Below are 288358 nucleotides of genomic sequence, written 5' to 3'. Positions count from 1 at the left end.
TGCGCCACTTATTTTTTAAAAAATACGTAAAGATTACTGCATCAATCAGGATACGCATCAAACACCAGCATAAATCTCGATCAGTGCAGCCTGGCACTAGTAAAAAATCGAAAATGTGGCATATATTTAATGCAAAAGTTAGACAAAGATCAACTTTTAAAAGTTTACGCAAGACCTGTACCTATATATTGATTGTTAAATGAAGCACGGCATGCACTTATGTTTTTTTTACTGTTCAGTTACGCATTATTTTACGGGATGTTCTGCTACGGTTATGTACGTATGTACGTCTGTATTCAGCAGATATGCACCGATGTTAATTGCGCATTGTGAGTGCAAGACGCCATGTTTTTGGAACCTATAGTGCAAATTATATTGCATTATAAAGGACGAGATGACGTGGGCGAAGAAGGTAGTGATTGCAGTTGCGGAATACTAAACAGCCGGTCGCTCTAAGTGGGCCGCGTTCCAACATGCCCTCGCGACAAACAGGCGGAGGTTGCGAAGTTAATCAACGTAATATGCCCGCCGGACTAGTGCCTGTATCTAACAATGACAGTACGTCAGGGACGCCACAAATTAATCCACGGAGCCGCTAGCTCCAATACGTTCCACCGTGTTAGGGCCCACTGGCAAGCTCTTCGAGAAAAAAATGTCAACAACGACAATTCAAACCGAGTGAATTCCTGCTGAATAAACACTTTGAATTGTCGGAGTGCGTCGAAGGCTAAACCGATCGATGGCGATGCTTAGGAATATTTAGAAGACTGGTTAAAATGGGTCAGTGTTTCTAATGACTTGGATGACCGCCGTAAGTCGAAGGGTTGTTTATTTCTCCGTTGAACACTCGGCACGAGTCTAGTACGAGAATGAAGGAGATTCATTGATGAGTTGGCAATTGTTCCAGCAGCATCTTCGTGACGCCTATGATATTACCGTTCAAAAAGAACCAGCCGGACAGGCACGTTCGCAGAGGAATCAAAGACCGAGCGAGACTGTGGCCATATCTGTGGAAGACACGTTGCGATTGCTCCGGCGGGTTAACACAGTAATACCACAAGAAAAGAAAGGTGCTTCTAGTGATGCGAGGCGCTATAGCACAACTTTTCCCAGGCATCGTGCGCAACATAGCTACAACCACGACTGATTTCAACCGTGAGGTGACATTCATGATGAGGATGTTTCGGTAGTGGTTCTCAGACTATGAAAGCTAGACCGCCATGGTCGCTGTATGCTCACTTGTGCCAGGAAACAGCATAGAATCCCTCAACAAAGCTACACGACAGTTTGTGTAGGAGGAAATACGATATGTTCAGGAAGCGGGATCGCCAAGTACAACTGGCCTTACAGACGTCATTTGGGGATTAAATAGGACATATAATTGATCCCTTGGCACCATTGTTGACAGCAACTTGCTCGCTCCTGTACACGGATGCCTTGTCGATACCGATAATTCCATACACGGATATTGATGATTTTGTAACATTGCTGCGTCGAAGTAACGTATTCGTGTTTGTGAAGTGACCACAAGCGTAACCAAATACAGTCATATTTTGCTGATCTCTACGCCATTCACGGCCCGTTTCTCGCCCTCGCCTGTGGAATGCCCTAGACATTTCTCAAGTTCAAATCAACGGCCAGCTCTGCAACCAGACATCTATGCTCACCCGGGGAAGTCGACATCAGTGCGTTCTCCTGATAATCGTCCCCTGTGCTGCCACTGTGAAAAATCTGAACGCCTGGGCCACGAATGCTAAACCGACTGATTAAACTGCGTCAATTCCATCTCGACAAGTGCTTTCCACGCTATGGTCAGCGATTCCATGAAAGCGAGGAGTACCTCGCAAATTCCATTTCTCCTACACCTTCGTGGCGTCAGTCGCGGTCATCATTGTCCTAAGTGCCTAAGCCGCACCTGACCCGCCTTTGATTCCACGGCAGCCAGCGGCACAAGCCCGAACTGGAGAAACTGAGAACGGTGACCTCCAGGGGTGAGGCCTCTGTACCGTAGGTTGCCGGCCAGCTAATGGGCAAATATTATCCACCTTTGCCACATATAAAGAGGTGGCGCTGACGCCTTTTTCCGTCAGCGCTCACGGAACTACCACCGCTATCACTGTTTCCGTAGACGGTTAGCTGGTCCCAGCAATTGTCAACATTTGAGTTGATTATTCAGTGTTCAGCGCCTTACTGGTCACTCCGCCCCGCATAGTACTGACAGCATGGAACGGCCCGAAGCTGAGCACAGCCAGTCGCCCTGTGGGAGGCAGAGCGAAGAAGTAGCTGCCATGGCCAAGGTTTCCTTAGGCCGGCCTGCCATGGCGTCGCCCGATCACGAGAATGGCATCTACTGCGGCAACTAAGGTCGAGGGCGCTAGCGTGTCCTATTCACACGCTACATGCTCGTGAACCGTTCTCTTCTTCGCTGTCTTCGAAGGCGATACTCGCGCCGCTACTGGGACCCTCTGCTACTGCGAAGCATGGTTGAAAGATGTGCAAGAGGCACGCGTTGTCTTGTGCGTTGCGTCCTCACGCATATTGGCCGGTTTTTGCGTGTTTCAAGAGTTCAATCCATAAAGGATAACAACGCTGGAGAAGACGGTTTCGTTAAACGGCGTACAACGGTGACACTGGCATTAGTAGTGTTAGTTGTCACAGTGGCATTCGGTGGTAGTGTGTTTCTGCTAACCAGGAGAGGTATACCAGGCTGCACCGGCAACGTAGGTTGTGGTCGAGGTGCAGCCACAGTAATGCCGTAGTGCGAAATCATGAGCTGCCGCAGGTTCTTGTCGATGCACTGGCCTGGAAGAGTCGCAGCTCCAAAATAGGACTGTATGGCAGTTCGCGACATGCGTCGAGATAGCGCCAGTGGTCGTAGTGCCAGTGATGACCTGCTCTGCATTACCCCTAACCTGCCCTTTAGTACAGCCAAATATCAACTCGGTGAAGTAGCTGCTTGTTCAAGACACAGTGAACACGTACAACTTGCGTTGTCGTGCACTTCTTATTGCACCAGCAGCTTCGCCGTATCATTAGGGACACGTTTAATGCATCTTCAAGTCCATCATACCTACTAAAGGATCAATAATACCTAAAACCACGTAACGGTAAAGCTTTACTTGTGACTGATTCTTCTCTTTAGTTTATTCGATGACGCTAACTTATTCTTGGCCTGAACGTTTCGAAGGCATCTTCTATTATTCAGGCACCGAGATGATATTAGGGCTTGTTTACGTATGTGTCAGAATGCAAATTGCATATGATCAAATACGGTTTTTGGCTAGCCTCTTCATATATTGACGATACCAGTTCTCACGCGTCATCGACCCCGTGTAGTGGATGAATGGCACGTGGAGTGCAGAATATTGGGCGTACATTTCATAACTATTGTGCAATTAATTTCATCGCCGTGCAAGTTGAAAGCGGGAACACCATGATCGCGTTGAAGGCCTTTTCCTTCAGTAGACAGGGTAAGGGCTCGTAGGAACCTAAGTGCCGTGAACAGGTCGCAAAAGACGCTGAGACATCCAAGCGAAATAAGGTCTAATACCAACGTGTCATTGCGTGATCTTCTGTTCGATTATTTTTTGCTATGATAAAGTTATCTCATAAAGGTACATTACCTATACCAAATTATCTCTTAACTATGCGACTGTTGTAGACCAGAGACGCAAGGGGCCAGCTAGCGCAACACAGGGGTAATTGGGGATCAGTGGGAAAAGGCTTTGCTCTGCTGTGGGCTTAAATTTGCTTATGATAATCAAGGCTGATGAAGTGAAAAATATTACCCGGAATAAAGTCCCTTTCAAAAGATGAAGCGCCAACAGTGACGGCATACTAGGAAGGAACAAAGACTGGACAAGGCACTACTTGCCACTGTTTATTAAAGTCAAAGGTAGCACCTTGTCCTGTCTTTGTTCTTTCCTAGAGTCATTTTGAAACCTAAGCACTAACTAGCTCCACAACGTGTTTTACTGCAATACCTTTCTTCTGCAGTGGGCCGCTTTCTATGTGTGCCTTCCAGTGCACCGGATCTTCGGTGGAGGTCTGCCACATCGCCCTTGCGACGTGCCGAGCGAGAACCCTAGGATACTGCATTAGGAAGGGATTTGTGCCGACGGAATTCACCGCTCTGTTCGGTTGCGTTAAACCGTCGGTTGGCCATGTGAAAAGAATGAGCCGAATTCTACGTTCGGAGATGTGGCGGCAGGTCCGCCTGCTCCACCACTGACTTAACCTGGTATGCTTTTCACTCGATGCAGTGAACATTGCAAGCACTAACCTGCAGTCCCTTCGGATGCTTGGAGCTCAGAACACGGAATTTTCATGGCATAAGACCCTACCCATTCTTCCCAAAGGAGGCGAAACAAACAAAGCCAGCAGCACGGCGCTGCAAGTTTTCGGGGGAGCCTTCATCTCGGAAGACATCACTGACGTCCTCAAGAAAGGCCCCAAGTTCAGCTCCAAGCCGAGGATCCTGGCACATGAGCTTCGTTCCTTGAATAGAAGGATTTCCAGCAAAGCCGCACCAGAGGACAAGGAAAGGTGTCTACTGGAAGGAGTTGACCGCCTGGTCAGAACGATGTCTAACAAAGGAATGCGTCCAAGAACCCCCACAAAACATATCGTAAATTTTTTTAAGGACAATGACTTTGAACTTCTGCAGGCAGACGAAGAAGGAGAGTCTGTAGCCATGCTGTCGGGCATGTTTAATGAAAAATCTTTAAAAGCCATCCAGAGGAATTTTTAAGTTAACGAAACTGAAGCCAAGTAAGGAAAGGTGTCGTGCCATATCTTTGTGTGAAGACCTTGGACGAGAAAAGCTCGCTAATGGTGTTCAGAAATTTAGGGAAAACTGTTTCAATGTATTCGTTACTGTAAAAATGCACATAGATGATATACCGTTCAGATGTATTGTGAGTGAAAGAGGTTCATGGGGGGGGGGTGCAAAATACCGTTAGCCGTTACCTTCTAAAGCAGCTTAACATATTGGTTATAGATGACCCATTCATGGTAAAGAATATTCTTGACATCATAGCTTCTTTACGTGAGGCGAAATCGCCAGGATGCTTGCCTTCAATAGGTGTTGTTGATATTTTTTACTCTATTCCACAAAAAGAATTGTTAGCTGCAGTACTGAGCTGCATTGAGAAGAACGGGCAGGTATGCTTTCAGAATACCGCGGGAATTTCTGTGCATAACTTCATAGCACTCCTGAAGTTTTATTTGTGTTCCACAGCTGTTTGTTTTCAAGGCTAGTTTTAAGTGAAAAAGAAAGGAATTTGTATTGGCTCATGAGTGGCTCCCGTACTTTGCAACATTTTCCTTGCGGTCATCGACAGAGCGCTATCCAAGGTGTTTGACGGAGGCAAAGTGCTCAAGTTGTTTACTTTTGTTGATTTTTAAAATTTTAACAACAAAACGATCTCCCATGATTTACTCGCATATTGTGCCGGGCATTTCATCTGATTTTAAACAGCAAGGCAAAGGCTTAGATTTTACTTTAGAACTAGCCAAGGATAACAGCTTGCAGTTGTTAGATCTTGATATAGCCCTTACTGTCAAAGGTTCCTGCTGGATGTACCGACACCGTGCCTGGAAGGAATTGTTGCAGTATGACTCTATACACTCCAAGACTGTTAAACGTGCGATTGCCACTATGTGCCTGGAATCCGCCCTAAAAAAATCATGTTGTCATAAGGCACAAGCAAGCTTAGACGAAGATATTTTGAAGCTGAGGAACTCTGGCTTTCCTTGTTTGCTTTTAAGCGCAGTTGAAGAGGCGTTATTGAATAATGTGAAAAAATAAAGAAAAAGAAGCAGTGAAGAAGGTGAAACATTCGAAGAGAAAGCTTAACCAGTGGTGATACCGCATTCTCACAAAGTGGCGCATAATCTTAAACACGTCGCCATAAAATAGAAAATTCCTGTTTTTTTTCCGCGCACCGAAAACTGGCTAAGTTCCACCGCCTGATTGGTTCTGATGACTCTAAGAAAGTAGGGTGTTTTATTAAATGTACAAACCCTTTTGTGAAATGTGAAGAAGGGTTTGGATACCGCATACCCCTGAAGTGTGGGAAAGAGTATATCGGCCAAGCTGGCCGATGTATTATTGAACGCCTGCGGGAGCATAAGCTTTCATTGAAAAATAGTTAGGGTTCATACGGAAGTTTGAACCATCACCCACGGTGGTTTGACGGAGTGATGTGGAAGGGCATAGCCTGATGTTATGTGGGGTAGATGGCAGCGCAGTGCACTTGTGAAACTGCTGTCCGGCCGCTCATGTAGAACCGACGTCAATGGATGGCAACGGTGTCGTGTCAGTAAGCATAAATACACACGAAGTGGTTCGTGGGACAGGTATATCGATGATGGGCATACGCGGGCTTCCTCAATTGTGCCTTTGTTGGAGGCATGCCGTGACAACCCGAGGCATATTTTGAGTGCCTGCGCTTGAACGCTCTCTAATATCCGTAAGCAGGAAATGCTCAAGTTTGAGAGTATCGGAAGGCTGTATCGAATGCAGCCTGCGAAAAGAGACTGGTAAAGTCTTAGTAATGAGCCTGCCGTGGGGCCCCATTTCATGCCGACTGCGAAGCGAAGAACATGTCAAAACAGATTAAGTTTTTGCTTTAACATATTAACTTGCCTCGACCATGACAAACCGCGGTCGATGATAATGCCGAAGAATCTGTGGTGGGATACATAAGGTATTATGACACCGTTAATGGAGGTCGGGTAGCGGCAGATGCATTTGCGCGTGAATGCAACCACAGCACATTTTTCGGCAGCTCAGAGCAAACCCTGACGCTGTATGTATCGCGAAGTAGATGGCACAGCCCGTTGTAATTTCGCACGTAGTTGTGGGCGTGTTGTACCAGAAGCCCAGATGCAGATGTCATCTGCATATGCACTGAAGTGGATGTGAGGTGGAAGTTCGCTAACCAGGCCAATCAGTGCCACATTAAATAATGTTGGGCTGAGAACTCCTCCCTGAGGAACTCCACGGCATACCTGATGACGGTATGCCGTATGATGACGATGATGACGGTACGTAGAGTAGCATGCCAGATGATCCATTATCCGACCGACCTCTCTACATTTTCCAGTGATTAAAATACTTCTTCCTTCTTGGTTAGGGTTCAGATTTGCCGCTTCATTGCAAGGCCTGCGGGAATGAGAATAAACATGTGAATCTAGGCTTCATGATACAACAATCATGTTTAAAAGTAAAGATTCTGTGGCGCGTGAATCGTTGGAGGCAAATAGATTAAGAAAAGAGGGGACGGGTGTGTAAGCACCCCATCTCAAAATATTTACACAAATGAATGAATGTTTTGAGATAAGCTTTAGCTTTTGATTAATCGGTATTCCCTTCATTTATATCTTCAGTGTTCTCGTGCGGGCGCTTTCACATAATCAGTGTACCTCATTTTTCGTCCCCCTCTCCCCGTGGCTATATAATCAGCCACTTTTAACTTCAATAAACAGTTGCAAGTAGCGCCTTGCCCTGTCTTTGTTCCTTCCTAGTGTGCCGTCACTGTTGGCGCTTCATCTTTTCAAAGCTATGCACCAACTAGCCCCCCAGCGTGTTTTACTGTACTACTAAAATTCTTTTTTTTATCACTAAGTTTCGGTGCCATTAAATGACAACGCAGCCACTCGCCACTCTAAGTTTGTAGCCGGGAGCCGCTATTTGTATGTTAAAAATGAGCTATGACAACAGGCTTTTCGCAGACCTGTTGAACGCCACCTACCATAGAGTGGTATGGCACTTACCGTAGGTCAGTACGGTCCAGATTATATACGTCCTTATTAGTTATTATTCTTGTTATATCCAATTACACAAACAGGAAACTTGACAGAACACGGAGGAGCCGTAGAGATCAGTAACGTCTCAGTATGGATGAAACAACGTAGGATAAGCAATTTATTGAAATATTTCCAATATTATCCTGAAATAGTGATCACGAGTATACCTTATCTATGCGGCAGGTAGGGTACGCCAACTTTTCGGCTGACGGAGGGTTTTCGTGATCCATGGCATGAATTTGTCGACTCTAACTGAAAATACATGTGTCCCCCTCTGATCGCAAGATATTCCGAGGCTGTTCACGCCAACTTGCACGGACTTCCCATTCTTTCGTACCATTGTAACCGGTGCGCCGGAGTCACCCTGCAGAGAAGAAAGCAACAAAAATTTATCCCGGGCTTCCTCATTTAGCACAAACGGGCGGAACAGGCAGACCAGCAACCGTGTAGAAGCGCAGAAACATTGTAGCATTAGAACCATCAGCAAGTCCACATTGTGTACATACGTCTTAGTGTTCGATGGAGTGTGTGAGTGTGTGGCGGAATATTAATGTGTTGCCAAAATAACCAGTTAATATTGGAAGAGGGAAATTGCAACCGTGATTGAATAACACGTTTGCGCAGGATCGCAAAATGTGAAAACAGGATTTTGGGACATAAACACGATTGTGCTGTACGCGATTGTCCTCTTAGTATCCGAAATTACAACCACTGAGAAGTAATCTACGCGGTAATGAATGGGAAAGACCACACAAATGCCATCAAGGAATTTTACGAAGAAGTCTGGGCATTTATAAAAACAAGTCAGTAAAAGAAACTTATTAGTTTCCAGTTGAAATGAATAAACAAGAACATCTGTAACTTAGAAATGTTAAGTCTTCTAGGGTCAATGATTTTAATGAATGTACAGAAGGATTGGAACGCGATAGCGGGTCGTCCTCCCCAGCGCCTTCTAGTGGGTCCTATTTTTCAGCGCTTTTGCTCGTGAATACCGCTCGCCCTCGGAGTCCATGCTTTGTCTAGGCTGTCACCGCTGCACTGCTCTTAGTCACATTAAAAAAACACAGATTAACATTTGGTGGAGGAGCGGGGTGCTACAAGCAACCCCTGACAGCCATCGGTGGGGTAATTGCGTTGGCGAAGAGTGCTGTGCCTTCAAACCTCCCACCCTGGAACTTCGACCCCGTACCCTGCCATTTACTATGCCTCAGGGCGCCTTCCAGCAAACACCTCCTCCTGCACCGACCGAGTGTCTTGGTGTACCTCGTCACCGCGACCCTGCCATCTTCACTGGCGCGTACGATACCGATGCAGGCGACGGGCTCGGCACATACGAGAGAGTCAGCGCGCATAACTAGTGGGACGAGCCCACCAAACTGAACAATGTGGTTTTCTGCCTCACGGGTTTCGACAGCTTATGGTATAACTATCACAAATCACATTTCCCGACCTGGTCCGCATTCAAAACCACCCTTGTCCGTGTATTTGATCGCCCCGCTGTTCGTAAGCTGCACGCCGAGCAGCGTTTGCGGCCACGCTCTCCGCAGACGGCTGAATCCTTTGCCAGTTACATTTAAGACATCCTGCTGCTATGCGAGAAAGAGAACTCGACCGTGCCGGAGCCTTATCGGATCAGTCATGCATTGAAAGGTATTAAAGAGAGCGCCTTCAACATGTTGCTCAACAAGAATCCTCGCTCTGTGGCCGCAATCATCACACTGTGCCAAAGATGAAATGAACGCGTTCGTCCGTGAGGAGGTTGCGCGCCAACTATCACTGCTGACATTTGGTAAGCCGCAGCATATGCAGGAGCCCTCCTCATGTTCTGCGCCTCCGCTCCGCGGTACCATTGAGCAGGAGATCAACGTAGCTTTGCCTCAGCTGCATCAAAATATTCCCGGGGCTGCACCTTTCATTTTCGCAGACGTCATCACCCGGCCCCTGCCCCCGATCGACTGCTTCTCACGCTTCCCGGTGACTGCGGCGTATGCAACCGTAACCTTTACTGGGAAACACTCGCGGCGAACGCTATGCGAGAACGCAATTTCTGATAGAAACAGGGCCTCTTGCGTAGGCAAAGATGTGGCGGAGGAGAGCGCCATCTGGAACTGTTGCATGGAAACGGGCGTGCTGCTCCGTGAACTCGAACATAATCGCGCGCCAGCGCGCCCAAATGGCGGACGCCGTGGCCCGTCTATGGAAGGTAGAAACGCTGGAAAAGGGGTTTGTTTGAGTTTTCGCGAAGCAGAATTATGATTTCTCGTTTACTCAAATTACAATCCGACTATTATGACTGTATTTTGTGTGTAATTCGTACTTTAAGATTTTTCTATGTATTTGAGGTTGAGAAATTGAGTTAGTTCAGGAGCTTCCTGACACCACATGGAGGGCCTTGATGTGGGTGGTGCGAAAATCTTTTTGCTCAAACGGCGCGGGACGCGCGACGTCGGCGCCAGATCTTCTGCGCCACGGGGCCCTTAACGCTCTTGCGTTAATACCTTCTTAAACCGCTCTGTCATAACAATAAAACATACAGCTGTGTCAGTTACACTTCAATAAGACTGACAATTAATAAAGCAGCGCAACCTTGATGCAAAATTTCAATCAATACGGAAAAGTGGTCAAAACAAGTGCAGTGTATACGTTAATGTAAATAGTTGTTTTGGACGCTTTCGCCTGTCTTCGTAGTGAACGATCTCTAGTGGTTGATATAGTGGCCGGACTTTCGCCGTTGAAAAACAGGCGCCAATGTGCAGCAAGCGTGCCCTCGTGAAACCAAGTTTTAGGGTGCCTTGGTTGCCGGACGGTGGCTGTGCGACTGCAGTGGAGGTACATGAGAAGACCGGCTCTTCAGCGCCCACCAGGAGCACCCAGGGTACACCCAAATGACCGAATGCGGTACCACAGCACTAGTAGAATAGGCATGCGCCTAGTACCAGGCAAACCGTGAGTAAGCAACAGCGCAGGTCAAGTGAGTTTTGCAGCGAAGCTGTCCATGGCTGGGATCTGGCGGATCGTGTGCGTTCATAGACCAAAAATATTTCATACGGGGGCAGATCCCGAAAATAGTACGATACGGGGCCGACCCGCGGCGGAGCTGAAGCAGGCTTAATGCACTCCCCATACCTGCGCCGATGCCGAAGATACTGCAAAGCTGGGCCGATCCGCGGCGGAGGTGAATCAGGCATTAAGCATTTCCCATAACTGTGCCGATGCCGAAGGTAGTGCAATGCCGGCCCGACCCGCGGTGGAGGTGAAGCAGGCTTTAAGCACTCCTCATACGTGGGCCGATAACCAATATAGCGCAATACTGGGCCGCCCCGCGGTAGGGATGCCTTTCGCAATTAAGGGACCCCCCCATACACAGCTTCGCTGGTCATTCACCTTCACAGAGTGGGAGGGCACCCAGTTTTTTCGTCAAGAACGACTTCGGTCATGAATGCAATGTGTGTAACCAGTTGAGCATGCAAAAAGATTTCGAACTAACAACGGCAGTCGTGGTGCGATTATTGCAGGGACTGTTTACAGCACAAGATGTAGTCATAATCGAGCCCTGCTATAGTGGCTGCTGTGTGCCACTGTGCTCAAACCGCTTCAGGAATAGTTGGGTATTGTTCCATTTCTGAGAGGTCCGAAAGGAATACTTATGTGAGTTGCAAAGATCAAGTGCGACAAATGCCAGCCTACTAATACCACATCCATATTAAATGTGAGCATTGTGGCACTTCCTGGGAATATAACGTATTCCACAGGAGTTCTTTTAACGAGGGAGTGCGATTGAAACCAATTTTCACTTATATTTCACATGGCAGAGAATGTTTTCCGAGAGCAAACAGCGCGGTAAACAAAAGATCACGCCAACAAGGGGTCATAACGGATTTCGAAACGAAATCAAACTACAAAATTACATGACAAATGAGGCGGCTTATTTATTAGTGCTCTAAGACTGCAAACCAGGAAAATATTACCTGCTTAACTACTAGACCCAATAACGCCTTTCCGCAATATTTTTGTAAACATAAAACCCCCTGCAAGCTTCGTACAAGCTGTTCACAGACGCGCGCCGGCAACGCAGGTCTCGAAGCGGGCACGGGAATGGCGCACGCCGTAGCTTACGACGCGGTTGTCGCCACCCTGTACGGCGAGGTGGACGAGGAGGACCTCGAGGCACCCTAGAGCACTACCGTCATATTTGGTACTACTACGGAACAGCGCCATTGATTCGTTCCGCCACCTGTGTTATGCAGAGAAGCCGGATAGTAGAAGACGCGAGCCCCGAGCGAAAAATTGGCCCATGATTACGCTTCTTGGTAATGCGATATTGCAGCGCAGCTGCTGCCTTACTTCACCAACATGCAACCGCATACAGAACATGCAGACATGCAGTGCCGAACGGAAGCGGTTCTGCGTTTCGGGTTGGGAAGCACACACCGAGATTTGCCGCTACCGGCACGGCGCTTCGGTGACGCGCCATCTTATAATGCGTCACCGCCGCGGAGAGGGGAGGGGGATTAGCAATTATTATTTATTTCTTTGGAGGTGGAATGAGGAAACGGGTGGAGAACAGGGGTATTAGGTAGAGGTCAAAAACTCATTCACTCACAGACAGGCCTCAATGTGGTTGCATAAGGTTGGGGTGGAAAGTAAAAGTAAGGGGACGAAACGCTTTATCTTTCGAGTCACCGCAACGGCACTGCGCCAGGTAAGGGGAGGGTTAGGACAGGAGTGGAGGCGAAAGAAGGACAGGCAGGTGCAAGCACAGCCAGTGGCGACAAAGGCAACTAAGGAACGCGCCCCGCGAACGGGAAAGCAAGAGACATGGCTCAGAGCCTACAGCCAGGCGACGCGCAGACGGAGGAGCGGAAAGCCGTGGATCACGCTCGAGGCGGCAAGGAGCGCCCACCGCCGGCACCGCGGAAGTGCCGCGACAGCGGGAAAAGGAACGGTGAGGGTGCAGTGGATGGTAGCGACGAGAGTCACCGTAACGGCGCTGCGCGGAGGAAGCGGCGAGGGGATAGGCGGGAACACGTGATCCAGCTTTGGAGGACAAGGGGAGAGCAAGACTCGCACCCCGCGCAAGTGATGGCAGCCGGAGCGCGCGCAGCTAGCGCAGAGCGCGGATGATGACCCTGTTTACGGTGAGGCCTACGGCGAGGCACGACGGCGACGCGGAACGCAGGAATGGGCGTCAAAGAGTTGCGCCCTAAAACATCAGGTACGCGAAAGAGTTTAGCATAGCCACACCTGTGAGCACCCGACCGGCCTTCTTTGTGATTGTATTGATTCTTCAGTGATTTATATATAACACGTAATTGAAACATACATGAATGTCAAAAGAAAACGTGGTCGCGATAAAGTAAATAAATAAATCCCACATACTTACTGGACAAAGTGTGCTTGAATTGGTTTTCGCACACAGTGCTAATTTCGAGTCCAAACCACCCAAGTCGCCTATTGCATGACTCAAGATTCGGTCGCACTTGTCTTGCGAGATGCCTTCAAAAGTAATGTAGAGCAATGTTTTCGAGAATTCGGGAGGTATTCCTGCCGAAAGATAGGAGTTTCAACTTCGTTAAGTAACATCCCTCGCAACTCGTGAAGCCATGCCGCTTGCTGGAGAACCACTTGTACCTCGAAAAAAAACATGTTTTCGCTAGTTACAAGCGTGCTTCTGTAAACTTTCAACCCTTAGGTTCACAAGAATGCTAAAACTTCCATGCAAACAAAACCAGCGCACGTATGATTTATGAAGCGATAAAGGTATGACAGCTAAATTAAGCTTTACTACCTGTCACGACGTTAACCCCTTTACAGGGTGATCACTTGTAAGGTTTATAAAAATTTTAAAAATAGCTTCTTTCAGATAACCTAGCTGTAGTCCTTAAGGTGAAGAATTTAGTGAGGCGGACTTTGATTTCACGAGAAATTGAAACACATATTAACTTAATTATAGAAAATCCACTAATTCTGAATTTTGTCAGGGTACAATTTGCAATTAACCCATGGTAGGTGCTGAGTTTGCAAGGCGTTTCAGCTTAAAATGAACTTCCAGAATAACGCCAGTTCTGAGAATAAAGAAGTTTATCGGTGAATCTGTGTTAATTAGTTGAATATGTATTTCAATTTCTCGTGGTAGTAATGTCCACCTCTTGGAATAATCCAGCTCAAGAACAACAAGTATTCCATCTGCCACAGGCGGTTTTTAAAGATTCCATATAACTTAAACATGTTCACCCTGTATATGTCGACAAACGCTTTCTTCGGAAGTGCGAACAAGCTTCCCCTCCCTGCTTGGCTAAAGAAATTCTGAACAGTGCAAGAGACAAAAAGTTTGTCCTTTTGATGGTACAATAAATTTTCGCGGCAGTTCTCTTACGTCAGCTGATACATTCCTTTCTGCTCAAGCTTTAACCAAACAAGTGTGCCGCACCGGATTCACAATGTTGTGGCATACACCACAGGTTATATACAACGCGTAGTATGCAGTGGTACTGGTCAAAATCGCGAACTCTGTCGGATGCAACAAAACTCGCACACGTGATTCAGGTTTGTGCCGAGGACCGCGCGGGAACGTCAAAAACTCGTCTCGTTCATAGAGCACTCCTGGCTTTCTAAAGTCTGCTGGCCGAGACCTGCGTTTTAAGTTTGCAGCAACGTAGTGAAATTGTATATACGCAATTCTTCCTATCGTCATCGCCAGGCATGGTTATCATTCCTTCGTGCCCCTCTTTCCTACTGCAGAGCAGCAGGGCACGACACGCGATAGCTCCAGACACTCTTTCTACCTTTATCTAAATACACCTTAGTGTATTTCTCTTTGTCTCGCTTTCTCTTAGTCGTGCTATTCGATAACAAAGCACTTAGTAACACAAAGTTTCAATGTGCTTTCTTCATCAGGCGGGATGGTACAACCTAAGCAATATACTATACTACAATATACTACAAAACACAGCGTTAAGGCCTCGATGGCACGTAACTTCCGAATTGCTTGTTAGCTACTTTTGTCCTTTAATACTGACAGTTTCTTGTGCGTCCAGGGCAACGTCAATGCACATATCCTTGCTTAAAATACAGATTTTCCACGAAACATGCATATAATAGAACCTAGCTCAAAGTCAGCAGGCGATTAATGCATGTCAGTATTTTAAGATTTACAGTTGATGAAAAACATTGAGCTTGATGCTATTTAGAAGCCACTATAAACGTTGTATTTCGAAGATTCCTTAAGCAGAACATTGCCAAGCCTCTTCAAGCAATCACGTGTATCTTTTAAAAAATTATAGTGATGCAAGAACGATGACTTACGATTATTGATTCTTCCCCAACCACCAGACATGAGTTGTTTACCGTCTGTTCGAAAACGTCTTCTTGCTAGACATATGGGCCTCACAAACCTATCAAACCTAATCTTGTCTCTCACCTGTGGAGGGAAAAAAGGACCAGCTGCAAAAACGACTACGTCAATTCTAGGCACTATATGTGGCATCACGCATGAAAGCTTCCGTATTTGAGTGCAAAGAATGATCCACTATATGCACACGTTTGGTTGAAACATTACTTTACTGAGACAGTATACCCCCTACTTTAAGGAAGCGCAGGTTGTGTTTGCTACAAGGAAACCATAAAATTTTTAAGGGTGCGCGGATTTTCTGAGCAGCTGTACCTTGTCCTTTAATGCTGGCGATGCAGAAGCCAACTCAAGGTCGGCTTCTCACAGGTCGGTCGGTCGGTTGGTTTACTTTGCTTACAAAAACTTGTTGAAACGAAGTCATCATCCGAAATTTAATTTCCCAAAGCGCTGCCCACTGAGGCAGTGAAGCTCAACAGATTGCTGAAGTGACAATCTCCGAAATAACAGGGTATGAACAGCGTTATGGTGACCCCGTTAAGTTGCTGTAGCATGATAAACAAGTAAACTATTTAAAGAGTGAACGTCTGCTCTTAAGGCACCACCCTAGATCGCGCATAAAGCATATTAGGTCGCCATCAGATTTTAAATCATGCGCGGCCTTCCTGGGTGCAAAAGATCCTTGTTTAATGGCTGTAATAAGGAGAAATTCTAGAGAGCCCTTGTTGCACAGTGGTGTCGGCAGCAGTTGAACACAGCGCTCTTTAAGAGACACTGGATTTCACATTTTGATGTTCGTTTCTCGTATACTTCTCTCCTTTAAAGGGGTCCCGAAACACCCGTCTGCCTTAGTGAAGAAGCACAACCCGCGAATAGCATACGCAGCTGTGAACATCTCAGCCCCACAGTCTTAGGAGAATTGTGGAGTTCGCAAGGGAAGTGTGAAGAAACCTTTTTTTTAAGCCCGCTCTTTTCAACACGAACCTTCTCCTCAATGTATTTGGGCTGTAATATTTCTGCATATAGCAGACTCGCATATGCGGCTGCTATTACTGTGCTACGCTCGAATTTCCCAGCTACGCTGCCAGATAACGTAGAGTGTACAATGGGACGCACCAATAAGAAAACTGTCTGCATGCAAGTGTCATTCACGACATCTTTTGATGGTGTTTCTAAATTCCTTCACTGATAATCACATTGACGCCAGTATTCTTCGTGAGAGAAGTTCTGCAGTAATTTAGTTATCTTATTTTTTTTTCTTGTTCTCTGCGCACGTCGGACACCGTATCCTCAAAAAGAAAAAAGAAAAGCATGAGCCATTCCACTGTGCGAAGGTTTATGATCAGTGAAGCCATTGAAAAACCACTACAACAACTGCTGTGGGCGACATTCAATGCTTTATGTCTTTAGAGTAGTGGGTGTAGTGCTATGTTTGAGTAAGGGTAGGATTGGGAGCAATGGCCGTTTTGACAGCAAGCCGTCGCCCATAGCGGTGTTGCAACAACATTTAAATCTGTTGCTAGGCTGGTTATTTTATATACGAAAGGCTAGAGATGTCATACTCCATCTATCTTTACCGGGAACGTTTGCGGGCAGCACTACGTGCTTCGCATTCCTATCACGAGCGCCTTATCATTAATTATGGCGTCCGAGTGCTTTTTTTCAGGTTGTTCGGTATTCAAACGTGTGCTGTTCTGTATGTCGTATGCGTGATTTTCTATGTTTCTGCACCCTCCTTTCTGAAGAGTTGGCAGGCGTTGTGCCTCTTCCGGTGGCAGTTGCCAGCCTGCTCCTCGATTTCCCTTTCTTGTCAAGTGTATCATCATCATCAGCCTATTTTATGTCCACCGCAGGACGAAGGCCTCTCCCTGCGATCTCCAAATACCCCTGTCCTGCGCGAACCGATACCAACTAGCGCTCCGGGAATTTCCTCATCTCACCGCCCCACCCAGTATTCTGCCGTCCTCGGCTGCTCTTCCCTTTTCTTTGCGCCCATTCTGTAACTCTAATGGTCTACCGGTTATTTAACCTACGCATTACATGACCTGCCTAGCTCCATTTTTTTCTCCAATTTTAATTCTAATTTTCAAGTGTATATACGTCTTTAAAACAAAACAAAGGATGTATGCACTGTTCGGTGCACTTTGCTGAGGGCTTGTAGCTTCTGCCTTACGGAGGTATGAGCGATTGGTAATGACAGTTTTAGACATGCTGTTTTTCATGGTGTATGCGTGATTGCAAAGAATCTACGCACTGTTCGCTTCCTATTGCTGAGTGCTTCTAGCCTCTGCCTTAAAGGGCTACGAACGATTACAGTGTTTGCATGCTTACAGGGGTGTTAGCCATTGATGATGATAGCGTTTTTTTCAAGGAGAACATAAATACACGGAACCCTAGCAGTGTACAGCTTTGCTGTAAAACTAGAACGTTGTTACGACCCGGACTGAGTCGCCACATTCGCGTTTCGCGCGATTAGAAACTTTACCTTCAGGAGCGCTATATCGTTTTTCGTAGCGTTATACTTGTCATAATCCGGATGCATCATAAAGCGCACAACATGAGTTACAGGTCCACTGCTCGGCTTCGTTGTGTTGTAGTAGATTTCAAGCTGTTGTGGTGGGGGCCTAGGCAGAAATGTGGGAAGAGAAGGTTAATAGAAAGCAACAATGACAAGTTTAGTGCATAGAAGACGTTAGCAGAAATACCGGAAAGTGGGATAACACACTAGAACAACGAGTTGCAGACCGTTAGCATAGGCGGCAAGCACTGTGTACAAATCAGCAAAACCCTTTCGTCCTTAAGCTGGGAAAACCTGTATTCGCGGGCGCTCCAGTACCGAAGTTATGTCAAAGTTGTATGTAAAATCCCTATTATAGAAAAAAAAGGTTATCTTGAGTCGAGACAAACAAAAATATTTACCATTCATATCTAAGTTCAACATCCTTCACATAAATATTTATTTCACTCAAACGTACTCGACCTCAACAATAAAAATTTTAGATCTAACTTTAAATGTACAAGGGTTTTGCACGTCACACCCGCTTTGAAAAAATTTAGAGCATCAGTAGCTAACCTTTAACACTCGTCATATAACACATTCCCTAACATTGATTCCTTATAGTTAAGCTCGACGATTGAGGCGAATATGCACGAAGGATGAATACATTCCGTCGCCCTCCATGGAAATCCTGTCTCTCGGTACGTCGGGTTTTCTCGCACGCTTTCGCGAATACAGGAGTAAGGCACTCGCACCCACGGCCTTTGGTGGGAGAAAACAAGTACAAAGAAGTAAGAACGCATTCGAATAAGAATGCCAAGCAATTTAACGAATGTCTCATGAGCGCGCAGCCTTTCGCCATTTTCTTGCTTGCGCTGTCAGTTTTCTTTATTGTGTGTAGGTTTCCATGTCATGGGCATAAACACACGTACATTGTTTATCCTTTCTCAGCTAACTGCTCTTTGACCCGCTAAAAAATGGTAAAGTTATCGCTCAGCAGAAGGAGCGTCCGCGTGTATCAGAGCACTCTCTATTGTGGTCGCCTATTCTATCTGTTCTTCATGCTGTTGCCGAACCTTGGAATCAGGTCGCATGCGTGACGCGAATAGTGTGGTACGTTCTAGAAATCGCGCGAGCACCTGTGATTATGCTGGAATTGCCAAGAAGTCACGCATGAAAATCTTACTCTTCCTACCTGTGCATCAGATACACACGATAGGCAAACGTGATCGGTGGTTCGTTGAGCTCTGAGCGCTGTAAGTTTTTCTGGGCAGAAGTTCGCACATTAAACTATCAGTTTCTGGAATTTCAGTCGACTGCAGCTTTACACCGTCACTACAACGTGACAATATTGCGAAATAACTTTTTTGTGGGAACAACAGAAAGCGGAACGTCGGAAGATGATTATGGCAACCCGTTACGATGACAATCCCTTACGGACTGCCATTGCAGCGCACTTCAAAAGGTGCCGCATCTGAGGGAGCAGTGCTTTTTGCCTTTACCGATGAGACAAGCCCATGCGAAAGCATCTTGTACCCTACACTTTCCAAAAAGTGATACCCGGTTGTACAGAGTCTAGTTGCGCAGGAGGATAATAGCTTCTTGTTCACTCTACCTGGCACCAGCCTTTTGACAGCGAGTGTCCGCGCGCAACGCGTGAGATGTGTTGATGTTAGCCTGTGCGCACGTGACACCATGCTTGTTAATTTAGTTAGTGAGGGAATGTTTACGAGTTTATACAGCCGATAAAACCAGTATCATTACTTGATATAGCTGTCTACTAAATTGCTATCCTAATCGACGCTTCGCCATTTTGGGCGAATGTATGCTTTTTTCAAATGAAAAGAGATTACGAACGTGATTAAGTTTACCTGCGTTCCACCCTGTAAAAGTGGATGTACTGAGAAGCTGGTGCAGACGTTAGACAAGCGCCAAGGTAAATATACCAGCTACCGAAGCTTGCATGGAAGCTCATACGTTCAAAACATGGCGGTTCATCGGCGTTTCATGCGACTTATCGCCATCTGTGACACGAGAGAACACTTTCAGCGGAAGAGAAAAAAATAATGTGACGCCATATCTCTAAAAACAGTGGTGACGTCATTTTGTTCTCGAAGGCACGACGTTTATTTTCGGGGCCTGCTATTAGAGCTGTATATTCAAATGTCCCCCACTCGAATTGGTGGCCGTTTTGAGGTTCCATCGCGCAAGGAGATGCAAGAATAGGCCAGCCCTACGGGTGTCGAAATCGCACCCCTGGACAGAACGTACTTTCATTGGAGGCCGACGAAAGTTTTAGGTGTCGAGTGATGGCCCTATCACAAGACGCCAAGGCCGTCAGCCAGCACAGTCGCACGAAAACACCTGAACAATTATCTGGCTCTCGTAATTCACTACTTTTGACGGAACAGGTTAAGAAGCGACGGAGCTACCCGCGTCTTCAAATTCACGCAAACGTCGGCAACCAAACAGCACAACGTCAGAGTGGGGCGTATTGCAACAGGTGAACTTTACGAGCGCGCCTTTCTGTACACTTCAGCAGCTGCAAGTGATAGCGGCATCAGCGCCCCCTCCTAGTATGGGCGCTCACAAAAAGGTATTTATTGATAATAATAAAATTAAATACAGTCGTCCTTTGTTTACCCGTCAAGCATGTATACAATTGATTAGGAATTTCATTTTCATCGAATGAATCTAACTGCGTCTGCCTTAAATTAAAAACACTTTCTTTCTTTCCCAATGTTTGTTCCCTTGATACGTTGTCGCGCTTCAATCGCTGCTCTCATAACCACCCTTACTGACATCGGCGACAATTTGTTCTGAACTAATTTTCGTCCCAAGCTACGCGACGTATTTAGATCGACCTTGCAAATACCTGCACCACAAGCGACGAACGTCACGTGAGTGCGCACGTGTGCTGAGGTGCAGCATACATCCTCATTCTTCTAGGCCTTGCGTCTAGCGGAAGTCCCTTATTGAACAAAATAAGTTTCAGAAGTAAATTGCTTCAGAAGGTGCGTTAAGTACTATTTACACACGCAAGGTGCCGACATGACAGGTTCTGATTGTAGTACAAATGTACGAGTAAACACAATTCTGTTATCTTGGAATTCAAACACAAACTCCCTTTTCTAGCTGCTGTGGCAGTACTGTCGTTCAAAAATGTTTGCCGTAACGTGGACTACGGGCGCGGAACACGCTTTGCGACAGATGCAATGGGCAGAGCGCCCACGCATCAAGATACATCACGAATACACGTTAGACGCGCGCGCACCCGCATGGCCGAAAGTGCAGCGTACGTCCTCATTCTTGTAGGCCCTCCGCCTTGTGTAAGTGCTTTGTTGAACTAATTGAATGTCTCAAAGTAAACCCTATTACAAAATTCGTAAACCAGAACTTACACACAACCTACAGACATCCTAGCGTTATACTGTAATTCAAATATGCGAGAAAGCACAGTTCTTTTACGCGGAAACTCAAGCACGAACACCTTTTCAAGCTTCCGGGTTTCAGGTGAGCACGCCACGGAAAATCTCGACCAACTAAAGGCTAATAGTTTCGCTGCAAGAATCCTGACGAAATGAGAACTGCGAACCCTAGACCACAAAAGTGTAGACCTTTTGTGGATGTAATTGTCTCGATCAGGAAAAAGAGAAACGAAGGTATAGCTTATAAATCTTAGATTCACTTAAGTGATGTGTGTGTTTATGGATAATGAAAGAGATACTTACTTAGTATCAACGCAGTGAGCCGCCGTTAATATAACATTGTGCGATATGATGCTTCCGGCACACAAATATCCCTCACCGCCACCCATTATATTCACAATCTGAACCTGCAAAAAATTTAATCAATTTTCTGATCTGAGCACATATGCGTTCGGCGGGTCCAGCAGGCCCCACGCTTGGAAATATTTATATTGTTTATTTCACATGTGTAAATAAACGTGTAAACGGTAGCAGCGATAGGGGTCAACGTCTCCTTGAACAAAAATATTGGGTTGTACGTCCTTCCCATGCGTCGTGCGATGTTTTTCTAGGGGAAACCCTAATTCCTATTCGTGAAAATACTAGATTTCTTGAACAACCAATAAGCGTATGCAAATCGCACTACCAAGTTGGAAACATTTTCACTTAAAAACACCTCGATCGATCTACATCAACAAATGGTACTCCAACATACGAGTCTCCCTTTTGATTTACGTAGGACTGGCCACGGCGGCAGGCCCTCAGCGACATAGGGACGACTCTGTAACGGCGATAGAATGAGGTTTAGAGCATGATGACACCAAATTGACAAGGACCGATTCATGAGAGCATGCTATGGCATCGAAATTGTGAAGATGAAATGACGACGGCTGCATGATTACGATGGCGCAACAACGATGACTGCTTGGTGGTGACGAAATGACAAGGAGTTCCTGGTGTTTTCGGCTATGCTGGCGTGAAGGCGATGGAATTACAACGAGGAAATAGAGACGACGGCATAATGATAAGCGCATGATGATGATAGATAATAATAAAGAATGATAACGACGGTATAATGACCAAGGAACCGCGGTGGCAGAAGAGCAGTGCAAAGTGACGACGTCAGCATAACGACGAAGCCACGAGGATGACCTAATAACGAAAGCGAAATCGCGACGTCGGAGCGACCAGCGGCAGTAGAATGATTGCAACACAGCAACAAAATCTTTCTAGCAAAAAAATGTAGGCAGGAGAACAACGTTGTCATGACGATGAAAGCCTAATAACGCCGGTATTATTATTGTGTTTGTATTTTCCACTCTTGTAATGGCCCTTCATGGGCTGACAGTGTTAATAAATAAATAAATAAATAAATAAATTAAAATAAATAATAAATAGAATGGCCACGATGTGTTGATGACTACTACGCATGAATGACGACGGTGCAAATGAAGGTGACAAAGTTACGAAGAAGAAATGGTGATGATAGCGTGAAGATAAACAGACGTTTGTTTTATGCTAGGCGTGAGCTCTTGCGTACATCGCCTGCCACCCTCCGCGATTGCCCCGTTACGCATTATCCTTACTCGATTACTTTATGCCAACGACCGCCTAAATATCCAAAACAGCATTAAGCAGCCAAAAGGCAGCACCCGCAAAGTGAGGGGATGAGGCAAAGAAAGCTGGACGTTATATTTTTTTACTTGCCATAGTATAGATTTTTTCATAATGTAGACAGTGTAACGTAGGTTGTTCACAGTGTAAATTTTCATTGGTGACGCATATCATGGGATTAACTGTTTCGCTATCTGCGAACTTGTCATTTCCCCGACCTTGTCATGTCACTACAACGCCATGCACTTTGCACAACCAAAATACAGATTTTATTGAGATTGAAATGATAGCCTCACGACATGGCACAAAAAGAAAGTGAACGCATGACATGGAAAAAACAGTCCCAAAGAAACATCTGTTGTATTTTACGATATTCTTACCTAATCTATTTGCCGATTCCTACCTTATTTAATCGCCTGTCAATGGTGCTATCATACTTGTCGCCGTATAGGCAGTAATATATTTCTGTACTGTGCCCAAAAGATTACGATGTGTGATTAAGATAAAAGTCATACAGATGTGCTTTTTTATCTCTCTTAGACTAAATTGGATGGTATGTTTGGGATCAGAGCAATAAGGATAAAACAAGCTCTACGATGAGAAATACTGGCCCACGAATTTACTACCTGCTATCCATACCAAGCCTTTTTTTTCTGGTAAAATGCAAAAACTAAAATGTAATAATTTGTCAGTAAAGTAGGCACGGACCCCTCTCGGTTTTCTATAGGCTAAAGTATGCATTACAAAGCCAAGGTATTCTCAGCCCAGTAGTCTCGTTAAAAACGTTCTAGCGTTCTTCAGCGCGAAATTTTAAAGATCAATAGAAGCCAAAATATTATTTTTGCGCCAGTTCACTTTATTTTGCACTGCTGGTTGGTTCTACGCGCCTACAGCGCATGCCCGCCAGAGGAGGACTAAATGGACAGCTGGGGTAGTCTTCGACGCCCCATTTCGCTATCAATGGCGCTGTAACATTTGTCCATATTTCGAATAAACAAAACAATAAAGCAGCATATTGAATTGACTCTATCTGAAAAATTACAACATTGAACACTTCATCAAGAACACCATCATTTTCACTGTGGTAATATGAAGGAAATGTACTCATTGCGCAGCTTCTGGCGCATCGTGTCGCTTCACCAGTCTTGTGCATACATTACCGCTGAGACTGCAACATTTATATTTCTCAGAGTATAGTAAACACTACCCACTAATCGCGTACATAATTGTCTTAACAAACCTCCAGAAAAGAGCGGTCTCTTTAGTTACGGCGAACAAACAGAGCTTGTCAGAATTTTATACTTACGATCCAGGGAATCTGCGGCTTGCGTATGCTTTTGCCATTGTAAACCCTTCCCATTGGTTCTGACACTCCACAACCTGAACACAATGCGAACACCGGTCAACATATGATGATAGGCCGCCATATTATATCCATGTTTTCATTTAAAACATGCGGGAGCTCCACCGAGGAACATTTCTAAATTTCGTTGAAGCTTAGGCTTAGATTTTCACGGAAAACATACTCGTATGTCAATGCTGTTAAATGTGATGAGTCTTTCTTCGCAAAACGATGGTAACCCTGTGCGACCACGTCGCTTATGAACCAATCAGCATGTTCAGTGCGGTGTATGGAAGGGCGAATTAAGAGAAAGGCAGACTTTGATTCATAATAATCCGAAAAACATGGTTTTTCTTTATGGCTGAGCATGGCTTCGTTTTTTAGTATTCTATGTGTACAGAAATCTACTTCAGTATACATGCTTTTTTTTTACTCGTTTGAGTGAGCATACGTTAAATTTGGTTGTTAGTTTGTTAATCTAAACATATTTTTGATAAACAGTCACGCCTTCACCATTTCATTAGTTTAAGAAAACTTTCGTATCTCCTGGACAATCTTGTGCTGCATAAAACCTGTAGTTGGATGCCCCTAAACCAGTCTTTTTGTTTACGCAATGTTCTTTAGGCTTCTTTCGTGAGATGCTAGATACTACAGTGGGAACAAGGTATACACTTTTACATGTAATGTCTAGTCCCAAGTAATGGTAGGTGTAGAAGACCTACGGCGTGTAGCATAGCAAAATTGGTGTTAAAAACATAGCGAATATCGCGGTACAAACAATTTGAAACATAATTATGAGCTTCAAATGGCTATTATATTGGTGTGCCAAGGATTTAAGTTACAGTTCAGCATGTTGAATACCAGCACACGTTTTAGAAACATTGCACTAATACCTATGAGCGCCATATCAAATTCAGCGAAATGGAAAACATTGGTGTGCATTTTTATTTCTACTCACCCCTCCTGTTAAGGCGGACATCCAGTTTCTGTGGAATGTCGAAAATATACGGTTAGAAGTTTGTGAAAGAGAAAGTGACACGATAAAGTGCTACCAATTATTTCCTCTTTATCGAAATTAGGCGCCCGAAAGCTTGCAACACTTCAAGTGGTAGCACATCTTTATGAAGAGTGAGTACAAACCAAGTTGTCTATGACGAAATACAGATTATGGTCGGGAACATTAACATGGTAAATATCTTTCTGATCAGAACATGCAGCTGAATGTTTAGCATTGCATCAATGCGATCTGCATGGCACAGTGGCTGCCCCGGAACGGCGGTGGTTCCGGGTTCGAGTCCCGGACCAGGACGAATTTTTCTTCAACTTCGAGGCTTTTCTTTCGAGGAACCTGTATGGGTTTCTGTCGTAGCTATTGCTACGATTGAGTGGATGTCAGATTTTCACTTTATTAGGAACGTAGAATAGTACGCATACTTGCAATTACCTGTACTTAACTTATTTTGGCTTAGAAAAAATAGGGGCAAAGATTTTCTGATTCACCCTCGTATTATTTAAGAGAAAATCAGTACCCTGCATCACATATAGGAACCCACGTCTTCCTAAATAAATTTAACAATAATGTATTATATCAAAGTATTGTGGTTTCAGTGATACTAACACAACCTAAACAGTTTGCTAGTCATTTTCAATGAGGTAGTTAAGATGCAGCAATTTGCCATTTCTTATGTGACCACTTCCGGCTACAGCGAAGGGATCCCACATATATTTTGTGATGTGACACATGCCAGCGTCTGGCTTCAGTGTCATTTGGCGATTCATTTATATAGTAACAACTCGTATAGTATGGAAGAGTTTTTGCAACCCATCAAAATGGCTCCACCGAATAAAATATATAAGGGCGCCGAATCAAGGGGAGGTACATTAGCACTGTTAGCTTGGCAGTAGTCTTTAAATGCATGTTTAAGTAGCATTGATCACAATTACAATCGTCAGCCTTACAACTTATATCAACCATTTAAAGTCGACTCTTATCAACTACTAATCACCAAGCAAAGACTATTTTATAATCTTCATCATACTCCCGCCGCTCACGTTAGGGCTGATGAACCTCACCTCTCGCTAGAGGTATATAAACAATAAATTAATTACGGTGCCTAGGGTTTTGCTCCACTCTTGAAGAATGTGCAGCCAAATCAGTATCTCAAGTTACAAAGCGTATTAGGCATTGAAACCACTATTTCAAAAGAACTTCTTCTGCTAAAGACATTCATGACAATAAAATCTGAAGAAATATATCTCACAGCATGCGAAAAGAAATAGCTCCCTATTATCTCTCGCAATCAAGCCTGGTATCTCAGTTACCTATCGGTCAACATTGGATTGCTTGGAAAGGCTTGCAAACTTACGCTTTCTCCATAAGATGTTTGTATGAAGGAAACACAGAGTACAAACATCAGCGAATATTTCAACTTGCAGTGAGAATTCCTCCTGCACCCCATGACTGTCACTGAAGGATGCGTCTACTGCCGCGACTAATACCTACTCCAAGACCACGCCTCCAAAAGCTTTCAGCCTTTCTTTCATTGGAAGTACATGCGTACACATCTTAACAAGGAGCTGAAAAGAAAGCCCACGTTATGAATCGAGGACTGTTGTTTGAAAGGCACCAACGATAAAGAATTGCTGTCGAACACAACGCGTCACGTTTATCGATATGAACCGTACGCAATGGCAAACAAGTAACCTTACGATGTGTTCTAGTAGCACATCGAAATATTTGGCAGGCATTGTTACTGTGGGACAAAATGCTGACCGGAGTAAACACAACGGCGCGCTCTTAGATACGAACTAGACATTTTATTTTCGAGTTACCTCGAAGCGTTTCAGTTTCCTGTTCTCTCCAGCAGTGCGAGTCCCTAGCAGTCAAAGCACCTGCCAGGTTATGTTATTTATACCAGAACGCAATCACCCACGTGTTCCTCGAACAAAGCTTTCTCTGTGGCCGTTCTCTAGCATATAACTCATACAAAAACGCTCACCTGATCTGCCATTCGTGTTTGGCAATATAAATTATCCGTGAAGGCCCATTGGTTATATCGCGACATTTGACATCGCTCTCTGTGTGTCATAAACTATAACACATCTTCTTTTTAATTATCTGGGCCGCGCTATGATATCCGTTCTTGCTACAATTATCCCAAAGCGAGCTGGTTCATAAATTATACAGCACACTTCACGAAAGTTTAGTGCTGAAGGCACTTAGAAGTCGGAGAAATGAAATTAAAGTGTGGATACGGCTTTTTACTTGGAATGCGCGGCGCTATGAGACCAGTGGAACTATTTTCGCCAGACCTAACAACCATGGCGGTGACAGAATTTAGCAGAATAAGTGTAATGTGGGCGCTGGTATTGTTGAGAAATTCCTTATAAAGTTGGCAACTGACGAGGTATACTAGACCTTTTTACTGCAAAATATATACTCGCGTGCAGAAAATGGTGGCTTAGAGCTTTTTTATCTTAAGACGTCAGAATTCAATTGAAAAATATAACATTCGATGCACGGCGTAATTTTCTGGAGCCGCACGCCAGGCGGTCTATGCTGTATGCGTTCCGTAGAACCGTGGAATTCAAGAAATCATTCTTTGCTGGTATTGGCTACGTTCTGGGAAGTAGGGTAATTTTTGGCGGAATAACGTTTCTTTTTTTATAACTCTTCACTCGACATAATTTACGATGTGTATTATTGTATAAGTTCTCGTATCAGTAGCGTAGCATGTAGCATGTGCGTCATATTATCACATTAGATTAAAAGAAAAAAATTATGAAGAAGACAGCGTCAGATACCTGTCAAGCTCACTGCATCCCCCCTCCCTTCTTTTTGTCTTGCCAGAAACAGGAAGCAGATTCGAAACAACTACCTATGTAACCTGAGAGCACGTTTGTTCATTTGGACAATGACACTTTGGCTTACTACTCAACACGCTGCTAGGACGGTGGTAATTCAGATATCGAACAAGAGCTACAAAGAAAGCATTTGATTTTGTCAACTCTGTGAGCGCAAAGTCTTCGGCAGAACGTCTCTTCAAGGATCAGTGAAGGCTCAGTACTCGTAAGCAGTGCCAAATTGATTGAAATGCACAATTTGTACGTTAATAGCACGAGCCTTTACGAAAGGGAATGCCTTTTGAAGTTTATTCTCTTCGCACAACGAGATAATTGGAACTCGCCATACCGGGTGGGGGTCTGTTGGGGAGGGGGGGGGAGAGGCTAGGCAAGTTGCTCATGGGTGTCGACTGCTATTTGAGGCGCACGTGTGCGATGTCTTCGCTACTGCCCTGTTACACCAGGGGCACTCCAAGCAGAACGACATGCCGACACCCTCTAATTCATTCTCTAGTGTGAACACTGGATCATCGAACATCAGAATTGGTTACAGCAGAGAATGCCTATGCAGTTTCTGCTGTTGGCTTACATGGTACGATTGTTTGATGTTTTAGTAAAGTGTGACTTTTCGTCTGCTTTTTGCCACGCTTCTGCTGGCACAATCCTACTAGTTCTTGTTCGTGTTCGTAATTTGTTGATATGCTGACATGCGTTCACATTCATATTCAATTTTCCGATATTCGCAATCTGATCTATGAGCGAGAAACTAAGGATAGATTCTGAACAGAAAAAATACCCCAGAACTGCTAACAGAACCCCGTTTGGTTGGAACGTGACCATTGAAATGAGATCGGGTGAAATAGGGCCAAATTGAAGAATAAACAACCTCATAATTATGGCTATTCAACCCACAACGGCAACACGGTCTTGCTATTCTAGAAGCAACTATAGAAAAAATACAACATGTCGTGTTTAACGATGATGCCCACCGTGTTTCAGCCGGCTTGTGTCCGAACAAATTGATGGACCGGTTTAATCTTAATATCAACTCATCTTAATCGATTAGATTAATTCCTGATTAGATTATTTCTTAATTAATCGTCATCCTAATGTGTGGATTTTAAAACCACAGATTAAGGTTTGTGATCTCGTTTTTATTTTATTTTATTTATTTTTTTGAGCTGTGGAATCAATGTCAATTTATGCCAGCAAACACGTCCACCGGCACAACAACAACAAAAAAGAGTGAAAGCGATTCTAGTTTTTATTGAAGTCGACTAAAGATAATGTATTCGTGAAAGAGTTGGGCGTAACATTATTGAAAAGTTGATGCGCATAGCAAGCTACCACATAACCCTTCACGGAAGCTTAAATTTTTAGGCACTATATTCGGCATTGACCTACATCCTTTAGACTACACATTTCCATGGGAATGGTCCACATTTTTCATACACCGCTAGCTTTAGGAGCCGGAAAAAGTTTGAAACAGTGCAATACAACGTGAACGTTTTGCCACTGCACAAGCCACTTTCACAGACTGCGTTCTGTACGTGTTATGGAAGCAAAAATTTCAAACCTAACGTTAAGAGACAGCATACAGCGGTGTGGATTAGAGACCGAACGGTTGGGAGCTGATACGGTTGTTAACATTAAGAATACCAAATTCAATGAAATTACGATAGTACCTGATGGGAATGTTGACGGCAGCCTAGGTGTTTCAATTTAGCGACGCATTCTGGCAAACAATTTATTTCTGAACGACAAGGTCGTCCCGGCGGTGGGGCTGAGTCTCTGCTCTTTTAGCAGCAGCGGCCGGCGAAGCATTTGCGCCAGTTGCGCCACTCAACTGTTCATAGAGAACGCGTGAACACGGGAGCACGTAGCTCATACGGAGCGCATTCTCTGGCGGCGGCGGCCACATGCCGGGGGCACAGCCGGAATAGCGCTTGCACAGTGGTTCCGAGGCCCACACCACCGTTTTGTTTCCACAGGGCTCGCCACATGTGTGGTCGCCGCTGTTGAGCTCTACTCGGACGGCACTCCATTGTCCTCCTTACCATATCAGGGTACTGCCTTCCTCCGCTTTCCTCCTCATGCTCCCGCTGCGCCCTCCTCCTCCGCTTTCCTCCTCACGAGGGACGCCGAGGCATGCCGAGGTGCGCTGACGCTCCAGACCTGCGCTCTAAAAGTGGAGCTTGGACAGGCCATGCATTCAATAGAGCTCGTAACCGATGGTCAACTAGAGATACAGAATAAGCTCCAACGGGTGGGAAGCGCAGTCAAGTACGGCGCATTGAAGGACGGTAACGAATTCAAATGGGCTTACTGCAGGTCGCGGGAAACACATCGGTACTCCAGTGGACAAAAAAAATTCGCTTATGGTGATTTCGGTTCGGGTTGGTTTTGAGATAGCAACGTAGATCCGGGTGTTGAGATGCCGACAATGCCAACAGTGGCCGCGCATTTCGGCGCGGGGTGTTTTCACTGGTCGATTTCTGCATTTCTTCGAAGCACCATGCTTGCTGCTGGTACTACGTCTTCACGTTTTCGCTATGGCCTGTAAATTGGTGATAGCTCTTACGAAAATGAGATATTGGAAAGGAGCTGAGGCATCGTGATAAGAATGAGCAAAGTTGTTTTTTTTTTCTACAAAGTGCAGTTTGAAAAGAATTGTGCAGATACGGAAAAAGTTTCTTGTATGCGTCAAAAGACAGGCATTTTGTTGATGCCTGTCCGAGGTTTTATGGAGGAGGTGTAACTTACACGCCTTCACAGCAGCATAGTTACCCATATTTTTTTTAATTTAAAGTATATTGGACGGCTGGTGAGCGAAATTTCCCCTATGATCTGTGGTGTCGCAAGGAGTGCGGATTCGCATCTGTAGCAAATAAAGAAGCGATCAATGGCCGTTTCACTTAGTTTTCTGCTTCTTTGTTAAAGAAAAGCGGGTGTGGACATTGATGGTTGTGAAAGATAACCAAGCCATTTTGCGCTAAACACTACTACTATCTGTCGTACACAATTGCACATGCAGCAGAGCACTGCGCTGACTAAGCTCGAACCAAAACATCTAAATCATGCACGCTGTGCCCTAAGAATGGTTTGCACGAATCAAAGAACGTTGAACTTCGCTCGGAAGCACCAAACTTACACTGAACCGTACAAGCCTCAAGATCAGATGTCCCGTGCCTTTTAAATCCATTGCCACCACGCGCAAAGGAGGTAACTGCATTCATTGGCAAAAAATAGTGTCTTTGTTAAACACGTCGTTCTGGTATAATTGTTGATCGTCCTACACATGAAAAAGTGGCCGTTCTATTTTTTTTCCCCACTTCCTTCAGTAAAAATTATGGCACTATGACCGTGCTGAGAGAAAACGAAGCTATTCCCTGTATTAAAGCACACGCGTACGCACTGCCTGAAGAGAGAGAACGAAAAGACGGAGGAAAAGGCTGGGAGCGCTGAGAGCGCGATGTCTGGAGCGAAAGCCGTGAGGGCACGATACGCGCCAGCGTAGTTTGCCTTGCGCCCGCTGAGACAAATCTCGCATCCGCTGTAGGCAATATAAGTGCAGCGTATTCGGGAAGCAACCCACGATATCTGCTCCGCGCTAAAGGTGAGCAACCGAGTGTTACCAGCAAGAGATTATCATTGCTTCAACAGTTTACTTAGAGGAGGGGCAGGGGGGCAGGATTGTGTCTTCTACGTATGCCGACCAGCTACAGTTTTCTGGGTGGACTTAGAGTGTGATTTTGTTTTAGCACTTCTAATTTAAAAAAGAAACCTTTGCGCTCGACAAGTTAAAAGCAAGATACTCTATCTGTGACCTACTGGGGCCCGGTGAATAACAAGCCATTGGAGTTTCATGCCTCAATGCCGTCGCTGGCCGTGAACAAGATGTGATCCCGCTGCCCCGACGGGTTTTTGATGTATCGAATAAAATTGTTATTTTACTTGCAATGAATTAAATTACAATTTTTTAAATAATTGGTGATATGTTGATTTTTACTTCAGTTATTATAAAACCATGAATTTATTTATTCATAACTGAAAGGTTTCTACAATAAAATGTAAATATATGTACCCTTGGCATAAGGGTTTCCTACAAAATTGAAACTCAAGTCTTCTAGAAATTAATTGACAAGATTTAAATATATTTAGCTGCCAAGTATGAAGGAAAACTAAAATATGTAGAATTTCAAAAATAATTAGACATTATCCCATAGTAACAAATTTGTTCATCAGATTTGTAGGATCTAATCTTGGGATAAGCTATAAAATAACCATTTACAAATTAGAAGTTTTACTTAGGTGAAAAATTATCGTTTGTACTCCTATAAATGAATATTAATTATAGAAATTTTCTTGCAAATTGAAAACAGAAATGCGTAATGGGTTGCCCTCAACAGCTGCGATTTCTAACAGTGTCTGAAAAGAGTTCTACCGGTAATACGAATTTGCCCAAGTCCAGCTCCAATCACCCCAGCCAAAGCCAGAAGCGATTGCCCACACCTCCGTCACCCAGCGTCATATTCCTATGCGCGGCCACGTTAGAGACAAGTGACCCCGTCATTCCGACGCCAACAACAACCACCGTGCCCGTCTATGGGCGCGTAAAAAACTCCAAGGAAGACATAGACTCCAGACCACCGTCGCTTTTATTATCATTGCGGAGTAGCGGGCTACATCTACCACCGATGCCCATACTTCGAAATAGGACTAGGAGGGTGCTCTTTAACGCGCCGCGTCAGGTGCAAGGCGATCGACCATGTGAAAATACGAACCACCTTGCAACGAATCAGTGGGGACCTTGGCGGCCATGGAGGCCCATACGTCCTGCAATGGCTGCTTGGATGGATAGATGGATGGATGAGCGTCCGCTTTGGAATGGGGCGGTGGGTTGTGGAACCAAGCTCTTGCTATTATATTGCCTAAGGTCCTACCTAGGTTAAAGAAGAAAAAAGAAAAAGAAACCACGTTGAATTCCCGTAAGAAAATTTTCTCACCCACTATTGTGAACTTTGTCTTTGTACGTCTCTGTCTTTTGTCGTTTCCCTACTTTTCTTCCACCAATCTTCCAATCACGTCTTACTGATATCTATTGTGGACATGTTTACTTTTTCACTGCTCTCGCTTAACCCAAGGGCTTCAAGGATGCCACTGGTGCCTAAATCGACCGCTGGGAAGATGTCTCAACATTCTCATAAAACATGCTCCATCATTTGTCTGCGTTAAGCTATAGCTTAACCGCAGCAAGCACATGCTTCTTGTTCCTTCTTATATATCGCTTTATAGGTGCGGGTTCTAAGGCATCCCGATCTCGCTTCGAAAAGTAATGAGCTTCCCTTTGAGTTATCATAAATGGTTTCTTTCATGATTTCGCATTTTTCCTCTTAAGTAGTTACTCATTGCAGTTTTCTTTTCCATTGCCGCCACCCATGAGGTTATTTAAGGCTCACTGACTCTCCGCTTGATGTTATTTGTTGCCGTGTGGAGGTTTGTGGAGGCAGGAAAACGTCATCTACATTTGACGTAGCCAGCTTCTCGGTGGGAAATAGTCAACGCTAGCTATTCGAGGCTAGTTGCGCCAAGTAAAGTGAAGGGAGCAAGGCTGGAGACGGTGTCGTTGAATGGCGTGCAACGGCGGCACTAGCGTTAGTATTGTTACTTGTAGCAGTGACAGCCGTTGGTAGTGTCTGCTTCTGCAACCCAGGAGAGATGTACCAGGTAGCACCGGCAACGTAAGTTGTGATCGAGGGGCAGCCACAGAAATGCCGTAGTGCGAAATCACGACCTGTCGCAGGCTCCCGTTGATGCACTGGCCTCGAAGAGTCGCAGCTACGAAATAGGACTGTATGGCAGTTCGCTACGTGCGTCGAGATAGCGCAAGGGATGTTAGCGCAAGTGATGAGCTGCCCTGCATTGCCCCTAACCTGCGACTTTGTACAGCCAAATATCTATTCGGTATGTGAGCTGCCTCTTTCAAGACACAGTGAGAACATACAGATTGCGTTGTCGTGCGCTTCTTATCGCAATGGCAGGTTCGCCGCAGCATTAAGGACACAAATAGTGTATCTTCAAGTCCATCGTATAAACTAAAGGATCAATAATACCTAAATCCACCTAACGTTAGAGCTTTACTTCTGATTGGTTCCTCTCTTTAGTTTATTCCATGACGCCACTTTAATCTTGGATCAGAACGTTCCGAAGGCGTCTGCTATTATTCGGGCGCGCAGGTGGTATTCGGGCTTGTTTCCTATGTGTCAGAATGCAAAGTTCATAGGATCAAATATGGTTTTTATGCTAGCTTTCTCATAGGTTGAGGATGCCAGTTCCCACTTGTCATGGACCCCGTGTGGTGGAGGAGTGACACGTGGAGCGCAGAATATTAGGGGTACGCTTCATAACTATTGTGGTACTAATTTCATCACCGTGCAACTTGGAAGTGGGAACACGCTCATCGTATTGCAGGCTTTTTCCTTCAATAGACAGTGTAAGAGTTCGTAGGATCCAAGGTGCGCTAAACAGGTCACGAAACACGCTGACGCATCGACGTGTCATTGTGTGGTCTTCTGTTCGATTATTTTTTTTACTATAGTGAGGTAATCTGATACAGGTATGTTACCTATCCCAAATTATCTCTTAACTATGTGACTGTTGTAGGCCATGGAAGCAAGGTGCCAGCTGGCGCAAGAGAGTGGTAATTGGAGTTCGGCGGAAAAGATCTTCGCTTTGCAGTGGACATAAATTTGCTTATGATGATTACGGCTAATGAAATAACAAAAACTATTGCCCGGAATAAAATTCCTTTTTTTGATCACTAAATTTTGGTGCCGCAAAATGACAACGCAGCATCTCGGCACGCTAAGTTTGTGGCCGGGAGCTGCTACGGAGTAGGTAAAAAAATGAGCTAACACCACAGGTTTTTCGTAGACCTGTTGAACGCCGCTTACCGTAGAGACATGGTCAGAGTGGTGCAGATTATATATGTTCTTATTAGTTATTCATGGTTTGTCAACTTACATAAACAGGAACCTTGACCGAATACAGAGGAGCCGTAGAGGTCCGTAACATCTCACTACGGTTGAAACAACGTAGGATTAGCAATTTATTGAATTATATGCAATATTATCCTGAAAAAGCAATCACGAGTAATCTTATCTATGCAGCAGGTAGGGTATGCCAACTTTTCGGGTGACGTAGGGTTTTGGTGATCCATGGCATAAATTTAAAGACTCGAACTGAAAATGCATAAATCCCCGTCTTATTGCAAGATACTCCGAGGCTGTGCACGCCAACTTGCACGGACTTCCCATTCTGTCGTACCATTGTAACCGGTGCGCCGGAATCGCCCTGCAGGGAAGAAGGCAAAAAAAAAAAAATTTATCCCGGCCTTCCACGTTTAGCATAAACCGGCGGAATGGCCTTCAAGCGATCGCCACAGGTAAACCAGCAATTGAAACATTGTAGCATTAGCACCATCAGCAAGTGCGCATTGCCTGCATACTTCCTACTGTTCGTAGGACTTATTCCGTTGCCAAGATGACCCACGAACATTGCAAGAAGGAAAATGCCACCGTGACTTACCAACACGTTTGCGCAGGGTCGCCAAATGCGAAAACAGGATTTTGGACAAAAATATGATTGTGCTACACGTGATTGCGGTATTAGTATCCGAAGTTACAACTACTCAAAAGTAAGCTACACGGTAATGAATGTAAAACACTAGATAAAACTAACGTCATCAAGGAATTTTATGAAGTACCGACATTTATAAAAATAAGTCAGTAAAAGGAACCTATTTATTTGCTGTTTTAATAAATAACAAAGAGTATCTGTAACTTAGAAATGCTAAGTTTAATAGTATCAATGATTATAATAATTGTAGAGAAGGATCGGAACGCTATAGTGGTTCGTCTTGTCCAGCGCTTTCTAGTGTATCGACTTTTTCAGCGCTTTTGCTCGTGAATGCCGCTCGCGCTCCTATTGTATACTCTGCCTAGGCTGTCGCCTCTGCGCCGCTCCTAGTTCGATGAAATAAACACCTTAACATTTGCTGGAATTGCGGCGTACTACTAGGAACCACTGGCGGCCATCGGCGGGGTAATTTCATGGGTGGAGAGTGCTGTGCACATATGGTGGAGAGTGCTGTGCCCTCAAACCTCCCACCCTTCAACTTCGACCCCACACCCTGCCATCTATGATGCCTCAGCACGCCTCCCTGCGAACACCTCCTCGTGCACCGACCGCGTGTCCTAGTGTACCTCGTCACCCCGACCCTGCCATCTTCGCTGGCTCGGATGACACCGACGCGGACGACTTTATCAGCACATACGAGAGGGTCACCGCGCATAACAAGTGGGACGAACCCACAAAACTGAACAATGTAGCGTTCTGCCTCCCAGGTGTCGGCAGCCCATGGTATAACAACCACGAAGCACATTTCCCGACCGGGTCCGCCTTCAAGACCGACCTTGTCAATGTATTTGGTTGCGCCGCTGTTCGTAAGCTGCATTCCGAGTAGCGTTTGCGGGTGCGCTTTGAGCAGCCGGGTGAATAATTCATCAGTTACATTGAAAACATCCTGGTCCTATGCAAGAAAGAGAATTCGACCATGCCGCCGTCTCATCGGATCAGTCATATATAGAAAGGTATTGAAGGGGGCGCCTTCAGCATCCTCGCTCCGTGGCCGAAATAATCCAATTGTGCCAAAGCTGTCAAAAGTTAAGACAGCACAGGTCGTTGACCCGCTGCTCTTCGTCGTGCGATGAACCCCTCGCTGGTTTGGCTACAATTTCGGACCAGTCTGCGTTGCTCGAGGAAATGAAGGCGTTCGTTCGTGAGGAGGTAGTGCGCCAATTATAATTGCTGACATTTGCGAAGCCGCAGCATATGCAGGAGCCCTCCTTGCGTTCGGTGCCTCCGTTCCGCCTCACCATTGTGCCGGCGATCAACGTGGCTTTGCCTGAGCTCCATCAAAATCTTCCTGCGGCATTACCTCTCAACTCTGCAGAAGTCGTCACCCGGCCGCTGCCCTCCGATCGACTGCTTCTAATGCTTTCTGGCAACTGCAGCGTATGTAACCGTAATGTTTCCGTGAAACGCTCGCAGCGAACACTATGCACGAAGGCGCGCTATCTTTTATAAACGCGGCCCCTTGCGCGGGCCGCGATAGCGGCGGAGACGAGCGCCATCTCGAAGTGTTAAAAAGAAATGGGTGCGCCACTCCGTGGCCTCCAACGTAATCGCGCACCGGCGCACGGAAATTGCGAACGCCGTGGCCGGTCTATCAAAGGTATAAACGCTGGAAAAGAGGTTTGTTTGAGTTTTCGCGTAACAGAATTATGATTTCTGGTATACTCAAATTACAGTCCGACGCTATCGTGTCTGTAGGTTGTGTAATTCCTATTTTACGGTTTTTCTATGCATTTTAGCTTGAGAAATGCGTTTAGTTCAATAAATTACTGGTGCCACATGAAGGGCCTTGGTATCGGTGGTGGGAAAATCTTTTTGCTGGAACGACGTCCGACGCTGCACGCGGAACGCCGACGCCCGATTTTCAGCGACATGGGAGCGTTAAGGCCTTCGCGTTAATAATTTCTTATACCGCTCTGCCATAACAATAAAACATAGAGCTGTGTCAGTTGTACTTAAATAAGACCGACAACTAACAAAGCAACGCAACCACGGTGGAACATTTCTATCGATAGAGAAATGTCGACAAAACAAGTGCGGGGTATGATTTAAAGTGAATAGCTGTACTGGACACTTACGCCTGTCTTCGTGGCGAGCGGTGTCTGACGGTAGGCATAGTGGCCGGACTTTCGCCGCTGATAAACTGGCGCCCACATAAAGCACGAATACCCTCGCAAAACCAAGTTTCATGGTGCATTGGTTGCCGAACAGGGATTTACGATTGCAGGAGAGGTACACGACAAGACCAGCCCTTCAGCGTACAACAGGAGCATCCAGGGTACACCCTACTGGCCGAATGCGGGAACAAAGCAGGAGTAGAATACGCATGCGCCGTTGTAGCACACGTGCATTGATTAAGCAACAGTACAGTTCAAATGGATTCTACAGCAAAACTGTCTGTGGCTAATATCTGGCGGATCGCGTGCCTGCGTAGACCAACCATTTTTCATACGAGGCCCGATCCCGAAAGCAGTGCGGTACAAGGCCGACCCACGGCGGAGGTAAAGCAGGCCTAAAGAGCTCCCCATACCTGGGCCGATACCTAAGATAGTGCAATACTGGGCCAATCCCCGGTGGGGGTGCAGTTCGTTATTAAGCCCCCCCCGCCAATACACAGCTTTGCTTGTCATCCTTCTTCACAGAGTGGAAGGACACCAAACGCTACCCCCAGCCTTAGTCTGTGCAGAGGACTGGCACAGCTGCGTTGAATTTTCGGTGGTAGCCTAAATTTTATGATAGGGTCGAATCTCTGGAGTCGTCTATGGCGATTATCCGGATTTTCCCAGTGCTTTTCTTACACACTGCTTTTCTTATTACACTGGAGAGGAGGCAGTTGGCGTCTGCTTTGAAAAAAGAATTCCAAGCAGTGACTCTCGTTCTTCGAGTACTTTCTTCGCTTCGGCATCGGCCAGTTCGTTGCCATGTATACCACAGTGACTGGGCATCCACTAAAATATGAAGTGGTGGCCGTTTTCTTGCACTAAAGTGTAGAGCTCGGCAGTTTGGGGAGTCAACACTCTGTAAGCGCTTTCTTTCAACACCACTCTAAGTAGTTGCAGAGCTAATTTTTCGTCACTGAACACTGTCCATTCTTGAGGAGGCTGTCGCGAGATTTATTGAACGGCCTCTCTGATTGCCACTACTTCCGTAGATGTTGTAGTCGTCTTCTTACACAGACGAAACCGTTGACAGACTTGATACGCAGGCACGACTAAAGCCTCAGGAGACGTATACGACGAGACCGATCAGTCTGTATACAGATTCACCGAGGAGTCATATTCTTTCGACATATATTCAAGTGTTAAATTTCTGAGGCGTACGGTAGGTATTCGCGATTTTTTCGAAAATTCCGGGAATAGGTTGACGTACCCGTATTTTGGACATTAGCCATGTGAGCATACGTTGAAGGTCAGAAGGGGCAAATTATGATGATATGGCAGATTCTTCGCATTTAATGGCTCTTGAAAAAGTGAAATCCGGCCGCATGTCGGAAGTGTCGATTAGGGGTGACGTCCATGACGGCGTAGTAGTCGCAGGAACACTTGAAGAGGTTCGTATCGTAGATAAACAGGTAACGGGTCGACGCGAGCCTCCTCAATTGTTCCGTAGGCTGAAGTACAATGTGGAGCACGGAGACATGTTTTCAGAACCTGCGCCTAGGCACTTTCGAGCCTACGCAACCATGACTGGCTCGTACATTAAAAAGCTGGCAGGCTATACCGAATGTAGCCGACGAGAGCCTGGTACAGCGGGAGTAGCGAATGTTCAGATGGACCCCATTTCATACCGGCCAGAAAGCCAAAAAATTCAGCAAGCCCAGTTGATTTTTTTCTTTAACATTGCCACATGCTTCGACCATGAAACACCGCGTTCAATGACAACACCGAGGTATCTGTGGTGGGTAACATATGGGATGATATTGTCATTGATCATAATTAGATAGCACCACATAAGCTTCCGTGTGAACGCTATAGAAGCGCACTTATCTGGGGCCAGTCGCAGTCTTTGAAACTGCAAGTAATGAGACGTTAAAGAAACAGCTCGCTGCAATCTTACACGAATTTGCGGTCGCGCGACTGCGGACGCCCACATGCATATATCGCCTGCGTAGGTACTGATGCGTACTGTATCAGGAATTATTTTCGCAAGCCCCATAAGGGCAACATTGAAAAGAGTCGGGCTGAGCCCTCCTCCTTGAGGCGCTCCAAGGACCACAACGTGTCTTCTCGCATCGCCATACTTCGTAGACATGAAAACTGTGCGTACATCTAGGTAATTTTTAGTCCACATGTAGAGACGGCCGCCGATGCCCAAATTACTGAGGGCATCAAGAATGGTTTCGTGCAGTACATTGTCATAGGCTCCTTTTATGTCTAACAAAACTGCTCCAACAATTCTGCGTCGCCTTTTTTCGTGTCCGATCATGGACAAGAGATCAATGACCCCATCTATTGCAGACCGTCCACGTCTAAATCCGGTCTTCATTTCAGGATAAAGCTCATTCTTTTCCATGAACCATTCTAATGTAATGAGCACCATTCGTTCCATCACCATACCGACACAGCAAGCTAAAGCTACTGGCCGGTAAGATGACATATCGTAAGGCGATTTTCCTGGCTTTTTGGGAAGGCCACCAAACGGCTGGCTTTCCACTGCTTCGGGACGGTACTGGATGACCACGTGGCGTTATAGTACGATAGCAGAACTTTCCGAGCTTGCACACGAAGGTGGCACAGAACAGTATTTAAAATACCGTTAGGTCCAGGTGCAGAAGATCGTCTCGAAGCAGCAAGTGCAGTTTCCAATTCCGGCATCGGGAAAGGAAGGTCAAGACCAGCATTATTAGTAGCTGGCACGGGTCGATCCAATGTCGGACATGTTGAAATATCGATACGGGTGACTCTCTTACGGAAGTCGTTGGCAGCCTGCACTTCCGTCGGAGATTGGTGAAGTGCTAGAGCCCGTAAAGGAAATTTTTGCTGAGGAGGTGCACGAAGGCTTTGTACTATCTTCCGGATCCTAGAAATGGGCTTTCGATGATTCAGAGACGAACAGAAGGTCCTCCACCGTTGTTTTCCCATTTTGTGAAGGTGGCGCCGTATTTTTCGCTGAGCTAGTCGGCATAAGACAAGGTCTAATGACGATTGAGTTCGTCTAAGCCTCCTTTCGGCTCTACGACGTATCGCGAGGAGCCGTTCTTATTGAATATCAATCGCTGTTCTCTATGTAGGTGCACTGAGAAACTTAGTTTTCTTCAGTACTGACGATACAATAATGTCTTCTGTATCAGATGGTGAAGTGATGACTCCGCAGTACTCTTCGACACATGTAAAGAATGTGGACCAATCAGTGCAGCGTACAGCTGATGCAGTTGATTGCACAAACCACTTCATCTGCACATATGTTGGTATATGATCGCTCGCATGCATTTCTATGTCCAAGCACCAGCTGACTGAGGGAAGGAGGCCCTGAGATGCAATAGGGAGGTCTAGGCAGATTCCGTAGATAGTGCCGCGGATGCAAGTTGGGGACCCCTCGTTGATGACCGTCAGACTTTCAGTGTCTATGAAGTCCATCAAGTTCCTACCCCGACAGTTCATTGCGGCACTTTCCCAGTAAGGATGATGTGCATTGAAGTCTCCAATGACAACATGAGGGCCTGGGGTACCTTGTAACACAGTGTATAGATAGGAGAGGTCAAGTCTTTGTATAAGAGGTGTGGAGTGGATAATCGGAAACACATGCAGTTTATGTTTCAGTGTCACACACATATATTCATTGCTGTCATGTGGAGTGATCGTGTGCCGAACAAACGTCATGTCACTGCGTATACACATTAAAACTTTGCCCTTGTGTCCATCTTCACGTGACCAGAACTTGACGTATCCGGAAAGGCCAAATTCTGACGTGAGATTTGGCTCGCATATGACGATCACGCGGACGCGATATTTGAAAACCGCTGCCTAAAGTCAGACATACGGCCACATAGAGCTCGTGCATTCCATTGCGCTATAACAGAGTGATGCATCTTCTGCAATGTCCGGTGTGTTATCGTGAGAGCCATAATTACCACCTTTATTTTAGAGCCGCTAATGGCGGCTCTATAGCATCTAACGCCTTCACGACAAATAGTGCAGTTGGCGTTGCCAATCCGGAGAGCTATATACGCATAGTGTTTAGTAGCTGTATAAGCTTGTCTATCACCTTTTCATTTTCAAACATTTCATTACCCGCCCGACTCTTGGTGAGCGCCGAAGGAGTATCCCCACCTGAAGCCCTTTGTGGTAGTGAAGGCCACTCAACAGCCGAAGAGGTTGGGTCCACGTTGGATGACGCTTCATTCCTTGACAGGCGCGGAGGTACTCTGGGAGGCGCATCTTTTGTGTGCCGGCCTTGCTCTCTCTGCGGCCCGTTTTGCATCCAAGTACTCAAAGGAAGTGCCTCTTTCCCGCGCGACTTGCTTTACGGCGACGCGTTTGCCGCAACCGGCGCCTTTTGCTTGCGGACGGAATTGGCAGCCTCCTTGTACGTGGAGTTCTCTCTCACCATTTTTCTCAGAATTTGTGTCCCCTCTGCCATCTTAGGGCAGACCTTGGATGTGGCCTCATTGGCTCCGGAACAATTTGCATATTTCATGGCGTGAGTCTCACAGGAGTCTACCTGATCACCACCACCACATCTTCGAGCCGGCGTAGGATTCTTACACACAGTGCTCACGTGGCCCAGTTCGAAACACTTGGGACACTGTAATGGTCGTGGCACATATGGACGCACTGAGTGCCTCACATAACCTACGATGATCAATGCTGGCAAAAAGTCTGACTCGAAGGCAACTTGATGCACCGGGAGTGGCCGAATCGGTGGATGTCGAGGATTCGCACTGTCGACGATAGAAGAGATCGCAGGTCTTCATCCTGGATGTCAATGTCCTCATCTGGTACAACACCAGTGCAGTTATCGTTGCCGTACGCTAGGAATGAGCGAACTGGGATGTTTCCAACCACTTTAATGGCTTCGAAAGCCTCCAATACTGCCTGAGAGCTCACGTACACTGTCAGAATGTTCTTCCGAGCATTAATGTGGGTATCTCTCACATGTTCGGAGGCTATTCGATCTAAGTATTTGGTCAGCGATTGTCTGCTCAACGAATTCAAATTCGTTCCTACCGTAGTTGGAGTATAGCCCACGGAGAAGACCCGTTCGTCACATCTGCTTTTATGAGTAGAATCGCTGCCTGCTAACGTCCGGCGAAGCTTGCGCTTCAAGTGGCGCGATTGGACCAGCGTGTAATCCCTGTCCGATTCCATCTCTGCCACTGTTGGGCGGTCAGATGAATCGTGAAGCCTGTAGTCGGTGATGTCACGGTTTCCCACGGACAGGGCTACCGCTGCGGGACTCGCCTTGTCAGGAGGGCACAGAGGTCCTCCGTCCCCCATCCCGGCGGACGACGTCTTCCAGGAAGCTCCTGATATCCAGAAGTCGCACAACTTTGAACAACAGAACAAGGACTGTAAACCATAAAAATATTATCTCCTTAACTATCAGCGCCTATTAATGCCTTTCCTCAGTATTTTTGTCTACATAAAGCCTCCGTGCTGCGTATAGACTGTTCACAGACACGCGCGCCGGCAACGCACGTCTCGGAGCGGGTGTGGGAATGGCGGACGCCGTGCCATACGACGTGGTTCTCTCCCCCCCCCTGTACAGTGACGTGGGCGAGGAGGATCTCGAGGTACCCGAGAACACTCTCGTATATATTGTACTACTACGCGACAGCGACATCGACTCTTGCCGCCTCCTGTGTTAATGCAGAGAAGCCGGTTTGTAGAAGACGCGAGCCGTAAGCGAAAAACATCAGGGGAGGCGAGAGAGCTTAGCGTGTCCTCACCCGTTAGCAACCATCCTGCCTTTCTTGTGATTGTATAGATTTTAAGCGCGGTATATATTCAAGTAGTTAAAGTTTATATTCAAGTAGAGCGCAAGTAGTTGAACACGTAAATGCATGCCAAAAGAAACCTTGGTCCCGATGTAGCAATTAAAAGAATCCCGGATACTTACTCTACAAAGTGTGCTTGAATTGGTTTCCGCACATAGTGCAAACCTTGAATCCAAACCGCCCACCCCGCCTATTGCATGGCGTAAAATTGAGTCGCACTTGTCTTGCGATATGGCTTGAAGAGTAACGTAGAGCAGTCTTTCTGCGAATTCGGCAGATTGTCCTGCCGAAAGATAATACTTTCAAGTTCTTTATGTAACATTCCTCGTAACGCGCCAAGGCATGCCACTTGTTCCTCGAAACAAAAACATTTTTTTTCGCTCGTTACAGGCATGCTTGTGCAAACTTTCAACCGTTAAGTTCACAAGCCTGCTAAAAATTCCATGCAAACGAAACAAGCGCTCAACGCTACACGTATGCTTTCAGTAGCGATAAAGGTATGACAGGAAGTTTAAGCTGTACTATCTGTCACAATGTTAACCTCTTTACAGGGTGATAAGTTTTGAGTTCTATGAATTCTTTAAAAGTAGCCTGTGGCAGATACCATAATTCGAGTCCTTGAGCTGGGTTATTGGAAAAGGCGGACGTTTAGTTGCACGAGAAATGGAAACAAATATTCTATTAATTCTCCAACATCCTCTAATTCAGAATTATTTTACGGCAAACATTGCTATTTACGTATGGTAGCCGGTAAGCTTGCAAGGCGTTTCCCGTTGAACTTCCAGAATAACGCCAGCTTTCAGAGTTATCAAGTGTATTAGTGAATCTGTGTTAATTAGTTGAATCTGTGTTTCGATTTCTCGTGGTATTAACGTTCGCGTCTTCGTATAATCCAGCTCGAATACAAGAATTATGCCATCTGCCACAGGCGGTTTTGAAAAATTCCATAGAACTTAAAAATGTACACATTGCATATAGACAAATGCTTTTTTCGGAAGTGAGAACAAGCTTCCCCTCCTGGTTGCCTAAAAAATTCTCAACTGTGCAAGAAATAAAAAGTTCTTGTTCTTAATGGTACATTACATTTTCAGGACCGTCTTATTACGTCAGCTGATGAATTGCTTTCTGTTCAAGCTAAAAACAAAGAAGTGTGCCGCACCGGATTCACAATGTTGTCGCGTACAGCAGACGTTATATACACCTTGTAGTTTGCAGTGATAGTAGCCCAAATCGCGAACTCTGTTGGATCCCACAAACATTGCACACGCGTTTCGGGTTTATCCCGAGTACGGACGGAAACGACAAAAACTCGTCTGTACCATTTCATACGCCGATGTGAGACCGCTATACTATGATGGTGTTTTAGGTCCTTGGCATAACTCCTTGGCTACGAGAGTACTTATGGCTTACTAAAATCCGCTGGCCGAACCAGCATTTTTAATATTGTAGTAACGCAGGGAAAATATATATGCGCAAATCCTTCTATTATCATCGCTAGGCTTGATTATGATTCCTCCGCGCCCCCTTTTTCCTACTGCAGAGTAGCAGGCCACAATTCCCTATGGCTTAAGACACTCCCTGCACCTTTCTCTAAACAAACTTCATTATATCTCTCTTTTTTTTCTTTGTGGTGCTCTCCGATGACAAAGCACTTAGTAACACAAAGTTTCAATGTACTTCATTCATTAGGCGGGATGGTACGATTTAAGCATGCTTATAATATGCTACTAAACGCAGCGTTTCTGGCCTCGATGGCACCTATTTTCCGAACTCCTTGTAAGATACTTTCGTTCAGTATTAGGGACAGTTTCTTGTGGATCCTGAGTGAAATAAATGCACATATTCTTGCTTAAAATACAGATTCCTTCTATGGAACTTGCCTAGTACAGAAGCTCGCTGAATGTCAGTAGGCGACTAATGCAGACCAGTATATTAAAATTTACAATTGATGAAAAGCACTGCGCTTGATGCTATTTAGTAACCAATATACAGGTTGTATATCGAAGATTTTTTTAGCAGAAAATAACCATGCCTCGACAAATAATCGAGTATACATGAATACTTTGTTAAGCGCAAAAAGACAGACACAAGAAAGACGACAGGACAAGGCGCTACTCTCAACTGACATGACTTTATTGCGTCACTCCTTTATAGACCGCTCAAACCAGAGGAACATGCGTGGTGAGCACCATGCGGTGGAGCTACCAACATCCGATCCCAAGAGCGCACTCATGCGACAGAATTAAAAAAAACCAAATTCAACGCTGTACAAGGTTAAGGAAGGCACACTAATGCGCTGTGACCCCAATGACTGAATGAAAAATGCTTCCGATAACTCTCGGGCGGTGGTGTCACGCCTCTTCTTCAAAATCGTGGTATCACGAAACATGGGTTTGCACTTGCATGTTTTCAATGCTGAGCCAAATGCGAACCTGTGCCTGTTGGTATGGATCGCTCATGTTCTCTAAGGCGCTCGTTCACACAGCGGCCTGACTGCCCTACATACACTTTGCCACATGACAAGGGAATCTTATAAACCACAGCGATGCTGCAATCTTAGGTTCGCATTTGGCTCAGCATTGTAAAACATGCAAGTGCAAACCCATGTTTCGTGATACCACGATTTTGAAGAAGAGCCGTGACACCACCGCCCGAGAGTTATCGGAAGCATTTTTCATTCAGTCATTGGGGTCACAGTGCATTAGTGTGCCTTCCTTAACCTTGTACAGCGCTGAATTTGGTTTTTTGGATTCTGTCGCATGAGTGCGCTGTTGCGATCGGATGTTGGTGGCTCCACCGCATGGTGCTCACCACGCATGTTCCTCTGGTTTGAGCGGTCTATAAGGGAGTGACGCAATAAAATCATGTCATTTGAGAGTAGCGCCTTGTCCTGTCGTCTTTCTTGTGTCTGTCTTTTTGCGCTAAACAAAGTATTCATGGATTCGCACCAACTAGCCCGCCAACGCATTGTGCTGAATCGAGTGTACCTTCGAACAAAATTAGGCAAATGCAAAAACGATGACTTACGATCACTGGTTACTCCCCAACCACCAGACAGGAGTTGTTTGCCCTCTATCCCAAAACGTCTTCCTGGTAGACATATGGGCCTCACAAACCTATCAAACGTAATCTTGTCTCTTACCTGTGGAAGGAAAAAAGGACCAGGTGCAAGAACGACTACGTCAATTCTAGGCACTATATGTGGCATCACGCACGCAAGCTTCCGTATTTGAATGCAAAGAATAATTCACTATATGCACACTTTTGGCTGAAACATCCTTATTTTATTGAGACAGTATACCCCCTACTTTAAGGAAGCGCAGATTGTGTTTGCTACAAGGAATCCATGAAATTTTTAAGGGTGTGCGGATTTTCTGAGCACCTGTACGTTCCCTTTAATGCTGGCGATACAGAAGCCAACTCAAGGTCCGCTTCTCACAGGTCGGTTGGTCGGTTGGTTTACTTTGCTTACAAAAACTTGTTGAAACGAGGTCATCATCCGAAATTTAATTTCTCAAAGCGCTGGCCAGTGAGGCGGTGAAGTTCAACAGATTGCCGAAGGGCAATCTCCGAAATAAGAGGTTATGGACAGCGTTATGGCGACCTCACTAATGTTGCAGTACCATGGTAAACAAGTAAACTATATGAAAAACGAACATCTGCTCTTTAGACACCACTCTAGATGACGCATCAAGTTTATCAGGTCGCCGTCAGATTTGAAATGAGGCGGGGCCTTCCTGGGTGCAAAAGATTCTTGTTTAATGGCTGTGGTAAGGAGAAAGAAGTCGAGGGAGCCCCTGGTGCAGAGTAGTTTCGGTGGCACTTGAACTCAGTGCTCTTTAAGAGACACTGGATTTGACATTTTGATGTTGATGTTGGTTTCGCTCATAGTTATCCCCTTTAAGGGGTCCCGAAACACCCGTTTGCCTTAGTGAAAAAACACAACCCGCGAATTGCATACGCAGCTGTGAACATCACAACCACGTTGTCTTACGCGAACTGTGGAGTTAGCGAGGGAAGTGCGAAGAAACCTTTTTCTGAAGCCTTCGCTTTTCAACAGTAATCTTCTCCTCAATCTTTCTGGGCTGTCATATTTCTACATATAGAAGATTCGCATATGCGGCTGCTATTACTGTGCTACGCTCCAATTTTCCAGCGACGCTGCCAGATAACGCAGCGTGTACTATGGGACGCGCGAATAAGGACACTGTCTGCATGCAAGTTTCATTCATGCATCGTTTTATGGCGTTGCTACTTTGCTTCACTGATAATCACATTGACACCACCAGTATTCTTCGTGAGTGAAGTTCTGCGGTAATTTAGTTATTTTTTTTTATTCTCTGCGTATTCTCGTCAACGCATTGTACAAAAAAAATGCATGAGCCATTCCTGTGTGCGAAGGTTTACGATCAGTGAAGCCATTTAAAAAACTACCACTGCAACTGCTGAGGATGGTACGCAATGCTTTGTGGCTTTCGAGTAGTGGCAGTAGTGCTATGAAAGAGGGAGGGTAGGACTGTGAGCAGTCGCAGTTTTGAGAGCAAGCCGCCACTCATAACGGTGCTGCAACAACGTTGAAATCAGTTGCTAGGCTGGTTATTTTATATACGAAAGGCTAGATATGTCACACTCCATCTATCCTTACCGGGTAACATTTGCGGGCAGCACTATGTGCTTCGCAGTGCTAGCACGGACGCCATATCATTGATTATGTAGTCCGAATGCTTTTTTCAGGTTGTTCTTTATTCAAACGTATACTATTCTGTATGTTGTATGCGTGATTTTCTATGTATCTGTCCCCTCCTTTCTTAAGGGTTGGCAGGCGTTGTGCCCCTTCCGGTGGCGGTTGCCAGTTCGGTGCTGGCGTTCCCTGTCCTCTCAACTGTAGCGTCATCATCAGCCTATTTTAAGTGCACTGCAGGATGAAGGCCTCTCACTGCGATCTCCAATTACCCCTGTCCTAAGCGATGCGATTCCAACTAGAGCCCGGGAATTTCCGAATTTCATTGCCCCACCTAGTCTTTTGCCGTCCTCGACTTCGCTTGCCTTCTCTTGGCGCCCATTCTGTAAGCCTAATTATCCACCGGTTATCTAACCTACGCATTATATCACCTGCCCAGCTTCATTTTTTTCTTGAATTCTAATTCTAATTTTCAAGTCTATGTACGTCTTTAAGGCAAAACAAAGGGTATATGCACTGCTCGCTGCACTTTGCTGAGTGCTTGTAGCCTCTGCCTTACGGGGCTTGCATGCTTACGGGGGTATGAGCCATTGATGATGATAGTTCTTTTTTTCTAGGAGAGCAAAAATACACGGAACCCAAGAAACATACAGCTTCGCTGTAAAACTGGAAACTTGGCATGGCACGGACTGGGTCACTACATTTGCGTTAAGTGCGATAAAGAACTTTACCTTCAGGAGCGCTATATCATATTTTGCACCGTTATATCGGTGAAAATTCGGATGTTTCATAAAGCGCACAACATGAGCAACAGGTCCATTGTCCCGCTTCGTTGAGTTGTAGTAGACTACAACGTCTCTTGGTGGTGGCCTAGGCAGAAATGTGGGAAGAAAAGGTAAATATAAAGCAACACTGGAATGTTTGGTGCATAGAATACTTCAGCAGAATTGCTGGAAAGTGTATTGACACACTAGAATAACGAGTTAGAGACCATCACCATAGGAGGCAAGCACTGTAGGAAAATCAGCAAGACCGTTTCTTCCTTAAACGTCAAGCACTTATATTCGTGGGCGCTCTAGAATCGAATATATGTAGCAGTTGTGCGTAAAAGCCCTATTTTAGGAAAGGAAGTTTTTGAAGGCTACAAACTTGATCTGGAGTACAGGCAAGCAAGCATATTTACTATTCATTTCAAAGTTCAATATCCTTCACAGCAATATTTCTTTCACTCACACATACCCGACCTCAACAATAAACATTTAAATGTAACTTTCAGTGTACAAGGGTTTTGCTTGTCAGACCCGTTTAGAGAAAATTGACAGCAGCATTAGCTCACCTTTACCAGTATCCATGTAACACATTCCCTAACATCGACTGCTTATTGTTAAGCTCCTCGATTCAGGCGAATATGCACGAAGGATGAATACTTTACGTCGCCCTGCATGGGGCAATCCTGTCGCTGGGTACCTCGGATTTTCCCGCGCGCTTTCGAGAATACAGGATTAGGGCACTCGAACCCACGACCTTTGGCGGGACAAGACAAGTACAATGAAGTAAGGACGCACTCGAATAACAAGTAATTTAATGAATGTCTCATGAGCGCGCAGCCTTTCGCCTTCATCGTCTATAACATACGCTAAAGTGACTGTCAACATTTTCTTGCTTGTGCTCTCAATATTCTTTATTGTCTGTAGGTTTTCCGTGTCATGGACATTAACACAGGTACATTGTTTATCCTTTCTCAGCTAACTGCTCTTTGACCCGCTAAAAAATTGTAAAGTTATCACTCAGCAGAAGACGCGTCCGCGTGTGTCAGAGCACTCTCTATTGTTGTCGCCTATTCTATTTGTTCTTCATGCTGTTGCCGAACCTTCGAATCAGATTGCATGCGTGACGCGAATAGTGTGGTACGTTCTAGAGAGTACGCGAGTGTCTGTGACTACGCTGGAATCGCCAACAAGTCACGCATGAATATCTTACTCGTCCTACCCGTGCATAAGATACAGACGATAGGCAAACGTGATCGGTGGTTCGTTCAGCTCTGAGCGCTGCTAGCTTTTCTGGGCAGAAGTTCGCGCAATAAACTATCAGTTTTTGGACTTTCAGTTGAGTGTGGCTTTTCACCGTCACTACAACGTGACAAAATTGCGAAATAACTTTTTGTGGGAACAAAAGAACGCGAAACGTACGAAGATGATTATGGCAACCTATTACGATAGCATTTCCCCACGGGCTGTCATTGCAGCACACTTTCAAAGGTACCGCATCTGAGGAAGCAGTGCTTTTTGCCACTAACAATAAGACAAGCTCATGAGAAAGCGTCGTGTATCCTACACTTTTAAAAAAGTGATACCCGGTTGTACAGAGTCTAGGTACAGTGTGTAGTTGCACAGGGGGCTGATAGCTTCGTGATCACTGTGTTATAGCCGCTTAGTTCGCGTTGAAACGAGAGACAGCACGAAGGTGAGCTCGCTGATTGCTGCGGTCGCTCTACCTGACGCCAGCGTTTTCATAGCGAGTGTCAGCGCGCAACGCGTGAGATAGGTTGATGTTTGCCTGTGCGCACGTGACACCATACATGTTAATTTAGTTAGTGAGCGAATGTTTACGAGTTTATATGGCCGATAAAACCAGTATCATTACTTGATATAGCTGTCTACTAAATTGCTATCCTAATCGACGCTTCGCCATTTGGGCGAATGTATGCTTTTTTCAAATGAAAAGAGATTACCAACGTGATTAAAGTTTACCTGCGTTCCACCCTGTAAAAGTGAATGTACTGAGAAGCTGGTGCAGACGTGAGACAAGTACCAAGGTAAATATTGTAGCAAGTATGTGACGCCCCCTTGGGCATAATCTTGGTTCGCCCGCCAAGCTCGGTAGCCTGCTAAAGCTCGGCAGGCAACATTGGTGACCGCGCCACAATAAACACCGACGAGCACGACTGCTCGCCGGTCAGTCATCACGCTGCGGAGCGTCCGTCTAACGTAGGGTGCCACAAGACCTTCCTTGTTCACGACCCGGGGTGGATCGTGACACTGGCGACGAGGATGGGATCCTCGTGACACTGACGAAGATGGCGACGAGTACCCACGGAGCGTTGCAGGCCGCTGCGAGCGCCGAAACACCGCCCCCCGTTGCTGTCGCCATGCCGCTGTACGGTAGGCTCGAGCCGTTTGAGGGAGATGGGTCCGCCTGGCAAATTTACGAGGAGCAAGTCCACGTGTTCTTCAGGGCAAACGACACACCGGAGGCCTAACAGCGCGACATTTTCCTGGCCAGCTGCGGGACCCGTGTCTTCAGCCTCTTGCTCGACCTTCTGAAGCCAGCCACGCCGCACGTTAAGACGCTGGGTGAGCTGCTTGCCATACTGCGCTCGCATTTTAACCCAGCACCGTCCACGCTAATGGAGCGTTTCCGCTACAAAAACTGGAGCCGCCGGGAAGGAGAGACCCTTGGGTAATTCGTTGCTGCGCTACGAGGGTTAGCGAGTGCCTGCGCCTTCGGGGACCAACTGGACTCGCTGCTCCGGGACCGTTTCGTCTGCGGAATCAACAACCCCGCCATGCAGACGCGACTCCTGGAGCTTCCCGACCCGTCGCTGGACGACGCCGTGAAGGCAGCTCTGGCAATGGAAGCTGTCGCCAAGGACGCCGGCGAGATTCCCCGTGCGACTGGCTCACCGTCGGCGGAAGCGGCGGTCAACAAGTTCGCGACAAAGGGCAGTACCTGCGGTCGCTGTGGTGGTGCCCACTCCCCTTCACAGTGCCAGTTCTCTCAAGTACAATGCTTTACGTGCGGGAAAACTGGGCACCTGGCACGTGTATGCCGAAAGGGGAGGACCAACAGCAAGCAGCAGCCTGAGCAGGATACAACACAAGCCCGCGGACAGGGTAGCCGTCGCAAGGGTACGCGGCGGAGGCATGCTGCAGCAAGCGCAACTTCTTCCTCGGCCAGGCTCCACGTCGTGGCCGAGGACCCGCCGATTTTCGACATGTGGCACACAGGCTTTGTACCGTCGTCTGTGCCGCCATACATGCTGACCGTCGAAATCTGCGGGAGCCCCATTTCCATGGAGCTCGACACAGGGGCCAGCGTGTCTGTAATGGCCGGGAAGCCCTTCAAGCGTGCTTTGCCCGGCGTGTCCGTCGAGGCTTCGGGCGTGATGCTGCGCAGCTCCTCCGGGCAACTCTCCCAAGTCCAGGGTCAGGCACAGGTCAGCGTTCGTTTTGGCAACAGGGAGGCAACCCTTCCCCTTTACTTAACGAAGGGGTCGTCGCCGACGCTGCTGGGCCGAAACTGGATTCACGCACTGGGCGTTCGTTTGCCAGAGTACCCGGAAGACAGCCTGCATGTGGTGCAGCGCTGCCAAATCTGCCAGGAGCATCAGCGAGCCTCACGTAATGTGGAAAGCACCCCCTGGCCGTTCCCACAGAGACCCTGGTCCCGCCTACATGTCGATTTCGGGGGCCCTGGCGCTGGTGGCGGAGCAGCCCCCCTGCGCTTGGAGGACTTGCAGAACCAGTTAGAGGAACAGCGGGAGCTGGCATCGGCATGGCTGCTGGAGCTGGCATCGGCATGGCTGCTGGAGCTGGAGCAGCTTTAACATGATCACAAGGAGGCCCTGAAGACGGTGGAGCGGCTGCGACTAGAGCTGCGGTCGCTGCCCGAGAGCCTGGTGGTGAGCACGGCCGAGTGCAAGTACCTACAGAGCCAGTTCTCCGTGCTATACAACGAGAGCATACAACTCAAGACTCAGCTGGACGAGTGTCGCTCCTTGCTGTCGACAGCCAAAAGCTCACACCTTCGCCACATTGAGCAGATGGAAAGCGAGGAGCTGTTTGTCCAGAAGAAGCTTCGCTCGGAGGTCATCCGCCTCGAGGACAACATCGCGCAGATTCGTCGAGAGTACGAGAATCTACGCATTGAGTTAGAGGCGTCATCGATGTCCAGCGAATAGGCTTAGCCAATCAACCGGCAGATGCGGCACATTATAACGAGCCTGCAGAGCCGCAACAGGCAGCTCGAGAGCGAGGTCTCCCGCAGCAAGCGCCAGCTGCGCGAGGTCCAATCAGAGGCGCAGAAGCTGGCTGCTGACCAAGGGTGCCGTCCCGGGCCTTTGCCAGAGTCGGGAGCTCCAGTTTTCGCCAGGAATTTCCGTTCTGGCCCACCCTGGTCTGCGGGACAGGTGGTGTCTCCTGCCAGCGCCTCATCGCTGCTCGTGCGCATGCCAGACGGGGCCATGTGGCACAGACACGCCGACCATGTCAGGCCTCGCCTCGGGACCTGGCCAGCACCCTCGACTGCCAGAGTTCCAGCCCGCAGGAGGACTAGCGGCAGCACCAGTCGTTTCCAGTAGAGCACCACCTACCTCGGAGGCGGCAACCGTAGCCAGTGGTGCGGCACCCGTTGGACCGGTGTCGAGCCCAGCACCACTCGCAAGGCCGACCACTAGGAACCCTCCGGATGGAGCAAGGCTGGCTCAGGCAGCACCCGGCGTTGCCACACCCGACCCGTCAACACCGGTGAACAGGCGGAGTACTCGATGGCGGAGGCCACCAGACCGTTACTTGCCTGGGTAACAGGCACCGTCGACCCAGTTAGGGTTAGCCTCATAGTGTGAATGGACGTTTGTTTTTCGTTTAACAAACAAACTGGGGGTAAGGGGGTGTAGCAAGTATGTGACGCCCCCTTGGGCATAATCTTGGTTCGCCCGCCAAGCTCGGTAGCCTGCTAAAGCTCGGCAGGCAACATTGGTGACTGCGCCACAATAAACACCAACGAACACGACTGCTCCGCGGTCAGTCATCGTTCAGCACCACCACGCTGCGGAGCGTCCGTCTAACGGAGGGTGCCACAAGACCTCCCTTGTTCCCGACCCGGGGAGGATCATGACATTATACCAGCTACCGAAGGTTGCATGGAAGCTCATACGTTCAAAACATGGCGGTTGATCGGCGTTTCATGCGACTTATCGCCATCTGTGATACGAGATAACACTTCCAGCGGAAGCGCAAAAAATAATGTGACGCCATATCTCTAAAAACAGTGGTGACGTCATTTTGTTCTCGAAGGCACGACGTTTATTTTCGGGGCCTGCCATTAGAGCTGTATATTCAAATGTACCCCACTCGACTTGGTGGCCGTTTTGAGGTTCCAGCGCGGAAGGAGATGCAAGAATAGGCCAGCCGTACGGGTGTCGAAATCGCACCCCTGAACAGAGCGTACTTTCTTTGGAGGCCGACGAAAGTTTTAGGTGTCGAGTGATGGCCCTATCATCAGACGCCAAGGCCGTCAGCCAGCACAGTCGCACGAAAACACTTGAACAATTATCTGGCTATCGTAACTCACTACTTTTGACTGAACAGGTTAAGAAGCAATGAAGCTACCCGCGTCTTAAAATTCACGCAAGCGTCGGTAACCAAACAGCACAACGTCAGAGTGGGGCGTATTGTAGCAGGTGAACTTTACGAGCGCGCCTTTCTGCACACTTCAGCAGCTGCAAGTGATAGCGGCATCAGCGCCCTCTCCTAGTATGGGTGCTCACAAAAAGGTATTTATTGATAGTAAAATTAAATACAGTCGTCTTTTGTTTACCCGTCAAGTATGTTTAAAATTGATTAGGAATTTCATTTTCATCGAATGAATCTAACTGTGTCTGCCTTTAATTAAAAACCACTTTCTTTCGTTCCCTATGTTTGTTCCCTCCATACATTGTCGCGCTTCAATCGCTGTTCCCATAACCACCCTTACTGACGTCGGCGACAATTTGTTCTGAACCACTTTTCGTCCCAAGCTACGCGACGTATTTAGATCGACCTTGCAAATACCAGCACCACAAGCGACGAACGTCACGTGAGCGCGCACGTGTGCTGAGGTGCAGCATACATCCTCATTCTTCTAGGCCTTGCGTCTAGCGGAAGTCCCTCATTGAACTAAATTAAATTGGGAAAGTAAATTGCTTCAGAAGGTACGTAAAGTACTATTTTCACACGCAAGGTGCCGACATGATAGGATTTGATTGTAGTACAAATGTACGAGTAAACACAATTCTGTTATCTTGAAATTCAAGCACAAACCCCCTTTTCTAGCTGCTGTGGCAGTGCTGTCGTTCAAAAATGTTTGCCGTAACGTCGACTACGGGCGCGGAACACGCTGTGCGACAGATGCAATGGGCAGAGCGCCCACACATCAAGATACATCACGAACACACGTTAGACGCGCGCGCACCCGCATGGCCGAAAGTGCAGCGTACATCCTCATTGTTGTAGGCCCTCCTCCTTGTGTAAGTGCTTTGTTGAAATAATTGAATGTCTCAAAGTAAACGCTATTACAAAATTCGTAAACCAGAACTTACACGCAACCTGCAGACATCCTAGCATGAGACTGTAATTCAAATATGCGAGAAAGCACAGTTCTTTTACGCGGAAACTCAAGCACGAACACCTTTTGCAGCTGCCGGGTTTCAAGTGAGCACGCCACGGAAAATCCCGACCAACTAAAGGCTAATAGCTTCGCTGCAAGAATCCTGACAAAATGAGAACTGCGAACCCTAGACCACAAAAGTGTAGACCTTTTGTGGATGTAATTGTCTCGATCAGGAAAAAGAGAAACGAAGGTATAGCTTATAAATCTTAGATTCACTTAAGTGATGTGTGTGTTTATGGATGATGAAAGAGATACTTACTTATTATCAACGCAGTGAGCCGCCGTTAATATAACATTGTGCGATATGATGCTTCCGGCACACAAATATCCCTCACCGCCACCCATTATATTCACAATCTGAACCTGCAAAAAATTTAATCAATTTTGTGATCTGAGCACATATGCGTTCGGCGGGTCCAGCAGGCCCCACGCTTGGAAATATTTATATCGTTTTTTTTCACATGTGTAAATAAACGTGTAAACGGTAGCAGCGATAGGGGTCAACGTCTCCTTGAACAAAAATATTGGGTTGTACGTCCTTCCCATGCGTCGTGCAATGTTTTTCTAGGGGAAACCCTAATTCCTATTCGTGAAAATACTACATTTCTTGAACAACCAATAAGCGTATGCAAATCGCACTACCAAGTTGGAAACATCTTCACTTAAAAACACCTCGATCGATCTACATCAACAAATGGTACTCCAACATACGAGTCTCCCGTTTGATTTACGTAGGACTGGCCACGGCGGCACGCCCTCAGTGACATAGGGACGACTCTGTAACGGCTATAGAATGGGGTTTAGAGCATGATGACACCAAATTGACAAGGACCGATTCATGAGAGCATGCTATGGCATCGAAATTGTGAAGATGAAATGACGACGGCTGCATGATTACGATGGCGCAACAACGATGACTGCTTGGTGATGATGGAATGACAAGGAGTTCCTGGTGTTTTCGGCTATGCTGGCGTGAAGGCGATGGAATTACAACGAGGAAATAGAGACGACGGCATAATGATAAGCGCATGATGATGATAGATAATAATAAAGAATGATAACGACGGTATAATGACCAAGGAACCGCGGTGGCAGAAGAGCAGTGCAAAGCGACGACGTCAGCATAACGACGAAGCCATGAGGATGACCTAATAACGAAAACGAAATCGCGACGTCGGAGCGACCAGCGGCAGTACAATGATTGCAAAACAGCAACAAAATCTTTCTAGCAAAAAAATGTAGGCAGGAAAACAACATTGTCATGACGATGAAAGCCTAATAACGCCAGTATTATTATTGTGTTTGTATTTTCCACTCCTGTAATGGCACTTCATGGGCTGACAGTATTATTAAATAAATAAATAAATAAATAAATAAAAATAAATAATAAATAGGATGGCCACGATGTGTTGATGACTACTACGCATGAATGACGACGGTGCAAATGAAGGTGACAAAGTTACGATGAAGAAATGGTGATGATAACGTGAACATAAACAGACGCTTGTTTTATGCTAGGCGTCAGCTCTTGCGTACATCGCCTGCCACCCTCCGCGATCGCCTCGTTACGCATCATCCTTACTCGATTACTTTATGCCAACGACCGCCTAAATATCCAAAACAGCATTAAGCAGCCAAAAGGCAGCACCCGAAAAGTGAGGGGATGAGGCAAAGAAAGCTGGACTTTATATTTTTTTACTGGCAATAGTCTAGATTTTTTCATAATGTAGATAGTGTAGCGTAGGTTGTTCACAGTGTAAATTTTCATTGGTGACGCATATCATGGGATTAACTGTTTCGCTATCTGCAAACTTGTCAATTCCCCGACCTTGTCATGTCACTACAACGCCATGCACTTTGCACAACCAAAATACAGATTTTATTGAGATTGATATGATATCCTCACGACACGGCACAAAAAGAAAGTGAACGCATGACATGGAAAAAACAGTGCCAAAGAAACATCTGTTGTATTTTACGATATTCTTACCTAATCTATTTGCCGATTCCTACCTTATCTAATCGCCTGTCAATGGTGCTATCATACTTGTCGCCGTATAGACAATAATATATCTGTACTGTGCCCAAAAGATTACGATGTGTGATTAAGATAAAAGTCATACAGATGTGCTTTTTTATCTCTCTTAGACTAAATTGGATGGTATGTTTGGGATCAGAGTAATAAGTATCAAACAAGCTCTATGATGAGAAATACTGGCACACGAGTTTACTACCTGCTATCCATACCAAGCCTTTTTTTTTCTGGCAAAATGCAAAAACTAAAATGTAATAATTTCTCAGTAAAGTAGGCACGGACCTCTCTCGGTTTTCTATAGGCTAAAGTATGCATTACAAAGCCAAGGTATTCTCAGCCCAGTAGTCTCGTTAAAAACGTTCTAGCGTTCTTCAGCACGAAATTTTAAAGATCAATTGAAGCCAAAATATTATTTTTGTGCCAGTTCACTTTATTTTGCACTGCTGGTTGGTTCTACGCGCCTACAGCGCATGCCCGCCAGAGGAGGACTAAATGGACAGCTGGGGTAGTCTTCGACGCCCCATTTCGCTATCAATGGCGCTGTAACATTTGTCCATATTTCGAATAAACAAAACAATAAAGCAGCATATTGAATTGACTCTATCTGAAAAATTACAACATTGAACACTTCATCAAGAACACCATCATTTTCACTGTGGTAATATGAAGGAAATGTACACTTTGCGCAGCTTCTGGCGCATCGTGTCGCTTCACCAGTCTTGTGCATACATTACCGCTGAGACTGCAACATTTATATTTCTCAGAGTATAGTAAACACTACCCACTAATCGCGTACATAATTGTCTTAACAAACCTCCAGAAAAGAGCGGTCTCTTTAGTTACAGCGAACAAACAGAGCTTGTCAGAATATTATACTTACGATCCAGGGAATCTGCGGCTTGCGTATGCTTTTGCCATTGTAAACTCTTCCCATTGGTTCTGACACTCCACAACCTGAACATAATGCCAACACCGGTCAACATATGATGCTAGGCCGCCATATTATATCTACGTTTTCCTTTAAAACTAGCGGGAACTCCGCGAGGAACATTTCTAAGTTTCGTCAAAGCTTAGGCTTATATTTTCAAAGAAAACATACCCGTATGTCAATGCTGTTAAATGTGATGAGTCTTTCTTCGCCAAAGGATAGTAACCTTGTGCGAACACGTCGCTTATGAACCAATCAGCGTGTTCAGTGTGGTGTATGGAAGGGCGAATTAAGAGAAAGGCAGACTTTGATTCATAATAATTCGACAAACATGGTTTCTCTTTATGGCTGAGCATGGCTTCGTTTTTAGTATTCTATGTGTACAGAAATCTACTTCAGTATACACGTTTTTTTTTTACACGTTTGAGTGAGCATACGTTAAATTTGGTTGTTAGTTTGTTAATCTAAACATATTTTTGGTAAACAGTCACGCCTTCACCATTTCATTAGTTTAAGAAAACTTTCGTATCTCCTGGACAATCTTGTGCTGCATAAAACCTGTAGTTGGATGCCCCTAAACCAGTCTTTTTGTTTACGCAATGTTCTTTAGGCTTCTTTCGTGAGATGCTAGATACTACAGTGGGAACAAGGTATACACTTTTGCATGTAATGTCTAGTGCCAGGTAATGGTAGGTGTAGAAGACCTACGGCGTGTAGCATAGCAAAATTGGTGTTAAAAAACATAGCGAATATCGCGGTACAAAAAATTTGGAACATAATTATGAGCTTCAAATGGCTATATTATTGGTGTGCCAAGGATTTCAGTTACACCACAGCATGTTGAATACCAGCACACGTTTTAGAAACATTGCACTAATACCTATGAGCGCCATATCAAATTCAGCGAAATGGAAAAAATTGCTGTGCATTTTTATTTCTACTCACCCCTCCTGTTAAGGCGGACATCCAGTTTCTGTGGAATGTCAAAAATATACGGTTAGAAGTTTGTGAAAGAGAAAGTGAGACGATAAAGTGCTACCAATTATTTCCTCTTCATCGAAATTAGGCGCCCGAAAGCTTGCAACACTTCAAGTGGTAGCACATCTTTATGAAGAGTGAGTACAAACCAAGTTGTCTATGACGAAATACGGATTATGGTCGGGAACATTAACATGGTAAATATCTTTCTGATAAGAACATGGAGCTGAATGTTTAGCATTGCATCAATGCGATCTGCATGGCACAGCGGCTGCCCCGGAACGGCGGTGGTTCCGGGTTCGAGTCCCGGACCAAGACGAATTTTTCTTCAACTTCGAGGCTTTTCTTTCGAGGAACCTGTATGGGTTTCTGTTGTAGCTATTGCTACGATTGAGTGCATGTCTGATTTTCACTTTATTAGGAACGTAGAATAGTACGCATACTTGCAATTACCTGTACTTAACTTATTTTGGCTTAGAAAAAATAGGGGCAAAGATTTTCTGATTCACCCTCGTATTATTTAAGAGAAAATCAGTACCCTGCATCACATATAGGAACCCATGTCTTCCTAAATAAATTTAACAATAATGTATTATATCAAAGTATTGTGATTTCAGTGATATTAACACAACCTAAACAGTTTGCTAGTCATTTTCAATGAGGTAGTTAAAATGCAGCTTATTTGCCATTTCTTATGTGACTACTTCCGGCTACCGCGAAGGGATCCCACATATATTTTGTGATGTGACACAAGCCAGCGTCTGGCTTCAGCATCATTTGGCGATTCATTTATATAGTAACAACTCGTATAGTATGGAAGAGTTTTTGCAACCCATCAAAATGGCTCCACCGAATAAAATATATAAAAGCGCCGAATCAAGGGGAGCTGCATTAGCACTGCTAGCATGGCAGTAGTCTTTAAATGCATGTTTAAGTAGCATTGATCAGAATTACAATCGTCAGCCTTACAATTGATATCAACCATTTAAAGTCGACTCTGATCAACTACTAATCACCAAGCAAAGACTATTTTATAATCTTCATCATACTCCCGCCGCTCACGTTAGGGCTGATGAACCTCACCTCTTGCTAGAGGTATATAAACAATAAATAAATTACGGTGCCTAGGGAGTTGCTCCACTCTTGAAGAATGTGCAGCCAAATCAGTATCTCAAGTTATAAAGCGTATTAGGTATTGAAGCCATTATTTCAAAAGAACTTGTTCTGCTAAAGACATTCATGACAATAAAATCTGAAGAAATATACCTCACAGCATGCGAAAAGAAATAGCTGCCTATTAGCTCTCGCAATCAAGCCTGGTATCTCAGTTACCTATCGGTCAACATTGGATTGCTTGGAAAGGCTTGCAAACTTACGCTTTCTCCATAAGATGTTTGTATCAAGGAAACACAGAGTACAAACATCAGCGAATATTTCAACTTGCAGTGAGAATTCCTCCTGCACCCCATGACTGCCACTAAAGGATGCGTCTACTGCCGCGACTAATACCTACTCCAAGACCACGCCTCCAAAAGCTTTTCAGCCTTTCTTTCGTTGGAAGTGCATGCGTACACATCTTAACAAGGAGCTGAAAAGAAAGCCCACGTTAGGAATCGAGGACTGTTGTTTGAAAGGCACCAACGATAAAAAATTGCTGTCGAAGACAACGCGTCACGTTTACCGATATGAACCGTACGCAATGGGAAACGAATAACCTTACGATGTGTTCTAGTAGCACATCGAAATATTTGGCAGGCATTGTTATCGTGGGACAAAGGGCTGACCGGAGTAAACACAACGGCGCGCTCTAAGATACGAACTAGACATTTTATTTTCGAGTTACCTCGAAGCGTTTCAGTTTCCTGTTCTCTCCAGCAGCGCGAGTCCCTAGCAGTCAAAGCACCTGCCAGGTTATGTTATTTATACTAGAACGCAATCACCCACGTGTCCCTCGAACAAAGCTTTCTCTGTGGCCGTTCTCTAGCATATAACTCATACACAAACGCTCACCTGATCTGCCATTCGTGTTTGGCAATATAAATTATCCGTGAAGGCCCATTGGTTATATCGCTACATTTGACATCGCTCTGTGTGTGTCATAAACCATAACACATCTTTTTAATTATCTGGGCCGCGCTATGATATCTCTTCTTGCTACAATTATCCCAAAGCAAGGTGTTTCATAAATTATGCAGCATACTTCACTAAAGTTCAGTGCTGAAGGCACCTAGAAGTCGGAGAAATGAAATTAAAGTGTGAATACGCCTTTTTACTTGGAACGCGCGGCGCTATGAGACTAGTGGAACTATTTTCACCAGACCTAACAACCATGGCGGTGAAAGAATTTAGCAGAATAAGTGCAATGTGGGCGCTGTTATTTTTGAGAAATTCCGCACAAAGTTGGCAACTCACGAGGTATACTATGCCTTTTAAATGCAAAATATATACTCGCGCGCAGAAAATGATTGTTTAGAGCTTTTTTATCTTAAGACGGTCAGAATTCAATTGAAAGATATAAAATTCGATGCACAGCGTCATTGTCTGGAGGCGCACGCCAGGCAGTCTATGCTGTGTACGTTCCGTAGAACCGTGGAATTCAATAAATCTATCTTTGCTGGTATTGGCTACGTTCTGGGAAGTAGCGTAATTTTTGGCGGAATAACGTTTCCTTTTTTATAACTCTTCACTCGAGATAATTTACGATGTCTATTATTTTATAAGTTATCGTATCAGTAACATATAGCATGCGCCTGAGATTATCAAATTTGATTAAAAGAAAAACATTATGAAGAAGACAGCGTCAGATACGTGTCAAGCTCACTGCATCCCTCCTCCCTTTTTTTTTTTGCCTTGCCAGAAACAGGAAGCAGATTCGAAACAACTACCTGTGCCACCTTAGAGCACGTTTGTTCATTTGGACAATGACACTTTTGCTTACTAATCAACACGCTGCTAGGACAGTGGGAATTCAGATATCGAACAAGAGCTACAAAGAAAGCATTTGATTTTGTCAAGACTATGAGCGCAAAGTCTTCGGCAGAACATCTCTTCAAGGATCATTGAAGGCTCAGTTCTCGCAAGCTGTGCCAAATTGATTGAAATGCCCAATTTGTACGTTAATAACAGGAGCCTTTACTGAAGAGAATGCCTTTTGAAGTTTATTCTCTTCGCACAACGAGATAATTGAAACTCGCCATACCGGGTGGGGGTCTGTTGGTTGGGGGGGGGAGGGGGAGAGGCTAGGCAAGTTGCTGATGGGTGTCGACTGCTATTTGATGCAGACGTGTGGGATGTCTTCGCTACTGCCCTGTTACACCAGGAGCGTTCCACGCAGAATGACATGCCGACAGCGTGTAATTTATTCTCTAGAGTGAACACTGGATCATCGAACATCAGAATTGGTTACAGCAGAGAATGCCTAAGCAGTTTCTGTTGTTGACTTACATGGTACGATTGTTTGATGTTTTAGTAAAATGTGACTTTTCGTCCGCTTTTTGCCGCGCTTCTTGTTGGCACAATCCTACTAGTTTTCGTTCGTGTTCGTAATTTATTGATATGCTGACATGCGTTCACATTCATATTAAATTTTCCTATATTCGCAATCTGATCTAGGAGCGAGAAACTAAGGATAGATTCTGAACAGAAAAAATACCCAATACCTGCCAACAAAACCCCATTTGGTTGGAACGTGACCATTGAAATGAGATTGGGTGAAATAGAGCAAAATTCAAGAATAAACAACCTCATAATTATGGCTATTCAACCCACAAGGGGAACACGGTCTTGCTATTCTAGAAACAAATATACATCAAATAAAACGTGTCGTGTTCCTCAATGATGCCCACCGTGTTTCATCCGGCTTGAGTCCGAACAAATTGATGGACCAGTTTAATCTTAATCTTAATCTTAACTATTCTTAATCGATTAGATTAATTCCTGATTGGAATAATTCGTAATTAATCGTCATCTTAATGTGTGGATTTTAAAAACACAGATTAAGGTTTGAGATCTCGTTTTTATTTTTATTTTATTTATTTTTTGTGCTGTGGAATCAACGTCAATTTATGCTAGCAAACACGTCCACCGGCACAACAACAAAAAAGAGTGAAAGCGATTCTAGTTTTTGTTGAAGTCGACTAAAGATAATGTATTCCTGAAAGGGTTGGGAGTAACAGGAATGAAGACGTGATGCGCATAGCAAGCTACCGCATAACCCTTCACGGAAGCTTAAATTTTTAGGCACTATATTCGGCATTGACCTACATCTTTAGACTACACATTTCCATGGGAATGGTGCACATTTTTTATACTCCACTAGCTTTAGGAGCCGGAAAAAGTTTGCAACTGTGCAACCATGGCGGGTCCCTGTATTCAACCCGCCGTGTTTGCTCAGTGGCTATGGTGTTGGGCTGCTGAGCACGAGGTTGCGGGATCGAATCCCGACCACGGCGGCAGCATTTCTATGGGGGCGAGGTGCCAAAACACCCGTGTGCTTAGAGTTAGGTGCACGTTAAAGAACCCCAGGTGGTCGAAATTTCCTGAGTCCTCCACTACAGCGTGCCTCATAATCAGAAAGTGGTTTTGCTACGTAAAACCCCTTAATTTCATTTTCCCTGTATTAAGCCACGCGCATGCGCACTGCCTCAAGGGAGAGAACGAAAAGGCCGAGCAAAAGGCTGGGAGCGCTGAGAGTGCGATGTGTGGAGCGAAAGCCGTGAGGGCACGATACGCGCCAGCGTAGTTTGCCTTGCGCCCACTAAGACAAACCTGGCAACCGCTATAGGCAATATCAGGACAGCGGATTCGGGAAGCACTCCGGTGTATCTGCTCTGCGCTAAAAGAAAGTGGGCAACCGAGCGGTGCCAGCAGGATATTATCGTTGTTTCAGCAGTTTACATAGTGGAGGGGAGGGAGGCAGGATTCTGTCTTGTATGTACACCTGAATGCCGACCAGCTTGTTTTTGGGGTGGGCTTAGAGTTTGATTCTGTTTTAGCACTTAGAATTAAAAAAAATGAAATCCTTCGCGCTGGACAAGTTAAAAGCAAGATATTTTATCTGTAATCTACAGGGGCCCGGTGAACTACAAGCCATTGGACTTTCAATAATTGAATGAATGAGCTTATTTTTCCTGTTTACAACAGGATGAAGCAGAAGCTAACGGCCATGTGGCCTGACAAAGGCTTCTGCTCGGACGAAAATTCGGTACGCAGGCCGTACGCAGCAACATGTATCATACAGACATACAGAAATCTACAGAAGTGTCGCGAGACAGAGTATTATTTTCGTGAAACAGAAAACGTCTGCAAGAAACATGAGAAACCAACAGGATACTCAAAGTACGATACATTTTGTTTCAGACGAACTACAATCTGAAAACAAAAGAAACAAAAGTTTCGTGCCTCAAGGCTGTCGCTGGCCGTGAGCGAGATGTTATCCCGCGGCCACGACGTGTTTTTGATGTACCTCAAGAAATGTTAGTTATTTTACTTGCAATGAATATTTGTATTAAATTACCATTTTTTATTTGACGATATGTTGATTTTTACTTAAATTGTTTTCAAACTAGAAATTTATTTATTCACAACTGAAAAGTTTGAACAATAAAGAAAGTAAATTTATGTGACATAAGGGTCGCCTACAAAAATGGAAGTCCATTCTCCTAGAAATGAGTTGACAAGAGTTAAATGCATTTAGCTGCCAATTGTCTTTGAAAACTTAAATTATGTAGACTTTCAAAAATAATTATACATTATCCCATAGTCACAAATTTATTTATCGGATCGGTAGGACCTAATCTTGGAATAAGCTATGAAATAACCATTAATAAATTAGAAGCTTTATTAAGGTGACAAAAATTATCGGTTATACTCTTGTAAATGAATTTTATTTAAAGACATTTTCTTGCCAATTGAAAGCAGAAATGCGTAATGTGTTGCCCTCAACAGCTACGATTTCTAAAGGTGTCCGAAAATAGATACAGCTGCAATTCGAATTTACCAAAGTCCAGCCCCAAACTCCCCAACCAAAGCCAGAAGCGATTGCCTACACCCCCTTCTTCAACCGTCATGTTCCTACGCGCACCCGCGTTAGTGACCCGCGACTGGGCCATTCCGTCGCCAGCCACCGCCATCTTGCCCACGTGTCGGCGCGTGCAAAGCTCCAAGGAAGGCAAACATATGCGCACTCCAGACCACCGTCCGATTTGTTATCATTGCAGAGAAGCGGGCTACATCTACCACCAATGCCCATACCGCGAAGTAGGACTAAGAGGGTGCTCTTTTAACGCGCCGTGTCAGGTGCAAGGCGAACAACCACGTGAGAAAACGAACCACTTTGCAACGAATCACTGGAGACATCGGCGGCCATAGAGGTCCATACGTCTCCAATGGCGACTTGGGTGGACGGACGGCTGGATGGATGTTATGAGCGTCCCCTTCGGAACGGGGCGGTTCGTTGCGCCACCAAGCTCTTGCTATTATACTGCCTAAGGTCCTACCTAGCATAAAAAGAAAAACGAAAAAAAACCGATGAATTCTCGTAACCAAATTTTCTGACCCACTATTGCGAACTTTGTTTCTGTACGTCTCCGTTTTTTTGTCGTTTCCCTACTTTTCTTCCACCAATCTTCCAATCGCCTCCTACTAATCTCATTGCGGACACGTTTACTTTTCCACTGCTCTCGCTGAACGGAAGGGGTCCAAGGATGCCAGTGGTGCGTAAATCAACCGCTGGGAAGATGTCTTAACATTCTAATAAAACATGCTCCATCGTTTCTCTAGCTTAACCGCAGCAAGCACATGCATCTGCCTCCTTATATCTCGCTTTATGGGTCCGTGTTCTAAGGCATCCTGATCTTGTTTCGAAAAGTAATGAGGTTCCCTTTCCGTTATCATAAATTGTTTCTTACCTGATTTCGTATTTTTCCTCTTAGGTAGTTACTCATGGCAGGTTTCTTTTCCATTGCCGCGACCCCTAACATTATTTAAGCCTCACTGTCTTTCCGCTTGACATTCTTTGTTGCTGTGTGGAGGCTTGTGGAGGCTTGTGGAGGCAGGGAAACGCCAATTACATTTCTCGGAGTCGATTTCTCGGTGGAAAATAGTCAACACTAGCCATTGGAGGCTTGTTGCGCTAAGTAGTCTACCAGGCCAACTCATATCACATCGCATACAAAAAGCAAACAACAGTACAAATGAAGTGTAAGTGAGAACATTCACCACAACATCGCGTCACAATCGGTTAAAAATACACTCATCTATATTTATATACCTCATTCTATAACGGCAGGTATCATTGCATGAATGGAAAACAATGGTTTTATATAGACTTTTCACTAAGTACCACGTGCATGTGTTCTTAGTACCAACAGAGATCTGTTATTTCGTTGTTAAGAAAAAAATCAACAATGCATTCAAACAGTTAACAAAGAAGCACTTTTTAACGTTCACTAACAAAGCACGCGCACCACTTGCGGTTTTGCTCGGGTACTGTAGGCACAGGTAAAGCTTATGTTTAGTTAAAAGGCCGTTAAATAAACTTGCTGATCTAATAATATAAAGTTAGTACTATAGATATTTGCATTATTTCTTACGGCTACGCATAAGAACGTTTTGACATCATAGCAGTGTTAAATGCGGTAATGCAATCTCGGCATATTTCTGAATGCATCGCCACGAACAAATTTCAGAAATCCTGCACAGTTTTGTACTCATAATTATTTGTGGATAGAAATAAACTGGGTGGGACGTCACATGTTCGTATTATAATGACATTGTATGTACTTTTTTGAACGTTTCCGTTGGTGACGTATTTGGTAAATAATTTTAATCAACTAGTGTTTTGCTCCGCGCGATGTATTCGCACTTCAATCACACAGAACCGCATTTCAGCCTCACCTTCGCCACCGTGAGGATTGACCTTGGCCTTCTGGTTCGTTGTCGCCCGGCCGCTGCCTGCCTCCTCAGCTTGAGTTAATATCATCAGTAACAGCAGCAGCCTGTCTATGTATACTGCAGGACAAAGGCCCCTCGCAACGATCCCCATTCAACCCCGTCTTGCGCTACCTAGTTCCTACTTGCGCCTGCAAAATTTCTAATTTCATCAGCTCAGCTTATTTGCTGCTGCCTTCGACTATGTTGCCCTCTCCTTGGCATCAATTCTGCAACACATTTAGTCCGCCATTCATCTGCTTCGAAACCAAGGGTTTGACGAAAACTCGTCTTGCGAGGAAAGAACATGGCCGAATAAACGCACACTCGCCAAATGAAAAAATTCAAAACCAAAGATTGACGTTTCGGCGCCCAATACGGGTGCCTCGTTCAGAATGAACGAATGCATGATGGTCTTTTTATACATGCGTCGGAAGACGTAATCGCTTGCGTTCAACTCGGCAAAAACAAATTTATCATCCCGATCGCTCCTTGAATCATTCTGCATACATTGTATTACTAACACGACAAACCGGACACCGGGACCCTTCCCTGAAATGCACGCAAGCGCATTACGTCATCCTACGCATATATAATAAAGACCATCATGCATTCGTTTATTGTGAACAAGGCACCCGTATTAGGCGCCGAAACGTCAATCTGTGGTTTTAAATTTTTTCAGTTGACGAGTGTACGTTTATGCAGCCACTCATCTGCTTTGTGCATTACATGGCATGCTCAGCTCCATTATTAGGCTCAGCTTTTAGTCGCCAATTCCTGGGTTTACCCTCGGCGTCCCTCGGCGTAACCGTGCAAGCAATAACGTGGAAAGTTGGGCTAGTTGGTGAGTGATCATAGTACCTTGCTGGTGAAGCAGCGCACAAACACGGACACAGTGGAGACAAGTAGGAATAGACGACACTCGCTGCACTCGCAACTATTTTATTTCAGAACACATACTTCAAGTTTATATACCTGCGCACCCTCAGGCGTCAACGCAAATCATGGCAAGATTAGAGGCTTTTTTATATATACATATATATATCGTTTGCCCGCTCATACTCGGGCGTCAAAGGCATTGCACTTATCTATCATGGTGTGCAATCCTATCGTAATTTGTTGCAACCCTACCAAAGATTATTATTACACATTTTCTTTTCTCTTCTTTTTGGTGTACTTCCAAAAACGCAACCTCACCATGGCTTAGATGGACAGATGGCTGACTGATACAACCCTCTCCCCTCTTGTGAATATGAAAGGCTTCGATTATTTCCCTGGTTAGTTGATCCTTATGGTGTGATAAAACTGTGGCATCATTGTAAAGCGGCCAGCACCCATGTTGTGAGCAGTGCCCCTTAATATGGGAATGAATGTTTCCCCCCAGTGACCTTTTGTGCTCTAAAAGTCTCGTGTTTACACAACGACCTGTTTGGCCGATGTATACTTTCCCACACGATATGGGCAAACAGTAGACTACAGAAGACCTGCACTCGACAAGTTTTTCTTTGTGCTTGACTGTGCACTTACGTCCATTTTCTCTTACTTTTGTTGACACTCTACGATCCAGTCCGGCACATATTTTTCCGAGTTTGTTAGCCGCTGAAAAAGCAGCGAGTGTCGTCTATTCCTACTTGTCTCCACTGTGTCCGTGTTTGTGCGCTGCTTCACCAGCAAGGTACTATGATCGTGCAAGCAAGCAGGGGCCACGGCTCGAGCGTTTGTCGTCTTCTTCAAGAGCTGGCTCCGATGCCGCTAATCATCCAGCGTTCACATACTGCCCCTCCCTCTGCGAAGGCGCTGCCAGTCAGTCAGTGCGGTTGTTCGTGTCTCAAATTATTTGTCTCAACATAGCGCGAAATAAAAACACGCATACAGGTGTCCCTAAATTTTGCATCAGGGAGTATCGTAACCTTTGAAATTTTTTTTTTCTTCTAATGTCAATTACGGTATCGGCTCTCCCCGTTGGCACTCTGATCCACACCGCTCTTTGGTCTCCCAGCGTAACGCTTAACATTTCTCGTTCCACCGCTCTTTGCACGGTCCCTAATTTGTTCTCGAATTTCTTTGTTGACCTCCAAGTTTCAGCCCCATGTATTAGAACGAGCAAAATGCAATGATTTTACACTTTGTATTTTAGCGACTGTGGTAAGCTCCCGGTCACTATTTGGTAATGCCCCCCGTATCCACTCTAACTCAGTTTTATCCCTCTGTAAATTTTGCACTTTTCTTGTGGAGAGACAACGTAGCTGTGGAACCTTTGTAGATACTTCCGAAGATATTCACGTATGCCTCCTGTACCCTTTGATTACACAATAGCTCCGTGATTGCTGGTATCTGTACTCAATGAAAGGCATCCTTAAAATATGTGAAAAACATTAGAAAGGTTGATCGTACTCCGCCAATTTCATTGTTACTTGATTGATGATATGGACATTATACATTGCTGGAAATTCCTTCCTGGAGCCGGCCTGTTCCTTTGCTTGGCTTACGGGTGTGCGTCCCCCCTATTATATTGGACTTTATTTCGGTGAAAATTTATGCAATGCTGAAAACAAGGTAATGGGCCTCTTTTCTTCCATTCTTTAAATGTCACCCTTTTTATGGTTCAGTAAAAGAATTAGTATAAGGATTAGCATAGCGCAGGCCATACACTGGCCTACCCTGCGCTTGATGCGTGAGCTCTCACCCAGAAAACTAAACGTTGCAACCGATGGATGTGCCATTTCTGTTCGTCAAATTGGCAAAGATCTTCCGCTTCCGTCGATAACACAATAACCATATGGACGAAGTAGCAGTCAAAACTCTCCATCTACACCAAGCCTCGAAGCAAGCAACAACCCTCCTTAAGATGTCGACAATGTGACGTAATAGGAGCAGTATGAAGCGACGCTGCCATGACATGACATTGCGATCAAACTGCAATGAAAGACCAACAGCCACAGGCCTCGATGTGGACTCAACAGCCGTAAAGTTACGAAGTTGAAGAATGTTTAGACTGCATGAAACAACCTGTAAATTCGGGCAGCTGGATGTGTATTTACGCCTACCTTCATCTGCATCAGAAGATTAACTTTTTATGAAGGCTGTTACCCGGTGACCTTCTTATATTTGCACTACGACCCATATCTTTTTACAGCGAATCTACTTATGCGGACCATGTACCGTTGTTGTCGGACTTCACTGAAAATGGGCCACTTGATCTAGCCGGAGAGGATAAAAAGAGATCAACAGAGGGAAAGGGTTCGGAGGGACGTACAAAAACTTATATGGTTGTCACACGCTGCAATTTGGGTAATTTAGCCAGATTTGCATTCAATTTTCAATGATTGCTTCCACCCTGCCACGAAAGAAACAAATGTTATGGGGGCCATGGTGGTTATGGTGGTGGCCAACAAACAGCGGCCAGCGATTCAGACGTACTATTATGAGCGTGCGGCTGCCGGAACTTACGCCAAGAAGAAGTGCCGGCAGCCACGTCAGCCGTCAAACCAATTAATCCAATGGTCAAAACAATTGCAGGGCCCGCATCTTCAGCGGCGGGCCTTGCGCCCAGTATACGTAGCTTTGAATAAGTGGTTTCGCAAATTCCATCTCAGCTATAACTATGGGACGACCACGAGTAATGCGCACCCTTGAGGAAGAAGCTGCCTGCCGCGAGCGTCAGCGAGAGTTGCCTCGTTAACTGGCTTGTCGTCGTACGGCCGACCCCGAGCTACGCGTCAGTGATGCCTAATGCCAGATGGCTGAGATGCCGCGAAAAAAAAAGCAGTCCTTTGTCATGCTCACCACGCGATGCACGCGAAAGCGAAAATGAGGAACACGAATGGGGAAACAGAAGATTCACAATATTTGCTGCTTGCGAAGTGCCAAAACAACTTTCTGATTATGAGGCACGCCGTAACTGGTTGACTTCAGAAATTTTGACCACCTGGGGTTCTTTAACGTGCACCTAAATCCAAGTACACGGGCGTTTTCGCATTTCGCCCAGCGACATGCGGCCGCCGTGGCCGGAATTCGATCCCGCGACCTCGTGCTCAGCAGTCCAACACCATAACCACTGTGCAACCACTGTGGATACTTGCGAAGTTTGACTTGCATGGTGTAAGACTCGGTGTAACTAACACAGCGCTGTTCGACCGTGTTCACGGACTGAAAGGGGTGATGATCTTCTTTTACTTTCTTTTCGTACCGGGGGAGAAAACTAGGTACTACGACTAGACAAGTCACCGCTGTGCAATTATCTATCACACGCATAAGGATGACCTTAAAAAGCCCATAAATGAAAGAACACGCAAATTCACCACACATGCTGCAAATAACGAGACTAGAAACTTCAGTAAACCAAATTAGGCGCTTTACAACTCATAACGATGTCTGCACTTTTTTTTATTACAGCGTATGCACATAAACGTACACCGTTAAAAAAACGTAAAATTACAGGAACGTTCTACAAGTCCACAGCCGCGCGAACGCCATAGCTGCCCCGTCCTGTTACGGGCTCCAAAGGCTCCGAACCCGTTTCACAATAAAATCTTATTTGGGGTACGATAAGTAGCCACGTTTAGTGTGACTGTTCTGATGAGTACCGTTATTGTTTGTGATTGCCTGGAAGCCCATCACACATCTGTTTCGCTAGTTTAGCATTCAAACTTGAATCGAACTAACTTTTTGCTCGGAACTTGCGCGGCGAGGCCACCGTGCGGAAGAACACGACCAGCCACACGCAAGCCTGGTTCGTGTGGCGGTTTCGGATGTGCGAGCAGCGGCGTCTCCGTCCCGAGTTTCGCCATTTCCCGCGTTTTTCACTGATGCAATGTCCAGCTGTGCAGCGTTGTGGATTCTCCGGCTCCTGTCAAAGGATTTCGTGGTAAGTTCGAATGAACTCGAATTCTTTGTTGTGTCAGAAAGCCGTTCATCTACGAATCATTGATCCACTGCTTACTGGTGCGCCTGCCTGTCTATATGGCACACTTCCTAGCTATCGGTTACTATTGGAGAACTCATGTGAGTGCTTATGTGATGTTCAGGCATCGCCATATTTTTCTGCGCACAAATAAACGGCGTAGCTTGCTCTATCTCCTCTGGGAATCTAAAATTAGTCGCCAAATTACCAGCCAGTGTTTGCTTGTCACTTCGTCTGCCGGCTCACAGAGCCCATGCATGTGGTTGACGTGGCTGTGCGGTCGGGATTTGCACAGCCTGTCGTTGTACGAGTTTATATAGGCATTGACGGCGCGTTCATGTCACCTGCGTATACCTTACAACTGCTAATAATAACGTGCGAAAACGCAGTCAGACGTGTCACCCACACCTTACACTGGCACACCGACGATATATTTCGCGCCGCTGCTCGGGACGCGTCCGACTAACGCTCGAAAGAAATTCTCAAGTCAGCTGCGCTTATCACAGCAAGATTATTTTTCTCTATGGCATCGCACATTGTTTCCAATGCTGGCGGCAAACGCGGCGATGGTAAGGCTGCGCTATTCCGAAAAGAAAAAAGAACAGCTTGTAGCCGCGCGCAATAGCGGGAAGGAATCAGATATCTTGTTTATCTGTTCTTCTTGTTTATCTTGATATATTTTTCGCGCGTACTCCTGTGGGCGTAGCTGCGCACCACGCGAGAGCTAAGGCAGGAGTGACTAAGCGGTACCGCACGCGTGCACATTATGGGAAGCACGGTTGATTTTCTTGACGTCATGCGTGAGTTGTCACAAAGAAAGAAGTGGCAGGCTCGCACACGGCGCACATTTTAAAGAGCTGGCTGGCGTTGGAACGAGATAAATATACATGCAATAGTCGCCTAATATGCATGGATAATAGCCCGCCGCCGGGGCGTCTACATCAGCAAGGCATTTGGTGTGTTGCGACACCGCGTACCGGAGCACACGAGGGTCGGAACCTCACGCGACGCGCGGCTTAGCCGTGTCCGCGGAAAAGGGGATTCTGGGGCCTGAGCCAATGCTGGGTGTTTGGACCTTTACAATCCCTCGACGGCGGCAACACACCCCTTTGGCCACGGTTTCTTGTAGACGGCACCCCTGGACTGACCCACCCGGGCGAAATCGGTAGTTGCCTTTTCCTGTCTCTCTCTCCCTCGAACCTTCGTCTTTCTCGCACTTTCCATCTTTCATGCCTGCTACTCATTTCAATATTTCTTCCGATCTTCAGACAGCAAGGGTTAACCTTGTGTGAGTAGCCAAACTAGGTTATCTCGTATTTGGTTACAGTGACTGTGTACAGGTGCCGTTGGCAGGCCTTGTTTAAACACAAATCCTGTCACGGCACCTTGCTGGGCTCCGTGGTGGGCGGCTGGTAATGCTGCTGAAACTCCATGTTACAAGTATCTAGCTCTTTCCCCCCACTCCCTGAATGCCCTCAAAAACAAGGGCGCCCTGAAGATGTTTTTAAATTTTTTGGCAACCGATTACAAAGCTTTCCCCCATTCCACGTCATCCATTCTGACAAAGCTGAAAAGACTATCAGAATTATTTCACCTTTCCTAGTGTCAAAATGTCTTACCGAAACACTTGGTGCAGGCTACAAGGCGTCAACCATGGCTAGTGGAGATCTTTTGGAACTCCGCGATGCGAAACAACATGAAAGGCTTTCTAACCTTGTTACATTCGGAGAAATTCCAGTCACAATATCCCCGCACCGAACTATGAACACCAGCCATGGTGTTGTGTCTGATGATGGCCTAATGGAGCTGACAGAAGCTGAACTGGTGAACGGCTGGACCGAACAGAATGTTATCAATGTTAAACGAAATATGCTAAGGCGTGATGGTAAGGAGATCAAAACTAAGCTTCTAATACTTTGTTTTGGCTCAAGCATTCTGCCTAAGACAATCGAGGCAGGCTATGTAAAGCTACGTGTAAGACCTTATGTGCCGAACCCTCTCCGATGCTTTAAATGTTAGCGTTTAAGACACTGTTTCCAGAACTGTCGAGGCCGAGAGATATGTGCTAAATGTAGTGCCGGAAATCATGCCTCTGAAACTTGCAAAAGCGCTCCACACTCAGTCAACTGTGATGGCGGGCATGCCGCATGTTGATGGACGTGCCGGTAATGGAAAAAGAAAAAGAAATTGTGACGATAAAACTCAGAGAATAATTCATTCAAAGAAGCGTGTAGGCGGGTTTCCTACCTGCCCAAGAGCAGCTTTGTCGACGTGGCACGTCAGGGGACAGCGCGACAACGGCCTCCGGCGGCTGCCAAGCCCACACCACGTGAGGCGGCAGTGACGCTACCCGCTCCCCCGGGCGGCTGCAGCTAGCGCTGCTCGGCCTCCCCAGCAGAAGAGGCCATCTGCCTCTCTGATGGTGGCCTAAAAGGTTTCGTCTACGGAGACGAGGCCTTCACATCAAACGCAGCCTCGCAAGAGCGCTTGTCCAGCACCTCGGAAGAGGCAATGGACACAACCAGCCAGATGGCGCCACTAGCGCCTAAGGAGCGGCGAGATTCCCACAATGGCTCCAAAAAACGACAACACCGCATCACGGTGTCCGGAAAGGCATCTGTGAGCCAACGCCTCTTTCTTAAACACACAGCAGAAGAACCACGTTCTACGAGTATACACAAATAATATGCTTGAATGTCAGAGGCCTCATGCACAATCTTGATGACATTAAAGAACTCCTATACAAGTATAGTCCAAAGGTGCTGTGTGTTCAAAAAACACACCTCAAACATGCGCAAAAAACTTCCTTCGCCAATATACCATTTTTGTAAAGACCGCAATGACACCCTCGTGTCATCCGGTGGTGTTGCTATCAATGTCGACAGAGGTGCTGCTTGCCAGGAAATAACTTCCTACGCCCCTAGAGGCAGCTGCTGTGTGTTCAAAAAACACACCTCAAACATGCGCAAAAAACTTCCATCGCCAATATACCATTTTTGTAAAGACCGCAATGACACCCTCGTGTCATCCGGTGGTGTTGCTATCAATGTCGACAGAGGTGCTGCTTGCCGGGAAATAACTTCCTACGCCCCTAGAGGCAGCTGCTGTCCGAGGGGTGTTGTTCGACAAGCTGGTCACTATCAGCTCTGTATACATTCCTCCAAATTATCAACTTACTAAAATTGAATTTCAAAACTACATAAATGAACCACCCGCGCCATGCATAGTTGTTGGAGATTTAAACGCACATAACACTTTGTGGCGAGACTCTCGTTGCAGTGCGAGACATCGCCCAATTGAAAACATTCTTTTGCTCAGGAGCATTTATACTTAACAAACGAAGAGCCGACGTACCACAGCGTGGCATATTATACATACTCCTCGATAGATTTAAGCACAGTGTCCAGTACACTAATACCATACTTTCAGTGGTCCGTTCTCAATAACCCCTTTCAAAGCGACCACTTCCCAGTTATGTTAAACTTAACAAAACAGGATGGATGCTTGCCACACGCTCCCGGGTGAAAGTCTGAATCAGCCAACAGGTAACTTTTTCGAGAGCTAACATATATAATCCGGGATGTTATTGCCTCTTTTCATATAGACAGTGCCATGGCGTATATAACAGGCTTTGTAATTCAGTCTTCCACAAAATGCATCCGTCAGACTAGCGGACTGTCGAATAAGCGTCGTATCCTTGGTGGAATGAAGAATGTAAAAATGCACGGAAAAGCCAAAAGAAGGCTTGGGGACGACTTCGGGACTTTCCAACCGCCGAAAACTTAATTTGTTTTAAACAAAGAAAGGCTCAGTGTAGAAGATCACGTTGACGTGCAAAAAGGGAGAGTTAGGCGAAGTAAATCTCTCGTATAACTTCCTACACGGACGAGACGAAAACATGGAATAGGGCGAATCAATTAGTGGGCTGGCAGACGCATGCTGTACCCTTAGTAAGTATCGAAGGATATAGCTTGGAAGATCAGGTGGAATGTCTAGGCGAACACTTTGCATCTGTTTCGAGTACATAGCACTAAACAGAATCTTCCATGAGCTGCTAGACATTCCTCTTCACTACAATTGCCCCCCACAGGAAAAGGAGCCTTCCTGGCGACTCATGGTGAACATAGAATCGTAGGGTCGTAATACGGCTTCAGGCGTTGTACGTGGGCGGTTTCACAACCATGACAGCGTTGGTCCATAGGTGGTGCGACAGGCTCGACAATATAGTTCACAGGCGATGGCTACGCTACAACACGGTAGGGTCCTTGATATTTGGAGACAAGCTTGGATGATAGTCCAGCAGGAACGTCGGGAGCCCAAAGCCACACAAGGGTGTCTGGGCGCAATGGCACGACCGATAGGGATGGCGCAAAGGTTGGAGGTGGTGGCCACGCGAGAGCCCCGGCATAGCTGAGAGGTGCAGTCACCTCGAGAAAAGCAACTGCAGGCGGCACCGGCGGAGTCTCCCGGGCAGAAGGGAGAGCTGCGCACACTTCCTCTTGGATGACCCGGCGAAGGTTGGCCGGCAAAGGCGAGGGTGGTGGCGTGGCTGAGGACAGCAGCGACACCGTACGAGCGACCGCAGCACGGACGAACTCTTTTATCGCATTCCATCACAGCACACACATTGGTGGAACGGGGACAAAATCAGGAGGTCTCAGGAGAATTTCCTGTGGTGTTGGAGGAACGTCCAGTAGGAGCAAGTCAAGACGCACAGTACTTAAGGAACAATCGATGAGTGCTGAATGGGCGGAGAGGAAGTCTAGGCCTAGGATGAGGTCATGGGGGCATTGGTCAAGAACAGTGAAAAGGACGACAGTATGGCGGCCGGAAATGCTCACGCATGCAGTACACATTCCGACCACGGTCACCGCGCTACCGTCAGCGACACTACGTTGGCGTGTCAACCCGCCAACGTCGCGTTGACACGCCGGCAGAGGTCAACGATACCTTCTATGTAGCTGGTGAACGTGTCACCAGTTTGCTGCGATGGGCTTCGTAGGCGTTGGTCAGCGCGAACTTTGCGCACGCTAGGGCGGCCGAAAACTTCTGCGAAGCCGGTTTTAAAGCTAGTCCATGGGTGGAGATTGGCTTCGTGGTTTTTGAACCACAGCTTGGCGACGCCCGATAAATAGAAGGTGGCGTTGCGGAGCTTTAGGGGATCGTCCCCTTTGTTGGTGTTGCTGGTGCGTTCATACGATTCCAGCCAATCTGCAACGTCTTTCAACGGCAGCGCTGAACATATCTAGATCCCGCTGACGCTGGGCACCGACTGTCAATATTGTCAAGCTAAAGTGAAATATTAGTGCTTGAGAATCTCTAAGGGGTATATATTACTGCTAAGAGAGCCTTAATAATCAAGAAATTGAAGTGAATACAGGAGATGATTAGAGACTCCCCTGGGAAATTCGAGTACTGGTCCGGTAACGAAAGTACTTCTCAGTTAAATTCTGTCACTAATACTCAAGCAATCGTTGCACAAACCATCCTTGTATTATAGGATGAATTAAAATGCTACTTGTCCCGTTCTGCTTAAGGTTTAGACAAAAGAACTCATTAAAATTACCCTTGACAAGACGCGGGCGATCGAACGGTTTCCTTTTCTCTCGACTCCTCGCCGCCCACGCTATCGCGTTTCAGTAGTTATCGCGTAGTGCTGCGGTAGTTTTGCTGGCTCAGGGATCTCGCACAAACTGCTAGTAACAGATAATCCAATTTCTATGTGATGTTGCGGGATACCGAACGGTCTACACCACTTGGCCAAAAAGCAGCGGCAGCGGAGAATCCGCCGCTCTTACTTTATCTGTCTTGGCTCAGTACCGCCGTCTGTCGGGCGCCGTTTCACTCTCCGACGGAAGCAAATCGCCTCGATAGTTTATGCAACGTTACCACTCCCCCGGTTGGTTGACGGAAGATTTGAATTACGAAAAAAGTGTTCGAACCCTTCAAATGTTTTTCCTTGACTCGAAACAAGCATTGTGAGATGTCTAGAAAGGTATTTGAGGAATCCATGGCGACATAGTATTTGCATTTAGTGTCCCTTTAACACAGAAAGTGTAAAAGTGGGGTTGAAGATTTATATGCAGAAGACAAACATAATATATAATAGCCTGGGAAGGGAACAAGAGTTGAAGATCCCTAGTCAGCCTCTAGAGTCTGCGGAGGAGTACGTTTACCAATGTACGTTACCATCACAGGGGACTCTGATCACGAGAACGAAATTTACAGACGAATAAAAATGCATCGTTGTGCGTACGGCAGACATTGTCAGATGCTGACTGGGAGCTTACCACTATCATTCAAAAGAAAGCTGTGTAGTCTCTGCATTTTACCGGTGCTAACCTATGCGGCAGAAAGTGCGATGTGGAAGAAGAAGCTCCAGACCAAGTTAAGGACCGTGCAAAAAATGATGGGACCAGAATGGTTAGGCGTAACATTGACATACAGACATACAGGAAGAAAGCGGCGTCGACTAGAGAGCAAACGGGAATAGCCGATATTCGAATTGAAATTAGGAGAAAAAAGTTGAGCTGGGCTGGCGATGCAATGGGTAGGATGGATTACTGGCGGACCATTACAGTTACGGAATGGGCGCCTAGAGAAGGGAAGCGCAGACGAGGACGGCCAAAATCTAGGAGGGGTGATCAAATTAGGAAATTTGCATGGGCCGTTTGGAATGCGTTGGCGCAGGACAGGGGTAATTGGAGAACGCAGGGAGAGAGCTTCGTACTGATAGTTGACATAAATATAGGCTGTTGCTGCTGCTTCTGATGATCATGATAATGACGTTCTAAAATTTAATGTTTCTGGATATATTTGCTACCACACGTGTTCCGCGGCTTAGTTTTCCTATGTACGTCATTTCCGAAAGTAAACGGGCTACGTTTACTGCAACTAGGAAGCTGACTAGAGGCTGTTTACGAAAATTCGCGAGGCATTCCATAAGTAAGAATGAACGGAAGCTTCCTTCTCACCATCCAGTGGTAACAATTATCAACAGCGCATATACTAAAGCCGTGTATGGTGCTGGCGCAGAGTAGTCCGCATAGTTTTCACAAAGACTGTGCATTATTCTTGACGCCTTACAGGTTATCCTCTCCTCACTATTTTCCATCTTGGGAGCGATGAGGTTAAATAATATGAGGATTTATAAACAAATGTTCAGGAGGCTGGAGAACTATCGTGCGGAACCAACTTTTGTGGCTGAGATTATACCACGCGCCTATCCATATTTGAAACAACATTCCAACCGTTATTAGGACCACACAAGCGGATCAAGAAATTATAGATTGCGGAGGAAAGAGGCGTTGATTAAGATATGAATTGTCCTTTCCAGTTTTTCTACGCTTTATGTATTCTCTATGATTGTTTATCCTGTACATTTATGATGAAATTTTTAATCAGTTTACGTATACACATAGCCGTAACAATAGAAATATTCTTGAAATGAATGGAGGCTGTTATTTGAAGATTACGCAATTGAAATGCGGCAAATTGGGCTCTACTTAAGCTCGAGAATCATCATTCCTTTTCTGCGCACGAATTTACAGTACAAGCATTTGAAGCACAAAGCATCAGACGTCTTTACCTCACTCACACCTGCATCTTTTGTAAGTACTATACATAACACAATTATATCTAACACAAGCTTTCCGAAATCAGAAGTCAAGGCAGTCGAAGGCGTCAAAAAAATACGCACGTGGCAGGAAAACAATGTGCTGCAGTGATCACAACATTGCGTGTAATGATGCTTCCTCCGCACATACCCTCACCATTGACCTGTGGAAAACGTGTGACTATCTGTACCTGAAAGAAAGTCAACATCAATCAAGGAAGTAGGAATAGGCAAGAATCAGATGAATACTTTAAGAGACAAAGCCGGCAATATCATTGCTAATATGGATGAGATAGCTCAAGTGGCTGAGGAGATCTATAGATATTTATGCAGTACCAGTGGTACCCACGACGATAATGAAAGAGAGAATAGGCTAGAGAAATTTGAAATCCCACAAGTAACGCCGAAAGAAGTAAAGAAAGCCTTGGGAGCTAGGCAAAGGGGGAAGGCAGCTGGGGAGGATCACTTAACAGCAGATTTGTTGAAGAATGGTGGGCAGATTATTCTAGAAAAACTGGCCACCCTGTATACGCAATGCCTCATGACCTCGAGCGTACCGAAATCTTTTAAGAACGGTAACATAATCCTAATCCATAAGAAAGGGGACACCAAATACTTGCAAAATTATGGACCGATCAGCTTACTGTCAGTTGCCTACAAACTATTTACTAAGGTAATCGCAAATAGAATCAAGAACACTTTAGACTTTTGTCAACCATAGGACGAGGCAGCATTCCGTAAAAGCTACTCAACAATATTCCATAGTCACACTATCAATCAGGTGATAGAGAAATGTGCGGAATATAACCAAACCTTATATATAGCTTTCATTGACTACGAGAAAGCTTTTGATTCCGTCGAAACCTCAGCAGTCATGGAAGCATTACGGAATCGGGGTGTAGACGAGCCATATGTAAACATACTGAAAGACATCTGCAGCGGCTCCACAGCCACCGTAGCCCTCCATAAAGAAAGCAACAAAATCTCAATAAAGAAAGGCGTCAGGCAGGCACATATGATCTCCCCAATGCTATTCACAGCGTGTTTACAGGAGGTATTATATATATATATATATATATATATATATATATATATATATATATATATATATATATATATATACTGCTCGAGGATTGGGAAGAATTGGGGATAAAAGTTAATGGAGGATGCCTTAGTAACTTGGGATCCACGGATGATATTGCCTGGCTTAGTAACTCAGGGGACCAATTGCAATGCATGCTCACTGACCTGGAGAGACAAAGCAGAAGGGTGTGTCTAAAAATTCATCTGAAGAAAACTAATCTTTAACAGTCTCGGAAGAGAACCGTAGTTTAGGATAGGTAATGATGTACTGGAAGTGGCAAGGGAATACATCTACTTAATATAGGTAGTGACCGCGGATGCGGATCATAAGGCAGAAATAATCAGAAGAATAAGAACGGGCTGGGGTGCGTTTGGCAGACATTCCCATATCATGAACCGCAGGTTGCCATTATCCCTCAAAAGAAAAGTGTATAACAGCTGTGTCTTACCAGTACTCACGTACGGGGCAGAAACCTGTAGGCTTACGAAAAGGGTTCTACTTAAATTGAGGACGACGCAACGAGTTATCTAATGAAGATTGATGGGTGTAACGTTAAAGGATAAGAAAAGGTCAGATTAGGTGAGGGAACAAGCGCGAGTTAATGACATCTTAGTTGCAATAGAGAAAAAGAAATGGGCCTGGGCAGGACATGTAATGAGGAGAGAAGATAACCGATGGTCATTAAGGGTTACGGACCGGATTCCAAGAGAAGGGAAGCGTAGCAGGGGACAGCAGAAAGTTAGGTGGGCGATTGAGATTAAGAAGTTTGCAGAGGCAACATAGCCACATTTAGTACATGACCGGTGTAGTTGGAGAAGTATGTGAGAAGCCTTTGCCCTGCAGTGTGGGTAACCACCAGATGATTATTAAAAATTTATTGACGTGTTTTTAATCTGTCCTAGTTTCCTCGATAAGTCCGTTTGTAGCTCTGGTATAACTACCTGCTTTGTTTATCTCTAGAGCTATAGAAATTCCCTTTTGTTTCTTTATAAATTACGGGTGTTTAAATAGCAAAATATGCGAACTGAATCAAAGTATTTCGGGAAGACCACCTCCAGATAGTAAAATCAATAACATTTCTTAAACATTTCTGTGCAGACAGAAACACAAAGTGTGTGGAGTCCTTCTGGTAAAAATTTAGCAGCCATTCCACTGTGTGAAAGCGGATGACCAGCGCAGCTGACCAATGGGCGTGGAGCTTCCGGAAATGCGCCGGCACATGCGGATACGCGTAACCATTCGTCGTTGAAAAACATGGAACCACACCCTTTAGCTTAGCCTCTGTACACGCCTTGTAAAGAACAGAGGCACGTTACCCTTTATCACCGCTTCCTTACAAGTGCCGCCTACCAGAAACTCCCCAACGTTCTCACCCGCAACGCACCGCATCAGCACATCTACCGCCTTTTATGGTTACTTTTCGGTCCGCATTCCGTTGATATCCGACAGGTCGTTATCGAATCATATCCAATCAGGTACTCGGCAACCTGAACTGAAGTTGCGACCGACAAAGCCTCTTCCGAACCTTCTCTAGGCGTCGTCGTATCGCGGCACCGTCGTGACATCGTTTTCTCTTCGCGGAATCCTCGGCGTCGCGGTATGCGTTGGCGGCTCTTGCTCGTCAATTACGTACAACATCGCGGGCACGCTCATCTTCTCGGGCCGCGCGACTGGAACGACGTGGGCGGTCTCTGTCGTGCCGCTGCTCTCGCTCTCGATCCTCGTGGATACGCTGCTCTTCACGCGTACGAATCACGCGTGGCCTTCCCGTACCGATGGTGGAGCCGAAATGGCTCCAAAAATTTCCATTGGTCACGCAATATGACGTAGTGACGCACTACGTCATACATTCACACAGAGGCAGCTGCGACAGAGTGCTGTTTTGGTAAAAGGTGGCCCTCAAACCGAGCTCCGCCGCGAGCTGCGATATGCATTTGTTTTTGTTGTTGGCTCTTTCACCCTTACTCTTTAAGGGGAATTTTTAGGGGAGAGCTTTGCCACGCAAACGCCATAAAATTCCGTGTCCTAGCCACAGACAGCTTCGCTGCAACAAGAAAAATAACAGCGTTGCCTGTATCGGGACGAAGCAGCAGTGGGGCACATGAAACCTCTTTTGGGCTGCAGACAATGTTTGGGTAGTGCAGTACCGGGATCACATTCACGCAATACACAAATCACATCTATTCGTGGATTCCTAGCTTACGTGCCTGACCCACAACGCAGCTCGCAAGGGCCCTGTGATCAAATTTTCCAATCCTGCTCGCTCCCTACTCTTGCTTGACCCGCCGTAGTGAAAGGTGATGGATGCATATGGTCATCCCTGTGTCTTGCGGGTCAAGTGCCCCTCTTCAGGCTATTACTGCGCCGCAGCTGTCCAACGCGAGCGCGCCATAGCCGAGCAGACAACAAATTTTTGCCGCTAATTTCAGAGTTTGTAAGCCTTCTAACTCCTGATAAGCCCTTGTCTCTGTTTGATAAATCATGCGTGCCTACTATGGCTGAGAGAGAGCTCTCTCACACACAACCGGTCCTGCACGGATCAACAAGCGTAGTGCCGATCTATGGTGCTGAATGCCGAGCGAGAGCTTAAACTTAGCTACGACTACTTTAAGCCTGGCACAACAATGGCGCCATATGCCTTCGTTACAGATGCATGCATGTGTAGTGGATACTTTCCGCTGCCTATCCATGTCAAATTAGGACGCCTGGTAGTAAACTTGCGAATATGTAAGTGATGTTATTATTACTACAGATTTTCGTTACATACGACACTTAACGCTACATGTGATATTAAACAAGAAGCCTCCCTCCCCACCTTGACAACAGAAATGAAAGCCATATCAAGTAAAAAAAATGAAGTTGATATAGTTAGATACATGCATGTAATACCGTTAGCAATTTGACGAACGGATATGTGAGGATGTTTTAAACGAGAAATTACACAAATACAGGGAAGTAACGGTATGCCTCCAGGCGCATGTACACTGGTATTCCTGTTGAACGCGAGAAGTCTCCCATGTGCTACCGCATCGAAACCTGTTCGAAAAGAATAGCGACATCGTGTGACCAAAGGGTGGCGAAATAATAAATCAAGAAAAAATATGTCAGTTTGTGCTGCCTAAGAGTGACACTACCTGTTGCCCCACCCTCTCGCCTTACACGCTCTCCCCTTTAGAGGAACCCCACCTATACATACCGTGGCGAAGAAAGCATACGTCGCCTTGAAGACAAGTCCACTTGTCGAAAGGTTGGCTCCTGCTTTCACCTTGTTCTCGTTTTGCTCACTACCTTATTGTCGATGATTGGCAATTATTGAAGAGAAGTGATGTCGCATGCGCATTCAATTAGGGAATAATATTCCTGGAGCTAATGCCGTTTTGTAAAAGTAATGCCGTTCGGAAAAGTGGTCACATCCATCGTTTTTGTGTGCCTCTAGAATTCAATAAGTGCTTTCGTATATTTTAACAACAGCATAAATTGAACTCCCTAATCGAATAGAAATCAAATAGTCGATAGTATTTTTTTTCAAAATTTTGAATATTCTCAAGCATCAATTTAAGATATATTCCTTTAATGCGGTGTCGCACGTAATAAAGTAGATGATTTCTGCACGTGAGAATAAATATTTATGGTTAACAAGTGTCAAATTGATTCCAATTCTTACTTACCAAACTATTTAAGAAACGACAGCTGGGTAAATGTGCAGACGTCTTCACTTGGTGGTCTATTGAGGGCACAACATGCGACAGGTTTTACATCTGAGGCCGCCCAAATTATGCGCCTTTATTTCGAAAATATATGACAGTTAGAATGCCCGCTACTAAATGAATTCATGATTACGACCTTCAATGATTTTCCAGCTTTCAGGATCGCTGAGGGCGTCTTTTATCCAAGACAAAAACTTGTAAACACGAACGTTCATTGAATATATACTCTCGTAGTTGCAGCCAGTTGGTCCAGCGCTTAGTATGGCAACTTGCACAGATTTTCCACTTTTGCGTCTCATGGTCATCGGGGCACCAGAATCGCCCTGTAAAGGAGAATGCGAATAAAAGGGGGAGGGGGGGAGGCTTGAACAATCGAGCTTTGCCACGTGCCGTATTTCTGGCCTTCTGCCACATTTTGCAAGTAATACTATCCCGTAGAACACTGCGCGGCAGTATATTCCGATCACAGATACAATTTTAGGATCATATTGTCAACATATTCTACACTTGATATATAGAATTTTCGACGGACGCAGAGAGAGCGAAATTGGAACCTAATGAGAACAAGGCAGTTTTGGCCGACATGCATAAACTCCTCCGCATACTGCTCTGCAAAGGCGAGCCGGTAAATAATTAAAAGCCCACTAAGAGACAGAGAGAGAGCGAAATCAAAAAGGATATGAGAAAGATGGACTTGTTATTTATATGCGAAAACGCGATTGCTATATGTCAGATTAAAGATGAACGCTATGTGTTTAATTACCTTTGCGTATATAATTAAGCATATATACCATTTCCTAAAGCTTCAGAACAACCTCAATATCCCAAAGATTCGAATTCACCTTTTGCACCTTTTGTCGTTCAGGTTGCACATTTTGCATTGGTTAACCAAGTGATAACCCCCTCAATGCCCGTGTACTGCCTTGTACAGAGAAACGTTCATACTCAGAATTTTCAAGGCTCAAAACGAGAGGGAATTGTTTAATGTATATTGCATTAAAAAGAACAGGGTTTCGTTGGCGCCGCGTCACTTAATTTATTAAGAAAAAAGATATACATTTGCGCAATAAGCTTCAAAGACCACGGATTTGAAGAGCGTAGAATGTGTTATAGCGTGGTTAGAAACGTGTTTTCAAGCTCGCGCAGATAGGGACTTTCTGTCGAGAAGTGAGACATCATTATCGGCTTTTGTGCTGAGAAAGGGCGCTCTGGCAGTGTTGTTTCTAATGTTCCGCGCTGCAACTGCTGCTCGTGTAATTGTTCCGCAGAAAAGTTCAATTGAAGTTCGGCGACTCTCCTCTGTGCATTCTTTCTGTGTCATGTCCTCTAAACGTGTGGCACTTTCCATCAAGAAAGTGAGACGTACGGTGGCGTGGCACTATGGCTGCCCGCTGCTGGGTTGCGTAAGCAGAACGTCGTCTCCAATCCGTGGTTTCGCGCTCGCTGCAGCCTCCCAGTTTCGGTGTTGCGCGCTCTCAGAACATCAAATTCGTCGTGCTAAAGTTCAGCGTAGCGAGAGGCGTAGTGACATGCCATATTTATTAAGTGACATTTATTGAACATCTTTACGTAGCGATCGTACTGAGACATTCCTTCCTTCGGTGACATACGACATACACACAGAATTGTCCTACTTTGCTATAGCACTCGCTTGGCAAAGTTGCTGATGAGGAGCGCGGTGTCACATTGACGCATTGGTGAAGACGTACTGACCAAGAAGGAATGACGTGGATCGAATGACAAAGGCGGTATGGCACGCGCAGAATGACCGCAAGGAGAGGACGAATATCAAAGGCTGACAATGGCACAATGACGAGAGTGTGACGACGTCGGCATGAGGATAATAGGATGACGTCGAGTGTATGAGGACGGGACGTGAGAAGAATGCTATGACGGCCACCGGATTGCGCAGCTGGAATGATGAGAATAAATGACCACGACAACATCATGACTACGAACTCATACTTAGCGACACGACACATTTTCACGTTGTATTCACGCTGAACAACACAGTAGCAAGAACTGTGTAATGACAGTGATTCTTGGGCGAAATTGTGCCCCTGAAAGCAATTGACATTGCAAGCACATCGAAAGGAGCGAGCACAGTCGGCGATCATTGAACATCTCATCTGCGGATTGCTACTATTAGTCTTTCAGTTTCAAGGCGCTACTATGAATGTACCAGTTTTTACATGTGTAATCATGCAAATGATACGACCATACTTTATGCATTAAGCACTTCATTCGACAGATTGACCCGGTTATGCACTACCAGTGATTTCAATGCTGTAGTATCCCATTTTAAAACATTGTTCATACTTTCATAGAGCACTATGTGCCATTAAAAACAAAAAAGAAAAATCTTGACGTTTCAAGAATGACAAGGCAAATACTTCATTTGAAGCGTCGAGTAGCAAGAGCGCGTCAGAAGCGTCACACGAATGCCGAAACAAATGCCCAGTTTCGCTCTATGACAAAAGAACTTCGTCAAAAAATTGACGCAGCTGAAAACTTCTATTATCAGTTCACTGTAATTTCTTTAATATAATCCAAGAAAGTTTTGGAGTTTATATTTGCCCATGCAAAATACCACCCAGATATTTCTATTCGATGATTCCGAAATAAGTGATTCTGGAGCTATAGCTACAGCATTCAATAAATATTTTCAGCCAGTATTTACACCGGACAATGGCGAAATGCCTCCCTTCTCCCCGACAACTAACGTGTCCCGTGCAATTAACAATGTTACAATATGTAAGCAAGGATTCCTGAACCATATTTTAAACCTTGACACCAAGAAAGGCTGCAGGCCAAACAATGTGAACAATGTGTCCCTTCACAGTTATGCGCTTTGGACCTGTCAATACCTCACATTAATGTTTGAGAAATCACTGCCTACTTGTACAGTTCCTTGTTCATGGAAACAGGCTAGAGTCACTTCATTGTTCAAATCTGGGCGGAAACAATCCTTCCTAAATTATAGGTCCATTTCTTTCACTTCTCAGGCATGCAAACTCCTTCAACACATAATTTATAAACACATCAATTTTCTCGAGTCTAATAACATTTTGTGCAGCGCTCAGCGTGAAATTTCTAGTGGTTTTAGAACAGTGACTGAATTAACTGAATTCACACATGACATCAGTGTTGCTCTTTATTTAGGTCAAGTAGATGCGGTCTTCATTGATTTCTCCAAAGCATTTGATACTGTACCACAGCCTTATTTCATGAACGAAGCCTGTTCTCGTTCAGTGCATCCGTATATTTCTTTATATTTATTCGCGGTATGTTTCTTTTAATTCATTAACTCCCCCGACGCATCATTATCTTCCTCAGTACCCCAAGTTTCTGTTTGAGGGCCATTACTTATTCTGCTTTGTATTAACGACATCCTAAACGCTGTTTAGGTAAAAATTCGGCTATACGCTGACGACTGCGTTCTCCACCTAACGATCATAAAACTCTGAATCAATCTTTTCTAAGTTTCTGTGGATGGTGCGAACTCTGGCAAATGAACATTAATTTAAAGAAAGCAGTCGTCATGTCCTTTCACAAGCATGATAATTGCTCATATTTCATTTGCTCCTATATATGTACTTTACTGCAGCGCGCACATGAATATAAGTGTTTAGGCCTCCTCTTCACTCCAAGGTTATCCTGGCGCCTCTCACGCGGTGAGCCAGCTGTCTGCGAGAGCCCCAGTGCTCCAGATGGCGTTGAAGTATTCCAGGACACGATCTTGCTCTGAATCTTGCAGGTTCCGAAGCATCTGGATCGTGATTCCATCCGCTCCTGGAGCGCTCCGTCGCTTGCTTTGTCCTAGGGTGACCCTCAGCTCATGCACCCGGATGGGCTCGCAGCAAAGAACATTAATCTGCTCGAGCACACATTCCGTATGGTGACTTATAGGTTCCAGAACCACAGTGACATTAGGAGGCACACTGTTGTGAGCGACTCCTGAATAAACTTCATCACCTGGCGTTTTAGAGCGCCGCCATTAACCCCAGACCACACGTGCACGTGCGGACGCGTGCAAGCTTGCGTCTAGGCGTCTTGCGCCTGCCACGTCTGGCGAGGAACGCCATCCATAAAGACGCGCGATAGCGCACGTTCTCAGGGCTGACTCATAGACGCCTTCAAAGGCACCACTTGGTAATTTGTTACTGACAGTGTTTCAAAATGCTTCTCTATCTATACACGTAATTGTCGCATTTTTACAACTGATATGTAAGCGCAATTAGGAAACATTAAACGCTTCCTTGGATATAAATCTGCTTCGCTGAGAGTTGAATGTACCCCGCCGTAGTTGAGTAGCCAGGCGCGCCGACGCGGGGCAGCCCAAGCGCGCCATAATAAAGGAGTTGTTCACTGATATCGGCCAAGCGGAGAGCACGAGCCGCAGCCCTGCAGCAGACGGCCGCCTGCAAGCTCCAGGAGGAGTTGGAAGGACTGTTGGCTTTATTAAGAGCAGCGGTGAGACTCTGTATAAGCGCATGGTTTCTTGGTGATGTACATGCATGGTGGAAGCGTCAGGTTTATGAGGATTGTTTTAACGCTACAAAAGCGTTGGTGGAATTTCGAGGTTGTCCTTGTCATGCTGCAATATCGGGGTAAGAAACAGTCTCCTAATCAACCACTTCTCCTACTTAGTGATGATACACCGATCCCCTGTTGTTCCTGAGGGGTTCTCAGCCTTCAACGCAGGTTTGCCTTCAAACTATTGTTGTCGAAGATTCTTAAGAATGGCGCATATCAATTGTTCTTCTGTTGCCAAGCAGCATAATGCGTCTGTATTGGGAATTCTGTGAATCCACTGCTTAATGTTTTATTGTTTTGGATTTCGCTAATGAACTCACCATGGCGCGACATGAAGGTGCACACGTTCAAAGAGTTTTCCTTGATGCGGAACTATATTTGGATTTGACAGGGTGAATGTGTACTGATGTTCCGTCATTGAAGTCATTTCGCTGATTTTGGGTTTTTGTAAGTCTTCTGAAGCAATTCGATAATTGTAAGGCCCAACGACCAACCAATGCCGGAACTTATTGAATCTTTCTGCATTTTAAACTGTGACTGCACTAAAGAAACCCGAAAATGATACGCAAGATTTCAGTACTGCGAGCAACTCATACACCTGGCTTTGGCAGTAAGCAATTAGATACACCAAACATAATTTTTTTGTTATTCTTTTTTGCATCAATAGATACCCCTGCGTGCGTAATACATTGACATAGCCATAAATGCACAATATTTACTCATGCGCATGTACGCCATCAAGACTGTCGCCGCTGTTACTTACTTCGCAGAGATTTCCATTGTACCCTTCGGCACACAGGGCATATTTGGAATCAAATCCACTTATATTCTCACTTCGGATATGTTTTATGATATAGTCACACTTCTCTTGAGGCAATGCGTAAATCTGCACATACATCAGATTTTCGGAGACGACGGGAGGTATCTCTAGAAAAATAAAGAAAAGCAAAGTAACTCTTTAAACATGTTATCGTGTGCTCCCTAGGACAGGCAAACTCACAATTTAGAGAAAGGCAAGGAAGGGAGACCATGAGTCCGAAAAAATTGTACATCCTCGTTGAGTGTCAGTGTGCGTGGCTTTTTTTATAATCACAGCTTTCAGCAGAAGTTTAAAGGTTCAGTAACCAATGGTAATAACAAAATATAATCACACAACATTTTGTTGAGAAAAGTTTAGTAAAAAAAAGTTATGTAAGCAGAAAAAAGGGCCTCAGAAATTGCTGTCCTACGTTTCAATAGGGGGACCTGTCTTTGTGAAATCCGCTTTCTAATGCTCGGGAGAGCACTGTTAGCGGTTTGGTTGCGTGACATCGTGTGCGGTCGTTTTGGGCCGCGGCCGACAGTGAAGGAAGAGACTGAAAAGAAGATGAACGCTGTCATTTCGCGTTTCCAGGCATCTGCGCGGGGAGAACGGTGTTGAAGAACCAGGGGAAGAGAGTGGGAGAGGTCGGAGCCGGCAGGAAACTCAAGGAAGAGAGTGCGGTGTAGGATGCGGATAAAATTGGAAAGCCTAAGAGAACTCAAGACAAGCCATAGAGGCAGAAAACCGCGTGCATATGTGTGATTAAAAAGGGGTCATGTAAGCCGGTCCGCGAAAAAGGCGCCAACCTCCCCTACTATTCGCTAAAAAAAGTCGGTCCGCGCACGAGCAAGACAGCGACAAAAGTTGAAAGAATGACCTAAGAGACCCAGAAGCCGATGCGCAGGCAAATGTTTGAACATATTAGCATGGCCACGTGAAGTATTGGAGGCAGAACCGGGGGTGTTGGGGAGGGAACGGGTTTGTGTTTCAAGGAAGGTCAACCTCAGTAGTACGACGTAGGCGGCGTCGTGGCTGTTTACAGAAGTGGCTCAACCGTGTTTGACAGAGGCGCCGAAACGATATGCTCAATGTTTGGAAGTTTGTGACGTGGCGATGGCGGTATTACATAAAAGAGAAGACAAAAGAAATAAAACGGTAGAACAAGCATGACGGGGCAGGTGAACATTGAAGAAAGCCTTGTATGGTTGATGCGTGTTCAGAGGCTTCGCACAAACTGCTAATTGATTCGTAGGGGAGAGACAAAGAAGAGCTTTAAATGGGGGAATAAATAATTATGGGTTTTACGTGCCAAAACCACTTTATGAGGCACGCCGTAGTGGAGGACTCCAGAAATTTAGACCACCTGGGGGTCTTTAACGTGCACCTAAATCTAAGTACACGGGCGTTTTCGCATCTCGCCCCCATCGAAATGTGGCCGCCGTGGCCGGGATTCAATCCCGCGAACTTGTGCTCAGCAGCCTAACACCATAGCCACTGAGCAACCACGGCGGGTTGGGGCAATAGGTGAGCTTACGAATCAAGGTTAGCGGATGGCATCGACTGCTTTTGTATCTATGTTATTCATGTCCACATTTAAGGAGTTAAGGCACACCTTCTAGCGATTCTAAATGGTCCCTGCCGTTCGCTGCAGGCATACAAATATGTTTATGGGGTATGATTCCGTATATTCCCTCTCGAGCGGTGAATGAAAATTTCTTTGTAGCATACAAAGGCTTCCTCCATAGCATAAATATTTTCCGCGTTCATTGATATTGCTGGTAACAGCTTCGGATCAACTTCGCTTTGTATCTGCCCTTGGCCGTTCAGTTTTTTGTGAATTTGTTGTCCTGCTCAGCAATGTATCGTTTATAAGAAGTGGTACACTATAGACAGTAGATTGCCTTCCTTGATGCGCAGGAAAATTTGAAGTTGCCTTGTGAAAGTAGTGTTAAGCTGTACTTTTATCTATAATAGCAGATTGTACATGTTTGCATGCAGAGCACCTGGGGTGACCACAGGGACCGGATGTTGCCTTCACCTTTCTACTTAGTTTGGCATGTGCCACGAAGCATTCAACATTTGCAGGCTAGGGAACATACCAAAACCTACCAGCTGCGCCTTCTCTCTCAAAACATTCGCAGGCTGTACGAAGAACAATATATATCCCTAAAAGACTTGCACTGAATGCTATCACAGCTCTACGCACACTCCGCCCCCGCCATCTTGCAAATTGGGAAACAATAATAAACAATGCGTCACTCTCACTTTGTATATCATTAAAGGGTCACTAAAGTGAAAAATGATTTCTTCTGCATCAGTAAATTACCGTTCTACAACACCAAAATAATACCACTCTTACAACGATAAGACGTTTGGTAAGCCAGAAGGAGGGAGGGAAAGAGATAAGTAGAAGGCAGGGGGGTTAACCATAATAACGTCCGGTTGGCTACCCTATACCGGGGTAATAAGAAAGAGGGAAAACAAAGAAAAAGCGCAAGAACGAAATACGGGTGGCGACGCCTACCTAAGTTCTCGCACCTGGAGCTGTGACGTCTTGGATTTCGATGGCATCTTCTAGTGCCTACTAATTATATATAGCGGTACAGATTGACTACATTGTGTTCTAACGGAAGCAAATAATAAACATTGCAAGTTTCGTGAACCTTTATTCAGCAAACGCGGCCCAAATGCTGAAACAATATTTGGAATCCCTGATGTGACGCTGACGTACTGCGCTGGGGTTTCGGCACGAAATTCCAATACTGATATTTTAACCTTCATTTTCTCATCTATTAATCAAACTATTTTCTTGAAATGACTGCCTGCAGGGTTCTCAAACAATCTTCATTAGTCTAAGCTGATTTATTGTTTCGCTTTAGTGTCCCTTTAAGAAACACTGCATAGAATGAATAGCAGTCCATAAAATTGGTTCGGAGAACCGAGCAAAAAAACGGACTTTAAAAAGAAAAAAAAACTACATTACTTGCAAACAGCCACACCAGGCCAAGTAGAGGGAACACGAATCTAGAAACATTAGACGCGGCTGAAGTCTCCACAACATTAAGCCAGTCAAATGCCGTAGACATTTCTAAAATATCAAACGAGGAGGAAATAGGCGTGCTTGTCAAGCTTCTAAATTTCCATTCCACGGAAAAAAACGATAAATCTGGTCTCAAGAACCTTACATAATTCCCCCAACGGATGCGCATTAGGCATGTTTTTCGAAGACAATGAACTAGACACCGAGATGACACGACATAGAGCACAGTTCACCTAGCTTCCTGAGCCAAATCAAGATATAGACTCGAACTGTATTTTAACACTGTCATTTAGGAAATTGTAAGCCGATGTATGGTGCCTAAGCCACCTTAGAAATAGTTCCCTCCAAGAATTATATATACTGCAATATTAGTTCCTTCTACGACATTGTCATTAAGGGAACAGATAAGGGCGGAAGTAGTGTTATTTGGCCAGCAGCTAAATGCTAGCACGAGGAGATTACAGAGACCTAAACAATCGTGAACACCGGTACACTACCGTAAGCTTGACAACGAGCCGAAATTGCCATATGGACAACTCATTACCGCTAGGCTGAAATGGTTTTTTCCTGAGGAATTGACAACAGCGCAGGAATTCAGATTTCTTGAATCAGGCAGCAAAACTTCAGGACGCTTCTATGAACTTCCTTTCCGAAAATTCATAAAATTCCCCTCACTGAACTATAAGTAACGTTCCAGGGTGCCCAATTGTATTAAGCACTCAGACAGAGAGCCTCTGCACATTTCTTGACCGCTTTTCTGGAGATTTACCCCAAACACTTCGTCATTTGTACAAGATAACCCCCTACTGATAATTGTGGACGACGTTTATAATAAAAGCACGCTACTGCAAAACACTTTTCGCCACGCTAGCCATCACGGCCATATACATCAACTTGCCAATCCCTAAAGCTTTATCTTCGACTGAAGAAGCTCTCCATAAACAATGCTCAACACTCTGTTGAGGTCTATTTATGCCTTTTTGAATTAGTTCCCATATATAACTACTTCAAACTTGAGAGCAATTACCGCTTGCAAATACAAGATACAAGTATAACTACACCTTGTGCACCAACCAGCGCGAATATATTTATGGAATTTTCTATCTCGTTGCACAGACATTCGCCACAGATAGCTTCGATAAATAGTCAATATAGTTGTTTTTGGCGAGATCATCTGGACAGTCAAGGGAAATCTGTAACATTCGTTAATTACTTTTGCTCAGCAAAAAAATTACATCGGATCCTTCAACTGAGAGCACCTTCTTTCTGGACACAGCAATATATATTGACAATTGGATACTAAATACGGCGCTTCACAGGAAATATTTTGGCAAGTAATGCCTAAAGTTTAGAAACCATTGTCGCAGACATCATGAAATAGGTATGTTGTTCAGAATTTCTGGGGAGCCACACTACCACCTTGCATTTGCGCTGAAAGCCAAGATTGCAAGATAGATTCGACCACCCTAAAGAAAGGCTATCAAGCAGGAACCACTCCAGCGCTGCCATTCAAAAAGCCTAGGCCGATGCAACTAAAGTTGACCGAGCCGAGTTAAGATCACACAAGCAACAAGGCGTCTTAATACTGGCACGTGTACTTATCTTTATCGGGCGACCACGTTTCGTCACCTAACAAATGTTATCGCACAGCACGGGACGCGCCTGTATGTATCCGAAGTTTCTGGAAAGTTATCGATGCTTCTATCCGCTGTCTGTTGTCGCCGAACCTTATGGTATCTGATGTCATCGCCGGACGCGAATGGTGTAGAACTTTGTGGAAGGCACGCGGGTCCCAACGATTAGTCTGGAACATTCGACGTCTGCTGTATAAAAGCCGGCGCGCTTGACCCGCTGATCAGAGTTTCGACGATCGCCGACTGTGTTCGCCGCTCTCGTTGTGCTATAAGAGTAGCCTGTTTTTGTGGGCACAGGTTCGGCCAATAAAAGTTAGTTTTTTCTTTCCCAGTATTGCTACTGTGTTCTTCAACGTCACCACCATGTGACAATACTAAATTCTCAAATGCACTCCCCAACCTGAACATCCGCAATAAGTACCAAATGCCAGCCAGCAAGCAGAAACTTATCTTTTCCGACCTGTCTAGAGTAGCCCACAGGCACAACACTAAATACGATGAGATTCTTGGTGTGCATACTAAATTATGGAGAAATACAAAGCAGAAATCCTGTGACTAGGGTCATCCGGTGTACTCTGCATGCAAATTTGTAAAATCTACAATTCATATATATAGTTGTACAGCGTGATATTACCATCGCAATATAACTTTGAGATTCACCTGCACGTCAAGCATACTTTCTACTTTCTAAACCGTCTAATTTATAGATGCTGCCAATTGTGGCACACAATACATAGGCGAACTGGAGAGCAAATTCATACATGACTGAATGGCCAGACGCTAATAGAAAGCACAATTTACCTAAAGCAGTAGCCAGTCCCTTCACTGAACAAAGCCATATATTGAAAGAAGCAAGGCTCCATATACCACAACTTCCCGTCCATGGCGTGCGAGGTACTATAGACAATCATACCTGGTACACAAGAAAATGTGCCTGCACCGAACGGCAATCAATTTGGAACGAGGCCACTTAGAATCGTCGTGAAACCTGTAGTGGTGACTGCTGCGTCGCGATATAACGGAATGCTCTTTGTTTCTGGTAACTCTGATCATCTCACTACATGAAAGTCTTTTCCCGAGCGTGAATGAAGCCCGCAAATACACGCAATATTGACGCACGTCTGGCTACTCGAGGTACTGTGCGTGTATTCCGGTGCTGCTATTGCGTTCGGAAGGCCACTTTTATACAGCACTTAGTGAGCAACAGAAAACTCTATCAGGAGTTTTTCATGATCTTCTACAATTTTCCCATTGACACTTTTCATATAATTAGAATATTTGTGAATGTTGATAAATTAGGAATAAATATGGGATTAGGCAGAATACAAAAAGTTACAGTGGCATTTCAATTCATGATCGCGGGTGACGCACAAGCCTACAGGTACTAAAGCGCACACGACGCTAGCGGCCCTCGGTGCTCCTTCACGCATCAGAGATCGTATTCAAGACATGGCTCACTCTGCCGCGCCATACGCACCAGCAGCCGAAGTAGAACGCCCCGTTCTAAACATTGGCTTACTATTTAAACTGCCTATCTTGCTGACAGCACACACAGGCGCCGATGAACACTTTACACTCGATGACCACGGGCACTCGCTGTCAAGACGCTGGGGTGAGGAATCGCGGCAACAGCAGCAACTGAAATGACCTTCGTACTGTCTACCCCTTCTACGCTAACTCAGCGGTGAGAACACAGCACAAGCAAAGCTAGAAGCCGTCGTCGGCCAACTTTGCTCTCCCAAAGGAAAACGCTTTCATGATATATTGTCCGCGCACGGGTGCACTTTATCTTCCGTGCGATAGAGCGCCCAAGCTCTATCCCCTCCTTCAGTGTCCTGACGCCATGCTCGCGACGGAATATGACGTGCTTGTTTCCCTTGTGCACGCGAGATTAGACCGCCATCGTTGGCTCACCGTTGCACACTTTCACTGGACTACAGAGCGTACGGCGCGCGATGACGTTACCACCAGACAAACCTACCACGTATGCATGGCAATGTAAACCAGTTGCAACTGCTAGAAGAGTTCTACCAAGCGCAAATTCCCGTACACGTACCCTTCACGACGCTGCTGCACGTTTCCTCTTTTCAACTAACGATTCCTCTTCATCTACGGACAGCTGCTGGGCACGTTTAGGCGAAACGCGGCCAGTTGCTACCATTAGACGTCGCTGGCTGGCTCCTGAGCGCCCCAGCAGCCGCCGTTCCCGAGTTCTACACAAGGGTGGCGCCTACTGTGCATACATTAGTTACAGATTGGCCGTAAGCGTCGAGCGCAATACCTTGTGAACTGAATTACAGAAGTGAATTACAATGGCTTCTATTTAATCGAAACGTAGCACAGGGAATTCAGTGAAAATACTAAACCGACATAATTATTTCATGTTGGCTAAATTTTGCTCTTCTAAAATGGTAACGGTGGAATTAGGTAGTTTGCTAGGATACAACACAATTCTTTACCTGGCATAGAAAATTGCTCCGCAGATGTGCCAGTCATAGAAAATAAAAAAAGCTTTCTAAATATAACATTTAGAAACAAGAGTTAGATACGAATATCTTTTTAAAAAGCGACAAACAATCTTGTCAAAAAGTGGTACCTTAGTTGGATGGTCATGATACGATAATTGAATAGTTGTACTTAGTCCGGCATCAATAAATTGCGGCTGTTGTGGGCTGTTAAATTGAATTTTGTGTTTCTGCAACGGAAAACCAGCATGCTTGAAGAGAAAGTACATAAGAGCGCGTCCGTCATCACATACGCTTCGCACCGGAAATACCTCTATTGGGCATAGAACAGCTAGGTGCATAGATGAAAAAAAGCGCAAAGAAATATGAAGCATGACTTACTAGAATTAATCCTTCCCCAGCCGCCAGATAATAATGGCCTTTGTCCCACAGTAATATCTCTATTGGGAAGGCATATTGGTCGAACAAATCTATCAAACCTAAAATTATTTCGAACCTATAAAACAAGGGTAGTAATAAAATTCTGTTAAAAAACACAGATAACTGATCTCGTGCAGGTGTAACTTCAGCAAAATATAACTACATCTAGTCAGAAGGTTACGGAAATATTCATATCGGTCGCATGCAAGCGATCATGCATCTGCGATGACTACGAAATTAGTGCCACGAATGCGATACATTCTTAGTGCTATATACCGTCGGGTCACCTGTAATGAAACTAGCCTACTATAAAAACGTAGGCATCATAATTATTGGCACGTAAATGAACGACAAAGTAAAACGGAAATATTTCCTGAAGAGACAACAGCAAAACACCCAGCACCGTATAGGATATACGTAAGAAATGCATCTCGCTTTTCGGAATGTCCGCGCCTATTTTACCACAGCGATTATATTCTTGTAAAGGTGTCCACTGACACGATTCATGAAGGAATGTTTCCTGAAAATTGAATCTCATATTAAAAGTTATTGAACAACTTCGTTACATTAAATAAATTATTTATTATGGGGTTTTACATTCCAAAACCTCTTTCTGATTATGAGGCATGCCGTAGTAGAGGACTACGGAAATTTTGACCACCTGGGGTTCTTCACCGTGTACCTAAATCTAAGTACACGGGCGTTTTCGCATTTCGCTCCCTTCGAAATGCGGCCGCAGTGGCCGGGATTCGATCCCGCGACCTCGTGCTCAGCAGCCCAACACCATAGCCACTGAGCAACCACGGCGGGTGATGCCCTAGAAAACATGCGTGCAAAATTTCTTTCTGCGAAATGTGGTGGCACATCTAAGTATACTAAGCTTGATTTCTTTCCTATTCCAATAAGTTATCCTTATTTCAATTACATGTCTGGCTAATTAATACTATAGAACTCCTCTGCATAAAGTTCAAGTAAACAGAAATTAAGAAATTATGAAAAACTGCAAGTTTTTATCTCCATCAGGAAAACAATCAAAAACCGTTACCTTCAACAGTGCGATGTCATATTTCATGGCATGGCGTTCATTGTATTTGGGATGCGTAGAGATGCGGGCCACATAATTTACTGGCCCAGCATTTGATTTTGTCGAATTGTAATAAATAGAAATTTTTTCTGGTAAGGACCTAAGGGAGAAGGCCAGGCAAAAGAACTTTCTAAAGTTGCAACATTGAATTTACTTAACAGCTTCTTCATTACCATATACAAGGCTAAAATGAGACTTGTTAATGCACATCAATACCATGGATACCAATATCAAATAGAAGCTAAAAAGCAAATATATAAAGAACAATTTCGCTTATGAAACTGCTGTGTTGTGTTTGGAAATGTATAAAACCAGAAAAGCAAGATTGATGAGCAAAGTAAGTTTTGCTTGCTGGGATTTTGTTGATGCTGCCTTGGAATTTTGTTAAATGCTGAAACAAATTTGTTTAGTTCCGGCTTCCTCCTATAAATTTAATTACCACTGCACCAGTGTTCACCTTAAGTCACAGTCCTTCATCAACATTTCAAACGTGTTTGAAAGCGCGGAGTTAGTTGTGTAGTAGTTCTGTTAGCCTGCTTCTAAGTTATTTCTCTCAAAGAATTTTATTTGTACTAACTCTTTTGCCCCTGTTTATACGTTCATTTATGCTGATTAGTAACGTGCGCAATAGCATACACGAACGTTAACGTTATTATTTACAGCATCTTCCTTGTTCGCAGCTTTTTTGTTCAAAGCAAACACACAGCGTTAAAACTTAGCACACTGTACTATGTTAAGTTTCAATTAGTAGGAATTTGTCATTGTTTGCAACATTCGTCAAGCCGGCCCATATTAGCCGACCTCAGATAATCGACTATTGTCAAATACAGTGGTGTTACCACGACCAGACAGCAAGCATACCTTCTGCGTAAGTGGGCCGTCCTTTCTAACTGCCATTATCTTTCTTTCTTTGGTTATACGTCAAGAAATTGCACATCACAAATGTGATGGCCTTGTTAGCGATAAAAATATTTACAGAAAGCTGCGTCTCCTCATTTGCTACTTAAATTTAAAATAGTTAGAGGCTTAGAGTGAAACAAAAGTTAATTTATTTGCTTTGTTTCCAATTGCATCGTGTTACCGTGATACACAGAAGCTTCAATCACATTTATATACATATAGCGTAAATTTACCCTCCTTCATGTTTTCCGGAATGCATTATGTTGGAATCATCTGCATGCATTGTTATCCCACGTGACAGATGACGACACATATAGCAGGCCAAATGCCCTATGCACTTATTCTTCTAAACACTTCTCAGCACTAGCTTCTTTTTGTTATTTAATGTAGCATATTGGTGCTACGGATTGCTGTATAAAATTTAAAGCCCCAAATCCTCACTCTTGCAAAAGCGGCAGCAGAAGATGCAGTAAGAGTCGACTTACTCAAAGATATACGAAATCCCATGATTGAAAAGCTTGCGGCCCTTTATAAGCTATGCTTCTTGACTTCAAGTGTACCAGCGAATTGGAATGCCAACATTATACTAATCCACATGAGAGGAGACGTTAAAGAATTTAAAATATAGGCCCGTCAGCTTTCTTTCAGTATTCTGTCAAATATTTATCAACCCAGTTTCCAGTAGAATAAGGGCTACACTTGACTACAGCTAACCAAGAAAACAGGCTGGCTTCAGGAAGGGATATTCTACGATCAATCATATTCATCTGATCAATCGAGAAATCTGCAGAGTACAATCAATCCTTCTGCATGGATTTCATACACTATGAAAAGGCTGTTGATTCATTAGAGTTGGAGTAGAGTAGAGGTGATTCAGTAGAGGTACCAGCAGTCGTAGAGGCAGTATGTAATCAAGTTGCACAGGAGGCATACCTGAATATCTTGTTACATGTCTACAAAAGTTCCACAACTACCTTGGGGCTCCATAAGTAGGAAATTACTTATAAAGGAATTGCTCAGCAAGAAGACGCAATCTCTCTAATGCTATTCACTATTCACTGCTTGCATGGAGGAAGTATTCAAGCTATTAAAGTGGGAAGGCGTAGAAGTGAGCATCATCGGCGAATATCTCAGCAACTTTTGGTTTGCAGATGACATTGTTCGGTTCAGCAGCACTCGGGTCGAATTAAAACAAATGGCTGTGGGCCTTAAACGGACACTGAAGGAATTCTAATAGCAATACAGCACAAGAGAGCAGCAGGCAGCGTGTCTCAACCAGAGAAGCTCCGGCAATCTCGAGCTCCCGCCTCCCGGGTGAATGGCGATGTGGCTGCGGCGCCGGGCATTCCTCTTCACTACAATTGACCCCCACAGGAAAAGGAGCCATCTTGGCGACACATGGTGAACATAGAATCATGGGGTCGTAATACGGCTTGAGGCGCTGTACATGGACGGTTTCGCGATCACGACAGCGTTGGTCCGCAGGTGGTACGACAGGCTTGACAATATAGTTCACAGGCGATGTCTGCGCTACAACACGGTAGGGTCCTTGATATTTGGAGACAAGCTTGGATGATAGTCCAGCAGGAACGTCGGGAACCCAAAGCCACACAAAGGTGTCTGGACGCAGTGGCACGACCGATGGGAATGGCGCAAAGGTCGGAGGTGGTGGCCGCGCGAGAGCCCCGGCAAATCTGAGAGGTGCAGTCACCTCGGGGAAAGCAACTGCAGGCGGCACAGGCGGAGTCTTGCGGGCAGAACGGAGAGCTGCGTATACTTGCCCTTGGATGACACGGTGAAGGTTGGCCGGCAAAGGCGAGGGTGGTGGCGTGGCTGAGGAGAGCAGCGAAAGCTGACGAGCGACCGCAGCACGGACGAACTCTTTTATCACATTCCACCACCAGTACACACATTGGTGGAATGTGAACAAAATCAGGAGGTCTCAGGCGAATTTCCTGTGGTGTTGGAGGAACGTCCTGTAGGGGCAGGTCAAGACGCACAGTACTTGAGGAACAATCGATGAATGTTGAATGGGCGGAGAGGAAGTCCAGGCCTAGGATGAGATCATGGGGGCATTGGTCAAGAACGGGGACAAGGACGACAGTATGGCGGCCGGAAATGCTCACGCGTGCAGTACACATTCCGAACACGGTCACAGTGCTACCGTCAGCGACACGACGTTGGCGTGTCAATCCGCCAACGTCAGGTTGACACGCCGGCAGAGGTCGGCGTTGTCTTCTATGTGGCTGGTGAACTTGTCACCAGTTTGCTGCCATCGGCTACGTAGGCATTGGTCAGCGCGAAGTTTGCGCATGCCAGGGCGGCCGAAATCTTCTGCGATGCCGGTTTTGAAGCAAGCCCACGGGTGGACATTTGCTTCGTGGTTTTTGAACCACAGCTTGGCGACGCCCGATAAATAGAAGGTGGCGTTGCGGAGCTTAAGGGGTCCGTCCCATTTGTTGGTGTTGCTGGCATGTTCATATGATTCCAGTCAATCTTCAACGTCTTTCAACGGCGGCGCTGAAAATATCAGGATCCCGCTGACGCTGGGCACCGGCAGTCAATATTGTCAAGCTAAAGTGAAACATTAGTGCTTGAGAATCTCTAAGGTATATTTATTACCGCTAAGAGAACTTTAATAATAAAGGAATTGAAGTGAATACAGGAGATGATTAGAGAATCCCCTGGGAAATTCAAGTACTGGTCCGGTGACGAAAGTACTTCTCAGTTAAATTCTGTCCCCATACTCAACCAATCGTTGCACAAGCCATCCTTGTATTATAACACGAAATAAAATGCGGCTTGTCCCGTTCTACTTAACGTTTAGACAAAAGAACTCATTGAAATCCCCCTTGACAACGACGCAGGCGGTCGAATGGTTTCGTTTTCTCTCGACTCTTCGCCACCCACGCTTTCGCGTTTCAGTAGTTATCGCGTAGTGCTGCGCTGGTTTTGCTGGCTCACGAATCTCGCAGAAACTGCTAGTAACAGAGAATCCAATTTCTATGTGATGTTGCGGGATACCGAACGGTCTACACCACTTGGCCAAAAAGCAGCGGCAGCGGAGAATCCGCCGCTCTTACTTTATCTGTCTTGGCTCGGTACCGCCGTCTGTCGGGCGCCGTTTTACTCTCCGACGGCAGCAAATTGCCTTGATAGATTATGCAACGTTATCGCTCCCCCGGTTGGTTGGCGGAAGATTTGAATTACGAAAAAAGTATTCGAACCCTTCAGATGCAATTTTCTCGTAAACTAAGTTTTTCCTTGACGCGAAACAAGCGTTGCGAGATGTCTGGAAAGGTATTTGAGTAATCCATGGCGACTTAGTATTTGCATTTAGTGTCTATTTAACGCAGAAAGTGTAAAAGTGGGGTTTAAGATTTATATGCAGAAGACAAACATAATATATGATAGCCTGGGAAGGGAACAAGAGTTCAAGATCCCTAGTCAGCCTCTAGAGTCTGTGGAGGAGTACGTTTACCTATGTAAGTTACCATCACAGGGCATTCTGATCATGAGAACGAAATTTATAGACGAATAAAAATGCATCGTTGTGCGTACGGCAGACATTGTCAGATGCTGACTGGACGCTTACCACTATCATTTTAAAAAAAAGCTGTGCAGTCACTGCATTTTACCGGTGCTAACGTATGGGGCAGAAACTTCGAGGTTGAAGAAGAAGCTCGAGACCAAGTTAAGGACCATGCAAAAAATGATGGGACCAGAATGGTTAGGCGTAACATTGACATACAGGAAGAGAGTGGCGTCGACTAGAGAGCGAACGGGAATAGCCTGTATTCGAATTGAAATTAGGAGAAAAAAGTTGAGCTGGGCTGGCCGTGCAATGGTAGGATGGATAACCGGTGGACCGTTACAGTTACAGAATGGGCGCCTAGAGAAGGTAAGCGCACCCGAGGACGGCCGACATCTAGGTGGGGTGGTGAAGTTAGGATATTTGCATGAGCTATTTGGAATGCGTTGGTGCAAGACAGGGGTAATTGGAGAATGCAGGTAGAGAGCTTCGTACTGACAGTTGACATAAATATAGGCTGTTGCTGCAGCTTCTGATGATAATGATAATGACGTACTAAAATTTTCTGTTTCTGGATATATTTGCCACCACACGCGTTCCGCAGTTTATTTTTCCTATGTACATCATTTCCCAAAAGTAAACGGGCTACGTTTACTGCAACTAGGAAGCGGACTAGAGGCTGTTTACGAGAATTTGCGAGGCATGCCATAAGTGAGAATGAACAGAAGCTTTCCTCTCACCATGCGTGTATGGTGATGGCGTGTATGGCGATGGCGCAGAGTAGCCCGTATACTCTTGACAAAGGCTGTGCATTATTCTTTATGCCTTACATGTTATCCTCTCCTCTCTATCTCCCATCTTTGAAGCTCTGAGGTTAAATAATTTAAGGATATATAAACAAGTGTTCAGGAGGCTGGAGGACTATCGTGCAGAACCAATTTTTGTGGCAGAGATTATACCACTCGCCTATCCATACTTGAAACAACATTCCCACCGTTATTGAGACCACACAAGCGGATCAAGAAATTTAATATTGCGGATGAACGAGGTATTGATTAAGATGTGTATTGTTCATTGCATTTATTTCTAGGGTGTATTTATTCTCGATTATTATTTATCCAGTACATTTATGATGCATTTTTTAACAGTTTACATATACACAAAGCACTAAAATATAATTATTCTTGAAGTGCCTGGACGCTGTTTCTTGAACATTACGCCATTCAAATTCACCAAATTAGGCTCTACTTAAGCTCGAGAATCATCATTCAGCTTCTGCGCACGAATTTGCAGTACAAGCATTTGACGCACAAAGCATCAGTCGTCTTTACTTCACACACACCTGCATCTTTTGTAACCCAATTATATCTAACTAAAGCTTTCCTAAATCAGAAGTCAAGACAGATGAAGACGTCAAAACAATACGCACATCTCAGGAAAACAATGTGCTGCAGTCATCACGACATTGCGTGTAATGATGCTTCCACCGCACATCTTGACTAAATCCGTGCCTGGTATAGGAGTTTCTATCTGTACCTGGGAAAAATACATCAATTATTAGATAGATTTCATTGTGGGGGAATTGCGAAAAAAGTGGATCTGCCAAATCACAGCACAACGTTTAAAAATTTCATGGGCCGGAGAATTGCACATTTTTAGCCACCAGGTGCTTCAAATGGCACGATGACTGCTCGATTTGTCATATTACACAGCAATCGTGTAAAATGAAGATTGTACAGGTCTACGCCCCTACATCCAGTCATGATGACCAGGAAGTCGAAAGCTTCTATGAAGACGTGGAATCGGCGATGGGCATAGTGAAAACTAAATACACTATACTAATGGGCGACTTCAATGCCAAGGTAGGCAAGAAGCAGGCTGGAGACAAGGCAGTGGGTGAATATGCCATAGGCACTAGGAATAGCAGGGCAGAGTTATTAGTAGAGTTTGCGGAACAGAATAATATGAGGATAATGAATACCTTCTTCCGCAAGCGGGATAGCCGAAAGTGGACGTGGAGGGGCCCGAACGGCGAGACTAGAAATGAAATAGACTTCAAACTCTGCGCTAACTCTGGCATCATACAAGATGTGGACGTGCTCGGCAAGGTGCGCTGCAGTGACCACAGAATGGTAAGAACTCGAATTAGCCTAGACCTGAGGAGGGAACGGAAGAAACTAGTACATAAGAAGCCGATCAATGAGTTAGCGGTAAGAGGGAAAATAGAGGAATTCCAGATCAAGCTACAGAACAGGTATTCAGCTTTAACTCAGGAAGAGGACCTTAGTGTTGAAGCAATAAACGACAATCTTGTGGGCGTCATTAAGGAGTGTGCAATGGAAGTCGGTGGTAACTCCGTTAGGCAGGATACCAGCAAACTATCCCAGGAGACGAAAGATCTGATCAAGAAACGCCAATGTAGGGTTAGATAACCCTACAGCTAGAATAGAACTTGCAGAACTTTCGAAGTTAATCAACAAGCGTAAGACAGCTGACATAAGGAAGTATAATATGGATAGAATTGAACATGCTCTCAGGAACGGAGGAAGCCTAAAAACAGTGAAGAAGAAACTAGGAATTGGCAAGAATCAGATGTATGCGTTAAGAGACAAAGCCGGCAATATCATTACTAATATGGATGAGATAGTTCAAGTGGCTGAGGAGTTCTATAGAGATTTATACAGTACCAGTTGCATCCACGACGATAATGGAAGAGAAAATAGTCTAGAGGAATTCGAAATCCCGAAGGTAACGCCGGAAGAAGTAAAGAAAGCCTTAGGAAATATGCAAAGGGGGAAAGCAGCTAGGGAGGATCAGGTAACAGCAGATTTGTTGAAGGATGGTGGACAGATTGTTCTAGAGAAACTGGCCACCATGTATACGCAATGCCTCATGACCTCGAGCGTACCGGAATCTTGGAAGAACGCTAACATAATCCTAATGCATAAGAAAGGGGACGCCAAAGACTTAAAAAATTATAGACCGATCAGCTTACTGTCCGTTGCCTATAAAGTATTTACTAAAGTAATTGCAAATAGAATCAGGAACGCCTTAGACTTCTGTCAACCAAAGGACCAGGCAGGATTTCGTAAAGGCTACTCAACAATAGACCATATTCACACTATCAGTAAAGTGATAGAGAAATGTGCAGAATATAACCAACCCTTATATATAGCTTTCATTGATTATGAGAAAGCGTTTGATTCAGTCGAAACCTCAGCAGTCATGGAGGCATTACGGAATCAGGGTGTAGATGAGCCATATGTAAAAATACTGGAACATATCTATAGCGGCTCCACAGCCACCATAGTCCTCCATAAAGCAAGCAACAAAATCCCAATAAAGAAAGGCGTCAGGCAGGGAGATACGATATCTCCAATGCTATTCACAGCGTGTTTACAGGAGGTATTCAGAGACCTGGATTGGGAAGAATTGGGGATAAAAGTTAATGGAGAATACCTTAGTAACTTGCGATTCGCTGATGATATTGCCTTGCTTAGTAACTCAGGGGACCAATTGCAATGCATGCTCACTGACCTGGAGAGGCAAAGCAGAAGAGTGGGTGTAAAAATTAATCTGCAGAAAACTAAAGTAATGCTTAACAGTCTCGGGAGAGAACAGCAATTTACAATAGGCAGCGAGGGACTGGAAGTCGTCAGGGAATACATCTACTTAGGGCAGGTAGTGACGGCGGATCCGGATCATGAGACGGAAATAATCGGAAGAATAAGAATGGGCTGGGGTGCGTTTGGCAGGCACTCCCAAATCATGAACAGCAGGTTGCCATTATCCCTCAAGAAAAAAGTATATAATAGCTGTGTCTTACCAGTACTCACTTACGGGGCAGAAACCTGGAGGCTTACTAAAAGGGTTCTACTCAAATTGAGGACGACACAACGAGGTATGGAAAGAAGAATGATAGGTGTAACGTTAAGGGATAGGAAAAGAGCAGATTGGGTGAGGGAACAAACGCGACTTAATGACATCTTAGTTGAAATCAAGAAAAAGAAATGGGCATGGGCAGGACATGTAATGAGGAGGGAAGATAACCGATGGTCATTAAGGGTTACGGACTGGATCCCAAGGGAAGGGAAGCGTAGCAGGGGGCGGCAGAAAGTTAGGTGGGCGGATGAGATTAAGAAGTTTGCAGGGACGGCATGGACACAATTAGTACATGACCGGGGTTGTTGGAGAAGTATGGGAGAGGCCTTTGCCCTGCAGTGGGCGTAACCAGGCTGATGATGATGATGATGACAGCAATCGTCTAAAATTTTGCTGAAAAGGTATGTTCAAGTATCATCATATGCTTTAGTCTTGCAATTTGTTTGCACGGTTTCTAGGATCGAAGCCTAATGAGCAAATGAAGCAAGACAGCGTTTAACATTACGAATGATACATATCGTAATGTCTGGAGCATTCTGCAATAAGCACTTATTTCTTGAGTGCATGAAAACAAATATAAGATAATGCAACGCTGTAGAGCTTTAAACAGGTCTAAATAATCATTACTGTATAAACACCTTACTGTCTGAAAACTGTTCGAACAAAACAAAGGCACTAACACACATGGCACCATGACTTGTATTCTCTTGTCATATTTTGTGCCACCTAAAGGCCATTTGCGGCAAAAGGCTATTCACGGAGGGTTATACTGCTGGAAATTTCATAAAAGAAATGGGCCAACTTCAGTAATCATATTGGCTTTCAAGTAAATTGCCTGAGAAACAGGCTTGCAAAGCTACACCTCCGTATGAATAAAATTTCATAAAAGAAATGGGCCTACTTCAGTAATCATATTGCCTTTCAAGTGAATTGCCTGAGCGACAGGCTTGCAAAGTTACACCTCCATTTGTATAAAATGGAATGGGATTTTGTTTTTCTCATACCTTAAAGGATAACGGGCAGCAAGATGAACACTTTAAGACACCAGCTTAAGTGCGCCTTCGGACAAGCTTAAGCAAATGCTTCTCAAAAGCAACATCTTTGCGATGCCTACAACGCGGAAGTTTGGTCGGTAAATTTTTAGGTAAATTTACCCCTCACGTTGCCGCAGAACCCACCTCACGTTCAGTGTCGACTAGATCTCATTATAGTATTCAAGGTTTGTAGCGACGCACCATGGGCTAGATCAGAGATTTTTGTTCGGAACGCGCTTTCATTTTGTGTTCAGTTTCGCCTCATGCGATTGACCTAGGCCGCGCCGATGGGCGTGGCTGACGACGTTGCTGCGGCCTATCCCAGTCGTGTGAGGTGAAACTGAACGCAAACTGAATGCTTGAGCAGGCAGCAGACCAATGAGCCCTCCCACGGTACGTAACGACAACAAATTTGACGGACTAAAGACCCCTCGCTGTCTAATTAACGAAAAGAGCAAAACGAGAACTTTTGGTTCATAAAAACCATATGGAGCCAAAATAGGTATAGGGGATAAAATCTGCAGTTTTTGATTCAAGCAAATAACCAAGAATTTGGGCGTCGATACAACGACCTTCGTCGAACAATCGGCGGATTCTTCGGTAGGCTACCATCAGCGACAAATTAATTTTAGCCCACTTTTGTTTTCATCTGGCGATAATTTCGACTTTCCGTATGGTTTCCATGGCTTCATTATTTGTTTCAGATGATTGCGACTACTGAAAATCAGGCCCGTTGGTTTTCTCTCTTCTATAGCTCCATAGTAGGGGTTAATTAAAATTAAATTATGGAGTTTTACGTGCTAAAAGCACCTTCTGATAATGAGGCACGCTGTAGTGGAGTACTCCGAAAATTTTGACGACCTGCGGTTCTTTAACGTGCACCTGTATCCAAGTACACGGGTGTTTTTGCATTTCGCACCCATCGAAATGCGGGCGCCGTGGCCGGGATTCGATCCCGCGGCCTCGTGCTCAGCAGCCAACGCCACAGCTACTGAGCAACCACTGCGGGTATGACGTTGAAGTTCTGCGGAAACCCGCAGGAAACCTTGCGTCTTTCCCCAGAACTCATTCGTCAAACACTTGCCTTTGCTTCATTTTGTCGACCAATTCGACTTCGCCCTGCCATCTGCTAGCCGCCTGGTTAGCTCAGTTGGTAGAGTGGCTGCCCCGGAAGTGTAGTGCTCTCGCGTTCGAGTCCCGGACCAGGACGAAGTTTGCTTCAACTCTGAGGCTTTTTTTCCTCGAGAAACCCGTATTTGCAGCAATTGCTACGAACGGGTGAATGCCTGATTTTCCCTTTATTAATTACCCGCGGGTATATTAAGGGTTGCTTTCATTATCCTGTGCATCCTAATATAGTCGTTATTTATTTTATTACAGTCATCTTACCGTTACCTGCACCATCCGGTTACAGGATAGCACATGCGAGGTGATAAACGTCTTTTCTGTCACCTTGTATCAGCTGTTTGCAGCAAGAAAATAACCTGCAAATTACTGAAAATGCAATTATGTTCTAAGACTCATTTGCCATCTGTTGTTGATTTAGCGAGATATAACATATTTGATGACAAGGTCGATTGTCCTGTATCCCTTTTAAATAGTAATTATTCAATTAAATATTTTATGCACTTCTATCTATCTATCTATCTATCTATCTATCTATCTATCTATCTATCTATCTATCTATCTATCTATCTATCTATCTATCTATCTATCTATCTATCTATCTATCTATCTATGTCCACATTTAGGTTTTCTTTAGAGCATCACCAACATGAGCCTCACGATAGTACATGCGGTAATATGTACATCATCAACCTTCTGTTTTTCGAGCAGGGTTCAGAACCCACCATCGGCACGAATTTGGTCCCTTTCTGTGGGCGCTGAGAAATGCTGACGTATTCTGTTGAGCTTTTGCAGGCCAACTTTAGTCACTAGGTGTGCGCAAGTGGGTACGCGCCACTGTTTAGGGACAAATAAATCCCTAAATTGCCTCTAATCTTGGGCGGAATCCAACAGTCGCCATTTATACCAAGACAGTCTTGTCTGGTTATCTCCACCCGCCACGCGTGTACTTTATGGCCGCGTCGCTAGATGGCGCAGCGTGTCCAAAGGCAATCTCAAGGGAATAGTCCATATACGCCTCAGAGATAACGCGTTTCGCCTTTTGCAATGCGGTGTATGGCTGAACACATTCAGAGGTAACTCCATGACCGTCCCATTTTGTCGTCACATCGCTTCTGCCAGAATCCTTTAATGCACTAGTCAGTCAAGCAATTCCACCTTTCAAATGACTTATAAGAATTCACATAGCACAACTTTATATACTTAGACAGCGAAAAAATTGTAAGCGTAGACAAAATTTTCGCGAAAATTGATTCGCATATGTAGTGAGCAAAGCAGTTGATGGTTCACTTACTATCCAAGGAATTTGCGTCCTGCTTATTGGCTCACCATTGAAAACCCTTCCCGTGGCGTGGGACAAACCGCAACCTGCGCATTATTGGATATATGAGAGTAATATTCGCATATACATTGCCAATCTCTTTTCTGTCAGTGTAGAAAAGAGTTTGGGAGATCATCGCGTTGTTTGACACAGAAAAGGCAACCGCGTTGGAGCAGAGAGCAGTAAGCAGCATTATAGGTGAGACATAGTCCAAAATGATGACGCAAAGCAAATCTCACTTCAGGTGTCATAAATGAAAGTGCACGGAATGTTTTAAATGTACTTACGAAGTCTGAACGGATTCCCTACATACAATAAATTAAGAAGAAATACGTGCTCTGTTCAGAGCAAAATTTTTAGCACATAGAAAGTAGGAAAATACCATTCCTGAAGGTAGATCTACTGAAATATATGTACATGGCGATTCTATCTTTATTTGAAATTCATCAAAGACAAAGTCCTCCTCAGCAATTTAGGCGGGTGTATGGCACGGAACCAAGGCGTGGTACTCCTTGGGGTCTCGCCTCGCGTGAGAGGAGGAGGAGCAACATCGCGCAGGGTCAATTTTCTTTATAGTGTACTACTTTGATATCTACCCATATAACCACGAGAAGGAGAGAATAGCCAGCGTATTAAAACTGCACGACCTTAGCAGTGTGCCGCCATTTGTACCCTCCATATACTCGTGTAGACTGTCCGAATTTACAGACGACACTACCTTTTGGAGCAACAAAAATTTTAGGTGACATATGTGTAACATATTATTTCCCGTGTGCAGCGGAAGGATGAGAGCATGCAACCAGCCGACACAGACTCCGGTAACCAACAGCTTTATTCTCATTCACGCGCTCCGCGAGCTACGCCGCTAGCCAATAAGAAGGGGCGCTGTTGCCATCTGTCGTTCTTCGTGGCAAACGCTGTGGTCAAGCACGGCACCCCTCGCCACCCCCACAGGGAAACCAATGTCCACAAGCCTCATGGTGAATACGGCACAACGGGTTGCCTGGCTCTCGAACTTCTTCGCACTTGGGGTGTACTCGGTTCAGAAGTCGGTGCCGGAGCATCTGGCTCGTCCAGCACTGAATTCTTCCTTCGCAAAGCTTCGTGTTGTGTAGCTTCGTCCTTACAGTTGGCGCTCAGGTGTGGTTGCCCAGCAGAGGTCTGTTGGTGATGTACGCTTCCGTCACATGGGCAGGCTTGCGCTTTCGCCACAGCACCCGGAGGCACGTCGAGTGCGGTGAAATCTGGGCGCAGGTACTCTTGGTGCCGGTTCCAGGATGGAACATCCGGCATTGTGACATCAGCGATGTGATCGCCTGACGTAGCAGTCACTGTCGCTGGAACCCAGGGTGGGCCGTCTCGTAAGTTTCGTGCATAGACATGATGTCCTAGTTTTGTAAGCGGCGTCGGGTACATGTTTTTGTCGTGGGCCACCTTCTGCTTTAGCTGCCTTCTCAGAACTGTGGACCTCATGTCAGGATGCAGTAGAGTCAAAGCTGTTTTCAGCTTGAGTCCCATCATTAACTCAGCAGGAGAGCATTCAGTAATCTCATGTGGCAATGTTCTGTGCTTCAGAAGGACACGAGCTAGCTGCCACTCGAAGCTTGCGCCCACTGCACAATTCAGTTTTGGTGTAATAGTTTGCACTGCACGCTCCGCAGCATCACTTGATGCCGGGTAATACAGCGGTGTCAGCACATGCTTTATGCCATTTCGCTGGAGAAATTCTTTGAAACTGGCACTCACGAATGCTGGTCCATTATCAGACACGATCGCGTCTTGCAACCCATGGGTACCAAACATGGTGCGCAAGCATGGAATGGTGGCATCGGCCAACGGTGTTGCCACAGAAACGACTTCTATCCACTTTAAAAAGGCATCACTCACAATCAGCAACTGTCGATTATTGAGAGGTCCAGCAAAGTTAAAGTGGATTCGCGACCACGGCTTCTCAGGGGACGGTCATGGCGTCATCGCTACTGGACGCGCAGTCCTCTGGCTCTCCCGACACACACGGCATCGACGCACAGCATTAGTGATGTTTTCATCAGGGTAGACCACCACACATGGCTACTAGCCACTGCTTTCATTTTGGAAATGCCAGGATAGCATTCATGGAGTAGGTTTAGCACGTCCTCTTGCAATGTACTAGGAATCACCACTTCGGAACATAATAGGATGCACTTTTCTTGCACGCTCATTTGCGTAGTTCGATGTGAATATAATTTCAGGGCAGGCTCCCGCAGCTCTGTTCCGGCCGACCGTGCCTCCCGAACATTGGCTAGCACAGGATCTTTGGAGGTCGCTTCAGTCACTACAGACGGTACCAAGACCGTGGGGTAAGCAACCTTGAGCATGAAAACTTCAGCTGGCTGCTCGACGGAATGTGCAGAAACAGGCAGTGGCAGGTGACTCAAGCAGTTACCATTCGCGATGCTGGCTCCGGGACGGTACTTAAGCTTGTAGTTGTTAGCGGCCAGCATCAGTGACCAGCGCAGCACTCGAGTACAGCACGTCTCTGCACGGGTTTGTCAGCGGCGAGCAGGCCAAGCAGAGGTTCGTGGTCCGTGACCGCCCCAAACTCTTGGCCCCATACATACTGTCGAAACTTGGTCACTCCGAACACAAGAGCGAGAGCTTCCTTATCTAAATGACTGTAGTTGCGCTCAGCTGGCGCGAGACTTCTTGAATCAAAAGCGATCGGACCCTCAGCACCCGTGTCGCCACGATGAGCCAGCACAGATCCCACTCCATACGGTGATGAATCACAAATCAGCAACAAGGGCTTCCGAAGGCCGTAGTGGGCCAAAACCGCAGCAGACACCAGTAACTCGTTGCTTTGCCTAAACGTACGCTCCTGGTCAGCTCCCCATATCCACGATGTCTTGGCTCAGAGCAGCTCATTCAGTGTAGGAATAACAGTAGACAAATTTGGCGAAAATCGTCGGAACAAATTTACAAGTGCCAAATAACTCTGCAGTGACTTCACATCACTAGGCTTCGGGGCCTTCAGTACAGCCTTAGTCTTCTCAGGGTTAGGATGGAAAGCAGCCGACGTAACAAGGTGGCCCAGGTATTCCACCTGTGAATCAAAGAAGGTCGACTTGTCGAGCTTGAGCTTTAGCCCGGCTTCTTTCAAGCGATGCAGTACACGGGCCAAGTTCTCAAGGTGGTCATCATGGCTCCAAGTCACCAGGAACCACCATGTGTTGTAGTCCTTGAACCAAGTTGTCCATTTCCCGCGGCAAAACCGAGGGTGCTGGCGTCAAGCCGAAAGGCAAGCGAGTGTACTGGTGCTGGTGTCATGTTTGACCGCAGCGTTTGCCACGAAGAACGACAGATGGCAACACCGCCCCATCTCATTGGCTAGCGGCGTAGCTCGCGGAGCGCGTGAACGAGAATGAAACAGTTGGTCAATGGAGTCTGTGTCGGCTTGTTGTCTGCTGTCATTCTTCTGCTGCACGCGGGAACTCGAACATTACAATATTCTTAAGGGAACCGCCCATACTTTGAAGCTTCACTACCTTCTGAATTGGCCCACATATTTAGACAAGGATTCACTACCGGTGTGGTCCACATATAACTACGATAGCAGTTAAGTGCTAGAAATTTTGTTAGCGTTGTACATCCCATCCGTCTACCGTTTTTTTTTACTCTTTTTCGTCCGCCCGCTCTTGTTACGCCAACGACTACCGTCGTCGACATACTCGTCATGCACAACGATGACTTCTGTCGTCGTTATCTTTAGCTTCATCATCGTGTCAGCATGGGGGCATGAGAAATCCACAAGCGCCTCGACTGTAATTTGAACCTGAATGTGATGCAGGTTATTATTTATTGCATTATTCGGTAGGTCACTGAGGGATTACCCCAGTGTACCCCAAAAAATAACAAATGTGTTTGCACGCGATGACACCAATATACTTAATACATAGAGTAAATGGGAAGTAGCTAACGCACACCTAAAACAACAGTTAGCAGCACGATATGTTTTCAAGTGACATTAACAAAGAAGAAAATACCAGCGCTGTCGAAGAAAGCTAAGGGAGTGCGCTTTAGTGAAGCCAACAACAGTTCGGTCTTCGATGGCATGGAGCGTAAGACAATGCGGGAAGCAGCGAAGACCTCACCAAGGCAGTGGTGGAAAGGAGCGACGAGTCGCTGATGACTGCAGCGCAGTTGTTTCCTATACCCGAGAAGAGACACGTACCGCACCGGAAACCTTCAGGGTTAAGCTGCATGGGAATAGGACGTCCTGTAGCTAGGGACCGTAGTCCAACTGCTCACGTTCTACCTACAGGCACAGGCATCCACACACCTCAAGGCATTACTCCGTGGCTGGAGAATGTGAAGAAGATCCGGGAGGTATTGGCCAGCTCTCGAATAGCTGTCCCGGTCGGTAGAGCCTATGGAGGACTACGTCCAAAGCCTGACAGGCCATCTTCCACTCCCAGTACCGTACCTGTGGCCGACCTCTTTTTTGTGTCGCTTCCTCGAACTCCGCCGCATTCTAGGGACGCCCATCGCATATTTATTCTTTTTGTGGCTTCATAGTTACGCAGGATTGGTCCCCTCAGAAGTTACATGTTTTTCAGCGACTGTTTGTCTTCATCTCCGCCGATTGCCGCGATTGGCTCCTTTGCTGATTCTTTTTCGCAGTTCTGGTTGTCGACTTTCTTCTTGCGAAACACTGCACTTGGTCTTGTGCACTTCACTTATCACACCATAAAAATCGAGTATGTCGTATTTGCCAGTCGACTGCGCTGACCAATAAGACATCGCGAAACGACAGTAGAGGACGTGTAGTTTAAAGTTTAGCGCTCATAACAGTCTCTCAGAGCGTCTGTATATGTGTATTGGAGGCGAGAATCAGCAATACTGTATTGGGCGAGCATTACGCTACGTGCATCCCATAAAAACATTCTCGGCAGGATGGTGGCGGCTATGCTTGCAATTCGTCATTGTCATGCTTGTGAAAAGAGCTTCGGAAGCACAAAAGAGGCGGGCGTTACAATAACGATGATAAGAATGGCACATACCGACAAGAGAACACTGGACCGAATATCAGGTACTTGTTGGAAAACCGCGTTAAGGGTATCGTCACTGTAAATGACTACATTGACGTCAAAGTGACAGTGCCAAGGTAGCTTACGGAATAGCTGACAATACCCATAGCTGTAGTCAAGTGCCCTCTGTAGGCACTCCATAAATGTGAAGAGAAAATGAAATTGCCCAAATCTTCGCACGTTAAAGTGACGGCGTTCCTGTGCTCTCATCCTAAGGTTCCGGTTCCTCAGTTCCCAGGCTTTAGGGTGAATTTGGGACATTAGACGTTGCTAAAGACCGATAAAAATTTACTGGCGATTACGATACTGCAAAATTTGAGCGCAGTTCTATGCGGGTTTTATTTTGCGTGTCAATATTTTGTATTATGATTATATATGTTTGTATTAGGAACAGAACGAAGTGAGTAGCGCGTGCTACTCAGGCGCCATATCATAGCCATCGTCGCCGCGCAGCCCGTCTTGCGCCGCACCATGCTTTTCTTCTCACGTTTTTCTTCCGCCAACGACGAGAGGGTGCCTTCGTCGGGGGGATACCGTGCCGCTGTTGTCAGCGGCGACAGCGCCCAAGGGAGCGTCACATCTGTATCCCTACTCGTAGCCACTCGCCATAACCCCTTGCAGGAGCAGTGACTTACGTCACATATTCTGGTGCCGCGGACTGGCATCAGCAGCTGTCGCCGCGGACGAGCACAACCCTCCCACCTCACTTCAGCCTGGCCCCCTTTGGGTAGTGATGATGAGATCTCCTACGCCGCGGCGGATGCCGTGGCTGCCGGCAATTCAGCGCTCCTTTCGGCTCCTCCTCTCCCTCCACCACTGCTGCATTCTCCGCGTCATGCTTTCCCTGTAGCAGCCTTCTCCACTTTCCTCCTCGCGCGCTATTGCATCTACCGCTGCACTCTTCGTTCGCTCTCACCTTTCACCTGTGCGTGTTCGCTCGGTTGCGCCGAGGAACGATGCCGAAGCACGCCGAAACTCAACGCAGGAGCGGTTGTGCGGGTGAGCCAGCTTGAAATTTCTGTATGGGTCAAGTTGGAATTTGGGTGTGGCCCCACTTAAGATTTCGGGGGGGCCTAATGTCCAACCGAACGCGAATTGCACTGTAAAATGCACAGAAACCCGATGCTCTCAGATCATCTATTAGACAATGCACAGTATAAACTCATGCAAGCCAGCGCTTGAGACGCTAGGCGCATCGCATAACAGTAATTTACTTTAAAAAAAGTAGCACGCTCATCTCCTGGACAGCGATGAACTAGTTGTGGGAGGCATGTGTCCCCAAAACTACGCTCTGATATGCCTAGTTTTATACCGGTTACAATCATTCAAAATTGCCTGCTTCTAGGCCAATCTCCCGCAGTGGGTATGGGCCATCCTTCAACAACAGGGTGTAATTTTCTGTGCGTCTCACCGAATCAATACGCTGTGACGGGCTTCTGCAAGGTCCAACTCGTCTTACTGCTCACTAAAAGTACCGCCTTCTCTGTAATGTCCACCATGGTGGATGACGGGCCCATTGCTCATTGAAATCTGCAGCGCGTCTTTTCCCGTAATGCACAAGCTATCGCTTTGAAAGACTTCAACCCAGCGAAGGGCTTGCCGGGAATTTTGGCGTAATAGCCAAATACCTGAGCATGACATGGTAGTCTTCATTGTGGCAGAATGCCGCTGTAAATGAGCACGTGTCCGATCGAATATCTGATTCGTGCTGTCTATTCTTTGGTTGCACAACTATTTTTAGATTGCGCATTTTTATGCTTTACTATCATCTTGGTTGCCCCGCAAAAAAAGCAGAAAATCCAGATATCTTCTAAACAAAAGTGGGAGTGACTAAGTAGGAAAGCCATTGCCGTCTTCACTTTATATTGTACACATCGGATATAGCGATTATGAAAAATAAACAAGAAACGGTGAAATTGGATTTACGTTTGAATATATAAAAAAGCTTAGCTTCTACTAATATTTTAGTTAAACAGTTAAAGTGAAAATTTTTGGCTTAGGTGAAGTAGTAGTGGCTAGTAGTAGTAATGGTGGCTTCTTATACAATGTTAGCCCACGCTTGCTTAAAGGCATAGTAGTCCATCATTTAAACAATGTCAGCACGGATGAGCTTCTATTCTTATGATTTGTGGGGAAGAAAATGCGCTGAAATAATTTTCACGTTACAAAACAATAGTTGCCCATTATGACGGCCATCAATGCAACGTAAATATTATGGGGGTCGAAGAATAAAACCCTATCGCTGTACAGGGTGATCGTAATATTTATGAGACCCTATTCATCTAGATATATTGCGGTGATAACTCAGGCAAATGCGACAATTGTTTTCATGCCACTAATGTGCGCAGCGTGGTCGCATCAGTGTCATCACATGGATCACAAATTACCGATACATGATCTAGTTTCCGCCGTGGTAGTGCTTTATAAAGCAACAATTTTAGGGGTGAAAATATAATTTTGGTGCAAGTAACCTAATATTTTATAAGGAATGCTTGTGGTGTAATTTGCATGAACATCGCAAGTAAGTATAATTGTCACGTAATACTAATAGTTAGATTTAGCGCTGGACGCTCGGCTATTTCATATGGCATTCTCCCAATGTATAAGAACGCGGATTGATCTGAGTTCACGCATTGTAATATCGGCAAAGCTCTTTCACAGAGGAACTTTTGCGTTCGGGCAGAAAGGACCATTTCACTCGTTTGCTTGGGGAGTGAAACTCTACTGAACTGATATTCAGCAATTTTATCAACCGAGAATACTGCTTCTTATCAGCGAGGAATAGTTACTTTCAAATTTGTTGATAGTTGATCAATAGTTACTTTCCAACTTTTGTTTATCGGATATCTGTAGTTTGGGACTCGAATAGAAAATGTAATGAAAGAGAAACAGTTTACTTTTTTGAAACACTGAAAACTAACGCAAAAGTTAGCGAGAACCATTTGTTAAAGTTTTCTACTGTTTGCTGTCTGTCAAACAAATAATTAACAGGCTCTCAGGCATGAGACAAGGACAAATGTTTTCGAAGCGCTGCAGATAAAAATGGTTCATACAAGGTTAGCCTTCGGCTTTGCTGCGGTAGCCTAAAAGCCCACTTTGATTTTCGCATTTAGTCTGTCAGATGGTGTTCTTGGAAATTGATAGATCCTAATCCGGAAACCATTTATCTAACGTTCTTGCAAGGCTATACGTACATTAGCTATTCATTCCTGAAAGGCTGAAATATGCTTAACGCTGCATGTCCTCTTTATTTAGGAGCATAATGTTGACCTCGCGTTTTCTTACAACATGTAATGTCGACCTCTCTTTATGTGACAGTTAACTATATTTTTGCACTAAACTAGGCAGACGTGGCAACAAATTTTCCCGATATGAATGACTCTGCTCTGATTTTCGCATATATCTATTTTATGTTGGAGCAAACATCTGCGGGCGAATCCATAAGCCCTTTATTTTACAAGTGCACCTTGCGAATTCGCCGGCCACTTTTACTCTAACAAAAAAGTTTAGCTTAAGTAATGTTCGCGAATGCTGGCCCTGACGCTCAATATTCGTAATTGTTCCGCATTCGAAAACATTTTGATCAGCCCACCTCTGAAGAAAACGTCCCTCACCTATATCTATATCAAGCAGTAGCAGTGTTGCCACATCGCAGCTTTTCGTTTTACATTAAGTAAACCACAGCTTTTAGTTCGATGTTTCGTTATTGTGCTGGCCCAGTGCGATTGTCAATTCCACTGAAACGGTACGTGTTATAAACTTCTTGGTTCGTAACGTATTCATCATTGCCCTATTGATCAAAGCTCTAAGTTGAAGGATGCTTTGCTATTTTTCAGTCGTGTAGGCTTCGTTTATAATAAAGTTGAAGAAATATAGCAGTAACAGGGAAAAGCACAGTTGCCTTGCGCCAAATGCGACGCCTCAGATATAGCATGAATTCCAGCATTATTTTTGTCAACCCATCGCCTTTTATTTATCATTTTTCTGTGAAAAAGTGGAAGAGCTGCAGTCGCCTTGTTTAACCCCATGCTAGTTCCAAATACAGTTCCCCTTGAATCAAAACTAGAACTATAAAATTTGCCTATTTATGCAAATTATTGAGGTAGTATTAACCTTCAAGAATAGTAAATTCATGCAGACGCCGTGATATGTTTGCTTGAGCAAAGTACCAATTATTACAGCAAATCATTTTAGTCCATAACTGATTTCTGTAATTATTTGCCACACAATACGCGGCCTAGCGTATAAAAAACGATGGTGTGGGCGTTGCGACAAGGTTTGCGACTTTTAATCAGTGTTTTGAAGTTCCAATCCTTCAATCTTACCTAAAGTACGTCTAAATTTGAGCTGTCAGATACAAGACATGTATTTCGCTCAACATTGCAACGTACTGTACATCACAATTACCAGCCCATTTGCAATCACCCGTCGTGCTGAACATTTTGTCAAAAATTACCATCGCAAAAGAATAAAATACAGCTTTGCCGCCACATTAAACATGATTTTTTGTGGTGTTGTACTTTGTTTCGAAACAAGGTCAACATTCTTGCTTGTCATCGGCCGTAGTGGCTTAGCGGCTTTGCGCTTAGTGGCCTTGCGCTGTTAAGCCCGATGACGTTGAATTGAATCCTGGCCACGCAGGTCGCATTTTGATGAAAATGCAAAAGCGCCACTGTATATTGTGCACTGGGTGCACGCCTTGCATGCATGTCACGGCATGGTTCCTAATCATACCGTGGTTCTTGTGGGTAAAATAGAAGAATTTCAATTTTCGCTTGTTGCAGGCAGCCCTATAGGGCAGCGTAACGTACCAGCTCCAGCATGCACCTGTCGAAGCGGTTCCCATTACGCTTAAAAGGCGGTGTCGGTAGACATTGCTTTGGACTTTATGGCATGAGGTTACAGCGGCCTTTTTCATCTGCTGTTAAACGTATTTCTAACCCACAAAGGCACTTTTGCTGCCTCAGGGTGTATATTGATAAAATGACTTGATCCTTCTGCGTCTAAAGCGGTCACCTTACGCAAATTTTCCTGCAAAAAAATCTTTGTTTCATTTTAAAGCAAATATTTCTTTCCCTCTAACCCTCAACTTACAAACGGTGACTCATTGCTGCCGGCTATACAAGCAGGCGTTTCGCCTATATTACAGCGCGGGTGACTGGTTAAGTGCTCGAGCAAGCTTAAAAATTTGGACATTGTGTGCATGCTAGTGGGCGAGTGCCCGAACAGACAAATTGTAACACAGGGTACGTACAATGGGGCATGTGCCACAGCGTTTGTGAAAAATCTTGGGCATTCTACGGAATGTGGTAGGTGCGAAAATAAAGAAGCACGAGAGAGAAGATATCTGCAAGTGTAGCAGCCAGTGTGGAGAAAAGAGTTACAATGAAACCGCACGGTTCACTGACCGAGAAGCATTAGGCTACATAGATGTGAATAAGTAGGATAAATGTAGTAAAAAAATTTCAGTTAACATGAACCAAAGAGTCGTTAACGACCAGATTACTCATGTGTGTCGGATTCGCAGGTCTGTATTCATTTCGCTGCCAGACAATTTCATACGAGACTATTCTTATTCACGACATCCTACTATGAATAATTATTTCATATATAATTACACCTAAATAACATTCAAACCACGCGCCTTCTAAGTCTCCCTCTTCTTACTTTTAGAGGCCGTTGACTCATTGGAGCACGAAGGAAAACTATAAGTCGCTAGTTTTCTGTTAAGCCAAAAATAACAACTTACTCTTGCGATTGAGGCGGGTGTCGATTTTCTGCAATGTAAAGAAAGTATTTTTGAACGCATAAGTTTATTATTCAGGTTATGCATCATTTGCGTTATAAGTTATAATTCGAATTATCCTAGCAACACTGCTCTGCGCTTCTCTAATTCAAGCTTATATCAAGAAAAATAACTGAAAAATAACACTTATCGCCTGGGTCCTAAACTACGTCCCGAAAGTCAAATCGCGATTGTACCCACATGAAAAAAAAATGTTTTACCCTAGTTATGTGTTCTTGTATGCGGCAGAAAATCGCCAATTTGCGCCTATGCAAGCACTTACCAAAAGAAATTTTGCATTGAATATTTTCGCATTTGTAGTGCATTTTTTTAATACTTGGCTGGTGATTATCTGATTAATTTACAATTAAAATAATAACTCTAGCGGACTATTTAATGACGACCACGACAAATAATCTTCGAGCTCCGATTGCTTCAACATCAAAATTCTGTTTTAGGGAGGCAGCTGCCTTTTACTTTTACACGCTTTTCGAACCAGAGTGCCCGAAGGAAAGCGTATCGCGTTCGTGCACTACAAGTTAGAAGACCGCCATTCATCTTATTATGCTTGACAGAAGGCCCAAGATTAACGATACCCGATGCGTAGTTGGGCTCAATTATAACCAGCTCCTGTCTCAGGCAAGTGAAGGATAATCTTGAACATTAGGTATTTGATACGTGCAATGCAGTCATATCACCTTTAGGTTTGAGCTTGATTTGTTTCATACTTTTATAACTTTACGTCGCACTCACTATTGTATGACGACGTCTGTCTTCGAACGCTGCAGTGGTCTAATGACTCTAACAACGTAGCAACGAAAGATGATTTAGAATTGGTCAGCATGTTTTGAAAGTACAACACCTAAAACCTATCGCATTACCAAGTTCTAAGTGTGTCGTGTTTTGTGTAATTGATCAGATTTATATAGCAAATCATCACGGCATCAGGATCTTCTGTTTTGAACTTTCGTTTACAGCGCTGTTTGCGGAATCGCTACAGCCCAAGCCAAATAGTTATTAGAATGTTTGGGACATTATTTTAACTACCAACACGTTGTCCGCAAGAAACTTACCTTTTCTCCGATCGTTAGCTCCACGAGGAAAACGAAGAATCCAAATATGAACCAACATTTTGAAGTAGAGCGAGTATTTGTGTCTCCGCACACGTTGCTTCTGCTCCACACGATCGGCATTCTTTGCTGCCTCTTGGCTATACTGAAAGTCTTTTGAGGAGCCCGCCTTTAAATAATGCTCTTATGTTGATGTTCTTTTTTTTTGGCCCGTAAACCTGAGCAAACGCATTCTCACGTACTGCCCCGAATATGGGCAGTGTCACTCGTTAAACCATCACTGTCTCGAAAAAAACAGTAATTCAAAAATTCGTAGTGGGTCTTTCATCCGAAGGACCACCGAAAAATGAAACGAAATACTCTGGGTGAAGTGAGAAGCGGAATTCACTGGACTGAAAAATATAAATAATATTCGACAGCAACTGTGTCATTTCACCAAGGGATGTCCAAGACAACAAAAGAACACGCCGTAGGCATATGCCAGAAAGCATTCAAGCGGAACCTTCAGCCGACTTCTTCCCCGTCCGCCACTTTTTTTATTTTTGTACGGAGAGGGCGGCTCGTACGGCTTGGGGTATGTCCTGAATAAGCCCATTTGTCGTCCCACACTCTTCTTTGTGTGTTCCTAGAACACGCCCTGTTTGAGGCTGCCTATAAGGTTATTTCATTCATGCTCGCATTCCCATCTGAGCCTTGAATTTGAAATGAGAAGAGTTTCTGAGTAGAAAGAAATCTTTCATATATCCAACTTTATTGTAGCTGAGCAACCGGCGCCAAAGCAGTACCGAAAAGAATGCTGTACTTATTGTGCATGATCAACAGAAGCTGTTCAAGAATACAGGCAGTTTGTAACCTGAGCGCATAGCTCTTAGAAAGCAAACAGCGGTACTTTAAGCTTTTTTTTTTAATTTCCTGCATATTCAATGCTTGTGTGGGTCCTCCGTAGGCAAGTTGCTCGCCTCCTAGGGGCTCGACCCAGGCTCCAGGAATCCGGCTTCTGTAAGACCAACAAAGAAGTAATAACGATTGCACTTTTCTACTCTGTCATCGAACAATATAACTTGACATGAAGCTTGTACATCTATCGGCTCACTGGCATCTCTAAAGAACGGAGCCCTTTTGATATAGTGTTGTATGGTATCCGACGGCCTCCTCAACTTTTCCTATATCTTCATTTTTATATTTTGGGTACACTATTTATTGAGAGATGGCGAACGCTCTAGCTTCTAAAGCAGGGAGTCTTTAACGACAATGTAAAGTTACCACATGCGCTGCTTTTGTAAACAGTAAGGAGTTGCATTTTCGCCCGGAAGCCGTAGCATAGATTGCGATAGGAACTTGTTGGATAGCTATGCGAAATAAGGGTACTAGGTTTATTGGCAGTATCAACTTGTAAACATTCGCTTACTAACTAAATCAACATGCACCTTCTCACGTGTGCAAGAGTAAACACGAACACATCTCGCTCGATGACCGGGGAAACTCGCTGCCAAAACTCTGGAGTGAGGAATCGTGGCAGCAGCTGCGAGCGAATTAACCTTCTTGCATCTGTCGTTTCAACGCGAACGAAATGTCGAAGGCACAGCGCATACGAAGCAACCTGGACGACGCGCACTCAGCAAATATCGCCGATCGCTTTGAACATGAGACTCTTGCGGGCGCACACTTTGGTCATTTCGCCGATCGCTTTCAAGATACGCGGCTCACACGGCCGGGCCGTAAGCAGCATCCGCCGGAAAAGGACTCCCCCCCCCTCCTCCCTCGCCTCCCCCTGTGCCTCGCCCGTGACAGTAAAGGGCACACTTCCGCCCCGCCTTCGTCGCTTACGTATGCGAGCCTGAGCCGCGTTCGCCGGCTGAACCTCTCACGCTTTCGCTCGCACATGCAGCACACGGCCCATGGCGGCGATTTTGTCGCTCTTGGACTTTATGCGGAACCTGACGGCGACTGCAACGCTGATGGCAGAAATGCACTTAGAGTGTCTGTATGCTTTATATCGCAATAAAATTAAATCATATGAAACCCCTAATCATATAGATTTGTTGGATCATAGACCCGGAAACCAATAAAGTGTTCGAAATTGAAGTACTTTATAAAACACATGTATTATATTTTGGCTACACTATTCCTGTACGATGTGTATGTGTTACTAAACCTGAGCAAATGACGCAAGCTGTATAGAATCCCTAAAATAATTTACATAAGTAACGCATTTTATGTGCCCAATCATCGCCTCATCACTGTTATACCTGTGAGGGCGATGCACTCGACTATTTGTTAAACTAGGTTGGTTAGATTTTTAAGGACTATAAACTGCAGCAAATATCCACCTAATAAATGCAGCTGTAGTTATCGCACTCCATAAGTTTATAGTAAGGCAGAAAAGTTGCACAGAGTGTAAGCTTTTTTACCTTTCTTCCTTGTCTTTGTGTGCTCTTGTTGTCGTAGTGCAAAGCTTAGGTGCGCAAGGAATTTTTAACATTCATTCACGAAGCTAGCGAAGTGAACAGTCGGTCAATGTTGAATAGCAACGCACAATGAAGCAAAGTAAATAGCAAGAAAAATGCTATGTTCTATCAATTCGAACAATAATATTTGTGAATTAGTCCAACATTTATGATATACTTCCTATTTTAAGCAAAGTAAAAAGAAAATAAAAGAAAAAAATGATTTACGCAAGCGTCGATGCTAAAGAAAAGGCTGACGTGTATGGATGTTCAGATGATTAGATATCAATTATAATTATCTATATTGTAACTTTCTGTCTCGGTTTCATGTTCAATACTCATGCATTTAGTACATTATTAAAATCATATTTCTAACGCAATTACGTCGACCTTCTCTTCTTTATCCTGAAGAATTTGTTGACCCTGCACTTTTCTTCTTTTTGATAACAATGACAGGTGGGTAGATTCATGAGTTATGTACAGGCCATAGTGAGAAGTTATTATATTTGGCAGTAATGGTGCTAATTACTTCCGTACCGTTAATTTTATCGAGATTGCGATCAAGTTCCCCTTTTTCTCTCGTTCGTAGATAAGTTTTCACATCTGGTGCACTAGGCAACCAATGGAACCACTTCGACAGGCGTTCCTCCACCTACATTCTGGTTTGCGTGCAATAAACGTATCAGTGGGTGTCACGTGGTACATCATGTTTGCGTTTGAAAGGCTGTTTCACACCCTCCTAAAAGCCCTGAGTGGCCTGTTCTAACACTAACCTATTCGATCTCTCCCGCGTATCCCAACTTTGTACCTTACTAATAATATATATAGATATATTTATATACACGCAACGTCCATTGTTTATTCATTAGTTTAGCTTGTGTAATGTTCAAGCCATTTTAGTGATGCTTTAAGTGGAACGGTTATCTAAAGAACTGCACCGATGTCAAGCAATCCTGACTTTTCTTACGTGCATCCTAAAAGCCTTGCTGCGCAACGTAGCTGACGTGCAAAATCGTGCGACTTCTGGCTAAGTAAGTTTAACATACCTTTTAAGAGAATATTAGAGCTGGAACCAAAGACTGAAGTACAGTGAGACAAGTCCTCGCTCGTTCGCTACTCGCCTTCGCATTTCCATGCCACCATTCGAAGAAATTATTGAACAAAGCACTCAGTCACAAAGCCATTTTGCTCGAAGTGTTTGTCGAGGAAATTGAATGATGATTCAAACTCTAGTTGACGTAGATCAAATGGTGGCGATCCAGCGTTACACTGATATTTTATACGGTTAATAATAATAATAATAATAATAATAATAATAATTGATTCCACAAAGCGACGCAGAAAACGGCGTACAAATCAGGCCTTCCAAAGCCACATTGGGCTTGAGCGGCAGTGACCGCAAGCAGCGGAAACCATTAGCAATTGTAATTGACATACTTTTCCCATTGAACACCCCCGTCCTTTCACACAACCCGCTCAGAAACACATTTGCTTTGATAGACGTCCACTAGAAGTTATATTGCTTGAGAACGTTTTGATGAAGTACCAACCGTCGACAAGGTGCCTTCTTGTGTTTCTTCATTAGAATTTTACTGACTGACGCATCTAGTGATGAACCTTTGTATGAATGAATGTCCTTATTGAAAATCTACTCATCTGTCTGTCTGTCTGTCTGTCTGTCTGTCTGTCTGTCTGTCTGTCTGTCTGTCTGTCTGTCTGTCTGTCTGTCTGTCTGTCTGTCTGTCTGTCTGTCTGTCTGTCTGTCTGTCTGTCTGTCTGTCTGTCTGTCTGTCTGTCTGTCTGTCTGTCTGTCTGTCTGTCTGTCTGTCTGTCTGTCTGTCTGTCTGTCTGTCTGTCTGTCTGTCTGTCTGTCTGTCTGTCTGTCTGTCTGTCTGTCTGTCTGTCTGTCTGTCTGTCTGTCTGTCTGTCTGTCTGTCTGTCTGTCTGTCTGTCTGTCTGTCTGTCTGTCTGTCTGTCTGTCTGTCTGTCTGTCTGTCTGTCTGTCTGTCTGTCTGTCTGTCTGTCTGTCTGTCTGTCTGTCTGTCTGTCTGTCTGTCTGTCTGTCTGTCTGTCTGTCTGTCTGTCTGTCTGTCTGTCTGTCTGTCTGTCTGTCTGTCTGTCTGTCTGTCTGTCTGTCTGTCTGTCTGTCTGTCTGTCTGTCTGTCTGTCTGTCTGTCTGTCTGTCTGTCTGTCTGTCTGTCTGTCTGTCTGTCTGTCTGTCTGTCTGTCTGTCTGTCTGTCTGTCTGTCTGTCTGTCTGTCTGTCTGTCTGTCTGTCTGTCTGTCTGTCTGTCTGTCTGTCTGTCTGTCTGTCTGTCTGTCTGTCTGTCTGTCTGTCTGTCTGTCTGTCTGTCTGTCTGTCTGTCTGTCTGTCTGTCTGTCTGTCTGTCTGTCTGTCTGTCTGTCTGTCTGTCTGTCTGTCTGTCTGTCTGTCTGTCTGTCTGTCTGTCTGTCTGTCTGTCTGTCTGTCTGTCTGTCTGTCTGTCTGTCTGTCTGTCTGTCTGTCTGTCTGTCTGTCTGTCTGTCTGTCTGTCTGTCTGTCTGTCTGTCTGTCTGTCTGTCTGTCTGTCTGTCTGTCTGTCTGTCTGTCTGTCTGTCTGTCTGTCTGTCTGTCTGTCTGTCTGTCTGTCTGTCTGTCTGTCTGTCTGTCTGTCTGTCTGTCTGTCTGTCTTTTACGCCAATCTCGTGGTATAAATTCTCTAGCAGCTTGGGCTACGAGCTGTTTGTTCCTGGTCATGTGATGCCATTGTGATTGTTGCATAATCATTACTCAGCTCCATCATCTCATTGTAATCATCCCGCCGTCGTCGCGCCTTCCACGCCAACCCGATGGTCCGAATTGCACGGGCAACTAGATTGCTCAATGGAATGATGGCGTTGTTTTCATTGGCATCCTCCTCATTCCAGCTCCAAAGCCGACTCTCATCAAGCCGTGTTCGTCATGGCATTGTCCTCACGTAGTCGTCCGGCATATGTAGGCGCACCGTCATTGTGACGATTGTTTCGTTTTATCGCCGCCACATCTGCTTCGTAATCCGACTCCTTTTTTACCGTCGCCGTAACACCATCTTCGCCATACAATTGTCATCAAATTCTGCTCCTACTTTTGTCACATTATCGTCACCATTACGTTGTCGTCATAAAGTCGTCATTTATAGTCCTCACGAATTCGTTGCCGTACCTTGTTCATGCTGCCATTCTGCTCTTTCCATCGTTGCCATTCTATTTTCGTTGTTCCACTCTACGTCATGCCATGGTTGTCAAGCCGTTGACGTCACACAGTCGTCGTGAAACCAGTCGTTGTCACGTTGTCGTTTTATTATCGTCACTTAAGCTACGGCTTCCCCTTGTCATGTCATTGTCGTCATACTGCATTCGCAGTTCGATCGACATCATTGCTTCTTCGCGATTGTAGCGAATTTATTTGTGTTTGCATCACTCAGTCGTCGTTATTCCGCCATATTTCCTTTGCCGTTGTCTTGTAAATAACCGGTAAACAGATCTTACTATTTACTCACGCTTTGCGCGATGTTCTGTCAGAATGGGCAAGAACTATAGCGCCAAGCTAAGGTCAAGTACACAACGTGACAGACGACGCCAAGCGCTAACGTCCCGATGAGCTGCATTGTTCCAGAGCAAGCAAGTAGAAGAGTCAAAAACAAGTTATTTGGAAGAGGTGAATCTCAGAAAAACAAGCGATAGTTTTTTTTTTCAAGAGACGGTAACCACACTACTACGGCGTAGGGCGTCGTCGCGGCGGTATACAGATGTGGCACTACTCTGTGTGGTGCACTCACATATAATAAGGACGTTCTTGCGATTAACCGCGAGGTACGCGAGTATAATGGCAGAATAATAAAAGGTGAATCACCTGCTCGAGGCTCTGCTGTGTCATTTAGGCTAAGCAAGTAAAGCCACTGAGAATCACTGAAAAGCTGCAGTTGTAGTGTGCCAGTATTGCAATCAGTTTTGGTATTTGGCTACGCGAAAGACATTCAAAAATCTTTCTAGATATGTTAAAAGCTGAATTCTCAATATTACTTTCTAATTGGAACTCGTGCCTACCTGCCAGTCTACCTATCTGTCTGTCCTACCTACCTAGCTGCTTACGTGCCTGCTTGCTCTGCGCTGTCCTGCCTCAAAGTGCCGAGAATGAGGCAAAGACGGGTTCGCATTAAAAGTGTTGGAGGGTCACTTTATAACAGCAACTTCTCATGTCCTCTCTATAGCCACTTTCCTAATCATTAGGTCACAGTTGCACGCATAATTCTTTCGTGCCTACGCCAACCATCAATTCGAGAAGAGCGCCGTGTGTTGATAGTAATTATCACAAGCGACCGCAAGGCAACTGAGTGCCCTAGCTGATTGGGCAGAAACCTGAGTGTGCGGCATATGGTCGAAACAACGGAAGTCCCAGAATGACCCTACAGATGGTAAATAAACGTGACTTCAGGGTTACGGTGTTTAGCTGGATTGTCCGCATGTTAATCGCATTACCATCCATATTCATAGTGAGATAAATTCTCTCGTAATCTTTTTTCGCTATTTCATTGCCGCAAATCGCATAATAAGTACAAGCTGGCGGACAGTTGGGCCTCTTTATTTATTACTTGAATTCTAAGGGCAATCTTTTCCAGCTGCGGCGCACTTTCAGCGATTCTTTTATCCATCCAGTGTAGCCAGACACACGAGTAAATCCGCTTGGGTGACCGGAAGAGCCGCACCCAAAAGTGAACGACACGACGCCCACTTGTACCGACAAACCGTCCCTGTTCCACACCGTCAGCGGTCCTCCGGAATCGCCCTAAACAGACAAACATACGTGGAAGAAAACACAAGTATTTGTTATTACAGTATAATTTAATATGTACAGTAGGAACGGTTATTAGCAAAGAAATAACAGCCCACTAGTGTCATCTTGAGAAATGGAAGTCTAATTTCCAGCGAAGCTGTTCCGATGGAGGAAGTTGTAAGAAATTTAGTCGCGTGTACATAACTATTTTCCTACTGAAAGCAGCATTCCGGGCAAGTTGGTAATCCATTGCTCAAATTATATTGCGCGACATAAAAACGACACGGACGTGAGAGAAGACGACACACCAAACACAAAAATATGAATAATGAATATTGACCGTACACTGAATATGCCGTATGCCGTGCACGTACACGTATGCCGTACACTGAATATTGACCGTATGTGACTCCTTCATTTTAATATACTTGTAAAATTTTGCGCCGCTTTTGAAAAGCTGAAGCGTTTTAATACGAATTTAGGATGCGTGCCGTAATTGGCACAAATTGGACGAATATTGCCTAAAATTAAGTAAAACCGTGCCGCTTTGTTTTCTGAAATATAAACTTCCTGTAGAGTTCACTAGGGACACGGGGAAATAGCTTAGAATGACTAGGAAACACCGTGGAGATCTTCACAATGTAATCCTTCACAATTGCTGTTGTTGGTGCATTTAGGTTGGTACACAAATATGCCATAACAGTCCCGCCATGTTCGCTTAATAGCGGCTACGTGGCATACCCAGCTATATCATGGCAGCCGGCTAAATTTACTGCCATACGCAAAACTGTTTATTGGACAATGGTGTAGCATTAACCATGTTCTTGGACATGGTTAATTGATATACCATTGTAATTAATGGTATTGTCATTAGGTATGGTCTTGGTACGAGCCCTGAATAAAATGTATGTTGTTTTTGCAGTATTTAATTGAAGACTATTTGCACTCAACCACACTGATAGATCTGTAGGCGAAGGATGCCCTCTCAGGCCACTGTTCTTCAGTATGCACATCAATACACTGTGTCAGGATTTTATCGCAAATTAATCCATTCATAGTTTTTGTGTACAAGTCACTGAACTTAAGCTTCAGACGTATGCAGATACCCCTACTGTATGTTGCAAGGATATTGAGAGCATCCGGACGACAATCAGTATTGTGAAAAGCAATATTGAGGTAACATGCAGGTATGGAAACTGCAGGAATTGCTTTGGGTTCTGGCATGGCGGATGGCCATGAGCCCCTAACGTTTTTGAACCACATCCCAACATTTCACTCTTTTGCATTGCATGAAAGATGCAGTTGTAAGGGGATGGAAAGCTCCTGCAACAATGTAATATGCTATCCGATGTTTTTTTTTTTTAAAAGCAATAGTACGGAAAGCAATAAACATTTGGTGAAATAAACTAGAATTACTATGGAGAAAACCAATAATGCAAGCTAACAGAAACCAGGAGAACACAAAAAAGATAGGTTGCAATAATTACCATGCATTTCCTACTATTTTATTTTAGCAACAAATATTCAGCAGTCTGTAAGACAGTGTACTTCCGGTGTACATTGAAGAAGCTACAAGCAGCCAGAGTTATACGGTTTGGAACGTTGCAATTACCCAATCTCATACGAGACCGACCACGCTGAATATAGATGTCTTATGAGCCTATATTTTTATAACACCACGTCATAGCCCGTACAGCCTTATGTTGCGCCTATGGGCATTTTTTGAACCTATATATGTAAAGATTGCGCCGTCATCTATATCATATGACTGTTTGCACATCTTTTTTCTGTTTTCTAAACACTTCGACTTTCATCATTTTGCTCGGCGCACCAGTTTGTCATCCTCCTCTCCCCATTGAGGCTGAGTTAAAGTAGGCTACGCGTACATAAAGCAGCTGAAAAACGCAATCGTTGCTCTGAAGAAGACGTGTCCCGTTGTCTAAACATGAGGCTCTAGCGACACGGGTTTTTGAACCACTGTTCGCGCTTCCTGCAAAGTACTCGTCCCACGTTTATTTTTTTTTTCTGGGGAAGAGAGAATGCTCGCGAAATTTAAACAATGCCATATGGTTACGCGCGTGAGCGCTTGAGCTGGCAGTGCCATCAAAGAGTCCTTATAGGACAGCAAGGTTTTCAGCTGAGGCTCATCACTCAATCAAGCCTGTTCACTTGTTATTAGTAGGAAAATATTACCGGGAGCAGTTGTTCAGTCATCCTGAAAAAAAAATAACGCGCATGGCAATGGTCTCCACTGACCCAGCTTCCTTTCCCTATGAAACTATTTGATGGCATGGGGCACCCCTGTGCCGGGTGCGGAGTAACATAATATTATTATATCGCGGTATTCCTACCCTCGCAAGAAGGTACAAACCGGTGGTGTGCGCCTTGCACGAAACGAGTTATTTTGATGTTGTATATTACTATTAGAGCTGTCAATGGACATCTTGACAATTAGATAATTCAAAATATTGGCTAATTACTCTTCTTAACTAATCTGACGTTACCGAATGAAAAGTTGACAGTCACTTTAGCATACGCTAAAGAGGATGAAGGCAAAGCCTACGCGCTCAAGAGACATTATTTGAATTTTTCTGACATTCTAATTTGAATGCGTTGTTAATTCCTGTTGCTTTCTCTTTCCATGTTTAATGCGAAAGCATTATATGCCTCAAGAAACGGGAAATCCAGCAAAACCTTAAGGCGGAAGGTTCAACTGGCACCAAAGGTCATGGGTGCGAGTGATTTAATTAACACTACTGTAATTAACTGTGTCTGAAGTTCCATCCCCTAATTAACACCGAAGGTCGTGGTTTAGAGCCCCACCAACGTTCGTGGGTTAGACCCCCCAATTTTGATGACATTGAATTTTCGAGCCATAGCGCCAAACGGCCAACCATGAGCCACGTGAGGCTTTCGACTTAAACAGCACGAGCGGCTTTTCTACAAGATCCTGAGCATACACTTTGTTTAACATATAAGCCTGCCGTTACTAATCTGCTTTATATAAACCTTAGTATATTATAGTTAGGACACCAGGTATAAGCACTTATTCCGTTCTGTGCTCTTATCGCGCATAATATCATCACTTATTCGCCGCTGTGACTCAGTGGTTAAGGTGATTTATTTAAAAAGCACAAGAGCCGGGTTGATTCCCCGTCATAGAAGAAAACTTGCCAATCAAGGTGGAATGCACAAAGGCTCGTTTATTTGAACTCACGTGCACGTGAACCCGATCAAATTCTAGCTATACTGGACGGTCCATTTGAGGCGTACACTGAATTTGAGAATGTGCACAGTTTTGTGACGGTAAAGTTTATAATTTGAATTACCACCACAGATCTTACCAAGCAGATGTCTTTCGCAGGAGTGTGAGTACACAACAATAGCGAGCTACTGACATTCGCTGCAGTCGTGTGGTGCAGTTCACACTTGCATCTCCAGTCGGGCAAAACTTTCAGCACTACGTAAAGAAGGTGGTCTGAAGAGTTGCCAGCTGCAAAGGTCGCCGACATGCAATTATACAATGAGTGCAACGCCACAAGCGGTAAAGTTTGCTTGACAAATTGCCTTTTCCTAAGAGTAGCAATTGTCTTGTATATCCCGATCTTTCCAACAAATAAACGATAAGAGACTGGGTAGTCAACACAAGATCACGAGCTTCCTTTAAAAACAGAACGATTTCTGTCCTGCAGCACGATAGAATAAGACTTAAAAATTGATAATGAACACCCAGCACATGATAATTTTCATTAGATGTGCGAATATACATGCCCAGGCAAAGGTAACCAACTGCCTCTTTACCATTCCCCCTCGTCATGCCGATCTTTTGAAAACTAATACTAAGTTTTACTAATGAAATAGTTTCCGTTACCTTTCTTTTCCGACTCGTACCCTTGAATTTCCTCGAGAAAAGCATAACATTTTTTTAATGATGCGAATGTCGAGGTCTACGCTGGAAAGTGGTCCGTCCCTTTCTCATACGGGGGTATACTGTTTTCTTTTGAGAGCGCTGCTTCTAGGCGCCAGTTCCTGCGTTGAACGTAGGCTTCGGCATGGTCCCTCGGTGTCTATCGGCGCAACCGAGCGAGCGAACCCAGTGAAGGATGAAAGTGCGAACGTGCCCATCATCATCATCGTCCACCACAACATTAATTACGAGCATATTTTGTTGTTGACGGCATAACTAAGGCAAGTGCCAGCGATCTCCAATTACCCCTGTCTTGTGCTAGCTGATTCCAACTTAGGGGTGGAAATTTCCATTCATCACCCTATCCAATTTCTGCCGTTTCCGACTGCACTTCCCTTGGCAACCAATATGTAACTCCTATAGCCAACGGTTATCTACCCTACGCATTGTATGGCCTGATGAGCTCTGCTTTCTCCCATAATTTTATCTAGAACATCAGTTATCCAGGTGTGATCTTCAATCCACCTTGCTGCGTTCCTGTGTCTTAACGTTACGCCTAACCATTTTCGTTCTTTTGCTCGTTGCGCGTTCCTCAAATTATTCTAGAGCTTTATATTTTTTTTTACATCCAATTTCCTAACCCATATGGTAGCACTGGTTGAATGCAGTAATTGTACACTTTGTACAAGCATACCGAGTTGGCGCCACATTAAAGGTTAATTGAACATCTCCTTAAAACCGGTCTATTACTTCATCATTGTGATTGGAGGTTGGAGCGTAGGCTTCTATTACGTATATTCTATAACTCGTATTCAGCTTTATTACAACTACGGTTACCCTCTGAGTAGTGCTATAGAATTCATCAATGTTTCTCGCTATGTCCTTATGAATTAAAACTCCTACTCCGTATTCTGTTACTTGGAACACCTCTGTAACAGAACACGTGACCATTAGTCAGCACTGCACAAGCATGGCCATTTCTTCTATCTTCACTAAGGTCAATAATATCCCAGGCAACGGTTGATAATTTTTAAACACATGTGTCGACTAACTATTAAGGAATAAACAGAAGACACGGGCACCCACAAGAACAAAAATGGGGGAGGGGATGTTTCAGCCCAAAAAGTGACAATATTAAAAGCCACATGCAGCCATGCCTTTTCACGCGTAATCCATTATAACCTGTGCTCAGTTTCACAGTACGTATAGAGAACGGACTCATACGTATTTTCTCTAAACATTTAATTTTATTTGTGTGGAAAAGATAAATTCATTCGAACTATTCCAGTCTCTGTCGAAATTTTGCATACGAAAGCAATATGGTTTTATCACTTCGAGATAGATGATGTTCTATTTACCAGGATTAGTGTATCCCCAGCCTGCAGCCAGAACAGGCCTTTCGGCAAGTGCTCTGCTTTTCTTCGGTAAGCAGATAGGCCTTACGTATCGGTCATAATGAAGTGGCTCCGCCAGCTATAGATTAAAAAGAAGCAATCAACATCAACTTCTTCACAAGCTTGAAGCCTTCCTCTTTGATATGCAAGCTTCCAAATAACGACCACTGTTGCTGTTAATGGATCAGCAATGCTAGATTGAGCAGCTCTCGTACGCGTTCTCGAAATATTTCTTGTAGTGAGTGTCTTAGAGTTAGAATGTCCAGAACTATCTAATAATTTGCGCGTCAAGGGTCGTTTTGCTTAACCATTCCCAATACATAAGCGTCCACAACCAAAGTGAAATGACTAGCTCCGATCTGTTTGTAAATCTTATTCTACAGGGACTGTATGTAGGCAACAACGTACTTACAAAATTTTGAAATAGTTGAAAAAGAAACACGGCCGCTCGAGAAAAACACACGCCCTCATAATCAAATTGCGACCACTGTTATCCTGAATGACGCGCTCACGTTTGTCGCACGAAGTTAGCGTTATGGATGACACCGTGACGTCGAACTCAGTTGGGACACAGCCGACCAGTGATAGTCGGCTGAGTCACCAAGCGAGATCTAATAATTTATTGCTAGTTTCAGACGTATTCAGTTCGAAATTCGTAAGAGCATCAAAAGTAGGCACTTTCACTACAAGCTCCCAGCAACACGTGCATCAATCTTGTGCGAAACACTTTGCGATACATATGCAGTAACGTGCACATTTCAAGTCAGCGAAAAAGATCTTGCACTTACGGCTGTGCTGTAATTGCCCAAATTTCGCAAGAAGATTGCCATTTTGTAATCTACGCCGTTCAGCGTCACACTTCGCGCGCTTAATTACCCGGCCTTTAAGACACAAGTGCAGTGTTTTCTTCGTTTATGGAGACGCAAACTGTTGCTGGTGAGGGGGGGGGGGAGGGGGGGTCACAGTGCAAGAATAAACTTGATTCGTCGTCTGCCATCAAAATGTACCCGGTCATGGAAGGGTGCTCCGTGTTTCTCGCTCCTCTGGAACATGCGGATACGCTCCATTATAGAGTACTTCCTGAAGCTGCCGGCAGGCAGTGAGGCAAGTTTGTTTGTGCCGTCCCAGAAGCAGTTTAAACGTCAATAAACAAAGACAACCACGCATATGCATTTTTTTTCTTAATGACAAGAGAGTTAACCATGCCATGTGTTAGACTGAATGACGGAAACGCGGAAACTATAATTTCTACAAAATTTCAGCAAGCCCACTGCAGTGAATTGCGCAAAATCTTATTTAGAACACTTGGTGAAATACGCGCGTCCCTGTATGAATCCCTCCAGGAAAGTTGTGCAACTTGCAAGACTGGAATCACGGTAGCTCATGGCTGGCTACAGGGTAATGGCGTACAATTTTCGACGTTTTGGGGATTCGCTAAATAAAGGCAGGGCCTCTCCTATATGTAAGCCCCAGTTTCTAATGTGTAAAGTGTGATGGAAACAGTGAGCAGCACAGTGGGGCGGCAAAGATCAATTTTGAGCCTATTGAAAAAACAAAACAACAGTTTTGTTTTGCTCTCTCTGTAACTATGATACCTGCTGTCACAAGCAGTACCAAGAAATAGAGCTGAGAAAGCATTCAAGGTCGAATACCTTTGGAGATAGTTACTTTTTCCCGAGACAATGCGGCAAACCACACGACTCGTTCGCGGATGTGGCCTGCTAGCGCGACGGAGAAGCTCTCGTCGGCTCTCGTGGCTCTAGCCTCGCCAAATCATGCGAAAGTTGTACCATCGCTGAAATTAGCCGCGTGGAAATTCCGCTCCTTTAAGGCTTGTAGCGGTGCGACTATCGCCTACCAGATCCATTTAAGAAGACGGCTCACTCGGCATGTATCGCGGGAATAGAACACGCTAGCGCGCTTGACCTGAGCAGCCACGCTAGTGGCCGATTTGGAAATCGCGCGGTACCATATCTGGTCGGCCTAAATAAACCGTAGCCACGGGGAACACATCTTCGCGCCGCCCCCCCCCCCCGAAAAGCTCATTCCGTGTATGAGTTTGCTTCTGCTTATCTGTACCTTCATTGACTGCAACTACACCCGTCTGTGCCTTCTACTTACGAACATATGTTTATATTTTTGTTCAACACATATGTGCTATATTTTTTCTTTCATTTAGAGCGCACATAACATCATAAATGCGAATAAAAACTAAGTAAGAAGTTCACACAATTTAACAACTTTAATAACTAATATCCAAAATCCTAGAAATTGTTTGCTGCAGAGTCAAAGCAACTATTACTAGCAGAATTTTTCGAATAATCTAACAAAGAACTGTTACAATTTATTACGTAGTTTTTATTTCTGTTGCATTGTCTAGAGGCTCAATAAAACCGAACTCGTCATAACCAGTAAAGTAACTCTAGATATCTCTAACAACCTTCACCAAGCAGTGTCCCTGAACATCTGCAATATTATGGAAGGAAAATTGATACCAGGAACATCCGTGTTCTAACTTACACTCATCATAGCAATGTCATAGCCTTCGTTGATATCTTTGTATTTAGGGTGAACAATAACTCGATGCACTGGCGACTTATGTCCTCCCGAGGCTTCGCTCGTGTTGTAGTAGACGGTGGCGTTGACCAAGGTGTCGTTTCTTCAATGCAAAATAAATTATATTAGTACGTATGCATCACGGCATTAGATTACGATTAAAAATTGCTTAAACTGTGCTCCCAAAATTTTCAGTGCTCATGTTAGAAATTAATGACATGGAAACAAAAACAATTAAAATTGTTCGCAGAATATGAAGGCTAGTCAGCAAGTCCTTGCCCCCATTTTTCATTAGGCAATGTAAGGTACATGCAGGTAATTACAATTATAACGTGCTATTCTTGGCACCTCACGCTATTTTTCTTCCACATGTTCCCACACCGGTTCACACCATTTTTCCCATCGCAGCACTAAACCTGAGGCCCCCCTGTGTCGTCAATCAGCGACGCATGCGGTCTCCCCGAACACCCATTGTCATGCAAGTCTTCACGGCCTTTTGCGAACTCGCAACACATCCACCTCACACTTCTGAAAGCGAGACGCCTTTCCCCATACGTGGGCTGCATTTCCCTGTTGATTTCTATGGGCGTTCGTTTCCTGCTCTATAGAAGGCGAATCAGTCTTCGTTGCTCGTATGCTGAGAACGTGTGAAGCACAATCACCATCTTGGACAACTGACAGCAGCGCTGTACCATGGAGCTACTGGCAGATAAGGCCGGGCCAGTTCAAGGAAGGTCCACCGCTGGGAACGGATATGTTGAGTTGGGATTTACAGCCCCAAGTTGGCTAAAAAATAGGGGCAATTATGCTTGCTGATTCGCCCTCGTACATGCAACTCAGCCAAAAATAAATTTATTGTGTTCTATAGAAGTCTAGTTAGAACATTTTCCTTTGGCGGTTCGCAGTCATATTGTCAAATACTAACGGCAAGTTCCCTCATATACAGAGCTTTACAAAGTATGTCACTGTAAAAGGCCTAACAAAAAATTCTACGTATGTCTAAGACAGCATTTCGAAGTATATAATTTACGGTAACATTAGTCACCTCTTGTTCAAAAGAAATAGTCCATAGTTTCAGGCCTCTTAGCATCACCAATTCTAACGATTGACGTACCTAAGTGAGCCGACGTTGGCAGCATCATTTCATCCGCAAACAAAATTCTAAGGCTATGTTCACACTTAGCCACAAGGTGGGTGGAAAGGGCCAATTATTCAGGAAATCCGCTCGCTTCGAAGCCCAAGTTCGCGGAAAGACAGGCTGCGAACCCTAATGGTTTTGGATCAAGCGAGAAACGTTTCCGCTTCACTGGAGGCTGCACTAGCGTATCCGGTTGCAAATTAAACATGCTGGCCAAAGTGTCAGCGGTGATGCTCATCGGCGTAGTAAAAGATTACCTCGTTCTGTACGATAAAACTAGCAGCGTCTACAAGGACCAGTCCTAGAAGAGCCACATTTGGATGAAGATTACCAAGGAACTGGGTACAAGCATGTCCAGCAGTAAAGCATTGGCGTGTCCCGACTTCTGACGCTTTTTCACTGGTGGGCGATTATGCCACCGTCTATTTCGGGGCATCTGCTTCTTAGCCGGTTCTTGTGCATATTGAGAAGACAAATAGCCAAATGAAAAGAAGCTGTTGCTTCTTCCCCTTCCGTGATTAAAGCTCAAGGAACGAGCAGACTAGAGGTGTAGTGACGCAAAATCGCTGCCTTCGATGAGAGATCGCGCAATAGATAAACACAGTTTAGAATGGTGTGGTGACTGGCGCCACCACGCGGACAAATGTGGCCACAGTATGCACACGCTCTGAAATTAGCGGCAGCAATTGAAAAAAAAAAAGATTATGTTAACGCCTTCGACATTTGCAGAAAAATATTCGGCCCGTTTTAGCCTTTTCACTCTCTTTTCTCTTCCCAAATGTCAGTGAAGCCTTAGATGATCATGAAATGGCCGCATTGCACTGAGACTCGTATATTTGCTGGTGTGTAAGCCAGTGTCTTAACTAAAGTAAAATATGAATCGGCCATATAAGCTTACACCAACCACACGTTTGTAATCAGCGTGATGTCGTCAAAAATTGTGTCAACCATTTTATACTTTGTGTTCATTGAACACCAGCATTTCATTCCTTCTCTTTTGTCCCATTGACCCATCGGGAGCATGTTGTTATTGTACGAGATTTATTTTACTGCGGTAGCGTTAGGACCCCGTATCAAAGAAAATCCGGTGTCGGCCTCATCGAAGTGGTCCGTGAGCGAACATTTCCGCATATATTTAGGTATATACATATGCCACGCCTTCCTATAGGATATGCTGTGTATGCGGGTCACATTGTCACACCATTCTATCACTAGCATAAAGAAGCTCATCCCTTGTCTTACATTGTTGACAAAGTTATTCAATGGAATTTCGGGAATGACAGCCCACTAACTATTATCATGAAACAAAACATCGACAGCGCAAGCCTTTTATGTTAAATCTTCTCAGTTTTAAATATTAAAATGCAAAACAATAACATAAACCTGAGAATGATGTAACTTCTTTGGCGCATCTCTACACTACCTTCGAGATCGGCCCACAAAAGAGGCAGTGTTTCAAGCAGAAAGCTCGCCTTTGTGCATAGTGTCTGGCGCCAGCGTTTCCCGGTAAGCCTTACGGTTACATAAACTGAAGTGGCCGGGAAGCGTGAGAAGGAGTCGAGGATCTTTGAATGCTATCGAGTTGGACTCTTAAAGGCGAAGCTTAAGTGTCCTCCAAGTTTTTCTTTTACGTTACATAGTGGGGAGCCTTATATCGAAAGATACTTCGCATCTTTACAACACCGTGTTATTCCCAGTCTATTTGCAACATGACCATTAAACCCTTTTTTTAGCTTCTCCCTTCGGCCAAGTTTACAACAACTGGCAGAGCCTTCCTGACAACATCACCCCCATCACTTGGTGAGCAACGTTCTCTGCTCTGTATTTACTTTCGCTTATACTAGATTTTTTTAGCTCTGATGGAGTGTCCCTTCCAATCAATCATTTATGTAATTCTGATAATGGGAGTGCCTCTGGCATAATAATGAATAAAAACGATGAAGTATACACGCAGCTTAAGCGCCTTTGTTGCCCCCCGCTGTTGCTACTCTAACAGCTGCATGTTTTAGCAGCCGCACATTTCTCATTTTAATTGGTTCTAGACTGGGATATTTTTAGATCAGTATTACTTATGCCAAAGTACTTGCGAAGTACTAAGTTTGCCAAGTACTAAAGAGTGGTTAAGAAACAATTGAAAAACTTTTCAGGAGTTGATGCCTCACTTGATTTAATTGGTGAAAAATTCCAGATCCATATGCCTGTGAATTGCAACGTAATTTGGTACATGTTAAACGAGTAATGTCTCAATGAAATCTGCTTCAGACAAATCGGTCAATTTATTTCATTTGAAAAACGTCCTTCCACCATTAAACGTGCACTGACAATATTTCCCCAAGTTACTTTTGCAGGCTTCAGCACACAAGGTTATTTCACTATATGGTATTTCACTATTTAGTTATTTATATCTAGTTATTTCACTATTGTTGCGTTAAATTAGGAGTATATATCTTTTCCAGAACATGGGCACTTGTCTAGGCAATTTTGGTTGTCGTAAAGTTGCGTAACTATAAAAACTTATAGTACCTACATAAAGGTCGCTGACTGGAAATATTCTCTAGCCTTCGTGGGAAATAAAAATGCAAAAGTCCGTAACTACCTAGATAACACAAGCTTTGGAACGAACTACTTTCCATTTTATTTAATGCTTTGAAAACTTATGTGTACCACTTTGAAAACTCATTATATAAGTATTCGGTGACGGCAGCTTTGCTCTTGTGCAGTAAATTTCAAAAATTTTACGCTGGACTGTACATGTGATAAGCTACTCGTTTCTATTTAGAAATTGTATTTGTTTCGGCACCTAGAATGCGTTCCCCATGGACAGGTCCTTGATGACAAGAAAACACGAGTTTTCTTTCTTTTTTTTACACAGAGCTTTAATAACCATCGCCAAACAAAGGGAGCCCTTTTGCACCTTCAGAATTTGCGGTGTAAAAACAACGAGCGTCAGTCAATTTTCAAGAAAAGGTAATTATTGATAAACACAACAAAACATTGTCGCCACGTGACCAGGTTGAATATGCGTGTAGAAGCCCTAAAATTTATTCGGCTGAGCTTAAATAACCAGAGCCTGAATGCGAAGAAAAAAAATAAGTAATCAAATATCCTAGGAAGGGGAAACAAAAACAAAGCGCCGCATGTCGTTGTCATTCAGATCTTTCACAATTTACACAATGCGCAGCAGTCAGGATTCTCCTGCCCCAGTATTCGATTCCAGTTGTACTCGAACTCTAGCGATGAACCCTTGTAGTTATAAAAATTTAGTGCACAGTTAAAGGAATTGAGCCTTTTCTGTAGCGTACTATTACTCCTGAAGGAAATTATTTTGTTCATAGATTTCATGAAAGGCTATGTACAGTTTCAATCAATCAATCAATCAAATGTTTTATTTCCAACAAACTTGTTGGGGGTCCTCCAGGCGAAAAGCTGCGACATACAGCTTGAATGTGCCTGGAGGCCCTCACATGGCAGCAGTACAAATGCAATATACAATGCAATGGGTTACATTTACAATAATTACAAAGATCACATTTCAAAAATTTCTTTACAAAAATATGCCCTAAGCTGTTTTCGAGTCAAGGTATTTGTCATAACAATTTCTTTCCCAAATTTATTAAACAGTGAAGGTAGCGTGTGTCGTAGCGACTGCATGAGGTAATTTGTACGCCTGTACGGTACTAACCACCTGTCTTTGCTGCGGGTACGCGCATCACTTTTGTCATATTCAAGTCGTGACGTATTTTTAAAAAATATTTGAAACTTTTCGGAGCCGAAGCAGAAAGAATGCAGTAGCCTGTATTCGTAAATGTTAGTTACTTGTATTATGTTATAACTTTCAAAAAGTTGCGCAGTAGAATGGAAATAAGGCACATTCGCTACATGTCGAAGTGCTCGTTTTTGAAGTTGAAGAAGTGCATGAAGATTACGTTTCGTGGTGGTAGCCCATACTAGCGCACAATAATTCAGATGTGATTGAAACAAGGCATAATATATGTACAACTTTACTTTCTCTGGGAAAAAATGACGGCAACGGGACAATGCACCTGTGGCAGATGACAATGATTTCATAATTTGTTCAATGTGATATGTCCAGTTCATATCTTCTGACAGCGTCAGGCCCAATACTTTGTATTTGGTTACAATCTCAATGGGCGCGCCATCCAACAATAATTCTTCATTTAAATAAGACTGCCTGCCTCTTGCCTTGAACAATATGGCCTTTGATTTGGAGCTATTAATTGTTAGAGCGTTATCACGAGACCAACTCGACAATTTAGAAAGGATACTGCGCGATCTTTGTAACAGATCATCAAGATCATTGTCAGAGACAAACAGGCTCGTATCGTCAGCGTATAGTACAATACATGTGTCACTTACTATTTCAGCAATATCGTTAACATTGATATTAAACAAAATCGGGCCTAAAACGCTACCCTGAGGCACACCTGATTTAATTTCCCTATATGAAGAGCAGTATTTTTCGATAGCAACGCACTGCGTCCGCCCAGACAGATAAGATTGAAAGAGCTGATTTGCCACGCCACGGATACCATATCCTTCTAGTTTACTTATTAAAATTTGATGACTTAAACGATCAAATGCCTTGCTATAATCAATAAATATACCCAACGTTAGTTTTCCCGCATCAATATTATTAATTATTAGTTCTTTTTGGCGTAACAAAACTGTTTCGGTTGACCTGCCCGAGCGGAATCCGTGTTGACATTCAGAAAGAATGTCATTCTTCGCAAAGAAATTGTTAATGCGTGCAGAAATCAGTTTTTCTAAACCCTTAGAAAAAGCGGATAAAATGGGAATAGGCCTATAATTCCCCAGGTCATTTCGGTTCCCACCTTTGAAAATAACTGACACCCTTGCTTTCTTCATATTTGTTGGAAAATGTCCCGATTCCATAACAAGGTTAAACACAAATGCGAGATGAATTGCGATGACATCGATTACAAATTTTATAGGCCTGATTTGAATGCTGTCTGCATCAACAGCATTGCTGTTTTTTAAGCCCAAAAATATACGACAAATTTCGGCATCGTCAGTCGGCTCGAGAAAAATGCTGTGCGTACATCTCTTAACAGTAGTACCACTGACCGTGTTATTTGATGATGTCGTCATGTTCACAAAGTGTTCATTGAAACGTTCGGTTAAGAGGATGCCCGACACCTTTTCATTATTCACGGTTATCTCACGTAAACTGCGATTCACATTCCCCTGTCTGATTGCATCGTTGATAATTGTCCAAGTCTTTTCTGGATTTTTTCTCTGCACGGCTGCAAAAAGGCTCTCGTAATAGAGTGCCTTAGCTTTTCGCAGTTGTTTATTTAGTGTATTCCTTAACTTCCTAAATGCAACGAGATCACTTTGCTGACGCGTACGCAGAAATTTATTGAACATCCTATTCTTTTTTGTTAATCATTCTAACATGCTGCGGTTGCACCCACGGCTTTCTAATGCGTTTTTTTAGACAAATTGTATAGGCGACTGAAAATGGACAGAAATTCATCGTACGCTTGACTAGCATCTTTATTGTTATAGAGAGAAGACCAGTCTGTGCGCAAAGCAAGTGCGCGAAAGTGTTCCATATTTTCGCCTGACAGGCATCTGTAGCTGAACGTGGTATCAGGTAAAGTTCTTTCGTGAATATCAAATGAGCATATTATGAATATCGGACAATGATCACTGATATCATAGCTGATAGTCCCGGCTGTTTAAATCTCTGCACCAGCGTTAACAATGAAATTGTCGAGACCTGATTGACAAGATGGTGTCACGCGAGTAGGTGTCGTAATAACGCTGCAGAAAACGGAAGAATTGATTACATTAGTCACTGCACGAGTTGGAGCGCTTTCATCAAGCACGTTAATGTTGAAGTCACCACCAAGAAACACTTTGTAATTGTGAAAAGTAGCATGCTCTACTAGCTTTTCAGTAAATTCTAAGAAATTAGATATATTACCAGTAGGTGGTCGGTACATCACAACAAACAGGTTATTGTCAGATTTAACGCTTAGCACTTCGTAATGTGGCGTGACGCAGGTGAATTCCTCAAGCACATCACACTGTATGCCGCGCTTGACATGCAATGCTACACCGCCCCCACGTTTATCGGTGCGATTAATAAAGAAATGTCTGTAACCATCTATGATCAGCATTTCACTGTGTTCCTGATACCACGTTTCAGAGAACATGATAATGTGAAATGGAAAGGTAAACTCGGCTAGAAACATAGTATGTCGTGCTTATAGGCAAGTGAACGCGCATTCACGTGAAGCGCGGAAATGTTTTTTGCGTGTGCGGGCAGAGCAATTTCGCTTGGAAAGCTATACTCACGATACATCATGTAGTCAAAAGAGAGCAAAGTTGGAATTCTTTAGAAGCTGCAGTTTAGGCGATCTTTTGAAGGTCAATCTCTGAGGCAATGTGGACAACACTACTGGCTTCAGTCTTGCGTGCAAGTACTTGCCCATTTCGCGTCCAGACAAAGCGCCACTTACATTCGCGCTTTCTTGCCAATGCCAGCGAAAGAAGACGTTTCAAGGTCGGACAGAGGTGCTCATTAATAAATACTCTGGTATCATCAGGAATTCCAACCTGATTGTTTCGCAACCTAGCCTTCCGCGCTTTTTCAAGAACGCTGTCAAGCATGCAGTCAAGCATGCATGTTACTCACGGACGTTTCACGCAATGCGCCGCTGTTAATATGACCTTATTTGTTAAAATGCTTCCACCACAGCGTAGCATCTGATTTTGGCCGTTCTCGTTTCTTAAGGTTGTTGTCACGTAAACCTGAAGAGAGGGAAGTGAGATCCGTGAATAACATTCAACACGCTTTGACACACTGGCACTTCATCATAATAGACTGATGCTATACAAATGCTAACTCTGTAAAGGGACACGCATCTGTTAAGTCAACAGCAATGAAAACGAGTGTTCGTTTTGATAGCAGGACAATACATGTTGTCATCATTACTGGGCGTGCTGAGGCTACATTATAAGTTCGTTCTTATAGCTTAAGGCATAAGGAGTAGGACAAACGCATTGCATTTTTTTTGCTAAAAAATCAGTCTGGTGTGCCACAAGGAAAGCGCAGTTAAATCTGTAGCCTTTCGACAACACTACAAAACTATAATCGATATTTCTCAATTTCTCTCTATGTACATATACGAACCAAATTCTTCTTTCAACGTGTTGGCATTATTATATTTAAACGAGCAGGTATTGCTGCCTAAAATTAATCACGCAAATAACTACACCTGAGGAACTTCAATATACATGGCAGATTTCCTATAATTTATACATTCGTAACATTCTACAGACCTATGTTATGGCTCTGTTTATGACAGTATCTCAATCCAGCGATCCAATCAACTACATGACGGAAGCAAGTAGTAAACTTTGTCTATCATTGTAGGAAGCAAATCCTATGTGAATTTCTGCTGGAGATTCTCAAACGCGCAAATAACTTGGGGCAAATTTTTCACAATAGTTTTTATGAAAAAAGAATGTTCAAAGACACTCTTCTAAAACCTTTTGAGTATAGCAAGTAGCAAAAACGCAGCACTTCATCAAATGCTATTGTCGTGCAGTGCTACAAGCAGAAAGACCAACGAAGACGACGACCATGAATGAGAGAAAAAAGACGACGCAGTGCTGCTAGGCTAGACTCTCCGCTATAGAAATTCCACTTCAAATTTTAGGATTGCCTTTAAGCAGTACTGTTATAATCTCCCTTGGAGCAACAGTGTTGGGATATAGCCACAGGAACGTTTGCCTAGCCATGTATAATTTTCTATGTGGCACAAAAAGAATGCCTTGTTAATAGTTCTTAGTTTCAACAATTCATTTAATTCTACTATAGATCAGAAAATTCAAAAAGTAAAAGCACAAATTCACAGTTTAAATCTCACTATTAATATTCATAATTTACCTTAAGCAAGCTTAAGTATATCATTTTTTATTTATTTATTCTCTTCTTTTTGTATTGCTATCAGCGCAAGGCTTACTAAAGGATTGGTGAATACTTTACCTTATGTATTAACAGTTTATTTTTAATCTTGGACTACATATTTATTTTCCTATTTTGTGTTATTTATTCATTAACCAATTTCTTCTATTTCTTGAATCATATTACCACCCGATTCGTGGCCTAACTCCCATAGTGGGTTTGTGCCATTTATTGAGGCTTCATAATCATCATCATCATCCGCTATACTGGCTGCGTCCAAGCTAGCTTGCAAATAGCAAACACATTTTCATTAATGTCTATCTCTCCCTCCACGTGAGAATATAACAAAATTGTACATTCTAGCTTAAGTTGCAGCAAACGTTAGAAACTGAAAATAGAAAACAACGGGACCTATCTTTATCTTCTGAGACACTGTCAATAAAGTAAACTCCTAGGTGGCACCATGATTCAGCGCTTAAAGTTGACAAAGTTGATTAAGAATGAAACTACGAACTTGCTATCTATTACTAAGTTCTTCCGCTTGTGGAATTCAGACTACCGTATTACGTCAGACAACCGTGAATTAATGCGTGATCCACGGCAATTGTAATATGCAAGAGAAACTGACATATTGACCGCCAAAGCATACTCAGTGTTCCTTACAATCCACGGTATTTGTCTCTTGCTCATTTTTTCTCCGTTGATGATGCGACCTAATGGTTCCGAACGCCCACACTCTGGAAGAGAAATAATAAGCATTATCACGAATGCGTTCCTTATTTCAGAAGGAACGTCCTATGCCTGAATCTAACAAATACTTGACCACGTAGCGCAATCCCGTCAACTAGTAAGCGCAATACATGACCTGAAGTGTTAGCCTAGTTCACTTTGCGGTACGTCTGGAAGCCGAATTATGTTTATTAGACTAGGGAGGTTGGGGGCCGGGCAAGTTGTTAAGTCATACTGAGATGCGAAATAGCACCGAGAATAAAGGATGTATATAAAAAGGACAACACATGGCGCCAGTGCTAGCAACGTATGCTGTAGTTCTTGTTCTTCTCCATAATGTCCTATTCTCGGCACTTGTCACAATTCTAGGTAAAAAAAAAAAGCACGCAAGAAGCACTGAAGTTGCTTACGTGATAATAAAATGCCGGGTAAAACAATTTCTAGAACGCAGTAGCACTTGAGAAAGCGAAAAGAATCTGTTACTTTCTAGAAAGATTGAATTAAAGGGGCCCGAACCACTTTTTTTCGAAATGCATTTGAATTTAGTTTAGGCTATTTCAGAAATACTTTTGCCACAAAGAGTGCTTCAGTGCGGTCAAAATAAACGGAATTAGTGGCAATCAAACCTCCCTTTCGCAATGCTTCCGCTCCTTCTACAAGTCCTTACCCTGCGAGCGCTACGGCGGAGCGGAGAATGCCCACAAAGCTCCGTCCGATGAACGCCAGCGTGATGAGCATTTCAAATCTAGCTTTAGACACAACTATTTCCGATTTTGGCGACTACGACGCGCTGAACGTAGCCAAACGAGCCAAACGCGGCTGCCTTTAGCGAGCCGCAGTGCGCTCGGCCAGTGGGCTCGTCGTGGCATCCTGCGGCGGACGCGGTATCTACGCTATGTAGCACATGGCTTCCGAGATTACCGCCCGCGCGTGTGTGGGTCATCTCGGAGGCCAAGCGTAGCATGACCGCAGGCTACGTGCAGCAGCGTTTGATTTGTGCACGACAGGTCTTGAGTGGCGGTCGCACTCATATGCTCCTATCTGGCTGTGCTACGTGGTGCGGACCGACTTTGTCCTGCACCAGCTTGTCCGACGGATAGTAGCCACATCCCCGTTGCGCCGTCAGTAGCTCGGTGGTGACGAAGCGAAGTGTGCCAAGGCGCAGGCACGCACCCAGAACGGGGGCCGGGGGGGGGGGCGCCCCCACCCCGAAATTGAGCGACATATCCCCCCCCAAATCCCTAACAACGCCACCACTCCTCACACACATTCCTAAACATCCGCCAAATTAATGTTGAGATTTGACAACTATTCGGCGGTCACAATTTTGCAGCCTTTTTCACTACTTTTTGATACCGGTGGTTATTGGCGTCTTCTATGGTGTTAAGGCAAATTTTCTCATAGATTCGGTGCCCGCGCGATTAACTCGAGATGCATTCAGTTGTTACCGTCTGTTCAACGGTCACGCGCATCGCTGTTGCTTCGTTAGTTCGACCTTCTTTGTTTAGACCGACCCAGGACCAGGAAAGGGATTCGATACAAGTCAGCTCCTCTGTGTGCTCGTGGAATGAGTTGCGACCCTAGAAAATGTCAGTTGCGTTTAACTTTTCCTTTTGCTTCACTGCTTCCTCGAGTAACGGCTCGCCGCGACGCTGGCAGATCCTCGGACCATGTACACGCGATATGGGTTAGATAAGGTGGAATATAAAATATTCCGAAACACGTCCACCATCAAACCCTGCAATAACCCTTAAACCCATAAGCAATGTATTGCTTATGGGAATACAAGTGGTTCCTTCTATGCCAAGTGAAGGAGAGGTGTATCTCCCTGGCGTACCTGTGCAACACGCCTTATTTCATTTCTCTCTTGCGGGTTTACGCGTCCATATGGCGAATGGTGGGCGTTATTCAAATTTGTACTAGTAAAGACACCCCCCTCGTTTGAATAGAAAAGTTACGTTGGGTTGCCCCCCGCCCCTCCCCCGGAAAGAAATTCCTGGGTACGTGCCTGCCAAGGCGCGTAACCAGGAGGAAGTGCGCGCCGGCAAGCTTGCGTGTGGTCTGACCTCAAATTTCGCATGGTTCGAGGCAAGTTGAGTGTTCAAAACTGGTCGAAATTAGCCTGACCCGATACCCACGAAACCTGCAAGCAGAGCGGCCAAACTTTAATTCCTAAGTGGGCGCATACGTGAGCAGTGGATAGTCGGCTTCTTCCGGAAGTACGTCATTATTACGGAAATTCGAAAGCGTATACGTTCGCTCACTCCAGCCTGTTTAGGAAAGTGTGTTAATAAGATATACACAGTAACAGTAGGAAGGAGCTCACTGATCCACGCGCCCGCCTTGTTTTACGTCAGCTATTGACCAATAGCAGCCGCGTATGACAGTCTGCTATATAACGAAGTAAAACCTCCAAAGAAAAGTGAGGAGCAGGCTTCGGTTGAAAAAAAAAAAGCGTTTGAGATAAAGCTGACTGGGCTCTTCTTGTGAGATCAACGCAGGGCACGTCACTTGCAAAATTTGGCCTATATGTTCACAGCACCGTATGGTATCCGCGGACTGTGTTTTTTCGCCAAGCCCGAGGGGTTGTTCGGAGCCCCTTTAGGTGGCCTAAATGCAACACGCCTAAACCGTTTTTCAAACGCAACAGACTTGTCCCAAAGTACATTAAAACACAATACTGATACGTCCGCAATTATATACAAACGAATAGAGTGAATGTTTTCCGCCTTTCCATTAACTCTGTAGCACCATGCACCATCTGTATGTTTTATCTGTATCCACGAAAATTGAGTACTTATGGATTTATTTTGCAGCCTAAAGTGAGAAAAAAGAACACTCTTTGCACCCGATATATTCCGCATAATAGAAATTCGGAACATAGCGGCAGTATACATATATGATAAAATTATTACTTAAGTTTCATTCTGCGGTGTGTTATGCGACGCGCAAAGAAAAGCAAAACTGCGCGTGTTACCAGGAAGTGAACGACAGGCATGAAGACTTGGTCACGAAGAGGAACTAGAATATGACCTGAAAAACAAACCAAAGGTTTTCCTCCCGACGCTAGCGCCCACATAAGTGTTCCACGTTTTAAGTGTCCTGAGACAGTGTTAAAATCCTCGCGAATAGCTCCGGTCACTTACCTGATCGGGAGTGCCTTCTTGTTCCCCGGCGTTTGCGGCAATTTGCCTGCGATTATCATGGATAAACATTGTATAAGACATAGTTCACGAAATGTTAACATAACGTGCTCTATCTGAATGACCGTTAATACTGCAAGTCGCTTACGACTTTTGTCAACACTGGAAACAGTTACCCACCATAATTTATCCAAGGATTCCTCACGTGGCATCGTAGTAGTGGCGCCTGTACATCAGTACACCTTGTGAAAAGCGCTCAAAGGAACTTTGAAAATAAATATAATTTTATCCGTAATAATTTTACAACATTAAGGATGTTTTTGGTATTAGGTCAAGCTGTTTTAGTTCAGTGCATCGACGTGTGCCGCAATGCATCTTGCCAAATTGCTTGCATTCGGTGCTCGGGATATAGGACACAGGAGCGACTGAAATACACAGTCGGTGCTAAATATCGAAGCTGCGATGTGTCGCTATAACATTCTGCGTAGGGTGCGCTATGCACCTAAGCCCTTTATAGTATGACGTACCAACAGACCCAACGTAACATCTAAACGGCACAGCTTCTTAATTCTGCACTACCTTACTTCTACATCGCGGTTAGCGAATAAAAATCAGAATGCGTATTCCGACCATATTCCTAGCTCTTCAAGCGCGCCGGCAGAATTTTGTGAACGTTCCATACGTCGCAGGCCATCACATCATTGTTTTATGAACAAGTTAAAAAAAGCGAAATCCAACACTACATCTTCGACTGTAACATAAACCCCCAATAAGTCGCAAAACCAAGCAAAAGAGCACTTGCGTGATGAGCCAGGATTACTGCCGTCAGCACAATGAATGTAAGCCATCTTCCCATGTCGCCGCGCGAACCGTGTATTGAAGCGGAACCCGCGACGTTAGGGTTGTACAGACCTTCTCGAAAGACTGAAAGCATACTTGCATGCATTGATTAGCAAACTGATGCATTCTACTTCTGACAGGGCGCCCATGAAACCGCTAACGATTTCGCGCTGGTTTTTCAAAGCAAGAACTGATCTACATAAATGGCAGCGTGAAACGTATAAACTATATTATGTCAGTCCAAGCGCCGCCAATTTCTTTACTTAGTATGTAGTACGAGTAACAGGCATGTAGAAATATATAAAGCGGCCTATAAATTATGGCTCCTGCGTACTCGTCGCGTTTTATACTAAAAAAAAACATACTCTCACGACGCTACTACCTTGTTTGATGAGAGCAGGCGATTTTATTGGAGGGTTCCTGTCACCTTCCTTTGTTTTCCCCCTCTTGTTGTTGGACTATTTCTAAATTGCGAGTGACTGCGCCACGTTTTGGTGCAAACTGCTAGAGGGATTGAATAATTCTGTTCAACAATCGTCATCGTTCATGCATTTAACGGTTGCATCGTTGCAGCACTGCAGTGACTGTGAAGGCGACGACGTAGTAAGCTCTTTAAAGCATTTCCTTCAAGTAAATACATAAACACAAAATTGTTGAATAAATATTTAAATAGACAAGTTATAACCTAACAAATAGATAAAGCCGTCTCCATTGCGCCCTGTATGAAGGATGTCAAAAGAGAGGAGATAAAGACCCCTTGTAGTGGCTCCATCAAATCTAAAATAACATGCAGTTTCGCCCACAAGGCCGAGTTTTGAAAGCGATAGCAAGGTATAGCTTTGCGATGGATCTTTTGAGATGGTATTCGGACAATACGTGATGGCTTGAAATCCGCGTCCTTACAGCTGGCAATAGTAAAAAAAGAATCTTCTTACTGTGTTCATAAAAAAATTGTCGTGTGATGAGTATTGAACGTGTTGCACATGTCAGAGGAAGTCAGTGATTGATCAGTCTCTCTGCATTGTGATGTGGTGTTAATGTGTTGCAGTGACATGAATATGCAGGCAAGTACAGAACCTTCGTGTACTTGTAGTGTAATGAATGCATGTGCAATCTACATACATATTTCATATCATGTACGTACATGTCACCATTTAATTATGCTGAAGGGACGGTGATGTTCTTCAGTCTGACCTTGACGCAATTAACAAGTGGTGCCAAACTGCGCCAACGGTACGTAAACTTTCTAAGGCTAAAGTTGTCTCTTTCGCTCACACTGTGAAGCCTATTCTAAATGCCTACTCGATTAACGAGAATGTATTACAGCATGTGCTCTCTCAAAAAGTACTGGGTGGTCACGAAAGTTCAAATTTAATATAGTAAGCTTACATTTATCAAATTATCACTTCCACAACCCGTTCCCTGGGGTTGCTGAAGGGGAACATGAAGGAAGCTCCTTCAAACTTGGGCAGACTGGTATATGTCACCCTAATCCGCCCAAAATTAATTAATGCGTCAGCAATTTCAGCCCTGACCATGCTTAGTAAACGAAATGCATTAAAGCCATGCAAAACCGTGCTATCCGATTCACTTATTCTGATTGTTCCCGACACTCAAGCGTAGGGTCCCAAAAAGGCGCGTTGAACTGAAGAATAGTGCACGCAGTCGAAAAAGCGCTCGGCTCTCGCGTTATTCATAAGCGTTACTATGACAACTTGCATCATGAAGAATTATTTCAAGTCCCTTCTGTAATCCTCCCTCGACGAGATCGCTCATGCAAGATACAGCCCTACTCATGGCACACGTGCTTTTTCTCCAAGGAGTTCATACTGACAACCATAACCAATTCCAATAATCAGTCAGCTGACATAGCCACTGTTACTCATACCCATAAATTTCTTGAGCTTGTGAGCGGGCCTGTTGCCGCACGGGATGCATTTCTAGCATTTCCTTTATTTTTTTGCAAATTATAAAGCTTTTTTTGCACGTTTCTGTATATATTTGTATTTCTGTCTTCCGCTTGTAGCACACCTTCATCAGGAACTGGCTCTTGCTTCAAATGTACTATCTTGTTCATTCTGTCGTGCAATCTGATATAGGGTCTTGCCTGCAAATATGTTTTTCTTTATTCATTACCTGATATTATAACTCTCCCCCCCCCCTCCCTCATGCAATGTGCTCAGAAAAGAGCCTTGAGGAGTGCGTTGAACTAAATATATAGACTTTGTTTGTGTCCTCCATGTGCATAAGGGGAAAATGGCGGCAAAATAAACCATGTTGCTGAAAACAATGTTTTGACAAGTTGAACTGACGAAGATAATTAGTCCCATTGTAGAAAACTAGCATCCAGCACTGCTTCATCGAGCAATCTTCTACACTTCATGCCTCTCTCATCTTGCGAGCTACTGTGATGTTAGAAGGACTATAAAAATATGCTAATCAGCTCGTGGACTGGAGCGTTTCTGTTTGCATGAGCTGTATAGAAGAGCAGTTGGCAGTATTTTTTGGTCATAGTAGTATTGTGCCATCACAGCAGCTCGAAACGTTGGTATTGTCATATATAATAAATATTTCTAAAGTGGAGCATTATTTAGCACATTTAACGTTTTTAAGGTACATTGGTAAATAGGTTCTTGTCTCGCCTTGTTTTGGGGCTCATCAATAATAATGAAATTGAAGTGCGTGATGATGGGATCGAATCTCTATATTTAAGCGCAGCGCAGTTATGGTGGAACCATTATGGTAAACTCGCTTTTTCCTTTATTGCGCGGATAGTTTGGCGCATGTGAAAGTTCATCTTCTCGCATTTTTTTTCCTCGTTACTACTAGCGCTCCGAGAGGCTCTGTTTTATATTTCACAGTACATTCAGGATGGGTGTAAATTCTAGAATCATTTCCTCGTTGCCACTCACGCAATGTAGAAGTGGTGTGACATTTTGCAACTCCCGATGAATGGATCATGTGAAGCGGACTTCATTGTTTCTATGCGTGAGCTAGAATTCTATCTCATTTTTAACATGGACCGCATCACGCAGATTTAAGTACGTAGGTATATGGAACAGTTAGTCGGAAATGGCCCCACACTCTGCATTCCCTAATTTCCGACCATCCAAAGCGTATCATTATGTACAACCCAACAATCACCATTTCATAAACTCGTGTCGAACGACCGGTCTAGAAAGCATGCCTTCTTCATCATACGTTCGTCGTCACTGTCGACGTCACACACGGGCTGACTTCACACACCGACGACTGTCTGCTATGCAGAAACACGTTGGTTTACCTGTCAACGCTTTCATTTCGCTAGCAATTGCATGGACACACCAGGCGCATTTCTGCCGTCGCCATCGCCGTGAGGTTACGCATAAATTGCAAGAACGATACAAGAGCGCTGCATGCTATATGTGCTCGTGAAAGCGTGCGAGAGTTAGCCGGCGATCGCTGCTTAATCTAGCGCACACACGGGAAGTGGGGAGGAAGCGCGCCGTCTTCCGTCGCGCGCAATGCTCTAGTGGGGGGGTATGAAGTGGGGGGGTATGAAGTGAAGCGCTAGCGCGCTCTACTCCGGGTGGCTCGGGCTGCCGCGCGCACTCGCCTGGGTTGCTTTATCTTCAAAGCCGTCTGCGACGGGCACAGAGTCCGTGACGCTGTCTTGTTTTCGCGGCTTAGGCTTGCGGGGATGCGAGAGGCAGCGCGATTATGAATTCGCTCGCTCCTGCTTCCGCACTTCCTCACTGCAGCGTTTTGACAGCGAGTTTCTGCGGTCATCGATTGAGATGTGTTCGTGTTTGCGTCTGTGAGCGTGACACCATGCTTGTTAATTTAGTTAGAATGGCTATGTGCAAAAGTTTATACGGGCGATAAAACTACCTGTCCTAACTTCATATAGCTGTCCACTAATTTGCTATCGCTGTCGTTGTTTTGCCTTTCGGGCGAAACTGCAACGGTTTCGGAATCCCCCAGAATACTGGAAAGTCCGTTACCTGCCAAATTTTTAGCTTAACATTGATTCCCCAGATGCGTGTATCTGCTTTTTCTTATTACGAAGCATTATAAACGAAGCTCTCCGCAAGGTCACGCAAGGTGATTTGTGACTTTTTGGTTGGCCTTAAAGAATCAGTTTCCCGCTAACAAAATTTTGTGAAATTCTTAAATGAGTCCGCATAATGTAGATCGCATACATAGATGGCCAGGATATGTGCACTTGTTCAGTAATGAGATTTAAAATAAGCTCAATTTCTTGGTTTTATCAGAGTTACGTGTTAACTTGGGAGCTAGCTAAGCTAAATTAAGCGTTTGAGAATAGCCAATCTGTATTCTCATGTAAGAATGGTTCGTTTCACATGAGTCACGTGACCATAGAACAATTTGCGGAATCCTGGGTCCGCTCGGCACGAAGGCCGCGTCACCCTCAACAAATTCCGAAGCTCCTCCCCTGTCACACACTACAGGAGCAGCTACCGCGCTGCTGGCGCGATCCTTGCGTACAGGCGCGCGCTTGTTGTTAAAATAGCTGAACACTGGGCACCGCTAGCCGGCTGTTCACAGGTGCTCCTACTCTGAGACTGTAAGCACGTACCGCTTTGTTAAATATCTTGGAACAATTGGATGAAGAGACGAAAATGACATCCCATTGCTGAGATCGCTGCTCGCGTAAGCTTCAGGCCAGCAATTGCAATGAGGCAATCTCAGGATAAATGCGTAGACTCGAATACCTTCTTGTTATTACGTCAACAGGTTGCAAATATGCACGATGGGTATTAGGGAAAGTTAAGGCCATTATTTTATTGAAGAAGTCCTCGTTTGCAGGAGTGAACAGGAGGCCTCAATCAGTCATAACTTACCTAGTTGCGAAGAAGATCATGGTCACGTGAGAAGTGTGCAATGGTATCTCGTATCAAAAAGGGGGAAATTGATAAGTGAAGCACAACCTGCACTCTACTGCGGTGGCGCAACCTGTGAGATTTGTGTAATAGTTATCTTACCTTTGGTGTAGTATTCGTGTTTCTGAATTCACAGTCCGCAGTTTCTCGTATACGGCAATTGTGCATTTTCCGCACAATTATTATCGAGAGTATGCCCCCCCCCCTCCACTACCATTACCACTTGCATAATCTGAACACCACACAAGCTGGGATACTGTAACAATTCTGTCTTAAGTTGTTCTTTTCTTTTCATGCTCTAGCATTATTCCGAGCAGCACTATGGCGACGTTATCGCGGTGGTAAACCGGCTGTGAGTGTTGGATGATCAAAACGAAATAGCAAAGTGAACATTTGGGCTATGAGCCATGCATTAAAGCAACAAGAACAACAGCAGCGCGAGTGCTTGGGCTGGCATGTATGCATCCATGGTGAAAGGAAGGTAGCGCAACAAAGCTTAAGAGGAATAGATACCGTAAGCATTTCTAGAAGGGCAAAAACAAAAAAATTACCGACGATTACGTTACTTCCTAATGCGAAATTTGAGCGCAGCAAATAAGCTGTTTCACCTTTTCAATAGATTGAGGCAAAGAAATCGAGCAACACATGTATGCGCTATCACAGAATTTTTTTTTATATTTCCCGTACTCTTGGATCATCTCGACGTCGGCGACGGTAAGCTTCTGCTTCGGCGGCACGCACCTCTGGATTCTGACGGCGACGGCGCTGGGCCTCTGCTCTGGCAGCTCGTTTAGCAGCAGCAGCAGCAGCAGCAGCAGACGGAGGACTTCCATCGGTCGTCTCGCTCATGGCTCAGAAAGAACTGGCAGATAATTTCGCAGTGGCGAACGGCAGCGGCAATTTCGGCTCGGGCGGTGCACATGTACAGATCCGCCGCCACCGATCTGGCTCTCTGATTGCCACCGCACAGGGCGAACGGCAGCGGCAATTTCGGCTCGGGCGGTGCACATATAGAGATCCGCCGCCACCGATCTGGCTCTCTGATTGCCACCGCACAGGGGTTGCATTGGAGGAGGAGCGAAGAAAGGAATTAAGTTCGAGCCGGCGCTTCGACAACCGGAGACTCGCAGGAAGAGGGGGGAGGGGGGCGGCGTGTACACCCAGCGGCAAACGATGGGGGCAGAAGCGCGCGCAGCAAGCGGACAACACGATAAAGGGAGGAGGGAAGAGATAGCAGCGACTGACTGATGCCGCTGACGCCGATAGTGAGTCAACCCCAGCTGCGGAGTTGGTTTCAGGGACAACGCCGCCGATGCCGACACAAACAATATGATACCCTCGCTTCCGCAGCGCTAAGAACCAGGTCTAGCCGTGGGAAGGTGGTCACGTATTCGTCGACGTGCCGGGGCCTACGTGAAATAACCGGCGCGTCGGCAACTGAAGAGCACCCTATCCGCCACACAAGAACAGGGGGGGGGGACCCTTTCCTCCTCTTTCTGCATGGCGGCGACGGTGTTCTATGCAGTCACGTTATCTTGACTCTCTAGCGGCGTCAGCGGCATCCAGCGGTATCAGTCGGTCGCTGCTAGCGCTGGGGGGATGAAAGGGGGGCGGAGCTGGTTACGAGGCCGACGACAACGCCGACGACGACGCGAAACCCAGGAACGGACGCCAAAGAGCTGAGCTCTAAAAAAATGATGCCTCGAACGCCAATAAAACGAATCCTCACGATTTATCACCTCTATTTTTGCATAACGGCTATGGGGTCGTGGTACTATCATCATAATAAATTTGCGCGTAGTTTGGTGGTTCTCAAAAGCCCGTGTGTTAGTGCTGACCAATATTTCCAGTAAGCTGCATACTTGTCACACTAACAATTTCGCTGTTGTAAAGTAGAATTCCTTTTGTGGAAAGTGAAAATTAGTTTTATTTGCACGCTCAAGAAAACTTTCTGTTGAACATGCAGCCCTTGTAATAACTGTTTAATTATTATGAAATATTTATTTATTTATTTATTTATTTATTTATTTATTTATCAGCCAGCGCACCTCACCGACATTGGACTAAGGGATAGGGAAGATGGGTGCACAAAATATAATTAGTGTTACATTATTTTTGAGAAACCCGCAAAAGAATTCGCAAAGTACGTCCGCCATCGTGTGGAAATATTGTGCAAAAAGAAGCGAAATAAAATTTTTAATATGGACAGGATTACGTGATAAAGCAGTAACGAGAAAACCCAGCAACCGAGGAAACGTTAAAACCATAGATATCCTAAAGACTGCGCGGCAATTCATGTTATAAAAATATCAGTATTCTTTGCCACATTTTTACAGGGCAATAATTAATCTATTCCTGATCCTTTGTTTTTTCAATAAACTAAAAACACCCGAAAGTGACTGGGCGGCGCATTTTATTGTGAGCTGCCGTAAACAAATATTTTAATTAGCCCTGTCGCATATATAGGCGCTAGTGCTTCCGTCTCCAATATCCAGTGCTCTCTATTTCTCTATTACGTCTTGTTAGCGCAGCAGAAAAAGGTATTTCATTTTATTTTAAACTTGGTAAACATTTTGCGCGCACACGTACACGTGCCCTTCATTCAGAAGCCCATCTGCACGAAGAACGTGTTTGTCATGATCGCTTCATCAGCCTTAATGAGTTATGGTAAAATACAGCGGGCACACATTTGGCAAGCAGTGAAATATAAACACCTCCTGAATGTATATTTTATTTATTTTTGCCTTAGGGCTAACAAGTTTTATTAAACATGTAAGGGAATATTTCTGTTGCAGTGTCACCTGAATTGGAGGCACTCATAAATATACAGGCTGCTACGTGAACGTAATAGGCGAGACACTGACGACAACTCTATTAAACCAAATATGGAGAGCTCTTGTTTTTCATTATTCGCAAGTTTTTGTTCATACCTAAATAATCCTGATCGATATGATGCGCCGTTCATCGCTTGTTACTCATTGTTGTGCTAGATTTTTTTCTATAGCAGTTTGGTTTTAAGTATTTACAAAAGATTATTACATTAACATTGTCCTCCATCACCGGAAACAATTATTTGATGCATTCATTGGGAATGCGCTCTCAGTTGTTAAAACGAATGTTAGTCGCTATGAGGTGCTCCACCAGATCTTTCATGAAGCATGCGATGACACAGTTTTCGTTGCGACAGTTATTATCTCATGAAGGCTTAGTAAACAGGCTGGCACGCACAATCAGAACATCAAATTAAACATTTGGCCCTGGTTTTCACTGCAGTTCAGGAAAAAGGCTTCACTCTCATTTCAACTTCGGAGCGACAGGACAATGTTTAAAACCGCTTTAAACAATCATAGGAAAATTTAAGGAACCTTTCTCCTTCTGCTCTACCTGACCCTGGGGCTGTTACTCTTCCTAGTTCAACATGTACCAACCGGCCAAGTTCGAATTATTTAGCAGAAACTCCGCAAGGGCGTCTGCGTCAGCAGGCGTTGTTGCGACACAACGCACCAGAGCACATGAGGTTTGGAGCCTCCCGCGTTTGACCGTGTGCGGCGTAGCCGTGTCCGGGGAAAGGGGAATGCTGGGGGTTGAGCCGATGCCGGGTGTTCGGACCTTTAAGGCCCCCCGGCGGAGGCAACACACCTATTTGGCCTCTGCTTCACGTAGACGGCACCCCCGGACTGACCCACCCGGGGGAAATGTATAGTTGCCTTTTCCTGTCTCTCGCTCTCCTTCCAACCTTCGTCTTTCGCTCACTTTCCATCTTTCCTGTCTTCTTCTGGCTTCTTTTTACTCCATATTTTTCCAGGCAGCAAGGGTTAACCTTGTGTGAATAACCAACCTAGGTTATTTAATATTTGGTTACAGTGGTAATGTACAGCTGGCGTTTGCAGGCCGTGTGTCACAGGCCCTGCAGCGTCCCCTTGTAGGACTCCACGGTGGGTGGCTGGCGTTACTGGCGAAATTACAGTCTCCTATGGCTACCTCCTTTCCCCACTACCTGATCGCCCAATGAAGAGGGGGCGCACCGATGATGTATTGGAATTTTTCGCCCGTCAAAAAGAAACCTTTCCTCGCTTCCACGAAGTACACTCCGAAACACCAAACAAACCCGTACGAACAATCTCACCATTCCTCGTGTCCAAGGCTCTGACCCAAGTTCTTGGTACAGGTTTCAAAGCATCCAGAATGGCAAGCGGTGATCTGCTCTTGGAGCTCCGCAACCTGAAGCAATATACCTACCCAATCTAGTATCATTTGGCGACGCCAAAGTGACAGTAACTCCGCATCGTACTATGAATACCACCCGTGGCGTAGTCTCCGATGATGATCTCTTGGAGCGGACTGAGGCTAAGCTCTTGGAGGGCTTCAGTGAGCAGAACGTCATCGACATTAAGCGAACTAAGATGAGGCGTTACAACAAGGAAATGCAGACCAAACACCTGATACTTACTTTTGGCACAAAAGTTCTGCCGGAGTCCATCGGGCTGGGTATATCAAGCTCCGTGTTCGGCCATACATTCCTAATCCCCTGCGTTGTTTCAAATGCCAGCGTTTCGGTCACAGCTCACAGAGCTGCCGAGGCCGCCAAACCTGCGCTAAATGCAGTGCTAATGAGCACACTTCTGAATCATGTGAAAGCTCTCTCCACTGCGTAAACTGTGAAGGCGAGCACGCTGCATACTCGCGGTCGTGCCCATCTTGGAAGAAAGAAAAGGAAATAGTTACGATTAAAGTAAAAGAAAGCATAAGTTTCAAAGAAGCACGCAGGCGGGTATCCTTCCTGCCAAAGCACACCTTTGCCGATGTGGCGCGTCAGGGGGCAGCACCACAACGGTCTCCGGCGGCTGTCCGACCCACACCCAGTGAGGCGGCAGTGACGCCATCGGACCCCGCGGCGGCTGCATCTAACGCTGCTACGCCAACACACCAGACAGGGCCATCGACCCCGAATGTGGGCGCAGCCGAGGCTGCCCCAACCTCCCCGGCCCCTTCCAGCGCTGGCAACAACCGGCGCAGCCAAATCCCTCAGGGAGCCCCATCCACCTCCGGGCTAGTGGGCGCAGGGGTCTTGCCTTCCGAGGCAGGACTCTCACAGAAAACTTCTCGCTCGCAAGAGCACGTGTCCGGCGCCTCACAAGAGGCAATGGACACTACACCTATCCCCACGGCGCGCCAAGTGCCTAAGGAGCGGCGAGGCTCCCTCGAACGCTCTAGAAAGGGCAAAACCCCGATTACAGGGCCTCGAAAGAGCTCTGGAATCTAATCTCTGAAACCTCTAATTAACACTTCTGTTTCTGTACACACATCACCTATTGACTTCCAATATGGATACACAAATATTTCAATGGAGCGTCAGAGGTCTTCTTAGGAACCTTGATGATGTGCAGGAACTCATCCAAAAACACAATCCAAAAGTGCTGTGTTTACAGGAAACACACTTAAAATCCAAACACACAAACTTTCTCCGACAGTATATAACTTTTCGCAAAGATCGCGATGATGCTGTCGCATCATCGGGCGGTGTCGCCATTGCTATCCATAAGAGCATTGCGTGTCAACATTTACAGCTACAAACGCCTCTCGAAGCAGTGGCGGTTCGAGCTTTCTCCTAAACAAACTCATCACCATTAGATCTCTTTACATACCCCCACATTACAAATTAACGAATCATGAATTGCAATCCTTTATAGATCAATTGCCAGAACCTGATGTTGTTCTTGGCGATTTCAATGCGCACAGCTCCCTGTGGGGCGAATCTCGTATAGATGCACGAGGTCGTCTTGTTGAACAGTTCCTTTTTTCTTCTGGTGCGTGCCTTCTGAATAAGGAGAAACCCACATATTACTGTCTTGCAAACAATACCTTTTCTTCAAGTGATCTTAGCATAGTCTCCCCATCTGTACTGCCTGAACTGAAGTTACCGACAACCCTTACGGCAGCGACCACTTTCTTATACTGCTAAGATCACCTAAAGAAAACGAATATCCACCACACGCTCCTAGGTGGAAGATTGAGACAGCTGATTGGGAGAAATTTCGATCTCTTACTAGTATCTCATGGGCTGACATGTCTTCGTTAGGAATTGATGCTGCAGTGGAGTTCTTTACAGCCTTCGTAATAGATTTCGCATCTAAATGCATATCAGAAGTGAATGGCTTGGCGTGCAAACGGCGTCTCCCGTGGTGGAACGACAATTGTAGGATCGCTCGTAAAAAAGAGAACAGGGCGTGGGGGTTGCTACGCGCTTCTCCCACTGCGGAGAATCTTAGCAACATTAAAAAAGTAAAATCCCAAGGCAGGCGAACCCGTCGACAGGCCCGACGAGAAAGTTGGCAGAAGTTTCTATCACGTGTCAACTCATTTACTGATGAGGCCAAAGCCTGGAACAGGGTTAATAGGATAAGAGGGCGACAAGCCTATTCGCTCCCTTTGGTAAACACACAAGGTGATACCCTACAAGATCAGGCGGACTCACTTGGGGAGCACTTTGAGAGCGTCTCAAGTGCCAACCATTGCTCGCAATCCTTTCTGAAGTATAAACAAACAGAAGAATGTAAGCCACTCATAAGAAAATGTCAACAGAATGTACCATACAACTGTCCTTTTAGCATTGCCGAGTTGAGAGCTGCCTTGAGCGCATGCAAGAGCTCTGCACCGGAATCTGACAGAATCATGCATGAAATGAACAAAAACTTACACAAAGACGCCCAAGTTACACTAGTCACAATTTTCAACACTATTTTGGCTGCAGGATAGCTTCCGACTGCATGGAAAGAAGCCATTGTGATCTCGGTTTTGAAACAAGGCAAAGATCCTTCCTCAGTGGCACGTTACCGCCCGATAGCCCTGACAAGTCGCCTTTGTAAGGTATTTGAAAAAATGATTAATCGGCGACTCATTCATTTCCTTGAACAGAGCAATATGCTTGATCCTTATCAGTGTGGCTTCCGAGAAGGGCGCTCCACAACTGACCATCTTGTACGTGTAGAAGCAAATATACGAGACGCATTTGTACACAAACAGTTTTTCTTATCCATATGCCTCGGTATGGAGAAGGCGTACGATACAACGTGGCGTTACGGAATCTTAAGAAACCTGTCCGAAATGGGCATCCATGGTAATACGCTAAACCTAATAGAAAGCTGTCTGTCCAGTCGTACCTTCCGGGTAAAAGTCGGTAATGTACTTTCACGTCCTTTTAAGCAAGAAACGGGTGTACCCCAAGCAGGCGTGCTCAGCTGCACACTCTTCATCGTGAAGATGAACACGCTTCGCGCTTCATTAGCACCGGCAATCTTTTATTCTGTCTACGTGGGCGACATACAAATAGCTTTCGAATCCTGTAACTTCGCAGTGTGTGAGAGACAGGTACAGCATGGCCTGAACAAAGCCTCAATGTGGGCAGACAAGAATGGATTTGCGATCAATCCTAACAAAAGCTCTTGTGTTATTTTTACAAGAAAGAGAGGACTGATCCAAGATCCTTGCTTAGAACTGGGTGGACAACAAATACCTCTAAACAAAGAGCACAAATTTCTGGATGCTATACTTGACTACAGACTCACTTTCGTCCGCCACATTAAACATCTTAAAGAAAAATGTCTAAAAACAATAAACATAATGAAACTTCTATCCCAGACTGCGTAGGATAGTGACAGGAAGTGTTTAATGAAACTCTATAAAAGCCTCATTCGATCACGATTAGGCTATGGTGCGGTGATTTGTCACTCTGCCGCCACGAGCGCGCTAAATATGCTAGACCTAGTCCACTATGTAGGAATCCGAGTGGCCACTGGCGCTTTCAGAACAAGTCCCATACGAAGTTTATATGCAGAATCAAATGAGTGGTCACTTCATCTGCAGAGAACGTACATCAGCCAAACATATATTCTGAAAGTCCACTCTAATCCTTAACATCCGTGTTTTAATACAGTTAACAATATGACATATGCTACACTCTTTCGTAATCGTCCCTCCGTAAGACGGCCTTTCTCGCTGCGTGTGAGGGAGCTTAGTCACGAAATGCATGTGCCACTCCTCGAGCTTCGCCTAATGCATCCAGCCAAGCTGCTACCTCCTTTGGAGTGGCAGCTGATACAATGCGATATATCTTTCATGCAAGTTACAAAACACGCTCCAGAGAGTTAAATCCAAATGCATTTCCGGGAACTCCAGCACAAACATTCCAACACGGAGTTCTACACAGACGCATCGAAGTCAGACGACGGGGTGTCCTTTGCGGCCGTCGGTCCATCCTTCTCGGAATCCGACGTACTGCATCCTGAAACTAGTATCGTTACAGCTGAGGCCTACGCAATATTGTCGACCGTGAAGCATATAAGGAAATCAAAACTAAAAAATCAGTTTTATATACGGACTTCCTAAGTGTTGTGAAGTCTTTGGTATGGTTCTGTAAGCACAAAAATGCTGTTATAATTGAACTCTATTGCGTCCTATGTAAAACATATGTATCTAACCCGCATGTGATTATATGCTGGGTGCCTGGCCATAGGGGCATCCAGGGTAACGTTCTAGTGCACCAGATGGCCACATCAATTTCATTGCATGCAGTTAATCCTACTGCTTCGGTCCCGGTCACAGACCTGAAGTCTGCGAAACCTGCGAAACCTGAAACTGCGAAACCACTGGCAACGTATATGGGACGCAGAAGTAAATAACAAACTGCACGTGATAAAGCCACAGTTAGGTTCTTGGCCCTCCGTAACAAAATCACGGCGAACAGATGTCCTATTCTGTCGCCTCAGAATAGGACACACATTTGGCACGCATAACTTTTTACTCACTGAAAATGATCCTCCAACCTGCGGTAGATGCGCGGAGAGGCTGACTGTCCTCCACGTCTTCCTGGAGTGTCGGGCAGCCGAATCTGAGAGAAGGAAACATTTTTCTCTGGCATACTGGCAGCACATCCCCCTAATGCTACTCGGCCCAGAACCTTTATTTGACACCAACACAGTCCTAAGTTTTCTGAAAGATGTTGTCTTGCATGTTGTTAGCCCCACATGTTCGTAGCGGGTCCTCTCTTCAGGTGATGCCGATGTGATAGCTCTTTCGTAAAGCACATGCCTCTAGGCCCTTATGTTTCAAGGGCTCTGGCGAGGTAGTTGTGCTCCAATTAGTTTTACCAACTTATATATTTTCTATTTTGCATCATTCTTCTACGATGGTTTTTAAGGTTCATAGTATTCGTCATTAGTCATCGCCATAATTTTATAGCACGTAGATTTTACGCACTTTACAGCGACTATTTTTAAGCCACTTTACAGCCAAGTCACAACTTCTTCACAGAACTCATCATTCCACCGCGAAATCACTGACACTGTCTTGGCGCTATTTGACCATATCGGGCCCTTGCACCACTAAACCACACACATTCATTCATTCATTCATTTAGCAGAAATACACCATAAATTTATTTTGCACAAAACATCGGCTGCATCAGAACGCCCAAAAGAAGGCACCTGTGCGGTTTTCCAAGCAGTAAGTAGGAACCAAAAAATCTAATTGTGGAAGCTCATCTCACGAATGATACGTTGGAGGCAACGCGTTACATCTACTTTAGTTTCCATACCAGCTCGATCAAGGTGACAGCCTATGTAGGAAGCGCTTCTTCAGTTCGGTGATAATTTTGTCCGTAGAGAAGATAAAATGCTGAATATACGGTGGTGTCCTTCCTAGACGAGTTGTTGGGAAAGCTAAAGCACATCGGCATCATTGTCGTGGTGGTCTGCGGGAAAACATGCGCAATGGCAATTTTCGTCTCCCGCCACCAGAGAACTATAGGATGGTTGCCAGTTTCAAACACGAACTTTAATGTTGCCAGACCTGCCTTGCCATGCACCACTTTCGAATCCTAAATAACGGTGCGGCTACTACTAACATCTGTTCCGTCTTTTTCCGAAATGAAAAATACTGGTAAGGTTTTGTAAAACGTAAAGTACGAAAAGAAATACAAACTATTGTGTCAGACGTTTTTTCTAGCGTTTTCTAAGGGCAGTAGAAAGATGTCAACGTCAGAAAGGAAATAAACAACGGAAAATATTTAAGGCAGTATAAAAAAAATGAAACAGTTATACGCTTGTCTAAGATATAACGCAATGATTTTTCATTCATGTAGTTCTTCATTTTACCCATCGTCACCAGCGTTTAGTATAAAAATATACTTGGTAGGCTGCGTTAAAGTCCGCGCTTGCTATTCTGCTTCCAACCTTGCTGCAATAAATGGTAACGAAGAATTGGACGGCTGCTAAAGCTTTGCTTAGGCCGACAACTTCGCTCTACGATCCTCGTTCGACCCCACAATCGCCAGAAATTGTGTCTGTGCCACATAGATTGGATTTATTTATTCATTTATTTATTAATGTATTCTTTTATTTATTTATTCACGACATACTGTAGAGATTTAAAAAGCGAAAAAGTAGTCTCGAAATATACAGATTAAAAAGGAAAAAATTGTTAAATTTGGAGAGCCGGTGCAACCGCTTTCGAAGTCAAATTGTTCGAGAAATTTCAAGGTGCATTTGACACAAGGAAATCATTGGAAGCACGATGTTCTGGCGATAATTGTTGTAATCTACTTTTCATGTAAAATATGAATACTAAAATGAATTACTTGTGGCGAAATAAGGTGACGACAAGCATTGTATTTCCACCGGATTTTAGGACCTCCGAGACGCTTTAGATATCTTAAAGGGGGCAAAGTTCCTAGCCCACAATTCATAAAGGCTAAACGAACTACCACGCATCTTACCTGAATTTTAATGCCACGGCTTTGACGAAATGAGCACCGGTGCAGAATCACTTGTTTCGTATTTCAGCAATCCAAAGCCAGAGTAGACCTCGAGCGGACAATGCGAAGTAGATACACCATATCACGATCTTGCCCAAGGGTACAGCAGCATCTACAAAAAGTTGAGAATGACGCCTGTCGCTAAAACGTTCAAATGTTTGCATCGATGCCGCAGCGCCTGCCACCTTTCGACGGAGAAGGCAAAAAGGATTGCTTCCTTCTGGTACGCAGCCTGACAGATGGCGCACGTTTGCTTGTGCGGTGGGGGAGACTGGCGCAGACGGCTCACAAACCGCACTGTGAACAAAGAGCGTAACAATCCTCGATTGATGCTGATATGTGACGCACGCTTTCCCACGCCACTGAAGCACTTTATTACACCAAGACTATCGTATTTGTTGATTTTGTCATTTTCTTATCAAGCATGCAGCTTTCTTTAAGAAATAACCACAATTTTAAAGTCGAATCACTTATAAATGCGAAACCAACTCGCACAAGAAAAACCATTTATGTGCTGACGTGGATTATAATAAAAGGGTTCACAGCCACAGAAACAAAACACGAAAACATACAACGCCCAACAGCGCAGTGTTTGAAGCATCGGCCTACGTACGCTTTTCATTTACTGCCTCACATGTAAGAGTATTTGCATACTCGGAAAAGCAGCGCAACAAAATCGTGATACAACGCACCAACAGTCGTTCTTCGCCTAGTACATAATACAAATTTGGCATTTTTATCTAGACTTACAGTCTGGGAACCCACTCCGGTACACAAACCTGCAATTTGTGTACTTTGAAAAATGCAGGACAAAGATATGCTTAAATATTCGCGCACAGATCTTACATTAACATCTGCATTTAGCACAGCTGTGCGAGTTGCAACATTTTATGCAAGCCGAACAGCATAACAACATCATAAGGCATGGCAACTTCGTTGCCAACCACGAAATTTCATATTCCAGGCGGATTTAAGGGTGACTTTTATTTCACATTTATCTGTATATCCAACAAAAACACACCATTCCATTCATCTATGAACATGTGTTGTATTGCCTCGGGTTGAAACATAAACGCCAGGCAATAAATAACCAACTTCTGACAGTCTTTTAACAGGTAAAGTTCGATGTACAGCTTTAAAAAATTGTAACCCCTGACGCTACAATCCGCCTAAAGCGTTTCAAAAGAAATTTTTATTCGCCTGCACTGTGTTTTTATTGTACAATGGCACAGGAAATACCACATCAACGAGGTCATGGTACAGTTTGTTGCGCGACACCTCATTCCATCTTCGCAAAGAAAAACGCATACACAAAAAAACACAATGATCAAACCACTTTCTTTAGATGTCCCTCTACTGGTGTCAAACACGCACGCAGAGCCAATTAGAAATTTCGGTAACACTTTGCGCAACGGCAGTGGCATCATACTTCTGAGAAATGTGTCATTCTTATTGTGGAGAAAAACAAATCAAATAATGAGCAGTCTTACGCTCAAATGCAATAAAACAACCCCTCCATCACGGGATTGCTATAGAAAATATTTTTATGGCTCGTTTTTTTTTTCGATATATAGTTTCAGATGAATACCGCGAAAACTCCATGCATTTTTGTGCGTTTAACTTGCTGCAATGTGGTGCAACACTTGCAATAGACTCCGAAGCATTACTTTAAAGAAACGAGTAGCAAATCCAAATAGCCGGCCCATTGTGTTTGATATCAACAGCGACAGCATTCCATAAGTGCTGAGAGTTCCCTCCAGACGTTGCGTTTACGAGAGGAAAGTAGTATCATGTTCCTCGTAGTTGGCAGTTGTAGAACAAGTAAATATTACGCAAGTAAATGAAGCCGGAGTTTCTATTCCGTAAAGCCTTTTCTTCTGCAACTGCATTCACTTCTTACAAAGCTTACATGCAAAAACAGGACACCCATGTAGACTCCCTGTCATCTCTAATCACCCAGTGCACACAGTAGCCAACCTCACGAAAGTGTGAATACTTCTTCCCGTGAGCAACTGCCGACGCGAAAGAGAAATTAAGAATCAAAAAGAAAACTTTGGCATGAAATACGGACCACTGTATAAAATACGTGATCCGCAGCTCTGGTTTTGAATGCTTACAATAAGCTGAGAGTTAAGTCGCTTGCCAATTCATCGACTACACCACACGATCCAACCAAGCCCAATGGCACGTAAAGAAGCCTGCCGCACTAGAACGACAGAGTCAGCAGCTACGAGACATCGACTGCGCTAAACAGCTTCACTGAATGTACTTAACCCCCTTAATCGCATATTGCAGAGTGCACTAAGTATATGAAGCAACCCTTCTCTGCAACGTACAAGAAAGCACATACTTTATTTTCAAATCATTAAGATTTCACTCCGGCGTCTCTTTAAAGGGTCAGGGCTCCTGTTGCTGACGCGGTTCCGAGACCTTGTCTCGAAGCGGCTTCCTCGGCTCGCTGGACGGCCCAGGGTTGTGCTGTCATGTTCGAGCTGAGCAGTGCGGTCTTCCAGCGCGAGCGAAGGCTGGCGGTGGAAGAGACGGAGGGGTCGGCACTCTCGAACTTGTTAAGTGCTGACATTCCCATAGCGTGTGATTAAGTGTGGCAGCCTCGCCACGCGATGTGCATCTGCTTGTAGTGTACATGTCTGGATACATGGATGCATGAGTCTGGGATTTCTGTAAGAATCCGTTTCTATTTGTCTGAAGTGTACTGCTTGCGCCCTGTCTAACCTAGCGTGAGGGAATGGGTATACGCGTCTTTGTAACCGATTGTATATCGTGATGTCGTTGGAACCTGGTCATACGATTCTCCCACGCCCAGACGTTTGCAGTACCCCGCGGGGGCTCTTCCTCCGATGATGCTCGGTGAGTGAGGCCTCGAGCAACGCGGTGAGCTGCTTCGTTGGGGGTGCTCAATCCAGTGTGGGCCGGGATCTATAGCAAATGCCTTCGGTTATCGAAGTCGGCCTCTCCCTGGTGTATGGGATATCGCTGGAGTATGTGATAGGCCTCTCGCGAGTAGCGCCCATTTGCGAAATTACGAATTGCCGTTTGCGAATCGCAGATCACGTATGTCGCTTTGGTTTGTGTGAGGGCCAGCGCTATGGCCACTTTTTCTGCCGCTTCGGCATGTGCCGTGTTCACGGTGACGCTCGTGAGGTCGTTGCCTCGGTGGCTAGTAACTGCCGCCACAAAACTCTTCCTGTCTTGATAACGGGCTGCGTCGGTGAAAACCGCTTCCTTGTTGTTGAAGTAACATTGGTTCATGTGTTGTGCCCTGGCGTTACGTCTCCCCGTGTGGTATTGGGGGAGCATGTCGCGAGGCAGTGGGGGTACTTATAGTTGCTCGCGTATGGTTCTTGGAATTTCTACTTTCATGCCGTGCTGCGTGTGGTACGTGATGCCGAGCTTTCCGACCACGTGTCTGCCCGGGCGGGTCTTGGATAGGCGCTCGAATTGGGACAGTTGTTGCACCTTCACGAGTGCCTCGAATATATTGTGTAGGCCTAGTTCTAGGAGCTTGGGGGTGCCGACTGTTATGTAATCGCTAGCGCCCCCTAGGTTTCCCTCTGCTGGTTACGCAATAAACGCCACTCCCAACTGGGGCCAGTGCTGACTCAACCTGCTCACCATGGCGTCCGTTGTCCTTTCTCTTATCAGTTGCAATCCACAGTAATCAAGATGTAACAGATATAACATGGTGTCAGAAGTCAACTAACCCGACGCAGCAGCTCTTAGGCCCTTCAGAAACGCGGCATCAACGTTATTAAGTATGGCACTCCCGCTCATTCAACCACCCAAACATTTCGAGCCGGGCAGCAATCCCGCCGAAGCGTGGTCGGAGTGGAAAGCGGCCTATCAGCTTTACGAAGCAGCATGCGAGTACAGCGCGAAGCCAGAAGCAACAAGGCGAGCACTGCTACTTCACGTCATGGGTCCAACAGCGCGGAAGGTCGTGGAGACATTCCGTTTTTCTCCGCCAGCTGAAGGTGAGCAAAGAAGCGACACAGTTGCAGCCATTTTTGCATAGTTCGATGAGAGATACCTTCCGTACAAAAACGTGACACAAGCGTCAGCCGTCTTCAACAGCATGTGCCAGAAAGAAAACGAGCCCATTGACGAGTTCATTGCTGAACTCCAGCAGCAAGCAGCAAAATGCGACTTCGGTGACTAGCATGACCGCCTCCTGGGCGACAGGATCATCATCGGCATTCGGGATGCAGCACTTCGAGAAAGGCTGTTTCGCGAGAGAGACCTAACACTGGAGAAAATTGTCGTGACGTGCAGAGTTGCGGAAATATCCAAGCAGCATGCGTCTTCGCTAGCAACGGCAGCGGATGGACAAGAAGTGAATGTGGCCAACTTGAACAGAAAACACAAGCAAGCTCGACAACAAGCACTCGATAAGCAACAGCCGAGAGGACAACCATCGTTGTACCGAAAAAGTCAGCCTAGAGAAACAGTATCTCAACGTACATGCGGCAGGTGTGGAACCTTGTACCAACCCCGACATTGCCCCGCCTACGGCTCTACCTGCTACGCGTGTGGGAAGGTGGGACACTACGCGAGCGTTTGCCGTCAGAAGCAACGAACAATGCAGAGAAAAGTTCGGATGCTTGGCGCCGACCAAGGTGACGACCCCGACCAAGAACTCTTCTTGGGAAGCCTCACCATGGACATTGTGGAAAATGCATCATCAGACTGGTTCGAATGCGTCGTAGTCAATGGCCGCGACGTGAACATTAAATTGGACACGGGGTCCGACGTGAGCATTCTCCCTGAGCATCTAGTGTTGAAATGGAAGCCCCAGCCGACTGTGACAGCAACAAAGGCAAAGGTCACAACTTACTTTGGTGAGCAACTCAACATTGATTATGAATCTGAGCTCTCTTGCTCAGTGAAAAACAAGCAAAGCATCCTAAAATTTTTGCTAGTCAAAGAAAGCCTCAAGCCAATACTTGGAGCAGCTGCATGCACAGCGCTAGACTTGGTGCACAGAGTCAGGAACATTAAAGCAGTGGAAAAGGCGTACCCCTCAGCTTCTCAACAGCTCGAAGCCGTGCTCCAAGAATTTCCTGATGTATTCAGAGGCACTTGAAGGCTACCTGGAGAATACAGCATACACCTCCAGCCAGATGCTAAGCCTACAGTTACTGCCCCTCGTCGTGTACCTAGTGCACTAGAAAAGACTGTGAAAGCTGAACTCGGATGAATGGAACAGAATGGCATAAACAAGCGTGTGACGGAACCAACAGACTGGGTACATCCTATCGTCATAATCACGAAGAAAGATGGAAGTGTGCGAATCTGTCTTGACCCAATGAATTTAAACGCAGCCGTGAAGCGACATCACTATCGCATTCCAGTTCCAGAAGAACTGTTCGCGCGGCTAAGTGGGTGTACAGTGTTCTCAGTTTTGGATGCTAAGAGTGCATTTTGGCAGTTAGCTCTTGACGAAAGCAGCTCGTATTTGTGCACATTTGCCACACCTTGGGGACGCTATAGGTTCCTTCGGGTACCATTTGGCCTCAATACAGCCCCTGAAATTTTTCAGCAAGCAATTGACAGTATCTTTGAACGTCAACGCCTTGTCACGCCATACTTTGACGACATCTTGATCGCATCAAGAACACTTGAAGAGCATGTGGCACACTTGCGTAAAGTGCTCAGCACAGCACGAGCTAACAACCTCAAACTGAACTATGACAAACTTAAACTGGGTTTGCCTTCAGTCACCTACCTAGGAAATCAGATGACACAGCAAGGCATCACCCCTGATCCCAGTAAAGTCAAGGCGATCAATGCAATACCAGCACCACCTAGCAAAGCTGAGCTTCTTCGCTTTCTGGGAATGGCAACATACCTCATGAAGTTTGTCCCGAATTTCTCAGCAAAGACACAGCCCCTTCGAGAACTTCTTGAGTCTGACATCGCATGGCACTGGACTCCTAAGATGACGGATGCATTCAATGAGATCAAGAACAAGCTGACAACAGCCCCAGTGTTGCACTATTTCGACCCTGCACAGGCTATAGCCATATCCACAGATGCAAGTTCCTATGGAATCGGCAGAGTTCTACTTCAGAATGGGCATCCAGTAGCCTATGCGTCAGCAGCACTCACACCAGCCCAGCAGCGCTATGCGCAAATTGAGAAGGAACTGTTAGCTGTGGTGTTTGCCTGTGAACAGTTTCATTATTATGTCTGTGGTCGCAGCATTGTGGTTGAGACTGATCACAAACCTCTCATCGGTCTTCAGTGTAAGGATTTCCACAAAGTTTCTCCCCAGGCTACAACGCCTACTACTTCGACTGCAGCGCTACAATGTGAAGTTAGGTGCTTACCAGGCACGTGCACCAACAGTTCCAGACACGCTGTCTCGAGCCCCTGATCGAGCAGCAACCATTAAGACCTCAGACCAAGAGTATCAGGTTCTGACCTGTACATTGGTGCAGGCCTCAACCCCAAAGCTAGCTGAGATAAGAAGCTGCACAGCTACTGATAGCACACTTCAACGTGTAGCCTGGTACATCCAGAAAGGCTGGCCTGATAAAATCTCAAAAGTTCCACCAACAGTGAAGCCCTACTATTCAATCAGGAGTGAACTGCACACAACTTATGGATTTCTCTGTTACGGTGAACGACTTGTTGTGCCCCAGGCATGCCAAAAGGACGTACTCTCAAGGATCCACATGACCCATCGTGGCATAGTCTCGTGTAAGAATACAGCTCGTCAGAGTGTCTACTGGCCTCGAATAAGCCAGGACATTGAGGAGATGGTGTCTAGTTGTGAGCTCTGCCAACGCCATCAGCGAGCTAATCAGTGAGAACAGCTCCTTGACAGAGAACTGCCGACACGTCCGTCGGAAAAAGTTGCAGTGGATTTTTTTCACCACAATGGTGCCACATATTTGCTGTTAGTGGACTACTACTCCAAGTTTGTAGAGGGCAAGAAAATGTCAAACACTGCAGCCTCACCTGTGATCTCAGTGCTCAAGGACATCTATGCACGGTTTGGCATACCTTCAGAAGTCGTGACTGATCAAGGACCTCCATTTGACTCCACTGAGTTTAGAAACTTCAACAAGGAATGGGACATCGTCCACAAACCAACATCACCTCTTTTCCCTCGCTCAAATGGACAAGTTGAGAGAACGGTCCAGACCATAAAAGCAACAATGACTAAAGCGCTTTCTGAGGGCAAGGAACTCTCAATGGTACTCATGAACCACAGAGCAACTCCGATGAATGGCCTCCTATCCCCAGCAGAGATGCTTATGGGAAGAAGGATAAGAACGTTTATTCCAACCCATGCCAGAACCTTGTTACCACACTACTACCATAAGGTGCTCCAGAAGAAGCTTCAAACAAGGCAGCAGGCACAGCACAAGTACGCAGACCAGCATGCTCGAGACCTGCCACCATTGGGCAAGAACCTACCAGTGTGGTTCTGGCACGGAAAGAAATGGGAAAAACAGTCATAACCCAAGTAGGCCCAGAGCCACGGAGGTACACAGTCACAGCAGCCAATGGTCAAACGTACATGCGCAACCGACACCACCTACGAGTGCGACGCCACTCAAGGGATCCCCAGAAAACACCTGAAGCCTATTATCCCGTTGAGTCAACAGGAGAAAGTGAGCCACACCATTCCTCACGCCAAAGTCTTCCGCCTGACCGATCCTCAGACCTGAGAACGGTGCCAACGCAGTCATTCCCGACAAAGACGCGCTCGCTAAGACCAGTGAGAATTCCTTCAAGATTTCTCCTGTGAACGTCTTGTATGTGTGTGTTTCTCTTTTGTCTTTTGTTGTCAATTCTTGTGTGGCGGCGTGTTATGTAATCGCTAGCGCCCCCTACGTTTCCCTCTGCTAGTTACGCAATAAACGCCACTCCCAACTGGGCGATAGGCCAGTGTTGATTCAACCCGCTCACCATGGCGTCCGTTGTCCTTTCTCTGATCAGTCGTAATCCAAGTAATCAAGATGTAACATATATAACACTGAGTACGGGCCCAAGTCCCAACGCACATTTGTACGCCTTGCGTATGAGAGCATTGGGCTTGTTTCTTTCTACTACCGTGCAGTTGTGAAATGCTGCCGTGTACTTTATTTGACAAATGACGAAGGCTTATATGAGTCATATGACACTGCCTTCGGCGATGCCCGCGTGTTTGTTGGTGATGCGTCGAATGAGCTGCATCGTGCTGGTGGCCTTTGCCGTTATCTTCCGAAGTGCTTCGCCATTGCCGCCCTTGTGTTCGATCATCATTCCTAATACCCGGATCTTATCTACCATCGGGATGGGTAGGCCGTTTGATGCCGTTAATTGGATCTCTTCTTTTTGCGGGGGTTATAGCCTTTAGGTAGGCGCCCCTTTCTGACTGGTCTACATAGGCGCAGTTCGAATTTTTCAGCCGAGCAGGCAAGTCCCGTGCCCACCAGGTTGTTTTCGATGCATTGGATGGCCTGATGTAAACGTTGCTCGATCGCTCCATCACTGCCCGTTGTCGTCCTGATCGTAATATGATCCGTGTATAGCGTGTGATGCACTCCTTCGATTTGAAGCAATTGGTCGGGTAACCCCAGCAGGACGTGCAGGAAGATGGTCATTAGGAGCGTTGTTCGCTCGGCTGGCTTTTTTTGCTTGGTTAGGCTTAATTTCACCTCTGAAAGGCAGAATGTTTAAAACTTCGGATACTCTCTCTGAAATGTCTGGTTAAACCAATTTTTTTAACTCGCAGAGTAAGGTTCTAACAGTACATTTCTTCTACGACAGAAGCACGTTTGTGAAGCATTCCCATCCGCACAATCGTAATGCTCCACAGCAAATTCTGGAAATGGCGAATTATATACCACAGCGCCGAAGGCATCGTTCCTTCAATGCTTTATTGTATTCAGATGGCGGTACACTTACAAGATATTTATGATGCAGGTAACATTCTACACGACTCGCACTTTCTCTTGGTGAGGCTTTTATTCTTACTTCGATTACAAAGTGGGATGTGCATCTTAGATTAGTTTCCATCCAAGTGTGAAGAGGGCATATGAAGGGCTACATTTGGGATTGTAAATGCCACTCTACCCGCCATTCTGAACGATGCACATTTTGTGATTGATTTATTTTGTCAATGTATCTGTCATTGGCGTCACTAGTTTGATAATTGGATGCGTCTCTGACGCACCTAAATTTTTGAACATTTTCCTGAATTTATTTTTGTTTGCGTGACTTTGAGCGTTGCTTAAATGTAGCCGTTACGCTACAGATACCGCGATACTTAGAGCAGTAAACATCGAAGAGCAATGACGGGACCGGGAGCATAGAAGAAAAAGGAAATCGAAAAATCTTAGAACTGTTAAAGCACTGAACAAAACTAGGCAACAGCCGCCGCTTCGTCCGGTGAGAGCTGCAGAAAAAGTTTGAATAGCCACAAGATGTTCAAGTAGCAAGACCTGAGTGGTTGCGTCTGCGCAACAAGCATGGTCACAGTATTTCTTGGGCATTTCAAAGGCTCTGAGAGAATTCCTTATTGAAGCTTCTTCGGAATATGCAGATGATAGGTCACATCGGAATGGATGTTTTTCTATTACATGGCGCAAGACGTTCGCTGTTGCTCAATATTACTGAAAAGAAGAAGAAAATTTTGTTTCAAAGGCTCATTAACGAAATGTTTCCAGGAAATTAAGCATTTTAAAGGGTTCTAGCCCTAGAATCACTATTACAAAAAGACCTTGGTTTTTTTTTTCGCCATTCCCATTCGATATACTTCGGTTCGCCTTCAGGTAAGCAAAATAAATCTCAGGACCATTCTTGTCATAACGTGCTATTGGACATCCTCGCATATATATAATCTGAGTATTGCTGTCGCGTAGTAACAATAAAAATAACGATAGCGGGAAGAGCCGTCGTTCGAAGGACAAGTAAAGCTTTTTCCAGGAGATCAGCTTACGTTTTCTTTTACTAAGTTTAGGCCCCATAAATCACTCACTCTAACATCGGTAAAGCAAATTTTTCATCTATGAATCCCTCCTAACTTCTCCCGACACACCTTAAGATGATTCATACACATGGAGCTTCTTTATACTGGGGTCCATCTACGGGGTTGGACCTTCACTCGAAGCCGATATAGGAAGCTTGTTCAGGAATTCGCAGATGCACACTTTAGAAAAGAACGAGATGTACAAATCTTGAACCACTTCTCAGAGTGAGTTTTTCTGAAATGCAAGTACCTTTCAGAGTGAAATTAAGGGCAAAGCCTCACATACGTCTGATTCAGTTATGCTTTGAAAATGTGGGTAGTCGAGGAAAGGAAAAACGTTGCGTTTGTTATACATGTTCTCGCAATATTCAACTTAGGCATGGTGAGTTGCAAGAATTCTGTCTTTTTTAGGCATTTAGGAAGAGAATACTGTGCACGATTTCCATTTGACATGTATTGCTCCTAAAGGCGACTTTTTTCATTTCAATTATAGACTAGAATTCTTGTGTAATTCACCCGTAAGAATTCAAATACAAAAGAGGTGTCTGCAAACTACAGAGTTTTTCTAACAAATAAAATTGCGATGCGTCTCTGGTGCACTTCGTACGAAACTCGGTCAAGAAATTCGTATTTCGAATTTCTGAGTTTTTATTTCTCCCAATTTCACAATTCAAAATTTTTGAGGGTGCTCACATGACGGTCCCATCAATGTAAATGCCAGTCTCAATAAGTGGGCTCTATGCTACACTTCTAAATGTCCACATGCATAACAGAGAGGTTTTTAAGCAGAGCGTGTTGGACATGCTTGTAGGATCTAGTATGCTGGCATGCGATGAGTAGCCAAAGCTATTTTTGATTGTTCAATATGCTCACAGGAAGCGTGCAGACACTCGTCCTTTAGCATTTTTGCACCATAGCAATGGAATTGAGCGCACATGTGCCGAATGATTTACATAGGTTTTTTTTCCAGCGGTGTGTTCAAATATGAGAACCGAGAGTTTTCCCGTTTATAACGGACATGTATTTTGCGGGTGCATGCCCGAGTATTCAGCAGCTTCTTATTCTTGTCGCTATTCTAGACAGTCCATTTAGCGCTCTGGAAGAGGGGTCTACCCTGAATTGCGAGATATTGTTTTACGTAGTATCGTAGCAGAGGGCGCATAAAGGCTACCTTAGCAGACCGAAAGTTTAGTTTTACACTACAAAGTTGAAGGCAATACTTATGAAAGGAACTCGTTGCATGGAAAGGAAGCATATGCGCATGTACTGCGGGACAACTCCCCACTAAAATAAAGCATATAATTTCGAGTACAAAAACTGATTTAAAATATTCATACAATTATGTAGCGCGGTCATCACGCCCATTCTTTATACTCCAACATTGCTTATTTATTGTTGTTCAGAAAACTGCAAACATTACTGGCAAGCGTGATGAAGCTCTTTGAAGCTCCTACGTTGAATTGGTATACTTGGAAGCCTTGGCAACCAATACTTAGCCGCCCACACAGAAGCCACAGCAGGTAGCTTAAAACAAACCCAACAAGGCCAAAACTTTTTAGAGCTCGGATGCTCTCAAGACCAAATTCACTCTAACTTCGAACTTGGAAACAGCATTCACTAAACAGCGCATGAAATGCAGGAGCGAAAATTGTCACAGATGCGATGGTCGCAGTCCGTAACACACATGCCTGTGTTTTTGTTTTGTTGTATAAATTTTGATAATATATATGGCTGCGTTAACGTGATCCGTTTTTTGAGTCCGTTTTCTGGGGTGCACAATGTGCCACATATTGTAGCTGACATCATTTCTATTAACTTTTTCATTCATGTGCATTTCGTTTGTTGCCGACCTACCTTCTACATTTTTCATTCTTACTGTAGTCTGCTGTTCCCTTTATTCTTTTTTATCTTTTTCACGACATGTCGCACTCTATCCGCGCTTTTAGTGCATGATTTCACTATTATGCTCTTCGCAGTTGCTGCTGACAATGATTGTTGTTAGGGCTGTGGTGCACTTCCAGCTAACGTTGTTGTTGGCTTTTTCTTCCATGTTTCCAGCATCCCAGGTGTAGAAAGATGCGAAATAATGTTGAAAGTTGCCCAAAGTTGCCCAAAATAGCAGCATCGAGGCCCCCATGTAGAACGCTTGTTAGCACAGGCGTTAGAAACCGTGGAAGAAAACGAACACAGGCACAAGACGGACAACACCACCTCATGGAAACAGCCATGTCTTACGTAGTAGTATGCAGGGTTAATGACCCCCCCCCCCCTCCAATACACGGCGCAATGTACCACCACGGCGATTTCCTGCAAGCAGTCCTCTCATCTAAAACCACAGCCTCAATGATTGTAATAACAGGAGTAATCATGGCCCAAACCAACAGCACCCTCATTTGCATAACATAGTTGAACACCGTGGCAATCATTGCTCACGGGAAAACGGATTTAAAAAAATATATTACGTGCCAAAACTACGATTTGATCGTCACGCACGCCGTGGGGTGCTCCGGAGTAATTTGTACCACCTGGGGTTCTTTCACGTGCACGTAAATCTAAGTACACGAGTGCTTGCGCATTTTTCTCCCATCGAAATGTGGCCGCCATGACCGGGATTCGATACCTTGGAAACTCATTTCACGATACTCACCACTGATGGAAAGTAAATAATACTGAGCCCCTAATCACTCTGTAAAAAGAAGCAGCTACTCTAAGCACGAAGCAAATAAAAAGCAGAGGCTCTACCTCAGCAATTATTTTGAGACATTGGTAAGAGCTGACGAAACAATTAAAACCTACAGAGCAGTTTTACAGAGCTACAGAGCTGAAACATAGCCTTTACATGGGACGCTTGTTACTTCACTATTGGAACAAAAATACATCGTTTTCCCAAGTTCAGAGCATTGACACGAATACAATTCGCTCTCCGACATCTAACTCCAGCATACGCAAGGCCACTGCAGAATGATGCTAATCCCAAACATACTGCCTGCAAACGAAGAACGTTACCGAGGTCGTAACCGTAGATGAAACAAATCTCTCTAATATGCACATATTGGGGCCATGGCACAATACTTACCATACACAGTGGGATTTCCTTGTCTTTCGAGACGCTCATGAATCCTTAAGACGCCGCCAAGTAAGCACCCCACTCACTTGAAGAATGCATGACGTACGCAATATCTCGTTATCAGAACTTACTACGGTCCTTGGGCTCCTAACATACCTCGCAATACCTTACAATACGACGGAATTCCAAGGAAGCTCACATTGCAAGTGTCAAAACACCGCAAGACGCAAATCAACCCTAATCAAGAAGACTGTCGCACCAACACTTCAGTTTCTTGTCACCGCTTCTAGCCAACCGAATATCTAGTATATCCTCTGGAGAAGGGGCTCGGGTACAATATATGTTTCGTCTTCATCACTGTACAGGAAGCTATCAACTGTGTGTCGAGGGTTTCAAGGAGCCTTAACATAAGCTGATTGAATATCCGTAATTTCTTATTTCACAGGTCGTCTCCGATCAAATCAATAGCCACGGTAAGTTTAAGCGTTTGTCATTTTCCGTGCTGAGTTATGTAGGGACTGTCTGATATTATTTTTTTTGCATCTCTCAGGTATGCCAGTGAGAAAGCACCAATTAGCCAATGTTGCTCAGTTAAGTGTTGGCGTTACCTTGGTATGCTGCAACACAAGATGAGATGTTAACGGCAGTGAAGCGCCAAATGAAAGGAGCTCTTACAAATACCGACTACGCTAAGCCTAATGTTTCTAATGAGAATATATTTCTAAGTTCCATAATTACTTTAATTTCTTGACTACTTCAACATTAGACAAACTAATAAAAACAGTAGAATTATTTATATTGGCAAGCTTTTCATTTTTAAATGGTATAGTATATACCAAGTTAATTGGAAAACCTATTTCGTGCCATTATCAAAGCCAGTCGAACGATGTGCCGTTACACTACAAAGGTGTTGTGAGGATCTCTGTGAAGATGCCTGTGCTCTTTTGGAGCTCTATTGTTCCTAGAAAATTCTCTTTAACGAGTAATACAATTATTCACCCGATCATTGCGTTATTTTCCAGGGTGCGGAGTATCTGAGCCCGTGGTTGCCAGGATAATTGGCGGTACAAAAATTGAGAGGACACAAATTCCCTGGATGGTAAGTTGGCTTAACTAAGAAAATTAACGCTCAATGTGTCGTCAAAATCAGCCACGAAAGGGTATATGGTGTTTTGTGCGCTACTTCTCCCTGTCAGTTCACGTGCCACCTTTATTATTCAAATGGCGGAAAACAGTTGGCATCAGAAGTGGGAGTGTGCGAATTTTGGAACCATTGAAGATAAATTCATTATCCCCTCGAATTCTATTTGATACCTTACTGTTTAAAATTGCCAAATATTTCTTTCTTTTGTTATAAAAGACAATTCACTCATTGGACTTCTCGAATACTGAGATCTTATGAAATAAAGGATGTTTCCAAACATTATATTGGAAAACAGCCGCAGTTGCCGTACAGAACTGTCGGTTGCTGAGCGACTGAAATGGTATAAACTTTTCTGAATAAATTTAAGCCATTCATAAGTAATGCCGTACTGCTAGGCACCTTACTCATGTGTCTTCATTAAGGGTGCCCAATAATTTCGCCAGCGTGTCCACGTCTGCATTTCCCTAAAAAACCGTAAGCCGTTCAGCTAAATTATACGGTCTACGGGAGCGCGTGCCACACTGCATTGACGCGCTGTCTTCCAGCCTGGTACCGGCTGTTGAGACGAGCGCTCTAGCAGTGGATCCCATCATCCCATCACCAGGCGCGTCCCATCATATTTGCCCTCATGTGCCGCAGCTTTTATTAACGGGTTACACTGCTCGTCGAATAAACATCCAACAGGCAACCACCTGTGCCACTTACTGTGCTCCGGCACATCTGTTCCACTGTTTCACTGATTGACTGCGGTGAGTTGCTCGTCTGTCGCGCATCGCATTTCTTCGGCTGCAGCCTAGTGCCTGCTCTGGCGCCTATCTACGGCTCTTGCAGAATGCCTTGCTTTATTCTCTGACCCCGTGGCCTTATGTTATCGGAAGCGCTTCTAATATTTGTGCCGCTTATTCAACCGCAGTTTCTACATCGGCGTCCTTTGTCGCGCCACAGTATTGCAGCAGTGGATTGACACTATAAACTGTAAACGTCGGAGCAGCGCGTCGACACCGATTATTGGAAGCGCTTCCGATTACACCATGCCGCAGGAAGAAGCACACATTCTAGCCCAGTCTTCGAAAGGCGCTTGAGAAGTCGGTAGGCCTCGCCTTAAGCGGAGAAATGTAATGCACGAAAGACACGCGGGCGAAATCTGCCGCAACCACTCGGTGAACCGATGTTACCCTATGGTGAAACAGCGGCGCAGATACGACAAATCAGAGGAAGCGGTACAAGGCTGCCCGTTGAGCCTTTAGTAAACACTAAGCATACGTCGACTAGGGGAGCAACTTGACAGGCCATCAGCATTGTTGGGATGTGGATGCGCATCAGCGCTAGAGGACCACTCTCAACAGCTTGCACCGCGTCGGAAGGTGGTGCGTTGATGCAATTGGGCATGCGTTCCCGTGGTCCGTGTAGTTCGTGTACTTTTGCCGACGGGTCTACAGTGCGGTATCATTATACCTTTCTTCCATTCATTAAGCAGATCGCTGGCTGAGTGTGGTAGGCGCGCTGCTCGCTTGGTACGTTTCCAGCATTGCCATGGCGTGCGGGAAAATTTAAAGCAGATGTTTCTCATTTTCGAGATACTCGGGTGACCGGACGTCAAGCTCTTAAGGACTTCGACATGAGTATAGCAAATAATTGTACACTCTGCTTGTGTTCCCCCTTCTTTCCTTGCTGGCCGCCTTGTCGCGCAGCTTGTATTAATGCAACTGCACTAATTCTCCCAGCTCTTAACCTTGTTAATCTGAAAGATCTTTATTGCACAACAGACTACACACAAGCCTCCTTTTTTTTACTTTCGTCACAAATAAGGAAGTTCCTGAAATTTGATGCAATATTCAAATGTTGTTTTGCTCGAACAATCCCTTTGTGTTCGCAAATTGCAATGTGCCAATACCTATAAAGCAATACAGGCAATGCAAACTTATACTACTTCATATAAATGGGATGTCCTTTCTGCACTCGATATTTCGTTGGATTACGAATGTGGCTTATCATCAAAAAACACCAGCCAGTGTCATTTCCTAAAAATAACTATCACATAAAAGCAGTTGTGAACAAACTACATCTCCCCGTTCTCGACCTGATTCAACGCGTCCTTGAATCCATTGTGTGAGGTTTGCTGTTTGGTGTTATTCAAAGCGCGACTTTAAAGCTGCATGCATATGATGGTGACTTCTATGAAGATATATAACTAAAGCTGCACGTTACCCATCGCTCAAAGCATAAATAGTGATGAGTCACAACTCTATCTCTTAGGTGCAACTAGAAGTGACCTACCGATGGAATGTCACTGCCTTCGTCAGCGTGTCTTGTGGTGGCAGCATCATATCCCCAAGCTTCATACTGACTGCTGCGCATTGTGTTCATTACGTGTAAGTCGTTCCCGCGGAGAATACCCGTTTAGGTTAGGATTGTGTGCATTTGGCTTAAAAGGCAGTGAACTAGCGATGCTCACTTACAGCTCTTAATGGCCCAATCATTCGGTGACCGTCGGCCGTGGTGTAACCGAGCGAACGAGCACAACAGCGAAAGATGAAAGAGCTAACGCAGAGTGAGCGCTGCTCCTCGATTGACGTGCGCGTGGGAAACTGGTTTCATGCGCAGCCGTCCGACCGGTGTATGCGTGCTCGTATCTGACCTTACCGGAATACTCGTTTTATGCTATCGTCTGCTCGCGTCAGCTCTCGCTCGCGCTTGTTTGGTTTGCTTGGTTTGGTCTCCTTCGCGCTTCTTTTGATTGTCATGATTTGCTATGTCATGATATCATGATTTTGATATGTGATCGCATGCGTCACGCGAATGGTACTTTCTGGAAGCCAAGGGGACCAGCGATTACCCTGGAACCTACGTCGAGTCACGCATAAAAGCTGACGCGCTTGACCTGTAGATTAGATTTTCGACTATTGCTGACTCTGCTACAGTCTCTCTCAAATTATTTGCCTCAAATATCACAAAATGCAAACACGTGTACAGCTGCTCTCAAATTTCCCATTAGGTAGTATCGTAATTGTCCGTCATTTTTTTTTACTAAATGTATTACGTAACTGAGGCGCCTAACATTTTCCATGTTTGGTTTAGTAAAATATGCTTGAAAACAAACAAAAAGGCGCGTTCTGCATTTTACGAGCTCCTGGAGAGGACATCCTGACAATAAAGTTTCTTTTGTTTAGGAACGCTATTCCTATTTTTGCGCGGGCCTTTTACAACACCACGGAAGCTAGTCACGGCCCGTACGTGTGGGTTGAAGATATGATCCATCATCCAATGTTTCAGTGGACGACGTTACGGAACGATATCGCCCTCGTCAAAGTAAGTTGTTGCTAGAACAACCATCATCTACAAAGAAGGGTTCAAAGTTAGCTTGAATATCTAATCGCAAGCGGTTGTGTACGTGAATGTTACATCACCAGGTTAATCTGAAGGCTTGCCTAGAGAATCGTTGATTTAAAGAAAGCATGCAGTTTGGTGCACCCCAAGAACAACATCTAATGTGCCAGATGATGTTGGGAGTATTTTCGATCATAAGCCTTTATAAAGAACATGAAAGCGCTTTCGCGCAACTGCAGGACATCTGAATGTTGTAGAGTGTATTTCCAAAGTGTAATGACGCGTATCTCCAAGTCTGAAGATGATACATCTTCATATTGTCTTGTACCTATGGTGCTTGCAAGCTGGATATTTAGAAATATTTAACTGTTGACAGAATACCAGAAATAACAATGTTTCACTGATGTTCTCAGTGTAGTGGCTTTGATTTGCGAACTGTTTAAACGGCAATGAGCAGAAAATTCACCCATACGAAATTTGTTACTTCATAAGCACTAAGAATCACCGCATGTATACATCACGGAACATCAGTAATCCGCGCAAGATTGGTTTCAAGAAACGAATGAATTTCATAAATGTTGAAAGCTCACCGGTAAGGATTGATTTTTGTCTGAAGCGGCAAGCAACAAAGGAAGCAGTTCTTGCAGTGTCAATTATACTTGTTCCAGCTGTACACTGTTCGAAAAGAAAATGCAACCGGTTGAACGCAAAAACAAATGTTGCACCAAATCGGACTTGCTCAGTGTGAAGACTGCAAGTTTGATTATTTTCTTTGCTCTAATTAATAACGAGAAATGTGTTTTTCTTTTACATTTGCATTACTGCAACGTACTTTAACATGTACTGTTGTTTAAACGCTGTGGTGACTAGGTGGAGAAACCGCTGAGTTTTGACGACCATGTGAGGCCAGTTTGCCTGCCTTGTAAACGGATGCACCTGGACGGAGAACGAGGCATGGTTTCTGGCTGGGGCCTTACAGCAGAAAGCAAGTAATGCTAAAGGAACTACACTATTTCATGTGTACAAGGCTCCGACACCCTCGTGAGGATACAAAATAGTCTGCACATATAACTTCTGAAGTTAAGGGCACAACTACGAAAAAAATAACAGTGACTAACCAACGTTTCGGTTGGGGCATGGCCTTCGTCAAAGTGGAAGAGTGCCTTTTACATGACGAAAGCCTTGCCACATAAGAATGTAAGCAACGAAATATACTTTTTCTTAGGCGAATGGGCTCCTTCTTTATGTGCGTGCGTGAGGATGCGCGCGCCTGTGCGCCCGCGCGCCCGTGTGTGTGTGTATACGTGTACTGGTTGCGGGAATTCTGGAGTTCTTTTCTAGTTTACTTATCTTCCACTTAGGTAGACTAGGACGCCCGCTTCTACCTGCGGCAAAGTGGCGTTATTCAAACCTGCTTACCTCCGTTCTGATTTAATTATTTTGACACACGGCTCCACAATACGTTTGAAGGATCCAATATCTTTCAGATTCACATGTTTGTAGATGACGTTTCAGTATTTATTTGATAAAAGCACGTCCGACTTACAATTACATGTAGATTTTACCTTGACAACTTTCAGGCGATCTTACAACCAATGCAGGTAAACCCCGAACTTCCAGTGAATGGATCCACTTGGAGTTAGGAGTTTGAGCTTCTTTCCTGCAACAAGTACAGGCTATGTACGAGGTATTGTGAGGAATATGCGATAAAAGCTGCGTCAGAGGCAACTTGACTGGTCCCCTCTCCCTACACAACATAGCACCAAACACGACCATTAGGAAGCACTGCACATATCCAAAATGGAAAGAATAGCAAAGAGCACCAATTTTATATTTGAAAGGATATAAATAGTGAAACAAGCAACAAACAACGAACAATACTTCCGTTCAAATACAGTCAGACCATACAGTATGTGTTAGTGAATAACTTCAAGTAATTTTTCATCGTTAGAACATGCAGCTGCTCTTCGGTCAGCTCATATTTGTTTAGTGTTCTTGGCAGGTTGTTCTTCAGCAAATCAAGACTGCGATGGGTACGCTGTCGGAACGTGCCAATGTGCATCATGGCGGGTGGAACGAGATGACATACTAAACTGCAAGTTGGTAACAGCCCGTAGTGCTATTCTATGTTTACGGATTTCTGATTTCAGGGATGACAACAACTGATTGCCGTGCAGGCTGGAAAGTTTAGCTATGAAAATTGATTACCACTTTCCATACCGTGCTAGGATCCTTGGTAAAGTAAGCCGATTCTGCCTTATGGGTCGGCTCGCTCTTGGTTCGTCATAAGGAGCATGACTGACGTGTTTTAGACTTATTCCTAAAAGAAAACCATGCCCTCACTTTACACAGTTGTTTTTCTCAGAGCAAGCTGGTCGCCTGAAGCCATCTGGCTACCCTGACCCTATGTTAGGTTCAATGGCTGAGGCTGAACTAAGATGGATAGAGAAACAATTTTCTTGCCAGCAGCGACGCAAACAGCCAAAAACGAAATGCTAGCTGTAATTCCGTTCATTCAAAGGGAATCAAACAAAGGTAGCGCAATTGTCGAATGAGAAGGTCGCGTTTTCTGCTCTCTCAAGGTTGTCCAGATGGCTCGATTTAAGTGACCCATGCTAAATATAGCAACTCAGTTCTGCGATGAACATTAAAGCAAAATTTTTCCTTGTCGAACAGGGGCAGTTTATAGAAATTCGCTGTTCTGTGAAAGAGGAAAGAGTGAATGCCAAGCTAACAAATCACCGCATGAATAACCACCTGATGAAACACTGCAGTAATATCGCGAGCGAAACCAACGGGCATCAACCGCCCACTGCAAAAAAAATGCATCTGCGCTCCGAAATTCTATAGCTGTGCTGTTCTATCTCGCAATCGCACTGAATGGCCAACACTCAGTGTCAGGGTTAGCATCACATACAAAAACAGAGAAAAAGCAGTATTAATATAGCTTCCGTGACACTGACAAAAAACTGAATTCGTTTGTTGGCTGCCACATGAGTGAAGTGCACATGTTCGAGTGCCGCATCTACGGACATGCACCAGCCTTTTCACGACATGCGTTCGAAATTCCATAAAGCTAGGGAAACCGAGGCATACATGAATAAATTATAAAATCAAATAAAGTGATGGGTAGGAAAAATACGAACACAGACGCAGGACACAAAGCTGTCCTCCAGGTATTGTATAGTACCCTCCTTGGTCGGGAATACTATACCTATTACCCAGGAAATAAATCCTAGATAGCGCAGATTTTTTGAAGCAATTATGTGATTAAAGGCTTGCGTTTGTTTCTTTGAGGAAATTTACCTACAAAGCCGACGGCCCGCGCAGCGTTAGGGGAAGTACAGACTCTCATTGATAGCGATGTGTGACTCGATTCGTTATATGAATGCTGGGCCGGTGCGTGAACAATTTTGCGAGATAGCAATAGCACCAAGCGGCAGCAATCGTCAATCATGTCCGTTATAGTACACGAAAAAAGCTTCAGTCTAAACACTGCACGCAAATATCCAAGGTGTTATATGTTATGCTGTGTGCGAAGCCTGCACTTGTGGTGAGTGAATAATGTCCTCAATATAAGTATCATCCTTTAGAGGCACCTCGGGGACCTGCTTGAATATTTATTATTTCGATTGAACAGCACATGTAGGTCTCCATATCATTGTCAACGCTGGCGTAGTTGTTTATGCTCGCAACTATACCATCTCGTATTTAGGTATGACGCTTAGTGTTTAGCTAGGGCCTAATTCAAGAGTGGTGATCCAAGCCTCGCGCTGAGCAACGTAGCAGGCATCCGTTGGGGCTGTGAAAGCACGGATTAAACAGTTTAATTTATTACTGTTTAGGTGAACTGTTTCCTGTAGGTAAACTGTATCCTTCCTGTTTAGGTAAACAGGAAGCTTTAGCTCAGGTGCTCCTACCTAAATACATGTAATAGGAGAATTCGCTTTTCTCGGCAATCACGGCACCAAATTTGACAAGGTTTGTTGCATTTAAAAGAAAAACGTAAAATATAGTGACTGTTGGTTTCCAATTTCTGATTTAGATCTTCAATCTTTTATTTCAAATTGGCAAAAGTCAAAAAGTTTCAGAGAACAAAACTACCATGTTTACAACTACCTAACTCAGCAAGGAAAAATGATATCGCCATTCTGTGAATTGCATCTGATAGTAGATCTAAAGCGGACAAAACTGATATGTTGCACATGAATCTGAAAAAATTCAGTATTTTAAAAATGCAGCTTTTGCATTTGTTGTTGTACCTTGTGCACAACGTAACAAGTTTAGGTAAGATATAAATTGACATATTGGATTTGTCCGCTTTGAATGATATAATGGATGCAGTTTACAGAACCGCGATATCCGTTTTTGATGCAGAGCTGTGAAATTATAAACCTTGTCCGTCTATTTTTTTTTTCGAACTATAGAAATTCTGAAAATCCTTCTCACAAAAATCAGTCCCTAAATCGAAATTTCACTTCCCACACTCACTAGAATATAACTTTCTCTCTCGTATGAAACAAGTGTAATAAAAATCGGTTGAGGGGTTACATCGGAAAAGCGTTTTTGCGTTTTACAAGTATATGAATAGGACGCGTCGGAGTTGGGCCCGAGCTAAAGCTTCCTCTTAAGCACGTTTTTCTCATATAATTTGAAATAAAAAATGCCAACAAAGCTTCCCGGAAGTACTGCCTCACTGGCTTTATATCCACGAGAATTTATTGTAACTTCTGAGAACGCGCGGACCGATAATACCTGTGAACTTCGAGGTCAAGGCGACACCAGAATGCGACACTCAATAGAGGCTGAGTCAGATAGAACGTCATATCATACGTGTTTTAGACGTAGTTAGAACACTAAGCAATAATTTTTTAGGTTTATTTTTATATGGTGAACAGCATTTGAATGATCTTTTGTTTTTCTAGATGGCACTACATCTCATGTCTTAATGTACGTATTTGAAAGGATCCTGTCAATTGAAGAGTGCAAGCTGTTCTTGGGATTACCTGAACAGAAAGAAGCTCTGAAGAATGACAATATATTGTGCGCCATGATGCCTGGCAAAGGCAGCTGTCAAGTAAGTTATGTTATACCAATTTTGCTAAAACTGACAGAAGTAGGTACTATGTTATTTAAGCTATGACTCTTCAATAACCTCATGAAGACATTCCGCTCTAACACTTCCAGCCGTCGCGCACAACGTATATTAACAGCAAAGTTTCATACTGGCAATAACACACGAGCAATGACAATGAAAGGACAGGGTATAAAACAAGCAATTCCCCTTATGCGTTTCCCGCTTTCATCGTCTGTTGGCCTCATATGATTGTGACCGCCTATATCCCTTATTTTCCGTTCTATGCATAGCGAGGATATCGATTCCAGCATCTCTGATGCCTTCAGGTAAGATACTAGGTTTTTTTTTTGCCTGTCACCTTCTCCTAAGTATCCATGTGACGCCCTTCCACGAAAGGATGTTCAGACAGCTGTCAAGGCGGTGAGTGTAGGAGTTGACCAACACTTCCGAGCTCCGATTTGATATAGATATAAGGATGCTCAGTTCGTACGAGAATCGTAATGCGAAGGCGTGTCTTCGCATAGCACCTGCGGACACTTTTTCATTCGCTTTCATTTCACTTCTACACGCACGCACGCACGCACGCACGCACGCACGCACGCACGCACACACACACACACACACACACACACGCACACACACACACACACACACACACACACACACACACACACACACACACACACACACACACACACACACATATATATATATATATATATATATATATATATATATATATATATATATATAACGTGTTTTTACAACGATATTATGTAATATTTATTATTGCCATTTTGTTAATAATGTACAGTTCAACGGTGATTACAGTGGGGCGGCATGTCGTACATTTTAATCAGACACTTATTAAAAGTCCCTGCCCAAGCATTCCGCACAGATGGTTAACCAGCGATGCTTAAACTTGCGGCGCCAGTGTTCATCACTGGTTTAATCCCTCCGGTTCATTAAATGACACCTTGGCAGGCTGCCGGATCCTCAGTACTCTGTTGCTGCTTTCGCTCGGCTGCGCGAGCCTGTTCTTGTGCTCGGGCGGCAGCATCGACACGGAGTAGACGAGATCGTTCCCAGTTCTGCTCGGGGCGTTGCTGACCGAAAGCTACCTACTCCTCTGGAGTAGGTATGACGCGTGGCATGCGCATGGGGTTGGGCCGCAGGATTCCTTGGTGTACAGGCGGTCGAGAGACGGACGGACGGACAAATCGCCAACTTAAGTGCAGATTCGTTGTCAAAAAATTTTTATTCCTGACCTTTTCTACGAATAATTCAGACGGACCCAGACTAATACGGCAATTGAAACGTGCTGTCCCCACGAAACGTACCAACTTTTGGATCTGGAAGAATCTGACTAGCCGCGGAACAATGGTGAATTGAATTGTGATTCTCAAAGTACGTGACATCGAAGCTTGCAACATGCCTGCTTTTCATCCTGTTTTCATGCCTTGTTCTATACCATAACATTTGCTTGTAGTAGTACACCTCTTTTCTTTTTTGTATATCTGCCTGTGCTGAGGCCCGGCACTTGTTGCAAGGCGCACGCATTAATAAAGAGCAATTGCTTGATTAATTGATTGATTGATTTGTTGATTGAGTGGTTGTATATCGCTTTCCAGGGCGACTCGGGCGGCCCCCTTACAGTGATGTCGATGAACAGACGATCAGTGCAAGTCGGCATCGTCTCCTATGGCAAAGGATGTGGCAGGTCTAATCAGCCGGGTATATACGCACGTGTCGATAACTACGTGAGCTGGATACGGCAGGAGATGCGGAGCTCCAGAAGTCCTCGCTGGCGGCTGCCAACGGTGACGGAAATTTTAACTGAATATGTGATTTCGCTAGGCTGACAATATAGCCAATCCCTTAAGATAACATTCTGCTTTCGTGCACCTTGTATGTTGTTACGTTTGGAGTGAAACCAAGGATTTACACCGTGTCTAGCACAACTTCATTCTAAAGCTTCGTATCCTGCACACAGACGCGCTGTCTTCGGTAAGTCGTCACTCAATGAAGCAACCACATTGGCCCTAACATAAAAAAGAAAACTACTTCCAAGATGTATACCTATTGGAACAGCTCACACTTCAAAGACAGCGAAGCTGTATCTGCAATTCTGACACCCTTCGGAAATATTACAATAATGTTTTCCCCATGCCGAAAAATCTGCGCCGAACTTTGAGTATGCTTCGCTAGATCAGGTGCCATTCTTTCGCTCTACCTCAGCATTTCTACATGCTCCGCAACATCTTTCCCTTACAATTACATAAAAATGCAGTAGGCCATGAATGCATTTGTATGAACGAATAATAAACGTATTGTCAACTAAAAAGAACCGACGACATGGCTAAAATTTTTTGTCAGTTTATGCCCTTTCTACCTGACCTCCATCGTTGACATGGTGAAACGTGACATCCAAATAAAGAAAAATACGGGATACTGGTTGAAAGAAACTGCGTGAAGAAATTGTTTACTTATTCTACAACTTTTCATAATTTCGTAAGCTCATTCTAAATGATGACGCTTACGTCTGGGACACGGATGCCAACTGCGCAGTCCGTTTACAAACATCTGGAAATGATGCGCCAGAGGCAGAGGACGGCGCCCACGGAAGTGCTGACAAATGACCCAATCATTCTCCTGCCTCAGCTCAAGTAATAAACCCTTCTTTGCCGTCAGTTCATAAGCCTTGCCATAATGCCGCATTAACTTTCCTCTATACAAATACCAGAAGTATCCTCTCTAAAGCTGTTCCCATTTCCTCGCTTATCGATTCATGCTCTGCATCCTTAATCGCGTTCACGGAAACGTGGCTTACTGACAATGTTCCCGACGACAGCATTTTTGTTACCGAGGCGACGTTTAACATATTTCGCTGCGACAGATCAAATCGGAGAGGTGGTGGTGTTCTGTTGGCAATAAAAAAAGAATTATCATGTGTACCCATCATAATTTCTACGTTTCTTGAATGTGTATGGGTGTTGTTAAACGGTAGCAGTACTGACATACTTATTGGTGTTTTTCATCGCCCCCCTGATATGGCCAGTACTTTTGTTGAAGAGTTCTATCGCATTTTGAGTGAAGTGTGTAACCGATTTCCAAAATGTGTGTTACTAATATTTGGGGATTTTAATTATCCACGCATCAATTGGGCAACTCTATCTGTCACGGAGAGTGAAAGAGAATCGAATGCATTTCTTCAGTCATGTCTAGATTTTTCATTATCCCAACTTATCATGCAACCCACACGGCGCACTGCCACATGCTCCAGTATTCTTGACCTAATCCTTACTAATATCCCTGACATTTGCGCCAACATTGGTCACCTAGATGGGCTCTCCGATCATGACGTCATTACTGGGGACATTGTTTGTCGGCATAACAGTAGGAAGATCATTGAAAAAAAATTAAATGCTATAGCAGAGCTAACTTTGATGGAATGAATGCACAATTATCTCTTTTTGCCGACCAGTTTCTTAATGACTTCTTGTCCCGTACAGTTGAAGAAAACTGGGTGGCGTTCAAAAATATGTTTACTGACGTCGTTAACAAATATATACCGTCCATAACAATTAGGAGTAGGAGTTCTACGCCATGGTTCAACAAGCAACTTCGGCGTCTAAAGAACAAAAAAAGCGATTGTACAGGCAAGCCCAGAAATCCAGTCTTGCACCATCGTGGCTTAAATACAAACAGTGCGACAAAGAATACCAAGAGTTACTTAAATCCAGTCGCCGTCACTTTTTCAACCACGACCTGTCATCTATGCTGACTAACAATCCTCGTAAATTTTGGCAAGTAATAAATCCAAGCAATCACCCCGATGTTGTGCTTACCGATCCCACAGGCGCCACTGTTCCCGAGTCAAAGTGTGCACAAATATTAAACAATGCATTCTCGTCTGTGTTCACCCGCGAGGACGTCACTTCATGCCCAAACATAGGTACACTTTCCGATATCATCATGCCGCAGATAAATATTACCGAGTCCGGTATCATATCACTAGTTAATAATCGTAAGGTATCATCTGCATCTGACCACGTTGGGTTCAACAACAAGTTGCTCAAAAGTACATCGCAAAGCATTTCGGGAATCTTGTGCGCTCTTTTTTCACAGTCATTATCATCCGGCCAAATTCCTAATGACTGGCGTACAGCCAAGGTCATACCAATTTTTAAATCTGGCGATCGCTCATCACCGCTTAACTACCGGCCTATTTCGTTAACTAGCACCGTTTGCAAACTACTCGAACATATCATACATTCTCAAATCATAAAACACTTAGAAGAACATAACATAATCTTCAAATACCAGCACGGCTTTCGCAAGGGATATTCATGCGATGGGCAACTTGCAGGGTTTACTAATGACTTGCTTTCATGTATTGACGCTGGCAACCAAGTCGACGCGATATTCTTAGATTTTTCCAAAGCTTTTGACCGCGTTCCTCACCACAGGCTACTACTGAAACTTAAACATTTTAACATTGACGCACAAGTCATTGCATGAATAAAAGATTTCTTGTCTTTTCGAACTCAATTCACAAATATTAATCATTGCAACTCTCCTTTTATTCCTGTCACGTCCGGCGTTCCACAAGGGAGCGTGCTTGGCCCTTTGCTTTTTCTAATTTACATTAATGACTTGCCTAACTGCATGTCGTCCAGAGTAAGACTGTTCGCCGATGATTGCGTAATTTACCGTACCATTTCTACCGACACTGACCATCAAGCTTTGCAGTCAGACCTCAACGCAATAAACAGATGGTGTTCAGACTGGCAAATGACCCTAAATCATACTAAAACTAAGTGCATGTCATTTACGCACTCCTCTTCCCGTATTCCAACTTCATACTTTATAGGTAACAATGTTGTCGAACTTACTACCACGTACAAATACTTAGGAATCAACTTGCAATCGGATCTGACATGGCATCATCACATCAACGTTACTCTTGCATCTGCTAACCGTACTTTCGGAATCATGAAACACAGACTAAAGCAAGCGCCTTCACACCTAAAGAAACTCGCGTACACCACGTTAATCAGGCCTAAAATTGAATATGCATGTGCCATCTGGGACCCCAGCCAAGAGTACATTATGCGTAACATTGAACCCCTGCAAAGCCGTGCTGCTCGCTTCATTTTTTCAGATTTTTCTCCGTACTCCAGTGTTACATCTTTAAAAATTCGTGCCGAACTGCCTCCGCTATCACTACGACGGAAACACGCCCGCCTATCTCTCTTTCACAAACTTTATCATCATGATCGTTTGCGCGACGACTTCTTTCAGTCACCCCCTGTCATTTTTCCTCGCCGTGATCACCCCTGCAAAGTCAAACGCCCAGCTTGCCACTCGGCCCATTACGCACAATCATTCATCCCCAAAACCATAGCTGACTGGAATAACCTACCATCTGATATTGCCACTGAAGTTAACACCGAACAATTTCATCAAATGCTGTGGAATCATATCAGAATTTGACGTCTCTATGCGTCCTCGGTGTTAGCTATTTCTTTTTAAGGGCTGATTTAATACCTTTGTATCTTGTTTGACATCGTATTGCAGTTTTTTCTCTTTTTGTGTTATCCTTGAACCCCCGGTGTTTCAATTTTCACACTTCATTCTTATCTTTATTCGAACTTTAATCCACTTCCAATATTGGTGTATGCGTATTTTGTGGTGTTCTTACTATGTTTGCTGAATTGTTTATTCTTACTATTTTTTTCGCATATTCTTATTAGTGTGTTTCGTGTGCCCCCCCTATGTAATACCCTCTCCAAGAGGGCCTTTAGGGTATTTGAATAAATTAAATAAATAAAAAGCAAATTAGGGGCTCCGCAGCCGGCTGTTCTCCTATTGACTTTCGATACCGACGATGCAGCCACATGCCATCTCCCAACTCCATACGAAATCCGTTGCGGAACTTTTCATAATATCTACCTCTCACGGGGGCCAACACCACGAAAAGCCAGATTAAGTTTTGTTTGATTAATTTAGAGAGCACCGTCTCTTCTGCACATTACAGTGAAATTTCATCTCTAAATGCTGTGTGCGTTATATGAAGATTTACAGGGCCTAATGTCAATCGCGAAAGCCTCGGAGAAACGCGCTGTTTTAATTGGAACGCCATACAAGAGAGGGCACAGTATATCGGGGTATCTAACAAATCTCCTTTCTTCTAAAAAGAAAGGGAGTGAATGGCTAGCATCATGGTAAATATATTACGATATCTTGAGATCTTCCTGCGTAGTCGTTGTAACAGCAAGCAGTAATGATACCACAAACACAGCGGAATTTCTGGGTCTACCTTGGCAGGTCAGCACCTGGCAGGCAGAACATTTATGAAGGTGATATTAAACAGTTTCTGCCCAAATAACTTTAGTTTCGCAAAACAAACCATATTTTACAATGCATTGCCTGACCGTAATCACCGTCATAAATGTACGTTAAAAGCAATCGAAGAAAAGAAAACGTACATTCGAAGCTCCTTACAAAAATCAACGAGGCATTAGACCTGGTCACGAATACGTTAACGCCTGGTACGCTTGCTTGAGCAGGCAGAAGGAACACATTAACGCATGGTGCAGCACACACAACATTCAATTGACAGGCTATTTTTGCTGCAGTACCACACGGTCACATTCGACACTTATTGCACACGGAATGCGTCCTCCCTTGCTAAGCTTTACGCTCGAACTTCCGCCTTTACTAACGCCTGTGCGGCGATCGTCTATACTCTATAGTTGGGGCGCTTACAGTACTGGTTCTGTTTGGTGGGGATACCAGCGTCCTCCAGTCTGTGCTCCGTCGTTTCAATCTGGTCGTCTTCAGTCGTCGCTGGCTCGCACTATCGCTTTACTAACGCCTGTGCGGCGATCGTCTATACCCAATAGTAGGGGCGCTCACAGTACCGGTTCTGTTTGGTGTGGATACCAGCGTCCTCCAGTCTGTGCTCCGTCGTTTCAATGTGGTCGTCTTCAGTCGTCGCTGGTGTGCGGCGTCACCGATGCCCTGGCCGACGTGACGCAGGCACAGTCGCTCAGGAGCTGTCGTGCTCTGGCAGAGCGGGGCTCGTGCCGGCTGGCGCTCCCGGTGCGCGCCGGCCCAGCTTAGTTCCCTAGAGGGGACGGTGACTGGCTGCAGCCAGCCTACGCACGTCTACGTTCAGCGGCATGAACGCTGACGTGTCCTGGCAGGTAGGTCCGGGCCAGCGGTATTTCCGGAGACGTCGGCCATCTGCTCTCCGAGCCTGGTACTCGGGCGGGACGTCAATGCATCGCCTAGAATCTGGGGCACGACCCAGAGATGCGATCTCCGGCCGTCTTCTCCTGGAACACTGCGCCCCGGCACCACGTCCTTCTCTGCGCGCGCCTCGGCTCCAAGATGGCCGCTCGACGAGCTCGCTTCACTCGTTCTTCCTAGTATTTTGTCTTTGTTTACACTTCTCACTCCTGACAGACCTATTCTGCATGCATGTACATACCCCAGACACTCGTGTACTCCAACTTTGGTATGGGGGACATCTAGAGGAAAGGATTTCACGCAGGATGGCACACAACAAACGAGTATGTTCTTTATTTAAGGGTTCCTTTAGGAACTCTTTTATCTCGTGCATCGTTGTTTATCAAGAAAGGAAACTTTACGAAAAACAATAGCGCCTTAATTTTCGTTCTTGCAAAAGCGACAAAAATGATCTTTTACTTACCAATGACGGAATTTTCCTGGTAGGGAACTTTTGTTCTAGTGATGCTCTGAAACTCTCGCAGTTGTCGGTAGAACATATCGTCACCACCGTCGCGCAATATTCGCCTTTACCAGCTTCGTCACTGGCTGGCTTCGTCAACATCCGGCTAGCTCATCCGTTGAGCTATAGCAGTAGTTTTATTGAATAGTACTTGCACATAAATTTTTACTTGTCACAAGTACAAATGGTTTCCTTTTCTTGGTTTCTTTTGCCTGTTTCTTGTTTACACTTATTTATTGTAGATGTAATATCGTTCTTTGTATCTGGCAGTTGTGCCACGAGTATTTATGGGGAAATAGACAATTGAAATTTCTAAACTGTGTATTGGAATAGGCTGCTGTAATGCAACCTGTCACCACATCTGTGCACCGTTATTAAGGAACCAAGAAAAATGGGCAGTGTGATTTACATGATCCTTGTTTTCTTATGGTTTGGAAGCATCATGGGACTTTTTGGCTCGATGTATATTTTCCGTTCAGAAAGGCACACCCTTAGGACTTCCACACAAAATGCAGCGCAACGCTCACTCCGGTGCGCCAAAGTAGAATGGTCGAAACGAAATGATCTCCTCGATTATTTGTCGAGCTAAATGTTTCCTCTTGGAGCGAAGATGATTGTGCGCCGTGGCTGTTTGAGAGATGCGCTAATCGGAATGCGAAATCAATGGCACTTCGTCCTAACGTTTGAATTGCTAGGCTAAACGAAGTTCGCCTTACAAGTGCTTACACTGTGACGAAGCAAAAATTAGCTCTCCCTTTTTCAAAACATACCTTTGCTTGAACATGATTTCTTTAACCCTTTGATGGATGCAACGAGAACAAGTGATTTAGGCGCAATTTTTCATCACCAGAGGCTTTCTGGGGCAGTTTTATTACAAACAAAACAAACACGAGTGGAAACTGTCTGCTTACAAAAGAGAAAAAAGTGGGACAGCGTATGTCCCACTAACCACATAGCATGTATTCACTATGTGGGACAGGGTATGTCCCACCATCCACTTCAGTCAAATTGTCAGCAGCAGTGAAACGGGCCAAAGCAAGTGACGCATAGTGGCACATTGCACATTTTGCAGAGGTATTTGGTGCGCACTTCCTTCTGCTTTGTAGAGCACCACCGGCACCGCAGTCGTTTCCCAGTGAGGACGGGGTGGTGACCATTTCCGGCAAATCGGAGCTCATCTGGTACACCACTCATTGCGCGCCCATTCTTTTTGCCTTTCTTGTTGTAGTGGGCTTTCAGCGTTGTTTTCGATTTTCGAAACGTGTTTTGGGCAATCAGGAGACGCCCAAGCATCAGGCGGAACTGCAGATAGGTGACAGGACTCATGGAGGAAACTTGAATGAAAGCATTGACCACCGCTGCGTCCAAAATGAAGTAAAAGATACGGCTCCACCAGCGCTTTGAACGGCGGTCCGCTGGATAGGCATTCCTTTTCTGGTCAAATTTATCAACCCCTCCCATCCATGCGTTGTATTCTTTCACAACACATGGACAGTCCACTTCCTTTCTCTTCCCGTTTTGAAGGGTTCGCTGGACCTGCACGACGCTTTCTGGGTCATGATAGTTGGACATGATGTGCACATTTTTAGAGTCTCGCCATTGGTAGGCTACCACATCAGCCTTCTTCCTCCAAATGTAGGACCCTCGCTCCAGCTTGTTGTCAACTTTGACTTCGGATGGCAGATCCCTCTTGTTCACTCTAAATGTGCCACAAGCAAGGATGTCTTTCTCTCGCAGCTCTTGAAGCAGCGTAGTGGAGCTGAAGAAATTATCAAAAAATAACTGCGAGCCAGCAGGGACGGCACCATCGGCCAAAGTCAGGACAACGTGTTCGCCCAAGGTTCTGTCTTCTGGCTTCTGCATACTCTTTCCTTCGTAGAGCTGGAACTTGAGGAGATAGCCCGTCTCAGAATCCGCTAGAGACCAAACTTTGTATCCTCTCTTGATTTTTGGTTTCATTGGCATGTATTCTTTCATGCTTGAGCGGCCTTTGAACACAATCATGCTCTCATCGACAACGAGGTGACTGGATGGCGAGTAGTGGGCCCGGAACCTCTCGTTCATCATCTCTATCAATGGCCGAACTTTGTATGCACGGTCAAAATCTTTTGAGCCTTAGTCGGGCATTTTTTCATTGTCGTTGAGGTGCAGGCAGTTTGTTATGTGTTGAAATCGTTTGTAGGTCATCACTTGAGCGATTTCTTTCACATGAAATAAGCTGTCTGAGCACCAGTACATTTGCAGGTGGTGCATGCGATTTACACTCATCAAAATGAGGACTCCAAGGTAGGCACGAAGCTCCAAGCACGTGAGTGTCGTCCATCGTTTCCGGTTGGTTGTTGCTGCATACAAATTTGTTTGATCCACGATATGTTTGATCACGTCCTCATCGAAGTAAAGCATGAATGCTTCAATGGCAGTGCTTCTTTCCAAGATCTTCTGCGATCCAGATGCATTATGATTTGTCGGAATCGTCGCAATGAATTTGGACATGTCCCACTGGCTGGCTGTATTATCATCACCTGACCCTTCAGGGAGCTTCTTGACTTTTTTTGGTTTTGTTCTTTTTCTTGAGTAAGGCTTGCGCGCAATTTTTTTGCGCTTGCTTGTCGTGGGAACAGGCAGAGGTGGCGAAACGTCGGCCTCTTTGCTGCTCTCAGCGCTTCCAACCACAAAGTCTTCCTCATTAGAACTATCGCAGTACTCATCGGCGCTGTCATTCGACTTGTCCGGTGAACTAAAATAAACCTCCAAGGCTTCTTCCTGACTCAGGTTTTTTCGTTCTCCTACGCAAAAAAAAAATAAATCGTGGCATTCAGCTCCAGCGTCATGTTTGCGCACACACTAGACTCGCTAAGCCTAACACTACGGGCATCAAAACAGACCACTGCCGCAAGATTCATACATGCAACATTATTTTTGCCCGAAAATGATAACTATTGCGCACTTATGTTTCTCTCAACATTGTTATAGTGCAAGAAATAGGTAAACTTACTTACCAGGCATCTCATAGCAGTTCACGCAGCTTTGAAAACAGGAGAAAATCACGAAGTGGATCCACAAACTAAAGAAAACAAAACTGACGGAATTTGTGGCTTCATCTGTTGCTAAGTGCAGAAAACAGCTATGAATGTTTTCTTCGAAGTCTCATAGAGGGAGCCACATCACTCAATGCCGTATTACGTTTTGATTTTGCGTTCAATCTAGAAAGAAAGTGAGCGCGTCAAGTGGGACCTCTGTGTCCCATCATCCATCAAAGGGTTAAACGCTTTGTCAGTTACAGTTTAATGAAGCAACGCCGTGTGTTTTGCTACGTCGCTTAGTAAAAATATGTCAAGAAAATCCTGGTACACGTTGTGGCAACAGCGAAGCTTCTTGAGGTAAGGGGTCCCTTCAACGTAACAGAAAGAGGATTGCTTCAAAGAAAGTTAGTTTGTCCGTGTTTCAAGAGTATTACTCCATCATTAGCGCTTAATCTAAGCTATCTGACCTGAACGTTAGTAGTCCTATGTCATATTGTTAAGCTGATACCATTCTTGTCTTTCTCTCGTTGCTTGACCTTAAGCTTTGTCTGGCATTTCTTTGTTACCTTCCAAGTTACGCCCCCGTAGTATAGCACAGAAGAATGCACTGCCATTAAATAATCGTACTCAGGGGTATCCGCAAACTGCCATTACTATTCCCTTCCCACCTAGAACATGCGCTCCTTGCAATAGAGTTTAGGATGACGTTGGAATATGATGAAGACTCTAACAAGAGGCGGACTTAAAATTGTGTAGACCTATCAGAAGAAGCCAACAAACAATGACAAGTTGTTCTTAATTAAAATAAAGGACTGATAGATAAATGGATATGAAAGGAGGATTTGAAAGGTAGGATACGAATGCACCTCTTCGCATTACGCATGTGATGCTCTTACCAACTAATCTACTGGGGAGCCATTTTTTGATCCACTTACTGGGCAATTTATGTTTACCTACGAGGACATCCCGTCAACACTAACGACCTTGGCGGGGGATGTGTAATATTTTTTATGTTGCAGGCGTCACGTCTATGTGAACTTTTTGGGTGAAGGCAACTGGCCAGTGGGCCCACACATGCTGTCTGAAGGCATCGAAGCTGCCGGACTCGAGACCCTCACTATGTAATGACCGAGAAGAAAGGAAGTCTAGGCGCCCAATTTTTATTAGTCTTACATGGGACTGAGACGATATCCTCCGGCACTTTGGAAACCAGGCAGCCCACAGGCGTTAACACTGAGGTTAGTGCTGGTGGGGGCATACCCTCACCCCGCACTGTTACACAGATTCTATCGAGAGATAAAGTCGACCTATACTTGCGAGCTATGCTCAGATGCAGCTAAGTTGGAACACATCCTCTGGCGGTGCCCCAGCATTACGCGACGGCGACGGTGTCACGTCGTCCAAATGGGAGGCTGACCTAAGCAGCCCCTATCTTCAAGCACAGCTATGGACTGTCCATCGGGCCTGCGAAGTAGCACAGATGCTCGACCTTTCTGTACGGACGTGGGAGCGGCCCGCTACGTTTTGAAGCATGTTCCGAAGGACCTGAATAAAGTTTTACCATACAATGTCATAAGAAACCAACAAGCTATGACACCAAGGACAGCATAGGGTAAATGACTTGTAGTTCCTAATTTAAATTTTAAATAAATTGAAGTGAGAGTGGCTGAAAATGCAACTGCCCACACATGGAATACGAATCCACGTCGTCGCGTAACGTGTTTATTGAACAAGCACAAATCTCGTGAATGTATCCTTCTAATACCGTATATTAGGTGAGACATGTCAAGGACTGCCCCGTTTTTGTACAACTGCATACCTTTTTGTCGTTGAAGCACTGCTGAGTAGGAATAATGTAAACGTGCTAGTCCGTCAGTACAAGAATTGGTTAAATCCGCATGAAATAAGTTTTCTGGAGCCAAGTATTTGCTCACGCACTTGGGCAACAGTCCGAGCTCGCTGCTTTTCTGTTAAGGTGATGTTAAGGTGATAAGGTGATAAGCCTAGAAAATATTTTCCACAACGAGCTCCCCTTATTCTTAGCAAAACTAAAAAAATGGCTAAACCAAGTCAATATACTGTACTACAAATACTAGCATATGGCCCTGTCGACTGCAGTTGAAGTTATGTAGTATTTTAGTCCAGCATGCGGCCCCTACTTGACAATGAACTTGACCGATACCCTGACGTCAAGCTATTGCGATATATTCTATGTGTGCGCAGCCGCATTTCGATGGGAAGAAATGCGAAAACACCCGTGTGCTTAGATTTGGGTGCACGTTAAAGAACCCCAGCTGGTCAAAATTTCTGGAGTCCTCCACTACGGCGTGCCTCATAATCAGAAAGTGGCTTTGGCACGTAAAACCCCATAATTTATATATTCTATGTCCCCCATAGATGTTCTTTCATATTCGAGTTACAGTGTCGGTGGCTGATGAACGCATGAACGAAAGCTTCCGTAATGTAACTTCCACCTGTACCTTCAAGAATAAAATAAAATCACGTATGCACATATCCACAGCGCTAAGTGTTTCAACTTCCAGTAGCCAATTTCATTAGCTTTGTAATGTTTTTTTAGTCTTTTATTGATAATAATGCCCAGGGGATGTGAAAAACCAAAGAGCTCAGTGCATTCTTGAGACGAATTTCTCCTTTACAATAGTGTAAAATCACTGCAAAATAGTTGTCTACGAAGATTTACATGCAAAACCACTATTTTGTGTAGTTTCAGGTCTCAGCAGAATTCCATAACAAATGTTCAAATATTGTATGACTGCTTAAGTTGTGCACTTGGTTTTACAATTGCAATATGAGGCAGCAACGTAACTTTAAAGAAGTTGATACACGATGTCCCATGAAATACTCGTTGTAAATCTCACGGTGATGCACTCTTTGACGAGTTGTGGCATGACTCCTCTGCAGCGCGTAAACGTTATCACTTCGCAAAAAAAAGCATGGATTTCCAGCTACAGCAGTAAGATAAAGCCGCTTAACGAGCCGCTAGAAAAAGCCGCTAAGCAGACCCATTAATAAGGCCAAGGTGATGCCAGAAAAAACCCTCAGTAATAGCGGTCTCAACAAGAACGCACGTACGTCAATCGCTACAAGGGCGACTTTATTCTATGGGTGTCTCGCGCATTAGGAACAAAGAAAATTTCAAAAATATGAGACAGTGGTGGTTATTTCTCTTTAATATCATACTATAAGTTATGCTGTTAGATGGGAAAATAAATACGCTATCTAACATGATTGCTGTTTTGGAAATACAATGCTTTCCAGGTAGCTTTTCCCTAAATCGCAAATCTCACAATTCAATTTGACCCACTGGTACTATCTCCATAAAGAGACATATATATGGCTTACAAATGGCACCGACAGGAAGCTTAAACTAACGAAATCTTTACAGAACTACATATTTGAATTAAGATGTTCTATAATCTGAAGGCACCTGAAGAAGTTAACGGGAAAGAGGCAGAGGCGCAGGCATTTTGTTAGTTGCAACCATACAAAGGCTTACAGATAACGGAGCCGAAGTGAGCATTGGGGTAATATTTTGTTCTTTTACTTGACTAGTAGACATAAGGGGCGAAAATTCAAAGTGGACGGAAAGAAACAACTCACCACCGGCCAGAACCTAGGCCACACTCTCCACGACGGACTTAAAACACACTGCTTTGCTATTTATATTAACCTGAATTATTCTAGCTAGGGGTGCGAGAATACTGGACGTTCCGAATGCCAATCGAATAGTCACTCCTAGTTTATTCGTATTTGATTCGAGGATTCATTTTTCGAAACTTTTGAATGTTTATCTTTTTTTTTATGTTCAATGGATGATGACTCTTAAGGGAAAGTCTGGAGGCAGCGTGAAAAGTGCGGGTAAGGACTGCTTCCAATGGAATCAGCTGCAGGAGAACTGTGGTTGCTGCTCAGGGCGCATCTGTGTTTGAACAAACCCAAGGGGCAAATTACTTTCGCCTAATAGTTTTCAGTTATTAAATTAAGGATCGCTCTCCTTTAGGCCGCCTATGTGGCTATGGTGTTGGGCTGCTGAGCACGAGGTCGCGGGATCGAATCCCGGCCACGGCGGCCGCATTTCGATGGGGGCGAAATGCGAAAACACCCGTGTGCTTAGATTTAGGTGCACGTTAAAGAACCCCAGGTGGTCAAAATTTCCGGAGTCCTCCACTACGGCGTGCCTCATAATCAGAAAGTGGTTTTGGCATGTAAAACCCCAAATATTAATATTATTATTATTTAGGTCGCCTATATCCGAATATGTTGGCTTGATCAAATATTAGGCCACAATCTCAACGTTTCGTAGCTTTTTAAGGAATGCGGTTCTTTAGTAGTAGGCTAATGTTCATCAAAGAACCCTCGACTTCAAATGCGTCTGGTGACGTACTGTTTGCTGTCACGTTATTGTCCTTGTGCTTCAGGTTACCGAACGCAGCCTTTTCTCATTTATCGTGCACTTGCATTTATGGTGCAAGAACTACGAAAATGTTGTTGCGAATAGGAATATAAGTTGCAATAGTTACAGAAAGCAGATTTTGAAAGAACGACGAGAATGCGATAAACATTTCTGGACCACTAGTGCCTGGTTAACGCAAACACAACAGAAAAATCCTGCGCCTCCAACAGAATTGCATGGTACTTAGTCTACGACTTATGACATTCAGCTCCTGAGAGGTAGGCTGCGCAATGGGCATTGGTCAGTGCGCAAAAAAAAAACTGCGCAGCTCATCATATGAAGATGTAATGTAGAACATAACAAGGAACCTACTGAGATTAGGTGAATATTTCGCAAAAAATCATGGCTACATGGAGACCCTTCATACGTTGTATGCAAGGTTTGATTCCTGTGCGGGTATCTCTATGGGATTTCGAGCAAACATGACCGTCCCGCTATCATCATGGTGCAGAAGAGAAACAAAACTCCTTTAATACCCTCCAACCACATAGGTTCTAAACTGGGCCACTACATTCCCCACTCCCTTCCAGTGGATGAAGAGCAGTCCAGAGCCGAAGAGTTCCTTCGAAACATCGTAGAGATGTTTTCAAACAAACGAACAGTTTGTCCGAAAGCTTCTTGCGGTGAGTATGATCACGCTATTTACAGTGCAAGTGAAGATAGTGAAGACTGCATATGTCTTGTCAACGAGAGCACACTACGCTGTCCCAATCTATAATATAACGAAGAACTAGCCTTCAGCGCGCAAGAATAATTTCTGCATTGAAATGGCATGTTCATTCATTTTGTCGCCGTGTTCACGAATAAAGCTCGGTGTGCGTGAGACATATATAGTGCAGAGGAGAAACGTTTTGCTTGTTCTTGAATATTGCTTTAGGAATTGTCGCTTTCCACTTCAGTTTTCCACATTGCACAAATTTTCCCTTCTAATTCACGGCTGCCTGATAAATGCAATGCGGCCCTCATTCCTATAAAGCCAAACAATTTATACCATTCCTACATATCGCCTTTCTACTGTGGTTGTTATAAAACATCTAAAGCTGTTAGTGGTATCAATATGCCGAGTAGGAAAATATACATTTCTTTCCACCTTTCAGTTCACGTGTTCACAGCCAAGCCTTTCTTTTTACAGGTGATTCTGAGCTTCCTATTCTCTTAGCAAGCATCCTTGTAGTGTTTAATAAAGGTCTTCACTTGTAGCGCTTTAGTAGTATAGAGAACGGTACTATCCACTTCACAAGTAACAAGAGATCAACGTCAAGAAAGGGGCTGACAGATGGAATAGCACACTGTGGTATAAAGTTTACACCAAAGAGATCAATGAGTATGCACGGAACGCACAAGCCCTTCCTCTGAACCATTCTATAGAAGTAATATTATATCGTTCATTTAGTTTCTCGGCATGATAGGTTTCGCACGGTAATTGTTTCTGCGCGACCTTGCGAGAGTTCTCGGCCCAAAGAGCCAACGTGCATCAAATGCGCTCAGGTCACAACAATGTATTCCAGTACTACAGCATTATGCGGCTCATGCGTTTTCGCATTGATGGTCATTTCAAAGTTAACATTAGCCGCGGCAACTCCTGTATACGCCTGCGTCTTTATTTAGCGAGACCACACGAAAAGAATTCCAGTGTCGATTGTTTGCCGTCTGTGGGATACCCCGGTCACAAATGACTGTCCCCGTAGTTTTTTGCTTTTATATTGAACCTATACTTCAATCTGACGCACTCGACATAAATATGTTGCTATTTTTTTCTGCTGGAATATGATATTCTGTATTCAATCAGCCTCATTAAGAAGTAGCAGCTTGAGTGTTCGTTTAGTAATTGTACATATAAAAGATCGTTCTACGCGTACAACCAAAAACATCTGCGGGAAACACTTGTTAAGGCACATCAGACGTAGTATAGACAGCTTGTGTAAGCAACAAATGGCCGTGTCAGGGTAGTATGGCAGCCGAAAAGCCTCTCTCTCCATAGGTATAAATGATTGAATGGGCTCGTTTCTGCGTGTGTGATAGCTAGAAAGGAAAGAAAGAAAGCATTGCGATCGTGCTCCAGCTTGGCGACGACGTTGTTAACTTTTGTATAATTTTGCATACGTCGGCGGCCACGGCTATTTATAGACGCTGCAACGAAATTAAGAGCTGGCTTGATGGGAAAAGTGTCAAGGAAGAACGCGCAACACAGCATTCCCGTGGCCTACGTCGGAACCGCATTTACCCTGGGATGTTTTATCTTCGTGTTCTTATCTTCAGTGACGGTCAGCATTCACTGTCCCAGGCGAGGTTTCTTGTCACAGCTGACTGCTCTTGCTTCAATCACAACTGCAACGTTTAAAGTAAATAGCTTTGGAAAGAGAGCATATATATTTAGGAACTGCATTGTGTTGCGCTAGAAGTGAGAAATGAAAAAAATATTTTCCAGCACCTGTCACTTCGTACATAAAACGACAGGTTTGATCGTTAGGCAGTGTAGACATCGCCTGGAGTATAAATACCCAGCGTTAAACCTTGAATAACTTTTCGTTCAGGACGCCTGTAAATCGGATGCACTTTAAGCAAGTAAGAATGCCGTCAGCTCGAATGCTCGAAGTGACTTTGCTGTGTAATGAAGTAGTGAATTTCACAATAGTCGTGTGGATTACACACTCTATAAGTTGAAAAGAAAGCATTTTTAAAAAGCCATATATCTTATTACGCGGCTAGTATGTGGGAGAATTATTCAAGTGAAACTTAATTTATCAAGATCAGAAACTTAGTACGAGACACTTTAATACTGTCAACTATTCTAAGCTAATGAATACATTCCTGGTAGGCTCAGGGTTAAAGTGTGTCGGGACGCATTGTATTATTCTGCTCTAAAACAATGACGTTTCATTTAACAAAACTGTGCTATAATGACTGCGCGAATTTTATTTGCGTGCATTGTTATGTTTTACACCAGCAATATTTCTATGAACATTATGCAACTCTTTATTTCTGTAAATTGCCGGAATGGAATTCAGATTTGTTACAATAGGTCTGCCGGACAAGTTTCCCAGCAGATTAGTAAGGTGTAGTGTCTGCACCTGCCCCTGCCACTTCAATTATTTGGTGCTGAAGTATTTTTAAATGCTAGTTGCAATATAAATATGTCGTCAAAAATAATTTTCGAATGATGCCCACCGACTCAGCCTTCTTTTCATAAAACGCAGGCCTAGAGCCATATCAATCTTCAGGGATTAAGGCATTGAACTGCTGTCAAAGGGCGGTGCATGACAATAACCTTCTTAAAGATAACCCATGCGGCAGTGCTCGCCAAAGTGAAATTTCTTGGTAAGCATTGTCCGTTACACATCGATTGTACAGAAAGTGCTAACGCTAACTAGCTTCTGTGCATAGAGTGACGACTACCTGACTATATTTTACTCCAAGGTACAAAAACTGGCCCTAATAAGTACGTTGGTTTAAACCAAGAGCACCAGGCTTGCTTTCCTAACTCAAGACTTCAAAATTACGAGAAACCGATAGATGTCTGATGTAGCGCTAACATATGGTTTCTGCGGTTTTTAGCTAAACTGGTTAACCTCCCTGCCTTTCCTTCTCCAAATTTTCCTTCCTTCCTTACGGATTTTTTGAGGTAAGCTTTGCTTACCTTTTTTCGCTGGTAATCAGCCTTTTATTGCAATATAAGCACAGAAAGACATTATTTGTCCCCCTTGAAGATATTTGTAGGTCTGATGTCACCGAGAAATGCACCTTTGAAAGCGCACGCCACCTCGAGATTATAATTTGGTGCCATTGTTTGATGTCCATTTATTATTGACGTCACCGTAGATGATGAAACCTGCAAAATCTTTGAACACAATATTCTGTTTGCCTAACAATATTTTCTCTCATTGGTACGGCCGCACATCTAATACGGTTGTTTCTTTCCAGGTTTCTGGGAAAAACATGAGCGACCCAGGTAAGTTCTTGCTTACCATCAGTTATATCATGCGTAATTTACAAATGTATGTACCGATGATGTAGCTTCCTGTGTCCTTATTTTTAGTGCAAGAAACTTACATGGCTTGGTGGATCTAAGGTGCGCAGCGTAGACCTCAGCTGGACTTCATTAAGCATAACAAACTACAGGTCTAATATAAAATTCTTTACTAGTTTTATATCACCGGGCAAACTTTGGCTATACGTAAAGAAGAGTATATTCGCAACTAAAGTTTTGCTTAAGATGTTCACTCCCTCATATACAGCCGCAATTGTAAGAGGTGTTTATGCTTATCACTGTTGCTTGCCGTAGTTGGTGGTTGCTGTAGATGCTGAGAGAATATGACAGCCATCATGTTTCACAATAAAAATGCAATATGAATGTTATAGACGGCAGAAAATATTATAACTTATAATCATCAAAAAACGGGAGCCTTTTCCCTCCCTAATGCACGGAATAGAGAGCATCCAATTCGACAGTGCTTGTGGGATGAATGCGATGTTCTACATCTCTCGAGGCAATTAGGAGCAAGAGGAAGACAGTTCTCAATCCCATGAGAATCATAGCTAAAACGACTACTGCGGCCATGCTTGTGACAAATTCATCGCAGAAAGGGGTTACTCATAGGCGTCCTCCATACCTTGTTTACGAAAGCATAAGGGATTGCCTTAAAAAATGCACGAACATTAAGGCAATCAAGTAAGACGTCGAACTACACGCTTCGCATAGTCCCCAATACAACAATAAAGTCAATAAGGCCCTGTACTGTCCGCAGAATAAGAATAAGCTGGGGTGCGTTTGGCAGGCATTCTCAGATCATGAACAACAGCTTGCTGTCATCCCTCAAGAGAAAAGTGTATAACAGCTGTGTCTTACCAGTACTCACGTACGGGGCAGAAACCTGGAGGCTTACGAAAAGGGTTCTACTTAAATTGAGGACGACGCAACGAGCTATGGTAAGAAGAATGATAGGTGTAACGTTAAGGGATAAGAAAAGAGCACATTGGGTGAGGGAACAAACACGAGTTAGTGACATCTTAGTTGAAATCAAGAAACAGAAACGGGCATGGACAGGACATGTAATGAGGCGGGAAGATAATGGATGGTCACTAAGGGTTACTGACTGGATTCCAAGGGAAGGGAAGCGTAGCAGGGGACGGCAGAAAGTTAGGTGGGCAGATGAGATTGAGAAGTTTGCAGCGACAACATGGCCACAATTAGTACATGACCGGGATAGTTGAAGCAGCATGGGAGAGGCCTTTGCCCTGCAGTGGGCTCAACCAGGCTGACGATGACGATGAATGTGCACGCAAGGTTCTGCAATATTTTGGGCACCGCAGCGATATTAAAGCAATGCTACATAGGTAGATGCTTAAAAGAGGACACCCTCTAATTCGATACCTCAGAGGAAAATTGTACAATACGGTTACGAGGAAATGTTACTAATGGCCTGTTCGACTGTTAGTTTCAGCACGCTCTCGTGGTCCTATGACAGCCATGAAATACAACTTTAAAGCTCCATTACGGTAATAACTGGATATACTTGTGATATTAAGGGGTCAGCATCGTCAATGGAGCTCACTTATGCTTCCAAAGAAGCTTAATTTGTGTTTGTGTAACAACTACAGCGTTTCAGGAACATTCATAGACGACCAATCGTATGTGCAATCAGCTATTGCGACAGCTGCCAAACAAACTTGCTTTTTTTTTGTTGCGGCTTAGCAGGCTGGATTTTCGGCAAGCTGTGACGCTTTAAACAACGGTTTTGTCAGCGGTGACGATAGTTCGAGGGCTGTGAGCGATTGACCGACAACGTGTACAGGTGGTGTAATGCATTAAATGAGTCTCTCAATGACGAAAGACTTGTTCTAGCAGGGCAAAAGTATTTGAACCTGTTTACTATTCCGTCCTTTGTTGTTACACCGTACAGATAATTCGACCAAAACTAGCAGTCCCGTGAGCGTCCACTAACCCGAGCACAATGTACATCCTATTCTGACACGCATGGTTTTCTTAACCATGTAGTCTTAATAAAGTTAAAAAAGGTAAACAATATTTCCCGTGTAAGAGCATAAAAACCTGGTCACCTTTATTTCTAGCCTTAGAGGATACTCGCAGAAAAAACAGTGATATGTGTGAGAAAAGTATTTATATTAATTTTTTTTCTTGTTTTGCTAAACTACATAAAATAATACACTCTATATGGCGTATCAATAGGGCTATATGTAAATTGCTGCCTATTTATAAAATTCATCATAGCGAAAATGATACACTGCGATTCGTGGAGCTCAAGATATGGCAGTCGAAAAAATTTGAACAAATGCAACTATTAGCAATCCATTTCAAATCATATTTTAGTACTTACTCGTTGCGGTAAGTGTTCGTCACTTCTCACTACGAAAAGCCGTTGTGATCTAGAAAACGCAGCAGGAGGGGCCCATCTATTCGTAAAGTTCCGCACAATCGCAGCCGGGCCCGAAGTGCTGGTGTTACAAAGTACGTCCTCGGACCCTGTAGGCGTCAAAGGCAAATCAGTGGAAGCCACAGAGATCCCCAGGGTGATACACGGAGGTACCTTTGCCATCCCTTAGCCGACTGTACAGAAGGGGCTCCGGTGCATGGGAGACAGCAACTAAGGAAGAGCCAAGAACTAGCAGTGCACTATTGGATATCACCAGTCCCAGTATATACTGAACGCGCAAAAACGTCAAGCGGGCTCCACAGGAACTTGACCACACATTTCGCTCCGCTGGGGTTAATGTAGAATAACGGGAGTTTGATGTAGGGCGAATGACAGTGCTCCTATTTCTTACCGATGAAATCATGTTTCTATTTGCGTTCTATTGCACTTGAATTATTACCTTCATGAGTCGTGTTTCTATATTCTACCGTCCTTACTTCTTTCTGTATCTTTTTCGCACTTGTTTTTCCAGCTACTTGCAATTTTTCTATTATTTCAATTATTTCCACGGTTCACTACTCTTTCTTCTATTGCCTGTATCTTTTTCTAATAATTTATTTTCAGTAGACTGCCTACTCCTACCTAATGGCGGCATTCTTAATGAGAGCAGTTTTCAAAGTTGGCAGCACAGTAAGGAGTGAGTAATGCGTCTTTAGACTACAGCTGAGTTGCGGGTTAAACGTTTATTCTCCCGATTCCTAGCTCGCTGAATTAGCCACCTGAAAATAGTGCCTCCTTCACGACAGTTTAGTGTACAAGATGTTTTAAAGAGTTCCTGTTTAACTGCTAAGCTCCTCTCCGACATTCGAGTGTTCGCCGCCTTTCTGTGAATGCACGGTGGGGGAGGGGGGGGCGATTCAGATAGACAGAAGGAGCGAAGTAGAGAGGAAAGGCGACTCCAAAAACTCCTTTGAGTCTTTCCGTCACGTCGCGTGTGCACAATAAATACCCCCTGGAGCTGCCTGGGCGTCCCCGCATCAGCCTCCTCACAGCTGTAATTATCCGTAACCGCCGCCAAAACATTCCAGAAACTGAAGCGCTTACATTTATGTTAATGTGGAAGTCCAGGAGGAATCTAGATGAAATAGTAACCAGGAGATAGGGAGAGGAAGCAGAGAATAGGACGAACCGACGCAGTCGCAAAATGAGTGAATAAAGGCTCATGCAATCCGGCGATCGGCAGTAGTCGCGCGACCGGTCGCGAATGATCGCAAGTTGTCGCTTTTCTCAATAAGCGATAATGTTGGGTCTGTCACTCTCTGCTCCATTTTTCAGTCGCGCCACCATGGTCGAAAAACTGCTAAACAAATCAATCGCGTGCCGAAGGTTATGTGTTCGCAACCGGCGTCCTCCTGCTTTGCCCCAGATACGAAGTCCGCTCCACCGTGGCACACTGCAGGCCTGTCATTGGTGACATGCCTCGTGCTGCTGGGACGTGGCAGTTCAAGCAATGTGTCGAATGTACGCGGTAGAATTTGCAGATATCTAAACAGTAGCAAGAGAAAGAACAAAAATTCTGCCCCGATTCTCACACAGCGCGAGCTACTAAATACAAGTTACTCTCGATAATACATACTCGTCATGCGCGCAGAGTTCGGGCAGGAGGTGGCTTGCGTGACCGGCCACTTATCGCGAACGGAGGCACGGGCACACCCACTAGCGTCGCTTTTTCCTTCGGAGGTTTCCGCGCTTCCACAGCTGACACCATACAAGAGCGCATCGGCACAGTGACAACGTCTTCCACTTCGCTCGAATCAAAATTTATGGCTGTTGCCACAATGCGAAACAGGCTAAGTGCGCGGGAACTGCCTAGATGCCAAGAATTCTCGCTGAGAACGATAATCTGCGGGATTGCGACTTGCGCGTCACGCTCATCCGGGCTTGCCGGTTTTAGCATCAGTCGCCTCCTTCCGCTTTTTTGGACACCAGTCGCAAATGGTCCCGCGACCACCTCAAGTTGCCGATGTGATGAGCCTTAACCACCTTTCCACCCATTCTTCGCAGTTCACATATACCGGGGAGAGAGCGGGAGAGGCGCATTGCGCACAATGACGCACAACAACGCCTCAAGCAAACACGTCTCACGTGTGTTCTGTGTACTACGCAAACGGCAATAGTTCCCGCAAGATAACGATTAACATGAACTCACCACTCTCGTATTGGACTACGCGGTGAAGAAATTGAACATTCACCTACAACCGCTGATTATCCTGAATAAAGCCAAACAGCAGAAAAGGTTCGTTTCCATTGATTCACACAGTGCTTGGGATCCTCATAATTTATTTTAATTTCGTAACCAATAAACTTAGACCACTGCGGTAGAAAACCAAATCCGCGACTTCAGCAGCACAGGCAGTCGTATCCACAGAACTACCGTCGCGACGGATTTCTTATAAAGTTCGTACAAATCGGAAAATTTTCAGACTGCTGTTCGAACAACACTGTATAGAAGCAAAATAATTTAAAAATGGCCGCATGGCTTCTGTTTCTTGCAGAATGTGGCCGATCAACGCCTGCGTCTAGAATAGTCATGGGAAGAGCAATTTCAAGAACGCGTCTTCCATGGATTGTAAGAACGGGTCTCTGTTATATGTAAATGGTCTTCTTTTCCTTTTGGGTAGGGGGGGATACGTAAGGGATGCCCATATATCATCGCAGGGTATAACCTCGTCTACTCGTATGTACTCGTCGTGCCCTGAATGCAGTTAACTGTTGTCCTAGTATTCATTTCCTCCTCTTTCACTTGGAGAAGGAGCCATCGGTTTGAAATTTACTTTCAGAGCAAATTATTTTCTTCATACCTCGCAGAGTGATTTCTCAGTGACGCATACAGAGCAGAGGCTCTTGAAGAGCTAACATTACTTACTTGCATGGCAAAACAACATCATACATCTTACTTATACTTCTTGCTTCCTTAACGATACACCTTACATTAATCGTTTCAGTGCTCGATACGTTGTCATTATTGTCTTAACTTTCTTTCTTACACTGCACGCTTTAGACCCCCAGCTTAATCCGGGTAAAAACACTTCTCGAATATGCTCCTTTGCATGGTTATCAGTAAGCTGACAAATTTTTCTTGTTCCCATTGTCTTAAAGGTGTATATCGAAAGCACACGCTACCTTACCCCAACGACAAGGACGAAGCAAGTTTGCGGCGGCAGCTTGATTGCCCACAACTATGTCGTAACCGCAGCGCACTGCGTCGTTGACTCGTGAGTATTTTATTACTATACCGCGTTATACATTCACGAAGCACGAGATGAGAATTGAAAACACGGCCTGAAACGCCAATAGCACTTTCATGCGTAATTACAGTCTAGCGCCTACGTCCTTTTATATTATGTACTCAATACTCAATATGAATAAGTTTCATGCGCACTTTACCGTCTCACTGGCTGCACGCTGTATTAGACTTGAGTTCTCACAGGGAGAAATCCACATTTGTGGAAGCGTGAGGAGAATGTAGCACAACCACGAGGCGGAAAGACAAGGAGGGTATGGTGAAAGCGTTAAAAAAGCGTTGTGCCGCGCAAGACGGACACTATCGCGACGATGGCTACGACCCGCTGCGGCTACTCAGTGGCTATGGTGCTCGACGGCAGAGCACGAGGTCACGGGATGAAATCCCGGCTATGGGGGCCGCATTTCGACGAGAGCGAATTGTGAAAACACCTCTGTACTTAGGTTTAGGTGTGCGTTAAAGAACCCCAGGTGGTTCAAATTTCCAGAGTTCCCCACTACGGCCTGCCTCATAATTAGATCGCTGTTTTGGAACCTAAGACCCCATTTATTTTTAATTTTTTGAAGATGGCTACGAGATACCGGCAGAGCAGCGCGTGTGGTCTGTTCGCCAAAGCGCTGCATGAGTGGAGGCTCGCCTGCTGCGAATGCTGTGAATCACCCCCACGCGTCACGCACGCGCTGCCTCTCCTGATCTCCCGATTAGCGAGGTAGTCGCTTCTCCACTTCGGCCCCTCTGGAACCTGCCCCACGAGACAGAACGTTCGCAATGGCCAATTTATCTCGAAATGAGAACACGTATAGAGCTGCGCTCAAATTTCGCAGTAGGGAGTACCCTTATTTTCGGTGAATTTTTTTCAATAATTTATTTGCTGAAGTCATAGTTTCGTACAATTACTCGAGGAAACTGTGGCACTTCTGTCTACGAAAACTAAACGCAGGGCTGCTCAACCAGATGGCAATGATCAGTGGTAAATGGATTTGCCTAAACTTCCTCCTTTGGTCTTTAAATGACTTCTTGACTTTGCAATGTGATCATTTTAAGTAGTGCGATATAAATGTTTGAATATTAATATTATTTTCTGACGGCAGCATACGAACACAGGCCCTCTAGAACAGTAGCCCGACTTTGAAACTGTTACACCACTGATGCACGGACAAGCGGAACTACTGCAATTAGCATCGATTATTCGCACATGCAGAGTCTTATTAGCTTCTGCATTAAAACTATTAATTGCTTTAAAATGTGGGCCAATTGAGGCCCAGGTGAAGCGTAATAAACAAAGCCTCAAGAACATATGAATACCCCACAACGAAGATAAGGCATGTCGCCGTTCTACCCATCATGTCCATGGTGGTTGGACGATCACAGCGCCATGCTTCTCTCTAGTGATTTTAGAAAACAATAAGGGTACACGTAAAGCACTGGATGGATTCATAAAGAAATCAAGGAAGCCGAGATAAGTTGATCAAATGGCTCCTTTTTCTGCCGCCCATGAGGTAACGTCCAAGTTCTGATAATCCAAGAGTGAATCTAATTAAACTGGATGCGTGTAGAGAGATGAGTTTTATCTATTGATACCACTGGATCATTCGTCTGTAGGTACACCACCAGAGCTCTCGGAGATGCCGATCGCGAACTTTTCCGAACTCGGGCGTCCCCGCATACCTCTTCTGGAGTTGTAAAGAACTGCCGTCGTCCCTACAGCAGCGAGTTCTAGGTGTTTGTTCACTAATGTCATTGCACACTGGGGATGTTTGCTAACCACCTTCGGCTCAAAGCAAGATTTACGGCGGTATTCTTGTGGCGTGGTATGCACTTTCACTCAGCCAGCAGATGCATCCTTTGTGCTTGGTACCACTGCAGAGGCATCTGCGTCAGCAGGCGTTCGCTGTGTTGCGACACAACGTACCCAAGCACATGAGGGTTGGACCCTGCCACATTTCACTTTAATGAGAGAGACCCCACTTGTCACACTGTCTAACATAATTCGTACTCTTCAATAGATTTAGCAGTTGGCTCTACAGCCATCTTTCCATATTAAGAATGGAGCTTAATAAAAAAACCTTTAGAAATGACCATTATCATCATCAGCCTGGTTACGCCCACTGCAGGGCAAAGGCCTCTCCCATACTTCTTCAACTACCCCGGTCATGTACTGTTATGACCACTTTCCTGTAAACCCAAACCTGATAAAGCAATACGAATGCCCTCCAATGTTCCTCGGTGGAAAATTTCTGCCGACTGAGATCATTTCAAAGAATCATGTTATAGATCACAAGACTTTACAGTGTATTTAGCATAGTCGACGCAGTAGCGTACTTGAGCGGTTTTATATTACACGCAGCCGAAAAATGCATCCCGTAGACAAATGGGAACCCATGAAAAGACGAGTTCCCTGGTGGAAGGATGACTGTAGGCATGCGCAAAAGAAACAAAACAAAGCATGGGGAATTCTTCGTCAATATCTTAAGGGGGAAAACCTTATAGCATCGAAATAGATCAAATCGCAATGAAGGAGGACGCGAAGGCAAGCAAGGAGGGCAAGCTGGGAGAGGTTTCTTTCTGGTGTTAATTTGTGCACACAGCAGGGTCAAGTATGGAACGGGCTGAGAAGGCTGAAGGGGCAGGGAATGCGTCCGTTGCCCTTGGTAAACGAACAAGCAGACAGTCTGAAGGACCAAGCCGACTCTCTTGGTGAGCACTTTGAGTGCGTTTCTAGCTCTATGCACTATACCTTGCTTTCCTGAAACACAGAAACGGAGGAAAGGTAGCCACCCAATCGTAAATGTAGCCCAAACGAACCTTCTATCCAGCCTTTCTGTATTGCTGAACTGAAAGCTTCCTTAAATTCATATCAGAATTCTGCTCTGGGTCCGGAGAGAGTTATCTACGAGGTGATTAAACAGCTTCACCACCAACAAAGACACACAAATCAAACTACTCGCACTATTTAATACTCTCTGGGCATCTTCATCCTTATGGAAAGAAGCCATTTTCATTCCTTTGTTATAAAGGGCAAAGATCCCTCCTCAGTAACGAGCTATCGTCCAATAGCGCTGACAAGTTGCCTATGCAAGTGGTTCGAAAAAAAATCTAAATCGTCGCCTTCTACATTGCCTTGAAACAAACAAAATGCTTGATCTCAACCAATGCAGATTTACAAAAAGCCGGTCAACAACTAACCATCTCGTGCGTGTTGAGGCCAATATTCGGGATGCTTTTGTCCATAAACAATTGTGCTTATCCATTTTCCTTGACATGGAAAAGGCCTCTGACACCACGTGGGGCTACGGAATTCTTCGTCACCTGTGGCGAGTGGGTATCAAAGGGAAGATGCTGAACGTTATTCAGAGTTATCTTAAAAACGCACTTTCCGCGTTAAAATAGGCAACGGAGTCTCTCCTTCATTTATACCGAAAACTGGAGTACCCTAGGGAGGCGTCCTCAGCTGCAGCCTTTCCATTGTGAAGATGAACACGCTCCGTTATTCACTACCTGCAGGCACTTTCTATTCTGCTTGTGTAGATGGCGTACATATAGGTTTTCAATCGGGTAGCCATGCAGTCTGCGAGAGGCAAGGTCAGCTTGAACTAAGGAAAATATCCAAATGGGCAGGTGAAAACGGTTTTGAGATCAACCTCTATAAAAGCTCCCGTGTCGTTTTTGCAAGGAAGATAGGGCTGCTCCCTGACCTCACTATCGAACTTCAAGGGCAGTAAAATCCTGTGAACAAAGAACATAAATTCATAAGTGTCACACCCGATCGCAAACTAAGTATTATACCCCCACATCAGATACCTCAAGACCAAACGCCTGAAAACAATGAACATACGGAAAATTATCTCCCACACCAACTGGGGCAGTGACAGAAGATGTTTACCGAATCCCTATAAGAGTATTGTATGATCGCATCTAGACTACGTTTCTGTGGTGTATTAATCTACTACGCCAAGTGCCCTGAAAATGCTTGACCCAGTTCATCATTTAGGAATCCGCAGGGCAACAGGAGCTTTCAGAACTATCCCCGTACAAAGTCTGTAATGAGAGTCCAATGAGTGGTCATTCCATCTGCGAAGGCCGTTGTCCAGTTTCATGGATTTCCTGAAAAGCCACTCTGATCCTGAACATCCTTGTAACGAAACCGCAAATAATACGACTTGTTCCACTCTTTTCCACAATCGTTCAACGGTGAGAGGGCCTTTCTCGCTGCGCGTAGGAGCCTCAGCGAAGCAGTGGCTGTCGCACTCTTTGAAAATCCGCAAATGGCTACAGCCAAGCCATTGCGAGCGTGGCTGTAGCAGGTTAAAGATTTCTGGAAGTCTTTTGTAGATGACACGAAGAATTTCCCAGAAATACATCTAAAACGCAGATCCTAGAAATTCGGTAAAAGTACTCGTGCCCAGAACTCTACACAAGTGCTTCAAAGTCGCATGCCGGCGTTTTTTATGCCGCAGTCAGCCCATCCTTCCCAACATCAGGCTATCTGCACACGGAAACGAGCATCTTTACAGGGGAGGCCTACGCACTCTTGTCGGCTGCACGACACATCAAGCAAGCAAAACTACAAAATGGAATACTATATACAGTTGCATTGAGCCTCGTGAAAGCCTTAATTTCTTTTCGAAAGAATTAAAATCTTGTGTTTACTGAACTTAATTCAATCCTCTGCGCTTTGTACGCATCTCGTCAGCATCTCATATTGTGCCGGGCACTTCGCCACATAGGCATCGAGTGTAGTATGCTTGCCGACCGCGTAGCTGCAATGTTGACTATAAAACCATGTTATTCTTCCTTAGCTGTACATTCTGTATATATATATATATATATATATATATATATATATATATATATATATATATATATATATATATATATATATATATATATAATATATTTTGGCTATGGTGTTGGGCTGCTGAGCACGAGGTCGCGGGATCGAATCCCAGCCACGGCGGCCGCATTTAGATGGGGGCGAAATGCGAAAACACCCGTGTGCCTAGATTTACGTGCACGTTAAAGAACCCCAGGTGGTCAAAATTTCCGGAGTCCTCCACTACGGCGTGCCTCATAATCAGAAAGTGGTTTTGGCACGTAAAACCCCAAATATTATATATATAATATATTTAATGCCCTTCATACGCAAGAAACTAAGGCGAGATTGCTAACGTACGTGGGACACTGAATAATCTTCACGCTATCAAGGCAGACTTATGGAACTTACCACCAATAAGAAAGGCACGGCAGACTGAGGTTACTTCCTACGGTCTTAGGATAGGTCATAAATATTGAACTCACTCCTACTCATTACCGCTGCTGATCCTCCTGTTTGCGATAAATGTGGTGAGATGCTTCTGGTCGCTCAGGTCTTTTTAGGGTGTCGAGAAGTAGAAGTTCAACGACAACAGTGCTTTTCCTCAGCATACAGGCAACACATTCCAATGCACCCCGCATTCACCAGGAAGTTTGTTTGAACGCTTTTGTGAGATGCTGGCAGACTGCAAGTTATCCGACCAAGGTATAAGTAGCAGATGCTCTCAGTTGAAGCTGCTGCAGCAACAGCATCTTAGTAAGCACATGTCTCCTAGCCCTTACGTTCAATGGCTCACTGATGAGGTACAAGTGCTACTGTTACTCACTCGTTCAGTACATAATCCCTTGTTAACAGCACTTTCATGTTCATAGCATGCAACCCCAGCCACTGCCATTATTTTAATACCTGTACGTTTTACACACTTAACGGGGGACTAATTTTAAGCCTCTCCACAAGCAAGTCATACGTACCATTCACATCCTGATTCACAACCCTGACATATGTCATGTTCTACCTTCGGCACTTCATTTATTATCTTCAGCTTGGCACACTTTTGCCATATCTGACTCTTGTGCCAATAAAATCCATACATCATTATCATCTGTGCATGGTAGCTGGAAGTGTTTTAAAAGGAAGCTTTCCTTGCTTCTTCCTTCCACTTTGCCGATACTTTTTTGTCGAGTAGGCGCCTTGGCACACTAGGTATGCGCAAGTGAGCATGTGACAATGCCTATGTTCCCATTATTGGAGAATATGCAAGAAATAGTCGTACGATGTGCATTAGTACAAGGTCTATTTTGTTGTTGGGCTAGATGGCACATGCAATTTTTAATAAGTTAGATGAACAGCATCAGAGGAAGAAAAAAACCGACGGTACAGGACAGGATGTCACCCGCCATTGTCTGTGTTCCCAAATAGGCAAGCATAAAAAGATTCTACACTCTCATATTTTTGTACTTATGAAAGAGGGAACTGGAGAAGTGTGCAGCAAAAAGGACAAAATTGAAGAAGTCGGCTAAAGGCAAATGATCAAATCAGCAGCATAAGAAGCTCAGTGCGAAGAAAAAATCTGAGTGGAGAAATAATCAAAAGCTAACAAAGTTGCACCAGATCGTGCATTAAGTTAAAAATGTTCTACTTTAGGAAAGTTAAGGAGTTGGAAAAAGAATCAGCCGAGCATGATCGTGTTACGTTTAAACAGAGGTTTAATTGCATTTGCTTCACTAGAGTAACATATGCGATTTATGCTGCATTTGGTGATAAATACTTTTTTTTCTGTTACAGGTACTTTTGCTTTAATATTTGAGTAAACATGAAAGAAAACTCCGCTTAAGAGCTACACCTACATTAGCACTTAAGCTGCGCATTTTCCTTTTCAACTGGCGCCTCGACAAAGTCGCAATTTCTTTTGGCATAATTCCCTGAGGACATGAATTGTTTGCAATTCACGAAACATTCCAAATTTTGCCCAAAAAGAACAATAAGATTTCACATGAAATTACATAGCATGCCTATTCAGGTTGTGAAAATAATCAGGACAATTTCTACATTAGCTTTCCGTGTGCAAAAATATTCTGAAATGTTTAGAAAATATTGCCTAATTTACCCTAGAATTACCACGCAAACATATCGGTGGCATTATTTGTCTTACATTTTGGAGCGCATGTAATTTAACAAATATGCCGCTTTTTCTTTTTTACTTCAAACACCTCGTTTTAAAATGACCTACAAATTTTATTGACATCAGTGAGTACAGATTTATTATCTGCCTATCGGGAGCCAAGTTCAAATAAAACCAGCACTGTTCTCTATTTAAACTAATTGCACCACTTACCTTCTCTGCAATAATCCTCACGGCACGTGTTCCTATTTAACAGTTCAATAGAATCGTCATCAAAGACTTATTCCGTGTTTTTTTTACATTTCAGAACGGCCGTTAAATCTAAATAATTGTCGACAAATTATTCCGTTAATTGATCTGACACATTCGACGCATCGGCAAAAGGAGGAAGTAGATGGCCTCCTAGTTTTAGGTTTTAGTCTATACTTTTACGTGACACAGAGATTGGCTCTCTGTCCAAGCTCTGTGGGATATACAAGAGTAGTCAAAAAACGAAGAGGCCATTCTACTTCCTTCGTTTCACTGGCTGATTTCGAATGGCGCTTTGGGCAACTCCTGATTGGATGCGTAGTCACTCCAGCAGCCGAGGTGAGACAGACCGCTTTATCGCGCGATATAGTGAAGGTTTGTTTTACTTCGCATTATGACGTCACAGGGCGGTTGCACCATGAGCCGCACTTCGCAGTGCCGCGTATTTGATCCGGTATATTGAACAAACAATCTGCCACCATTTATTTCGGCCTGTATGACCAGTTCCAAGTGTACAAGCATGAGACTATACTTTTACGACGAGTCTCTTCAACTTTCTCAAACAATCATGTACCGCAAAACTCATGTTAGAAGCTAACTTGCGTAACTAGTTCCTTTATGAACGAATTCCTTTTTATTTGTAATTCATAGTTTCATGTATTATTGTATGCTCTTTTTAATTTTTCATGTAAAAGAACGCACTGTAAAATCGAAAATGCGTCACCCGTGCCTCAAACGAGTTCAGCTGTGAAATTTAACAAAATTCACTCCCAGGTATTGTAGCAGATATGCGCTTGGTTTAGCAATTCGCATTTTTTCGGATTATTACAAACCCATGGCGAAAGATTCAAAACATGGGCAAGCCTATTTTTACTTTTGTGGCCTGAGGGAGCTTGCAAGTGCTTTGTATTTTGCTGTGTGAACCCTTTGTAACAGCAACCTTCTCCTCTTCCGCATAATGATGCACACAATTTAACGAACTTAACTCACAGATATTGTAGCAGATATTCGCTTGGTAAAACAATTCATCATGCTTCTTGGGGATTATTGCGAACCCATGGTGAAAGGTTCAAAACATGGGCAAGCCTAGTTTTCTTTTCTGCAGCAGGAGTAATTTTGCAAGTGCTTTGTATTTGGCTGCGCGAACCCTTCTAACAGAAATATTCACCTTTCCCGCTTAATGATTCACACAATTAAAAAAGTTCACTCACAAATATTGTAGCAGATATTGGCTTGGTAAAGCAATGCACCATTCTTTTTTTCTTGGGGGGGGGGGGGAGATTATTGCAAATCCATGGCGAAAGGTTCAAAACACGGCCAAGCGCATTTTTCACTTTTGCAGCGTGAGTAAGTTTCGCAAGTGCATTGTATTTGGCCGTGTGAACCATTCGAACAGCAATGTAATTTATGTGGACGTTTGGCGTAATAATTTTTCTTCACTTAGGCAGTGGCTTCTAACGAAAATGTTTATTCAGAAAGTATGTTTACTGCCTAATCTGATATGTCTACTTCTGCGTGTTAAAATAAATTAAAATCTGGTGTCTTGTGTGCCAAAACGCACAATAGATTATGAGGCGCGCCCTAGTGGGGCACTCCGTAATAATTTTGACAATGTAGACTTCTTTAACGTGCACCCAAGGCACGACACACGGACGTTTTTGCACTTTTTTTTTATTGCGATAAGGCTTGCCCTTAAGGCATAATTCTTGGACTGTATATCTGTATTATATGTGTGCTGTGAGGCCTGTGTTGTGTATGAATTGGAGCATTGTATTGTGGAATCTGTTGTCATGTATCCAGCGGTCATAGCTGGTTGTCACACTGTAGCGGAGGCCGGCTTCCAGTAGGAGACGCGAGCGTTCCGATTGTAAACCCGTACATGTCCATATTAGGTGGTATGCATCTGATTCCACCACAGGAACGGAGCAGTATGGACACGTAGCACCCAGTGGTAAATGCGACCACTTCCACCTTGAGACAACAGCCGGTGTAAGGGCCACCCCGGCCCGAAGCCTCCTAAGCACAACTTCCTCCGCCCTAGTAAGGTGAAGGGGGAGGGAGCAGACAAACGGTGGGATAAGAGCGCGTGTGTCCTGCCGGAGAACATTTTTACGGGCTCGCAGCGAGTTATGGGGTTGGGGTGGGAGGGGAATAGGTGGAGGATCAGGATTAGGAGGACAGTGTGCTTGCTGGTCAGCAGCAATGTTGTGAGGGTTCGCTGAATGGCCTTGAATCCAGTGTACCTTGACGCAAGTAGATGTCTTACTATTCATAGTGTGTATTGTCTCGCAGATTTTCATCGCCTTATCAACCTTCTTGAGTTCCTGGATAGCCGCTAACAAATCAGTGAAGATATCTAGTTGCTTGATGGTAGGCAGCTTAGATGTCGCATCTTGCACAGCGTCGTGGATGGCTTGAAGTTCCATTACTAGAGCGCTGGCTTCTGTAGATAAATAGCGCTGGTGGCCGCTGATAAAATTATGCGTAGTACTCAGGAATGATGTCCTTCCGCCGTCTGGGAGAATGGCAGCATCCGTATAGACTTGGCAGGTGTTAACGCATGATGCATCGACGATGTTGTATTCGTCAATAATACCTGTTTTATCGCGGCGTCGTAACTTCGTTGGCTTATTAGTTGTGATGCTGGTGAATTCCCAGGGAGGCATTGGATAGGGCTGATTGTCAATCCGAGAGCCGCGGTGAAAATGAGCATGCAACGCAGCGACAGCCGGAATAAGTTGCTTTTTTATTTCACGTGCTTTTTCACGTTGCGAAATGAGCTCTGCAATTGTGTTGAGCTGGGCATGTTCCTGTAAGGTTGGTATCGGAGTGATGCGGGGCAGTGCTGTGATTGTGCGCATAGCATCACGATTAATCGTCTCCAACTGTACCAGCTGTGCCAAAGTCAGCCGTTGAAATTGAGCTTGATATAAAATCCGTGGCTGCAAGACTGCACGCACCAACCGTCGAGCCACGTCAGTACGAGCTCCAGCTGCTTTTGCTGCAATGCGACGAATAAGGTGAAGTGTTTTTGTCGAACTCTGTCTGGTTTTACGGAGCCAGTGTGCACCACTGCCGGATTGGTGAATATCGAGACCCAGTATGCGGACCTCAGAAGCCTCAGGGATTGTCACTGCGCCGAGTCTAAATGTAAACGGGTGCTGCGTGATTCTTGTGCGTCCTTTCTTGTTGGCCACCACAACATAGCTTGATTTTTGGCCGGAAATGTCCAATCCTGCTTTCCGAGCGTAGTTGTTCAGCACAGCAAGGGCTTCTTGAAGCTGTTGAGCTTGTCTAGAGATATCTTTATGCACGGACCACAAAGTGACGTCATCCGCATAGATTACGAACCTCACATCTGGAATCCGATGTAGTTGCCAGGCTAGAGGTATTAGAGCAACGTTGAAGAGAAGAGGAGCCAGAACCGAACCTTGTGGGACTCCTCTGTTCGATGTGAAGTATCCTTCCTGCCTTCCATCTACTCTAATCGCAAATGTGCGATTCTGAAGGAACGAGTAGATGAATCTTATCAACCGCGGTGGAAGTCCCAGGTCGATGAGGTTGGATATAATGATTTCATGGTCTATATTGTCATAAGCTTTCGTTATGTCTGTTGCTACTACCGTGCGTACAGCGTGACTGTGTGGAGAAACCTGTAAAACATCGTCTGATAACATAGAAAGTCCGTCTTCAGTTCCCAAGTAAGAACGGAATCCAATTTGAGCAGGATGATATTTATCGTGGCGTTCGAGCCACCAGGAAACTCGTGTGGCCAGCATCTTTTCAGCGAGTTTGCAGACAGTTGAGGTTAGTGAAATTGGGCGTAAAGACTGCAGGCTATTTGGAGACTTTCCTGGTTTCGGAATCGCAACAACAATTGAATGCTTCCAATCAGGTGGAATGTTTCCAGTCTCCCATACTTTATTAATAGCCTGAAGAAGTGCGTCGAGAGCTGCTCCTTCCATGTTCTTGAAAACCTCATAAGGAATACCATCGGGACCAGGTGTTGTTCGTTGCTTCGAAGTTTCAATCGCCGCTATTAGTTCGGCCATGCTGAAAGGGCTGGATATTTCGGATTTGGACTCATCAATTTCGGGGCAGTTTATAGGTGACGCTTGATCGTATTTCGGGAAAAACGCTCTAGCAGCGTGTTCTGCAAATTGATGTGGCGAACTCTGCATCGCTAACCTAACGCTCGCTGCAGGGTCAGGTTGCTTATGACCGCGTTCCATTGACCGGAACGTACGCCAGAGTGCTCTGTTTCCAATGCCCGATCCAAGATTCTCGCACCACTCATACCATCGTCATCGAGAAAGTTGCTTTTCGTGCTGACGCGCCTTCGCCGCTATATGGTTAGCACGTGCACGGCCACCTGGTGCATCGGGATTCCTCGACGCATACAATTCTGCCTGACGTCGCTTTGCCCAAAGTTGCAAAAGGATGAGGTCCGGTTGAGGTTGTTCCTCGTCAACTGTGGTTACAGTGGTGTTCCTCCGTAGCAGTTCTTGCAAAGCGGGAAGAATTTCTGAGGGCTCTGAGGGTACTTTATCAATCGATGATTCCCGAAACTTATCCCAATGCGTAACTGTTACTCGTCGCCGAATTTTCTTTATGCACGTTCTGTGCAAACCAATCATTATGGGCATATGATCACTGCCCCATGTATCTGGTTCCACCCGCCACTGCGGCATTCCAGGACCCAACCACCACGTGAGGTCTGGAGCGTTTGTTCTAGATACTGCGGGTACAGCACAGGTAGCCACAGCGTGATGGTTCAGCAGTGTAAAAGTGACATCGCTCATGATGTTTTTAACTTGGCATCCTCTTCGGGAGTTGTACTTGTACACCCATTCTGTATGTGGGGCATTGAAGTCTCCACCCACGAGAATAGGAATTCCCGGGTACGTAGACCGGAGATGGGCTATCCACCCTAAGTTCAAACGTGTGCGCTGCGGTCTGGCGTAGAATGACACTAGAATCACAGGAGTCTTCACTGGTCGTGTCAGGACCCCGACAACTTCTTGATTACCACTACACCATGGCTCCAGGTCAAGCACTGTGTGAGCAATACGCGATGAAATATAAACTGCAGCTTTTCCCGGAGCTGAAGCCATTGTAGTAGCACGTCTATCTCTAATAGATGGGTTATGATACCCATTAAAATTGGACTTGGCCGTCAGAGAAATGCGGCCGCCAGGGCCGGTATTTAATACCGTGACCTCGGGGTTACCATGGCAACGCCAAAGCTACTGCTCCACTACGGCGGTAATATTTCTGCTGCTGCAACGGCACGGTGGTCTTAAACATTTTAGCACATACACAGAAGCACAGCTGTTCGCGAGCACGCATTTGGATGGAAGGAAAGAAGACAAAATCGCGTCGGTTCTGGATTTATTGACTCTGTGAGCTCGGTAATTAGCGGGAAGCACTTCACGACAGACAAAACATCTCGACATCGTCGACTGAGGCGCACCAAACAAAAGTAAAAAAAATTTCACCTTTGATTAGCTGACAATAAAATGCTGCACCCTCTCGATCTCCGCTAAATAGCGTATGGCCATAATTTCGCGGTGTTCCTGCATACTCTTGCAAGAAAGACAATGGAGGAGCAAAGGGGCTGCTACTTCAAACGGAAAGCTGTAGAAGTGAATCCTGCACTTAAGCTTCATTTCGCTAATAAAGCTTTCTCTATGTATTCCACAAATGCCATGCATTTTTCCATATAATTCCCATGAGATGTCCACGATATATATATATATATATATATATATATATATATATATATATATATATATATATATATATATATATATAAATTGTATAGACGTTGGCTAATTTTCATAAAAATGGTACCCAAAACCTATGAAAATACTTGATTGCATACGCAGTGTTTCAGTAGGGCTGGATAACCGCTGGGAAAAATTCATGTTACTGCCGTATTTTTCTAAGCGTAACGTAAAAGCTAATGTGTGCCACATCAACGTACACCTTGAAGACAGTTACGCAAATATTGGCGCACCGTAATTATGGGAGCTCTTAGTATGAAGTCACGCTTATGCTTGTGTCCACTTTCTCGTTGCCACTGTTTCTCCCCCTCTTTTTAAACCTAAATCAAAAGTAGTATAAATAGGTGCAGTTGAAATTTACGTAAACAACACATGCATATTGTTAGCGAGACTTTACTTCTAGATATCAGAGCCGCTCATAAATAACGTGTAGATATAATAGCGGAAAACACGAATAAACTCAAGAACCAGTTTATCACTCATATCCCTACCACTGACTTATAAAACGAATATTAAATTGCTATATTTTAGAGTTATTTTTTGAACGCATAGAATATACGTGTGCTAGCAAATAGCCCCTCCATAAATTTGTGCATGAGCACAAAGATACGGAGCATGTTTCCAGCACGCCTTAGCGTAATGGCAGACATTTAAGTGGCACACACCACTCGTCATATGAACAGCTTCCGAAAAACCCAAACATAGAAGTGTCATTAAAATACATCCAATGGCAAGAAGAAAAACACGTGTACCACGAAACACAAGAAACACCGGAAGGCTCTAATTTTCAGCATACGCAGTGATAGACCAGCTATCCCCACAATTAATTCTGCTACCTCTAGTGGCTACGGCAGCGTGAATCATAGGAAAACCTGAATGCGTTCAGGAATAAAATGGCATAAGACCAGACTATTTTCTTCGTCACCATTTCTTTTTTACTTTGAGTGTCAATGTGGCCAGCTAAACTGTAGTCTTTTCATGGAATGGCGTTGTTCTTTCTCTTTTGCTTTCTTTTCTTTTGCGGTCACGCAGGGAAGGAAAGAAGGCCCACAAGGTGGTAATTTATTACAACGCAACAAATCCTCAGCAAGGCCCAGAAGTTCGCGCGGAAGTGATCATTCTGCATCCGAACTACGACGATGACACTCTTGAAAACGACATCGCCCTTCTGAAGGCATGTAGAGCTGATTACCTGACAGCTGCACTTACGGCCTAGGATTGCGGTCAAACTGTATCGTTGAATAATTTCAAAGGCGTATTTGGAACCTCCGCTTCTTGGCTTTGAATCCAAATCTACTTTGCATGAATTACAGAGCTTATGAAAAGTAGTTCTTTTCTTCAGTGTTAGTGCTCATCTACTATGCACAAAACCTGTTCCTGCTGAGGTAGTTATTGAAGCAAGCGCCTGGATAGGTAATTCTCCAAGTGATCAAAGCTATGGTCATTTTTGTTAGCTGTGCATCAACATCTTGCGAAACGCGCTCTGATCGAAAGACCTGGACATCATCATAACTGTATTTACCATCTAAAAAAATACATTTCAAGCAAATGCCTGTACAGGTTTGTTGTTATTTTCCGTATATTTTACCCTCTTCACCGATGTTTGAAGTACGTATTAAGCTAAAATATTATATGAATATCATTGGCAGACGCTGAATATTCGAGCCAACGCAAATAAAGACAGTAACTTTAGTGTTAGCATGCACGAGCTCTTGGTAAACATAAAAGACATAAAACGTAGAGTGAACGATTTATCCCCAGCAATGTCCTTACTTCGCCACAAATCCGGCTTTTCACAAAAATTAGCTGTTGGTTGCAGTTGAGACACAAGAAAGAACCGCATTGATGTTCAGAAAAACAATAAAAGAAGTATGTAAACATTGTATTTTTTAATATCGAATAACAATACCTCAGTGTATTTATTGTGTATTTAGGGACAAAATGCTTAACACAATGGTCGCTTTGAGACACTAGAAATCAGCGCTTCTAAAAATTACGCCATATTTGTGCCACGCTGAGTATTACAAGCATGGTTAGCTTGCAAATGTGACACTGAAATTCTAGACTGAGCTAGAAAGCACAGAATTCGCACAGCAACGTTGGTGCTGCTGTTAAAGGGACACAAATACAACGTATAAATCTCAGCTAGATAAAGGCAATGCTCGTGTAATTCGCAGGTTACTTAACCGATGGATCATTACGGTTACAGAATGGGTGCGAAGAGAAGGGAAGCGCAGTCGAGGGCGGCAGAAGACTAGGTGGGGTGATGAAATTAATTCGCAGGCGCTAGTTGGAATCGGTTGGCGCAGGACAGGCGCAATTGGAGATGGCAGGAAGAGGCCTTAGTCCTGCAGTGCACATAACATCGGATGATGATGATGATGATGATGATGATGATGATTATGATGAGTATGGTGATGATGAATCTTCGTCTAGAAGTCAATTATAGCTTCCAGTTTGTCGTTATATTACTTGGTTGCGCTGAATATTACCAGCAAAATTCTCGCCACTCCTCCTAAATTAGCACCCCTGAGCTAAACAAGATGAGTTGCTGGAATTCCCACGTGTCATTTTTCTCTGTCGCTCTTTGTAAATCCCCCAGTGGTTATTTCACATCAGTAATACCATAGACTAATAGGCGTAGCGCTACTAAAATTTTACGTATTTGTTCTGTCGCTGACAAAAAGTCTGCTCTCGCTACGATTGATGAGTTTGTTATTGTGGAACAGTGTGCTTTCATGCTTGCTCCACTGAACATTTTCCTTTAGGAACCGATATAGGCAGTCGAGATTAATTATGCTACAGTGATGTATACATCTTCGGCTTTGACAACCATGGGGGCTTTTACTGTTTTAGAAAATATAATGCCGGTAAAAGGCTCAGAGTCTGAATACTGTTTTTGGCATTATTGATTGGCTGCTGACGCTTGTACATTATTGTTTCGCTTTTCCACAGTTGCAGGAATCTCTGTATATAGATCACTTTGTGAGGCCAGTGTGCTTACCGGAAGAAAAATTGAACCTCACAGGGAAGCCGGTCACCATCGCTGGTTGGGGATACACAGCCGAGAGTGAGCTAATTTCATTCCCCGAAAATCTTATCCAAATCACTTAAAGGCCGACAGCAATGAAATTTCACTCGCTCTAAATTGCCTATAATCGCTTAGCATATACGCGCACTACAAATGTAAACTTAATAAAACCGTAGGGTCGGAAATTGTTTAATTTTATTATTAGCTGCCTTTAAGGTTGGAGGCCACATATAAAGGTCAATTTTCTTGCAATAGAATATTTTTTTGGCATTTTATGTATGCCCAACCATTCAGAAACATGTAGTAATAGAAGTTATTCTCTTCTTGTCACTAGTTTGGGAGTTTGAGTTTTCCAGCCCATACCCTTGTGTTGCGAAACCGAAACCACATTGCATTGGCTCCGAAAATCAGTACTATTTCTTTTATGAAAATGTTGTTCAAAAATACTTTTTGGATATTGTGTTGTCGATGCGCAGACACACCAATAAAACGAAATTCTAGTGCATCTCACGAGGGCCCCAGCTATGAACGTGGTGCATTTTAGTCCTCTATGTGTTGTTGTCGAAATCTTTCACATGGTTTCGAGCAATTGTTTAGGCTTTTCTCAAAACGAGATTTGGCTGCACCTCATCTTTCACAAACCTTTCTAACTTTTTTCTGAACAAATATTTTCGAAGCAAATTTTGCACACTCATTCCGCACATAGGAATGTATGCAACGAAGTAGGACAAAAGAAATTTATGTAATATTTTTTCTTATTTACAGCTCATTGCTCCAATCGATTTCGTTCAAATTGGCAATTTTTTTCCATGTGATTAGTTTTTAGAACATTACTCCATCAATATTTACTACATTACATTTATTCCAGCTCATTGCATAGGTCACAAATTAGCTAGATAAAGGCCAAAGATTTGCTCAAATTGGCAATTTATTATGTACTTGTCATCGTTAGCGTGACCAGCACTTTCAACGCATTTTATAACAAAACTTACATTGCAAGAATTTAAACGAACCATATTTTGCACTTTAAACTGAAAACGATTACAAAAATTATGAAAATGTACCGGCTGCCCTTTATTTCTGAATCTTCTCTATTCGGGATGTCTCCAATTTCAGGTGTCACCAACTAATGCTTGAGAACACTCAAACAGCGTTCCTACTCCCGCATGCTACTAGTGCCATGTGCCCTTCGCGGATATGGCCCTTGGGGCCTCCAGGCAGTCACCCTCAAGCATATACAAACACGTAATCGCGGAGTTCAGTCGGAAGTAATATTTACTTTCTTACAGTACACAAACGAAACTAGTGGCACGGCCTAAAGATGTCCAGTTCTTTTCGTATCGTTTCTAAGTTGGCGCTATATATGGATCTTGCAACTCACAATATCTAACGCTTATAAATTTTTTCAGCTTGGGTGCGAGTTTAACTGCATTATTCATTTCGGTTTGACGTGGCGCACACAAGCTTTGCTTGCGTTGAATTTTTATAATTTACGTTTTTGGAGAAAATATTGCATTCATGGCCAATTATACAGAGGGATGTCCCGCAAAACTAAAAACAAATGTACCTTTGCGACGGTACGATAGTCAACTGGTTTCTCTTTAAAAGCATGTTTTCTTCAAATAATTCCAGTAATTGAATCGTGCATCTGTGAACGCAATAACCACCGTATCGTTACTTCTACTCACTTCCAGAGTCTTCAGAAATATAATAATTTATTCGCTAATTTTTCTTGCAGACAAGTCTACTATGTCCTACGAACTCCTTCAGATAAATCGTGAAATTCTACCATACACAAGGTGCGAAGAGACGCTTGTGGAGAAATGGCAGGCCCCACTGTTAAACAGCTCTGTGATATTGTGCACTTCCTCTACGGACGAAGACGCCTGTCAGGTAAAGCATAGGACTTCTGTTTTGTTACAGCGAGAATAACGCTTCCGGGCATATGTCACCACATCAGAAAACTTTAAATTTGATGGCAAGGGGAGGTGGAATTCATGGTAGAGTTTGTTTGCAGAAATATCCTCGTTCATCTCGATATCCGTAAACGCATAGGTGCTTTCATGGGAGCTGGGTAACTAGGGCTGTTAATCTACGGGGTAACTACAACGCCTTGTATAGTGTCGTTAAGGACCCCTGTGAAACGAATCGCGGCTAATGTAAAACGGCGCCTGTGCTCTTGACACCAAAGAACTAGAAAGTATGCTGGAGGGAATGTTCTCTCAGAGAAGTGTACGGTGTATAACGCAAATTCGTTCATCTGGAGTATACAAAAAAGCATATTTTAGACCTCGGTGGAGAACTTCAGACTTGCCTACAGATTGTTGAAGGTAACCTCAGAATCAACCTAATAAAGATACGTGTTTGGGGTCAAGGCGATTGACCATTTGTCAGCCCGTTTGAAATATTTTTCTGTAAATTCATTGGCATATTATTCTGTAAAGATAGGCAAGAAGGTGAAAGGTAACTTCGTAAATTTATTCTGCTCAATGCGAAGGCACTAGTTTCGGAAAACAGACAATAAATACTGAGGGAGCATTTAATTTTTATATGTGTTCGAGAAACGTTTACATACACAGATGTTTTCAACCTCCGCGTCACCCGCCGTAGTTCCTCAGTGGCTGTGGTGTTGGGCTGCTGAGCACGAGGTCGCGGGATCGAATCCCGGCCACGGCGGCCGCATTTCGCTGGGGGCGAAATGCGAAAACACCCGTGTGCTTAGATTTGGGTGCACGTTAAAGAACCCCAGGTGGTCAAAATTTCCGGAGTCCTCCACTACGGCGTGCCTCATAATCAGAAAGTGGTTTTCGCACGTAAAACCCCAAATATTATTTTTAACCTCCGCGTTAACGGTATGGATTAGAGACATATCGTGACCCTATTTTACTTTAATAATATCGTTATTAGTATTGTTAACAGATAACTTCGTGGAAAGATGCCAACCGTTTATACAATGTCTTTCGAATTAGCAAAACGAAGCACTGCACAGATCAAATTTTTTTCGACGGTACTGAATAGTGCTGACAAGAGAAAGCTGTATATAACACAACACATTCCGCATAACTGCACATAACTGCACGCACGCTTCTTTGCTATACAGTTTAGCGATGAGTGTTAACAAACCTGCAACCCCAAGTATAGGCATATTGCACAATGATGGCAAGGTATTTCTTTCAGCTTCGTAGGCAGAAACACAGTAAGGTTGGATCCTTTTTCAACGAGCAGCACGCTCCTTGAAATATCCTGGTTCCCATGACCAGCATGCCACATCGTATGCCTATACATTTATTTTACAGGGTGACTCTGGTGGTCCTGTCACCATGTGGAGACGCGGACTTGGCTACCAAGTGGGCATCGTGTCATTTGGACTGGGCTGCGCTCGACCAAACGGCACCAGCCTACACACGAACCTTCACTTCTACCTGCCGTGGATCGCCTCCGAGATTTCATCTCGCCGTGGCACACATGTGATCTACCCTAGCGATGCCGATAATCAGCGTGTCACGACTCCGAGCAAAGAAACCAACACCCCTCACGCCGAAGCGCCCAACGGGAAAATAGAAAACCTGTTTCTGCAGCTTCAAGAGAAGAGCCTCGTGCTGAGACATTCGGTACATAGCTCGACAAACGGCGAAGTCCAGCCTTCGAAGACACGTACGCAAGAGGAGAGAAAAGACAAACATCTCCTGCGAGCAAGACCAGAATAGAAAAAGTGCATTCGCTTGTCGCGCCTTCCAGTGAGAGAAACGACTCTTCTGCGATAACATCTAGCCGCAGGCAAGTCAGAAGGTCTACTGTAACCCTTCCTACGAAGGTGACCACAAAATTAATTGAACTGATCTCCACAGCAGGAAGCAGCTCCACGTACATTACAAGACATGCAAGAAAATTTCGTCGCCACATTCTCGAGCAGAGGCAGCGGAACGGTTATGGCGCGTACTTCTAAAGGAGAAAGCAAGATTTTATCACCCCGCCTCCTAGCGCACGAAGCGTTACGTGTGAATCAAATCAAATATGTAGCGGCGCTGTAATGGTATGTCTCTGAAATTAAGATAAAGTACAGCCTCATTGCGTGTTGCGGTGTTTTCTTACTGAAGAAACATGCGCTTTACAGACGCTCTTCCCAGTGCCTGAAGCAATGCCAGAATCACGTTTGACTGCGCTGTCGCTTGCAAGCTCCTTATAATTTCCCAGCCGGGATGTACCACCGCACATAGGGAGCAAATACACAGGAATTGTTGAATCTCAAGGGACTACACAAGCATTAAGAATGAATGAAATAAGGTAACATTTGAACCGAATGACTGTTACATTTAAAAATGTAGCGACTTCTAGGCCAGAGGTAAATAAAATGGGAATGCGATAAGTTCTCCCAGAGCAACTTTAGGGACATTTTTTGAAAATGAACACGCCTTTCCTGTCTCAATACGTTCAAATGCATAACTTCTATGGATCTACGTGAACAGGCTAAAAGTAGGCGTTTGATGGGAAATCCATTCAAGAAGATTGAGAGAAAATGTTCTCAATTTCAGCAGCACAAAGCGCCATAAAATAATGGTGTACTACGTGGTTTAAGGTTCAAGGTCGCAGGGTAACTACAGGGTAACCGGCATACGAAAGAACATAACGGCCGCACCATCGTGTTTCGGGAATAATCTTTGTACTTAAAAACTGTCGAGGATGTGTTCTGTGGCCGGGTATGTGCGGTTGGCAAAGATAGTCGGAAGGATTAATCATAATAGGGGCAAGAGAAATCGCAGGCATTGCGAATATTTCAGTAACGCTGCTTTCAAGGCAGCAATCAACAGATCTGGCACCGATGGATTAATGTCTTCAGATTGCACTAAAATTTATCGAGAGAAATGGCGGTCTGCATTTCCACACTGGGGACACGTATACCTGCTTTTATGCCGTTAGGCTCGTTCCTGGGTTATTTCCCAGGCCCACCGAGTACTAAGCGGTATTTTTTTTTCTTTTCAACTCGTACTTATCACCCTGAACTGTTTCTCTTCATTGTGGATGTTATGACACACATATAGTACGTTTGCTGTCGAAGGAACATTGAGGAGTGAGGGTAAGTATGCCATTTACGAAAGAAGAGAGGAAAAAGTGGCACTCTAAGCCGTCATATTTAAAGCAAAGGAACACAGGGGCCAAGCAGAGGCAAATGACATAAGAAGAACACCGGTATATAAAATGCTATAAAAAACAGGCGTCCAAGGAACCTTTAAAATATTTTGGAATTCTCAGCAGGTAGTACACTTTAGAGACTTCGGTTGACGTTAAAACGGAGAAGAAAACATGGTTGTAATGATGATAACGGATGGATGACGGTGCCAGGGCAGTATGACCGTGATGCCACAAGAAATATTATGAAGACAGCATGACAGTTACGACGATTGTAGCAGTACTATCTCGTATAGTTTTCCCGTAATAGCCGTCTAAACTAATCTATGATATTCAAGACTTTCATACGCCGAACGACATACACAGAACTCGTGAGACCATTAGCAGCAATGCGGCATTCCGACATTAAACTGATAACGCCTTAACTAATTTTATTTTTGCATGGCATGTACTAACTTGTTTTTACTAAGCTCGAAACCAAAATTGGGCATGCTCAAGTATAGGTAACGATGTTGCTTTCTGGTACGGCGCATTGAAAGGAGCAGTGTCAGGCTACAGGAGATAAAATACTGTTTAAGTTTAGCCGTTCCGTGCAACCGAACATTGCAGTTACTTCATTATTTCATCTGAAAACACAACTTATTACGGTGCATTAGTAATGTTGTGTCAAATAACGCTGCTTTCAGCAGCACAGCGCGTCATCAAACTATGGTGTACTACGTGGGGAAAGGTTAATCAATAAAATTAAACTGGGGTTTTACGCGTCATAATCGCGATCTGATTATAAGGCACACCGTATTGGAGGACTGCGAAATAATTCTGATCAGCTGGGGTCCTTTAAAATGGCCCCAGTGCACGGGACACAGGCGTTTTTTGCATTTTGCTCTCCTCTATGTGTGGCCGCCGCGACTGGGAATCGACCCCGCGACCTCGTAATAGGCAACTCGACACCATAGCCGCTAAGGCTTCGTGGCGGGTAGGGAAATGCTCGAGGTCAAGGTCGAAGCATTAGACCTGAGGCTACGTCCTATTTCTGCAGAGTAACCGACATACCAAAGAAGATGGCGGACTCACCATCGCATTTAGGTGATATTGTTTCAACTGAAAAACTATATGAGACGATGTCTTTTGGGGTCCTTTTAACATAGGGCTGGTAGAGGTTGTTCGGACGGAGAAATCATACCAGAAGTGAGAAAAGTTGCAGTCATTGGTGATATTTCCATCAGCGCTTCACCGAAATTAATGTAAAAAAACATGAATACTTTCTTTGAAGCCTACTATGTGTTATCTAAGGTTTAGTGCGTCGAAGCTATTCTTTCTCCAGTCTTACTCCCTTCCGTCCAAATGACATATTTGCTGCTGAATCGAAAATTGGCCTCAGTACATATTTAATGACATGTCTTTTCTCGTTTATTTGGTAGCACTTCTTATGGCTGTATCTAACGTAATTCTCGGCCAAGTTGATAAATCACACAGTGTTTCTATGCACTGTTGGGGCCAGAAGGTTCTTTGTATAAAAAATTAACCGACACTAGCTCCGTGGCTATGACGTTACGCTGACTAAAAAGTCGCTGCTTGAATTCGTGGCTTGGCTGGTCGCATTAAGACGTGGACGAAATTACACTTCGAATTTAACAGATAGATTAAGGTCACACTAAAGAGCCCACCTGATCTAAACAATTAACAGGACCTCACAACGCGGTTCTTTGATCTTGCCTCTTTAAATGTAACGATTGAACTGGCTAATGGCAGACACAATACGGACAGGCAATGCTTCACTCCGCTATAGATGTACTTACAAGGTTGCTGACTTGGTGTAAAGAATCAGATAAAACCGGTATGCAACAGCATTCACGCTACATAGTTATCAACTGCTTTTAGATACTTCGTTAAGTGTAGCATAGCAATAGACACTACATTTACCCCACCCACGAAAGAACAAATCAACAAACGGATTTTTCCCTGTTCATAAAGGAAAGTATGGAAGCCAGCTTGTTGGTCTGCACTCTCTCAAAAGGTGCCGTCGGTTGTGAACTGGCTTTGGATACTTCACTACATGTAGCATGGCTAAAGACACACTACACTCATAGCAATAGCGTTGCTACAGGAGATCAAGCCGGATATTTCAAATTGCGCCACTTGGATTTCAATAACGCTTCTAGTCGTCCCAAATTCTGGCTATCTATACTGTTCGGGCGTGCGGTGCATAATGATGGCGTATTCTTTGAACGCGGAAGCGTTAAGGGCGCCGTGTCACCGAAAATAGGGTGTGGGCGTCCGGTGCCGGTGTCGCCGTGAGCGAAAACTCGTGTACGTATTTAGGTGCATGTAGTATATGCCACACCTTGCCATATAACATGCGGTATATGCGGGTTATATTGCCAGACCATTCTGTCAGTTAAGTTACTCATACCACGTCTAACATTCATGACAAAACATAAGAAGCCAACAAACACTGACACCAAGGACAACATAGGGGAAATTACATGTGCTTAATAAATGAAATAAAGAAACGATAAATTAATGGAAATGAAAAAGGATGAATAAACAACTTGCCGCAGGTGGGGAAACATCCCACAGCCTTCGCATTTCGGGTGCGATGCTCTACCAATTGAGGTACCACGGCGCCGTTTCCCCGTCCACTTTCTAGGGCATTTGTTTCCTTGTAGAACCCTGGGAATGTTAGCCAGCGCCACCCGTCACAGACGTTCGTGGCGGAGGCGGAACATCCTTTCTGACTCAGGCGTCACGGAAACGTGATCTTTTTGGGTGAAGACAACCGGTCAATAAACCCACACATGCTACCTGTAGGCATCAATGTTGCCACATTCGGGACCCTCGTTATGTAATAAACGAGGGTCAAGTTAGTCTAGGGGCCCGTTTCTTCAAATAAGAAGAACGCATGTTCCACATCCGCCGCCAAGGTCTGTGAGTGGTGGCGCTGGCTAACACTCCTAGGGTTCTACAAGGAAACATAAATACCCATGAAAGTGGACGGGCAAACGGCGCCGCGGCAGCTCAGTCGGTAGCGAATCGCAAGTTAAATGCGAAGATTTTGTGATCGTTCCCCACCTGCGGCAAGTTGTTCATTCATCCACTTTCATTTCCAATTATTTATCTTTTTTTTGTTTGATTTACTAAGCGCAAGTAATTTCCCTTATGTTGTCCTTGGTGTCAGTGTTCGTTGGCTTCGTATGTTATGACTATGAAATATCGGGCCCCTCGGTTGACCCCCTTTATTCTCTTTTATTCATGACAAAGTTATTCCTTGGATTTTTGAGAATAACAGCCCACAAACAAACCTCATGAAACAAAACACTGACAGCGCATGTTTTTTTTATGTTAACTCTACTCAGACTCCAATATTAACTGTGCGGAACAATAACAGAAACCTAGACATGATGTTCTTTTTTTTATTTTTTGCCCGGCTGTGCACACCCTCCGGCATTGGTCCGCGCAAGCGGCCGTGTTTCTACCAGGAAGGTAGCCTTAGTGCATAGAGTTCGCCGCAACATTTCCCGGTAAACATTACAATTACATAAGCTGCAGTTTCTGGGAAGCGTGAGACGCAAGCAGAGATCTTTGAATGCTATCACGTTCCACTCTTAAAGGTGAAGCTTAAGCGTCCTCCAAAATTTTAACTAGCAACTAAGGCATCTCTTCATTGTTACGTGGTGCAATCATTGTGGGAACTACTTTCCTTAAAGCGGAGAGTCTAATGTGGCAGACAGGTCCTTCTTTTTGAAAGCAGTCTCTTTCGCAGAAATAAACTGTCCCACACAGCCATCCATGAACAAGAAAAACAAATAAGTAGCAAACACCCATTTTCATCCCAACTTTTCTAGCAGATGCTAAGTGCTGCAAACTTCGCATGAACGTGAAGTATCATAGAAATAAATGTTATGCAAGGTGCCCGAAGTGCTAGTAAACAGAAATTGCAGATATCCTGGAGTGCTGGCACTTGAAAATCGGGTATATTCCGCACAGATTCTTCGTGGTTTGAATCGCAGCCTACACATTGGAGATATATTCTTCCAGATGGTCTTTCGGGTGGTCTTGATCTATTTATTAACTTTAAAACATGTTTCTCACAAGACACTTGCAAGTGTCTGCCCAATTATATATTTGATGCGTATTCTGAAAGCACATTTCTTGGTGCATATAAGTCTGGCTGGAAGAAATGGCGGCTTCTTATTTCTGCCTTATCCCAGAAGTGCCCACAAGGTACTGCAAAAATAACGGTATGAGCGACAGATGTCGCGAATTTGTCCACATAAATTCTATTGCCTCTGACATTTTGCCTATAAAACAGGGTGCACCTCAGGGCTCAAAACTGGGCCCACTATTGTTCTTAGTTTATGTAAGTGATATTGTACGAATACCTCTGTCACCTGACTTGGCAATGTATGCCGATGATACCAACGTGTTTTTTATATCCAATGACACTTCTGAACATTCTGTGAGCGTTAATGCTTATCTAAATCGCCTATTATTTTGGTTGAGTGAAAATAGTGTTGAAATAAATACTGCAAAAACAACATACATTTTATTCAGGGCTCATAACAAGAACATACGCAATCACACTAATATTTATTACAATTGTACGGTAATTAACCATGTCCAATAACAAAAATTCTTAGGCGTATGGTTTAATGAACATTTATCTTGGAGTTCATATATAAGGATGCTATGCAATGACCTTTCTAAATCTGTCGGTATCATTAACAGTATAATCCAGCTGATTCCGCTTTGGTTCAAATGACAGTTATACAGTGCTCTCCTTTACTCTTAAATCTGCTATGGAACCTTGGTTTGGGAAACAACTTGAAAAACAAACTACAACGAGTTAATTCTTTTACAGTAACGAATCTTACGTATCTACTGCAATTACCATGGCCGTTTGGTAGACCTTGAAACAGCTCCATTATTTCAACACTACTCCCTTCTTCGAGCAGGCATAATATAAGATGCGTCTGGTCGCCATACATAAACGAAAACTATCCACCAAAATAGACAACAAGGGAATATCTCGTCATTTAATATGCAGGAATAGCAGACACCGAAAGCAAATTATGGTAAAAAAACGTTCATGTATCAGTCGATAGAAATATTAAACAAGGTAGGAGAACTGTTAAACTTTAGGGTTTCAGAAAGCGCCTACATAAAAGAGCTTAGAGCATTATTACTGTCCGATGACATTTGTTTTCCCCAATTATTGATATTTTCCTTTTATTGCATCTCTATCTATGCTTGTATGACCTAACAAAGAACGCACATAAATAACATTTGGGCTCATGCTTATGCGGCTTCCTCATTCCAATGAACAAATATTGTGAAGTTTTATTACTGAAATTCTGCTCTCTTGTGCGAAATGTATGTGCGTTTTATATGTATTCATTTGTACTGCTTATAACCGCTGTTGTACCAGTGGCGTCTGGGACCTCTGTCAGGCTTTCTTGCCTTTAGTCCCAGTATCCCTTCGCCCGGAAGATAAATAAACTCGATTCATGCATTCATTCATTCGAACGATCAGCATAATATTTTTGATGCAGCAGCTTTACTGAAATGTAATCTTTTTGTACTGATGATGTTTGATATTCCAGTACACCAAGAAGGCTATTAAATTGGGCCGTAGCCGTTAAGGTAGAAACGTAAACGTTAAGGTAGAATTTTTGTCAGTATCTGGTATTTTCACATGAACGCATATTGCTCAGTATACGAGTACTATAGCATCTTCCCGTCCGTCCCTATGCAGCCGCTGCCGTGAATTCACCTACCTCGCACCCAGCTACCTCGTACCGAGTAGCGAAAAGTCATTAACATGCTGCCGCCTATGGGCCGCATAGACGGGTATTGTAGGTAAATTATTTTATTCAAGGAAGCAATTTACCGGCCGAAATTTAGGTACCTAGACAAAACAAAACAAAAATGAAGTTCCTGCTGGGTGACGTGCCTGCTGTTTATCTCTTTGCGTGTCCCGTTATACGAGGATCACTTTTGTGAAATGCATTTGTCGCCTGCTTCAGTAAGCCAGTACTATTGCGTGTCGCTGTTGAACTCCTGGCCGCGGGTCTTATCCTGGCGACGGGTGGCCGCGTTTTGATGGGGACGAAATGCGAGAATGCTCCTGCACTCAGATTTGGGCACACGCTGTCGAATCCCAGTTGGTATCGATTATGGCAAAGTGCGCCACTACGGCATGCCTGATAAATATAGTGAGACTTTGACGCATATGTAACTCCAAAATTTGTTAAATGTTTCTGTGCCAATTACGCGGCGCATAGAATGCGCCATAAATGGCAAGAATATACTGACAGCCCCACTGTGAAGAAGGGGACCTTTTTTAGGCGCTAGCACTCAATGCGCCACGTTTCTTTTCTATGCATGCCCTGTTTCAATTCGGCGCGTGTCACAGCGCTCGACTTTATATAGAATGGGAGTCCTGCTTAAAGCATCCAGACACGAACGACCAACAAATGGAAACAGAAGATATCCTTACGATCTCGTTTGCGCATACTTCAAGCTTTAACAGGCCCGAATACCGGGGGAACATATAAAAAGAAAGCATGCAGCTCAAAGAGAAAAATAGCTCATACATTAGGAGTGTTTCAGCCACGTCTTTACATGTCATTATAAATTTATTTAAAAGCGGTTGTGCTTATTATTTGGTACAAGAGCCCACAGCACGCACGACACACGTGTCACAGATTCTTTTCTGCTGATTTTGCTCATAATGAAAAAATATTCATGGTATTTCACACGCACAAAAAAGAAAGCATCCCATTCTTCCCCATGGAAGTACATGCGAAGTATGTTGTAGTGGATGGAAATCACTCATATGTGTTGACGCTTGTTGTCGGCGGTCGTTTTTTATGGTCGTATCCCGTTTGTGAATGGGAAATAAAAATGATGTACTCTATGGTTTACTTCTAGAGCCAAACAGGACACGAAGCGTCCCCAAACGAGGTGGCACGATGCCGATTCTACAAAAACACCAGTTACCGACGCACCGAAAACAGCAAATCAATGTTGTCCTAACCTGCAACACACGCGCAATGTGTTGGATGGTTGACGAAGCTGAATGAAGCAATGGTCGCAATGCGCACTAGATAGCCAAGTGTTACTGTTCACAACGGTGTACAGCTCACGAGCTCGCGCGAGAGCGCAATTTATAGTTAGGCTCTCGCACGCAGTGCAGTCGGCCCCCATGAAGCGGTATTCTCGTTGCGATTCCGGTCATATCACGTCGGAAGCTTTATAAAAAACAAGATTTTTACACAACATACGTGGGTTCATTTCATTTTCAAAGCTGGTGATGGCTGTACTGCTGCCGCAGCCCACAGGACACACGTGTCACAGTAATCCTACAAATCTATTAGACGCTTATCTGCTGATTTTTCAAATAACGAAGAAAAAATTCATGCTATTTCCCAAAAAAGCACCATATTCTTCCCCATGAAAGTATATGCGAATTATGTTGTAGTCGATGCAAATTACATAGATATTTCTTGGTGCTTCTTCTCAGCGCTCGTGTTTCTTTATCTTATCCTATTGTCCAAGCTCTTCCCAATTGTTCATTAAAATTGATACAAGAACCAGAACGCAATTTTCAAATTGTAGCTATCAGGCTGCAGTACGCAACATGTGACACTTTTTAAAGGACACTGTGACGACTCGAAAGGAAAGCTTTAATATACATAAGATCATTCGTATATAGAAAATGTCTCTCTCTCTCTCATATATATATATATATATATATATATATATATATATATATATATATATATATATATATATATATATATATATATATATATATATATATATATATATAGAGAGAGAGAGAGAGAGAGAGAGAGAGAGAAGAATTATGTGATAGACATATAGGATCATTTCTTCTCCCCCCTCTTTAGAGAGAGAGCACTTCCTTTCCATTCATATCGCGACTTGTCGGCGCAGGTCGCTCATCGGCTGTGAATTTGGTTACGATGCATCAGACAACAAAGCCATGGCGTACAAACACTGGTAACATACACGCGATAAGAATAGGCTGAGCGTTATCGCCGTCGTTCTTTCCTTGTTTCCACCCACTTCAGTGGTTCTGCGCAAAATATGGCTGCCCCCTGTAAAGTCTGCAAATTCCGGTCTAACCAAGGAAACAAAGGTGCGATAACATTCATCTTTTTCATATTTCAATGTTGTAGACAGCTTTCGCTCTCTGTAATTGTTGTCACGAGCTACCTCGTTATTAAATCCGTAGCCCAGCGCAGTCTGAGCCGACAACTGGAGACGGACGTCGAGATTATGTGGGCTTGTCTGAACGAGTGTGCGAGAGTAAAATATTGTGGTCTATAGAGTCCGCTTCTTACACGTCTTCTCTAGGGGTCAGCTGCTCGAAACTGGTTTCGTTGTATCCGTCAGTTCATTCTGTTTTACCGCTGATAATGACCATCACCGTGACCGTCAAGCTGCCTGCAGGCCACCGCCTCCTCCTCAGTCTCACTTTCACAATATGGCCATGAGGAATAAATCTTTGCACGCTACCGCCAGTGTAATTCTAACTCATGTTCCAGAGGCAATGTATAGCTGGGAAATGCAGATCATTCACTCATCATTTTCTCTTAGCTATTATGTACCGGCTTGTGCCATAGAGTAAGGAAAAATACTAGCAGTGAGCGTCACGTGACATTACTGAACCGCAGTCACAAAAATATAAAAGAAAGTCGCATGCCGAATAGGCCCTCAGAACGTGATACGCAAAGGGTAATTTATAGCCGCCAAGCACCCCAAGAGATCGACAAGGAGCAGGGTGGAGAGCGGTTGGCGAGGGTTGATCAAGATAAGGGCGTCAATAAGAGGTACCCCGAACTACAGTCTTAAAAGGTCCCGCAACCATGGTCGACCTGTTTTCGAAATGTCAACACGAAGATAGGTCCCCGAGATACACTGGCTTGTCGAGTCCAGCCGGCTGACATCAAGCTGGACTCGGCTTGGTATTAAATACAAATGAGACAATGAGTGTGCTGGCGCCTGTGCAAGTAAATCGAGACCACAGTACCGTTCACTGCAGAGCCCGATGACTGCGTGTAGTGTCTATTGCAATATAGAAAGCTTTGGAGGAATACATTTCACGATGACTGCCGACAGTAGGGCGTTTAGCATTGAATCAATATAGCGGTAGAACGCACTACTCCCGTCGCAACGACCTATGTATGAGGCGTGTACTGCAGCGGTACTTTATATATACACATGGGTCATTCTAGATGTGGAATTGGCCATGAATGGCTGTCTCGTGAAACTCTTTGATGTCTACTTCGAGCACTAGGTATGTGGCACTCAGTCTGTGCTGGTCTTAATTGAATATCTGTGATGCCAACTTGGCTTACGGGGTATGCACCGGTACGTGAGTGCCGCTATGCAACGAAGAGAAAGATTTCTCGAATCCCAGCAAATCTCCAGCAACCACCACCGTCACAAGGGTTCCACGAAGAGAGCAAGAAAACGCATCAGAAAGCTGCGTCACAATTTCACTGCGTATGTGCCACTTTTCAATGAAGCTTTTTCACGCCAATGCTTTTGTCCGCTGAGCCATGAATGCACTGCGAATGCGCCACTCTTCAACGAACCTCTCGCCAACTTCAGTCACTTTGTATGTGCCACTGGGTGGGCGGAACGTGAAGGGACAATTCTCAGCATTCGGACGTCCGCACCGGCGCGCCACGCTCTCGTCTCGGAGAACACGCGCGAACTTTTCGGCAGCACCCCGAGATGGCGCAGCGTAACCATAAAGAAGCGCGAAAGAGGTGTCCTGCTTCCGCATGGCAAGTTCCTCAGCCTAGGCGCACATGCACGCGCCATGCATTTCAGACGCCGCCCGTGGACTTCTCGGAAACGTTACTAGATGGCGCCAAGTGTTCTTATGGAAGCGCGAAGGAGGAGTGCCGCTGCAGTACACGCCTCGTGCACGATTCCTTTTGTTGGGGGTAGTCTGTTGTGTCGCTATATCATTTCAATGCTAATCGCATAACCGTCGTCCGTCATCGGTACTATGCGAAACATCTCGATACTATGCGAAACATCTCTGCTACAGTAACCTTTATTGCTGCAGTTCATTGTTGCAAAACACTCGTGGGTAAACGCAGAGCACATCGCAACGATAGTTCTAAATAGATGTCACATTGATATGCTTCAACAGCAGTCAACCGAGTTCATCAACGGCATTCGAAGAAATTAAAACTTTTTGGACCACGGTGTATCGCATCAGCATTACGATCTACTTACCTGTTCGTACCAGCCCCATGTTACGCGTCTCACTCCTATACACTGCCGAGATTAACGTCTCGAGTTGATCTTAAGAGTGAGGTTGGCTGTAACCCTAATTATAACAAAACTTAGTAACACAACAATGTTACTTGCCTATTTTCGGAAATCCTGCCATTACTTGTGTACGTTAGAGAAAACTGGTACCCTGTTCACAGCTACAACGGCTTAAATTATCGAGAAACCTCACAATAATAGGATTACCTTCCCAAAATGTCCACAAGCGCCTCGCTAAACAATTGTCTTCGACAGTGTACTTCACATACCGTCATTATTTTCACAAATTTTTATGTTTTTGTCAAAGCAATTTTGCAGTCGAAATGACATATGTATTTACTCTAGTACTAAACGCCACGCAATATACTATGGGACGAATGACATCAGAAATTATTTCCCTGTTTCCCCAGCATTGTCTGAGCGTAGCGTAAATGCTAAATGCGACGTTGCCGGCATTGTTTATCGGAGCTCATCTGAGGAGGCTTTCGCAATGTCTTATTGTATGTTAGTGAGATGAAAGCATGAAAATGCAGCATCTAGAAAGTCACAACCATTTCATCAGAATCGAAAACACAGGTGTCATTCTCACAACTTGCCGCATCTAAGTACAATTTATGACAACTTGCTTGAACTACAGCGAAATGGTACAAAGTGTATGTTTCCTATGGGACACAAGTGCATTCAAACCTTGATATTCGAAATGGTAGAATTGTTAATGTTTTGCGTAAATCATCCGACCATCAATGGGGCAAGATATATAAGGCAAGAGAAACTAACGATACTGCTTTCATTTTAGTGTTCCATGAATAATATCACAGCAAACAGGAATACATTTCACCCATTTGCCAAAACTTTTGTGTCATTTGAAGATATTTATAGATTTGTGCGAGGAACTGTTACTATAGATAAGTTTTCGGTAACCTGAGCATTCTACATAAAATTTTCTGCACTATTTCTGCATGAAGAACTAATTCGCCAATGTTACGAGTGTAGCAGTTACCCTGTTCGGTATGGTATATTATGAATGCGAATAGAACCTTCCGTCACCACACTTTTCTCGGCGGAGCCCTTGAATCGAACAAGTGAAAAAGTGCTCCATTTCCCGAGTATTCAGCCGGCACTCTGTAGACTATCAGCCGAAGCATCGCAAGGCGCTGGCCAAAGTATTCTGCAGTCTATTGTCACCTTAACCTCGCATGGCCCATGCTGTTTATTGTTCGTGTCGTATACACATAATCCGTGGTCGTACGCCTCGATCGGAATACTTAACTGTGTGGGTGAGCAAGAAGCGCAATATTATAGTGACCGTGGGAAGAAAGCGCTCTCATATTGAGAAGTTCAGGTGCGAAGAAAGCCTCAACATTTAGGCTCCATATAAATTATTTTCGCACTTAGATTACATACACATGCATCAATGGTTTCATAAGAGCAAGTGTGGCTACGTGGGCTAGTTTTTCACTGACTCCTACGTACGGATCGCGCCTGTGCGTGAGGTAGTGAGTTCAATTCCTTCTGGGCAGAGCTTGGTTAGAATAGGAGCCAAACGCTGAAAAGAAAAAAAAAATGAAATCGTGTATCTATATTGCGCATACATGCGGTAATATAGTCTGGTTCACGAATTATGTTGGGCAGCATCCATAACTTCTGCATAGGTAGAAATGGGTCTTCAGGATGCAGTACTCAGTCACCTAATTTCATACTTTATACTATAGAAAAAAAAGTGCACACATTTCTTAAGCTTGTTGACATCGTAGTTTCAATATCTGGCGCTTTATTTTGGCTAGAGGCGCAATGAAGTCTAAGAGTTCATCGTTGCCTTTGTACTTAATGTTCGACGTAGTAATTTGGTTTGTACAGGGAAATTTGCTTTGTTTCGCTTCACTGATTTTGCCCATGTTTATTTTGTTCATTTTGAGGAGTGAATTTTGAACAACTTGAAGCCAGACTTGCTGGCGGTGTGGCTATTAGCAGTTGCGTGATGCCTTCGATTGTTAGGAGCGTGCGCTGTTTCTTCTGCGATGTACTTTCACTATGCATTAGTTCTGGACTGAAAAAAAGAGCAACTATTTATTTGTGTCCTAATTTTAAATTGTACAGCCCAAATTAAGGTGGGCCTAAGAACAAAGACGACACTACGACTCACTTGACTATTCCTTCGAGGCTACCACGCATGGAACATAACAGCGTTCGTTCCTGGACATTGGAGTTCACTATGACGTATACAAACCACAATAAAAACTGCTGTACTAAATGAAAACAAAAAGACCAACAGCACATATAACCATGGCACATAACTGAAAAAAAAATGTCGCACATGTGATTTACGTTGGCGAATAGGAAGCGTAAAAAGTTTTCGAAAATTTGAAGGCTCAAAGCATGACACATGATAACACACAATGTAACAGCCATTCATGTCGGTAGGTCAGTAAGTCTGGCATTGCTGAACCCACTGTATCTTTAAGTCCGGTACGTATCCCATGTGCTTGCCCACAAAGCGAGAACATCTCTTCTAGAACAATTACCTGACTGCTGGCTGAGGGAGGATTAGAGAAGGTGACATTCCTGTTATACATTCAGTTCTGAAAGTAGCATATGGAACACACGTCTCCAGACGTTGCGCTAGTGAATCATGAGTTGTCGGGCTCAAACTGATTCAGACAGAAAACCATTTGTGATTCTGTGGGTCTCCGTAAGTCGCAGTAGTTCTGAGAAGGTATGGTGATGAGATTGAGGCGAAGCAAGTTGTTCGAGCAAGCTATGTTAAAATCGACTCGTACATGACGAGTTGATGGCATGAGTTTGTCGCGGTTATGTTTTCTTCATGCCTACAAGCTCAATGTGATCGGACGGCTGCGTATAGAATAATAAAAAATATATTACGGTTATCGCCGGTGCAGTTTTACTTCATTTCGTGGTTTGCGTTGTCCTGCCGCTCGATAAGGAATAAGGAAATACACCGCTCAGTAATTCATGTGACTGAATTTTGATGAGTTAATGTTAGCGTGAACATGTAGCCGAGTCATTCAAATATAGTCAAAGTGGGAGTGGCTGTAAGTAGGAGTCGACAGTAAGTTGTGAAACTATGAACTCATGTAAGAGTGAAATCGCATGCGATTTTCATGGTTTTTGTATTTACGAGACTTCATGAGAGGCTAGGTTCCGTGTTTTGCAGAGACAACCTGACTCTGCCCAAGAGGGCTTCTGAGGGTAGGTTTCCATGAACGCGAATAATTTGATGATCTGGTAAATGGGAGGGAGCCCGCGCAAATCTGCGTCAGAGAGCCAAAAAGGGGCTCCGCACGACCATCCGTCCCAAATCACAGAGGGGTATCGTAGCACTAACTCTCGTCCGAAGAGCTCAGTGACTTCAGGGCCAGTATTCCGCAAACGTTCTTATGCTATAGTTGTTCGTGAACCAAATGTGTCGGTCAATCCTGTTGGCGAGCATATCATTAGCACAGGTAGCCAGCCAATGGGCGAGCACTTGTCAATCGAAACGATTTACGAATTCGATCGCTCTAGGCATGCACTTCATCAAGATCAACATGTGTTTTTCAAGGAAAGCCTCGTAGAAATAATTGCCGATGAATGTTATCGCAGCCCGGTGTCCGTATACTTCATTCCAGGGGTGCCACTGTGCTCCACTCGATGATATGCAGCCTACATGCAAGCGATTATTACGTTGTGGCGCCCTGCTCAGTTGAATGGAAGGATAACTTCCCTACGCCGCCAGATAGAGCATTGTGTTAGTGGAGCGTAACGGTGCAAAACAGAAGTCACGGGCTCCGAAACGGGCATAGGCTGTTTCACCCGTAGCTGTGTTCACTCAGCGACACATTGATCATGTTCCTGTGGGTGGGCAGCACAACCCGGACGAAAGACAAGAGGAAGTACACAATACGAGCGCACAATACGACACATTGATTTTTGTCGCTTCGCGGCCGCCGTGACCGCCGTACTCCCTGTGACTTGGTTACAACAAGTTGACTGTGCCGACGCGGAATCCGTCTGCTCTTCGGCCGATATTTTAAAACGTGTTGTCCCAGTGTCTCTGCTGTTACGCACAAAGCAATCGTATAGGTTCAGCGCTTTAAGAATACAAAGTATACTAGTTATTCTGTTTTTAATTTATAAACTAAATTCAAAGATATGGCTGGTTTCTGTGCTGTTTTACTGTATTAATAGAAGCGTGACTCAAACAAGAACAGTGGGGGCAACCTCGGCCTTTGCTCGAGCGGAAATCACGTGGTCGTCGCCGCTTGTCAAAGCTGGCAGCGAACCTAGCTCTGTGTCGTGCGTGGCAGCGACAATTTTGTTCGCTCCAGTCACTCCATATGCAAGCAGCCTTAATAAACAAAAATAATAAATGAACCGCTGTCCCAGCCACTTGCGTCGTATGCGGCGCCGAACTCCTAGCAGCTGGACTCGGGGGACAAGTCACGATTCTCGGTGCGGCGGCACACCGCTTGGGGCCGCTGCCTTTAGCTTAATCATTACGGTCGCCTGCTTCATTCGGATGGCGGATTGGCGTGAAAAACAGCAAGAACAAAAGCAAGAAAGAAGCGGAACAAGGCGATGCGCTGGCTAGCAAGGGTTTGCTATGCGGCTAAGAAAAGTGCTGGATGGCTACTTTGCTACGACCAAAATAAAGCAGAGGGGTTGAGGTGGTGATGACAGCAATGAAGCACGCAGAGGAAGAAAATGTCCACGCATAATCTATAATTGGCAGCGGCAGTGGCAAAAAACGAAGCGCAGAACGCACTTCCGCGATGCCCTTGCGGCTTTGAAAAGGCAACAACATGCTCGTCGGACTACTCTCGCTTTATCACTCTCAGTAAAACGAGAGAGACCCCAGATGGTTATCCGGGCGCAAAGTACTCTGCTGCAAGCGCACATTCAAACCGGTTAATTCAGTTCGAAATTGCTGCCTCTAACTCCTACTCGCTGACAGTGACTGTTCTTTTGGAAAGTATAACATCCGCATGTAGGGGTAATAATAGCTACGAAGTTGCTGTTTTAATCTTTTGTCATTTTGTTTATCATCATCATCATCATAATCCTACTTTACGCGCACTGCAGGAGGCAAGCCTTTCCGAGTGATCTCCAATTACTCCTGTGCTGCGTCAACCAATTCCAACTAGCGCCCGCGAATTTCCTAATTTCATCGCCCCCCCCCCACTAGTGTTCTGCCGTCCTCGACTGTGCTTGCCTTCTCTTGGGGCCCATTCTGTAAGCCTACTTGTCCACCGGTTAGCTAACCTACGCATTACAGGACCTGCCCAGCTCTATTTTTTTCTCTCTTAACGTGAATTAGGATATCGGCTATACCCGTTTGCTCTCTGATCCCAAACCACTCTTTTTCTTTCCCTTAACGTTATACCTAGCATTCTTCCTTCCACCGCTGTTTGCGTCGTCGTTAACTTTTTCTCAAGCTCCTTTGTCAGTCTCAAAGTTTCTGCCCCATATGTCAGCACAGGTAAAATGCACTGATTGTGCACCTTCCTTTCCAATGGTAATCGTAAGCTTCTAGTCAAGATCTGACAATGCCTGCCGTATGCATGCCAACGCATTTTATTCTTTTGTGAATTACCTTGTCATGATCAGGGTTCCGTGTAAGTAATTTATTTAGATAAACGTACTTCTGCAGACTCTAGAGGCTGACTGGTTATCCTGAACTCTTGTTGCCTTGCCCGAATATTCATGATTATCTTTGGGCGTCGCCATAATCTATTGGCAGTAGCGTCGTCTTTGAACTGCCTGCTTTCATCGCCATGCTGGCTTAGGCGAACGCCCCGTGTTGTACAAGTATATGCTCGGCGGCCCTTGCTGGCGGTTCTTTCCGCGCACCCGTGGTCTGTGGTGGTTTTGTATGGTATGGTATGATGGTCTTTATTCCCGTCCTGAAGATCAACCCTTAGGTTGACGCAGGTGGCTCCCATGTCGGGACACTAAGGTTTAACCTTACCGCCGTATCGTGGGCCTTCTGGACGGCCTGCACTTGATATAAAAGAACACCGCTGTGAAGAGCTCGTCGCCACGAGTCTTTTTCCTTGTCACAGTCTGTGAAAGACAGAGGACACTGCCAAAGCATATCATCCAGAGAAATGATGCCATTACACTTCTCTCAATTGAGTGGTACCTATCTTTCTGGATATAGCTTGTTAATAAAGTTTGGAATCGGATAAGTTGTTGTCTGTAACAATGTCAGAGTCACTGCTTGAGCGCTATTGAGCTTAGCGTGTGGCACTGGAAATTCCCTTCTGTTCATGTAGTCATGCTTCGTGATTTCATTATATGTAAGTTATTGGTCATTATTCTCCTCCCGTATATTATTATGGTCCTGGTCGCGTAGTGCACGGATAGTAAGTCCTCGTGCAGCTGCGCTAACCATCTGGTTTAAATTTTTCTGAGGTGGATCGACAGGCCCCATGTGTGCAGGAAAGCAGCAGATTTCGATCCCTTGGCCGTCCATCTCACCGATCAGCTGGGCAGCACTTTGTTACAAAACCTTTGGTAAAGTATCTGATAGCCATTTTAGAGTCACTGTGAATTCACCTCCACTTACTATTCCTTAATGCCAATGCTATCGCTACTTGTTCCGTGACTGTCATGTCCTTAGTCATGGCTGTGATATCATCCTGAGTGAGACCATCTGCATCTACTACTACTACCTCAAAGGCTTCCTTTCCTCTGACCCATGCAGCATTTACAAAGGCCGCATGTTCTCTGTCGTGTTCTATCTCTTGCAGGATAGCTTTGGCCCATGCCTTTCGTCTTTACAGGTTGCGGTGGTGGTGAACGTTATTGAAAGGGGGAGGGGGAAGAGGCGAGGTGGCTGAGGACGTCAGCCTGGTGCAGGTGGGTGACCCATGTTGTCCACTAGCTTGTGCCGCTAGCTATGTTCTGACTGCTATGTTGCTGAGCAGACAACATGGTCCACTGGGTATGCGCCCGAACACACAACTTTGGCAGCATGGTCTGTAGTCTTGTACGTTGTAAACGGTTCTATGAGACGTGTTCAAGCTATTTAGCTGTGCATGGCGGACGTTTCTGCTGCCGCTCAGGTGGACAGAGCACTAAGCGGCATACGTACGTGCGTCTTTAAGCCTACAATATGCCTCGGACATCAGCTGTGCATTTCTAGGGAATAGTCTAGAAGCGTTTTTATTGGAGGTATTAGAATAATTCTTCCTTCAATTATATGGTGTATATTAGCAGCAATGAATAGTTAAACAACATACGCGACGATGGTAACAGCGATTCCTATTGTTTACTTTGAATATCGTACCAATTGTTATCGCCAGATACAGTGCGCGACCAGTTCGTTTGTTGCAAGTGTTTTACGCCTACGAATAAAATTGTTTTGGTTAACCATAACAGCGTAGCATGCAGTGTTAATCACACTTTAAAAATTTTGATTCTCGTATTTTAAGCGTCAGAACAACGTCATTAGGATGCACGCCATAGTGGGGGCTCCGGAATAATTTTCACCACAAGGGGTTCTCCAACGTGCACAAAACGCCCGGTACAGGTGCACGCAAGCGTTTTTGCATTTAGCACCCAGCAAACGACCGCCAAGGCCGTATTTTGATGCCACGACCACGGGCTTAGCAGCGCTAGGCCGAAGTCACTGCGCTAAAACGGCGGGCTTGGATCATACTTTGCGAGTTGTCAAACGGCCTGCTGCGGACTGTGCAAGCGTTAAATGCAGTGGTAGGGTTTGGGTACAGATTTTCTCGATTTATAGTGCGTAGACCAAGCTCGTGAAGTAACCATGCATGGTTTAATTGCGGCAGTATCCCGTGCATAGTCTTTCGTGAAAGGAGGCGCGGAAATCGGCCGATTGATGACCCTAGAGAGTGCCTCATTCCAACAGTACAAACCGCTAGAGGATGAGACTAATTACTTTTTCAAGTCTTCTTTCATGCGTCCTCTAGGTCGCACTCAGTCAGTTCACGGAGACTGTGTCGTCACAAATAGCCGCTACATTCTTTTTATGCTATCTCTTTTGGATAATCTTGTTTTACAGGGCAACAGGAGCACAAAGCTTATGTGTATCACGTTGGTTTATTAACCGCATTCATCGCTCTGTTGAGCCCCGCCGTCAGACTCATGGAGGACCTTAATGTAGATTGCATAGTACATTTGAAATCTGTTGGAACGAGGCCGGTGGGTGACGCTAATATTATTTACCGATTGGCGCTTAAATATTTCTTGGTTTTGTTGGGTCGGACGCACACGAACGCTCAATGTTTCAGTTCCCACGCTAGCTGAGCAGATAGTGAGAAGATATTACAGTTTGCGCTGGTAATCCACAGGCGTCGCCGATCGCAATTAAGCGTAAACCTATGCAACCAAGATTGTTCAAAAGACACGCACACTTCTCGTGCGCGTCCCGTGTTTGGGCCGCCACAAAAAAATTCCGCCTTCTGTATTTGAATGCTAAAAGGCTACACAACGGTTCCCCGATGATCTAATACGAGGTAACATCAAGCAAATTTTTCGCAGAACAAGCTAAAGTATTTCCAAATCGTCCCGCAGCACGCCATATCAACACGTAAAAGCAGCATCACGCAGTCTCGCACAAGCCAGAGGGGAGGAAAACCCCTCCGCGCACCACCTCCCAGACTTTTGCTGCTTGCCCGATGAAAATGTCTAACGACTTTTAACACCGCTTCATATCTTTAATACAATATTTTTGTTGTGGTTGCCATAACTATTGTTGCTTCGCCAATTTTCTATACCTATGATTTTGGGACAGCCCCGGCCGTAGTTTTGGCCAAACGTTTTTCGCCGTCAAAAAAAGATGAACTAACCAATCTCGCAAACCTCGTGGGACCTCGAGAAGTGCGGGGCCACCATGCTGTGTCTTGTGCTTTCATGTCGAAACAACGTGCGCGCTGTTCCGAAAGGGTGCATGCCCCTCACCCTTGTTCGAGTGCGTTTAGCGCATCACACTTAGCGGCGCATGTGAAAGTGAAATGGCGTGTGTGCCGCAGGTGCTGACTACGCAACGCGCACTTTAGTTTGTCACCCGTTAGTTTAATCGTACTGCTGTAGGGTCCAAGCCAGGTATTTAAAATATGAAAAGTTAGTCGCGATATAGCGGTAAATGCGAGAAAGGCGTTAGAATTACGTTGCACCTCTTTGTGGTCTGTAATTAATTATTCAAGCCACGTTCATTGCATTGCAAAGTTGTGTTCAGGGGCTACGGTTGGCCAGTGCACTGTTCATGAGGAAATTAGCCAGCCGATGTGTGCGCTAAATGATTGACGCGCACAATAGTCTAATAAACAGGTCAACCATCACTACCTTCATATTTAAATGAACGTCTCTGTCGATGAAGTATAAGTTGCGTCTCGTTTCCTCCCTAGAAAATAAAGCGAGCGCAGTTCTAGCTCTACCCAATAATTTAAAGTTCTAGCTCTTATACAAACATGCTCGAAAGCAATATAACTACAGTTCTTATAGCAATGGTATTGCAAAACCCCGAAATATATTACGCGTCTCGTATGGCAGGGTTCAGTGCAGAGAAATTGGTCTGGCCGAGAGCCTTGGTACTGCGGCAGACAGCATGAAGCGAAATCAATTTTGACGCGTAAGTATGGTTTGCATGCGGCGAACAAATACGTTGTGCCTTTCCCCCTTGAAACGCGCCTGTGAAACTTCATACGCCCAAGCGAAAGTATTACACGTGGTTCTCGAGCTTCGTGTTATCGTAAGCGGTGTGTTATCAGCAACACGAATTGCAAAAAAAAAATTACCCGCTGGTGCAATTACGGCACATCTAAGTGTGCGATATTGCAAGCATCATGCGTGTAAGAAGCACAGAATTACTCATGCACGCGCTAAAGGTGGCATGTGTCGCCCATCAAGAAAAGTGCAGGGCTCATTGCTCTGCCAAATTTTTTGACCTGGGTCGCACAAAATTCATTTGATTTCTCACTTCATGTCCGTATTTTTATGCTTGTTACGTGACCATTACAACTGTTTCCGACAACATCCACTGTCGTCGCAAAACAATTTAAATCCCAATGAATTCAATTGCACATTTTATCTGATTTCAATATATTTTGGAGCTCCGAAATATTAATAGACATAACATTAGGCGGATAATAATAAAAGGCTCCCATGCTGCAGCCACAATTCCTTATTTATTTGAAAACAGTTCTTTTGTCATTTCTTTACATTGTCATGACCTTACTGACATCAAAGATTTTGTGTCGGCACTGCAAAGTTTGTATAATTGGGACGTCCGTCCTTATGCAGGTGAACTTCAACAAATTTCGAACGCTAACGTCCCAAAACATCACAGTGGGGAATGTAGGTCGCCATGTTGGGGTACGCTCCGTAATAAATTGGCCTCCCGCGGTTCCTTATTCTGTAACAAAATCGCTGTTAAATTACCGGAAATGCATATAAAGCGATATGTGAGCTGCCCATTCAAAAAGCCTGAATGACATTTACAGAGCCTAGGTGGATGTGTAGACGTGAAAAGGTAGGCGGATTGGATGTTACCGCTTCAGTGAAAATTGGCAGTAGAAATTCAGCAGTACACAAGGTTCTGGGAAGATGCGAAATGAGTAGGTTGAGCAGTAGCGAGTGTCGCATGAGAGAGAGAGAGAGAGAGAGAGATAAAAGAGATGAGAAAGGCAGGGAGGTTGACCGGAAGATAGATAGGTTGGCTCAGATGGTAGGTAGACAATGTATTTACCCTACAGTGTACCGCGGGCTGAATTATAGGCAGATTAGATAGGATTCGGATATCGTTAAATTGAATAGAATTAATATTGGGTATTAAGAAAAAAAATGACGCAGTAGGAAATCGTGTGAAAGCAGCACACAGCGAGTGTACAGCGGGTAAGGCATCTATGCAATCACGTAACTATCGCTCAATTCTAACATGAGAAGCCCTCAAGTTTGTTTTCTTACTATAGTTAAAGCAAGTGCATTTATCGCCAACGTTGACAATTCATAGAGCCATCGTGTTTTTTGTTGCAAAAGTGGCACCGGAAATTAGTTACAGAAAGGCGAATTCTGGAAAAGAGCGAGCGCTGAAAGGCGTGTGTCTCGAGAAATCTAGAAAATAAAAACAACACAACGCAAGGTAATGGTTTTCAAAGTTTTGACAGCGCCCAAGGAGACAGGAAATATAACTAATAGATGTATCAAACATAAAATTACAATAGATTGTAATTATAACCTTCGCGAATCGCGCACTAATATTGCAATGTTTGGATGCATCCGCAAAAAGAAATTGTTTGTGGTGCTTGTCCAACGTGAAAACGTGTCACTGCTTCCGAAACAGTGGTTTCTTCAATATCAACAGTTCTATCGTTTAGACACCTCCAATGTCTACAACTGTAACTCACCTAAAAACGCCATGTCCTTTTCTTTCTCTGCCATGAAATGTTCAAGACGCATCGCTTTGCTCGGTCATTTCTTCACAATATTTCTTGTCACAAATATGCCATAATTTATGAGGCTCGTAAATGTGTCAGCCGGGGCGCCAAATTGCACTTTAAACTTTTTTATGGCGGTATTCCTTGACGTATAATACGGCGATGCTACTTTCCTATCGCATTTTTTTGTGTATTTTGTTGAATCTTCGCGCCACAGCTTGTACTGGGTGCGTCTGCAAAAGCAACGAGTTTAGCCAAGTTCAGTCACACTTATATTGCGCGTTCTCTTGAGCAAAAAATACACACAAAATTGTCCGGTTCTTTGCATGAATGTGAATGCAGGATATTCATAATATACATATAGATATATTTTGGAATGTGTTAAAAAATATGCAAACGCGGAAGCCGGCAACATATTTTTGACGATATTCTTTGGTATCAGAAAAGAGGCTATGTTCTATTTTTTACTCAGTATTATCTTGCCTCTTCGGGCCATACTTGTGCGTAAGAATGCTGTAAGTATAACGAGTATGACCGATTGAAATAGTACTAATCATGCCTATTGTCTTGTGGAAATTTATACAACGCTTGGCAGGAGTTGTCACACTCTCATACGTAATAAATCAAACAAAATAAAAATAGTTTAAACGGTCTATGAAAGTGTACCGCCATGAAAACACCCTTTGCGATGTCGGAAACATCTAGTCGTCTCCTTCAGAATGTGCAGCGTTTGCTTCGGTCACGAAAATGTGATGCCAGCGCTTTGAGACTGCAGTACCATTCTGTACTTTACCGAGGGAAGCTGCATATATATGGGCACCTGCTTTCAACTTCTTCAAAGTAAGTTTGCCTGTCACGTTACTTGTAGATAAGCATTATCTGAACACGCACGATGTAATCCTGGATTTGGTTAAATGCCACGAGCCACACAAAGAAGGGGCTTTTCGGAATTACTAATACCTGACGCAAAATCGGTGCAATATGCGCTGGGTTTCTTTTACGTCATTGTAACATTTACTTGAACACGTACTAAAAGCATAATTTTTCTTCTTCTTTGGCATTGATACCGAGCACAGGGTTACATTGAAGTTTGCACATTAGGCGAGCTTAACCCGTGTTTTGTACAACCTGGAATGACCAGATTTTTGTGCAACAAAATTCCCGACTATAGGTCGTCACACTACTCAGATAGAAAAGTGCTTTGGGCTGTGACAACTTCCAGAAACGCAATGAAGGCTTCAGCGCAAATATTGCTTACGCTTCCAGCCTTGTTTGCGCCTCAAGTAAGCTTTCTGGCTTTCATTTTATGCACTTCATTGAATATAGTTTTTTTTTCTTGTAACTAGACATTTTTTTCTTAGCGGGCGGTTCGCTAAAATAGAAATTGACTGTGGACAGATAAACAAAATTGTATATCGCAATAATCTCGTTATTTAGTATTGTGTGTTAAATACACTTCCAGTAGAGACTTTGAAGCATAGTCGAATACAAATCAAATAATGTCAGAAGTGAAATAAGTCTAGAATTACCCGCATTTCATATATATTTTTTAAATTACTAACTGTCCTTCTTACGGTCAATAGAAAACCGTGTTCACCTACGAGTATTAGCCAGGCTACCAAGCTTCTATGATAACATGGTACGTTATAAACAGATACACAAATATTGCACTACAAAAAATGTCAGCGTGTTTACAGTGACAGACACCAGCTGTTAGTATAGTGTGAATTATCGCGGTTTTGTCGTTAAAGTCTTCCTCCCGGGAGCGACGTAGCCTTTTCCACTACGTAACTTCTCATGTCTTACCACTACACTAACCACAGGGATGAGTGTTTGTGCTGTTGCTTCAATTTTATGTTTGATCGTGCTCTGTTGATTATTCAACGAATCAGAAAACCATTGGAGCGATATTGGTCTTTAAGAATCACGACTGTAAAATTTGAAGACCGAGTTTATTAGGACCTTAGTAAATTTGTTATTGGAAATGTTCCAATAATCACAGATCTTTACCATAAAGTATAGTTTTAGGCCAGGGACATTTCATTACGACTACAAGCACGTGACACAAGTCATTCTTTTTTTCCTGAATTGCCATGCGCTGGTCATCAAGATTCAGTTTTCGATATGGTTACGTTCTTTGTTGGCACAATGTGCTACCAGTTATTATTCTGTAAATACTCGTACACGCAGAATGCCCTAGACCTCTTTATAAAACGAATAAGGCGACGCGACCGACCAAATTGTACGAATGTGGAAACAGTGTGCTCTGCTCGAAGTATCGAATGTGTATGATGCGCGTGATCAGATGCGCTTGTGACACTGCACGGTCACATTCAGTTGCGTCGGAAAGGCTGCTTGGACGTATCGCAATAATGTCGGATTCAAGGAAATGACAATGCGGCTCTTATCGGTTTTTGACTAATGCAGTCAATTAACGTTACAGTACTTCCGATGATGTTATGCTCATTCTATCCTACTGTTTAGTATCCTACTGCCTAATTTTAGACATGCTAGTCACTACAACAGCCTCCTTTCAAAATCACTGCATCAATTTTCGCCTCTCCTTTTGCCAGTTAACATTTATGTCGTAAAATGCTGTTCTAGTTACTTTAGGCTGACCTGCTACTTTGGCTTTGGCTTTCTACTTATATTTTTTGGCTATATATTCCTGTATGAAAATTATAAAATACTTTCTAGTTCATATATTTATGTGACTACTGTGGCTTACTTCTGCTTAGGACTGTGCGTCTTCGTTTTTATATTTACTCATAGTTATGTAGTATTCTATTTGAAGTCTATACTGTGGTCAGATACATTTCATTTATTTTTGAATTCATGTTGGCAGCTCTGGTATTGGACGTTCCATAACGTGCGTAGCTCTTTCTGTAAAGGATGAACTTCCTTCCCACTGCTATTGAACGATGCTGAACAATATACACAGCTGTATCTGTACAAAAATAAATAAACATGTGAAAGGTCTGACTTTGCTTTGTAAAGGAGAGGAGATCTTTAAAAATCGTTTCTCATTCTTATGTGTTCTTTGTGTACAAAGTAGAGTTTATTCAAACTCTAAGGAAGACTCCAATCTACTAGACAAAGCTATATAGTTTTAAAGCGATGTGGCTCGTCTCTTTCTGCTTTAGGAACTACAAAAACAACACCGTGTGTAGATTTTGTCAATATAAGCACTTGTTTGTTAGCAATTCCTGACAAATACTTTTTTCATTTGGTTACAAAGGAGCCGAATTACTTCTCTTCGTGTTATCCTAAGTGGTCTTTAAGTAATATTGAGGACTAATATTCTCTATTGTGTGCGCAACAGCGGTGGGCAAATGACTCTTACCAGTCTTTCATGTTATTGCGTATGACACCTTCTTTCCTTTTTCAGGTATTGTTAGAACGCATAAATCAACCAGGTAACATTTCTTATTTAGCAAACGCTTTTCTAACTCAATATTTACCCGTACTGCGTATGCCAGTTAAACGTATATATAAGGTGTGATTTAACTTGTAACAATGCCGAAGAATAAACGGGCCATAGATATAAACATGGCCTCATATCCACCTGCAGGGAAGAAATATCAAGCTCTAAGGGCAAGCAATAGAAGATAACAGAAGCACTAAAGCAATAAATAGATAATCAAAGGCACAACAACTAAAAGCACGTACAGCACTTGTCATGTTCTGTCAGCAACCACATAATTGATTGCGCGGTGGCTCTTACGTTGACGCAATCATGCCTACCATTTGCATTACATCCTGCAATAGGCAAGCATATGCACCGCGCGTAAGCTTCTTTTGTTACACACTTTTTTCGTTCTCTTTAGTTAAGTTGTGCCCAGTACATTTGTTTGTAAATTACGTATTGCATACGAAAACTACAATTCGGATAACAGTTATTGTATATCAGAAACATTACCTTTACTAGATGTGCGCTGGCGTTAGGTCTTTCAGCAACACCTTTTTTGGAATGCCACGCGCAAGCGTACCTTGCTGTGTGGATTACTGAGGAAGCTGTTTTTGCAGGTTGCGGCATTGCAAAACATCTCGGAAGGATTGTCAATGGGAAGGAAGTGGATCGCACTCGCATGCCGTGGATAGTAAGGATTGTTGTAATTATAGTACGAGTTTACGATTGCAACAAACTGTCTGACTTCTGGAGGCAAGACTACCCTTTAGAAGTACTGAGTGTTGGGCGTGTTGGTAATTTATACTCCAGGAAGTATGGCCCAAACGGACAGGGATTACAATTTTTCTTCGCTTGCTCCATACAGTGCTACCAAACTTGCAGGGTTAAAAATGGGAAAATTTAAACACAAGAAAGAGCCCAAGGAACTAGTGATGTGATTAAGAGGTGCTGACTGCTGGGCGTGTTGGCAAGTTATACTCAAGAGAGAATACGCTCGCATGCGAAAAGACAATTGCAGTATGACAACTCCAATTTTTACAAAGTTCTCTATGTCTACGCACAAATATTCCGTGTTACACTTGCATTCTATTTGCATTTTTTTGTAAACCCGTAAGTGAGTTACGCTTAGAATCTTGTTTCGTTTTTGTTTTTGCAAGTTACCTCTTCGTTGTGATCAGGCACTCCAGTGGCAAACTTTATAGAAGCAAGACACCACGATACTTTAATCGTTCTCTACAGCTCTTATACTATACTACACCAATGTTTTGGGGGAAATACTATACTGGGCGCAGACTATGACAACATACTGCAACACATGAGAAGCATCGAGTAGTCACCGCTGTTATTACCCTTGCCTTGTTCATTTGGCCTTGACAGAGTTAACACTCCAAGCAACTTTGTTTTGGCTTCAGTTGTATTTCGTAAGTGTTCAGGGAAATTCTTCTGCAGAATAATTGCTGAACTTCAACGCAGGCGTATTTGCGCACCGTCTACGTGGACAGACCTGGTCATTTCAAGTCAGAGTTGTGCGGTGGGAGTATAATATCGCCGAGCTTCATACTTACCGCAGCGCATTGTGTAATCGGCGGGTAAGTCTCCCATACGCAGAGAGGCAAGCTCAAGATGCTCTCATGCGTGCATGAACACAATGTCTGCTGCAAGCTAAACAGTAGGATAAGGATAATTCAATGACGAACAGCAATGCTCAATTATTCGGCGATCTATATGCCAATCAAAACTGACGTCGCAATGGAACCAAGATGGTAGAATGTTCAAATTAAATGCTTTTTTTTTCCACAGAAGTTTTCAATGGCGTGAGTTTTGTGAGCTTAAGTTTATGGCTTTCTGGCCTATCGGCTAAAATAAAAGTGTAGTTTGTGAGCTTAACAAGTTGTACGGTTTGCTGAAACACAACTGATGTTACTTATATTAACTTTTGTCCTAAGCTTAAAGCAGCGCGGGAGCTTTTATTTCTCTTTTCTTGTCACCTTTTAGTGCATAAAATTCACGCAGGAGTGAAGTTTTTTTTTTTTGTGGAGATAGCCGCAGTATTATTGTCAGTTCACTTCTAGGTAATTAGTATATTCCCAAATGGATTACTGACTGCCTAATTTTAGACTATGTTTTGTGTCCACTTCTATAAGCAAAATGATCACCGTTACAATTATTTTGCCCATGAGATTTTAAATTTTGAAAATATACTACTTTCAAGATAGTTTTCTGCATAAGTGTCAGAAGGGTGAAGTTGTGTGTCGTATGCCTTAAGCATTCGATTATAAGTAGGTTTCAAAGTAGAGATGTACATATAAACGACCATATAAATTCAAGACAGTGCATTTCGCGCATAGCTTTGAACAAAATCACTCCTCATTTATTCTTATATCAACGCATATTAAGTAGGAAACGACCTGTGTTCATTCAACATGTGCGCAGTCCTCAACTCTCTAGGTGCCTAGCATTGTTGTTAACTTTTGTTAGCTGCCAAGGATGCGGTACTGTACGAATAATAGCATTATGAGGCGCCCTGTTCAGATTTTTTACGAGTGTCTGCAGTTACACTATCTGAATTCAACTTCCCTTGAAAATAAATGTTGTCATTAACAGTTCTGCTGCTTTGAAGAACAAGCAGAAAAAAGACGTTCAAGGACTGAGAAACCCACCTTTACTCTCGACGGCTGTTCTGTCAACTTAAGAAAAAAACCAAGGTCACCTAGCTGTTTAGTTACTTATTGACAACTCGAAGCAGCAAATAACGAACCCAGAAGACATGACTTTCTTGCCAACCTTGAATGTCTATTTTACTTGTGTAAGGAAGCTGCTGAATGAGCAAATTGTGAGCAGCACCCCAAATTCAATATGATCAATAGCCGTAACTTACGAAACGCAACTGGCGTATTTAACAACCATCAATTTATCGACGTAGGGTTTAGACACAAAGTTGGGACTGACAAAAAGACTCGCATGTGTGCCAATTTTCTGTTTTTGCAAAACAAACCCTGCATGAGCCAGCAATGGCTTTTATGGTGAACATAACTATTTTCTTTCTCTCATCTATGTGCTGATATATTATTGCGTACAAAAGTATACTTACAAATTCCATAATACATTTTAACCGTGTGCAGCGTACGGCGGCCGCGTTCAGTTCATGTCAAGTACAATGCGACTCGGGCAGACGAAGGACCCAGTGCTTTAGTGAAGAAAGTTGTTATACACCCTCTCTTCAACATGACCACACTGCAAAGTGACATAGCTCTTTTAGAGGTAAGTCTGTTTATCTTGGTGATAAGAAAGAATGCACGTAGTGTGCTCAAGTCAGGAGATGCAAAACTGCGCAAAATTGGGGCCGCTGCAGAGTTTTGTTTAATGTTCAAACAGCCGATGTGATAAGCAGAAGAGACACTATAAACATGCAATACTTCGCGCAACATAATTAACAAGTACTTAGCCCGTCGTTGGTCCATCCTGTCGCGGCAATGAGTTTATGATTGCTACAACAGCTAAGTCTTCTTCCACCATCTCTGGTGCCGCATATTAGTTCTCGGAATTCTGAGATACCCCTTTCCGACGGCCACGTTTTCTTCGTTCAGATTCGCGCATTGCGTCATTGAGTGTAATATGTTCACGTCGTTCTTGTCTGAATTGATGCAAGCAGCTAACGTTGGTCATGTTAGATAAAACAACATTTCGATGCAGGTATCTTCGGCATCGTATGCAGGTTGCTGCTTTCGGCGTCGTTCTACTGGTAGTATGGTATATGACGACTCGGTTATCAACTTAGGGCTAGACAGTTGGGTCGGATAAACTTTATTAAATAAAGTCCAGCAGGACGCGCGTGAGCGCGCCGCTAGTGTCTGCCAAGCAGGGACCGACAGGGAGCACCTGGTGGTCGCTGTACCCCTTGATAATTGAAGTACGTACTTACTTAGGCAAACTGGAACATGTATAAATTTTGCAGTTCCAGTTTCCCAAAGCAGAATGTGCCGGCCACTGATTGATAACAAATTCATTGCTACCTTAGATGAAAACTACAAACAGTGTCTGCGGTCTACTAACTCACCCTTGATGCCTGTTTCATATGGGGCTCCCCAAGGCTCAGTACTGGGTCCTCTTTTATTCCTGTTTTATATTAACGATCTCCCCCTACACACCTCAGTTTAAGTACGCCTTTTTGCAGATGACTGCATTTTACATCGTCCAATGAAATCTGCTACTGATAATATTGTCCTTAACAATTATTTTGCTGACTTCTGTAGCTGGTCCAAGCATGGCAAAAGAGCATCAACTTTTTCAAAACTATCTCCATGTCTTTTACACGACACTCATGCCCTTCCTTCTTTACCTATGCCTTTAGTAATATTACTTTAAGCAGGGTCTTCGAATTCAAATGTTTAGGTATCCAGCTAGCACACGATTCCTCATGGTCGAAACACATTGATGTCACTTGTAACAAGGCCTTGAAAAGACTAGGTTACTTACATCGTACGCTGCGTCTTGCTCCTCAAGAAATTAAACTTTCTACATATAAAGCCCTCATTCGCCCCATCGTCGAATATGGCTGCTTTGTATGGAATCCATACAAACACTCTGATGTGAAAAAAACTAGAATCAGTGCAAAAAAAAGGCAGTGCGCTTTGTTTGTGGAAGATATGACAAGGAATTTTCACCGTCTAATTCTCTTCCCCCACTTGGTCTTACTCCTCTTGCAGAGCGTTGCAAACTTGAATGCCTAAAATTCCTTCACACGTAAATAAATTCTCCTCGCCTCTCCTCTCTAGATAACTATTTGACTTTTTCCAAACCCTCATGTACGAGCAGTCACCATGCGCTAAATATATCAACCTTTTTTGCCCACACTGATTCCTTTAACAACAGTTTATTTTTCATCAATAATTGAAATCTGGGATTCATTACAAGGCAACATCCGTTCAATACCCCTGAAACCATTCACGCAAGCTCGTTTATAAATGTTTGTATGTTTGTTGTTCGTCCCACTCCTGCTTCATTGAAGCTGAGGTACTTATGAACAAATACGCAAAATAAATAAATAAATATACCGAGGCTCTACTTTTCTAAACATCGCTGATTCACTTCAGTCGCTTATTCGGTATCTCTTTATCGCAAGGTTGATTACGTTTATACAATCAGGTAAACTGGCTATGTCAAGTGAATTCAGCAATAGACTACATAAAACAGTAAACCCCGCGGGGGGAAATCAACAATTTATTGTTTGCCGAGACGCCGTGCTTATCGGAGTATTTTTTTTATATTCCAACTAGTGAGGTAAATAGGTAAGATGAATTACTGAAAAAAATACTACCTGAAGGGCCAAGTGAGCACCGTTATGTTGTATATATATATATATATATATATATATATATATATATATATATATATATATATATATATATATATATATATATATATATATATATATATATATATATATATATATATTAATAACGGGGCAGGAGAATTACATACAAGTAGTACGATAAATGAGTGCCTCAAAGGAAAATTTTCCAGCACTTTCAAATATCCAACTCTGCATTCTTCTTCATCTGCCTATCATTCGTGTTCTCGTGGCGTAGGCGCCTTTTCTTTTGGCCTGTCATAAAGCCTTTCCCTAATATTTGCATATTTTGCCGTAACAGTAGACCTCAATCCGAACTGTCATTTCAGAAGAAGCGCCGCTGTTTGACAGCGCTGGGGAATATGAGTTCCGCTTATTTCTTTGAAAGCTTCTCTAACTGCATCTATTGTTTCATTTCGTTATTTTCAGTTGTCACAGCCGCTGCGGTTTAGCAAATTTGTCAAGCCCGTTTGCTTACCTTCGTGGAAAATACGGCTGACCAACAAAAAAGTGTTTGCGGCTGGGTGGGGGCACGTAAGCGATGGTAGGTAACTAACGTAGCCGACAGAAAAGGATGACATTCTTCTTCTTTTTTCTTGCTAGTACATATATTTTTTGATATTGTTGTGTCTGCTATGCGAAAAGGTGTAGTTTCTACCATTGTAAGGTGACGACATCTGTTCCTTTTATTTTCACTTCGATAAGAGAGTTCTATAACACACAGAAAGACTGGAAAAGAGGACAGCAGCCGCCATAATAGCGGCATCTGTCTATCTTTCTTGTGTTGGGTTCCTATGTGCGGCCCGTCAGTTCAGGGTAAACGGATACGACTACCCAAATTATCGACTTTACTGACATAACAAAGAAGCCCAGACAACATGCTTGGTTTATTAGGGTAAATGAGTTCTACGCGTCACTTAGGTAGCTTGTTTAGGAAGAATGCCTGCAAGCTTTCGTTCATTAGTGGCACGAGCATTGAATGACCCTCTTGTTTCTTGCGCAGCGCTTCCCCTTTTACTCCTCAGAAGACCAGGGGACAAAATTAAAAATAAGTGAGAAAAAATTTAAAAAGAATAATACAATACAGAATGCATGCGTTTGCATTAGTGGTATGATATGACAGTATAAGTTTAGTTACAAGTTGAGTTACTAAAGTCTCTAGAATAATTAGAATTGGAAGCCACTCAGACTACGGGAGACGAAATTCAAGATAAAGCAGAAAAAAATAGAAAAAACAGTACAGTAGAAAAGCCATGGGTTTCATTATAGATATGATATCAGAGCGAAAACTTCGTTACAAGTTACTAAAGCTTCTGGAATACTCAAAGTTAAATAGAAGTCACTCATTACCGCACACCAAATCACAGAATAGTAGACTTTAGAGACGGACTTTGGAAGGCTTTCGCAAAATTTCTGGAAACCAGGAATTTGAAAGCGGAAGTAATGACGTAGTTAATGACGTCATACACAAGAAGGCGGCAATGATTTAACTGAAAAATTAATGGAAAACCGTCGCTTCCAAATTCACATTGTGCGTAGCCTTCGCCTAAAGTTAGTCTAAAGAACACCAACGCCGAGATGCGAGTGCCACTAAGAAAGGCCTAATTTGAAGATTAGGGTCGCCTACCATTTTTTATCCATCATATCCCGTATGGCAGCCCGTGTGGAAAAGAGAACTGACGGTCCAAGTAGGAACTAAATGATATTTCAACTCTGCAAGATTGATTTCTTCTTAATGTATTGTCCTTTGTAACGCCACGACCGCTCCAGCGAGAAAATGTCTTTTGGTTATATGTTTGATGTTGCGTTCACCATGTTCATTGTCAACAACATAAACTGATTTTCGCGGCAAAAAAAAAGCAACAATAACTGAGCAACGTTATCGCTACAGCATATGATTTCCTTTCCTTGATTGATATAGTACCACTAGAACACGCGCACTGCTTTCTTTTATGAAGTCAGCGTCATTCTTCAAACCTCAAAGCAATTCAGTAGAGAAAAGGAGATAAATATTATAAATACTGAGGAAATCCTTGGTTAAGTAGACACTGGCTTACGCGATATATTTCAATAGTGTATAAGGCTATATTCTGCAGAATTCTTGCGCCAAACCAAGTTAGGAAGTCTTTATTTTTCGACAGGATTATATCGGACAGTATCTATTAAAAACTTTATCCATGCCTGTTCATTGTTAAATTTATGCAGCTTGAAGCTTGTCAGAGGAATAAAGTATGATTACTATGCGTACTCAGGCTGAGCGCATTGCCCTTAGTGTATCGAACGGCAACACCCGGTACGTTTATATAAGTACTTACATTTCTGCGCCAAGTGTGCTGCATAGGAATTGGGGTCAACTAAACTTTGAAACTCACCAGCCAGATGCTATGTCTACTCTATCATGTACTTATACACCTCGTAAATATGAATGGGGAGGCATCCTTCGACTGAGTTTATGAGTTATTTTGCGTCTTTAATGTCACTTAAGTTACATCACGTCACGTTTGACAGTTTGAAGACAAGGACGTCTTTTAGCGTTTGGCATATGTGGAATCTGGCTGTCTATGCATGTAACCTCTCAATAATTAAAGCGGCAGTTTCTTTAGCATCGAATGTCGGCATTATTACTTTTCTACTCTATATGCAGCAAGAAGGAAGGCTTAGACAGCGATGGGGCCGTTTGTTGCATATCCCTGCTGTGAACCTTCGCTGTAGAGGGCATTTACGCATGGAGTTTATAACTGTGGTTCTATAGGTTTTTAAGATTGGTTATAAAATCGGGTTGCAATAACTATGTGAGGCCAGTTGAATCTGGTTGAATAAAGTATTTCAACATGCGCTCGCCGCAGCAATCTTAAGCACGTGCTCATTCATACAGGATTTTACTTTCTCTTGCAACCAGACACCAGTATACAGTGGGAACGCTAAGTGTAATAAAACATTCGTGGTGCCATATCGCGCAACCACGCGAACATGTCTCATGGACGCAGGACAAGTACCTATCTCATGCACAAATACTGAAATAACAATTTGCGTTGCGGTTCAACCAAAAAGGTTTTGACATTCACTGAGAAACAACAGCCTGTAGCGCATCTTATGTAAGCAAGAGATTATGGGGAAACACAGAACTAGGAGCCAGCCAAGATTTAAAAAAAAGTATTTTTCAATGTTGACGTTCTGGCCGCCACACGGGAGCCTTATTGGCAAGCAAGTGGCGAGGGGAACCGTGCGAAGTTATACGTGGTTCCGTATACGATGGAGAAAGCGTGCGTAGATTGGCTTAGGATTACCACAGTTTGAATAAAAAACACTGTGCGATTGTTTAAATAAGCAGCCACTTGAGATAAAAGAGTTGACTCAAGTTTTTTTCTTTTAACCTATGAAGGCACGTGCATTATGTTTAGCTTCTGGCAATGTTTACTTTTTTTTTCGACGAACTGTGATTTTGTGAGACTCTCGAGTTCAACGGAGATGATATGGTGAAATTTTCACGTACCTGTCATACGAACTTTTTTTCTGTTAAAGAGCAGTGCCTAAGCATATTAAGACCAGATAATGCAATATCCAAGGGTAACGTTGGGTTTTATGGCACTATCTCTTTGCATCGTCTACCTTGGAAAGGGTTTCAAGGAAGCATCGTTGCACATGTTTTTGTCCCTATAAGACAGCAGTACTTAATCCGGCGTTCGTAGTGCCCCTAGCGAGAGCGTGGTAGAATGTACTCATGTCCCTAGAGTGCTTACATATTTTGAGAAAAAAGTGTACATATCTGTGCTTCCAAGCGAATAAAGCACATTCTCATCTCCTTTTTACGACAGACCATGTCAGGACTGACCGGCTCCATTATATCAAGACTACAGTGCTGCCCTTTTGGGACTGTCCCCTCAGCTTCAACAACTCGGCACATGAATTCGCAAGTTCTGAAATTTTCTGCACAGAAACAAATGGCAAGGGAACATGCCTGGTAGGTTGTGACAATTTAAAATTGCATTCTGTATCTGCTACACATATAACTTAGCACACATAAGTGGAAGGCTGAGATTTGATATGCACGGATGTCCCAGAAAGAGGATGGAAGGCTGTCCGCTAGGCCAGCTCAATTGCAGAGCCTCGAACGCATAACGAAAGACACAAAAAAGTAATTTACCTCTATCAGTAAATTACCTTTACAGAACAGCAATAATATAACTATTAACTGTAGAACACGCTTGATTAGCCTAATAAAGGCAAGACGGATGGGGACGTCACCTTCAAGTTCGCGTACTAGCTTGCGGCGGCTGCTGCACTGCGGCTGCTGCTTACGCCTCGGCCATGCGGGCGCCGTATTTTGAAAGCGATCTACGATGAGGACAAAGTGCGCGCCCGCTCGGGCCTCATCTTCAAAGAGATCTGCGATGAGGACTAAGTCCATGCGCCGAGTGGCGGTAGCTTCGTACGCGCTGTGCTTTCGACGTTTAGTTCGCGTTGAAGCGAGAGACAACACGAAGACGCGGAAGCAGCTCGCAGCTGCTTCCGCGCTTTCCAACTCCAGCGTTTCGTCAGCGAGTTTCCGCGGTCATCGAGCACAATGTGTTCATATTCACCTGTGCGCGCGTGACACCGGGCTTGTTTTTTAGTTAGTAACCTAATGTTTGCAATACTTTCTATGGCTGATAAAATTACTATCCTTACTTCATATAGCTGTTTACTAATTTGCTATCGCAAGGGATGTTTCACATTTCGGGCGAAAGGGCGAGTGTTTTAACGACTCATAACTCCAAACTCTAGCCAGTCCAGGGATTCCTAATCACTGCACAAGCGCTGAGCGATGACAGACTATTATCCGCCGCCCTAGAATCGCTTAGTAATTATATTAATTAAACTTCAATATTAAAATTTCTCTGATGAAAGACGTAGGGAGATTTGGCGAGTTCGACAATTCCGTATTTCCACTGTAGTCGGTTCGCTGAGATTTCAATAATGTCGGGAATATTGGGAGTGTCCTCTGAGAGGACGCAGTATTTGCTAAACCACTCTGTAATCCACGCACATTGGAGGGTCGAATACATGTAGAAAAACCGAACTTCGCGAGTGACAATGTTTCCCTGACTTCACATGCGTTGCTGACAAATCATTGGTGAAGTAAATATTTTTTCCTACAATCACATTGTCAAGATATACACGCGCGTATTTCATCTTTATATTTCGCCCCGTACTTTTCCTTACAGCCTAAACAACATTTCCCGAGGCATGCAGAACAGTGTCAGGCATTGCTATGTAAACACCGCTTCGGTTCTTTGACAAGGATTGTTAAGTCATGGGAAGGGTTAAATTGCTAGATAGCTAGTTAGCGCAGTTATTCACTGGGGTCTGCAAACTGTGTCTTTATTTTATTCTGTATCTCTTATTCCTTACTTGGCTTGACTGTAGAGCAAGACTATACATGGTTGGGTTTTTAAAAGCACAAATTTATTAGAAATCCTCTCGATAGCTAGGTTTCGCTCAGGGTGAACTTCAATTCCCCAATTCAGTCACAAAATGTTGTATAGAAAAGTTCCTTTATTTGAATAAAACTTCTTGCATTCGATAAAATTAAACTATAGCCTCTGTAGAAAGCATAGGTGGGATTCAGGGAATGCAGGTATTATAAAAATTAAGGAATAATTGTAAGTTCCGAGAAAAAAAAATAGACAGTAGAAAATTCGAACTCCATAACACTGCAACAAAACAGATATCTCAGTCTTCTAAACTGCATAATTTAGTGCTTCTTAAAAGGACGAAGGCCATACAAAAATGTGCAGCCTATGTGATTGTGTTGCAATATTTAGGTGCACTTTACTTAGCAACAAGTGGTATGCATTTTAGGCATGTATATCACATCATTCAGGTCTGCTTTAGATGTATTATTAGGTTCAGTTGACAGAACCGTTGTATAACTTTTTTCATTGCTAACTTGTAAAGTTGTAAACCTCTTTTTTTAAGCTTGCATTTCTCAACAGTTTTTATTAAAGATCAATGGTTCAAATCAAATGTTCGTTTTTAGAGTGGCTTGGTTCTAAAGTTGTTTTCGTTTATACTTGACAAACTTTATCAACTTTGGTGCAGTGATCGCCAAGCAAGACGATTCCTTCATTCGGATGCGTTTAGGTATACAGCCCCCGACTTACGGCTTCCTCTTGACAAGAACCACTAATTCGCTTAGGCCGAATTTCCCCGGCCTCCTCTGACGCGTGGCACTCGGCCCAGTGCCAAGCTCCGGCCTGAAGCTTTCGAAGGGGCTAGTCTGCTCCCTGCGTAGGACGCGAATGGTGTTTCTGTGGAGAGAAACCGCTACGCCTGCGTTAGACGATAACGTAAAATCTTACAAAGGTTACACCAAGAACCATAAATGAGGATGTCTTTAGGGTTTCTTGGCAGGCTAACAACTGTATACGATGAGGGCGAACCGTAGTTCCCGCGCTGACAGATCGCGCCGCAGCGAACACGTAGGGTTCCTTGCTACACTTCTTTTAACAGCATCAGCAAGAAACTAAAGAATTTCTTAGTAAGGTAGCCAAATTGAGAGATGGTGTTGCAATGAGGACATTTTTATAACACCAACAAGGAGAAATTATTGTAGCTTACTAGTGCAGAAAGTAATCATTTGTATCACGCACGTCAAATTGGAATTTTCTTTTCAGGCTACCATTCGGCTTTACGCTGTTTCATTTATGCTTTTGCACTGTGCAATTTGTAATGCACTCGGAGTAATACATTTTCTTTTGAAGATCATGTCTGTTCTGATATGGAATTTTTACCGTTCCATTGGGTTAATCTTAACCGGAGTGTGAAGTAATTTGCTTTTCTGCTACGTTGTCATTTTATACGCAGGGCGACTCTGGAGGCCCACTAACCCTGTGGGTAAACGGTCGTCATGGTCATAGACACGTTCTAGTGGGTCTCATGTCTTTTTCGTTTAGGTGCAGTGGACCAGACAGCTCGAACGTGCACACTCGTATTTCCCATTTTTTGTTATGGATAAAAAAGATGATGCAGATCTGAATTGATATCATTGAGAGAAGCACTGTATTTTTCAATAAGAAAGTTGATTGGTTCAAATAAAATCTCGCAAGCGGCCAGAACGTCTCGTGGGCGAGGCAACACCAAATAAATTTTGTACTCTTTCTCCACTGGCTCGATTTCCTATCTTTTTCTTTTGCTTTTTTAAGATGGGTGGGAGGGGATGCAGAGATTTTCTGCAACTGCATATGTATTTTTTTTGGGGGGGGTATGTTTCAAATGAATGTTGTAGACTGCTGTTCCACTAACCGCCATAATATGGACATGTACTGGTTTAAAATCGGAATGCTCGCGTCTCCTACTGCAAGCCGGCCTCCGCTACAGTGTGACAACCAGGTATGACCGCTGGATACATGACAACAGATTTCACAAAACACTGCTTCGATTCATACACAACACAGGCCTCACAGCACACATATAATACACATATACGCATCAAGAATTATGCCTTAAGGGCAAGTCTTTATCGCAATAAAAAAAAACTAACCGCCTTATTAAATCATGCAAATTACAAATTTCCGTCCTCCGGTTTCCAAACAAAAAGTTTTCATTTCACATAGTCTTAAACTAGCGAAAGTAGCATGCTCTTGCTTTAAACATTCCTGTCAGTATTGAGGTTAGCGCGTTGAATCAAAATTTTTTCCAGTTCAGATTAGGGTCCGCGATTTTTGACTCATAACAGGCACACTTCGTGAGCAACATTTATAATAGTTAGAACAGGTTTGAAACTTTCTCAACCATGTTATTCGGATTCGAACGGGCTTGAAGAAAAAGACATTCACAGGCCTCCTGTATTCTGAAAAATTTAGTTATGCATACGGAAGCACCTACTCACTTGGGCGTTGTGTAGCACTCTGCAAGGCGTTTTCCTTTTTACATGGGTATTGGCGTTCACATCGCACAAAACTAAGGCGCAATGCGCAATTCACACATTTATGGTTCGGCTTCGTGGGACCATGTGAGGATATAAGATACATTACCTCGCCACTCTATTGACCCAATTATTTTCCTTGACCAGATTAATCAGGACGCATCTCCGTAATCTTTCCCGCATCTCTGATCATCACTTGTCATTCTTGCCATCGCAGAGGCTGCGTCCAACGTTTTCTGAAGTTATAATCACCCATACAGATTGTCTTCCATTAGGATACATACCAGCAGCAAGGCTTTCATTGCCCTTGTGGTGTCTCCTACAGCCTCAGGTGCGCCTAAGTATTCCAGGTGCAGAGAAGAAGGCGAATCACCCAAATATAGCTCTGAAACAGATGACGCTGCTATTAATAAAGGAGACATACGGAGAGCGAATACACATATGTACAGATGGTTCGGTCTCAGGTACCAGCTCTTCGGGTGCAGTTGTCAATCCGGATACAAAAACCACAGTGAAATTCAAACTCTCACACATGACAACATCACTGGTGGCAGAGCTTGCTGCCATGCTTGCTGCTGTCAAATAACTCATGCAAAAGACACCTCAAAAATGGGTCATGATTTGTGAATCTAAGGCAGCTCCTCAGAGTCTGCATTTTACCCTATATCATAGGGCTCATGAGCAGCGTACATATTAAATAACACCACCATCAAACTATCGCTAAAGGGCATGAAATTATATTCAAATGGCTACCTCTACATACAGGCATTGCTGGTGAAGACTTCGCCGACAAAGCCATTCGGTCTGCCCATCTGGAAGCCCGACCAGTTCCAATCCCCTTATTCATAACTGACGCTGCAACAAAGCTTCATATCATGGCTAAGGCTATGACCCGCAAATACTGGTCTTCTCCCAACCTCCCGAAGTGTCATCTTCACGCGCTTGATTCATCCTTAAAGCTATAAGTGTCATGAAATGTTTCCTGCTCTGAGATGGCAGCTATGTACCGCCTCTGGCACGAGGTGGCCTTTAGTTCGGCATGTTTTGAAGCGCCCCCAATGCATGCTACTCGAGCTACATGCTTGAGTTATCGGTTTATTAAATGCTAAATTACTTTTACTTAAGTAAAAACTACATGAGCCCATGCGATTTATGTAAAAGACAAAAATGCCATTTTTACTATCGCACAGTCGATTACAGCGACCTGGATTTCTGCGCATCTAAACAGCCTGATTACTTCATTACATGGACGTTCGATATGGATATGTGAATTATGACTGACATATTGCTCTAATCTATGCTAACGGAAACCCAAGGCGTAGGCACATTTGCGTAGCGCGCCAGCAGGACGCATGAAGATATTAGGAAGTTTTAGGTGGGCGTCCGCAGCCACCACGTACGCAGCGCTCAAGGTCACATGTACTTAGCAAAGCACGCGCGCATGAAACGGCTATAGTTGGCGGGAAGCAAAGGTTGAGAAGGGCATTGCTGACTTGTAAGCGCCGGAGCCGGTAGTGCGCCACTCAGCACCGCCATATGCCAGCGTCTGAAACTGCGTAGCCAATATCACCCGCCACGAAGTCAAACCACAAGCCGGAGCCATCTTCTGCAAGAGCCATATCAAAAAATGCGCTCTCGCGGACGCGCGAGAACATTCGAGAACGTCCCGCAAAGCCGGCAGAGCGCGCAGCGAACGCTACGCATCTATAGAAAAGCTGCGGGCGCGCGCAAGAAACGCTGCGCGCTAGTGCGTACTGCGCATGCGCACTGTCGCCTCCGCGAGTTTCCTGCGTAGGCACAGCTGTTGCCGTCACCCAGCTAAACCTGTCTACTATGTGCCCATATTTGGAACATCGTCCTCCCCCGCGATATCTTCACAAAATTGAGAGAACGTCAAAACTCACAGACAAGACAGAGAACAGCTCAAGCGCCCAACCACCAACTGATATAACTTCATTGTTATCTTGTCATAGCTGTATATTTATGCGCTTCATTAGTTTACTAAATCTTTATATCCACTTGACCAGCACTCGTCTTGCTCTTTTCTTATTTCTGCCATCGTCACGAATATCCTCAATAATTAGTCGCGCCGATTTACTTAGCAATGCTGCTAAACCATCACTGTATATGTTTGCGTTTATGCAAAGGGGGATGTAGAGGGGGTATCCTCCCACTCCCTCCATCTCAATCCCCTCAAATCTCGTAGTCACACCATGTATTCACGCACCAGTATCTTGAAATCTTGCGCCAGACACGGTTCGCAAGTAACGCTTTTGCAACACTTAGTATGACTGCCCATTTCAGTCAATAAGTATGTCACACCTGCGTCAATTTTACTTTTGTAGAATCTCTTGCTGCATATTCAGTTTCTCCTGTCTGATGCACTAAGAGAGCATTCACTGTTTATAAAATTATTGGCTTATCCTTCAGACATGTCCAGCACGTCAACAACCTTAGAATATCTCCCTAAAAAATGGTGGCGGGGTCAGAGCAACGTCAGTGGAGCCAGCAGTTTCCTTTGCCTCGTCTACTTCCATTGAGAACGCTAGATGCCCCGAGCACTCGACAGAAAACTCACTTAATGCTAGAGCATGCCTTAGGATTTGTATAGAAAAATCACAAGAAACGTACGAAGACGTTTTCCAAACGCCAGGCTGCTATAAGTGACAGATCCGCTCTCAAATACGGTTAATTTAGGTTCGTGTACTGAATAGCGGTTTTCCTTTAATTTCTCCGCGGCATTTTTGTCAGTGACCATCATACGTCTATCAAGGAGGTATAAAGGTGCCCTTGCATGGTGAGTGCAAATATTCACGTGAACTCTGGCAAACATGACATTAAGCTAGAAATTCTGTTTCAACATCGGTCTTTAAATCGACTTTCATACCACATTCGTATTATAATACAATATTTGGAGGCAGTCACATCGAAGCGACCGTCTCCCTGGGTGTATAAATAGTAAATATAACGACACATTTTTCTTAGTGTGCTTTGCAATCAAATATTTGCGTCGCTACATACCGCAACACATTAGCAGTGAAGATGCACGCGCCAGCCATGCTTATTTATTTTAGCCTACTTACCTCTCAGGTAATGTTATAATTTTCTGTAGCCAACATTTATGAACAGATTTGTTTGTGCTAAGTTTGCTACTTCTGCCTCTTTACCATTTGCCTCATACAATTTGCCGCAATGTATAACAGCCGCATTGCACTTTTTTTGCCGAAATACTTCTGAAGCTTTTTCAGAAATTTTTCTTGCTAACATTTAGCAATACAGATATTGTATGGGCTGAGCACAGTGTCATTCGTGTTAGGGAGTGTCGGCCGGCAGCCCACGAGAGACTGCAGTGTTCTGAACAGATGTTGATAGTGCGGCAAGTGTCACTGTGCTGTGCGATGACAGTATTCGGTGCCAGTGACCGATTGTGATTGTGTGTCTACGCTCCTTCCTTCCTTATCTCTACTTTGTTACCACTTTACCTCCCCCTCCCCTCTCTCCCCAGTGTAGGGTAGCCAACCGGATCTTTTTCTCTGGTTAACCTCCTTGCCTTTCCTCTTTCCTCTCTCTCTCTCTCTCTAGAGAAGTAAGCTTTATTTTTCTTCAAACTAAGGCTTACCTTCTTGACTATGCAAAAAATGTCATCGGTATTATCAGCCCACTTTTATGCCCCATGCAAGACCAAGGCTCTGTCTCATGTCCTTCAATTACCGCTACCTTGCGCCAGCTTCCCCCTACAAATACGTATACGAGTTCTCAGAGCTCATTGCACTTCGTAATTTTCTGCCATTTTTGCCTTTTCATCTCGCATCTCTTTTGCCATATTATACAAAATATGCTCTTTTTAAAAGACTTATCAATCGTACTTACCAATACTCTACATGTGGGGGAGAGCCGTCAAAGCAACCAAGGCATATAGTAAAAAATTATTGGAAGTAGCCAAAGAAAACAGGCAGTAAAATGTCCTTCTCAACTAGCTGACTGCATCATTTTGTACCGCACTGAATAGATTGAATTGTGGCGTGATGGTCTTGATTGCGGAAACGGCCGCACAGCCACAAATGACAAAGTTTGGTGTGCTTTGAACGTGTGTCAGAGTACCCTATGGTCGTCACCATACCATTTTTTAAACTGCGAGTCCGTGGTTGTTGTTTTTTCTTAGTTTTACGTCAAAATTCTCTCATGTCTTATACGATTTTATTAAACGTCAGTCGTGGGTGGTAGTGACCTTTCATAAACATCTTAGCTTGAAGCGATATCTTTTACAGGCGGCTTTAAACGACTTAGCCTTTCTTAAATCAAAGTTATATGAATTCACACGAAATATTAGTCATTATACATGTTTTAGTTGTTATTGAACTCAAAAAATGTCTCCCCATTGTGCTGCCGGACCACGGCTGCACATTTTCTTGTAGTCGTTGGTATGAGATGACGTGACAAGAACTTTATTTCAGTCCTGAGCAACTAAGATCTACGTGAGCCGAAGGCTCCGCAAGATCAAGTCGGTGGCTTTGCCCACGATGTCCAGTCGCAATGTCGTGGGCCCTCTGGACAGCCTCGAGTTCAATGTGTAGATTGTTGCTCTTGAGGGATTCCTCCCATTGCGCTTTCGTGATCGGTGGGGAGGCGTTACGGGCTGGGCGCAGCCAGAGCATGTGATCAACAGAGCATGAGTTATGGTCGCATTTGGGGCACGACTGTGAGTGGTCAGGGTCTATCCTGTTAAGGGACCCTGTTAAGTCATTGGTATCTGCAAGCAATTTTTGTGGTTATCTGCATATCTCCAACGCTCCTTCTCCGGCGCATTAGTCAGTTCACGAAATTTCTCAAACAGTATAAATATGAGCCTTTCTTCCTTTCAGATTCTCATGGATAGACTCAACCCTCGAGGTAAATGTAAACATTTCGAAAGCTCTTACAGCATATTACCGACTGCATTCCACACATTGTCCGCACCTGATGGGGCAAATTTGTGTTTAAAGCAAAAGATATTGCGTGGAATCACTGCAATACGTTTTATTTATTTTTTCTAACATTAATTCTGCTTTGAAAGCTTTCTTTAAGTTTGCTGCAGGCCAGTAGGCAGCCGGTAAGGAACAAAAAATAAAACAGTCAGGCTGTGAGACCCGAGCTTTTCTATTAGACTGCTTACTGTGAGACTCTATATCCTAATTTCGCGCCATCAAAACTTTCAGCGTGGTAGAACCTCGTATATATTCAAGCAGTTCTATGATCTAAGAAAAGAAATCGCGTAGTACACACCCTTGCACAGTCCGCGGCCCGCGAAATTTGAACATTTAGATCTCTGTAGTTCGCCGACAATAGTTCCGGGAAATATGGTGTCTGAAAGCTTTTATTTGAAAGCCATGTTTATTCTGGAGATAAGATTACATCAAATGGCGTACACCTCTGTCAGTTGTACGAGCAGTCTTCCAGCAAAACTCTTTAATGCGCGTGGGACATGATAACATGTGAACATACGTACGGGGTGGAACACGCATTCTTAAACTCCACTGTGTGAATTCGCGCTAGGTTAAAAAGCTAGCGCATTCTGAATACGTAATGGACTTACGACTACAAGCAGTAGTGCCGAATGTTTTCTGTGACATTCTTACGTTTATCAGATAGTATGAAAATGAATAATTTCATTTCAACTACAGTCAAATGTGCGTTTAAAACTTGTACCAGTCAATCTTTACCACCTAAATGACGCATCAACTAATTGAGAAGAAGCCACTCAATCTGATTCATAAGTAATTCAAGAATGCGTCCATGTCCTCTGACCTCAGGGCTCAATGTTATTCTGTTCTGTTTCATCTTATTCGTTTTACGCAATTGATTTGCTTCCGAAATGAATGCAATTTGACCTAATTGTCATGTGCATTCGTATGAAGTGCAATTGCCAAAGCTCTTGTGCATTCTTGTGCTGCCAAATTTAGCCGGCTCGTGATCTAGAATGCACAGTTTTGGAAGATGACATTTACAGTAGCATTCGAACGATATCGCCATTTTGTCGCATTTTACAGTGATGGACGCTCTTTAGCCTGTAGATCACGCCAATAGCACTGTGCTTGGTATTCAATATAGCTGAATGTAAGCGTGGATTCGTTTGATGGCTGCAGGCTGTGGTGTCGCAAGACCTCTTGGCCGGATCTACAATGGAAAGAAAATTGGTCGCGTTTACATGCCCTGGATAGTGAGGATACTTCATGTTTTCTCGTACTTTCCCGCAGCATGAGGAATCATGCAGTTGTCATTATTTACATGTTGAATCTGATTAGTGGTTAGCACTAAATAATGGTCACTGCTTATTACTACAACGCGGTACACGAAATACAATTGACCTGTGTATGAATAGTAAGGCAAATTAATTCGCGGAATTACGAGTAAGGAGAGCTGACCCACTTTATAAATAATAGCGTGAGGAAACTTAGTGATCAATGTGCTGCCATCATGCGCGATACAGCGCACTTTAGATCTGCCATCGAGTCGTTTGACTCATCTGTGTAGGGTCATCATCATCATTCCCGTTTTTTGCCTGCCCATTCCTCATGTAATCAATAGGTCGATTCTTACCTGCTTCGTCCTATTGTCTTCTTTATGCTGTGTTATATGGGGAGATGTAACTTTCGGGACAATTTCAAATACTGCGCAAAAGTCGTGCTATGTAAAGAGAGTTGGTGTGTGTTCCCCTTGTCCTTCGTCTTTTCGTGCTGTTCACGCCGTACCGACTAGCCCAAAACTTCACTGTGTTGTAAAGGGGTAGGCTTTGCATGTTTTTCATTCGATTTCTGCAAACATTCCATACGCCGACGATTGCCAGAGAATAAATATTTTTATAAGTACCAAATAAACGAAGCGCACACACAATAGTATATCGCATTGCATGCGAATGTCTAAAGCTGTAGTAGAGAACGATTTGAGAGAACTGTATTACGAGCAGCAACCTTTAGCATGCGCTTTTACAACGATGCTTGTCGCGCTCTTGCTGACAAATTGTTGTACTTTGCGAAGTCAGCTAATGTTGCATTACACCTGAATAGATGTTGCATCGACGCAATTTTGTATTATTCATTGCTTACAAGAAATCACTTATGTCGTTAAACTCCTAAATTCCTAGTCATTCCAGTACTTTTGCCGCCACGTTACAGTACCAGATAACCTTGATGTATGAACTCACGTAAAATATTGTGAATAATAGTAACTGGCCCCCCATCCACCCTATGCAAATAAAAATTCTTATCGGTGTTCATCATGTTCATGAACAGCTGCTAACTGACCCAGTTTACTATTCTTCCCAGCAGAAAATTGTGCTGTGTTTGACGGAGCATAGCGGATGGATGACACACAAGCCCTAGCTTGAATAATTAGCTGGCTCAATGCGAGTGTGTTACTCTTGCAGGTGCATGTCTCACCGGCCTCCAAGTTTGATCCTATTACACACGAAATTACAATTCAGGATTGCGGTGGTAGCATATTATCCCCTCGGTTCATTCTGACGGCAGCGCATTGCGTGGGAACAGGGTAAGTTGAATGTACGCATGAAGATACATGCGGAATGACCTCCGAGATTCGAAGCTCGTACTTTTGCGATCACGCCCCAAATCATTTAGTTTCCTTAAAAAATCACTCTCGGTAATGTCTAGGGGCGTATCAAGCGCGGGCTTTTTGATTCGCTAGGGAATGAAGTGCGTTGCAACCAAATCTTTCTTAAATATTCATTATTACGGCTTCAAATGATATTGTGACTCACAATTTCTCACAATAGCCGCGATGAATGGGCGCTTCGTTTAGAATTAGATAATTGCGCAAAAGTTGCGCATGTGTACAGAAGTGTGTTTACGAAAGTGTTATTTTATGGAACGACAAAAAGACAAAGCTTGATAACTTACGCTCCAGGTACGTCTCAAAACCGAACAATTAGGTTAGGGAAACCAATGTAGTATCTCCATTTGTTTCATGGTATAGCTAGGCTATCACGATAACACACATTTCTCCACACATTTGTCCAAAACTCCAGGACGCGGGGCTTCCTCTACGAACCGCAGATGAATTAGGGCTCTTACCTGTCGAAAATAATTGCTTATCAAGATCTTGGAAACAATAGCAGATGCTCAAGTGACAGGTATGCTTTCCAATGAACCACATTTTCACCTGGTATGAAAAAAGTACACTAGGCTGAACAGTCGCTGAGTTTGCTACAACCAGCAAATAATCCTTTAGAAAGTTTACAGTTACACTAAAAATACCATTTTTATCCTTTATAACTCTTCCATTTCTTATCATGGAATCTTTGTCCTAGCCTCTAAAAAAAACAATAGCACTAAAAGGTTTCCGCAAAAAGAAAACAGTTATTTCCAACTGTGCCTTCCACAATGCCACTTGCAACCTACATTCATAATGATTCGATTATTTCGCCAAAAATATTGCAACTTATGTCATACAATTTATATGCACATAAAACTGTATTGGAACGATGCCCTAAGAGAACAATTTCTTGGCGAACCAGCTTAACTGTTGTGATAATATTCGGCCTATCACAGCAGTGAAATTCGAAGTATTTTCCTGCATCACTATTGCGTACAACTTTTTTTTTTTCTTTTGACAGTGGCCACCGAGCAGCAGATGTTAGAGTTTATTACAATACCACAGAGGTAGGTAAAGGGCCATTCACTGTGACTACAGAATTTATAGCACACCAGCTTTACAAGAAGAACTCTGCTGGATACGACCTAGCGCTTCTAAAGGTAAGGCATTTAGCAATGTTTAACCAGAAAGTAATTCATTTTATTGGCTTCCCAGGTTTTATTTTGCATAGGAAAGCCTTCTCTTAACATACTCATTTAGTAATGGTTCTAACTAAAGGCCGTCGTGTACAAAATATTCAGTTGCTAAACATAAGTTCCAGTTCTGTCTTAGAAAACGCTTAAGAAATATTGTTAGGTTGAACGCGTTATAAATGTCATTGCACGCATTGCAACTTATTGTAGCACTGCTTTAGAAATGTTTCACTTCCGTATGATTGGCTTGCTCTGGAAACTCTACAAAACCTCAGACTCCGTCAGCATTCACCATGTCAAGTTGGTAGACCGAGTAAGTTCGGCTGAGTCCAAATATCTGGACACTCATGGTGAAGGACGTCAAAATTAGTGGAATATTTACTCAACAGAGCTTAATTATGATGGCCACTTTAGCAGACTTATAGACTTTGCAGCACAATTTGTACTCTAAGGTCGAAGGCAGTACTAATTGAAAACGAAAGGAGATCTTGGTTTGTTGTCAGGGGTACCGCTACATCTTGGAGGAAAGCAGTACGCATTTTATTTTTTATTTATATGTTCAAGCAATACCCCTCAAGATCCACAGATGAGGATTATACATAGGCTGGAGGGAGGGGGGTTTGGTCAGAACTTATAGAACTTGTCATTCAGACTAAGATACAACCAGTGGTATTATAACGTCTACAAAAGCATGAACAGGACAGATAAGCAAAAAACAAAAATAACAATTTTCGATGAAATATAAACTAAAAAATACAAATCGAATGGAGTGATTTGCAGTTATACAAAAGATTTATTCTAATGTGACATACATTAGTGCACTACGGATATTAGACTTAAACCACTGGCTGAAATACCGCTGATTTTCATATAATCAGATATGGAAAATATCGATAACAAACCATGTTATTTAGATTTACGTTGCAAGGCATTGTCAAATTCAGCAAACGAACACGGCAAGCCTCACAGCCTGTACAGCCAAGTAACGCTTGAATAATTATTACAGGAAAGTGCTAGGTGAGCGCATTTGTCGCATAGATGTACACAACTATACATCGTTGGCACAATGTCAAATGATGCTTGAAGATTAATCGCTAAACGTACGTTAGTCTCAACGTGTGAATAAGCTCTTGGAATCGTGTTATGTCAGGCTTATTGGCGATGCGTGGAGGTAGATTATTCCATTCAATGAAAGTGCGAGGAATGAATTACATGGAAAGCTGTCTTGTTTACGCGTTTGATTTTGTAATGGTGGTCTAGGCAGGGAAACCTGGCTGTGGGTGTCTGGAAGAAATCGTGACGCATTGATGGATGGTAGCTTATCTTGTCAAGGAGTGAAATACGAGATATCTTGCGGCGACAGGATAGTTGACGCAATTCAGTGCGTGTTTTCATAGAAGTGACGCTAGCAAAACTTGAGTACTCAGACTGAATAATTGTACAGAAAGGTTTCGCAACGATTATATGTGAGCAATAATGTAACTCTGCTCCGGGTCGCAGATGGTAAATGGGTATTTTACTTTTGCGCAAATAAATGAAACGTAAGCAAGTATACGAATGGGAGCTGGAGCGTCTTGTAGTTTGCACTTGAACAGCCCTAAGGATCGGTTGTGCGATGCAAGCATATGATAAGTGGGGCACTGCCATGCTAAGTCGGGCTGCAAGCGCCAAAATATGGCCCATTTTTCTTCAATTCCATGTGGAAAAATTATGTGTTGTACTCATGTCAGCGTACATATAAAATACATGGTCAGCTAGCGCAAGCTACCCACCTTGTGGAAAAGTACGCGTTGTTCAAAATGGAGGAGTAAAATACTCGCGGCATAACTTCAGAAGCATTATATTTGTGCCGCGCGATGTAGAATTACGGTGCTTAAATATTGCACGTCAGCTTATCTCTAGTGTGCACATCAAAAGCGCCTTATTATTTTGATTTACGTTCCAAGGCATTGTCAAATTTAGCAAACGAACACGGCAAGCCTCACCGCCTGTATAGCCCAGTTACCAAAGCACCCAGCGCAACAACTAATCGCCCGGTCAATTATGCAGTAAAAAACAGCTTTATCCACAAACGTGCACGGTCAAATTTCAGGCTGCCTATTTCTTTACGCATTCAAAAAAAGGAAATCTTGCAAATGTACGAGCATATTCGAATCTATAATACGCAAAGCTTAAGCGTGTGAATAGATGATTTAGAGGATTTCAAGGATTTAGAGAATAAATGTTAATAAGGATGCGTACAACCTTGGTATAACAGGTGTATGTAGAGGAAGGTACGACATTTATCAGACAACGTTTCGGAATTCAGTACCTACTGAGTCCCAGTGGGACATGCCCTTACTTAATGATAGGTCTAAAACGGCAAGCCCCATTGGCGCATACCGAATACCTAATAAAATAAAAGTAAAGCAAATGAAAGATTTCGTGAATTGCAACTTATCATATTGTGAACGGATTGGTGTGCTTTAGATATTCTCTAAACCGGCACAATGTCTTCATGTTTAATGTAGAAATGTCAGTGTAATGGGGATATGCCTCTGGAGGAGCGGCCGTAAAGCCAGTGAGAAACTTATAGTGGTTAACTGAAAGCAAATGAAGTGAATCAATGAATCTTTTGAACATACCGTGACATTCCATAAAAAACAGCTTGCTGAAGAGATGCTTCGGAGCCTAAAATGCGTGCGGGCTTCATGTGGGAAGCCATTTTATAATCTTTAGCTTTGGGAGACTCAAAATGAAGTGTATGTGCGTGAAGCTTGATAAGCACGTCAGAACATGCTTATATATATATATATATATATATATATATATATATATATATATATATATATAATCTATTGTTCAACTGGCGGTGGTCTTCTCCAGGTCACCACCAGTGGCACTTGACTCCTCGAAGAGACAGGTAGGGAGTCAAGGGAACTCCCGCCTGAATGCTAACGCACTTCTCTCGCATTCCGGGCTATTTCGTTTTCCAGGACTGAGGTGGAACTGCGTGGTTGGTGTAAACTGTTTATACCTTATTACGAATGTTTTCTGTGGGAATGGTACGTAGCTGTACCTGCCATTTTTTGAGAAATGGCTGGGAACCTAGTAGCAAATACTGAGTGATTGTATTAAGTAATGTAAATCAATATCCTAGTAGAATATTTCGACATTCAAAGAACAGATCGTTGTACTTTAGAAATGCCTGTGATCCGTGAATGCATGTCCAGGTTTTCTGTATAAATGTACGTTTTTATTTATTTCTAGACCTACGTTGTCCGCGCAGAAGGCTTACGAGACCCGCGCCATGGGTACTTAATATTTGTGTATATATCCACAAATATACTCACCATGACAGCAGCCACGCTCAGGAAACTCAGGGATGATAGGAAAATAAAGCTTAACGTTGAAAACGTCACCAGTCCCTCTCAACGTTGGACACCATTGCCTCTACAAATTTTGCACGGCTAGTGCGAACGACAACTGCATAACTGATCGTCAACGTCACATTGGAATACAGGGGCCGGGCCAGACAGGCACGACGTAAGATCGACAATTCTGGCAGAAGCATTCGCCTAATGATCGTGTTATGCATCTCCTAGCTATAAGTGTACAGTGCTTCGTAATTGAAACGCTATGGTCGGCGCGCATCGCGATTGGCACTTTCTGCATTACCGGTGAATACCGTATGATTGCCGAGAGGCCGAGTGCGTTCTACAATACATCACACGCGTCTTCGCTTTCATGTGATACAAGAATGCATCAGCTTGGTGTCTCCGACGGCCTCAAGTGGCACAAAATGTGGATAAGCCATGCGTTCTGCGTATTGCGCTGCAATGGCTGAATACTGCGTATTGGGCCCACTTTATGCCGAGCATGTTGTGCCCTTCCCGAAATGCTCTGACACTGCTGTATGAAATTTGTTATGCTGTGTTTCTGTCACGCCTCAGCGGACGCCTACTATTCCAATTATTTGTTGCTGCGTTCTATCAGAATGTTTACGTGCGAAATGCTAAACATTACTTGCCGATTGCGGCTTGTAACCTCAACTGAAATGGGTTTATTGCCTTCTGATGTGTCCTTCTTTTAATTCCAGCTGGCGGAACCTCTTCAGTTTGACCAATATGTGAGACCGATATGTTTACCTTTACGTCCACGGTTTCTGACGAACAAGGACGCATTCATAGCCGGGTGGGGAAGGTCGAACGAGAGTACGTAGTGTGAAAACTAATTTCAAACTAAGGATAAAAATATAACTGAAACTAAGGCTTTAGAATATATGTTCATAGTAAATACATCCGTGAAACAACTTAGCACATGCCTAAATTTTGTCTTCAGCACTAGAACATAACACATCTAAATAACGGCCGTGTACTAGCAAGAGTCTCCATGTGACATCGCGCCATCAGAAAGCCTCGAACTACCGCTAATTTCTCAAGGATGGCGAACTACAATATTGCAATATATTGGACTATAATGTTAATTCACTGCATTATACAGTAATCTATGCTGTAGTACACTATCTCTGCTGCAGTTATAAAACGATTTTGTGTACACAGGTTCATACGATATCATTTGCAATTCATTCTGCGATGCCGTAATTAGTAGAAGAGGCCGCTCACATGCATTCACCTTCTGCCTGGCCAGTATTTAAATTAGGTTAACTGGTTCTACACTATCAGGAACGCAGAGGCGAACATTTTTGCTTTGCCATAAAGCTGATTCGATGCACTTCGAAGCATCAGTTGTGCAAAACTTGCACACTTTTTCATTACCAGCTGCATCGTCACCATGGCTCCACTACTTCAAGACAAAGATTGTGCCATTTCATGAATGCCAGAGGACATACGAGTCTCTGCAAAGGAAGGACGCTGTCGTAAGTTCGGAACTTGTTTGCGCAGGAGTAAAAGGCAAATCCATATGTGTGGTAAGACTTTATATCAACAGTGCTGCATCCAACTTATTTAGGTAAATGACTCAATATCTTTTATGTGTGGTAATGGGACCAGTCACAGCGTCCTGAGTAAAATGTGTGAATGGGGCGAATGTATTAATATCTGTTGTGCGTACACTAACTGACAATGATAAATTCTAGTTCATCTTCATACAGATTCATGCTGTCTACAGCATTACTGCACGGGGCATGTGGAGTGCGTTACAAATTACAAAACATGCCGTTTTGTATTGTAACATAGGGCAAATGTCAGTATGGTCGAGTAAGATGAAACAAAAACACGCATATTGATTCTATGTTTTTTTTATTTATAACAAAATAGCATGATACCATTATTCGGGCAACTGCCGTTTTGCTTTCGAAAAAAATATTGGTATTGCAATGATCCTAAGTAATAACTAAACATTGCTTTATTTATTGTATAAAATTGCTCGTTTTGCCACTGTTCATTATGGAAAATGAAATC

The 288358-nt window shown here is 44.2% G+C and overlaps 5 protein-coding genes and 1 long non-coding RNA gene across 7 annotated transcripts; 2 read left to right on the top strand and 4 right to left on the bottom strand.

Annotated features, from left to right (window-relative positions):
- Positions 1-7901: 7901 nt before the first annotated feature.
- LOC142564348 (trypsin-4-like) lies at positions 7902-26570 on the bottom strand. Of its 2 annotated transcripts, XM_075675320.1 has the most exons (8): positions 26447-26570; positions 25039-25066; positions 24045-24118; positions 21389-21492; positions 17646-17784; positions 15118-15232; positions 13196-13356; positions 7902-8176 (listed from the first exon to the last, which is right to left on the bottom strand). In XM_075675320.1, exons 1-8 carry the CDS (start codon positions 26537-26539, stop codon positions 7985-7987), a joined length of 906 nt encoding a protein of 301 aa, XP_075531435.1. In that variant the 5' UTR covers positions 26540-26570; the 3' UTR covers positions 7902-7984. The 2 variants fall into 2 exon arrangements, with proteins under 2 accessions (XP_075531435.1, XP_075531436.1); XM_075675321.1 differs by lacking the exon at positions 21389-21492 and having other exon boundaries at positions 26447-26528.
- An 8460-nt stretch (positions 26571-35030) lies between these two features.
- On the bottom strand, positions 35031-61108 carry LOC142564347 (putative serine protease 46). Its single transcript, XM_075675319.1, has 7 exons — positions 60981-61108; positions 59572-59599; positions 58579-58652; positions 55923-56026; positions 48967-49105; positions 46582-46696; positions 35031-35276 (listed from the first exon to the last, which is right to left on the bottom strand). Exons 1-7 carry the CDS (start codon positions 61071-61073, stop codon positions 35188-35190), a joined length of 642 nt encoding a protein of 213 aa, XP_075531434.1. The 5' UTR covers positions 61074-61108; the 3' UTR covers positions 35031-35187.
- Positions 61109-72292: 11184 nt separating this feature from the next.
- LOC142564374 (transmembrane protease serine 2-like) lies at positions 72293-185685 on the top strand. The gene is made up of 5 exons (XM_075675359.1): positions 72293-72400; positions 181208-181284; positions 183586-183701; positions 184500-184638; positions 185527-185685. The coding sequence occupies exons 2-5, from the start codon at positions 181282-181284 to the stop codon at positions 185647-185649; spliced, it is 381 nt and encodes a 126-aa protein (XP_075531474.1). The 5' UTR covers positions 72293-72400; positions 181208-181281; the 3' UTR covers positions 185650-185685.
- Positions 84898-97809, bottom strand: LOC142564736 (uncharacterized). The gene is made up of 3 exons (XR_012824664.1): positions 97701-97809; positions 90142-90305; positions 84898-85165 (listed from the first exon to the last, which is right to left on the bottom strand). It is a non-coding gene; the product is annotated as an uncharacterized LOC142564736 (long non-coding RNA).
- On the bottom strand, positions 104669-122664 carry LOC142563318 (CLIP domain-containing serine protease B4-like). Its single transcript, XM_075673877.1, has 4 exons — positions 122542-122664; positions 121433-121460; positions 110591-110664; positions 104669-104791 (listed from the first exon to the last, which is right to left on the bottom strand). Exons 1-4 carry the CDS (start codon positions 122659-122661, stop codon positions 104669-104671), a joined length of 345 nt encoding a protein of 114 aa, XP_075529992.1. The 5' UTR covers positions 122662-122664.
- Positions 185686-205502: 19817 nt separating the features above from the next.
- Positions 205503-234722, top strand: LOC142563317 (trypsin-1-like). Its single transcript, XM_075673876.1, has 8 exons — positions 205503-205612; positions 208911-208938; positions 213916-213989; positions 214520-214635; positions 228667-228808; positions 230590-230704; positions 232404-232558; positions 233962-234722. Exons 2-8 carry the CDS (start codon positions 208926-208928, stop codon positions 234370-234372), a joined length of 1026 nt encoding a protein of 341 aa, XP_075529991.1. The 5' UTR covers positions 205503-205612; positions 208911-208925; the 3' UTR covers positions 234373-234722.
- Positions 234723-288358: the final 53636 nt, after the last annotated feature.

Source organism: Dermacentor variabilis, chromosome 11, assembly GCF_050947875.1.
Source record: "Dermacentor variabilis isolate Ectoservices chromosome 11, ASM5094787v1, whole genome shotgun sequence".
NCBI lineage: Eukaryota > Metazoa > Arthropoda > Arachnida > Ixodida > Ixodidae > Dermacentor > Dermacentor variabilis.
The sequence above is the reverse complement of the archived record's forward strand: the minus strand, read 5'-3'. Positions and strand labels throughout refer to the sequence as shown.

What these genes read in the sequence shown, in the direction of transcription:
- LOC142564348 (XM_075675320.1), bottom strand. Translation starts at nt 26,539, where the DNA reads ATGGGGTGCAGGAGGAATTCTCACTGCAAGTTGAAATATTCGCTGATG. An exon ending in GCTCACTGCGTTGATACTAA is followed by an intron (nt 17,785 to 21,388) that starts GTAAGTATCTCT and finishes ATTTCTGCCTAG; the next exon opens with GCCCCCACCACAACAGCTTG. An exon ending in TTGGGGAAGAATCAATAATC is followed by an intron (nt 13,357 to 15,117) that starts GTAAGTCATCGT and finishes ATCTTTCGGCAG; the next exon opens with GAATACCTCCCGAATTCTCG.
- LOC142564347 (XM_075675319.1), bottom strand. Translation starts at nt 61,073, where the DNA reads ATGGGGTGCAGGAGGAATTCTCACTGCAAGTTGAAATATTCGCTGATG. An exon ending in TGTCCGCCTTAACAGGAGGG is followed by an intron (nt 58,653 to 59,571) that starts GTGAGTAGAAAT and finishes CATTATGTTCAG; the next exon opens with GTTGTGGAGTGTCAGAACCA. An exon ending in GCTCACTGCGTTGATAATAA is followed by an intron (nt 49,106 to 55,922) that starts GTAAGTATCTCT and finishes ATTTCTGCCTAG; the next exon opens with GCCACCACCAAGAGACGTTG.
- LOC142564374 (XM_075675359.1), top strand. An exon ending in GCGCATTGTGTTCATTACGT is followed by an intron (nt 183,702 to 184,499) that starts GTAAGTCGTTCC and finishes TCTTTTGTTTAG; the next exon opens with GAACGCTATTCCTATTTTTG. An exon ending in ACGATATCGCCCTCGTCAAA is followed by an intron (nt 184,639 to 185,526) that starts GTAAGTTGTTGC and finishes TGTGGTGACTAG; the next exon opens with GTGGAGAAACCGCTGAGTTT.
- LOC142563317 (XM_075673876.1), top strand. An exon ending in ACGACATCGCCCTTCTGAAG is followed by an intron (nt 228,809 to 230,589) that starts GCATGTAGAGCT and finishes GCTTTTCCACAG; the next exon opens with TTGCAGGAATCTCTGTATAT. An exon ending in CGGACGAAGACGCCTGTCAG is followed by an intron (nt 232,559 to 233,961) that starts GTAAAGCATAGG and finishes TTTATTTTACAG; the next exon opens with GGTGACTCTGGTGGTCCTGT.
- LOC142563318 (XM_075673877.1), bottom strand. Translation starts at nt 122,661, where the DNA reads ATGCCGATCGTGTGGAGCAGAAGCAACGTGTGCGGAGACACAAATACT. An exon ending in AGCTAACGATCGGAGAAAAG is followed by an intron (nt 121,461 to 122,541) that starts GTAAGTTTCTTG and finishes TTTACATTGCAG; the next exon opens with AAAATCGACACCCGCCTCAA. An exon ending in CACCCGCCTCAATCGCAAGA is followed by an intron (nt 110,665 to 121,432) that starts GTAAGTTGTTAT and finishes AATAATGCGCAG; the next exon opens with GTTGCGGTTTGTCCCACGCC.